This window comes from Mercenaria mercenaria, chromosome 4 (assembly GCF_021730395.1).
Source record: "Mercenaria mercenaria strain notata chromosome 4, MADL_Memer_1, whole genome shotgun sequence".
Lineage (NCBI taxonomy): Eukaryota > Metazoa > Mollusca > Bivalvia > Venerida > Veneridae > Mercenaria > Mercenaria mercenaria.
The window spans coordinates 27,912,932-28,180,011 of NC_069364.1; the positions used below are offsets into that span (position 1 = coordinate 27,912,932).

The 267,080-nt window shown below is 36.6% G+C and overlaps 7 protein-coding genes across 10 annotated transcripts in view; 3 read left to right on the top strand and 4 right to left on the bottom strand.

Annotated features, from left to right (window-relative positions):
• Positions 1–3,032: 3,032 nt before the first annotated feature.
• Positions 3,033–47,066, bottom strand: LOC123551311 (intraflagellar transport protein 88 homolog). Of its 3 annotated transcripts, none has more exons than XM_045340154.2 (24): positions 46,930–47,066; positions 43,821–43,967; positions 41,037–41,105; positions 39,714–39,909; positions 34,257–34,329; positions 29,297–29,387; positions 28,569–28,673; positions 27,962–28,064; positions 27,296–27,410; positions 25,641–25,872; positions 21,062–21,132; positions 20,416–20,502; positions 20,069–20,168; positions 19,224–19,310; positions 18,570–18,584; positions 12,966–13,035; positions 11,875–11,991; positions 11,122–11,230; positions 10,561–10,599; positions 8,421–8,532; positions 7,292–7,407; positions 6,467–6,585; positions 5,138–5,305; positions 3,033–4,703 (listed from the first exon to the last, which is right to left on the bottom strand). In XM_045340154.2, the coding sequence occupies exons 2-24, from the start codon at positions 43,929–43,931 to the stop codon at positions 4,471–4,473; spliced, it is 2,538 nt and encodes an 845-aa protein (XP_045196089.1). In that variant the 5' UTR covers positions 43,932–43,967; positions 46,930–47,066; the 3' UTR covers positions 3,033–4,470. The 3 variants fall into 3 exon arrangements, with proteins under 3 accessions (XP_045196089.1, XP_053396811.1, XP_045196090.1); XM_053540836.1 differs by having other exon boundaries at positions 46,939–47,000; XM_045340155.2 differs by lacking the exon at positions 18,570–18,584 and having other exon boundaries at positions 46,930–47,065.
• Positions 44,861–51,912, top strand: LOC123551312 (F-box/LRR-repeat protein 21-like). 2 transcript variants are annotated; one of them, XM_053540837.1, is made up of 2 exons: positions 44,861–45,104; positions 49,231–51,912. In XM_053540837.1, exon 2 carries the CDS (start codon positions 49,254–49,256, stop codon positions 50,655–50,657), a length of 1,404 nt encoding a protein of 467 aa, XP_053396812.1. In that variant the 5' UTR covers positions 44,861–45,104; positions 49,231–49,253; the 3' UTR covers positions 50,658–51,912. The 2 variants fall into 2 exon arrangements, with proteins under 2 accessions (XP_053396812.1, XP_045196091.2); XM_045340156.2 differs by lacking the exon at positions 44,861–45,104 and adding an exon at positions 47,156–47,299.
• Positions 51,913–64,545: 12,633 nt separating this feature from the next.
• On the bottom strand, positions 64,546–68,724 carry LOC123551313 (uncharacterized). Its single transcript, XM_045340157.2, has 2 exons — positions 68,320–68,724; positions 64,546–66,824 (listed from the first exon to the last, which is right to left on the bottom strand). The coding sequence occupies exon 2, from the start codon at positions 66,815–66,817 to the stop codon at positions 65,072–65,074; it is 1,746 nt and encodes a 581-aa protein (XP_045196092.2). The 5' UTR covers positions 66,818–66,824; positions 68,320–68,724; the 3' UTR covers positions 64,546–65,071.
• Positions 68,725–81,291: 12,567 nt separating this feature from the next.
• Positions 81,292–126,200, bottom strand: LOC128546050 (receptor-type tyrosine-protein phosphatase beta-like). Its single transcript, XM_053542102.1, has 11 exons — positions 126,174–126,200; positions 113,654–113,756; positions 111,498–111,577; positions 101,749–101,883; positions 100,126–100,251; positions 99,046–99,197; positions 96,880–97,030; positions 96,158–96,266; positions 95,547–95,570; positions 95,266–95,286; positions 81,292–82,286 (listed from the first exon to the last, which is right to left on the bottom strand). Exons 1-11 carry the CDS (start codon positions 126,198–126,200, stop codon positions 82,183–82,185), a joined length of 1,032 nt encoding a protein of 343 aa, XP_053398077.1. The 3' UTR covers positions 81,292–82,182.
• Positions 126,201–126,709: 509 nt separating this feature from the next.
• LOC123551314 (phosphatidylinositol phosphatase PTPRQ-like) lies at positions 126,710–216,368 on the bottom strand. The gene is made up of 17 exons (XM_053542103.1): positions 216,222–216,368; positions 215,905–215,990; positions 205,455–205,746; positions 203,852–204,133; positions 187,471–187,749; positions 186,693–186,905; positions 185,013–185,150; positions 178,489–178,664; positions 173,728–173,905; positions 170,477–170,638; positions 151,145–151,276; positions 150,170–150,426; positions 146,839–146,908; positions 145,667–145,834; positions 142,413–142,502; positions 135,542–135,629; positions 126,710–126,949 (listed from the first exon to the last, which is right to left on the bottom strand). The coding sequence occupies exons 1-17, from the start codon at positions 216,232–216,234 to the stop codon at positions 126,736–126,738; spliced, it is 2,838 nt and encodes a 945-aa protein (XP_053398078.1). The 5' UTR covers positions 216,235–216,368; the 3' UTR covers positions 126,710–126,735.
• A 24,181-nt stretch (positions 216,369–240,549) lies between these two features.
• Positions 240,550–244,462, top strand: LOC123551315 (uncharacterized). Its single transcript, XM_045340168.2, has 5 exons — positions 240,550–240,711; positions 241,586–241,723; positions 242,147–242,233; positions 243,748–243,875; positions 244,073–244,462. Exons 1-5 carry the CDS (start codon positions 240,615–240,617, stop codon positions 244,241–244,243), a joined length of 621 nt encoding a protein of 206 aa, XP_045196103.1. The 5' UTR covers positions 240,550–240,614; the 3' UTR covers positions 244,244–244,462.
• Positions 244,463–266,412: 21,950 nt separating this feature from the next.
• LOC123553309 (uncharacterized) overlaps positions 266,413–267,080 on the top strand; it is a 14,071-nt gene continuing 13,403 nt past the window's right edge. The window contains exon 1 of the mRNA XM_045343050.2: positions 266,413–266,804. Within this exon, the coding sequence (XP_045198985.2) occupies positions 266,798–266,804 (7 nt within the window). The 5' untranslated portion in view covers positions 266,413–266,797. The remainder of the gene's footprint in view (positions 266,805–267,080) is intronic.

The following is a 267,080-nucleotide window of genomic DNA, read 5'->3' on the forward strand; positions in this document are numbered from 1 at the left end:
CATCATGGAGCACTTATCCATTGATTAATTTCATAATTTCTTTGAGCAACTAAAAGCCTCTTTACATTTAACAGGTGAGTGTGGCTGACTGAATCAAATGCCTTAGTAAAATCTACACTGTCGCAGTGCCTTCGAGGCCAGAATCTTAGTTCAAAACCCTTTTACACAAGGACCTTTTATTTTGCTTTAACTTCCTTTAAGCAATGGTAAAGTGGTAAGACACTGGACTATAAAGCCAAAGGTTGGCAAGTTCTTGAACAAATTACAGAGGTACCTTTCATCTGAACATAAAAGAACTAAAGCAAGCTTCTGGAACTGGAGAATTTGTCATTCATTCTTCTAACCGAACTGGTTTACAATCGGAACTTGAAATAGATAAACTTGCAAGATCTAAGTTCTAACATGGCCTCTGTTTTGATGCAAAACACTGGTGGATGTGGAACGTTGAATTGTCCATTGTCCATCCGTTTGTACATCTGACATTTTAGTTGCAAATACCTCGTGTATTTGACCTAATCATCAAAGGACTATTAATCCCCTGCCACGAGTGGTGTGGGGCTTGTAGGAATGGTCTCCGTCCGTCCTTCTGTGTGTCCGTAACATTTTCTGTCCGCTTTGTATCTCCTAAACCACTTAAAGGGTTTTCATGAAACTTGGTCAAATGATCACCTTGTCAAGACGATGTACAGAAGTCATGAGTCTGCCATGTTGGCTCAAGGTCAAGGTCATAACTCAAGGTCAAAGGTTTGAGCCTTCTATTTTGTGTCAGCTCTGTATCTCTTAAACCCCTTGAAGAATTTTTTTGAAACTTTGGTCAAATGATCATCTCATCAAGAGGATGTGCATAACTCGTGAGTCAGCCATGTCTGCTCAAGGTCACAACTTTCGGTCAAATATTTGAGCATTCCATTTTGTGTCTGCACTGTATCTCCTAAACCCCTTTAACGATTTTCATGAAACTTTGGTCAAATGATCACCTTATCAAGACGATGTGCAGAACTCATGAGTCAGCCATGTTGGCTCAAGGTCAAGATCACAATTCAACAAAGGTTTGAGCCTTCCATTTTGTGTCCGCTCTGTATCTCTTAAACCTCTCAAAGGATTTTCACAATACTTGGGTCAAATGATCACCTCATCAAGACGATGTGCCGAACTCACGAGTCAGCCATGTTGGCTCAGGTCAAGGTCACAACTCAAGGTCAAAGTTTTGAACTCTGTATCACCTTAACCTTGAAGGATTTTCATGATACTCTGGTCAAATGATCATCGCATCAAGACGATGTGCAGAACTCACGAGTTAGCCATGTTGGCTCAAGGTCACAACTCGAGGTCAAAGGTTTGAGCCTTCTATTTTGTGTCTGCTCTGTACCTCCTAAAGTCACTGAAGAATTTTCAGATTCATTGATGTTGACATACATGGACTATAAAATACAATTAACAACATCAATGCTTCCACCCAATACCATCAACCCTTTCACTATCCATAACAGCGGCGGGGGATATAGCTGTCTTTCAGACTTCCTTGTTATTATTAAGCATGAGAAGTTGTGCATTCTGTAAGACTCGAGTTACAGCCTGGGCAAGGTAATTTTTACTTTCAGTTTCTTGCACCCCTCCCCCCCCAACTTTTCAACAAGGGGGTCAAGATGATCCTATATCGCTCACTTGTTAAACTTTGCCTTGGAATCATCAAGATAAACATTCTAACAAAGTTTTATGAAGATAGGGTCATAAATATGGCCTCTAGTGTTAACAAGCTTTTCCTAGATTTGAGCAGGTCACCTAGTTTTTGACCCCACATGACCCAGTTTCAAACTTGACCTAGAGATCATCAAGATCAACATTCTTACCAAGTTTCATGAAGATTGAGTCATAAATGTGGCCTCAAAAGTGTTTACAAGCTTTTCCTTTGATTTGAGCGGGTGACCTAGTTTTTGACCGTAATGACCCAGTTTTGAACTTGGCACAGGTATCAAGATAAACATTCTGATAAAGTTTCATGAAGATAGGGTCATAAATGTGGCCTCTATGGGTGTTAACAAGCTTTTCCTTTGATTTGACCTGGTGACCTAGTTTTTGACCCTACATGACCTAGTTTCAAACTTGGCCTAGAGATTGCAAGTTTGTATCAAATCAAAGCAAAAAAGAAACTTCTACATGGCTAAAAGGGCCAGAATAGAAAATGTTTGCCCCTTTAAGGGGCAGTAAATCATAATCTAACCAGTTTTCAGAAAGAACCAAGATCTTATTGTGACTTAAGTTGTGTGCAAGTGTGGTTAAAATGGAATGTAAAATGTCACTTCTATAGTGTTCACAAAGCAAATTTTGGCTCTTTCACGGGCCGTAACTCTATATTGCTGTTAAAGATATTTTGCAAGTCTGTATCAAATCAAAACCATAAATGAAGTTTACAGATGGCTGCAAAAGCCAAAATAGCAAATTTTGGCCCTTTAAGGGGCCATAACTCTGGAATGTGGAATAACTCTGGCCAGTTTTCGAAAATAACTGAGATATTATGTCAATACAAGTTGTGTACAAGTTTGATTAAAATCTATTGCAAAATGTGGTCACAAGCCAAAATAGCATATTTTGTTCCTTTAAAGGGCCATAACTCTGGAACTCGTGATGGGGATCTTGCCAGTTTCCGAAAGGAATATGCCAATACAAGTTGTATGCGAGTCTGATTAAAATCGGTTGCAAAATGTGATCTCCATGTTCACAAGAAATTGTGGACGGACGGCGAGCGAAGGGTTCACCTTGTCATTATGTGACAGGTGAGCTAAAAACATGCAACTATGGTCTTATTGGAATATAACCCAAGTGGATAAAACCAAATATTGTGTTTCATTTACAATATGAAGGTTCACTTAGGTCTTGCAATGACAACAACAATTGACCTATTTTGTAACAGGAGCACATGTCTTCTATGACTGGGTAAAATCAGACATCTAAAAGGCTGCTGCTATCAAAGTTTCTCACATATGAAAGAATTTCACTTGCAGGAAAATCCTTAAACAAAGGTAAAAAACAAATGCTAGTCGATTCAATTTTAATTCAATAAATAATAGTCTTTATCACAATATGGAATAATAAAACAGCATAGATCATTCCTAACAGCTGTGATGCAGTTCTAAATGATATCACAATTTTTTTACTACAGCACACAAAATAAATGTCCTTGGAACTGCTTACAATATCTTGGAAATGCAATCTTCATCTGCTTTACAAAATCTTACAAGAAAATCTAAATTTTACATTTTTCAGTTCATATCAATACTTTTTATAACATAAAACCTATGAATTATACCAATAACAATTTGCTGGTACTTCTTACACATTTAGAATTGTGATGTCCTTTAAACTTCAATTATAATTTATTTAAATTTAAAACTATACTTCGAAACTGACAGCCACATATTCTGGAAAAATGATCAAAGTAAGTGGTGCTAAACATTCTAAGTTACAAACAAGTCAGCTGACTGTCAGTATATTATGTAAACGAGAATAAAGTTTCATTTTACTATATCATTCATAATTATATTGTAAAACTGTTTAATTTCGTAAGCAAAAATTTTCGTGGTTTAGGCCAAAATTGCTGTATGGCAGAGATATGAATTTGTGAATTTACAATTCTAAATATAAAATGAATAGAAATTTTACTTGTTTGTAACGATTTAATTTTGTGGATATACTCAACATGCAACCCATAAAAAATAATCTACTAATATTATAATTTCAAAGGACCCATTTTCTTTTTGGACTAATTAAAGGCAGAAAAATGTTGGTCCAAAATGAAATTCTATTCAGTTAATGCAAATCTGGGTCCCCATGAAAATTTTAACAGAACACCATCATAACTACAGAACAAAATGACTCAGTAAAATACAATTGGACGGAATAACTTACTTCAAAATAATAAATAAATCTTGGTATGTACATAACAAGTAGAAAAATATTTTCAGGTGCAAAGATGCACTTCTGGCTTACTAAGGGCAAATTGAATGTAAATTTAGTACCACTATGCTGGTCTACAAATGCAGAAAAAAAAAAATTTGAAGATCCAAATTAAAAGAAACTGGGAAACTTCTTTTTGTCGACCAAACTTAGATATACTCTTATTAAAGCATTTATCCCACTTCTTTATCATGCTCCATATAAGAAAACGGACTTTAGCTTATTAAAATTTGGCTGTCCATATTAGAAAACTATTAAGTTTTAACTGTAGAATCTTAAACACAGGACCTTGGAACTTCAGTCGTATGAACCTTTAACAAAGAAAATGTAGACTAAATCAATTTCAGATAAAAAATATCACAAGATGTTCAGAACACATTTGTTTCTTATCAACTAGATTGATTAAAGTCAACTTAATGAAAAGTAACTGTGGAAACGAAAGAACACTATTAGTAGCCCTTCATAATGTGTCATACTGAAATTTATGTAGTGATCTTTAACAACATAAGTGTCTCCTTATTCCGGTAACAGATCTTCACCGAGCTCCTCATCATCAAATTGGTCATCAAAATCGCGTCTTTTTGCTGCCGTTTTTGGTCTTTCCATCTGTGGTCCAAGTGGGTCAACATAGTTTGAATCTACTTCCTGTTTACGTGGCTGGTAAGCTTCTTCATCTGCATCATCAAGATTTGGCCGTCTTCTTGCCCCACGCTTGCCGCCTGACCTCATACTAGCGCTTGTCTCACGATCTGAAAAATCGGAATGCTTGTCAACATATTTTGATGTTTCTTTATTATTTTACATTTCAATTTGATCTTCAAAGTAGCTGCTTAATATGCCATTATCTCCGTTGTCTCCAAATAAAAAAGAAATCGAAAGTTGCAAAAAACTATGATATAGGCAATAAATACATTCTCAATTTGACCAAACTTGCATTTGGTTCATATCTCGTTCAACAACAATTTTAACTAAAAATGGTGCTGTCTACATATACAGCAACCCAAAAGCATTAATTAGTTCATAATCCTGGACAATGTAATGGTATGCTAACATAGTTTTACTATAGAAAAGTGTTTTAATGAAAACACTCAGTATTAAATATATTCTATAAATTGTTGTTTTTTTTTTCACTATAAAAGAAGCCTAACACAAAGAATGCTACTGACTAAATAAGATTGGTTACCTGCTTCAGCACTGCCCTCCCTTCGCCTTCCCGATCCACGCCGGGTACCGCTACTTGCACGCTGGTCTTTCAACTCTTTAGCCTTTTCTGCTTTCTTCAGTTTAGTGGCATATTCTTGTGCTTCTTTCAATCCCAGGTCAGAACATATACGTACAAGGAATTTCAAACCTGTCAAACATCAAATTTTTATTACATATTGAACATACATGTTCTACACTATGACAAACTTGTCGGCAGAAGCGAAATTTGTCTTCAAATTGCAGAAGCAGCATAAATACTGTAGAAACATGCAGTCCTAGTCAAATGTTTGCCTATACTTTTCATTGGATAAGGAAATACATAGAGCCTTGTAATACTATTCCACTTTTAGAATGACTCGACTACAAAGCAGTTTAAATTATCCTCTATAGGTCTGTCTGTAACCAGATATATATCCAGTCATTCAGACTTTACCAGATAACAATAGCTGCTAAGATTTATTTATGAATTCATTTTCAAGGGAACAATAAAGTTTACAAAATGAGTCTCACCATAAGGAAACCAACATAGTGCATTTACGACCAGCATGGATCCAGACCAGTCTGCGCATCCGTGCAGTCTGGTCAGGATCCATGCTGTCCGGTTTCTCTAACTGCACTAGGCTTTGAAAGCAAACAGCATGGATCCTAACCAGACTGCGCAGATGCACAGGCTGGTCTGGATCCATACTGGTCGCAAATGCACTATGCTGGTTTTCTCATTGTGCAGCTCAAATGTAAATGTAACAAATGATTCATTTCCTGTGACTATGTACAGGATTCAAACAGAGCATCCAAGACAAATTCACGGACTTTTTCAGGTTTTTTTTTAAGGATTTTAGTTGATTTCTAGATTTCAAGGACTGGCTCAAACTCAAGGACTTTTCAAGGTTTTACACCATAAAATTAAACAATTTCAATACTGCATATATCTAATTTTCTAATCGCTATGCCAGTTCTGTTATTTCTATACATTGTACATGTATTACCATGCCATATTCCACTTCTTGTAATTTTCTGCATATACTCTTAAGACAATGGAGTGAAATAGAATAGTTTCTGTAATGTTTTGAACATGTGTAGACTGTTCTAAATAAACCCTTATGCAGACGAAACAGTCCTGTGATAAATAGTTGCAACAATGGGAAGGCAGGTCTTGGTTCCCATCAACTGCAGATTACCTCAGGACCGGGTACCAAAGCAGAACATTCCTTTAAGGAAAATAGTAGAAGACTACTCTAAAATTTGAAAACACCATTCAGAGCAGTCAAAAAGGAATACAGCCCTAGTTTATATGTAATATTATACTCACATTCTACATTATCAGGGAATTTTCTATGTATATATTTATAGGTTTCCAAGGCTTGGTTATAGTTGCCACTTCTTCTATGACAACTTGCAATCATTAAATGCCACTTCACCTGGGTTGGCCTGTAAACAAAAAGTACTATTTGAAAACATGTTTTTTAAGCAGGTATAACTGTACTTGAAATAAGCTTCAAGCTTTCATCAAAACAGACCTTAATCTAAAAAAAAAACAAAAAAAAAAGATAATGCGAGAGGCTATTTTAAATTTATGTTTGGTTTATACATAATTCATTTTAGGTCGATTGTGAAGGAAATTCTACAATTTATATTAATCACTCTCAACACCACATTCCTCATGAAATCCATCGCCACGAGGGTATGAGAGAAGAGGCCAGTTTCCCTTTTGATGCTAAGCGACAAGCAGGGGAGCTACTGGTACCATTTTTCACATCTTTGGTATGACGCAGCCGGGGATCAAACCCACGACCTCCAACACTTGAAGTGGACGCTCTACCACTAGGCTATAGAGGCAGTAATTTATAAATGAGCCGCGCCATGGGAAAACCAACATAGTGGCTTTGCGACCAGCATGGATCCAGACCAGCCTGCGCATCCGTGCAGTCTGGTCAGGATCCATGCTGTTCGCTTTAAAAGCCTATTGCAATTAGAGAAACTGTTAGCGAACAGCATGGATCCTGACCAGACTGCGCGGATGTGCAGGATGGTCTGGATCCATGCTGGTTGCAAACCCACTATGTTGGTTTTCTCATGGCGCGGCTCAAATGTTTATTCTATACAAGGATGAGAACTGGGAATACTAATCACTTACTGTACTATACTTGCTCTCTCGAAATAATGGATAGCTTTTTCACAGAATTTAGAATCTATGTAATACGCTCCAAGCCATTCTATCACAGGAATGTTTGATGGGAAATATCTGTATGACTGTAAATATAAAATAAATATACATGACATCATGAATTCTTGTCAAAAACATTTAGGGCAATTTCTCACAACATATTTTTTAATTGGTTTGTTCTTATGTTCATAGAAAAATAAGCATACTCTCATGCAGACCATTTGTTTGATATAACTCCAAAGCACTACTTCAGCTTCTTGTATGACCCTGAAGATTTCACTTTTACCACAGCTGTCCATATAGTCAAACCTGTATGTAGCAACTAGCCAAGGAAGTAACACAACCAGGCTGCTTCAAGCAGGTGATTGCTTAAAATAAGTTTAAATTAGAACATAAAGTCTATTTGTAAAGTTAGCTGGCTGTCTGCTTAAGGCGTGACCAAGACAAGTTCAACTGTAAAATGTACAAATCTTAATTTTTTTGTTTTTACTTATTTAAGCTTAATTAAAACATTTGTTCTTATCCCTTAACCTGCTAAATTTCTAAAATGAACTTGTTCCTCTTTCAATTTGGACAGCACCATTAACTGTTCACTGGGTCACTGGGATGCTTACCAAAAAAATACTGAACTAGAGCTGCTTTCGAGAAAAGCGCATGTCTCCCATAAATGCCTACTCATCTGAATAGTTACATATCTGAGTCAACCATGCACCAATACATGTATCACTGGCATCTGTGTACAGAGTGATATTCGGTAATTCAAGGGCCATAATTCTGAAGTGCCTGGGGTGATTTGGCTTGTTATCGAACTTGGCCGAGGACTTATTGGCCAAGTTTGGTGAAGATTGGATGAGAACTGTTCAACTTAGAGCGTGGACAAGATTTGTGACACACACACACACAGAGCAGTAAATCGATATATCTCCCACACCACTATTTAGTGGGAGACATGATGAATAGCGAACAGTGCAGACCATGATCAGCCTGCATGAATGTGCAGGCTGATCTTGGTCTGCACTGGTTGCAAAGGCAGAATCACTTGCCACCAGCAAGTTTAGCATTAGTGTCAAAACGACAATGTCAGGGTGAAGATACTTACATCATAGTAGTACTGGAACGCTTGAGATTTATCTCCATCGTTGTCATATATTTCACCCATTCTTGCCAGAACGGAGCAATCTGTTGGTACCACACCTATCAACTGCATGAACCTGAAATTATTAATTATTCTAGCTATAGCCGGGGATCAAACCAACATCTATATAGTCAAATCATCCAGTAGCAACGACTTCCATCAGTCTTACAACATTATTAACCTTACTCTTCACTCTTAACAAAACATTGAGTAACTACATCTTAAAGTAAGAATTACCAAATAAGGTCATGAAACAGAATTAGATTAAACACATATGTTCTGCAAGTTTTACAAAATGTACCATTTACAATAAGAATCCATACTGGATTATTGGCTAGTGCATTATATCATCTCAGGGCTAGCGCTGAGTTGAAAAAAGTTTGAGCCAAATTTTTACATCGCATATCGAAGAGGCTCGCATGCTCATTAGCGTGTCCACGACAGGGCTTTAGTGGGGTTTTTGGGCTTTAGGATATTTCACATGCTTAGATTGCAGCAGAAAACACCATTAACTGAATGGTCTGTCCTTGTGTAATAATAAGCAAAACAGTGCATCAAGGATAAATTTATTTTTAACCATAATTTATATTTCTCAATATATTAACAGTATAGTCTCGCACGCCCATTCGCGTGCCATGACAGGGCTTTGGTGGGGTTCACAGGGGGCTTTGCCCCCTGAAGCTTTTGGGCTTTAAGGTATTTCTAATGCTTAGATTGCGGCAGAAAACACCATTATTCACAAATGTTAAATCTTACTAAATGCTTCATTACTGAATGGTCTGTCCTTGTGTAATAATAAGCAAAACAGTGCATCAAGGATAAAAATACAACGGATTTGTATACAAACACGATCTCTCTTATTTTCCATTTTTAGCTGGATTTAGAGTCCTAGTTTCACTTTTCACAGATATTGCTTTCTTTGCAGAAGGTAAACTAATGGATTCAGAACTACGTTTCTCAGCCTTAATGACAAGCAAGAAGTTAATTTAAAAACATTTTAATATATACTTATTGGCATCAATAATGAATTACTCATTTGAAATAATTTTATTTAATTAAACTTTTTTGAACAAAAGAGATCAAACACACCCACCTTTCAACATTCTTTAATCTTATTGTCTTTTGACAAGATAATAAAAGATGGCCCATTATTCAATCAAGGAACTTCAGTCATGGCATGTGCCACAAACAAACACCTTTGATCCATGTATATTCATTAATCTATCCATTTAGCTAAACAAAATGAGAGATGCTTTTAATTACCCCAAGGGCACAGGTTTATTGTCACTTGGTGGTGTTAATGGACCATAGACTGTGCCTCTTGTTTATTGCATGTTTTGTCACAGTCTGACTTGGCACTCTTTTGGTCCAAAATAACATTATATAAAAATTGACTGGTTTTAATTCTTAAAGTAGGGTTTTTTTAGAGTTTGAGCCATTTCTGAATTTTCTTGAGCCAAAATTAGCATTTAAAGCATTTTGCTCAAAATGCCCATTCCAGCGCTAGCCCTGCATCTAAGAAGTACCTGTGAACCACTGATCTAGGATTAATATGAAACATTTTTGATACGCTGTTGACTCAATATTCGATTGTATAAGTATAGTATCAAAAGAATACATCTGTTTGTTTGTAATGGGCTTTGTGCCATTTTTCAACAGGAATTTTCAATTAACCAATCCAGTAGTTCTGGATTCTGTATCAGTATTAACCTTTACCCTGCTAAATTTCTAAAATGGACTGGTCCATCTTTCAATTTGGTTAGTACCATTTATTACTGGAAGGGGTGTTCAATAAAAAATTTACTGACTGAAAAGCGAACAGTGCAGACCATGATCAGCCTGCACGTCTGTGCAGGCTGATCTCAGTCTACACTGATCACAAAGGTAGAATCACTTGCTGCTAACGGGTTAAAATTTAACCTGTTCTACGAAAGTAATTGTCAACCTCTCTGTATGAGTAAGAATTGGATGACACATGATTTCAGACACAATCATCATGGAGAACATAAGTTTCACCCAGGGATCAATCTCAATACCTTACAGTCTGTACATCTTAACTCTCCCTTTTGACCTACGCATATAGACTAAATAAATTTAAACTTACCATTCTGTTGCTTGTGCCGAATCCTCAAGCTGATCATGGCTACAGACTGGTTAAGGAAATTAGGTGTAAATTCAACTGCCCGCTCATAATGTTAATCTTGCCTTTTATATTTGAATTTAACTTAGAAAGGCTGAACATTTCAAATGTGGAATCAACCCAACCTTTTATCAGAACTGTCTTATACAATGTCATAGTATATGCATTAAGAGGTTGTGCTTCAGACATATAGCGATTGTGAGATTTGTGTGCCATTATAGAGTTCAAAGGCATGCCCATGCCATTTAGTTACCTTTCTATTATTGTATCTTTGTGCTTAATTTTCATCTTTTAACAAACTGATACATATCATTTACTTTGCTTTTTCATTTTTCATGCCATCAAAGTACGGTACAAAAATCTGCCAGAATCTTTTTTGCTGGAAAAACTGACACTACTGTAAGATGTTGACCTCAGGCCACACTGATATTCCAGTTTTCCAGGGCCATTTTGATTATTATACATGATAAAAGAAAGTTGATTTTATACAATAAGAAGTAAACAAACAATAGCAAGGAAGGATACATGTCTGCTATTTGGTATATAACTTGTGGAGAATTCCGTAAAATAGCATGTAGTTTATAGAATGCATCCAAAGCATCTTCTAGACGACCTATTCTCTTGTTTGTTAAACCTGAAATTAGAAGCATTTGCCAACCTTTACATCTAAAATTATAGATATAATTAGCTACTATCAAATCATTATTTTTCACAACAGACTCATTTCCAAGTATTTTTTACTTTTGATCATATCTATCTATCCATCAAGTCTTGTCCTAATGAACAGATGTTTTGGGGAAAAAATAATTATGATGTTGAGAATTGAGATACAATTATTTCACATTAAATCAATAATTTAACTGAGAATGATTTATTACTGGTAAAAAAACAGATATAAAATAAATGTGTACTTTGTAAGACAAAATACTGAAATGCGACAAATATCAACACAGGGACTGGATGTGAGAAAGCCCCAAGAAAAGACCAAGATCTTTTTGATAAAGGCATGTCTGGCTAATACAGCCTAGCTCTTTTTGAAAAGACCGTCTGGATCTTTAACTGGCCCGATGTATAGCACCAGTACACAAGAAGTCCTCTTTCCTGGGAAGAACAAGTACTGGCCTCTTAGCAAGGTGAGGGATACAATGGACCAATACTAGCCTCTTAGCTGGGTGAGGGATACAATGGACCAATATTGGCCTCTTAGCTAGGTAAGGAATGCAATGTACTCATGAACATCTAAGGAATTTTCAGTGCCTAGAAAAAAGAATGACTTACCTAAGTTATACAGGGCTTCTACACATGAAGAATCATTCTGTAAAGCTTCTCTATAAAACTCTCGTGCTTTCTCAAAATCACCCTTTGAATACAACACATTGCCCTTGTTAACCAATGCTATTAAAAGAAAACAATCAGTATTACAAAACAAGTATCACAAGACCTGTCTATTCAGAAGACATAAACAACAGCTTGGAAAACAAATATTTTTATTTCCTACAGACATTGTAAAACAATATATATACCAGCATAATCACTGCCATACTGGGAAATCCATAAAAAGAAAATGCTATTCAAGAAAACCATTTAAATAACGTTTTATATCATTTCCCGTCATGGTTAAATCCCGTCAGACAGTTGGACCTGTCTGACAAAAAAATTACTAGGTGCAATGTGGAAGGTTGAGGCGTAGAACCATATGTCTGATAAGGTATGAAGCGGGTCATTTTTTACTACTGCTAAAATGTTTTTTACAACACAGTTTTTATAATGCACCTGTTCATTTTTCATCTATCTAACTTTCTTTGTTTTCTCTTTACTACAAGTTTTTGGTCAGATGAGTTTTCGTTTAGTCAGATGGGTTATATATCTTGGGTCATCTGACCGAATGTCAGGTAAATCTTGTAACTTTCGCCATGACTGCATTTCATTAATTGTTTTAAAAGGAGAAACTGGGATCCCATATCCTTCAGAAGACTTTTAATGGTATTAGTTCCAGATACAAAGACACTTCAATGTCATGAACAGTTGATATTGCATATCACAGAAAGGATTAGCAAGGTACATGTATACTGAACTGCATGCTTAAACTAAAGAAGAAACAAATAAGAGCTGTCACTAATGGTGACAATTGCCCCCGCAGCGCCTTGACATTTGACCTGGTGACCCCAAAGTCAGTAGGGGTCGCGTACTCAATAAGTACTATCAGCATGTGAAGTTTGAAGGTCCTGGGTGCAGTGGTTCGCGAGTAAAGTGCCTTCATGCAAAAAGTTAACGTTGTGACGAACGAACGAACTAGTGACGGACGGACAGTTGAAAACTAATATGCCTCCCTTCTGGGGCATAAAAATCTTACAAAATGCAACACTTACCATAAGGATTATATCTGTCTGCTGTCATGGCAACCTCAGCGTACTTGTCTGCCTGGCCAAGGTCATTCTCCTATTTTAAAATGAAATATTTAAGAATTGTAAATCACATTTATATTGCCAAGGCAACCGTTCAGTGCAGGAATACAGTTCTGATTATATCTTTGAAAGATATAACATATATAACTGAAACCTGGAGTTTTGAATTACAAGAGGACATGAGAGATACTTAGAGATAACCTTACACTTGGAGATAACTGAGAATAATGCTTGGTGCAAATGTTTTTCACTATATGGTTTGCTAAGTCTAATATGCATTTACATGTAAACAAGTCATGTACATTTTGATAGTAATAAGCAGTCTGAAACATTTTTTATTCATTTAATTTATTTCATATTGCATGATTATGCCTTTATGTACCAATATAGGCAATCAAGTCTTTCTTCAATACATCAAGACACTGGAATCTGATGACAGGACTTCAGATTCACAGTACAGTATATCAAATGTGACTTAATGGAGTGAAAAAAATATATACTAGTACATGTAATATTTTAATATTGGCAGGACTCGAAAATACCTTCGAGAAAGCGGATATTTAGAAATTTAAGAGAGTTTCAGATACTGTGTTTCAACTACACTTCTTTGTACCATAACAAATTTGACAGATGACTGTAACAGATGCTACAGACTAAGTTTGGTGATGATCCATCAGTGGTTCATGAGAAAAAGTCATTTAAAGGCTTTTCAAATTTCAGCTCTGGCAGCTCCTAAAATCAGCCAAGCAGAATGACTTGAACAAATTTGGTAAAAGACCTTACATGGATGCCTACTGTTTGGTGACAATCCATACAGCAGTTTAGGAGAAGAAGTTGTTTAAAAAGAAAAGCTAACACCAGACAACAGACGATGAGCTTTGAAAGTTCAGGTGAGCTAGAAAACAGGACTAAAATTAAAATCCCAAGACAGCTATTATTTTCTCAGAACTACATGTAGCTATGAACAGTAATTTTAATAAAATGTATAAAATTACTACAAGCAGCGAATCTGAATATTCTGTCAGTGTAGAAATCAAACGTTCATAAACAAAACAATAGTTAACATTTCTATTCTTAAAATGAAACAAGTAACACGAAACTTAAGGCTCAGAAAAAAGGTAAAGAGGGTCACCAAGGCACTAAGTCACTCACCTAGGTATTATTTTACAGTTGTAAATTATTTGATTTGATTATATGTGATGCACCATGACATTTTGGGTCCAAATTCGGCGTTACGTCATTTAAGAAAACCTCGATTAAAGTTACGTCACAAAAAATGTTGGACTTTACCACGTGTTTGCGGCAATTAAGGCATTTTGTTTTCAGTAATACTCTACATTGCCACAAGAAATAAATGAAGTGACAAGCAGTATTTATCAAACTTTTATGTATTTTAACATTTCCGTGTTTTGCAATTCGTTTCTTTAATTAAATGATTGATAATTTATCGCCCTTTGAATCGACACGCCATTTGTACTGTAAACATCATTGAAGGTCGTGGAGAAAATGAAACTACCAAAACATAGATATTTGATGATTTATTTCAATGGTATAAAGAATGACAGTAAGCGAGTTTTCAGGTAAGTATTTAAGCGATATACAAGGTTAAAAAATATCATTTCAGTTCATATCGACTGTTTTGTCTGATATCTTTTGCAAAATAGCCCGGATATTGAACGTTTCCTTTTTGACGTAGTGCAATTCATATTTGTGTCATTAGACTATATTATTAACTAAATCTGTCATGAAGTATTAGTAGAATCAGTATGCAAGACAAGTAGATTCTGTGCAATGGTGCCAGCCAAAAACACAACAGTCGGTCATAATTTAAAGCCCTAGTCATTTTATATAGCCATGTCATGAAATTGATTGATCAGGAACAGTTGAAAAAACACATCTATTGTCAGCTTCAATCACTTATTTCTTACTTACAATTTGTCAATTCAATCCATACATTAAACTTCTACAAGGCATAAATATTGTTTTTACTTGGTGTGAGACAGTTTTTCCAAAGATTTTCATGTTACATTTGCCATGATTCTGAATTCCTCACCTTTTCGTACTGTTCTTGGCAAGTTACTGACAACCACTGAAAAAACTTTAGATTCATTTTGTTTTGAAAGTCTTGCCAGGGATTCAAACCTAGTATTACTCTGTTGATAGAAGTATTTGTGCTCTATGTACTGAGATTACTGCCCAGGCAGACCATTTTTATCTTACATTTCAGCCTTTTTCAGTGTTTTTTTTTTCATTTTACAGATCAACCACTGAGGAATATTTGGCCTGATGCAATGACATTCAACAGTTATGGGATTTTCCAGGAAGGTCTATACACCACAAGCTGGATTTTTTTGGGGGTTTGTAATTTTCTTTATACGTTTTTACAGTATTGCTATTCTTAGAAAGATGAAGACAATATTAAAATAACATAAACATAAATGATCTAATTCTTTCATACCATTTTAAGAGAAATGATTTCAATTACAGACCCTTTCAAGAAATATCTTACTTAAAAAGATCCTTTACAATCTTATATTTTGTAAACTTACCTTAAGGTAGTTCTGCACGTTAGGATCGAAATTTTTTCTACAATGTAGAATTTGATTAAACTCTAAACTAAATTTTTCAAAACATCGGAATATACTAAGAAAATTCAGCAAATAAAAAAGATAGGGTCGTGTGCTTGATTTTTTGCTAGACTGATTTGAAAAATTTCGACCTCACGCAAGTTTTCATAATGGGAGTCTATGGGAAAAACGCAATTTTCAAAACATTTTCGCGAATAGAAATCTTTCTACAATGTAGATTTTAATGAAACTTCTCACAGTCATAAATAAACATATGGCCTATAATATGGTGAAATAAGATGTATAGGTCCGTGTGCTTATTTTTGAGATATTTGGCTATGATTAAAGTGAACCGCCTATTTAAGCTAATTTTAAGACATTATTTTGAATTATTTAACGTTTAAGATGTTTTAATATCATATTTTAACTTTAGAAAGATAGTAACAGTGCCATTTTAATACATTTATTCACAGGTTGCCCTTAATTCATAAACTGATTTTCGTTTCCGTACGCCGAATCCAGGCATTATTCTACGTTTTCCGGATAAGTGACGTTACGCCATCACTTCCGGTTTTTCAAACGTGCAGAACTACCTTAAATTGAAGTTCTAAGTTGTTGAATTTTTGTTTTGCAGTGATGACAGCAATTCAAGAAAAGTTCTCTATGAATATGTGAATGGGAATTAATAATTATTGTTCTACTGGTCATCCAGCTGAAATCATGCCAATGGAATAGAGTGCATGTCACAAATACTGATATGAGCAAATAACTCCATATTGCACAAATGAGGTCATGTTTTCTGCCCTTATGACTTGATAAAGTTAGGCAGATCTGATTCAAATTACAAATATGTTTCAACAAATTAAAAACTTAGTCAGCTGTGAGAAATATTTGGTAAAAGTATGTTTTGTTGCCATGACAGCTGTGAAGTGGTTCCAGAAGCACAATTTTAATTGTTCTAACTATACAGAATTCAACTTTATACACTTTCCAAAACTGCTACATGAAATACTAAGACATGTCTGTTGAATGAACACATAACCTTTGGAGGAAACATCTTTTACAATCAAAACTGCCTTGCCAGTGTAGGAAGGATTTTTCCAGAAATGGCCATGACAGAAAACTACCAATATTGCAGAAAATATTTGTTACTGGCTAAATGTAATGTATTTTATTTCAAGAATTTATCATGTAAATTCATGTTTATAATTGTGTAAAAAGATTCTTTTACATGAACTTAGCAGAAATATCTAATTTTGTTGCAAAATATTGTGAGTTGCCTTGGTAATACAAATTTACCTTAAATTTAGATATGTTTGATTATGTAGATAGCATGTTCCTTGTTTATATTCTGCTAACCAGACTATTCTCTGTAAGAAAACATCTTTTATGTGTAATAACTGCATTAACAAAACATGTTACAACACAAATTTGCCTTAAAATGGCAGAGCTGTAATGCAGGAAGGCATATCAAGAAAATGTGTAGTTCTCAAAGTCAAATTATATTGCATGAAATGATGTTTGTTTTTTATACATGACCATAATTGACCATTTCTGGTGTAAAACAAATAAATAATGAACAGATGCTAAATGGATGTTCTGATTCTTTCTGGAAATTTTACAAAAATACTACTATTTTAAGAAAATAGTGCATTGTTGCCATGGTAACATTAATTTGACTTTTAATCTATCTTGGTTATGTAAACAAAATCTTTATTGTTTATATGTTGTATATTTTAAGCTGTATTATGTTAGTATATATATTTTCATATATAATAACTGCATCAGCAAACCACTTTGTTACCACACAAATCTGCCTTAAAATGGCAGAGTATTAACTGAGAGAGGTGTACATTTTTTTGTATTCGAAACTCATGTATTTCCTGAACAGTATCACATTAATTTGCATGGAATGATGTCTCTTACTTTTAAAAAAGAAAGCACACAGCTTTTGATGTAAATATATCGAAAAAAAAAACACATCAAATATTAAAATATTTACACAGAAATTTACAAAAATCTTACTTTTTGTAAAAAAAATAGCACACTGTTGCCACGGTAATGATTCACTGATCAGTATAACTAAGTCTTCTGAAATTTTAGCAAACTCACAGTTGATAGTAACAGTCTAAATATTATATTTTCTTGTCTGATTTTCTTTCTTACTGTTTAATAGTTAATGTGTCTTTTACAATAACATTGATGCCCGACTTTAGTTTTTGGGATGTAGTCTAACTTGCTGTCAAATAAAGTCTGTATTTTGTTCAAAAGAATGTCATAAAACTTCGGACAAATAAACAAGTTGTCTGTGAACAATGTTTGCACACTAGAAAAAGTAAATTGTGTATTTATTTCACATTCTAGATGTAATTTATTGCTATTTCATCAAGAGACTATTTAAAAAGAGGTTAAAAAAGTGTTGCTATGGAAACGATTTTTAGAACAAAAATGTTTTGATACTACATGAAAAAAATGACAGAAAGAAATATATTTTATTACTTGTATGTTGCCTTTGTTATCTGATTATGTATTTTATCTAGATATTATTTGAAGATGGAGTAATTGTTAAGATATACTGCCTCAATTTTGATACAGTAAGACAAAACCATGGTGTCCGAAAAGTGGTAATTTCTCCATGACAATGACTGATTTTTGTTGTCAAATTGCAGATTTATACTCAGAACATGTCAGTCTGTCAGATTAGCCCAAAACCCCATTTTTGACCAAAATCGCATTTGGACCCAAAATCTCATGCTCTGTCACATATGACCATTTTTAGATTTGATAAACTGCAATGGATATATATTTCCTATGAACACTAAGAAACAGTCCAGTTTAAGCAAGGGACAGACCAAAGTTTATGCAATTTCATCAAGTAGTTTTCAGGCTGTTCAAAGGAAATTTGTGAGGACAGACTCCATGCAAAAGGTAACCCCAAAACATACAAACAGCTGTCCATTTAGTAACGCTAAGTTGAGCTTATAACTAAACAAATGTTTACCTCTTGGTCATTTCTCTGTGATGTCAAATTAAAATTAAAGAACTGGTATCAAAAATTTAAAAGAATATGAAATATCATTTCAAGAATAAACTTTTTATTTGTTGTTGTCATGTTTCAAGTCACTGCAATACAAATTAGGTCTCAAGGTTACTTTCTACTTATGACGGTGGAAGAAGACTGTTGGTGACCTTTCAGGGATTATCATAGGCATGGTCATTGACAAGCAATTGGCTAAAACTAAATGATCTTCATGAAGTCAGCTGGATGGCTTTCTCACAAGATAACCCCAGCTGGACTTGAACTCTAAAGTTTAAAGATACTAACTTTAAAGTCCAACACTATATTCTCAGTACGATAATTACTTATGAAAATTCACACAATAGTAAACACCAATTAATCCCTGGGCCTAGATCTGCATGTACTAGTTTACTCTCTGCAAATAACAGACAACATAAACACTTATACCAGAACTGGTAAAAATGACTTCAAACACAGCCATTTTGAGGCCAAAATGGCACAGAGAATATGGCATTGCATGTGAGTGTGAAATGAAATCCTTCTGGCCTCCAAACTTAGCTATAACAAATAAGTTTGGTCTTTTTAGGGCTGAAACATTACCACATACAAAATTAATAGTGCTAAAGAATAACTTACCAGGTAGTAGAGAAAGCTAAGGTTTGTTGCCGCTGTACATGCCACCTTTGAATCTTTCTTCTCAAATGACTTCAAGGTCTCTATGGCCTAAAAGAAAATAATTCTCATGAAAATAGCAATTAAACTGAGCTGTTTACTGGTCTTGAATAGCAATGACTTTTACTCTAAAGTCTATAAGAATCACTTCCTTTTTAATAGTTTGTTCGAAGTTAATGTAATTGTTTGCAATTATATAATATATACTGTAACCCGGAATAATTTATATGTTTATTAGTTACTAGCAAGGCAGTTGTGTTGTGTGACCCTAACTATAAATTTAGTAATCCTGATAAATACATAGCCAAAATATCAACTTACCAGTAGACTTTTGAGCAAGAGCACTAGTACAGATTAACTATTTTTTTAAAGCATTACGGACACCATGACTGCTTTCGCAGACAAGCTCTTTAAGTAAAAAACTGCAGAGTAAAAGTTGTTTAAAGTAATTTAATATTAATCCTTAGCATGACACGACTGATTCTACCTTTGAAACATTGAAGATCTTCTCTGTTTGCTATACAGTCAGTATCTTTTTGGTAAGCATCCCTTTTAACAGTCAGTAGTACTGTCCGAATTGAAAGATGGACAAGTTCATTTTAGAAATTTAGCAGGGTAAGGGTTAACAGTGTTACACAGTATGACTGAAAACTGTTTCCCTAAAATTACATGTCAGCTATTTCCACATTTTCGACATGTGTCAAACTATCCTGAGATTCTTGAAAATAGCATGAAATGATACACAAAGTACTAGTATAATGAAATATTTCTGTTCCGAGCAATCAAACATTAAAGAGTATCATACAAACCTGGTTGAAATCTTTCTGTTTCAGGAACATGATAGCTTTGTCTATCTCAAGGTCATGTGCCAGATCTATGTACTGAGAATTCTTAACCTGTTCTACACACCTGTAACATATCAAAAATCTTTCAATAACACATTTTTTTCATCTCTCTTCTTTTGTTGGGTCAAATTTCGTGAATTTTAGATTTTGAGTATATTCTTGAGGTTAAATATTCTTGACATTGTAAAACTTGTATCCTACTTGAATTTGAAATATGTTCAGGAATATAGCAAAATTAAACCCTTGCAAAAAATTCTGCTTTTACAGTAATTCAATCAACAAAATGCTGTAAACCATGAAAGAACACGTACCAGTCGTATCCAGCATCAAAGCTTACTTCTATTGCAGGGGAGATAATCTTGGCTGCAGTCTTGATGCAATTCTCTGCCTCATATTTTCTGTACAAAAAATGACATGTAGATTTTATGTATATTGTTCATGTTCATATTTAATCTAATCAACTGACACTAACAGTCTTAGAATAAACCTCTACAAAAAGCAAACATCAAATTAAAAAAAATTTGCAACCTTCATTCATACTTTAGACACAAACATGTATTTCATATAAATATGGAACTTACTCAATGATTTACATCATATATTTGCAAATTATTTCTTCTTCACTCATCTTGTTTTGAATGATAATTGTTTGGTAAAATGCAACTTTCTCCTTATACAATGCAACCTATGTAAACAAACACGGCAAATTGAAATTTGTGACCTTATGAATCTTCTGACTTGGAAGGAAAAGCATATAGACTGTAAATATATCATAATGCGTAACATTCCCTTGATTCAGGCGTCAAACTTACTCTTGATAGCGGTCTTTGGTATCTTGTCAAGCTTACCTGAAAAGCATTCGCTAATAAAAATATTAGGCTCAAAATAGGGGTGTGCATTATACAAGGGTATTTACGGTTTATCCTGTTTTTCTTCCAGCCTTTGCTCAACACTTACCTTTCTCGTTCAATTTGTCGAAGGGAATCGTTCTTAATCATCTCCAACACCAAGTTGTATTGTTTGTCTTCCTACAATTATAGATCAGATACCAGATTTTATAATCAACTAGAAATGTGTCCATGGGACACAGATGCCCTCACTACATGACATTAAAATGACAATTTTTTCCCAGGTCAGGGGCCAGAACTCCTACAATACTGAATGAATCCGGATGCGAAACCCCAGGTGCACAACTGCACATGCTGACCAACATTCCTGTAAACTTTGGTGACTCTAGGTCAAATACTTTTGGAGCTACGCACGACACAACATTAAAATGACCCATTTTTAACTAAGTCAGTGGCTATAACTCCTACACGACTGAATGAATCCGGACGCGAAACCCCAGGTGCACAACTGCATATGCTGACCAACATTCCTGTAAACTTTGGTGATTCTAGGTCAAATACATTTGGAGCTATGCGCAACACAACATTAAAATCACCAATTTTTTACTAAGTCAGGGGCCATAACTCCTACATGACTGGATGAATCCGGACGCGAAACCCCAGGTGCACAACGACACATGCTGACCAACATTCCTGTAAAGTTTTGTGACTCTACGTCAAATACTTTCAGAGCTACGCACGACACAACATTAAAATGACCGATTTTTTACTAAGTCAGGGGCCATAACTCCTACATGTTTGGATGAATCTGGACGCGAAACCCCAGGTGCACAACTACACATGCTGACCAACATTCCTGTAAAGTTTTGTGACTCTAGGTCATATACTTTTGGAGCTAGGCGCGACACAACATTAAAATGACCAATTTTTACAAAGTCAGGGGCCACAACTTCTACAAGACTGAATGAATCCGGACGTGAAACCCCAGGTGCACAACTACACATGCTGACCAACATTCCTGTAAAGTTTTGTGACTCTACGTCAAATGCTTTCAGAGCTTCGCACGACACAACATTTTCGGAAGGACGGACGGACAGACAAGAGCAAATCTATATGCCCCCCCCAAAGTGGTGGGGGCATAATAAAACAGAAACAGAATGATGGAATTTGACTGGATAATTCGGTTACCAGTGAAACAGCTCTCGGCTAATTCAACTGTCAAAGTTAGCATAATGGTCTATGGATATTTTGTCTTTCATTATCAGTAAAATTTGTGAGATAATCATATCAATAAATCTTTTAAACAACTTACAATAAAATTATAACAGAAGTTATAAACTCTTTCAGATTCCTTTGCAAAATTTTCAGCAGAAACACTAGCAATATCATACATTCTAAACCTTGTACCATGTTGTACTAATATTGGAATACAATTTACTATGTTTATTATTCATAAATAGTAATTAATATTAGTTTAGAGTAGTTTTTCTGTTAGTATTTAATATATTATATACTTTCCATATTTTTCTTAGCTTGAATTTATACAGACAAACTGAAACACCACTTTTAATATATAATATACAACTGCATGTCCCTCAGCTAAGCTTTATGTTCCTTTATATGTCAGCAAATATGCCTTTACTTAAAGAAGATCGAAGATCCTGCGACAATTCCTATCATTGAGTTTGCATATCTTATAGACAAACTAATCAAGATGACCTTAAGACTGTGACAAGCTGATCTAATGCTGTGTAAAAGATTTTCCATGAAAATTTTGCTATAAGGTTAACAGTTCAGTCTCAAGTTGCATTAGTGATTTCTGTGAAAACTACATAACACAGTAGATAGTTTGGACTCATGAGAAATTTCTGCAATCATCGTGTAGACAGTTTGGTCTCAGTTCTATGATAATTGTGCTAAAAATCTGATAGTTTGGTCTCATGAGATTTCCATGATTACTGTGGTACAAAGTAGATAGTTTGGTCTCATCTTGGAGATTTTTATGATAACTGTGGTACAAAGTAGATTGTTTGGTCTCATGTTGTCTTAAGAGATTTTTATGATAACTTTGCTACAAAAAAAAATCATTCAGTCTCTATGGTATCTGTACTACAAGTGTCACCTAATGTTAGATATTTCCATGATAAATGTACTAAATAAACCAGAGTATGGTCTCATGCTGTGTTAGAAACATCTATGACAACTGTGTTATAAATATCTATGACAGGTATTTCTACTGTCTTTGCTATAAACTGCATTAAAGAATATTCGTTTTAAGTTACTAGAAATACATATTAAAATGATTTTTTTTTCTTCAAAATAAATATTAAGCATTTTGAAATACACAAGTTACTTATTTCTGTTCCTGTAACCTTTAGTCTGCTGGCGGCTAGTGGTTTTGCCTTTGCGACCAGTGTAGACCAAGATCAGCCTGCATATCCATGCTGTCTGATCATGGTCTGCACTGTTTGCTATTCAATCAGTAAATTTTCAGTGAACAACCCTTTGAATAATAAATGGTACTGCTAAAATTTAATGATGGACCAGTCAATTTTAGAAATTTAGCAGGGTAAGGGTTAAAGGTGCCAGAAACTCTAATTTTTGCTATATACAAGACTTGGAATGAAGAAAATTAATTGATTTTCTGTATTTCCAGTAACTAAAACTAAAAGACAGTGAAAGAAATGATATATCAAATAAGAAAGAAAGAAATGTATGATAGAATATTCTAATATCTAACTGTTAAATTTAAACAGTATGAAAACTGAGTAAAACTTTGGATTTTTCCTCTTTGTTGAGGTAAATTTCATTTTCCAACAGTATTGCAGTAACTGTGAAACCATTCTTTTTCATGGGAGGACTAATTTTCATGGATTTTGTATTTGCAGCAATCTGCAAAATCAAACCCTAATAATCAAACAAAATTTCTATTCATTTTTTTCATTAGATGTTGCAATTAACAAAATCATCCCAAAGAAATACCTGTTTTAGCACAAACCAAAAACTTTCATGTCGACATAATCAAATGATTACACAGTACAAACTGGGGCAAGACATCCGCCATGAGTTCATACATTTCATAACATCTGGAAATGTATTTATTGGGTTTGGTCTTTTTTAACGAAATCATGGTTATTATTCACCATAACCATGGTTTGAACCTGTGACCTCACAATTAGACATCTCAGGCCCCACCCACTAAACTAAGTATACAGACTAATTTTATGTTGAAGCTCTTTTGCTAAACTTCATGCCTTCAAATTCATGTACAATAATTTAACTTTTCATAAAATGTATTCAGAAAATCTCTACTCACTGGTATAGAAACTTATTCATGTTACAAACTCAAGAAATGTAAAAAAGACCTCCGAAAAATTCTTGCTTCTTAAAAATGTGCAATATACTAATACAATACCTGGCTTAATTTATCCTCATCCTAAACCATAAAAACACAAATCTGTTTAATATATTCTTAACATGTTTCTTTTTTATAATATTACATCAAGCATAGCCTTTAAGAAATTAAGCATAAACTTATGTTGTTTTCCACTCTCAAAAGCAGTTAATATTTAACCACTCTATACTAAGAAAATATTCTGTATTCACAAAAGGACAAATAATTTGTAAAATCAAGAAAATGTGATTAACTGTTTTCATATTGTAAATTCACCACAGTACCTGTAGTAATTAAACATTTAACATACATTAAGAGAATCCTTCAACATTTCATTTTTTTTAAGAAAACTGGTTAATTCTTCAACTCTAAATTAACCAATGACAGTTTATGTCAGAAAAACATAATGAATAAGCAAATAAATAATATCATAATTAAATATACACATGCAAATAAAAAATAGGAAATATGTCTACTAAGTAACAGCTAACTATGCAAACTTAAAATATAAAAAAAACAAAAAGACAGACGGTTATAAAAAAAGCAGGTTAGAAGACTATAGCGTCTTACCTTTGTATCCTATAATAGTAACAATAGAAGTGAACGTAAATTACATAACAGTTTTTGAATAAGTAAATACAGTAATGTATATACATTAATATCAAAACTGCAAACTGTAACAATAACCATGGGCCTTTTTTCATGAGGCTTACTCAGGATCAAGTTTTAACTTGAGCAAAAGGTGCTTCATGAAAGTCCAATTACTTACATCCATCTTCATAGAGAAACTCTCACTAAAAGGGTTTATTTTCTATGTTACTCCCAGTTTTCTTACAAAAAAGTTTCTGTATTATAAACAGTATTAACTTTACAAGTACCGCCTACTTTCCTTTCTTTATACTGGAAAGTCAATCGTTTCTTAAGCTGTATCTTTAGTCTAATCAACACTGGAAGTTACTGTTCCATCACACAACTGAAACAGCCTACAGTTCTGCTCTCCCCCCAATGCTAGCCAGGTGGGAGATTTTTGTTTAATTTAAATCATCACTCAGAAGTGCTTATCAGAAACATGACAAAATCACCCTGTGTAACTGATGACATTATATGTGAAAATACTGATCAAGACACCTCAAACATGGAACGGTTTTGTGCATTTACAAAAACATAAACAATTCACCCTGTTAGACCGTACTTACTCCAAGTGAAGACACATCTAGGTAGACACCACAAACAGAAGCCAATTTTGTGCATTTACGAAAAACAAAAATTAATCACCCTGTATAACAGTACTCACCCCATGTGGGAGATATTTGTCCTCATCATCTAACTTCAGATCTACAGTAAGAAGTTTCTGGAATGCCCTCTTCATCTTTTCCCGATCACCAAGAGCAAAGTAACACAGGATCAGGTTGAAACCGGTCTTGAAACTTGGCGCCTCAGACATGATGTGCTCGAAGGAGGTGATAGCATCGCTGTACTGCCCCATCTTCACAAACACTATACCGATGTTCTGCATTATTTTGGTTCTGATGAAATAAGAACAATTTATAAGTTATAAAAAGATATATCTAGCCAAAGTGATCAGGTTATTTAACCAAACTTATCAGATGGAATTACAATTACTTACTACAAAATGGCTATAAATTACATTTCCTAAACAGACCCCCAACACTTTTCTTACATGATGTCACTGAAAACTAACAGAACCAAGTGATCATGCTTTTTTCCTCTTGAACATGTGATCTGAAATAGCCTGCAAAGTCTGTAACATATAAATGAAGAGATAACAAGAGCTGTCCGTAAGACAGCCAAGCTCGACTATTCGAAATATTGTCCCAGAAGCAGGAAAATATTACCCAAAAAGGTTAAATATCAAAAGAGTTTTAAGTTCAAAAGGGGACATAATTTTACCAAAATGCATATCAGTTATGGGACTTGCTGCTATCAACTAGTTTTATATTTATAACATGTGAAGTTTCAATTCAATATCTGCATTAGCTTTGGAGATAGAAACTTGCATGTAAAACTTAAACCAGAATTTTCTAAGTCCAAAAGGGGGCATAATTTGCCCAAAATACATGCCAGAGTTATGGGACTTGACCCAGTGAGGTTGGTAATTGATCTAGAAAAAAGTTTCAAATCTATATGCCTTTTAGAAATAGCTGTATGTACTTGCACGCAAAACTTTAACCAGAATTTTCTAAGTCCAAAAGGGGGCATAATTTGGCCAAAATGAAGGTCAGAGTTATGGGACTTGGTGCTATCAACTAGTTTTATAACCCCAAAGACACATGTAAAGTTTCAATTCAATATCTGCATTAGTTTTGGAGATAGTAACTTGCATGTAAAACTTTAACCAAAATTTTCTGAGTCCAAAAGGGGGCATAATTTGCTCAAAATACATGTCAGAGTTATGGGACTTGACCCAGAGAGGTTGGTAATTGACCTGGAAAAAGAAAAAATAAGTTTCAAAGCTATATGCCTTTAATTGATGGTTGTATGTACTTGCATACAAAAACTTAACCAAGGTGTGACGCCAACGTCAGGGTGAGTAGAATAGCTAGACTATTCTTCCAATAGTCGAGCTAACAAATGCATCACGTCAAGCCACAGTTAAGAACATTAAGAACCTGACAAAACTTCCAAGTAATTTTAATTTATTTTGTTGGGTTTAACATCGCACCAACACAACTATAGGGCATATGGAGACTTTCCAACTTTGATGGTGGAGGAAGACCCCAGGTGCACCACCGTGCATTATTTCGACAAAAGCGGGCACCCGAGTAGAACCATCGACCTTCCGTAAGCCAGCTGGTTGGTGCTCTAACATGAAGAATACAATGCCCCGAGCGAGTTCAAACCCACATACAATCAGTGACCTTAACCACTCGGTCATGGAGGCCCTTCCAAGTAAAGCACAATTAATTTATGAACATGATGAAAAATAACCTCATCTCCTTGTGTGAGTTCGGGACCTGATCTAGTGACATTCTGTACATCTTGATGGCCTTCGGATAGTTCTTCTGCTTGAAGTAAATATTTCCCATGTTTACTTTCAACCGACCTAAAACAAACAATTAATGCTGGATTTATTGTGAAAAATTTTAGCTGGCATAAAAATTTCAGTTTCAGTGATCAACTATCACTCCATTTACAAATGACCAATTTCAACCAGACTAGAATAAAATACTACACCAAATCATTAAATATTATACAATCATGGAGTTGGAAGTTATCTTTTCTCAAAAACTGTTATTTCAAATATAGCTTGAACTTCTTGCACAAGGAGTGCATGTGTGTTCGGGTTTAGCATGTTTTTCAACATTTTTTCAGTCATGCTGCCTCACTGGAATATCACGCCGTAGACACGTGACATGATACCCCACCCAGTCACATTATAATGACACTGGGCTGACTAGTCTTGGTACTATCTTTTTAATGCTGAGCACCAAGCAAGGAAGCTTCCAGTACCATTATTCACGTCTTTGGTATGACACAGCCAGGAATCGAACCCATGACCTCCCACACTTGAAGCAAGCCCTCTATCACTAGGCTACCAAAGTGGTCTTGCACAAAGAACTTTTATTACATTTAAAATGTAACAGTATAACACACCTGCATTACTAAACATTTTATTCTTCACTATGACCTGGTATGTGTTGAGGGCCTCATTGTACATCTCGTTGGCAGCATACTGGTTCGCCAAGTTAAATAACACCTACAAAAAATATGAAAAACACTTCATGTCGATTTCCAATGACACAAGATCTACCCTGAAAATCGAGATACATCCAAATATGTCATCTGTCAATAAAATTCCAGTAATCATTATTTCTGCCACTGACTTTTGCCACTATTATAAATTTCAAAATTCATTTACCTGGGTAAATTACAAACGTGTGAGAAGAATCTCATAAACCAAATGAATAGGCTGCCACAACATAAATATGTGTATAAATTTATTTTGTTAGATTCACAGCATTTATCAGCTGTAATAAATAACAGAAATAAATTTTACAATATGGCATCAAACAAGACAAACCGCTGAGGCAAAACATCCCCAAAGAGAAAATTTATCCTGTCTACAAATGTTCACCCTCTTGTTGGTGCAGCTTTTCCTTTTTCCAGACAAAAAAAAAACACATTTTTTTGTTTGAGTAAGTGCAAATGTAATTTGCCTGATTAGAATTAGGAATCATTTCCCGATAAGTACAAATCTTACAGAGTATGTAAGATCCAAGTTGATCTGATCTCCCATCGACATCTGTTCTCGTTGTCGGACCAACACACGCTCTTTACGCCCAGCTTCCTTTGCCTTCTCCAGTGCCTAGGACAAACAGAATAAATGGTTTTATTTTCAAACATTCTGACTTAAAAACAATAAGAATGTATGCCTGATTTAAACCTGAATTAAAATATAGGTTTAAACCGCCTATGTTACTCCTTTTCAAAATTAGTGTCAAAGTTGACACTGACTCAGTTAATCAGTACATTTTAATTTTTTGGGTGGGGTGAGGGGGTGGGAAGTGGTAGCCAACACAATTTAGGTTATATTGCAACATTTCCAGCTTTTCATGGTCAAGGATGACCCCAGATGCCACTCCAAGCATTACTTTGTTAGGAGTGGGCATGTCGGTAGAACCATCAGTGAGAAGCAAGGGAAGTCAGCAACCTTAACCATTTAGACAAAGAGCCCTTTAACAACTATAATATACATGTGTAAGTACATAGGTGTATAAACAATGAGAATATGTCTATTCATTAACAAACAAACCAGTTTTATAATATTCAGGGAAATGATTTTTTCTCTCATGTCATTCCATTTACAGAATTTAAAATTTTATGAATTGCTTATCAACTTTCATGTATAAAAAAACCCACTTCATTTAACAGAAACAAGCCAAGGAAACAGCAGCTATACATGTATGACACATAATACAATCTACCTACCAAATTGAGCTCTCCACGACTGTTTGCAAAGCAGCTCTCTTCAATCAGTTCATTCACTTTTTTCTCTAATTGTCGGATTTTTTCTTCAGGGCTAAAATGAAAAATAACCACATACATGTACTTAAACTAGAAGTCCATTTTGATCTATTTGATCTATATGCTACTGTAACATTCTACTGCTCGCACAGGCCTTTTGTACAGTATTTCTACATTCCAATAGTCATATTTTCTCAACATTTCTACGACAAAAAAAACAACAACACACACACACACACTTTTTTGCAACAATATAAACATTCCTGAGGAAACAAACTTTCTATAGTTTTATAATAATAGCCTCTTTCTCAATCAATTCTAAAATGAAATAAAATACAACTTCAAGGGCAACAAGAAATGCGGCAATGCCACGAAACCAGGTTTTCAACACTTTTCATAAGAATAAACAAGAGCGCCGCCAAGTGGGGCAATATACGCCCGAAGGCTTACATCATAGGATGGGAGCAAAATTTTAAGAACTTGACTGTTGAAGCCCCAAAGGACTGGAACAACAAAAGGAAAACTTCAAAAAACAAATCTAAGTCCACAAAAAAAGAGTTCAAAGTCTACAAAAAATCCTTATCAGGTACAGGTATGTAAAAATACACCTTAAAATTGGAGGTACCATCCATGTTGTACCACAGAAAAGTGGTCTCGGTTTTTCCCTAAGGCCAATAATAAAAAAGTTTCAAAATAAGCTATTTATAGTAACATAAAAGGGAAGTAATTCAAAAAAAAATTATTGTAAGTACAAAAAAAAGAGATCTGCCAAATAAAAACAAGAGCACTGCAACGCAGAGCAATATACACAAAGCAAAGTCATATATGACCTTTGACCCTTAAGTGTGACCTTGATCTTGAAGCGAGTCATCCGGAACATGCGCTCTGCACATCATTGCAATGTGGTGAACATTTCTGCCAAGTTTCTTTGAAATCCTTCCAGCAGTTCAAGAGTTACAGAGCGGACTCGAAACAAACTGATATGACCTTTGACTCCTAAGTGTAACCTTGACCTTGAAACGAGACATCCGGAACATGCGCTCTGCACGTCGTCTGGGTGTGGTGAACATTTGTGTCAAGTTTCCTTGAAATCCTTCAAGGGGTTCAAGAGTTACTGAGCGGACACGAAATTGCTAACGGACAGACAGACGGACACCAGCGTCATAACATAATACGTCCCTTCGGGTGTATAAAAAGTATACTGAATCACAGTGCACCACTTTAAAGCAAAACCCTAACCCTAACCCTATTTTTAGTAACAATGACCTTGACCTTGATCCCAGAAACCCCAAAATCAATCCCAAGCTACAACTTTATATAAGTTTTCTATACACCAAGTTTCATCATGATAGCTCATTCCTAAGTTAAGTTATTGACCGGAAACCCTTTTTCTATTTTAAGTAACAGTGACCTTGACCTTGACCCCAGAAACCCCAAAATCAATCCCAGCCTTTGTCTTGATATAAGCTACATACATACCAAGCTTTATTCAAATATCTTTACCGAAACAGAAGTTATTGACCGGAAACACCAGTTTGACGCCGCCGCCCGCCCGCCCGCCCGACCAATGACATACCCCAGTCTAATAACTCAGGTTTTCAAAAATAGTCACAGCTTACAAACAAGAGCGCCGCCAAGCGGGGCAATATACGCCCGAAGGCTTACATCACAGGATGGGAGCAAAATTTTAAGAACTTGACTGTTGAAGCCCCAAAGGACTGGAACAACAAAAGGAAAACTTCAAAAAACAAATCTAAGTCCACAAAAAAAAAATTCAAAGTCTACAAAAAAATCCTTATCAGGTACAGGTATGTAAAAATACACCTTAAAATTGGAGGTACCATCCATGTTGTACCACAGAAAAGTGGTCTCGGTTTTTCCCTAAGGCCAATAATAAAAAAGTTTCAAAATAAGCTATTTATAGTAACATAAAAGGGAAGTACCGTATTTTGGTGTGTATAGGTCGCGGTAATGTATAGTCCGCATCTAATTTTTGCTCTGGAAATGGTCGGAAAATTTAAGTTCTAGCATATTAGTCGCAGTTAAATTTCGGATTTTTCCCCAGCAATATTTAATATTTACCGGCAAAAAAGTTATGGCGGTGGCCATATTGATGCCGCGGACTGAATTATTATCAGAACCTGATTGGTGGAAATCGGACAGTGTTATTTTCGATCCCAACCGTTTCGTACCAACAGTAGTATCGGTAACAAACTACATCAAAGAAAAGTGGCTTTTTGACACTAATTGGCAGCAGACGGTTTGTGTTTACATTCTGTAATTATGCAAGTTTAAGTGTGAATTGTTTGCACAGCAATTATAACACCTTTCCGTGACATGTAATTAACCGCATTCTTTTGATTCTGAGTAAAAAGATTAACAAAATATCTCTTTTTGGATTTTTCCTTTTATTTAAAAATTAAAAGTAAAAAATTATCTTTCAAGTTTTTTAATACGCTAAAAAATAGTATAAACAATGTTTGGAATGGAGGACGGATCTGTCCGGATTTTATCCAACCCGGAGTGCAAGTCAATGGCGTCCGGTAAAACGAAAGTAGAAACAAACGTAATTCAAACTGCAAAAACATCTTTGAATTAAAGTCATTCATAATTTTAATAGTCAGTATGGGTTATTTACGATACATTTTATTGAAAGTAACCGCTACTAGTTGAAAAGCCGCCGATATTGATATTTTTTTATCCATTTTGTTCGTTCGTAACAGATGCACGTAATTTTGCGAGAGCTACGGTCAGAAAATTGGTCCGAAAAAAAAAAACTGTGGCAATGTTCTGTCGTATAGGTCGCAGGAACTTTTTCAGGCAGCAAAATGGGTAGAAAAAGTGCGACCTATACGCACCAAAATACGGTAATTCAAAAAAAAATTATTGTAAGTACAAACAAGAGCACCGCCTTGCGGGTGCTGACGCTCATCTGATTTTTTTTGTGTAATAGAAATATTGTCCTACCCATGATTTTCTAAGTCTAAAAAGGGCCATCATTCTTGCAAAAAGCAGGATAGAGTTATGTTTCTTGATGTACAGTGTCCACTTATGATGGTGAAAAACTGTTGCAAGTTTTAAAGCAATAGCTTTGATAGTTTATGAGAAAAGTTGACTTAAACATAATACTCAACCAAGAAAATGATTTTCTAAGTCCAAAACGGGCAATAATTATTGCAAAAAGCAGGATGGAGTTATGTTGCTTGCTGTACAGGGTCAGCTTATGATGGTGAACAAGTGTTGCAAGTTTCAAAGCAATAGCTTTGATAGTTTAAGAGAAAAAGTTGACCTAAACATAAAACTTAACCAAGAAATCTGATATTTTCTAAGTCCAAAAGGGGCCATAAATCTTGCAAAAAGCAGGACGGAGTTATGTTTCTTGCTATACAGGGTCAACTTATGATGGTGAACAAGTGTTGCAAGTTTTAAAGCAATAGCTTTGATAGTTTAGGATAAAAGCTGACCTAAACATAAAACTTAACCAAGAAAACAGATTTTCTAAGTCCAAAAGGGGCAATAAATCTTGCAAAAAGCAATATGGAGTTATGTTTCTTGATGTACAGGGTCTGCTTATGATGGTGAACAAGTATTCCAAGTTTCAAAGCAATAGCTTTGATAGTTTAGGAGAAAAGTTGACCTAAACATAAAACTTAACCAAGAAATCTGATATTTTCTAAGTACAAAAGGGGCCATAAATCTTGCAAAAAGCAAGATGGAGTTATGTTTCTTGCTATACAGGGTCAGCTTATGATGGTGAACAAGTATTCCAAGTTTCAAAGCAATAGCTTTGATAGTTTAGGAGAAAAGCTGACCTAAACATAAAACTTAACCAGGCAACGCCGACGCCGACAACCGCTCAAGTGATGACAATAACTCATCATTTTTTTTCAAAAAATCAGATGAGCTAAAAAAGAGATCTGCCAAATAAAAACGAGAGCACTGCAATGCAGAGCAATATACACAAAGCAAAGTCATATATGACCTTTGAGCCTTAAGTGTGACCTTGACCTTGAAGCGAGTCATCCGGAACATGCGCTCTGCATATCGTTGCAATGTGGTGAACATTTCTGCCAAGTTTCTTTGAAATCCTTCCAGCAGTTCAAGAGTTACAGAGCGGACATGAAACAAACTGATATGACTTTTGACCCTTAAGTGTGACCTTGACCTTGAAGCAAGTCATCCGGAACATGCGCTCTGCATGTCGTCTTGGTGTGGTGAACATTTGTGTCAAGTTTCTTTGAAATCCTTCAAGGGGTTCAAGAGTTACAGAGCGGACACGCAACAAACTGATATGACCTTTGACTCCTAAGTGTGACCTTGACCTTGAAGCGAGACATCCGGAACATGCGCTCTGCACGTCGTCTGGGTGTGGTGAACATTTGTGTCAAGTTTCCTTGAAATCCTTCAAGGGGTTCAAGAGTTACAGAGCGGACACGAAATTGCTAACGGACAGACGGACACCAGCATCATAACATAATACGTCCCTTCGGGCGTATAAAAATAACAGTTCAAGATATTTTGTGGCACTTTTTTTATCCTAGGTCATATCCCATATAATATTTGTGCAGACGGACATATCTGTTTAAAAAAAATATGCTCTTTGTACTCTATATACTCAGGCATACCAATGAAATGTGTTAAACTATGCATCATTTTACATATGAGCCGCGCCATGAGAAAACCAACATAGTGGCTTTGCGACCAGCATGGATCCAGACCAACCTGCGCATCTGTGCAGTCTGGTCAAGATCCATGCTGTTGGCTTTCAAAGCCTATTGCAATTAGAGAAACTGTTAGCGAACAGCATGGATCCTGACTAGACTGTGCGGATGCACAGGCTGGTCTGGATCCATGCTGGTCGCAAACCCTCATATATTTTTTCTACTGTTGACAAAAGCAGTAAGTAAATATCTTGTCTACATACCTGTCTTCAGGTTTTGGCTCCAGGGGTGGCGCTGGCCCAGCTGCCTGATTCAGAGGATCAAACCCGGCTACTCCTGTAAAAATGATATTATACAATTATTGATTTTCAGCTGTGCAATATGTGAGGATATCACTAGAAAACAAGAGAACTGCCTTGTGGGTGCCTGATTTTTTTGTCTCTGTATGTATAGGATATAAGACGAAAAGATCCAATATGTAAAATACTGGACTGTCCGAAGCGCGTCAGCGCTGAGGACCGTCCAGTATTTTACATATTGGATCGTTTGAGGCTTATATCTTACTTAAAACATTGTTTTTATGACTTAACCAATAAGGAATTATGTTCAAACCATTGACGTAAAATATTCTTAAATTAAATTCGTTTTCTTATTCACTTAACCGCATTTGATAACAATTGCTATATGATTATGAAATACCCTGTAGATCCTCATGACAAATTTTAGCACGTTTTTCTCATAAAATGCACGATTGCGTTTTTCTCGTGTTTCTCTTGTTTCTCGCTTTCGTAATACAGGACTTTAGTTAGCTCGGGATTCTCTTGATGCTTTTAATTGTGTTAACATGCACGGACTAAACAGTAGTATGCTCACGAATGGCGGCGGTGGTGAAAAGAAATTTTGTGACATTTTGGAAACAAAAACTGGATTTATTTTAATTTATGGCAAGAGTAAAGTGCTTCTGTTCTTTTTATGTAAGCCTGTACAAGGAAACTTTCTAGGTGTTAAAATTTACAAGGGTATGGCGGATGAGGATAATATTTCACTGAAAGCGTAGCTGGAGAACATGTGCACTGTATGAGAAATTGGGTGATTTGTTTACATGCCTGGCAATATACTGTTGTTGTGATTTATTAGTTCAGTGACAGTTTTTGTTGGGTTGTACATAAATTTGCCCCAAAATCTTCAAATGTAGTGCAAGAAGACTTACAGAACACACACTTTTGATATATTATCGGATACATCTAATGGTAAGTCAAAACCCTTTTAAACTTGTGATATTATTTTCGTTCCTGTTAATTGGTTAATATACGGCGCAAAGCGGTAAGACGGAAGCTGAAAATTAAGTAAAACTTGCTTTCGATATGAATTTTATTTGTGCACCCAAAACTACTCCTATTTAACAGTGTTTAAGTTATTATCACAATAGATGACGGTGCCCGAGGCACCCAAAGTGAAAATATATTTAATTAAGTCCCAACTGGAGTACTGAACAAAATATTTGAGCCGCGCCATGAGAAAAAAACAAAATAGTGTGTTTGCGACCAGCATGGATCCAGACCAGCCTGCGCATCCGCGCTGTCTGGTCAGGATCCATGCTGGTCGCTTTCAAAGCCTATTGGAATTAGATAAATTGTTAGAGAACAGCATGCGAATGCGCATGCGCAGATACGCAGGCTGGTCTGGATCTATCCTGATCGCAAAGCCACTATGTTGGTTTTCACATGGCACGGCTCATTTGATATCATTCACCTTGAATTTATTAGATATTTTATCACTTAAATCTCAGTATTTCATCCGAAAATATAAAACGAAATTGTATATACAAGAAAAAAAAATAACGAGTCAAAACTAAGGTTCATGTAAGTACACATATGTCCCTTATTTGCATTTTTTTCTAATAGGCAGTCTCAGACTGAACAAATGTGAGCAAATGCTTCACACTGGCTCCGAACACAAAAAAATAAGGCAATCTATTATTTTATACGTGTTGCGCTGTAAACGTTTATATTTTGAAAGGAACACTCTTTTTGTAGTCTTTTTTTTTCAAAACGGATAACGCCAAGGTTTTCAACGGAAAATTTAGGGTATTGGAAAAAAATGTGTTTTCAGGATCTAGAATAGTCACTAAACTTAATAAGCATTATGCTCAAATAAACATCAACTGTAAATTCCTATGGTTAATGCTAAAAATTACTGTCAATACGCATTTGCTGGCGTTTAAATGAACATTTAGAAACGTGTAAGCATTCAGTTAGTTTTTTTCTATGCACAGATACACGGATAAATTCGGAAAATGTGGATTGTGACGTAACAAAAGATGGGCTATGTATGATGATGCAATTATTAACTTAACTTTCGTAAATTGTAAATTATTAGTATTGTTTTTATGCTCCTCGAAGGGCGAGCATAGTTGTCACTTAGTCCGCTCGTCGGTCCGTCCGTCTATCTGGAATATAACTTGAAAATTATTAACGGCATTTTATTGAAATTTCACATAATTGTAGAGGTCATTAAGATAAAGAGCAAAATTGTCAAAGAACCATAACTCTACCTTACATAGCTTTTGAATTATCTCCCTTTACTACACAAAATAAGGCTTATTAATGCCATTTCATTGAGACTTCACGAAATGATGGAGATCATTGACGGAAATATCAGTGTCAAAGAACCATAACTCTACCTAGGTTTTAAATCATCTTCATTTTTATACAAACAAGGCTTGTTCGGAGCTTTACTTTCATAAAGTATTAACTGCATTTCATTGACACTTGACAAAAATGATAGAGGCTATTGATGGGAACTGCAGTTTCAAAGAACCTTAACTCTACAGTACCTTACCTGGTTTTTGGATTATCTTCCTCAAGCACATGCATTGGGGAGCATCATTCGGTTTTACCGATTCCTTGCTGCGACGGAAATACTATTAAAAAGGTAGTTAAACTTAAAAAGGCACTACCGAATTATTATGGTTGTTTTGTACTGTATTTAGTCTTTAAAGTTTCTAAGTTAATGCAATCGTTTTGTTACATGTAGGGCACTTGAGTTTGTATGACTAGAAGGCCCTCCCTCGTCTCGAAATCTAGGAATTTACCGCAGTACAGCCTCAAAGAACTATCATGCTTGGTCTTAAAAAACAGCTTTTTAGCAGGAAGGAATAAATTCTTGTACAATTCTTAAAACTGGAAACGTAAACAATATTGACGAAATTGTCGCTCCAGCAAGTTGTCGGTTACGAAGTAAAACTACGTCGACGCATGCAAAAAAAAACGTATAAAGTTATTTTTAAAATTTTGCGATTTTTTCCATATTTATTAGGCATATATACATACAACTTAGTTTTTATATTAATTTTCATTTTATTATCAGTTCTTTGTTAAAATATTAGACTGCTTTCATTTGGTTTCACTATCTTTATACGGATTTGATAATTGCTAACGAGTACATTGATTGTGTATATTAATCATTTTTCTCGTGCAGTCCAATATTAAACTGAACAGTGGGAAATATTGTACTGCGTTCCATTGAAAGCAGTCCAATATTAAAAATACAGTACTGCGAGTACAAAGGATTGACGTCATGACAATGTTTTAAAATAGAAATATTGTCCTACCCATGATTTTCTAAGTCCAAAGGGGCCACAATTCTTGCAAAAAGCAATGTAGGGTTACAGTATTTGCTGTGCAGAGTCAGCTTTTAATGGCGAATAATTGCTTTAAGTTTTAAAGCAATAGCTTTGACCTTAAGGAGGAAAGTTGACATAAACGCAAAACTTAACCAAGTCTGTACTATCGTTTAATGTATAAATATATGAATTACAAACTAATACTTTCAGTATTAAATTGTGCAATATCATTTTATGCACCATCATTATGACTATTTATGAGCTCAATGTCATATATGAATCTGACAGGCTATTTATAGTAACTGTTCAACACCATAAATTTATGTGAAGTAAAATCAACAATCAGAATTCATTTATTTATAGTCTGAATAATAGAATTTTTTACTTTTTTCCAGTGAACTATTGGTATGTGAGAGAGAAATATGTAAAATATTTTTTCCACTTTTACAAAACTACACATTGCGTAAAACCTAGTTAAAATCATTCCAAGACATGAACAATTTTTCCTATCATGATTAGAGTTATACAAAATTTATATTTCTACCATTATTAATATGCACATGGTACAAATAGCACTTTATTGGACTTATGGTAGTACCGTACCATACATGACATACTACTAAATAACGACACAATAAAGCAAACAAGAGCTGTCCGTAAGACAGCCAAGCTCGACTATTCGAAATATTGTCACAGAAGCAGGAAATTATTACCCAAAATGTTAAATATCAAAAGAGTTTTAAGTTCGAAAGGGGACAAAATTTGACCAAAATACATATCAGAGTTATGGGACTTGATGTTATCAACTAGTTTTATAACCCCGAAGAAACATGTTAAGTTTCAATTCAATATCTGCATTAGTTTTGGGGATAGTAACTTGCATGTAAAACTTTAACCAGAATTTTCTAAGTCCAAAAGGGGGCATAATTTGCTCAAAATACATGTTAAGAGTTATGGAACTTGACCCAGTGAGGTTGGTAATTGACCTAGAAAAAGAATAAATAAGTTTCAAAGCTATATGCCTTTTGGTAATAGCTGTATGTACTTGCACGCAAAACTTTAACCAGGATTTTCTAAGTCCAAAAGGGGGCATAATTTGCCCAAAATACATGTCAGAGTTATGGGACTTGGTGCTATCAACTAGTTTTATAACCCCGAAGACACATGTGAAGTTTCAATTTAATATCTGTAGTAGTTTTGGAGGTAGTTACTTGCATGTAAAACTTTAACCAGGATTTTCTAAGTCCAAAAGGGGGCATAATTTGTCCAAAAGACATGTCAGAGTTATGGGACTTGACCCAGTGAGGTAAGTAATTGATCTAGAAAAAGAAAAAATAAGTTTCAAATCTATATGCCTTTTAGTAATAGCTGTATGTACTTGCATGCAAAACTTTAACCAGAATTTTCTAAGTCCAAAAGGGGGCATAATTTGGCCAAAATACATGTCAGAGTTATGGGACTTGACCCAGTGAGGTAAGTAATTGATCTAGAAAAAGAAAAAATAAGTTTTAAATCTATATGCCTTTTAGTAATAGCTGTATGTACTTGCACGCAAAACTTTAACCAGAATTTTCCAAGTCCGAAAGGGGGCATAATTTGGCCAAAATGAAGGTCAGAGTTATGGGACTTGGTGCTATCAACTAGTTTTATAACTCCGAAGACACTTGTGAAGTTTCAATTCAATATCTGCATTAGTTTTGGAGATAGTAACTTGCATGTAAAACTTTAACAAGAATTTTCTAAGTCCAAAAGGGGGCATAATTTGCTCAAAATACATGTTAGAGTTATGGAACTTGACCCAGTGAGGTTGGTAATTGACCTAGAAAAAGAATAAATAAGTTTCAAAGCTATATGCCTTTAAATGATAGCTGTATGTACTTGCATGCAAAAACTTAACCAAGGTGTGACGCCGACGCCGACGCCAGGGTGAGTAGAATAGCTAGACTATTCTTCGAATAGTCGAGCTAAAAACTCTCTAACTTGCCTTTTTAAAGCTTTGTAGACAAAACATAAAATATAAATATATAGCTATCTGAAAGCATGCTGAAGGCTAAAATCAGCTCACATCTTGTAAATTCAGTGCTTTTTTTCATACCTCTTTTCCCAGCTGCAGTATAGCCAGCTGCTCTTACAGCTGTCATTGGTCTTGCCTGTGCATCCTGGCCAGCTGCTGCTCCTGTGATTGGACGTCCCATTGAGGAGGGGCCGGCACGACCACCACGCATGGCTGTTCCCATTCTGGCTCCACCAAGAACCGGAGCACCTCCACCAGCTGCACCTTTGAAACCAGTCTGTGTTTTGTGAAGAAAACAATTTACTATGCAAAATCTTCAAGATTTATTCTGAGGTCAAAACTCTAACACCGCTCCAATAACCAATATTAATCTATTTTCGACACAGACATTTTCTATTTTGTTTTTAATTTAAAAGATGGAATCAAACACTGCCCACTCTTTCTGTCAGTTAGTGCTCAATTTTCATAAGAACATGACACTGTGTATTCACAAATTAATTCTTCTTTTTCAAAAGTTCAAGTACACATCTGGAAATTTAGAACCTAGACCTCTACATTATCATAATGTCTTTGTTTATATGGCCGCCTCATTTTTTGTTAGAAACAAAACTATATGAATGTCTTGTTAATTTTCGTTTATAATTTTCTTGTATATTTGTTAAAGGTTTGAATATAAACTAATACAATAGAAAATACGATCAATTTTGTTGTTTTCGATTACCTCACATTATGGATCTATGAAAACTGTAATACTGAAAGTTAGAGCTGTTTTAAATCATGTACTTATGCATAACATTTGTTCGGACAGCTGCTTTATCAGCTTTTATTTATTTATTTATTTTGTTGGATTTAACGTCGCACCGACACATGATAGGTCATATGGCGACTTTCCAGCTTTAATGGTGGAGGAAGACCCCAGGTGCCCCTCCGTGCATTATTTCATCACGAGCGGGTACCTGGGTAGAACCACCCACCTTCCGTAAGCCAGCCGGATGGCTTATCAGCTTTTATTTTTTAAATATGAAATTAGACGCCTTATTGAACTTAAAATTAAGATGTATGTTTCTACACCTTTACTTTGCAACATATTTAAAACTATATACTTGACAAAACTAGCCTTGTATAACTAAATTGAGCCACACCATGAGAAAACCAACATAGTGCATTTGTGACCAGCATGGATCCAGACATAGTGCATCCGCGCAGTCTGGTCAGGACTGATGCTGTTCACTAACAGTTTCCCTAATTGCAATAATCTTTGAAAGCTAACTGCATGGATCCTGACCAGACTGCGCAGATGCACTATGTTGGTTTTCTCATGGTGCGGCTCAAATAATATTTTACAACAACTTACCACAGGTGACAGAAGTCACAGATGATAATAAAGTAAGTTATTTGACTTACAGGAGGTGGGCGACGACCATGACTTGTTCTTAATACTGCTTTCTGAAAACTTGGATCACTTGCTAAATCCTGCAATAAAAAAAACATGAGGACCATGATGGTCCGGAATCGCTCACCTCTTCCCACATGACCCAGTTTTGAGTATGACGTCGTTTTTTCTATTATTTGACATAGTGACCTAGTTTTTGAACTCATATGACCCAGTTTTGAACTTGACCTAGATATTATCAAGATAAAAATTCTGACCAATTTTCATGAAGATCCATTGAAAAATATGGTCTCTAGAGAGGTCACATAGTTTTTCTATTATTTGACCTATTGACCTAGTTTTCGAAGGTACGTGACCCTGTTTTGAACTTTACCTAGATATCATCAAGGTGAACATTCTCACTAATTTTCATGAAGATCTCATGAAAAATATGGCCTCTAGGGAGGTCACAAGGTTTTTCTATTTTTATACCTACTGGCCTAGTTTTTGACCGCACGTGACCCAGTTTCGTAACTGACCTAGATATCATCAAGGTGAACATTCAGATCAATTTTCATGAAGATCCATTGAAAAATATGGCCTCTAGAGAGGTCAAAAGATTTTTCTAATTTTAGACCTACTGGCCTAGTTTTTGACCGCAGTTGACCCAGTTTCAAATCTGAACTAGATATCATCAAGATGAACATTCAGACCAACTTTCATACAGATCCCATGAAAAGTATGGCCTCTACAGATGTCACAAGTTTATTTATTATTTGACCTACTGACCTAGTTTTTTAAGGCACATGACCCAGTTTCAAACTTGATCTAGATATCATCAAGGTGAACATTCTGACCAATTTTCATGAAGATCCATTCAAGGGTATGGCCTCTAGAGAGGTCACAAGGTTTTTCTATTTCAAGACCTACTGACCTAGTTTTTGATCGCAGTTGACCCAGTTTCAAACTTGACCTTTATATCATCAAGATAAACATTCAGACTAATTTTCATACAGATCTCATGAAAAATATGGCCTCTAGAGAGGTCACAACATTTTTTCATTATTTGACCTACTGACCTACTTTTAAGCGGCACGTGACCCACTTTCGAACTTGACCAAGATATCATCAAGATGAACATTCTGACCAATTTTTATGGAGATCCATTCACAAGTATGGCCTCTAGAGAGGTCACAAGGTTTTTCTATTTTTAGACCTACTGACCTAGTTTTTGACCGCACATGACCCTGTTTCGAACTTGATCTAGATATCATCAAGATGAACATTCAGACCAACTTTCATACAGATCCCATGAAAAATATGGTCTTTAGAGAGGTCACAAGGTTTTTCTATTATTTGACCTACTGACCTAGCTTTTGATGGCAAGTGACCCACTTTCGAACTTGACCTAGATATCATCAAGATGAACATTCAGACCAACTTTCATACAGATCCCATGAAAAATATGGTCTCTAGAGAGGTCACAAGGTTTTTCCATTATTTGACCTACTGACCTAGTTTTTGAGGGCACGTGACCCACTTTCGAACTTGACCTAGATATCATCAAGGTGAACATTCTGACCAATTTTCATGAAGATCTCATGAAGTATATGGCCTCTAGAGAGGTCACAAGGTTTTTCTATTTTTAGACCTACTGACCTAGTTTTTGACCGCACGTGACCCACTTTCGAACTTGACCTAGATATCATCAAGATGAACATTCAGACCAACTTTCATACAGATCCCATGAAAAATATGGCCTTTTGAGAGGTCACAAGGTTTTTCTATTATTTGACCTACTGACCTAGTTTTTGAAGGCACGTGACCCAGTTTCAAACTTGATCTAGATATCATCAAGGTGAATGTTCTGACCAATTTTCATGAAGATCTTGTGAAATATATGGCCTCTAGAGAGGTCACAAGGTTTTTCTATTTTTAGACCTACTGACCTAGTTTTTGATGGCACGTGACCCAGTTTCGAACCTGACCTAGATATCATCAAGGTGAACATTCTGACCAATTTTCATGAAGATTTTTTGAAATATATGGCCTCTAGAGAGGTCACAAGGTTTTTCTATTTTTAGACCTACTGACCTAGTTTTTGATGGCACGTGACCCAGTTTCGAATCTAACCTAGATATCACCAAGATGAACATTCTGACCAACTTTCATAAAGATCCCACAAAAAATGTGACCTCTAGAGTGGTCACAAGCAAAAGTTTACGGACGGACGGACGCTGCGTGATCACAAAAGCTCACCTTGTTACTATGTGACAGGTGAGCTAAAAACATGCTGAAAACACTTTGATTATAAGGCAAATATAAACAACATAATATCACTTTATCAAGAAAATTATATTAAAATGATCTCACTAAAAGACTCACATTAAAGCAAAATAATTCACAGCATGCTTCATTATTTAAGAAATTACATATCTCATTTAGTGATTTGTCATTGAATAAAATCATTCTTTGGAGTTCAGACGCAAAAGAATTGTATCAAGAGGATGCTGAATATGCATCTGAACAACAAACAAAGATTTTATGCAAGAGCAAATCACTATATATTATAGTATATGAGCTATATTATTTCAATTCCAACATGTTTTCAAGGATCATTTTGTACATCCTTTACGTCATCCACCAAATATTTGCCCATTTTCTGTCGGTTTCTTTTCCAGCGTGCTGATATGCTGTTTGACGCTATGACTTAATATCACACAAATTTGTTGTCAACAGTAGTATATACTGTACTGTACATACAGTTAATCCAAAATTCTCCCTGCTTATACTATAGAATTAAAAAGGGTACATACATCTGTATCTAAGGTTGCATTGTAGTCATTAAATCCTCCATAAATGTCATCCTCATCTTCTCCTGCTAGGTGTACTTGCTCCATCATGCTCATACGATTAACACCTGCCATACACTAAACCTTGATATACTGTTGGTACTTTTATATCTGTGGACAAAAAAAAATGAAGAATAAAGTAGTGCTTTACTACAAATAACTGATGAATGCCATCTTCTTTCTTCTATGAGAATCAGACCAATGACAATAAGAATATTGTCACAACACCTATTTTCACCCCAAAATACATTTGTAACTCAAAATGCAAAATGCGTATGTGACCCCATTTAAATGCAACAAAGGTAAAAACTGCTGGTTAGGGCCAACTCGTAACACCTAAAGGAACTGTGTGCAGTAAAATCTAGAGCTATATTTGCTAAAACTTTAATAGGAAAACTATCATGTGTAGCAATATCCTACTCAACATACACAGACATCCCAACTCTCCCGATCCGATCGGGTTTCTCCCGATTCTGGTTGTAAAACCCGATCACCCCGATCAGAAGTCTCAATCTCCCGATTAAAAAAAACAACAAAACAACATAAACACACAAAAATTATGAAATAATCCGCTTCTTTGCGCCTATCTGATACTGTATCACTACTGACGAGTCTGTAAACAACAGCTTTCGGATATTTTCGCACCTTATTCTACCCGTGCTGATTAGGCGTAAAAAAAAAAATTGTTTGTTTCCGGTATCCCGACCTACCCTAAATTTTTGGCCCGACCCTAAATGTTTTTATGGCCTTGGAGAATATTTTTTTCAACTTTTTAACAAAATGATGCAAAACTGCACTTTTTATGCGTTAAACATGACCAGTGATGTTAGAAATCAACTTACTGATGCTCTAAAGGCATATCCCCCTTATTTGTAATCTTTTTTTGACAAAAAAATAATTTCCGAAAAGTCTCCCTTAATAAAAAAAATTTCCAAAAAAAAAAAATGTTCCGACCTACCTACCCTAATTTTTTTGAGCATGTTACCGGAAACAAAGAATTTTTTTTTTAGGCCTTATTGTTTATTACACGATTTAACAAAGCCAGGTGTTGATTAATGTGTCACAGTTGAAATTAAAATCCAGACATTAGATATCTAATTAAATTCAATCAAACTTAGATTAGAAATTATACTGGCTTTACCTTTTTCTGTAACTTTTTGAAATCGAAAGTAGATGGTCGCTGAGTCAACCTGCTAGGTTTTAAAAAACATTTCTCTTAAAATCATTTTGATAAGAGGAAATGTCATGGTAAATTTTAATATCACTTACTATCAAATGCTGTTAAACTGTCTTTGCATCATAACAATTTGTCAAACACATCCTTTTAACTGGAGATTTAGGCAAATCTACGAAAGTGTAACAATACCCGGACATTCAATTTTGGATAACAGGATTTTGATCAATAAAAGTATTTGAGTCAGGGGTTTTAAATACTGGTTGACAAGGATGAGAATCAAACAGTAAATTTTCTATTGCTTGAACTTTTATTCTTTTAGCTATATACATTTTGTTTTCACAGTTTTAACAGCTGTACTGTTTGTCATGTAAAATTCATCTAGGGAGTCTTCTTTCCAACAAAAGAAATAAAAGTGCAGGTTTAATTCTCAGTGGTGTTTTGAATTTAGACATAGTGCTTAAAGTGCCATAACTATTTAATTTTGCACAGAAGGCTTCATGTATTATTGTTCCAAAACATTAGAAATGCAAGTGAATTTTTTTAAGACTAGTGATTTTATAAGGGCAAATAAGTTTATATTATCATTAGATTTGTTAAAAGCTTCGTTATCATGAACATTATTACCGCGGTATAAAATCTCCCACTTGAACACCTCAATCTCCCACTTTGGAAAGCAAAAACTCCCACTTGGCATTCAGAAAAAGTTGGGATGTCTGCATACAGCAACTTACAGAAAATGTGTATTTTGATCACAAAAATGAAGCCAACATTGTATAAAACATACCCCAACAGAAATGATAGCATAATGTACTTGAACTCCTTCTTTCCCCGCACAATCAGATACTGGAACGCCTTACCTTATAACATCAAGGACAGTGTGAACCTTCAGTGCTTCACATCTGACCTAGACTCATATATGTACTAATGTCATCATCCTGTTTTTATTTTTAACAAGCTGTATATATTACTGCTCTTACTCTTTTAACAACATGAATATCATGTATCATAGCAACATGCTTTTAACAACTGCCCCGACCTCCCAGTTATGATCAGAAATTGATTGTTGGGAGTATCTCCGTAGATAATATTGTATTTAACGTCAAGCAAAATAGTAATCAGACATGAATGACCTGGAAATAGAAGTTCTGTAGCAGAATTGACAGGTTTATTCTAATTTCAAAAGATCACAAATTTAACAGTCTTGCATCACCTTCCAAAACTTTACGAAGTATTTATTTACACTGTTTTATTTTGGTCCTAAGTTTTGACAGTTATATTGCCCGTCACAAATATAAAACAATTTAACCATTGAATTATTTTGACTAGGTACCTAAATTACTATGCTTACAACTAAACTGAACTATAAAAAATATTAAACTGGATCATCATTTCCTATTATAAAAGTCCAATTTTGGTACTGCATGGATTTTGATATGCACAGTATAAAGCAGGGATCAATTAGCAGGAGAGTGCTCAATAAAAGTAAAATCTCTATCTTCCGTTAATGTCAAACCCCTCACAGGGACGTAGACATTTAATAGATTGATTAATTCATAGATTTATGATAGTTATCAGTTTCTCGTTGGAACCCGAAATTACGTCAGTTGCAACGACCAGTGCAATTTGACAGAATGCAGTCAACTGATACCATGTATTCATAGGGGCGGAGGAGGGTGTGTGTGTGTGGGGGGGGGGGGGGGGGGGGGGGGGGGGGATAGGTCCTGACCCAAAGTGTCTGTGGAAATCACAAAAAAATTTTTGTTTTCATGTTTCCTCCAAACTTTCAGGTCTACCAAAGTAAAAATTCTGAAGGGAAATTATGTCAACTTTCGTGATGCATTCGTAAAAATAAAAAGTATCCTCCATATCTGAAGACACGGCGGTGATTATACTCACAATATTCACCTGCTTGCTCTTTTTGTTGTTTTGTGTATTTGTAACTTCGGTATGTGTCTACTGCGCACCTGTTCTGCGCGTTTACGGAAGCAGTCCATTGGTAGCGGAAGTAATGTTTCGTGCACATACGTCGTCGCTCCCTACATGATATTTTTTATGGAAAGACACAACCCATTTCAGACATTCCAATTCTTGTGTCATAACATTCAAAACAATTTCAAAAGCAACATTTTAACATGTCATTCGTATTTGGTGCTTATTTTAACGATCCTTTAAACAAATTGCTTCAATTTTCAAGCGTCCAAAGATACAGAATTTCGACTCACTCCCGTATGACAATTCATTTCATAATTTTGAGCATTATTAAAAGGTAATGTGTTAATTGGATATTTATTTTGTGTGATTTCATTATATTTTTATACACTGAGTCTTTATTATGTCAGTAACGACGCCATTATTTCATGTACTTGCATTTATTAAAGTGGGATAAAATTCGGATATTACACTGTATAGCTGACCGAACACTACAAAATCTTGTTCTTTATTTCATATAAAATCCACGTAATCACGATTTTCAGCATTTCTAGTGCATTAGATTTTCAGAGCTTTATATTCCTGCTACTACAGAAAGAGTAAAAAATGGGTGTTAACTTTTATAACGGTTAAACAGAAAGCTATAGTTAAATAGAAGGAGGTAGCTAGGGATCCGGTAATCGGACCTCCAGGCCCGGAGTCTAGAGGTCTGGTTATTAGACAACCTGCATAGGGCAGGCTAGAGGTGCGGTAATCAATATGAATACTGAGAACAGTATTTACAAGGAGCTAGGAGGCTATATTTTATCTGCAAATACGGGAGATGATTTCATAAATCTGTTTTCGTATTTTTCTCGTTGTTTTAGATACATGTTAAGTCACAGGAAACAGAAGTATTCACAATTTTTAAATCCTGGGAAAAGTACGATCGCAATTCGACAAATAATTAATAGCAATTTGTACGTCATGATTGGAAGCTTTTATTGTTTTTCTTGGGACTAATAAATTAAAATAATAAACTTATTTTTTCTTTAGAGTTTTAGACATGTATTGTGCTCATGATTTGTTGAATTTGTTTTACTGCTCGAGTTCATTATTTTTATTCATCAGTCCCGAGAATCGCATGCGATAGTATTTTTCCCGGGATTAAAGAATTATAAATACTTCTGTTTCCTGTGACTTACCATATATCTAAAACTCAAAACAATGAGAAAAATATATGAGAACAAACTTCTTAAAATCATCTCCCGTTTTTATAGTTAAAATATAGTCTGCTCTTCGTAATTCTCAGTATTTATACTGATTACCGGACCTCTAGCCTGCCTTGTACAGGTTGTCTAGAGGTCTGGTAATCAGACCCCTAGCCACTTCCTAAATAAAATCCTCGGAATTTGCTCCTTTTCACATTTTCACATTTTTCAGTGTCTCTTTCTGAGACTCAGAATTCTAGTGCTGCCATTTTTATCTTGCTTGCTATTTCAATAGAAATACTTCACAGCATACATACTGAATGCAGTAGAGTAAAAGAAAACATTATTCTATTGAGAACTGGCACAAGGAAAGGAAGAAAGATTTGGACTATTTATTCTTGAGTACTTGTGACTAGATCAGTGTAGGCTGACATTTTATTTGGTAGGAATAGCCACAAAAAGAGCTCATAGAAACAAGATTTTACTATGAATAAATCTGTGGATGTCTCTAACTTATGTTCTGGTACTTATAAATGTGTAAATGTTGAGTTCTGCTCAACGCAGGACTGCAAGGCGTGGATGGTAGCTAGCATTTCCACTACTGTCCATGAACAGGCTCAATAATCTGAGCCCGCAACATTTTCCTTTATGTTGTGTTGGGCCACCTGTTGTTTTCCACTTTCCATGTTTTACTAGTATTTGTAAAAATTCTGTTTCCAGAGAAACGATTACATTTATACATGTAGTCACTCAGAAACCTAGATAATTTGTGAGGAACTTTATTTACATTATATAAGTTTAAATTTTATATTATCATACCAGTAAGATCAAATAACATACTATAATACTGGCCAAAGAATCAGCAAATATGTAGAATAGAAATTAAGTTGATCTCTCCATAAGCAAGTGAGAACTGACACAGATTACTTCTGGTCAGGAGTAATGAGACACTTAATCATGAGCTCAGTAGACAGTATGTTAGTATGAATTAATACTTAATTTTTTATTGCAAGCTTATTTTTATTTAGTATGTATTCATCCTTCGTATTTTTATCATATTTCCTCTTATTTCTTTCAGAAATTATTGGTCTCTGTGAAAGCATGTCAGATAGGTTTGCTGGAGAAATTTCTGTCATTGATTGGACTAATCTACCAGAAGTGATCCTAGGTAACATTTTTCGTCATCTGCCAACAGTTGACAGATTAAGTATAGGAACTGTTTGCGTAGCCTGGGAGAATGCGGCTAACAGACCAGAAGTGTGGGAATGTTTTGACTTTTCAGAGAAAGATGTTGATGAATTTGGAAATGACCTTGATCTTTTAAGAAGTGAACTTTTCTTCAGCGACTTTGATGGTAGTATTCAAGAGGCCATTATTGATACATACATTAGTGTGATCAAACAGTTTGGAAGAAGTTTCCGACAAGTGAATGTGTTATTCAAAGGCAGAAATTCGAACAGGATTTTGTATACATTGTCTGATTGTTGTTGTAACATTACTCACCTTAGTCTTCAACGTTTACCGCAGAATGTTCAGGTTGTACGAAATCATGATTCTTCATACAGACAGGCAGTTTACAATATCATACAACGCAATACGAAGTTGGATGAACTGATTGTTAGGGACATCGACAACTATGCAGATTCCCAGCAAAAATGCCCTCTTCCTCTTGGGGCATCTCATTCCTGTGCAATAAAAGCATTAACAATAATACAGTCGTTCCAGTCCTGTAACCTTGGCAACTTCATGTATTTAGTTAATCTCCACGAGCTTGCACTTGAACCTCATTTCCTGAGTTACAGCTTACTTCATCATTTAGCGGGTAAATCGTTGAGGGTCCTACATATTCTTGCTGTCTCAAAACACATGGAATTCTACAATGAAGCTCTTCAGGATTGGCAGTGGAGGGAGATAAAGAAGCAAGGTCCAAAGCTATGCGTTCATTGTCTGTTCAGAGTGAGTCATGAATGGACAGAAAAGGACATTATCTTAAAGAAAGAAATTCCAATGAAATGCTTAAAATACGCGAAGTACCATTTGTTGAACTATCCTGTTTTAACAGGCCTTGTATGTAATTATTCTGCCACTCTGGTGGATTTTATAGACTTTAGCCCGTATCAGAAGAGTTATGAGCTAGCTCAAGGAAAACGCTCGGATCAGCCTCAGATTAATAGTTGCATTTTACAGATTGTAGTCAGTTGTCCATTGCTAAGAACACTAGCAGTGAAAGAAGTTTTATACAGCCAAAATGTACTGTTTATGCTTAGTGTTAATAAAAATTTGGATATCTTATTACGGGAAGACCAGATTGAATACAGTGAATTTAACTCGCACCTTATTCATCCAATGTCTTACGAGGAATATGACCTTGTTTGCAGGTCTTGGATTAATATGGAAAATTTTGAATTTGCTATATTGCAGCTAACAAATAGGCTGTGGTATTTTTTCAAGGAAGGCAGTGAAATTTATGAAAGCTTCGTAAAGAAGCATTTGAAGTATTTATAATTGTCAAAACGTTCCATTTATCATTATGCTCCCACCCCGCTTCAAAGCAGAGGGGGTGTATTGCTTCGTGTGTGTTGGCCCATAGGTCCTTCATTAGTATCTGATCAGTAACTGAAGAAGGCTTACCTTTTTGGCAGCTGTCAAACTTTATAGGATGTGGATGTGAGCTGTAGATATTCCCTACTATTTATTTTCAGGTCAAGGATACATTTAGTATGATTCTGGAAACACTCCAGTCAGACTTTCTAGGATGATTGCCTGTAAGTCAAACATCAAGGTCAGAGAACCTTGAGACTTAAATTAAAATGGTTAAAAATTCAGTCAGTAACTAGAAACTGCTTTCTTGTTTGGACCAGTGGTAGTGAAACTTCACCATGCTGGCCAGCCCTTTTTTTTTTTTTGGCAGGATGGTCGAGAGCAGTAGACCAAATGTCAAGGTCACAAGCAGTGAGATTGAAATCTATAAATTAGTAATGCAAGAACGTTTTGGCCCACATAGGTTATTTGTCTATGGTCAGAAATCATTTTAAGGTCACTACATCCAATTGGAAGATTTACACCACAAGTTAATGCAAGCATTGGGCAGTAGTTTACATACCTAGTTACTTGAGACAGGCTATCATTGGGTTTTATGAATGAACAAAGAGCTCTTGTTTTTCTGTCCTTACGTTTGCCTAGGTGCTTAGCTCACTAGGTAGAGCACAAGACTGTGAATTGAGAAGTTAACAGGTTTGATTCCCAGTCTTTGTTCTCCCATAAAGATGATAAAGATTTGACAGAAGATGGTGAAAGAAACAGGTTACTTTGGTACAGAAACCAGGAGCACTGGTTGTGATAAATGATAGCCATTGCATAAGTGAAATACTGTTCAGAAAGCGGGTTGTACCCATTAACGGACCTAAAAAAAAGACCAGCCAGCCAGCTTAGCTCAATAGGGACAGTGCAGATGTACGAATGGCGGGATAGTGAGTTTGTTCTCTGTAACGCTTTGATAACAAACATTTTGTCTGAAATTATTCACCATCCACCTCTGCTTCATGTGGGGAGTTGACAGTTACTTGCTCGGAACAAATACTGGTACAGAATCCAGGAACACTGGTTAACTGCCCACTGTTACATAACTTAAATATAGATGAAATATAGATAAAACACAATTATTTGATTTTATCCCAGTATGTTTTATTCATTATATTTATGATAGCATGGTAATATTTTTGTTGGAATTGTATACAAATATAAAGATAAGATAACTTTACTGGTATGACCTTTTTATTATGCCCCCCTTTGAAAAAGGAGGAGTATATTGTTTTGCAGATGTCGGTCGGTCGGTCGGTCGGAATGTAGACCAATCCGTTTCCGGATGATAACTCAAGAACGCTTGGGCCTAGGATCATGAAAGTTGATAGGGAGGTTGGTCATCACCAGCAGATGACCCCTATTGATTTTGAGGTCTGTATGTCAAAGGTCAAGGTCATAGTGACCCTGAATAGTAAAACGGTTTCCGGATGATAACTGAAGAACACTTGGGCCTAGGATCATGAAAGTTGATAGGGAGGTTGATAATGACCAGCAGATGACCCCTATTGATTTTGAGGTCAGTATGTTAAAGGTCAAGGTCACAGTGACCCTGACCAGTAAAACGGTTTCCGGATGATAACTCAAGAACACTTAGGCCTAGGATCATGAAAGTTGATAGGGAGGTTGGTAATGACCAGCAGATGACCCCTATTGATTTTAAGGTCAGTATGTTAAAGGTCAAGGTCACAGTGACCCTGAACAGTAAAACGGTTTCCGGATGATAACTCAAGAATGCTTAGGCCTAGGGTCACGAAAGTTGATAGGGAGGTTGGTAATGACCAGCAGATGACCCCTATTGATTTTGAGGTCAGTATGTCAAAGGTCAAGGTCACAGTGACCAGGAACAGTAAAATGGTTTCCAGGCAATAACTCAAGAACGCTTGGGCCTAGTGTCAGGAAAATTGATAGGTTGGCCATGACCAGCAGATGACCCCTATTGATTTTGAGGTCATTAGGTCAAAGGTCAAGGTTACATTGGCCAGGAACAGTTAAATGGTTTCTGATCTTCTTGTCCAAAACCATAGGGCCTAGGGCTTTGGTATTTGGTATGTAGCAAAATCTAGTGGTCCTCTACCAAGATTGTTCAGACTATTTCCCTGGGGTCAAATATGGCCCCACCCCTAGGGTCACATGATTTATATAGACTTATATAGGAAAAAACTTTGAAAAACCTCTTGTCCAAAACCACAGGGCCTAGGGCTTTGATATTTTGTATATGACATCATTTAGTGGTCCTCTACTAAGATTATTCAAATTATTCCCCTAGGGTGAGATATGGCTCCGCCGTGGGGGTCACATGGTTTACATATACTTATATAGGGAAAAACTTTGAAAATCTTCTTGTCCAAACCACAAAGACTATGGCTTTGGTAATTTGTAATGTAGCATCATTTAGTGGTTCTCTACCAAGTTTGTTCAAGTTATCCCTCTTGGGTCAAATATGGCCCCGCCCCAGAGGTCATATGGTTCATATAGACTTATACAGGGAAAATCTTAGAATCTTCATGTCCATAACTTACATCATTCAAATTGGGACCACATGTATAGTTTTGAGTGGCAAGATGAACCTTGACATGAGTTGACCTTGATCTTGACCTAGTGACCTACTTTCACATTTCTGTACCTACAGCCTTCAAATTTGGATCACATGCATAGGTTTGTGTACTGAAAAAAAGTTTGACCTTGTTATTGACGTAGTGACCTACTTCACATTTTTGAAGGTACAGGCTTCAAATTTGGACCACATGCATAGTTTTTTGTTCCAAAATAAAATTTGACCTTGATTTTGACCTAGTGACCTGCTTTCACATTTCTCAAGCTACAGCCTTCAAATTTGAATCACAAGCATAGTTTTGTGTACTGAAATGAACTTTGATCTTGAGATTGACCTAGTGACCTACTTTCACATTTCTGAAGGTACAGGCTTCAAATTTGGACCACTTGCATAGTTTTGTGTTCCGAAATGGAATTTGTCTTTACAGTGAGCATATAATTTCTGTTCCTTGTGCAATTACTGAATGCATCAAGGGGGGCATTTCGTGTTTGACGAGCTCTTGTTATTATTACTTTAACTACAACTTATGATACTGGCAGATATCGTCAACAAAATCAAATTATCAAGTTTTCACTATTCTGTGGAAAACTAATTATAACAACTAGTTAACACATTTTGTGGGAGATATTTACGAAATCTGGTCACAATGTCTGTTGTTTTTATGCCCCTGCCATAAAATGGGGAGGGGGGGGGGGTAGGGCATATAGTGTTAACCCTGTCCGTGTGTCGGGTTGTCTGTGTGTGTGTGTGTGTGTGTGTGTTCAGGGAATGGCGGTATTCGTGTCCGGGCACTAACTTTGACATGCATGGTCCGATTTCAGAATAATTTGACACAAATGATAAGCATGTATAGATGATGTGTCATGCACAACAACCATTTCACTAGCTCAAAAGGCAAGGTCACAGTTCTTGGTTGAACTTAGCCAATTTTCACTACAAATACAGATTACTAAATTTTCTGGTTTTCCTACAATATTTTTTTCGTAAATAAATAGGGCCATTGAGGATCCTTCTTTTAGTTTATGAGCAGTACCATGCCTGTGACCTTTCTCATGTTGCGAGGGCATCAGTGTCTGTGACACATTTCTAGTTGTTTTTAGCTCGACTATTCATAGAATAGTAGAGCTATTGGACTCGCCCATGCGTCGGCGTCCGCGTCTGCGTCCGCGTCCCGATTTGGTTAAGTTTTTGTATGTAAGCTGGTATCTCAGCAACCACTTGTGGGAATGGATTGAAACTTCACACACTTATTCACTGTGATAAACTGACTTACATTGCACAGGTTCCATAACTCTATTTTGCTTTTTTACAAAATTATGCCCCTTTTTTGACTTAGAAATTTTTGTTTAAGGTTTTGTATGTAATCTGGTATCTCAGCAACTACTTGTGGGAATGGATTGAAACTTCACACACTTATTCACTGTGATAAACTGACTTACATTGCACAGGTTCCATAACTCTATTTTGCTTTTTTACAAAATTATGCCCCTTTTTCGACTTAGAATTTTTTGGTTAAGGTTTTGTATGTAAGCTGGTATCTCAGTACTCACTAATTGGAATGGATTGAAACTTCACACACTTGTTCACTGTCATGATCTGACATACACAAAGCAGGTTCCATAACTCTGTTTTGCTTTTTTACAAAATTATGCCCCTTTTTCGACTTAGAATTTTTTGGTTAAGGTTTTGTATGTAAGCTGGTATCTCAGTATCCACTAATGGGAAAGGATTGAAACTTCACACACTTGTTCACTGTCATGATATGACATGCAGTGCAAAGGGTCAATAACTCAACTTTGCATTTTACAAAATTATGCCCCTTTTTAAACTTAGGAGTTTTGGGTTAAATTCTTATATGTAAGCTGGTATCTCAGTACCCACTAATGGGAATGGATTGAAACTTCACACACTTATCCACTGTCATGAGCTGATAAGCACTATGCAGGTTCCATAACCCTATTTTGCTTTTTTTAAATTATGCCCCTTTTTCGACTTTCGTATTCATTCAGTTGACAAGGCTGTTGAATAGTCGAGCGTTGCTGTCCTCCGACAGCTCTTGTTTTTTAAGATCTGGGTCACTTTGGTTTAAAAATTAGGTCAGTAGGTCAGATCATAGGAAGACATAATTAGCACTCAAGAAATCACATTTTGACTGGATCTTCATGAAACATTTTTTTCCACATGTGCTCCTGGTTAAAGGTATTAGGCCCATAATAGAGTACCTCCTTTTTGAAGAGTATTTAATTCCTACCATAAACCTACTTTTTTTCCCCTTGTTTTCCTTTTTTCTAGTAAGCTTTTACTTCTTTCAAAACTTGTTATTGATTTATTGTATGCGATTTCTTGCTGTTAAAAGTGAAATTACCTCTAAAACAGAAGGGGTAGAGTTAGACATCTTTAAAAATACTGAGTTACATGCGGTAAAAGTTGTCTATTTTGCCTTCATTCTTTAGGTTACTTATTATGTAAGTAATGTAGGTAGGTTTTACTTCTACCCAAAGGTTATATTTGAATGAAGTGAGCAAAATTCAAAACAGACCCGCAGGATTCGACTATAATGTTTCAATATTGGAGTTGGAATTTTGTCTGATTAAATTCCTTTACTTGAGGCACCCTAGAAAAAATGATATTTACAGTCTTTCTTTTAAGTTTTATGATTGTTTACCAATAGTTTGACGTTTCTTTCATAAAAAATAATGGAATAATAAATTCTCTGAAAATGTTTAGGATAAAGGCCACCACTTTGAAATTTGTCTCTACTTGAGCTTTAGGAAATACCATAATAAATAACAAAAATTTTTTAAAAAACGGCACGGTAAAAGTTTTTAAAAATTTGCATACAAGTGCGAAGCACAGTCAACTGTAAGAATATACCAGGCAAATGCCATTTTTTAAACATTGCTATTACTATTAGGGGCCTAATACCTTAAATTAGGTCCATCATGGCCCATTTGTTTTGCAAGATATATAGTTACTGTAACAAGGGACAACACATACATCTAGGCTTACACATGTAAATGAGTCATGTTAAATTTCTGTAGAGTGGTTCATTTATGATACTTACATGCTTAAATCACCTATAATATTTATGCCCCCTTTGAAGAGTTTTGCAGATGTCGGTCGGTCTGTCCACAGACCAGTCGATTTCCAGGTGATAACTCAAGAACGCTTGGGCCTAGGATTATGGAAGGTGGTAAGGAGGTTGGTTACGACCAGCAGATGACCGCTATTGATTTTGAGATCAGTAGGTCAAAGGTCAAGGCCACAGTGACCTGGAACAGTTAAACGGTATCTAGATGATAACTCAAGAATGCTTGGACCAAGGATCATGAAAGTTGATAGGGTGGTTTGTCATGACTAACAGATGATCCCTATTGATTCTGAGGCCAGTCAGTCAAAGGTCAAGGTCACTGTGACCCGGAACAGTTAAACGGTTTCCGGATGATAACCTTAAGAACGCTTGGGCCTAGGATCATGAAAGTTGATAGGGAGGTTGGTCATGACCAGCAAATGACCCCTTTTCATTTTGAGGTCAAAGGACTTAGGTCAAGGTCAAAGTTACCGGGAACAGTTAAAAGATTTCCGAGTCACAAAACTTAATAGGGAGGTTGATCATGACCAGCAGATGACCCCTATTGATTTTGAGATCAGTAGGTCAAAGGTCAAGGTCACAGTGACCCGGAACAGTTGAACCGTTTCTGGACGATAACTTAAGAACGCTTGGGCCTAAGATCACGAAACTTAATAGGAAGATTGATCATGACCAAGCAGATGGCCCAAATTGATTTTGAGGTCAGTAGGTCAAAAGTCAAGGTCACATTGACCCACAACTGTAGAACTTTTTTTGCCAAATAACTAGAGAATGCTTTGGTTTAAGATCACATTTGATATGGAGGTCACTGGTAAATGACCCATAGTGATTTGAGGTCAGTACGTCAAACGTCCAGTGCACAGTAACCAAATAATTTCTGTTCCTTGTCCAGTTACTGAATGCATCAAGGGGGGCATTTCGTGTTCTACGAGCTCTTGTTGAATTAGATTTGTAGTTTTGTTTTGTAGTAAACCCAGATGTACATATAAATCTGGCATACATGTACTCGGATACAAAAATCACGTGTAAATATCACAAAGTGTACATTTTAGTAGTTGTTACAATGTGTAGATATTATGGTGGCGCATAACAAAATTTCCTATGCTGCGCTTGAATGAAAATACGATATTACAAAATGGCTGGTCCCTTGGCTTTTTTCGTAGGACCGCGCTTGTACTGTACATGTTTTTCAAGAACTTTTAGTTCTTAGTTCTACCAAAATTTCGGATGAAAAACATACTTGTTTACATGACTGACCAATCAGAACGCACAGACATTACCTTATTCCCAGGTATACACTTACCTCATTCCCAGTAAGTTCCCTGTACTTTTTAGCTCGACTATTCGACGTCACATCTTGGTTAAGTTTTTCGTACCAGTCCACATTTTGACAAAGTCTTTTGAGATAAAGCTTTGAAACTTCCAACACTTGTTTACCATCACCATGACCAGTTATAGGCAAGAGCACATAACTCCATCAAGGATTTTGGCTGAACTATGGCCCCTTTTGACTTAGAAATCATGGTTAAAGTTTTCGTACCAGTTCATATTTTGACAAAGTCTTTTGAGATAAAGCTTTGAAACTTTCAACACTTGTTTACCATCACCATGTCCAGTTATAGGCAAGAGTACATAACTCCATCAAGGATTTTGGCTGAATTATGGCCCCTTTTGACTTAAAAATCTAGGTTAAGTTTTTTGTACCAGTTTATATTTTGACAGTCTTTTGAGATAAAGCTTTGAAACTTTCAACACTTGTTTACCATCACCATGTCCAGTTATAGGCAAGCGCACATAACTCCATCAAGGATTTTGGCTGAATTATGGCCCTTTTTGACTTAGAAATCTTGGTTAAGTTTTTCGTTCCAGTTCATATTTTGACAAAGTCTTTTGAGATAAAGCTTTGAAACTTTTAACACCTGTTTACCATCACCATGTCCAGTTACAGGCAAGAGTACATAAATCTTGGTTAAGTTTTTCGTACCAGTTAATATTTTGTGTAAAGTGTTTGACATATGGCTTTGAAACTTTTATCACTTGTTCAGTATAATAGTCTCTATCTGTAGGAAAGAGTACATAACTCTGTCATCTATACTGGCTGAATTATGGCCTTTTTTGGACTTGGAAATTTGTTCTGTTTTCATACAAGTCCATGTTTTGTCAAAACTATTTGACATATTGTTTTAAACAATCTGTAGGCAAGAGTACATAACTTTGACAACTATTTTGGCTGAATTATGGCCCTTTTTGGACTTTGAAATTAATTCACACATTGCCATTTAGTGCAAGACTTGTCGAAATCCACAAATACAGGACCATTGTTTGTCTAATCTTTTTTTTTCTTTTGTCTAAATATCTGTGGTAATATTTTGACCCCATTCTTCAATCAATTCTTCGAATAGTCGAGCACACTGTCATCTGACAGCTCTTGTTTGAATTGTGGTCTCTGACCTTAGAGTTTCGGCCCTTGAATTGGTCAAAAATGCCAAAATTGACAGTGTCTGCTCGATAACTAGAGTATTTTGTATCAGAACTGAACCAAACTTATACAAAATGTTTATCTTTATAAAATTTAGGCAAAGTTTGATAACCAGCCAGTCTGGACCAGTATCTCTAGAGTTAAAGCGCTTGAATTGGTCAAAATTGCCCAAATTGAGTTTCTGCTAGGTAACTACACTATTTTGTATCAGAACTAAACATAAGTTATACAGAATGTGTATCTCTATAAAATCTAGGCAAAGTTTGATAATCGGTCAGTTTGGACCAGTATATCAAGAGTCATGGCCCTTGGATTTTGGTCAAAATTGTAAAAATTGACATTTTCTGCCCCATACTTAATTGTTGTTACTATAAATAACTCATATTGTAACTTTTTTTTAATTGGCCATAGGGGAAAACCAAGACAACTTTTCAGTGGTACAACATAGATCTAACTTCCAATTTTTAGGTGTATTTTAAGGTATCTGTACCTTGTAAGGAGTTTTTTGTGGACTAAGAAAAACAAAATATATATATGTTCATCACTATAGGGAAATGTGGCCTGTCAAGTTTCAGTCAGATTGCCCAAGTAACACTAGAGTTATGGCCCTTAGTAGTTTTTAGTGTTAAGTATAAAGGGTACTATAAATATGGCAATTTCTGCTTCATAACTTGTGACATATTTGACCTAGAACTGTTAAACTTAAACTGAATTTAGATGACCTTTATGTGGTAGTGCACACTCAATTTCCTCAGGATTTCTTTAGTAACTTCAGAGTTATTTTCCCTTTAATTGTTTAAACTTCCAAATATATTTGTACATAACAAACTAACCAATTGGTAGAATTTTATTAATTTTCTTTCATTTTTAGCTCATCTGATTTTTTTGGGGGAAAAAAATGATGAGTAATTGCCATCACTTGATTGGTGTCGGTGTTGGCGGCGTTGACATTGCCTGGTTAAGTTTTTAGCTCACCTGAGCCAAAGGCTCATGGTGAGTTTTTGTGACCGCTCAATGTCCGTCGTGCGGCGTGCGTCGTGCATCCATCATATTTCTAAAAAAATCTTTTTCGTGAAAACCACTGGGCAGAATTACACCAAACTTCACAGGAATGATCCTTGGATGGCTCCCTTTCAAAATTGTTCAAAGAATTGAATTCCATGCAGAACTCTGGCTGCCATGGCAACCTAAAGGAAAAACTTAAACAAATTTCTTGTCCAAAACCGCAAGGCTTGATATTTGGCATGTGACATCATCTAATGGCCCTCTATGAAGATTGTTCAAATTGTGTCCCTGGGATGAAAAGAGGCACCACCCCTGGGGTCACAAATTTTACATAGACTTATATAGGAAAGAACTTTAAAAATCTTCTTGTCTAAAACCACAAGACCTAGGCCTTTGATATTTTTTATGTAGCATTGCCTTGTGGTCCCCTACCAAAATTTTTCAAATTATGCCCCTGGGGTGAATAGAGGCCCTGCCCTGGCGGTCCCAAATTTAACATAGACTTATATAGGGGAAAAAAATAAGAATCTTCTTGGCTGAAAGTTCAAGGCCTAGGCCTTTGATATTAGGTATGTAGCATTGCCTAGTGGATCTCTAACAAGATTGTTTAAATTATGCCCCTGGGGTGAAAAGAGGCCCTACCCTGGGGGTCACTTGTTATATGAGTTATATTATATAGGAATATATACTTCATAAATTATCAGATCATAAATCCTAGACTGTTTGATTGTAATTACCTGATGACCCCAAGCTATTAGGAGTCACTTGACTGTGACCTTGACCTACTGACCTACTTTCCTGTTTTTTAAGATACAGCCTTGAAATTTGGATGACATGTACAGTTTTGCACACTGATCTTAAAACCGACTTTCAGTGACCATGAATGTGACCTACTGACCTACTTTCTAATATTTTAGCATCAGTGTGCCATTTAAAACATGTGGCTCATATTACTCAGGTGAGCGATTCAGGGTCATCATGACCCTCTTGTTATGTTTAGGTCAGCTTTTCTCCTATTCTTTTAAAGCTACTGCTTTAAAACTTGCAACACTTGTTTACCATCAAAAGCTGACTCTGAACAGCAAGAAACATAACTCCATCCAGCTTCTTGCAAGAATTATGGCCCCTTTTGGACTTAGAAAATTTCAGATTTCTAGGTTAAGTTTTGCATTTAGAGGCATGGTCACTTTTCCCTATATGTATATAGTGGAAATTAATAAAAAATATTCTTGTGTGAAAGTACTAGCTTGCTTTTAAAATAATTTTACACAAATAGTCCTGGTGTGACCCTCTACCAAGATTGTTAAAATTATTTTGATTCGTCAAAAATTTTGGCCGCCAGAGGGCGTGGTCACTTTTCCCTCTATGTATATGGTGGAAACTTAAAAAATCTTCGTGTGTGAAACTGCTTGCCGGAGTTTAAAATAATTTTACACAAATGGTTCTTGTGTGACCTTCTACAAATTTTGTTCAAATTTTCTGATTTGTCAAAAAACATGGCCGCCAGAGGGTGTGGTCACTTTTCATCAACAATTTCTTCAGGCAATATCTCCTCCAAAACCACAGAATGATTTTGATGAAACTTTACACAAATGATTTCTTGGTAGACCTCTTTCAACGTTTTTCAAATGGTTTCGGTTCATTGAACATATGAGTCTTTTTGGTTTATAAGTAGGTTTTTAGCTAGCAGACTTTAAAAATCCTTTTCTCTAGAGCTTCGATATTTGACATTTGATATAAGGGTTTCACTCTCTACCATACCTGTCCAAATCATTACCTTAATGTAAAAAAAGTGGCCAGGCCCCTGTGTCTGACATGTACTTACTATAGGCTTTTATATTAGAAACTTTGATAATCTTGTTCTCTGAATCAATAATGACTAGGGCCTTGATATTTGGCATGTGATATCAATTTGTAATTTCTACTGTAATTATTCAAATTATTGCCCTTAGGGTTCAAAAATGTGTCTGAAATGTATATAATATAATCTAAAATAGAAGAAACCTAACTCTCTACTAATACAAACACACTTGAAGCCTTGTACACAGGTGAGCGCTTTAGGGTCAATGACCTTGTCTGAGAAGAATGATGAGTTATTGTCATTGCTTGATCGGCATTGGCATCGGTGTTGCCTGGTTAAGTTTTGTATTTAGGTCAGCTTTTCTCCTAAACTATCAAAGCTATTGCTTTAAACTTGCAACACTTGTTCACCATCAAAAACTGACTCTATACAGCAAGAAACATAACTCCATCCTGCTTTTTGCAAGAATTATACGGCCCCTTTTGCACTTAGAAAATTAGATTTCTTGGTTAAGTTTTGTATTTAGGTCAGCTTTTCTCCTAAACTATCAAAGCTACTGCTTTAAAACTTGCAAAACTTGTTCAACATCAATAGCTGATGCTGTACAGTAAGACACATAACTCCATCCTGCTTTTTGTGAGAATTATGGCCCCTTTTGGACTTAGAAAATATCAGGTAGGACAATATTTCTTTTATACGTAGACAAAAAAATGAGATGAGCGTCTGCACCCGCAAGGCGGTGCTCTTGTTTATATTCCATCAATATTTATTATCAACATGTGAAGTTTTGATCCCTCACCCAGTCACTACCACCACCCCCACAAAAATCTTTCTTACTTGATTGTGCTCTCTTAAGCACTTGTGTTCTTTTAAGTTCAAATGTAATGAAATTATTTGCTTGTTAGTAACATCCTTAACTTTTTGCCTGATATATTTCTTTGCCATTCCTGGACACAAACCCATTCGGCGGGGGATAACAATTAATCGAATTTACATGTTGCTACTATAAATAGCTTATTCTTGAACTTTCTAACCTGGTTGTTAGAACTGGTTATGTCTTTGTTTGGGTTTACTGTCTACCAGACTTATACAATATATGTTCTACGGCAAGTTCAATAAGTATAGTTACTTTGGGCCAGACTCTTTACAGTTATGGCTCTTGAATTATTGAAAATTACCAAAGTTTTAATCGTATTTTATTTCAAAAAGGAAGGTTGATCATGACAAGCAGATGACCCCTACTAATATTGAGGTCAGTAGATCAAAGCTCAAGGTCACAGTGACCTAGACCCGTAGAACTTTTTTGCAGGGTTGGCAGATTTAAATAATTTTTGTTACACGGGTGTAATATCATCAAATATAGGACAAGTTCGACTTTGACATTGGCTTACTTCTGTGACAAGGCCATGTTATGAGGGTATAATTCGTCACTCCTGTGACAGCTCTAGCTTTGATAGTAGGCATATGTACAGACATTTAACCAGCTGAAGATATTACACATATAAACAGTTCTCGAGTATGAATACTGGGAGACTTTCTTACAGAATACAATTACAGAGATAACTAGCAATAGTACATTTGGTATTTGCAATTATGTTAAATCATTTAAATTATTGTACCCCCCGACAACAAAGTTGTAAGTGGGGGTATACTGGTTTCAGGTTGTCTGTCTGTCTGTCTGTCCGTCTGTCCGTAGATGCAATCTTGTGCGCACCATCTCTCCTTATCCCCTTGACAGAATTTAATGAAACTTCACACCAGTGATCAGTACCAACAGTAGTTGTGCATGGGGCATGTTAGGTTCTTTTAGAAAAAAAATTTGCAGAGTTATGGGACTTTGTTTTTTTGTCACTATACTATGTACATAGACACAATCTTGTGTGCACCATCTCTCCTCATCCCCTTTACACAATTTAATAAAACTTCACACAAGTGATCAGTACCAACAGTAGTTGTGCATGGGGCATGTTAGGATCTTTTAGAAAAAAAATTTGCAGAGTTATGGGACTTCGTTTTTTTGTTACTATACTATATACATAGACACAATCTTGTGCGCACCATCTCTCCTCATCCCCTTGACACAATTTAATGAAACTTCACACAAGTGATCAGTAACAACAGTAGTTGTGCATGGGGCATGTTAGGTTCTTTCAGAAAAAAAATTTGCAGAGTTATGGGACTTTGTTTTTTTGTCACTATACTATGTACATAGACACAATCTTGTGCGCACCATCTCTCCTCATCCCCTTTACACAATTTAATAAAACTTCACACAAGTGATCAGTACCAACAGTAGTTGTGCATGGGGCATGTTAGGATCTTTTAGAAAAAAAAATTGCAGAGTTATGGGACTTCGTTTTTTCGTTACTATACTATATACATAGACACAATCTTGTGCGCACCATCTCTCCTCATCCCCTTGACACAATTTAATGAAACTTCACACAAGTGATCAGTAACAACAGTAGTTGTGCATGGGGCATGTTAGGTTCTTTCAGCGGTAAAAATTGCAGAGTTATGGAACTTTGTTTCTTGTTAACATACTGTGTACATACAGTCTGCATATGCAATCTTGTGCGTGCCTAATCTACCAAACCCTTGCACACAATTTAATGAAACTTCACACAAGTGATCAGTACCAACCCTAGTTGTGCATGGTGCATGTTACATTCTTTTAGATAAATATTCTGCATAGTTATGGGACTTTGTTTTTTGTTACTATACTGTATACATACAGTCTATATACATATTACTGTCTACATAATTATGCAATCTTGTGTGCGTCAAATTGCAATGTACTGTGTCAGTGCATGCGGGGGGTACATTCATCACCTTTAGTGATAGCTCTAGTTAGGATAGAATATCATGACAGCAACGGTAACAAGATGGCTATTTTATTATACTTAAAATTCATTGATTCAATGTTTAAAGATACATGCCTCTGGAATTATGTCAACTTTTCTTGAAATTTTAAAAATTTAGAAAACATCTTTTGGTACGTAATTGCAGCGGAATTTTGTTTAATATTTATAAGCTTTATCTACAATAACACTCCAGATAAACAGAAGCACTTGTAGAAAACTCTGGAAGGTGTCAAGTCAAAGTATTCACATTTGATTAAATTTAAAAGGAATCTAGCTGTACTTTGTGTCATATACATTAAAATATCTATTTAAACATTACTTGTTTATTGTTTTCAATAGTGAATACCAACTGCAGTCTATTTTAAAAAAATCCTTTAAATTTGTTTATCTGGAGGCATGCACCATTAAAGATAAAATAAACAGGAATAATCTTTGTTTGTCATGAACTGACACAATTGGGATGTAAATGAAACTTAGTTCTCCATGATTATGAATTATTTTACAGTACACATTGGTTATACTGTTGATGAGTATTGTTCTAGTTATGATAGCTTGAAGACCTGAAGAAAGTTGTCATGTTTGTCTTGGCCAGTAATACAGCTGAAGTATAGTTTACATGTTTCAGCACACCAGCAGGCAGCTCTGGGACCATTGAGGTCCTTCAACACAACCTTTCCTGTAGAACAGTCACCTGCTATCTCTTCTATAACATGTCTATGTTTGTCACACACAAGAACTGTACCATCATCTGACAGTGTTATACCACGAGGCCTAGTCGTACCACCGTAACTACCAGTCACCTCACCCTGCCAGTTTAACCTTGTAATTGTTTTCATCATCCAGTCAGATACATAGATAGAATTAGTGTTAGTGGTAACATATAGTGGCTGACTGAAAATATTTTCGCTCTTGTCTGTTGTCAGTACAGTACCATTGATATCAAGAATTTGGAGTTTTGCAGGATTCTGAAATGACACAACAAGTTTCCCCTGACAGTAACTTATACCATAACATACTCCATCAACCTTCAGATTTTGTTTCTTCCTGAGTTTGTTTGAGGAGATTGATATAAACTGAATCTTTTGTTTGTCAGGAAGTGTGACAGCAAACTTTGTACTGGTAACTGAGGTGACATCCCATGGCCCAGTACCTAGTTGTAATTGATCAGTAACAGATTGACTGCATGTATCCACCATTTTTACAGCAGAGTTACCATTGTCAGTGATGATAAGTAGATCAGGAGGAAAGAGAATTATTCCTTCTATATGGCATCTGTCTTTATCTTTTGATGTCTTGACACAGATTTCACCCTGATGTGAAGTTTGTCTGGATTTTATATCAACACCTAGAGGAGACCTTGGTTGTTTTAATGACTTCTCTGCGAATGTACCCAGTGACCTTTCCTTGTCAAGGAGGGTTGATATTACTTTATTTTCTTTAAAGTTGTACTCCTTGACATCATATGCTGCTAGGTGGTGGACACGCTTCTCATAATCTTTGACCATTTGCTGAGCTAATTTTAGCTCCATGAAAAGTTTGTCTGCTTGTTTGGATGTGTTGAGATGTTTAATGGTGTCAGATGATGTCTTCAGAGATTTTGTTACATCATCACAAGTTCTTTCTACTGTTTTCTGGTTCTTGTTATTTTCTTGTAGAATGGTCTTTGATGCATTTTCAGCTTGTCTTTCTAGTTCATCTAGTCTTTGGTTTATTTCTTTCCGAAACTTCGTTATATCAGCCAATGCATCTGTCAAAGAATTGTTTGACTTTGCAGTATTTTTTTTCAAATCTTCTGATTTCTTGCGACATTGCTCAGTAATGGTAGCCATAGTTTTCAGAATGTCTTGAAGTTCTTTGCTGTTTATGACCTGACCAGAAATATCGGGGATGTAGTTTACTTTGCAAGATGCACCAGTGTGTTCAAGTGTAACACATACACTGCATAGTAGTGCTTTGTGGTTCTGACAGTAGAACTTGATGATTTCTTTTGTATGTTTAGGGCAAGATTTGGTGAAGTTGTCAGGCTGTGTTGGATGAACAGAGACTGAAGAAATGCTTTGTGGCATGCTGTTTTTATCTAGAAGGGTATGATGCCTTGAAAGAGTATGTCTCTTGTGAACTATAAAGCAGGTCTCGCACAGATGCTCCTTGCAGTCAGCACAATAGCCATGGGCAGGAAGTCTAGGACCGTCACGGTCGCAAGGCTGGCAGTAAACTTTAGAGTCTTCATCAAACCCCATAGTTGACAAAGAAAAATGTTTCGGCAACTTTTTTCCTGGGACAGCCATTTCTAAACTGAAATGTAAAATAAACATATTTCATGTAAATTTTCATTTTGGAATTGATTCTTGGTATTATTCATCATTTTAGCTAGACTATATAAAGAAATGTCTAGCTATTCTACTCACCATGGTGTTGACGTCGACGTCGGCGTCACACCTTGGTTAAAGTTTTGCATACAAGTACATATGGCTGTCATTTAAAGGCATATACACTGTAGATATTTTAACATTTAGGGTAATATTCCTGCTTCTGGGACAACAATTCAAATAGTCGAGCACTGGCTGTCTTACGGACAGCTCTTGTCCATTCTCAATACAGTGATACGATTTATCAATGTTGACTCTAAGGCCTAAAAAAATTCTTTGTTTCCGGTAACATGCTAAAAACAATTAGGATAGATAGGTCTGAAAAAATGTTTTTTTTAAATTTTTTTCTTATTAAGGGAGCCTTTTCGGAAATTATTTTTGTGTCAAAAAAAATACAAATCAGGGAATTATGCCTTTAGAGCATCACTAAGTTGATTTCTAACATCACTGACCATGTTCAAAGCATAAAAAGTGCAGTTTTGCAATTTTTTGTTAAAAAGTTGAAAAAAAATATTATCCAATATTCTCTTCTAAGATATTCTAAAAACATTTAGGGTCGGGCCAAAATTTAGGGTAGGTCGGGATACTGGAAACAAACAATTTTTTTTATGCCTAACAGTAATAGAGCATTGCTGTAGGACACACAAAGGTTAACCATGCTTAATTACAGCTAGTGAGGCTGAGATACAATAATTAAAAACAGATCATTGATAAGGATTTCATATTTGTAATCATTGTCCTAAAGTTTTGAACTTATAAAATTGTTTGAATAACATGCTTTAAAAATAATTAAAAGTATAACAGGATCAGTAGATTGTTTAAAAAATGGCTCTGAGCCACAGGTATGAAATGAAAAATTGCATATAAAAGAATCTTAAATATTGTGTATGGAACGCCATAGCTGTCTTATGATGTTGATTTAGCACTTTATGATGTGCATACATCTGTATATGACGTGCTTCTACTTGTATGTGCAGTGCTTATACATGTATATGATGTGGTTTTCACTGTATATGGTATGCTTTATATGAAATCACAGACAGGTTCGATACTGGATCATCAAGACAAATAATTGAAAAACCTTATTACCATTTTTTTTCTTACTGAACTTCACACTTTAACTCGAGTATAAAACTAGGTCACTAGATTAAATCAGGGATAACTTGATTTATGCTAAAAATGCCACATTTCCTACCTGATTTACATAAAACATGGTCAGAATATTTGTCTTAATGAAGTTTTGGTCAAACGGGATACTGGGTTATTTCGGGTTAGAACTAGTTCATGTTTGATACAGTACAATGTACATTATTGTCCTCTCATTTATAACATTATCCGCACATAATATCATGAAACTTTGCACGTCTTAAAGCCTTATTAAATCATATATTAAAATATAAATAAAAATTTAAATTACATACCACTAGAGAACTTCCTATTCTTGTTTAAAGTATATAATCCTCTGTAGTAATCTTTATCTGATGTTTATTGTTTTGCAGTTTCTATTGGTGATAACCATATCAAATTACTTCCTGGTCGTGACACTGATATACAAGTTTAAGAAGTTATATTACGAAACAATATCTTAATATTAAGTTTTGAAATTGATATGTATCAATCTATGAGTTTATTAATTTTTTTCAAGTAACAAGCTTTCATATTTACTGTGCTTGATTGTTTAGCTCGACTTTTCGAAGATAAAAGTAGAGCTATGCACTCGCCTCGGTGTCGGCGTCAGTGTTAGCGTCGCTGTTGGTTAAACTTGTTGATACAGTCAAATATCTCTGTTACTATCAAAGCTATTGACTTGAACCTTAAGATACTTAAGTACTATCAAAGTCTACACCAGAAGAAACAATCTCCATAACTCTGTTTGAATTTTGACAGAATTATGCCCCCTTTAACTTAGAATGTTTGGTTAAAGTTTTTTATAAAGTCAAATATCTCCGTTACTTTCTGAGCTACTGACTTGAAACTTAAAACACTTATTTACTATCAAAGTCTATTCCAGGAACAATCCCAATAACTCTGATTTTAATTTCGACAGAATTAAGCCCCTTTTTAACTTAGATTTTTTTTGTTAACATTTTTGATGAAGTCAAATATCACTGTTACTATCAAAGCTATTGACTTGAAACTTAGAATACTTATTTACCATCATAGTCTAGTCACCAGGAGACACAAACCCCATAACCCTGATTTGAATTTTGACAGAATTATGCCCCTTTTCAACTTAGAATTTTTTGTTAAAATATTTGATAAAGTCAAATATCACTATTAAAGCTTTTGACTTGAACCTTAAAATAGTTATTTACTATCAAAGTCTACACTAGAAGAAACAATCCCCATTACTCTTATCTGAATTTTGACAGAGTTATGTCTGTTTTTAACTTGGATTTTTTTTTTACTGGCAAAGCTCTAATTCAGAGTCAAGCACTGAGAAAAGTCGAGCGCACTGTCTTAGCAGCCCCTATTACATTCACAAAGCTTTTAACAGGTGATCTAGTTTTTGACCCCAGATGATCCAGATTCAAATTTGGGCTAAAGATCACCAAGATCATTATTTTGACCAAGTTTCATGAAGATAGGGTCATAAACATTGTCTCTGGAGTTATCAATCTTTCCCTTTTATTTTGACTGGATGACCCAACATGACCCATATTTCAACTTGACCTAGAGGTCATCAAGATAAATATAATGACCAATTCTCATGAATTTGAAACTTAAATTGTGGTCTTTAGAATGTTAGCAAGATTTGCCTTTGATCTGGCCTACTGACCTAGATGTCAACCCCACATGACCCAGTTTCTGATAAGATGATTATTTTCTAAATAGTTTTCTTTCGGTTGCCATGGCAACCAACATTCTGCATGGATTTCAATTTTTTGGGGCAATTCTGAAAGGGGGCCACCCAAGGATCATTCCTGTGAAGTTTGGTTTGAATCTGGCTGGTGGTTTTGAAGAAGATTTTTTTTTACAAATTGTTGATACACGACACAACGGACGATGGACATTGAGCGGTCAAAAAAGCTCACCTTGAATATATCAAAATTGAAAAAAAAATTAGTATTTTCTAACAATAAAAAGAGTCAAGTGACATGAAAAATCAAAGGCAGGAACGATAATCAAGTAATTAATTTATCAGGGCCTAAATAAATATTTGGCAAATAAGGAGGGAAAACTGGGTTAAAATGTTCAAATTTATATCTTGATTGATGCTGAATATAGCTAAGATTAATTTAAATATCCACTGTAGGTTGGCCTTTTTATTTTTTTGGTCAAACTACATTGCAACCTCTGTAGAGCAACAACCTTTCGGAGATACAAATATTGACTGTTATGTAGAGGTTTTTGTTCTAGAGAGGTAAATCTGATAATATATTTCAGCTTAGGGAAAGTTTGATGATGTTGTTATAGAGAGGTTTTTGTTAAAGAGATTGCTGTTTAAGAGAGGGCTGCTCTGGAGAGGTTGTACTGTAATTCCAACAGACCACGAAATTTCATGCCCACAAAATTAAATTATTTTACAGTAAATAGTATGAAAGGAAATGAAACAAAGAAGAAAAACCATTAAAAAAATCATGGCACCTTTATGCCCCTCTTCCCCAAACCCCTTCAAAGAATCAGGAGTACCGGTATATAGTTTTGCAGATGTCGGTCAGGCTGTTGGTCAGCATGCAGACCAATCGGTTTCCGGATGATAACTCAAAAACACTTGGGCCTAGGATCATGAAAGTTAATTGGAAGGTTGACCATTACTCACAGATGATTTTGAGGTCAGTAGATAAAAGGTCAAGCTCAAACTGACCCAGAACAGGTATTGGGTTTACAGATGTTAACTCAAGAATGCTTGGGTCTAGGATCATGAATGTTAAAAGGGAAGTTGGTCATGACCATCAGATGACCCCTATTGATTTTGAGGTCATTAGATCAAAGGTCATTGTCACAGTGACCCGAAACGGATGATAATTTGAGCATGCTTAGGCCTAGGATCACAAAACTTCATAGGGAGGTTGATCATGACCAGCAGGTGACCCCTATTGATTTTGAGGTCAGTAGGTCAAAGGTCAATGTCACAGTGACCTGCAAAAGTAGAATTTTTTTTGCCAAAAATCTAGGGAATGCTTTGGTTTAAGATCACATTTGATACAGAGGCCACTTATGACTGGAAATAACCCATAATTATTGATTTTAGGTCAGTACGTCAAATGTCTAATGCACAATTACAAAACAACTTCTGTTCCAAGTGTAGTTACTGAATGCTTCAAGAAGGGAATTTCGTGTTCTACAAGCTCTTGTTTACATTTTGATTAGGAATAGCTGCATTATTCACTACAGGAAAGGCTGGCATCATGCTGGTTAAATTTTTTTATAAAGTCCAATATCTTCCTCATTACTGAAGCTTAATGTACTTGCTTATGATAACAATGTTCATTAGTGTGACAAGTTGTGTAACTCTACCTGTAATATTTTCAGAATTATGTTCCCTTTTTTGGCTTTGGTTACAATTTTAATAAAGTCCAGTATCCTCTACATTACTCAAAATATTAAATTAAAACATGCTGTACTTGCTCATAGTGACAATGTACATTATATCTACAGTATTTGCAAAGTTATGCCATTTCAATTTAGAAATCTTCAGAGTACAATACCGTGTTTTTAACCATTGCAGATAATACATTAGCAGATGCTAGATTAAAGCTTCATTCTCATCTTTCGCAGCATCAACCCCTATAACTCTTACATGAATTTCAACAAAATTATTCTCTTTCTTCGACATAAGAAATACAGGTTGAAGTTTTTCATGCAAATTTCTCTCTCTGAAGTCAATGCAAATATTTAATCAAAACTTAACAAGTTATCAAGGTGTATAACACATAGTAAAAGGTGCATGTCAGGCGTGTAGCTGCTATTACGCAGATACGCAGCTGCGTAGTGAAAATCTAGCAAGCATTCAAAATCGAATTGGCTAATTTCTTTTGGTGCAATATATGAAGTCTCTATCATAAAACGGAGATTGCTACATATGTAATCATTGCTTACTTCATATTCTTTTAATTTAATTTTAAAGTAGAGTGTACCCTGGTTATAAAAAACTCATCTAGACATGCAAAATGTGTTTGTTAAACATATAGTTAACAAGTTCCTTGAAGGCGTTTTTTGTATAGCAAACTGAATTACACAGTAAGTATAGCAAATCTTGGCTTACAAGCCTAAAATAAATTTGGAATAGGCTATTTTCTATAATACTGCAGACTTATTGTATACACATAATAATCATTAGTTGTTTTCAGACGACATAGAATATCTGATATATACTTAAATGTATATACAATCATCAATCATTCCATGGTCACACTGTTGTAGAAAATAAAATCCTATAGAAATCAAATAATTGCACCAAATTAAAATCCAATGCTATTACCCGGTTATGGCACCGGGACAAGTCGTACGACATTAAAGTTCATAATGAGATGAATATCTTCTTTATCATTGATGATAATATAATTTTCAATGGCCTTACAGGTAACTAAATTGTATGCAATTATATTTGAGAAAACCTTATACAACAGTCTTAAAAATATCAGATCAAGACTTAGTGTAATAATTGGTTTTAAATGTCATTGAGATATATCAACAATCACGCTATGTTTTAATTATTTGTTTAACGAATCAATATGTTAGTAAAATGTCTACCCAATGCTATTGTTAAAGCCTTTATGAAACTCCTAAAAATTACTTTTTTGGGTTGCTATAGCGTGATATATGTTATATCAATGTATATTTTAACCTTGGGACATGGAAATATTTTCCTTATTACCAATACTTTCTCATAACCATGCTTGTTGTAACCGTTTTGTTTTACATAAATCAAAGAAGGGCTGAAATAGGGGCATTTTAAATTGTCCTTATAAAAGAAAATTTACCGTAAATTCATCATAACTGTGTTTGTTATATCTGAAGTTAACTGTATACACTAATTTCGCTAGCATGAAATTACAATGGCGAAGCCGAGATCACAGTGACCAAGCATGATTTTTTTGTAATTTTGCGCTTTGCCATTGTAATCTCGCACTTCATTATCATAATTTTGTAATTTGTGCTTCTCCATCATGCGCAAGTGATAAGCCAAGTGGTGGACCATGATGGCTAAACACAATATCACATAATTTTCTTAATACTTCGTCATCTTGATCTCACGGTTCACCACCGTTATTTTGCTCTTCGCGCTCCGCTAACATGCGTAGGTGATACACGAAAGCGAAGCACAAAATTGCTGACATTTTGCAATCTCGTATTTCACCGTCGTTGCTTCACATATCCCTATAGGAAGCAGTGCATGAAGCTCAAAGCGCAAAATCATGCTGGCTTAGCAAGAGATCACGATGGCTACACGTGAAATCGTGGAAATTTCAGAATTTCGCACTGCACCATCGTGATCTCGCCCTTCGCCATCGTCATTTTGCGTTTCACGCTTCTCCATCATGGGCAGGCGATACGTGAAGCGCAGGATCACGATAGCAAAGCTTGAGTTTATAATGGCCAAATTCCTTTAACAACTGTGGTAAATATACTTATAGACATATCCCTTAAATAATATATTTAATCATAATGATAGTTTGAAACTGTATTACCACGAACCATCTGTTTTAAATAAAAAGTTGCACACATGCACATGAACCACAGATTACACATGCAATATTACACGAAGTCCTAGTAAAACAATGCATTTTATATAACATAAATGAGAAAGAATAAGTTATTTGTGCAATATTTTGGCTTCAAATACATGCTTAATTATGTACCATTTGCCATTCATACATTAAAAAGTAATCAAAGGGTGGATACCACGATCCCCATATTACCTCTGCATACTATGAAAAATGCCCCAGCTACGCGCCTGCATGTCCTTTAACTCTGAATTGTATTTTGGCAAAGTTGAGGTCCTTTGCATTTGGAAAGTTTAGGTTTTAAGTTTTGCATTGAAATTTCTACCTGCAATACTGATACAGATACTTGGTGAAACCTCACATAGATGTTGGGTGTAATCAGTCCCATAACTTACATGAAATTTGACAAAATACCTTGACCTAGATAGAAAATCTATTGAAAAGCTTTAAAACAGTCAAGCATGCTGTTATGAGATTTAATATGATAATCAAGTAGAAAATGTGGCCGCTAGATGGTTAACAATGTTTTTGACGAGTCTGCTCTCTTAACTCCTGTTGTTCTCGTCTAATGTTCATCAAGCTTGATCATAATATTTACAGGCATAGTATCTCAGTCAAGGTCGATAACTAGCTAGATTGTCCTAGATGCTGTGGAGTTATGGCCCTTGAATTACTAAAAATTGAGAAACCTGTCAGAGTGACTGTGCTCTCTTAATTTAGTAGTTCTAATCTTATGTTCACCAAACTTGGTCATACTGTTTATGGGCATATCTCTGCCAAGTTTGATAACCAGCTGTCTAAGTCTCCATGTACTCAGTAATGCCCCTTGAATTAGTCAATATTGAGAAAACTGACTAGTTGGCTAAATAATCAGAGTATCTTCATGCTTTATGTTTGTCAATATTAGTGAAAATATAACAACCACAAAAATAACAAGAGATCACAGAGTGATCTTGGCGCCCACCAATGTGCCATTTTTGAGTGTTCCAAATTTCAAGACTTACTGACTAGCTCAAGGTCAAATTTCATTTCCGTACACAACAGTGTGCATGTGGTCCAAATTCGAAAGCTGTGGCTTGAGAAATGTGAAAGTAGGTCACTAGATCAATTTCAAGGACGAAATGTGGAAGTAGGTCACTAGGTCAAAATCAAGGTCAAATTACACTTCAGAACACAAATTTATGCATGTGGTCCAAATTTAAAGCCTGTACCTTTAAAAATGTGAAAGTAGGTCACTAGGTCAATGTCAAGGTCAAAGTTTGTTTCGGTACACAATCATATGCATGTGGTCTAAATTTGAAGCCTGTAGCTACAGAAATGTGAAAGTAGGCCACTAGGTCAATCTTAAGGTCAAAGTTCATTTCGGTACACAAAACTATGCAAGTGGTCCAAATTTGAAGGCTGTAGCTTGAGAAATGTGAAAGTAGGTCACTAGGTCAAAATCAAGGTCAAATTTTATTTCGGAACACAGAACTATGCATGTGTTCCAAATTTGAAGCCTGTACCTTCAAAAATGTGAAAGTAGGTCACTAGGTCAATGTAAAGGTCAAAGTTTGTTTTGGTACACAAAACTATGCATGTGGTCCAAATTTGAAGGCTGTAGCTTGAGGAATGTGAAAGTAGGTCAGTAGGTCAAAATCAAGGTCAAATTCCATTTCAGAACACAAAACTATGCATGTGGTCCAAATTTGAAGCCTGTACCTTCAAAAATGTGAAAGTAGGTCACTAGGTCAATGTCAAGGTCAAAGTTTGTTTCAGTGCACAAAACTATGCATGTGGTCCAAATTTGAAGGCAGTAGCTACAGAAATGTGAAAGTAGGTCACTAGGTCAAAATCAAGGTCAACTCATGTCAAGGTTCATCTTGCCACTCAAAACCATACATGTGGTCCAAATTTGAATGTTGTAGGTTACTGACAAGATTTTAAAATCTTTTCCCTATATAAGTCTATATGAACCATGTGACCCCCCAGGGCGGGGCCATATTTGATCCTAGGGGGATAATTTGAACAGACTTGGTAGAGAACCACTAGATGATGCTACATTACAAATGCCAAAGCCCTAGGCTTTGTGGTTTGGACTAGAAGATTTTCAAAGTTTTTCCCTATGTAAGTCTATGTAAACCATGTGACCCCTGGGGCGGGGCCATATTTGACCCTAGGGGGATAATTTGAACAATTTTAGTAGAAGACCACTAGATGATGTCATGTACAAAATATCAAAGCCCTAGGCCCTGTGGTTTTGAACAAGAGGTTCTTCAAAGTTTTTCCCTATATAAGTCTATATAAACCATGTGACCCCAGGGGCGGGGCCATATTAGACCCCAAGGAAATAATTTGAATCATCTTGGTAGAGGACCACAAGATGATGCTTCATACCAAATATCAAAGCCCTAGGCTCTGTGGTTTTGGACAAGAAGATTTTCAAAGTTTTTCCCTATATAAATCTATGTAAATTATAGAAATAAACAAAGGGCCATAACTCACTAAAAAATTGTTGAACCAGTCTGATTTTCAGGGGGACACAACTAGGGTACCAATACATCATTCTGACAAAGTTTGGTTAAAATCCCCCCGGTAGTTTCTGAGGAGATGCGATAACGAGAAATTGTTAACGGACAGAAGGACGGACGGACTGACGGACGGACGGACGGACGGAAGGACGATGGACCACGGACGCAGAGTGATTTGAATAGCCCACCATCTGATGATGGTGGGCTAAAAATATAACCAGAAGGATTCCACTTTGGCACGGGTGGTAAATGCGCAATCCAGTTCCCGCTGGGAATACGCTTAAAATGGGTTGCGCGACGTCCGGTGCTGGTGTTGCGCGTAAAAAAGACGAAATTAAGGTATGTGAAGTTATGATTTTGCTTAGTATGAGACAAGAATAATTTTTCTCGAAAAAAGGAAAATGCTATTCGACACAAATATGATGATACATCATATATGTAAAATATCTGGTTTGTAATTTATGATTCGGCTCTATTGTCACAAAAATTCTGGCAACACGAAGCGTGAAAAAAGTATGAAACCAACAAAAATAGCAGTTTCTGACTTCATATGCCTAATCTAAGTACATCTGATGCTTTTTATGATAACTCAACTGTTATGAAGTAACGGATATCAAAATCATTTGCTTCAAATCCTGCTTACGGGGACATAATTGACAAAAAATCATTGGGGATGGGGTTGCGCACCGGGAATGGAGCTGCTCCTATACATCATAATGTATACGCGCAACTCCATTCCCGGGGCATAACACCATTCCCAATTGGTTTTTTTGCCAATCTTTCCCCAAAAGCAACATTTAATTCAAGTATATGTAATATTCGTGACTGTTTTACACGTGTTTGATCATTAGAAGCGTCACATTTCTGGTAAAAAGGCACAAGAGTTAGAAAATTAGCTTTTTACGCGATTCCATACTTTTTGACAGTTACAGTCAGCAGAGTTTTCGTGATATCAGGGCAGATTCTTAAATTAATAATTTGGTATTTCAAACATATGATCTTTGTTCATTTTTGTGTCGAATAGCATTTTGCTTTTTTCGAAAACACTCGTAAATGTGTCATTATTTACAAAAACAAAAACCCACCTACCTCAATTTTGTATATATTGATGCGCAACACCAGCACCGGAAGCCGCACAACCCATTTTAAGCGTATTCCCAGTGGGAATTGGATTGCGCGTTTGGTAATACCTGGATCTAAGTTACAACAATAACTTTCAGATAAACTTTTATTTAATTGAATACAAAAACTATAGATAAACTAGATAAACAAAATAAACTTAATGACAAAAGAAAGTATACATGTATTAATATAAATTAGAATGGCTCATTAATAAAGAGAGATTCTGGTTTAAAGCTTGACATTTTAAACTCTTTATTTTGTGTACTTATACTGTATTTAATATCAATAATCTATATAGTTTTGTTTTACAAACAACTTCTGTGATATGTAATATTAAATAGATAAAAACTGAAATGTTGTCATACATTAACCTTTAGCCTGCTGGTGGCAGGTGATTCTGCCTTTGTGACCAGTGCAGACCATGATCAGCCTGCACATCCATGCAGGCTGATCATGGTCTGCACTGTTCGCTTTTCAGTCAGCAAATTTTCAGTGAACCCCTCTTCGAATAATAAATGGAATTGCTCAAATTGAATGATGGACCAGTCCATTTTAGAAATTTTGCAGGCTAAGAGTTCAACGCTTTGAATAATGTGGATGCTAAAGGCATGTAGCTGCTTCAATCTGGCTGAAATCAGAACAAAGAATAAAGTTGCAAAGTAATCTTGACTGGCTGCTTCAGGCAAGTCGCTGCTTACTACAGGCATCCACTAAGGCTGGGTCAACTGTTAAATAAATTTCAAATTTTGTTTTCCATTTGACAGAACATGTTACAGCGAACACTATTTTCCAATCAATATTTTTGAAAGATGCCCAAGTTACTTTTTTTAAAAAAGCAAAACCCAATATTTTCTCAGTTTGACTTTTTATCTTAACCCAAGATATTCAATCAACCTCTGGCTGTATTATTCAAATTTATAACTGAATTTATAATTGCTACGCATACCAAAGAATAACTTAAAACAGGATAGCTACAACAGTGCCAGATTATTCTCCAGAGTTTCACAGCTAAAACAAGTATATTAACATTTTTGAAAACTAGCCACGCCTACTAGTTGCCATTTTTATTTACAAATCAAATAATGTGAATAATAACTGATGAATAAAATGAAGCCTCTGTAAAATACATGTACAAAAATAACAGGCGTTAAGGGCCGCTCAAAGAGTAATGCCCACAGAAACAGTAGAAAATGGATTTTCTTGATGGAACGGCAGAAACTAAATTTTTCAAGGAGCATATGAACACTGCTATGGAAGAAACAATATTATGGCTTTCAGCGCAGCAAGGTGCCATTTCAGTATACATCCATACTTGTCTATTTGTTTATTCCCACATCCATACTGTTTGTTCATTTCGACATCCATACTGGTCGTTTCTCAGTTTCAGCACATGTATGCAACTAATAAGGGAACAGGAGGGATCCAGATCAGACTGCACAGACATACAGTCTGATCCAGATCCATACTTGGTTGCAAAGCCCTAATAAAGTAACATCTAGAGAAAACTCTTAACACAAATGAAACAAGCAAATTCAGAGAATTTATATCCCTTGTCCCTTGCCGGATAAGTTAAAATTGTTTTGTGAATGAGGGAACTATATTTTGAAAGATATTGAAAATCCACATATTATACACAACTTATGTACAAAAGGAATGTGAAACAGTTTGTTGCTTCCTATATTTTACAAAATCAAGAAGAAAAGCTCTGCCCTTTAAGGATCTATATTTGTATAAAGTTTCATGAAGTTCCATCAATGGGTTACTTTTTTTGTGGGAATTTATAAATTTTAAAACAATGGGCAGTAACAAAGTTACAGAAGAGATCCTGATGAAATATAGTGATCTACATTTGTGTTAAATGTTATGAAGATCCATTAATGCAATTTTTGTTATGTGGATTTTTTTTTTTATTGTAAAATAATAAAGGGTCAATAACTCTGGTTAATGAAGTGATCCTGACAAAATTAAATGGGCATTACCACCCTACAGTGATCTACATTTGTGTAAAGTTTCATGAAGATCCATCAATAAGTTACTAACACAGTCAAAAATCTCTACTTTTTACCAAATCAAGGGGGAAAACTCTTCTTTGAGAGTCAAGGGAGATAATACAGTATATGAGCAAAGGTCAGGACTGGTGCTAATTGATAATTATATGAGGTTTGATGATTCTAGCTGTAATACTGTTCGATTTATAAAGCATTTTCATTTTTATAACCAAACAAGGGTAAAAACCGTGATTTGACTGGATCAAGGGGGATAATACAATATGTGATGATAATTAATAATTATTTGAAGTTTGGTGATTCTAGCTTAAACGTTTTGAATTTTAAGCATTTTCAATTTTTTTTACCAAATCGAAGGGAATAACTGCTTTTACCTGGTCAAAAGGGATAAAACAAGAACTGAGCAAATGCCATCTGCTAATTAATGATTGTCTGAGGTTTGGTGATTCTACCTGAAACACTTTCCGAATTATAAGCATTTTCAACTTTGGACAAACACAAGGATGGATAGACCAAAGGACGGACAAACAGCCAGATGGACAATACTAAACAACATCCGTCTGCCTTTGGTGGGGCATAAAAAGCATGTTGTGTGCATGAAATATACTACATAACTTTGGAAGCACACTGGATAAAACCAATTACAAATGAATTAACAACAGATCATGTGTATTTAGTAGTACACTTTCTACATATATGCAAATGAGCTTGTTGTGTACACATTCCTGCATACACGTGTTTTTCTGGGTTACAGTGTACCCAGTATATTCTGCATAGCTTTTACTGATATGTTAACAACAAGGATAACAGGTATCTTATTTTCAAAAACAAATACAATTCAAAAGTAAGGTAACAAAATACAAAGATGATTACTAAGTTAAATTTTCTAAATTATTACAATTATTAATTTTACCTGTAACAGATAATAACATGATATTTTATCTAATGAAATATCTTCTCAAAAATAAATTTGTTAACTTAAATTTTCTAAGTTGGTGGACCTGTAATGAGAGCAGTCGAATTACGTTGTCTTTGTATGCAGTTTCTGCATTCTTTAGTTACTCTGGGAATTTATGTGCTTGTTCAGCTATATTTATGTCAAAACAATGCCAAACAGCCCGACATGAATACATAACCACATTGAAATTGCTAAGTGTCATTACTGATTCACCACCTTAACTGAAATGTACTATAAACTTACATAATATAACTTTCCAATCAAGGAATAGTACCTTTGAATTAAAACAGTATGTAAATCCCTGGCAAAATTCAGCATTACAATTAAAGAGTTTAACAATAACTAAAAACTGTTAACAAATAAAAGATCAAATGAGGAGGTATTTAGACAATTTTTCAGTGGAAGTCCGGATGATGGGTGGGGTGTGTGGCAGAACACTCGCAAGAAAAAAACTGTGAAAAAAATGCAGGGAATATTATGTGGTCTGTTGCACTCTGCTTTATCATCCCACCACCATCTACCTATATATTTTAAGTTTCAAATCAATACCTTGAAAAGTTTTTTTTAAGTTGCACTCCGGACACTAAATAAGTTGGACAGAATTGATATTTGACTTTAATTTGTGACCTAAACTTTGACCTACCTGCCTGTATATGCACTCAGCACATGTTGTATCATCATCACCTGCCCATATGCCAAGTTGAGAGTCTAGACCTTCAGAATAGTTTTAAGTTTGCTCAGGACATGAAAGGTTACGGTTAGACTGGCAGAAGTGGTACAATTAACATAATACCTCCATTTTTTCTACAATGGGCATTTTTTTTTCATTAGTGAATTTCAAACAAATTGTGTATTAATTAAAGTAGATAAAACTAAACTTTTTTTTAATAGTTCTACAAATTCAATATGTTCTTTAAATGAAACATTAGCAAGCTTATACATCTCTCTAACTCTTCACAGCAAACAAAATGTACTGGATTTGAAAATTTCCCTTGAATGGTGATTGGTAAGTTTCAGGTAACTACACAGTTGTTGTGTACTGTACAGATTTTTTTATACATCTGTAGTGTATATTAAATAATAATGCAGAATAGAAACCTTTATACAAAATTTCCTGCTGTTTTAAAATGTAAAACATTCATGAAATCATTTCATACGAATTTACTGAACCAAAAGCTGCTTTTTGCAAAACTGAAACAAGACTGCATAGCTGGAAACAATCAAACTTATAAATTTGTCTGTTGTTGCCAAGTTAAAACACCATGTAAATGTTTTTGTTTTTTTATTACCATATATCCCTGCATGAATCCCCTCCCCCATTTTCTAAGAGATTAATATATATCTTAAGTGGATGCTTGTAGTGTTTTTATAGTCAAAATTGTTCTTTTTACAAGGGCGTAGGGGCTTTCAGAGACAGGCGTACAAAAATTAGTAAGTTCAGCTCAAGAAGTTGCCAGATTGCACCATTTACTCCAGCTTTATGAAATTTTTCCTGGGGCCGCCCTGGACCCCGTTGAGAGGGGGATACCCCCTCCTAAACCTACTCCCTCCGCTGCCCCAATGCTCAAATCGTCCCTACGCCCCTGTTTTATAGTATACAATGACTCAAAATCTAAAATTAAACAGATCCCAAAATAAATGCACCCACTTCCCAAACCTTTTAAAAATACTATGTCCCCCAGGACATTTATTCAAGCACCGTGTATAACATTTGTTCCTTAGCACTTTGAGCCTATCTGGTCATGAATCTTATTGTCTTAACAAAAAAAAAAAAGTTGTAAAAGGATTGTGCTTCATGCAGGAAAAGAATATGGAAGATGTCTGGGACTATTGTCTGTAATGGTTTTCATTGTGTTTGTGAAACACACAAGTTGCAGCTACTACAGAATAAAGACCATCTTGTTCTCAACATACAGGCGAGATATCAGCTGCTATATGTTGCCTAGCAACCATACACAGTTTATATTTGTTGATAAAAAGTTTTCCCTTATATAAGTTGTTGCTTGTTTGCCAGCAATCATAGTTCTGTTTGTTGTTGTTGTTTTTCTTCTTCTTGTTCTTGTAGCTGCACTTGTTGTGGTGATGTAGTAACATTTTCATACAGCACCTCTGGAAATGGATCTATAATGAAAAAAAATTCTCTAGGTCAACCAGACTACCTTCTACATTTGCTACAAAATGAACAACTTCATTCTTAACAAAAATTTAAATGTTTCCAGCAATTTAGGTACAAATGAAATAATTGTTCAAGAGGATTTTTAACAAGTTTAAAGGGAATACTTTCAAGTAATATAAAGTTCTGTAAAAGCACATATTTTCGCTGGGTCAAAATTTTGTGAAGTATGTTCGAGAGGTTTAATATTTGCGTAATTGTAAAAATGATATTCTACATTATTAGAATTATACTAATGGTAAATAATTACGCGAGGACTAATTTTTGCGAGATGTAGGGCCTCGCAAAAATAAAATCCTCGTGAAAATTTCTGCTTTTACAGTACTATTAGTAACATAAGTTTCATACTTTTACTTTGAGGATTGTTTGGGCAAATTTAAATGAATGTCCAGTAATAAATAAAACAAGTTACAGACTGAACATGATCTAGATGTGTGTCCAGAGGACACTGGTGCCTTCACTCCTGTCATTGTATGCATATTTTTGACAAAGTCAATGGCCATTACTCTAGTCTCCCAATTAAAATCCTAGGTGCATAACTTCACAGTCGTGTTGAATAACAATCCTGTGAGGTTTAATGACTCTAGGCCAAATACTTTTTGAGGTATGCATGACACAGTCTCAGACGGCCGTAATGACAGATAGATCCAAGGACAATGGCAAATATCATGGGGGGCACAAAAGCTGATGTATATCTTTGACCTCTAAGTGACCTTGACCTTTGCAAACAGGGCTATAGTCTAAAATGATGCTGCCTTGTTACAGTCAGTATTCTTGCCATGTTGCTTATCAACCAAAAGAAATTCAAGACCTACCACAAAAATGTCTGAATATATTAAACCTTTGTGTGACCATGACCTTTGAGCTATGGCTCAGTCTTGCATATGATGCCCTGTTTAACAAGAGCACCACCTTGCGGGTGCTGACGCTCATCTGATTTTTTTTGTACAATAGAAAAATTGTCCTACCCATGATTTTCTAAGTCCAAAAAGGGCCATAATTCTTGCAAAAAGCAGGATGGAGTTACGTTTCTTGAAGTACAGAGTCAACTTATGATGGTGAACAATTGTTGCAAGTTTCAAAGCAATAGCTTGAATAGTTTAGAAGAAAAGCTGACCTAAACATAAAACTTAACCAATAAACCTGGTATTTTCTAAGTCCAAAATGGGCCATAATTCTTGCAAAAAGCAGGAAAGAGTTATGTTTCTTGCTGTACATGGGCAAGTTTCAAAGCAATACTTTTGATAGTTTAGGAGAAAATCTGACCTAAACATAAAACTTAACCAGGCAACGCCGACGCCGATCAAGTGCTGACAATAACTTATCATTTTTTTTCAAAAAATCAGATGAGCTAAAAATTGTGAAAATCTGTACCAATATTAAAGTCACAGACTATAGAAAAAAAAAAAACACTTAAAAAATCTTTGATTTCTCAGTGTGACTTTAACCTTTAGGATCTGACTCTTGCATACTGTCTTCTTACGGTGAATATTTGTACCAAGTAATCTGGCTTATAAAGTGATCTTCCGGTAAAGAGAAAGTATCCAAATTCCTTGACAAGTGAAACTTGTGTGATAGTCTCGCTATATGAAAGTACATGTATTCATGCATGGTTAAGTTATTAACCAGAAGAAAATGGAATGCTTGAACTGACAGACAAGGCACCCACCTATGGTTCTTAAACAGGTTTCCAACAAGTCCTAGGAGACTGATAATGATTCAATTTAGAAAAACAAAAATTAAAAATACCAGTTCACACTGATACTTCTGAAGCATTTGGAAACTGACCCTGACAGACAGATGAAAAGAAAGTTAAAGTCCTTATATATATACACCCACTCCAACTAACAAGAGGACCATGATGGTCCTGAATCGCTCACCTGTTCCCACATGACCCAGTTTTGAGTATGGCGTCGTTTTTTCTGTTATTTCACATAGTGACCTAGTTTTTGAGCTCATGTGACCCAGTTTTGAACTTGACCTAGATATTATCAAGATAAAAATTCTGAACAATTTTCATGAAGATCTATTGAAAAATATGGTCTCTAGAGAGGTCACAAGGTTTTTCTATTACTTGACCTATTGACCTAGTTTATACTTACTGGCCTAGTTTTTGACCCCACGTGACCCAGTTTCGAAACTGACCTACATATCATCAAGGTGAACATTCAGATCAATTTTCATGAAGATCCATTGAAAAATATGGCCTCTAGAGAGGTCAAAAGATTTTTCTAATTTTAGACCTACTGACCTAGTTTTTGACCGCAGCTGACCCAGTTTCAAATCTGACCTAGATATCATCAAGATGAACATTCAGACCAATTTTCATACAGATCCCATGAAAAGTATGGCCTCTAGAGAGGTCACAAGGTTTTTCTATTTTTAGACCTACTGACCTAGTTTTTGATGGCACGTGACCCAGTTTCAAACTTGACCTAGATATCATCAAGGTGAACATTCTGACCAATTTTCATGAAGATCCATTCAAGGGTATGGCCTCTAAAGAGGTCACAAGGTTTTTCTATTTTAAGACCTACTGACCTAGTTTTTGATTGCAGTTGACACAGTTTCAAACTTGACCTATATATCATCAAGATAAACATTCAGACCAACTTTCATACAGATCCCATGAAAAATATGGCCTCTAGAGAGGTCACAAGGTTTTTTCATTATTTGACCTACTGACCTACTTTTTGATGGCACGTGACCCACTTTCGAACTTGATCTAGATATCATCAAGATGAACATTCTGACCAATTTTTATGGAGATCCATTCACAAGTATGGCCTCTAGAGAGGTCACAAGGTTTTTCTATTTTTAGACCTACTGACCTAGTTTTTGACCGCACATGACCCTGTTTCGAACTTGACCTAGATATCATCAAGATGAACATTCAGACCAACTTTCATACAGATCCCATGAAAAATATGGCCTCTAGAGAGGTCACAAGGTTTTTCTATTATTTGACCTACTGACCTAGTTTATGAGGGCACGTGACCCACTTTCGAACTTGACCTAGATATCATCAAGATGAACATTCTGACCAATTTTCATGAAGATCTCATGAAATATATGGCCTCTAGAGAGGTCACAAGGTTTTTCTATTTTTAGACCTACTGACCTAGTTTTTGACCGCACGTGACCCAGTTTCGAACTTGACCTAGATATCATCAAGGTGAACATTCTGACCAACTTTTATGAAGATCCATTCATAAGTATGGCCTCTAGAGAGGTCACAACGTTTTTCTATTTTTAGACCTACCGACCTAGTTTTTGACCCCACGTGACCCAGTTTCGAACCTGACCTAGATATCATCAAGATGAACATTCAGACCAACTTTCATACAGATCCCATGAAAAATATGGCCTCTAGAGAGGTCACAAGGTTTTTCTATTATTTGACCTACTGACCTAGTTTTTGATGCCACGTGACCCAGTTTCGAACTTGACCTAGATATCATCAAGGTGAACATTCTGACCAATTTTCATTAAGATCTTGTGAAATATATGGCCTCTAGAGAGGTCACAAGGTTTTTCTATTTTTAGACCTACTGACCTAGTTTTTGACCGCATGTGACCCAGTTTCGAACTTGACCTAGATATCATCAAGGGGAACATTCTGACCAATTTTCATAAAGATCCCATGAAAAACGTGACCTCTAGAGTGGTCACAAGCAAAAGTTTACGCACGCACGGACGGACTGACGGACGGACGGACGACGGACGACGGACGCTGTGCGATCACAAAAGCTCACCTTGTCACTTTGTGACAGGTGAGCTAAAAAAGGAGCAAATACCAAAAATTGAGCGACAGTTCAGTAACAGAAAGACAATCCTTTGTTAAAACAATTATGTGCATTTGAATAAATGTTTTCCTACAAAGTTGCAGAAAAATGTAGAAAATGACAAAAACTACATATGAGCTGCACCATGAGAAAACCAACAGTGCGATTGCGACCAGCATGGATCCAGACCAGCCTATCAAAGCCTATTGCAATTAGAGAAGCCGTTAGCGAACAGCATGGATCCTGATCAGACTGCGCAGATGCGCAGGCTGGTCTGGATCCATGCTGGTTGCAAAGCCACTACGTTGGTTTTCTCATGGCATGGCTCATATCAACAGAGAGATACTTCAGTCAAAGGTAACAACAGCTTAAAACTTAAACATACATAAGATTTCCCTGTTCTCTTCAAATGAGTGTACATAAAATTGTAAGAACAAAGATATATCTGGAGAAAAGGTAGCATAATTAGAAGAGAAAATAACAATAGTCCTGAAGTCATTGCAACTTCATTAAAGCATCCTCACAAAATGCAGCATATCCTTTTCATACATATGCTTTAATGATAACATTTGACCTAATTACTATAGATACAATGAGCAATGACCAAGGGCAATCGCCCTAAGAAGTTTAATGGGCATAAGCCTGAACTTGCTAATTTGTTAGATACCATTTATAGTGAAGGTGACTGTGACACTTGACTACTGACCTTTCCCCCACCCCCTCCCGTTCCCACATCAAAATACAGGGGTCACATATCAACATTCGGCAATCATATAATTCTCACATACTGTAAGGAACAATTTAGCCCAACTATCAAGGTATATGATTTTATCCAGCTTTACATGAAACATTAAAAAATATTACACAAATCTACCTGTCTAATACATTTTGGAATATATTATGCTAGATGATGATAATATAATAATAATAATAATAATAACTAGAAAATGCTTTTGTAAAAAAGCGCATGTCTCCCCCAATGCAAAGTCCTATAGGCAAGAAGTCAATAGGGGTCAGGAGCGAAAGTCAAAGAGACACTGATGGATGGCTGCAATAGGGATCATCTACTTGGCATGTCCAGTCATCCCGCTAAATTTCAACACTCTTGGCCTAGTGGTTCTGAAGTCACTGTTCAGGCTCCTGTGACCTTGACCTTTGATGAAGTGACCTCAAAATAAATAGGGGTCATCTACTCTGCATGTCCAATCATCCTATTAAGTTTCAACATTGTAGGTCAAGTGGTTCTCAAGTTATTTCATAAAAATGATTTTACATGAACAGGCCACTGTGACCTTGACCTTTAATAGACTGACCTCAAAATCAATAGGGGTCATCTACTCTGCATGTTCAATCATCCTATGAAGTTTCAACATTCTGGGTCAAGTGGTTCTCAAGTTATTGATCGGAACTGGTTATCAATGTTCAGGCCCCTGTGACCTTGACCTTTAATGGAGTGACCCCAAAAACAATAGGGGTCATTTACTCTGCATGAACAATCATCCTACGAAGTTTCAACATTCTGGGTCGAGAGGTTCTCAAGTTATTGATTGGAAATGGTTTTCCATGTTCAGGCCCCTGTGGCCTTGACCTTTAACAGAGTGACCCTTAAATCGTTAGGGGTCATCTACATTGCATGACCAATCATCCTATGAAGTTTCATCATTCTGGGTCAAGTGGTTCTCAAGTTACTGACCGGAAATGGTTTTCAATGTTGAGGCCCCTGTGACCTTGACCTTTCACAGAGTGACCCCAAAATCGTTAGGGGTCATCTACTCTGCATGACCAATCATCCCATTAAGTTTCAACATTCTGGGTCAAGTGGTTCTCAAGTTACTGACCAGAAATGGTTTTCAATGTTCAGGCCCCTGTGACCTTGACCTTTGACAGAGTGACCCCAAAATCAATAGGGGTCATCTACTCTTTATGACCAATCATCCTATGAAGTTTCAACATTCTGGGTCAAGTGGTTCTCCAGTTATTGATCGGAAATGGTTTTCCATGTTCAGGCCCCTGTGACCTTGACCTTTGACGGAGTGACCCCAAAATCAATAGGGGTCATCTACTTTGCATGTACAATCATCCTATGAAGTTTCAACATTCTGGGTCAAGTGGTTCTCTAGTTATTGATCGGAAATGGTTTTCCATGTTCAGGCCCCTGTGACCTTGACCTTTGATGGAGTGACCCCAAAATCAATAGGGGTCAATTACTCTTTATGACCAATCATCCGATGAAGTTTCAACATTCGGGGTCAAGTGGTTCTCTAGTTATTGATCGGAAATGGTTTTCAATGTTCAGGCCCCTGTGACCTTGACCTTTGACGGAGTGACCCCAAAATCAATAGGGGTCATCTACTCTTCATGAACAATCATCCTATGAAGTTTCAACATTCTGGGTCAAGTGGTTCTCTAGTTATTGATCGGAAATGGTTTTCAATGTTCAGGCCCCTGTGACCTTGACCTTTGACAGAGTGACCCCAAAATCAATAGGGGTCATCTACTCTTCATGACCAATCATCCTATGAAGTTTCAATATTCTGGGTCAAGTGGTTCTCTAGTTATTGATCGAAATGGTTTTCAATATTCAGGCCCCTGTGACCTTGACCTTTGACGGAGTAACCCCAAAATCAATAGGGGTCATCTACCCTTCTTGACCAATCATCCTATGAAGTTTCAACATTTTGGGTCAAGTGGTTCTCTAGTTATTGATCGGAAATGGTTTTCAATGTTCAGGCCACTGTGACCTTGACCTTTCACAGAGTGACCCCAAAATCGTTAGGGGTCATCTACTCTGCATGACCAATCATCCCATTAAGTTTCAACATTCTGGGTCAAGTGGTTCTCAAGTTACTGACCGTAAATGGTTTTCAATGTTCAGGCCCCTGTGACCTTGACCTTTAATGGAGTGACCCCAAAATCAATAGGGGTCATCTACTTTGCATGTCCAATCATCCTATTAAGTTTCAACATTGTAGGTCAAGTGGTTCTCAAGTTATTTCATAAAAATGATTTTACATGAACAGGCCACTGTGACCTTGACCTTTAATAGACTGACCTCAAAATCAATAGGGGTCATCTACTCTGCATGTTCAATCATCCTATGAAGTTTCAACATTCTGGGTCAAGTGGTTCTCAAGTTATTGATCGGAACTGGTTATCAATGTTCAGGCCCCTGTGACCTTGACCTTTAATGGAGTGACCCCAAAAACAATAGGGGTCATTTACTCTGCATGAACAATCATCCTACGAAGTTTCAACATTCTGGGTCGAGAGGTTCTCAAGTTATTGATTGGAAATGGTTTTCCATGTTCAGGCCCCTGTGGCCTTGACCTTTAACAGAGTGACCCTTAAATCGTTAGGGGTCATCTACATTGCATGACCAATCATCCTATGAAGTTTCATCATTCTGGGTCAAGTGGTTCTCAAGTTACTGACCGGAAATGGTTTTCAATGTTGAGGCCCCTGTGACCTTGACCTTTCACAGAGTGACCCCAAAATCGTTAGGGGTCATCTACTCTGCATGACCAATCATCCCATTAAGTTTCAACATTCTGGGTCAAGTGGTTCTCAAGTTACTGACCAGAAATGGTTTTCAATGTTCAGGCCCCTGTGACCTTGACCTTTGACAGAGTGACCCCAAAATCAATAGGGGTCATCTACTCTTTATGACCAATCATCCTATGAAGTTTCAACATTCTGGGTCAAGTGGTTCTCCAGTTATTGATCGGAAATGGTTTTCCATGTTCAGGCCCCTGTGACCTTGACCTTTGACGGAGTGACCCCAAAATCAATAGGGGTCATCTACTTTGCATGTACAATCATCCTATGAAGTTTCAACATTCTGGGTCAAGTGGTTCTCTAGTTATTGATCGGAAATGGTTTTCCATGTTCAGGCCCCTGTGACCTTGACCTTTGATGGAGTGACCCCAAAATCAATAGGGTCAATTACTCTTTATGACCAATCATCCGATGAAGTTTCAACATTCGGGGTCAAGTGGTTCTCTAGTTATTGATCGGAAAATGGTTTTCAATGTTCAGGCCCCTGTGACCTTGACCTTTGACGGAGTGACCCCAAAATCAATAGGGGTCATCTACTCTTCATGAACAATCATCCTATGAAGTTTCAACATTCTGGGTCAAGTGGTTCTCTAGTTATTGATCGGAAATGGTTTTCAATGTTCAGGCCCCTGTGACCTTGACCTTTGACAGAGTGACCCCAAAATCAATAGGGGTCATCTACTCTTCATGACCAATCATCCTATGAAGTTTCAACATTCTGGGTCAAGTGGTTCTCTAGTTATTGATCGGAAATGGTTTTCAATGTTCAGGCCCCTGTGACCTTGACCTTTGACGGAGTAACCCCAAAATCAATAGGGGTCATCTACTCTTCATGACCAATCATCCTATGAAGTTTCAACATTCTGGGTCAAGTGGTTCTCTAGTTATTGATCGGAAATGGTTTTCAATGTTCAGGCCACTGTGACCTTGACCTTTCACAGAGTGACCCCAAAATCGTTAGGGGTCATCTACTCTGCATGACCAATCATCCCATTAAGTTTCAACATTCTGGGTCAAGTGGTTCTCAAGTTACTGACCGTAAATGGTTTTCAATGTTCAGGCCCCTGTGACCTTGACCTTTAATGGAGTGACCCCAAAATCAATAGGGGTCATCTACTTTGCATGTACAATCATCCCATGAAGTTTCAACATTCTGGGTCAAGTGGTTCTCTAGTTATTGATCAGAAATGATTTTCAATGTTCAGGCCCCTGTGACCTTGACCTTTGACAGAGTGACCCCAAAATCAATAGGGGTCATCTACTCTTCATGATCAATCATCCTATGAAGTTTCAACATTCTGGGTCAAGTGGTTCTCTAGTTATTGATCGGAAATGGTTTTCAATGTTCAGGCCCCTGTGACCTTGACCTTTGACGGAGTGACCCCAAAAACAATAGGGGTCGTCTACTCCAGCAGGCCTACAACCCTATGAAGTTTGAAGGTTCTAGGTCAAATGGTTCTCCAGTTATTGCTCGGAAATGAAGTGTGACGTACGGACAGACGGACGGACGGAAGGACGGACGGACGGACGGACAGGGCAAAAACAATATGTCTCCTGGGGGAGACATAATAATAAAGACTTTATTTATGATAGATGCTGTATTAGGCTAATATCAGCAAAATTTTCATAACACAATAAAACAATGAACGCTCAAGGTCGCAAGAGGATTAGAAATAATAATCAAGCATTGGAATGATCCAGATGTAGAAAATATAAAGAAAGCTTCCAGGAATCATGAGTTGCTCAAGTCAGCCTTGTTGCTTGAGCCACTGATGCTCAAAGTGAGCGGCGTTTTACTGTACAAGACCTTAACATGCTTTTAATCACATTGATGGTTATCAACCACATTCATATTACAGTTAGCAAACATTTATAGCTTTAATGAGTGCCACTTTGGAAAAGAAAACATGTTAGGGCTTTGCAACCAGTAAGGATCCAGATCAGCCTGCACCTCTGTGCATTCTGACGTTTGCTTATCAATTGCATACACGTGAAGAAATCCATGAATGAACAGATTGGATGTGGAAGTGGAGATAAAAGAACAGTATGAATGTGCTTTGATCTGGATCCTTCTGGTCACTAAGTCTTAACATGGGTTTTTGCACCACTGCACTCAAATATTTTACAACATGTCATTTAGTTAACTAGAGCTGCAGCCAAACTTTGAAAACCACCACATTTTGTGACCACAGAATTCGTTTATGATATTTTAAACACCATGCATAACTGAAAAGTTAAAAGAGGTAAATTCTAAAGCTAATATGAACCAATGTTCATTCTGAAGTTGGAAGAGGTATCTTATAGAGGATATTACACGAGTGTCTTTTCATACTGAATTTATTAAACAAGTTGAATAAAATGCGAGGCTCTGCCGAGGCACAGACCAAACACAGTACTGTCATTTCAGACAGTTGGCATGAATTATCATTTTTATGCCCCCGAAGGGAGGCATATAGTTTTTGAACTGTCTGTCTGTCTGTCGGTCTGTCAGTCTGTCGGTCTGTCCGCAATTTTCGTGTCCAGTCCATATCTTTGTCATCGATGGATGGATTTTCAAATAACTTGGCATGAATGTGTACCACAGTAAGACGACGTGCAGTGCGCAAGACCCAGGTCCGTAGCTCAAAGGTCAAGGTCACACTTAGACGTTAAAGGATAGTGCATTGATGGGCGTGTCCGGTCCATATCTATGACATCGATGGATGGATTTTCAAATAACTTGGCATGAATGTGTACCACAGTAAGACGACGTGCAGTGCGCAAGACCCAGGTCCGTAGCTCAAAGGTCAAGGTCACACTTAGACGTTAAAGGATAGTGCATTGATGGGCGTGTCCGGTCCATATCTTTGTCATCGATGGATGGATTTTCAAATAACTTGGCATAAATGTGTACCACAGTAAGACAACGTGTCATGCGCAAGACCCAGGTTCGTAGCTCAAAGGTCAAGGTCACACTTAGACGTTAAAGGATAGTGCATTGATGGGCGTGTCCGGTCCATATCTTTGTTATCGATGGATGGATTTTCAAATAACTTGGCATGAATGTGTACCACAGTAAGACGAAGTGTCACACGCAAGACCCAGGTCCGTAGCTCAAAGGTCAATGTCACACTTAGACGTTAAAGATCATTTTTCATGACAGTGCATTGATGGGCATGTCCGGTCCATATCTTTGTCATTCATGCATGGATTTTAAAATAACTATGCATGAATGTGTGACACAGTAAGACGATGTGTCGCGCGCAAGACCCAGCTCCGTAGGTCAAAGGTCCTAAACTCTAACATCGGCCATAACTATTCATTCAAAGTGCCATCGGGGGCATGTGTCATCCTACGGAGACAGCTCTTGTTTAAATATATTTCATAAATTATTCAACAGCTACTAAGTTTTATTTAAGTCATTTAAATGATCTAATTCACTCCGACACTTCATTTAATATGAAATATACTTTTTTCTTATCTTAAATATAAGAGCTCTTTGTAAAACAAATATGCCCTCCGAAATAACCTATTTGAGGCACATGGACATGTTATTTTGTATGCTGTGACCTTGAACTTTGACTGACATAAAGAATGGGAAACATCTACTGACTACAGGCAACCATCCTATGAAGACTGACAACCAAAGCTTTCTTTAATTATTGAGCAAAAATCATTTTCAGTCTAAAGGTCACTATGTCTTTGACCTACTAACCCTAAACAACAAGAGCGCCGCCAAGCAGGGCAATATACGCCCGAAGGCTTACATTATAGGATGGGAGCAAAATTTTAAGAACTTGACTGTTGTAGCCCCAAAGGACTGGAACAACAAAAGGAAAACTTCAAAAAACAAATCTAAGTCCACAAAAAAAATATTCAAAGTCTACAAAAAAATCCTTATCAGGTACAGGTATGTAAAAATACACCTTAAAATTGGAGGTACCATCCCTGTTGTACCACAGAAAAGTGGTCTCGGTTTTTCCCTACGGCCAATAATAAAAAAGGTTCAAAATAAGCTATTTATAGTAACATAAAAGGGAAGTAATTCAAAAAAAAAATTATTGTAAGTACAAAAAAGAGATATGCCAAATAAAAACAAGAGCACTGCAATGCAGAGCAATATACACAAAGCAAAGTCATATATGACCTTTGACCCTTAAGTGTGACCTTGACCTTGAAGTGAGTCATCCGGAACATGCGCTCTGCACATCGTTACAATGTGGTGAACATTTCTGCCAAGTTTCTTTGAAATCCTTCCAGCAGTTCAAGAGTTACAGAGCGGACACGAAACAAACTGACATGACTTTTGACCCCTAAGTGTGACCTTGACCTTCAAGCAAGTCATCCGGAACATGCGCTCTGCACGTCGTCTTGGTGTGGTGAACATTTGTGTCAAGTTTCTTTGAAATCCTTCAAGGGGTTCAAGAGTTATAGAGCGGACACAAAACAAAGTGATATGACCTTTGACTCCTAAGTGTGACCTTGACCTTGAAGCGAGACATCCAAAACATGCGCTCTGCACGTCGTCTCGGTGTGGTGAACATTTGTGTAAAGTTTCCTTGAAATCCTTCAAGGGGTTCAAGTGTTACAGAGCGGACACGAAATTGCTAACGGACAGACGGACGGACACCAGCGTCATAACATAATACGTCCCTTCGGGCATATAAAAATGGGGTCATCCATCTGCTGATCACAGGCAATCACCCTTTGGAATCTGATGGCTAGAGACCAAAGCTTTCATTACTTATTGAGCAGAAACTATTTTCAATCTCAAATTTACTGTGATGTTTGACCTATTGACCCAAGAAAAAACAATAATGGTCACCTACTTATCAATGGTAATCATCCTATTAAGTTTAATGACTATAGGCCAAAGTGTCACTATAGTTACTGAGCTGAAACTGAGTTCAGTCCCAAGGTCACTGTGACCTTGACCTTTGACCTACAGACTCCCAAAATCATAGTGGCCAATTACTATTTATTGGCAATCATACGGTAAGTCAAGCATTCATTTGTTGTAGTCTTGTCAGTGAAAATCATTTTTAGTCTAGAGGTCTCTGTGACCTTTGACCACCCACAGAAATAGGAATCATCTACTGAACAAAAATGTTCTTTAGATACTGAGATAAAATGGTTTTTGACCCAAAACAGAGGTAATCTACTGACCAAGGGAAATCATCCTGTGATATTTGGCCAGTGTAAGGCCAAGTATTCTCTGGCATTATGATAGGCATTTAAAACAACCAATCACGTATGCTGTTACATATTAAACAGATCTAAATAAAAACAGACAGTGAGTGTCCAAGGTTTTAACATTGAGCTATGGGACCAGTCTAAACAGACAGTGAGTGTCCAAGGTTTTAACATTGAGTTATGGGACCAGTCTAAAAACTGACAGCATCTGATTGGATGATTCTCAGCCAGTTTTGAAATTGACCAATGAAAAGACAGCATTATGTAGACTGGTCTCTAAACTAGATTTTAAAACCTTGGGCTCTACAGTAGGTACAGATGAACATTTATGAGATGCTAAGATGAAAGTATATGATGTTCATACATCAAATGTTATGGTTTTCATATATCTAAGTTTGGCTGACAAGACATTTACGTGATCCAGGTCTTGATTCATCTGTAAAAATAAGTGTGTTTATGAAATAACCACTGTTTGGTCTACCTTTTCCACGACAAAATTTTATTTCTCTTTACTGAATGCTCTTCAGTGAAATACTTAATTTTATCAGTGAAATAAAATTTATATTTTCATTGTTTCAAAGTAGTGAAAATGTCTTTTTTTTCACTGGACTGTGAAAGAATATAAATAATAAATAAATTCTTTGCAAAATGTACTTCAATAAAGATATAGATGTATATAAATACATTTGTACCTACATGAACATAAAAGTTGATGATCCACTGTAATAAAATGAAAAAAAAATCTTCATTAAATTCTGACCCTAGGGTCTTGGATATGAAATCATTACATAACATTTCATAAAAATATGAAAGCCCCGATACTTTCTATTTTGCGAAACATTTTCAAATATATTGTGTTGAATCAAATGCAAGAAACAGCCCAAACCTATTGCCCTCAAAAGTGGATATCAACCTGTTATGATTCAAATAATAGTCACCAATCACTTCTATCCATTGCTGTGTAAGGAACTGTACTAAAACACATCTAGGTACATGTACATTATGTATCTAAAAGTGCCCTTATACATTCATCATAATTTCATACCTATCTCAATTAGCATTTACAGCAAAAAATATTCCAAGTTACAAACAAGTTCACAGCACTAGAATCTAATGATTTGCTAAAAATGAATTATGGTAAATGGAAGCACTGTGAAATCTTTTTGTGCATTTCTGCCAAATTTGCTATTTCATGGTGGCATGAATCAGTTGATGTCAAATTTTGAAATACCAGTAAATGGAAACTTTATATGTATTAACTTTATACGTTACAAAAGGCTTTCTAGAATGTATTTTTTTTTACGTACCAAATCCCTGGTTTTCATATAGATCTTCCGTGGAGTCTGTCGCCTGCAGCGCCTTCCTCTTTTCCTCCAACATTTTGTCGAAACAATCATGTATCATGATATACTGAGACTGTAAATAACAACAACAACTTACTGGAATTCGTAACGACAGCAATCAGTTATACATACTGTAATGTCAGATACAGGGATTTTTTTTCCAGAGCTAAAAGTTCATTTTATTTTAAAATAAGAATCGTTATTCCAAATGAATGTTCAGGATAAATGGCCAATTTGTAGACCTTACAGAACTATTTCTAACAAGCAAGCACTTTCAAGTACACACTCATGCCGACTGATTCAGCAAATATATCTACAAACCTCAGTATGAACCATGTCCACTTTGTCCAACCTCTTGCTAATTGAGCAAATTGATCTATTAAATCTGCACCATTGCAAATCTTTTCTTCCTCATGCTGACCACAAATATATCTACTCACCTCTGTCCGTACCACGACCATTCTGTTCTCATTTTTAGGCAGACCACAATAACAAATATATCGGCTGACCACAATAACAAATATATCGGCTGACCACAATATCAAAATTAATATATCTACTCACCTCTGTCTGTACCACGACCATTCTGTTCTCCTTCTGGCTGACCACAATAACAAATATATCGGCTGACCACAATATCAAATATATCGGCTGACCACAGTATCAAAATTTATATATCTACTAACCTCTGTCTGTACCATAGCTATTCTGTTCTCCCTCATGCCGACCACCATACCAAATATATCTACATCATCATTCTCACTAAACTCTGGACTATCTAAGTAGAGACTCAATCTGTCTGTAGCTATAAAAGTTCCTGTTCTTCCAACACCCGCACTGAAAAATGAAACTTTCAATTATCAAAATATCAAGAGATGTAGTGTTTTATTGATATGCATTGTTGTAGGGCTTCTCTGTTTATTTCAATATTAAAAGCAAAATATTATACAATTATTGACTCTTGAGCCGTTGAATATGATGTGATATTCACGGAAGACGGCAATATTGACCGAGGTGATAGCCGAGGTCAATATTGCTTTCTTCCGGTGAACATCACATCATATCCAATGGCTCAAGAGTCAGTAACTGTTTTATTTTATGGTTCAGGTTTATGAATAATTAAGTACCAAATATTTGTTGCAACATATTTAATGTTTGAAAGTAATAATAACTGTGTGAAAACCTATTAAAGTTTAAAAGAAGACACTTAAAATTCCTTGAATCATTGTGTATACAGTTTCTTATCGCTGAAATACATTGTAGTTGATTGTAACCGGAGCATTTTGACCAGTTATCACAGGCAGGAGTAACACCATTCTTCCATTCTATTTATAGAAAATTATGTTTAATGGGGAAAACCCACTAACCGTTAATTTATGAAATATATTTTGAAAGATGATGAGCGATTTCTGCCAATGAAATTCAGGTTATTTTTAGAACATATAATAATACAATTTTCAAACTTATATTGTAAATTTCAGAACTGTGCTTCTTAAACTGAAATTTTATACATGCAGATTAACCTTTAGTTTGATAAATTTCTACAATGGACTGGTCCATCATTCAACTTGGGTAATACTATTTATTATTTGAAGGGGTGCTTAATGAAAATTTACTGACTGAACAGCGAACAGTGCAGACCATGACCTTCAGGTCTGCACTGGTCACAAAAGCAGGGTAACTTGCCACCAGCAGGCTGAAGGTTAATATGTGGCAAACAACTATTAAATTTTCTGAACAATTGTTTGCAGATGGTTATTTTCATGAAAAGATGTTTATTATAAGTAGGGTTCCATATTTAGTATGAAATGACTATATATCATTGCAAAATATGAAGCTGTCCGATGTTCAAGTGAATATTTGTGACCTCCCTTAAAAATGTTCTCTATTCATCTTTTACAAGCCCCTCAGTTTTTTTTACATGAGGAAACCAGCTGGACCTGGTTACCTGGGTGTCAGTTCATACGCAAAATATTGCCTTGAGGGGCTGCTCGAATATATAGGGCAAAACTCCTGCAGCTGATTTTAAGTACTGTTTAGTGGACAAACTCCTTTTATGAATTTTCCTTATTTTCTTTTTTATTTTAAGATAGTTTCTATTGTTTGCTTTTTTTAGCACTATTTTTCAATAGTATTTCAGATATACAAAGGCAGGCAGATAATCGAACCAGTTTAACTGGATTCTGTAGTTTTCTAACCTGTTCTCCGCAAGTAATTACCAACTTCCCCACATGAATCAGAGGTGGAGGATGAATGATTTTAGACACAATGTCTTTTATCAATCATCACAGATAACATACGCCTCACTCAGGGATCAAAGTCACAACCGTCCCTATCTATAGATCTGTCCTTGCCCTATTAAGCTAAGAGGGCGGGCTGATATTTTTTCAAGGAAAATAACTAAACTTAATGTAAGAAAATAGTTTCTGATGCTGAAATATAAAAATATTTTCATTAATTCTTTGCTAATTTGTAATATTTCTGTTAAATGAGCAGAAAGTGCCATCTACTCTTGGTTTTGTCAAGAAAGGGTTTTGTCTGGCTCATGGGCAGTTTAAGCCTTGCTCCACCATTTAAAGTGGGAATGTTACATTTGAGCTGCACCATGAGAAAACCAACATAGTGGCTTTGAGACCAGCATGGATATGTGCAGTCTGGTCAGGATCTATTCTGTTCGCTAACGGTTTCTCTAATTGCAATAGGCTTTGAAAGCGACCAGCATGGATCCTGACTAGACTGCATGGATGCGCAGGCTGGTCTGGATCCATGCTGGCCACAAAGCCAGCATGGCGGTTTTCTCATGGCGTGGCTAATGACATTTGTGATTTGATTATAACCACAAACAAACCTACCTGCAGTGAACAATAATTGGTCCTGTATTATCATGTGGTACATGGCTCCGGACATTCCTTACAAAAGTAATGAAGTGGTCAAATTCCACATTGGCACTGAAATCTGGGAAATCCAAGTAGTGAAAATGGATAACTTGGCGTGACTGTCCGTCCTGAAAATTGGAAAACCACAGCATGATTTATATATTTTGGAAAAGAAAGTCCTTTAGAACTTCTGATCAGTTTTTCAAAATTATTAAACCATTGTAACAAGAGTGAAGTTTGGGAGACAGCTATATGCCATACTGCTACTTTTATGATGAAAGGGGGAGATCAATCAATTATCAAAGAAGCTAAAGTTACAGAAGAAGAAAAAGAAAGATAATTCATTTTGATAATAATTGCAGTCTGAACTAACTGTATTTCTCACTGCCATTTATCATCTGTCTGTTTACTTTGATTTCCTTTCAACAATTGCTAAGATGCTAAGTAACTGTGCCAGGAAAAAGTTTGAAAAAGTACAATGTATATACAAACTAGACAAGCGTCGATAAGACACTAATACCTCCTCTTCCTTTCACTGTTTGGTAATGTTACTTGCAGATAAAGCATGACTGAATAAATTTTATATCGAGTTGAGGGTGTGATATAGAGGATATTGATACCACAAAACATCAAGAAAGGAACAGAACATTTTCCCAATTGTTTTGGGAGGTATGAAGAGTGGGTATGGGTGCTAGAAGGGGGAAGTGGTACACATCCTAAATAAAACACTCAACTTCACATGCCGAACAACATCCTAAAACATTTCATGACTTCAGGTCAGATATATGCAACACAAACTTTTAGGCCTTTAATGCATATGTTTGACTAATTCAAGGGCAATAACTCTGTCCTTACAGAGTGAAATCCCAAACTAAATCAGAATATTCTCAAAACGTTACATTTCCTTTGGGTCCAAGGTTATGGAGACCGGTCTTAGTATGCAGCTTTATGATTGGCTGATTTCAAATCTGTGCTCAGAAACAACCAATCAAGTGTTAGAATTTTGTGACTGGTCTTCTTTTTCTGATAAATATATACAAACACAACTGAACTTACCACAGACACATCAAATATGGAGATATTGTACTTGTCAAGAGTTGATATGGATATAGGGTTTACAACAACCTCACCATACTGTTTTGGTTCTCTCAACTCATCCGGCCAGTATTTCTCACATTTCACCTGTTAACAATAACAAAAATTTATCAACTGAGGTGTGACAATTATCAAACTACTACAAACCTTAGAAATTTCATACCAACAAAAAAATATTAATTTTGTTCATGAAATTTCTTACTGGTAGTTTTGACCAAAACAGCTTTATTTCTGTGGATTTTGATGACAAAAGGAATGAAAATATGGGAGTTTTTATATGTTCATTGAAATAAAATTTTGTGGAGTGATGCAACCAAAACATCCATGAAAATTAGTCCCCAACTAATTATAATGATTTCACAGTAAATCACAGTATTATAAGATTCTTTCACTAGTTGTAGGTGCAGATCCTATATGCACCTACAGCCAGTGATCGAATCTTTTTCTTGCATACCATATTCAAGAAATACTTGTAAAAATAAAATCAATCGAAAGTGTTCCTTTTTAGAACTATTTCTTATATAGTAGCGTATTTAAACAAAGCGTGGGAAACCAATGTCCTTAAACAGGAAAGATGTCATAACGTTTCAAAGACAAATGGCAAAGCTTAGTTCCGGTTTTGTTTTATCAGTTACAGAGTAACATTACAATTTTTTGATAAAATAACATTTTTTGAATCAAGAAATATACTATCAGGAACAAAGAGGAGCTGTCAAGGTATTTGATTTATATTCCGTTTTATGAAATTATATATAAATTACTACATAAATCTTCAATGTAGTTCGTAATATGTCATTTACAGCACGAGAGTCATCTTACACCCCGGGGTGTAAGATGGATTTTTTAAGGTAGCAGGGTACACTTAGATTCGAAAAATTTGGGCATGACCAGGCTTACATGTAGCGAGTCACAATACTGCACTTCCCTAATATGCAGATTCAGGGTGGCCATTTTATAAATTGCGAGCATGTTTTGCGCTTTTAATCAATGGCAAGATCAGGACTCTCATACAAGAATACAGAATTTTATAAAGATAACAATCATTATCTCTCACCTTAATTTACAGACATCCAAAATCACGAAGTTTCTAATTATTACAAATAATGACGGGGGCCGAAATTCGAAGTGTACCCTGCTACCTTAAAGCACCAGTAAAAATACCGGAAATCCCTGTCCGGTATGCAAGAATGAAAAGTGTTGTCAGAAAAAATTAAAGACATAAACAAGTACCAAAGGGGTAATAATTCATATATAAAACTCATCAAACTTTTTGACTATGATGCTAAATGAAATACAAGCTTACTATACTTTTTTTTTTTACATAATTTATAGTCCAGAAAGGGGCATAACTCTATCAAAAAGCAAAACAGAGATATGGAGACTTTACACATTACACTGAAAAAGCGTGTAAAGTTTAATTTATTCCAACTGGTGGTTACCAAAATATCAGCTTACATAAAACTCTTCCCAATCTGGACACTGATACCAAAGGGAGAGTGCATTAAATCTACCCATTCTCCAAATATAAGAGCTAAAAATGTTCCAAAAACTTCCTAAGGATTACAATAAAATGATGAGACTGACCCGGTTGCCTTCTTTACACTGTGTCAGCATCACTATCACCATTACACCATTCTCCCATACCATTCTCCAAAAATCATCTATCGTCCCCGGCAACGGACCCTGGGTAGCGATGTACTCACGCTGGTTGTTAAATCCCTGCAATATTGAACAGTTTATAAGCTCATGAATTACAATCTATACAGCTTTAAATGCTCCATGAAAAAAAAGCAAGAAAATTAAACTTTGTCATAAAAGTCTGATTTAATGCTACATAGATTATGCTACAGCATGTTAATATATATTAATATGAATGTATAATTGTCTGCATATATAAGTATAATAATCAATATGTTAAAATATCAGTATAATATTATACTGTTAAGATATAGCCAACAAAAATGTTCTTTTACAACATTTCCCATCCTAGACTTTCAAAAGGACAACTGAGTCATTTCTATGTTAGTAACTTTAAAACATAGCAAAACAAAATAAATGTTAGCTTAGCCTAGTTTGAAATAAATAAGTAAAGAAGAGAGTATTAGAGAAATTTATTACAGACCAGTAGATAAAAGTTGACTATTAACATGCAATTACCAGTGTATTTTTTAAGGTGACTACTAGGGCTTATTTTGACTACTACAATTACTGTTTATATGGCTGGAACGGGTACTGATGCATATAGAACCTATTACTGGTTGAAAGTGCAGATAGAAATATATGGAATAAAGGTAACTGTTAAGGTGGTAACGAGGCTCTGCAGAGTTACATCAAAAGGAACCACGTTACTTCAAAAAATTACTCGAAAACCAGACACTTCAACTAATACCTACAACCACGAATAGATTTTTTTTCTTGCATACTGTATTCTTTAAATAATGAAAGAAATAAAATAAAATAAAAGCTATCCTTTTAAGCACTGATTCACTATAGTTGTGTATATATCTACACATTCATGCATAAATTACAACATGTAAGCCATCTTACACCCTGAGGTGTAAGAGCACTTTTCTATGCATCGCCAAAAACACATGAAAATCCTGTCTCGCATGCAAAAATACTACTGTGATACTACTGCAAAAGTTGACGAAATCTTTAAATATTATGTATTATAATATACAAGTCTTTTCCATTATTTCTTAAATTTTTCTGCACACTTTACACATGACTGAAAGAATGGGGTCCGAATTGCTGGACAGGTTTGTATGTAATGTGTCTGTTTCAAAACACACTCAGTATGTCAAACAATTTGGATAATTGTTAATAAAATGATTTTATTTAGACTGAAACTTGTTAGCGCAGATATCAAAAATATTGGTAGATAATTTAGTTTAGTTTTTACTAATTTATTTCGCTCGATTGTGATGAAAGCTTCAAGTTTATTGGAACCACTCTCGAGTCAGCTTCCTGGAAAAACCAGTACTGGTGTAATATGAGAAGTCATGGTCATGACCCCAGTGAGGCTTGAACCCATGACCCCTACCTGGTAGATGATTTAACTATGGACAGTAGACACTAGGTTCATACAATCTAGTCATGAACAATTGCAATAATCTATCATTATACCTTGACTGGAATGACTGTTTCATGGAAAGCTTCCACAGGGGTGCAATAAATTTACCCAAAATGGAATCTAGATTCCAAATCATGATTTAGTGAATCTCTACCTTGTTCTTGTCATTTTTTTTGATTTTCAAAATAATGGCAGCTGCTTTTCCTTTCCGTTCAATATATACTATTAAATCCTTGCTTAGAGATGCAGTAAGCTTGTTAAATATACTGTGGAAGAGTTTCGTCAATATTCTAGGCATGCCAGTACTCACGCGATTCATTCTGAATCATAATTAATAGTTTGATTTGGTATCATATTTTCATTCCATTAAAATAAACTGATGAATCAAAAACATGACTTGGAATCCAGTTTCAGTTATATTATAATGGGCAATTTTATTATTTTGTTATAAAACATGTTTTTAATTGTGCAGTCAAAAGCAAAAACTGTCAATGTCATAGACATAAGATGCCCCCAAAGCAGGCTTTGACACAAAAGCATGATCAAATTAGGGCAGTAAGATTGACACAAAATATGTAAAAACTGTCTTTATTGCTGACAACATTGTACCCTTACACCTAAACATGGAGATATATTACTAACTGTATTGTATAACTGCACAGGTCACTCCATCACAGTCTGACCTTCTGACCTTAAAAACTGACAAAACCAGAAAACTATCAACCAGAAACTGATTTGCAGCTCAAGGTTACCATGACCATGACCTTTGACCTACAAACCTTCTGATCAACCTATCAAGCAAGATTCAGGTTCCTGCTCGAAGTGTTCTTCATTTACTGATCAGAAACTAAGGGGACATACTAGCAGACAGACAGACAGACAGACAATCCAGTTATTGTATGTCGCCATTTGGGGGGGGGGGGGGGGCACCTAAAAAGGTCCTCATATTTCTTTTTTTTTCACATATATATTTACATGTTTTCGGTTGTGTAAGTAATGTGTTAATCAAACAGGCTATTATCTGAATTGCAGAAATAGGTAAGCCACTGACAATGATTAAAATGAAGCATTATGTAGGCCAGTGACAATGATCATTACTAAACTGTACAAAAATGTGGGTCAGTGACAATGGTTCCTTTTAAACTACACCAGTATGTGGGCCACTGATAATAATTAAACGGCAGCAATATGTGGGCCACTGACAATGATTAAACTGCAATAACATGACTGTGGGCCACTGACAATGATTAAACAGCAGCAATATGTTGGCCACTGACAATGAATAAACTGCAGCAATATGTGGGCCACTGACAATGATAACATTGCAGTTACATCTGGATCACTGACAATGATTAAACTACAGTGGTATGTGGGTCACTGACTAAGATAAAATTGCAGTGACATATGAGCCACTGACAATGATAAAACAGCAGCAATATGTGGGCCACTGACAACGATCAAACTACAGCAATATGTGGGCCACTGACATTTATTAAACTCCAGCAATATGTGAGTCCCTGACAATGAATAAACTGCAGCAATATGTGGGTCACTGACAATGATTAAACTGCAGCAATATATTGGCCATTGACAATGAATGAATATGTGGGTCACTGCCAATGATTAACTGCAGCAATATGTGAGTCACTGACAATGATTATACTGTAGCTGGGTCACTGGCAATGATTAAACTGCAGGTACATGTGGGTCACTGACATGACTTAAATTACAGGGATATGTTGACCACTGACAATGATTAACTGCAGCTACATGTCAGTCACTAATGATTAATAAATTGCAAGGAAAATAAGAGAGGATTGACAATTATTACTGCAGCACACGGCATGACTAGCAACCCTACTTTTACCAATCATATGAAGAAGCTGTATAAAGATATCATAAGCACTACACACCATCTTCTAAGCTTGAGCTATCACCAAGCAAGCATTGCTGCAAGCAATACCACTTAATGTCTTTGTCACTCTTTGAGATAACCAGAATTTTGAAATAAGCAAGTTCAAGATATTGCAGTTCAACAGTATTTGAGCCGCGCCATGGGAAAACCAATATAGTGGCTTTGCGACCAGCATGGATCCAGCATCTGCATCTGCACAGTCTGGTCGGGATCCATGCTGTTCCTTTTCAAAGCCTAAAGCAATTAGAGAAACCGTTAGCGAACAGCATGGATCCTGACCAGACATCGCAGATGCGCTGGCTGGTCTGGATCCATGCTGGCCGCAAAGCTACTATGTTGGTTTTCCCACGGCGCTGCTCATTTATCAAGTTTATGTATGTAGTATGATATGGAAGTTATAGCCCTTTCAGTTATAAAACAATTATTGCTGAATTAAGAGCAAATTACTGCTCTATAACTAATCTGACCTTACCAAGAGTTAAACTTGATACAGATCACATGCATATTGCAACAGCTGTCAGAGGAGACCGTGCACTTGACTATTTTGATGCTTAATAGTAAAACAGGGCACGAAACGAACTACAATGAGTTAGCTCTTTAAAATCATGAGCACATAACTCTAAACAACCGGTTCTGGATCCAGCTCATTATCAAACTTTTAACCATATATGCTGTGCACTGTGACCAAGTTCAAGAAAGAGTGCTTAAAACATATAGATGCTAGGGTGTATTCAAACCAGCTGTGTACGTAGAAGGAATGAAAGACAGACAGACTCTAGTGATCCTCAAAGCTCATCATGTGCATTTTGTACTCAGATGAGCTGAAAAGGCACATTACTTTGTAAACAAGAGGGCCATGATGGCCCTATATCGCTCACCTGTTATCATTGCACTTGAGGACAAGAAGGTCCTCAGAAAAAATATCTAAGTCCAAAGGACAGGAACAACAAAGCAAAGAAATTTAACCAAAAAGAAAAAAAATTCTTACAAGGTATAGATATGTCAAAATACACCTAAAAATTGGAGGTACCATCCATGTTGTACCACAGAAAAGTGGTCTCGGTTTTTCCCTACGGCCAATAATAAAAAAGTTACTAACAATAAGCTATTTATAGTAACGTAAAAGGGAAGTAATTAAAAAAAATAAATATTGTAAGTGAACAAAAGAAGGATCTGCCAAATAAATCTGTTGACATAAATGAAATTTCAGATCAGTATCTTCATTAGTTATGGAGGTATACCCATTTTAATTTGAAATAAAGGGAGGTAATTTGACATAAAATCTGATCATAGTTATCTACCCTGATTGTCTCAGTCAAACTAATAACAATGATGAAATTTCAAATAAGTCCTATAAGTTCTTACTGATACATACATGCCATATTTTCAGACGGTCAATAAGGGACATTTGCCTCAACAGGGCTTTTTTAAGGGAGATTTGGGTAAAAATAAGGGAGACTTTTATTCGCTCATTTTTATGCGCTAAATGGCCGTTTTCATGAAAAAATCATCAAGTTTTCTATATTGAATTGATGAGTGGAGCCAACAGTTGTGTAAAGAATGCATTATTATTACTTACAACACTTTAATCAATCCAAGGAATTCAGAATTCCATGAAAGATTGAACAAGGAACTTTGTGTTGATGCTTCTGCATCTGGAGAGTGATCTTTTTGACATGTTTAAGCATACAATACTCAAAAGATTGTAGACATATCATGTCTAAACAGTCCTTTAAGGGCAGTCATTTCTTTTCAGGAATTGTTGAAATAAAAATGAAAGTCGTTTGATCTATTGCTTGATTGTCCATATTTAGATTAAAACTACATGTATTTAAACTGGGAATTCTTTTCCCGTTAATTATTGCAACATGACAATATCACAAAGGAGTGGTAGTCAATTCTTTGGGCAGTATTAATTGCACTTTATTTCATAAAATTCACTTATCCGAATTCATGTTTGTCCGAAATTCTGTGTGGTCTGACATTAACTCGCCAATTTTTGTTAAATCATGGTTGATATTTTGCATGCTGTGCAAGTATTTAAATTGAGAAGCATGAACTTGGTGTTAGCACTAACCTGTCTCATCTTCTGATGGCTCGATAAATATTGAGGTCAGCGAAAACGAAAGTACACTTTGGCAGGTGGCGGTAAAATGACGTTATTTTAAGACTGGTTTACATATTGTTTTAAAAACTACAGATCAGCGACTTTGATGTAATTGAATCAGTCTAAAATCTCGAATGCACATGTTTATGCCTACGGGTAAGATTAAATGGTTAATTGTTTGCAGATGGTGACAGTATAGGTGGAAAGATAATTAATGCCTCAGGCGTGTATCTCTCGATAAACAAGCTAGGGATTACAGACAACTGTCAAAATTATGTCTGAAGAGTATTTCCGGGTAACTCGATATTGAATTTCAAGTATTTTCTAAAGGTCTACATTGGGTCCGAGATACGATTTTTCGACAGAGAACTTTTTTTCTGAATTTATTTTTTTACGGGAGGTTTTCATGTCTCGGCGGGAGACCGGGAGATATACTGAAAATATGGGAGAAAAAGGCTCCCGGCGGGAGATATGGCATGTATGCTGATATAAATCCATTTTGATTACAATCAGGGCAGGTAATCAGATATAAAATAACTCTGGAACCTACGATTGGATCTGATTTGTCATGGAATCCAAGATTTATTGTTGTTGAAGATATTTTGGATGTTTGTATCAAATAAAACCATAAATGAAGTCTCTATATGGCTGCAAAAGCCAAAATAGCCAATTTTGGACTTTTAAGGGGTCATAACGCTGGAACCCATGAAGGAATCTGGCCAGCTGAAGAAAGGAAGCAAGATCTTGTGGTGATACAAGTTGTATGCAACTTTGGTTAAAATCAAATCATAAATGAATCTGCTATTGTGCAGACAAGGGCAAAATAGCTAATTTTGGCCCTTTCAGGGGCCATAACTCTGGAACCCATTATGGGATCTAGCCGATTCAAGAAAGGAACCGAGATCTTATGGTGACACAAGTTTTGTGCAAGTTTGATTAAATTCAAATCATAAATGAAGCTGCTATTGTGCAGACAAGGTCAAAATAGCTAATTTTGGCCCTTTCAGGGGCCATAACTCTGGAACCCATAATGGAATCTCGCCAGTTCAAGACAGGAATCGAGATCTTATGCAAGTTGTGTGCAAGTTTGGTTAAAATAAAATTATAAATGAAGCTGCTATTGTGCAGACAAGGTCAAAATAGCTAATTTTGGCATTTTCAGGGGCCATAACTCTGGAACCCATGATGGAATCTGGCCAGTTCAAGACAGGAACCAAGATCTTATGGTGATACAAGTTGTGTGCCAGTTTGGTAAAAATCAAATCATAAATAAAGCTGCTATTGTGCAGACAATGTCAAAATAGCTAATTTTGGCCCTTTCAGGGGCCATAACTCTGGAACCCATAAAGGGATCTGGCCAGTTCAAGAAAGGAACCGTGATCTTATGGTGATACAAGTTGTGTGCAAGTTTGGTTAAAATAAAATCATAAATGAAACCACTATCGTGCACACAAGAAATTGTTGACGGACGCACGCACGGACGGACTGACGACGGACGAAGGGTGATCACAAAAGCTCACCTTGTCACTATGTGACAGGTGAGCTAAAAATGCAGACAGAATTACAGAACCTATTCAGTGAGGTGATTTCATGATGCTAATAACTTGTGTGGAGTTAGAAAGCATTCAGTACTGCAGTTGCAGAAAAATCTGCCAACAAGAAGTAGTTGCCAAAATCAACTCCTATGAAAGAATGACCATGATAGCACTAATATCTGATTTTTGTCCACAAATCATACAATATAGAATGTTTACACTGTTAATTAACTCTATTAGTTAGTAAATGCTAAACATCAGTAAAAGAATAATGGCTACAGTGTATGTGATAAGAACTTTAGTTCAAATCTTATATTAGTGGGTTACTAATCTTCAACAAACCCAAAACTACATAGGTGAAAAGTTATAAGACAGATGACCAGTCTAAAAACCTCCAGCATTTGATTGGTTAACTTTGAGCTCAATCTTGAAACTGACCAATCAAACGGATGTAGTCATAGTCTGGTTTCCAATTTTAGTTTTATAACCTCTGGACCAGGGAAGCAATAGGAAATAACACAGTTTCATCTATGAGCCCCTCAAAAAAACTGAAATCATTGTGTAAAAAAATATATGACATTTTTCATGTTGGCATCAAAGAGCTTCCAAAGCAACATAAAAAACAAGAGGACCATGATGGTCCTGAATCGCTCACCTCTTCCCACATGACCCAGTTTTGAGTATGACGTCGTTTTTTCTATTATTTGACATAGTGACCTAGTTTTTGAGCTCATGTGACCCAGTTTTGAACTTGACCTAGATATTATCAAGATAAAAATTCTGACCAATTTTCATGAAGATCCATTGAAAAATATGGTCTCTAGAGAGGTCACAAGGTTTTTCTATTATTTGACCTATTGACCTAGTTTTTGAAGGTATGTGACCCTGTTTTGAACTTTATCTAGATATCATCAAGGTGAACATTCTCACTAATTTTCATGAAAATCTCATGAGAAATATGGCCTCTAGAGAGGTCACAAGCTTTTTCTATTTTTATACCTACTGGCCTAGTTTTTGACCGCACGTGACCCAGTTTCGAAACTGACCTAGATATCATCAAGGTGAACATTCAGATCAATTTTCATGAAGATCCATTGAAAAATATGGCCTCTAGAGAGGTCAAAAGATTTTAATAATTTTAGACCTACTGACCTAGTTTTTGACCGCAGTTGACCCAGTTTCAAACTTGACCTAGATATCATCAAGATGAACATTCAGACCAACTTTCATACAGATCCCATGAAAAATATGGCCTCTAGAGAGGTCACAAGGTTTTTTTATTATTTGCCCTACTGACCTAGTTTTTTAAGGCACGTGACCCAGTTTCAATCTTGACCTAGATATCATCAAGGTGAACATTCTGACCAATCTTTATGGAGATCCATTCACAAGTATGGCCTCTAGAGAGGTCACAAGGTTTTTCTATTTTAGACCTACTGACCTAGTTTTTGACCCCACATGACCCTGTTTCCAACTTGACCTAGATATCATCAAGATGAACATTCAGACCAACTTTCATACAGATCCCATGAAAAATATGGCCTTTAGAGAGGTCACAAGGTTTTTCTATTATTTGACCTACTGACCTAGTTTTTGAAGGCAGGTGACCCACTTTCAAACTTCACCTAGACATCATCGAGATGAACATTCAGACCAACTTTCATACAGATCTCATGAAAAATATGGCCTCTAGAGAGGTCACAAGGTTTTTCTATTATTTGACCTACTGACCTAGTTTTTGAAGGCATGTGACCCACTTTCGAACTTGACCTAGATATCATCAAGATGAACATTCTGACCAGTTTTCATGAAGATCTCATGAAATATTTGGCCTCTAGAGAGGTCACAAGGTTTTTCTATTTTTAGACCTACTGACCTAGTTTTTGACCGCACGTGACCCAGTTTCGAACTTGACCTAGATATCATCAAGATGAACATTCAGACGAACTTTCATACAGATCCCATGTAAAATATGGCCTTTAGAGAGGTCACAAGGTTTTTCTATTATTTGACCTACTGACCTAGATTTTGATGGCACGTGACCCACTTTCAAACTTGACCTAGATATCATCAAGGTGAACGTTCTGACCAATTTTCATGAAGATCTTATGAAATATATGGCCTCTAGAGAGGTCACAAGGTTTTTCTATTTTTAGACCTACTGACCTAGTTTTTGATGGCATGTGACCCAGTTTTGAACTTGACCTAGATGTCATCAAGGTGAACATTCTGACCAATTTTCATGAAGAAATTGTGAAATATATGGCCTCTAGAGAGGTCACAAGGTTTTTCTATTTTTAGACCTACTGACCTAGTTTTTGAAGGCACGTGACCCAGTTTCGAACTTGACCTAGATATCATCAAGATGAACATTCTGACCAACTTTCATAAAGATCCCATGAAAAATGTGACCTCTAGAGTGGTCACAAGCAAAAGTTTACGGACGGACGGACGACGGACACCGCGCAATCACAAAAGCTCACCTTGTCACTTTGTGACAGGTGAGCTAATAAGATTCAAACCCTATATTCACTGTTAACAAAAAACTTAGTGATATCATATCAAATGCATTCGATCCCCTGTAGCCAAAATCCTATCACTGTCATATATTATACTAATCCATATACAGGGCATACATATAAATATATAGCAAAATCCAATGCCAGAAGCAAGCATAACTAAAATCATTTGCTATAAACTTACAGGCATATAATTAGCATTTATATAGTCTGATGTTGGGTCATCATCATCTATCTGTTGCAGCTTTACCCGACTATGGTCAACTTTAGTTAGTAAATCAAGTTAGGATAAAATGAAAATATAACTTTGTGAACACATCTGCTTTGTCTTTGCAAGGAAAATATTTCCAACAGGAGTTAACATTCTAAAATTCCTTCTTGAAGTACTTTTTCCATAAAAGAAAATACATTTTCCAAACATCTGAATAATCAAGCATAGTCTAAGGAAATCTAAAAATTCTAGTGTTGAACGTTTGTATGGGCATTGCTGTAAACACAGAAATTATTTTGCACTTTTGAAATTAGCAAATATTTGTGAGTACCGAATATTTGGAAACTTAAATAGTTGCAAAATTGTTATGCTGATAATATAAAAATATCACCATTGAGTTACAAATAGCCCTCAAAAGCATCCTGTACTTTCAGTATTTCAGTATCTGGTAGCATCCTACATATATAGTGAACAGTCCCAATCTTGAAGCATTAATTTTTTTTTTCAAACAGAAAGCAAATTTATGGATGCAGTACAAAACTGACATATTGACCTTGCAAGTCTGAAACTCCTGTGCTCACATAACAAAACAAAACAAAACAAAACAACATCACAAATAATGTGCATAAACCATCAAACAAAAGAAAACAATGCAAATAAAATGACGAAAATTCTTCAAACTTACATAATTTAAAATCATTCTAAAATTCAATGAACGACTGATTTTCCACAAAACTGAGCCTGAACATATAAGCGAATTTCCCCATCAGTTTTTCTTTAACCCTTATCATGCTGGACACGACTGATTCTGCCTTTGCAACCAGTGTAGATCATAATCAACCTGCACATCTGTGCAGTCTGATCATGATCTGCACTGTTCGCCATTCAGCCAGCATCTTTTTGGTAAGTATCCCCTTTTAACAGTTAATGGTACTGTCCAAACTGAAAGATGGACAAGTTTAGTATGGTAAGGGTTAATATTTGAAATCCACAAATCATAGCCCCTTTAAAATAATCATGTTTCCTGTAACCACAAAAAATTATATTCACTGTGATATACTACACTACTTCAATACAAATGATCATTGAATGTTTTCAAACTTTAACCATTTTCCAAAATTTACAAATATCAGTACATGTCGTATTGGCCTAGTATTCACATTTTACTCTTTTTTAACTGTAAGAAGAATTTTCATTTATAAACTGAAGACATTCAAACCAAAAATAGTGCAAAACATGATAAAAACTGTAACAATATCAATTTTCCAAATAAACAAGATTCACCATGCAATGTACTTTGATATAAGTTAAAATTTATTAATTTATCTTTAACGTTTAACTAAAATTCTAGCATAAAACTGCAGCTCTTGCCACTTTTCACGGGTGTGTTTTAACAGGAGAGAAAACATGTATTAACAGAGAGATTCTCACACTCATGTGCAGTTAAAAAACCTTTGTATATATGTTTGTTCCTTAGCAAAGCATAAAATGTATTACGTCCCCCGAAATGAATAATTCAGAAGGAATGATGTCACCATGATTCCCAGTGCATTTCAATTTTATTTATTTATTTTGTTGGGTTTAACGTCGCACCAACACAATTATAGGTCATATGGTGACTTTCCAGCTTTTATGGTGGAGGAAGACCCCAGGTGCCCCTCCGTGCATTATTTCATCACGAGCGGGCACCTGGGTAGAACCACCGATCTTCGTAAGCCACTGTGCATTTCAAGGAAATTGAATGACACTGAGGGACAATATATTCATTTGTTAGGATCTACGTGTTTTATGCTAGAATAGCGTTAGTGCATATTCATTTTGTGTCATAACATTTTCAGAATCCCACATGGTTACCTTGGCACCCTCAACCTACTGGGTTCAGGCACAAACAAATCCTTTGGGATTCTGCAGATGTTATAACACGAAAAAACATGCGTTATCCCTACAATCAAATCCCCATAAAACAACCGTTTGGAACCAAACCACAAAATTTCATGCCCACGAAATTAAATAAGTTCACAGTCTGTGCACTTCATAACCTGACTGAATCAGTTAGGTATTCAAATATCGGACACTGAGAAGAGGGTGACATACTGTAACTTCGAGAACTGATCAAGATGGTTACTTACAAGGTAGAATATTGACCCATCTGTTTTTAGGTGTGTTAGATTCCAGTCTGGAAGCTTCAGTGCTGGATGTATCTGAAATCCTTTGCCCTATCTTGTTGATGTCCTAAAAATATACATCATACTATGTAAATGATAGGTGGAAATAAGCACTGTTAAGTTTTGTTTTGTTGTTGTTGAGTATATCAAGCCTGGTAAACAACAGATCGAGCTACCTCTTTCTGAGGTATATGGTAAATTGCTCTGTCTCAACTTCCGAGCTAGTACATGTCGCAATAAAAGAACATCAACAAAGGTGAGTGTCATCATATCTAGGAATGGTAAGCGATGTAGACTTGATTAAACTTTACAGAGAACTTAAAGTTTGCTAATTTATTCTTGATTTGTGGTCATGGCAAAGTTTACCAGCAAGCTGAATTAGCGGTGAACTATGGAACCCCCCCCCCCCAGGCCATTGTGACCAGAGGATTTACCATATACCTCTTAACGAGGTAGCTCTGATGTTTACAGGCGTGTATTTAGTCATATGGACACAATTCAAGTCATAAGGTTAACCTTTAGACTGCTAAATTTCTGGTCCATCATTTAACACGGGCAATACCATTTAGTATTTGAAGGGGTGACCAACGAAAATTTACCGACTGAATACTGGTAGGAGACAAGTGCAGACCATGATCAGCCTGTACGAATTACTTGCCAAGAGCAGGCTAAAGGTTAACTTTTCCAGCTTTTGGCGGCAGTTGAAGATCTCACATGCTCCTCCGTACATTCTTTCAGGCATGGGTTACCTAAGGCAGCTACAAAGAACAGCAGATCTTCCGTAGGCCATCTAGATGGCTCCTCCACATGAACAGTTCTACACTAAGCAACATTTAAAACCCAAAGAGACCTGAAGTCAGTGACCTTTACCAGTCACCAATAGAGGCCCATAAGCAGGAATCTTCAGGTGACACAAAGCAATTAACCGATGATGTCATCTTTCACATTACAAAACCCTTCATCAATACTTCCTCCACTTCATGAAGACCGTTATGTAAAGCACCTTTGAAAGTGTTTATTATGAAAAAGACACTATATTAATCTGGTTTTGTTTGTTTGTTTTTGGTTTAACGCCGTTTTTCAACAGTATTTCAGTCATGTAACGGCGGGCAGTTTACTACCTAACTCTAGTGTTCCTTGATTCTGTGCAAATACAACTGTTCTCCGCAAGTGCTGCCACTGCCCCACATGAACCAGAGGTGGAGGACTAATGATTTCCGGACACAATGTTGTTTATCAAATAGTCACGGAGAACATTACGACCCGCCCGAGGAATCAGCTCCTGACCCGCGATCCGTAGAACAACGCTCTTACCTACTGAGCTAAACGGGGCGGGCTTTTATTAATCTGGTATACCGGTAATAATATAATAATAATAATAATAATATATAATATTAAAGAATTACAATTTCTATCATCATTGTAATAGGTTATATTTATGGGGGCTAAAAAATGGCACCATGTGCATTTGACAACATATCTATTTAAAAACAGCTTAATTAAAATTATAAATGGGCCCCAAATTACAACAAGCGGGCAAGGTGGCCAAGCTGGACCCTCGGCCGCTCACATGAGAAAAACCACTGGTGACCATAAACAGTGTAAACATGTTTGACCTCGTGATTTATAGAAACAAATAGTCTGGCCAATTTTCAATACGATTGAACCAAAAATGTGGTCTCTTAAGTTATAAACACTTATTTTCTTTGATATGACATACTGACCTAGATTTTGACCTAGATGACCCATATTCAAACTCCACTAGAATTTCATAAGGCAGTCATTTGACCAATTTCATGAATATCATGTTGAAAAATACAGCCTCTATGGATACACAAAGTTATTCTTTGATTGACCTAGTGACCTAGTTTTTTGACCAAAGATGGACCCATTATTCGAACTCCACCTACATTTCATCAAGGACTCCCATTCAGACCCAAATTTCATAAAGTTCAACTGAAAAATATACACCTCCATTGAATAACACATTGTTTTTTCTATGATTTGACTAGTGGAACCTAGTTTTTGATACCCCGGATGATTCTACATTCAAACTCAACTAGATTTATCAAGGCAATTGTTCTGACCATAAAATCACGTTGAAAAAATACGCCTCTATGCATTACATAAGGCTTTTCTTTGATTTGACTAGTGACCTAGTTTTTCACCCAGATAATTCCATATTCAAACTTGACCTATATTTATCATGGCACTCAATCTGATCTCAATTCATGAAGATCAATTGAAAAATACAGCCTCTATCGCATTACACAAGGTTTTTCACCGATGTGGACCTAGTGACTAGTTTTTGATCCAGATGAACCCATTTCAAAACTGACCTAGATATTTTCATGAAGGTTATCATTCTGACAACATTCACGAAAATCAATTGAAAAATACAGCTCTATCACAAAACAAGGTTTTTCCTTTTATTTGACTAGTGGCCTAGTTTTTGACTAAAATGACCCATTATTCGAACTCTGTCTAGATTTAATCCAGGTAATCATTCTGACAATTTTCATGAATATCAATTGAAAAATACAGCCTCTATGCTACAAGGCTTTTCATTGATTTGACTAGTGCCTTAGTTTATGACGACCCCAGATGACCCATTATCGACCTCTGCTAGATTTCATCAGGTAATACATTTGACAAAATTCATGACGATCAATTGAAAAATACAGCCTCTATCACATTACACAAGGTTTTTTCCTTGATTCAACCTAGTGGACCTAGTTTCTGACCAAGATGACCCATTTTCGAATTCAGTCTAGATTTCATGAAGGGTAATCTTTTGACAATATCATGAATCTCACTTGGAACTAGAATGTGTCTGTAGGACACGGGATTGCCCCCACTGTTACATTTGTCACAAATAAGAGACAAATAATTCACCTGTTTTGCAGTCTTAATGGGTATCGCTCCAACCACACAATTTTTAAGAAAAGGAATCATTATTCTAAGGCCACATACTTTTGAATGTATGAGCATCACAAACAAAAAAATCCACCTAATTTTGGCTATTTCAAGAGCCATAATTTGTATAAATGCTAAGAATTCTCAGGGAAGAATGCCAAGATGTGCAGGACACATCATGAATAAAGATCCAAGGCAAAGGTTCATAAATTTAATCACAACACTTTTTGAGCTAGAACCTACTTAGGTGAAAATGTGCATTTTTTTTTTACTACTTCAGGGGCAGCAACTATTAAAATAGGGGAGGGGCCAGCCCAAAAAATAAGAGGTGTGCCAAAGTTTATATCATGATAAAGACTTATGCAAGTTTCAATCATTTATATTAAATACTTTTTTGAACTAGGTGCATCACTAGGTGAATAATGTGCATTTTTGGGACTATTTCAGGGCCATAAACTCTGAAACTAGGTACGGACCAAAATGAAACTAGGAGGTAGCACAAGTTCATATCATGATTAAAGTTCATGCACGGCTTCATGATCTATCTCAAACACTTTTTGAGCTAGCTAATGTAACAAGGTGAAAATGTGCATTTTTGACAATTTCAGCGGGCCATAACTCTGAAATTAGGGGGCGGCGCCAGACCAAAAATAGGAGGTGAGCAAGTTTATATATGATAAAAGACTTTGCAAGTTTTCAATCATTTATAATTAAATACTTTATGAACTAGGTGCATCACAAGGTGAAAAATGTGAGATTTTGCTATTTCAGGGGCCCCATAACTCTGAAATAGGGTACGGGGACCAAATGAAAAATAGAGAGGTGCACAAGTTCATATCATTGATAAAGACTCATGCAAGGCTTCCTGAATCTATATCAAACACTTTTATGAGCTAGGCCTTGTCCAAGGGTGAAAATGTGCATTTTTGACTATTTCAGGGGCCATAACTTGAAGTAGGGGGGCGGAGCCAAGACCAAGAATAGAAGGATGTGTGAAGTTCATATCATGATTAAAGACTCATTGCCTGGTTTCATCAACTTTATTTAAATAACTTTTTGAGCTAGGCGCGTCACAAGTGATAAATGAGCATTTTTGACTATTTCAGGGTCATAACTCAGAAAATCGGGGGAGGAGCCAGACAACATAGGTGGTGCACATTGCATATCATGATAAGAACTAATGCAAGGTTTTCCTCAATGTATATAAATTACTTTAGAGCTAGGCGCGGTCACATGTGAAAAATGAGCATTTTTGCGTATTCAGGGGACATAATCAGAAAACAGGGGGCGAGCAGATGAAAAATAGGAGATGCGCATAGTTCATTCATGATAAAGACTCCGCAAGGTGTCATCATTTATATCGATTACATTTTGAGCTAGGCACGTCACAAGTGGGAAAATGTGCCTTTTTGATTATTTCGGGGCATAACTCGAAAATAGGGGGAGGGCCAGAAAAAAATAGGAGGTGCGCAACGTTATATCAAGATAAAGACTCATGCAAGGTTTCATCAATTTATATCAAATATTTTCAAGCTAGGCGCGTCACGAACTTCGGACGGAAATGGACGGACAGACAAAGACCAAAATCTATATGCCCCCACCATCATGGGTGAGGGGGGGGGGATCACAAAAAACAATACAGCCTCTATCGCATACCAAGGTTTTCCTTGATTTGGACCCTAGTGACCTAGTTTTTGACTCAGATGACCATTTTGCGAAACTCTGTAGATTTCATCAAGGTAAATCATTCTGACCAAAATTCATGAGGATCAATTGAAAAATACAGCCTCTATTGCATACACAAGGTTTTTTCTTGTTTTGACCTAGTGACCAAATTTTTGACCTCAGATGACCCATTTTCAAAGTCAGCCTAGATTTCATCAAAGTTATCAGTCTGACCAAATTTCATGAAGATCAGTTGAAAATACAGCCTCTATCGCCATACACAGCAAAGCCAGGACGACAGATTTTTTTGCCGACGACATCGAGCGTCAGAAAAACTCCCTGAGCATAGCGTAAAAAAAATAGATACAAATAAAAATTATCTCTTTCGTTATTTAGCCAGCTTTTGGGCTCTGTGATATCTGTAGTTCCTTCTGATAGGAAATTCTGACAAATGCTGCATGGTCCTCTTTAAGAAAAATGTTTTTCTATAGTCTTATTTCACAGTACTATTCTATTCTAATACAATATGCGGATCAAACATAAGTCTCAGTCATATTACACTGTATAGTGTTCACGGACGTCCAACGTATAACAAAATCTTCAACATGTTCGTGTCCATTCGCAGGCCTTTCTTTTCTGTTTATCATGCGGCGCCTGCGCTCCTTGTCTAGCGATGTTCGTTCCATCTAGTGGAAGGTTTTGAGCATGTTCAAAATTTAGAATGTACATCACTAGACAAACTTGTCTGTTAGATGTACGGTAGCTGATATGTTTGTTCGATTTTGTTCGTTACTTATGCCTTCTCTATTCTGTACTTGTCTGGTTCATATCTGGTCTTGTCCTGTTCGCATCCGTTCTTGTCCGGTGGTCCTGATTCACGGCCAGACTACTATTGGACATGCAACAGATGTAACGTACGTTCAACGGTCGATAAACTGGAGAAGGAATGTTTTGTCAGTTCTCATGCGTTGTGCTTTCGTTTTACGTGGTACAATTCCGTTCTAGTTACAGTGAATCCGTTAATTGAAGTTGTTTGTCCGATATATGTGTGTTTCTCTTGCGGTCACTGTGCGTTTTATGTGCCCCAATACACCAATAGTGAGAGCACCGAGCAGCAGCGGCAGATGCATTTCGTTACCGGATAACTTTCTGTCGCAACTTTTCTATTTGTTCGGCGTCCATTAATGCTATATGGTGTAGTGTGACTGACACAATAAAAGTATAGTTTAATACTTAACCCATTTGTTAAGATAACATTTCTACTCAAAAAGACTGCAGGCTGGAATAACTGTGTAAATGTTGAACAGGAGGAAAATAAAGTTTCTCTGGCTAAAATTACTTACTGTTATGGTCAGACAATATGCGGTTGGTAATCTGTGCATTTATTCCAATACAGAGGAGTCTCAATTTGCTAGGCTAGAAAAAACTATAATTATCCACATGAGAACTTTAATATTTCTAACAAATGTATTTTCATAAATTATGTATATACCTTTGCATTCAACACTGACTTCTTTTCAACAATTTAAATATATTTCTTTAAAAAAAGAAAATGAATTCCCATATAATTATGGACTGGGTCTAAAGCTTTTAAACTGAGTTTGGGAACCAGTTTCAGAATGCAGTCCTGACATTGGTAAATTTCAAAATGGTGCTAGTAAACAACCAATCAAATGACAGAATTTTCAGACTGGACCTCAAACTTACTTTGATTACCTTGGGCCTTGTATTATATATGACCATTAGAATACTCTCAAGTGCTCTGTTTAGACAAAAGCACTAACCATCAACTTTTGTAAGTGCACTAATCACCTTGGAAAGCAAGTAATTAATTCTCTTTTGTTATGGTAAACCTTCTTGCAAATTCTGATCAAAAATTACCGTAAAGTACTGTAAGATACATTTAGATGTTTTTTTATCCCCTAAAATAGCCATTTTGGACGGTGATGGTGATATAAAAATCAGCATTTCAATTCATGTAGATTAAAATTATATGTGTTGAGATTTAATTTTGAGGAATGACACAAGCATAAAATTCAAGAAAATTTATCCTCCTCAAATATTAATGATTTCACAGTATTCCGATTAAAGACCCTGTACGAAATTTTACTGTTTCATTGATATGCAGCCTAACAATTACAAAAATTATTTTATTTTGGAAATACTTTAGATATAGATGTAATACTGAAATATATTAATGGCTATCCATTTTTTTCATATGGATAAATAAATTTTGAACTAGAATGTGTCTGTAGGAACAGGGTGTGTCTCAGTGGTACATTTGTCACAATAAGGTGCAATAATTCAAATATTTGCAGTGTATGCTAAGGGGGTTTGGCTCAAAAAACATTTCATAAAAAGGAATCATTATTCTGGGCCATATATTTTTTTGAGCTTTGGCGTCACAAACAAAAATCCATTTTTGGGCATTTAAAGGGGCCAAACTCAGTAATTCTTAATATTCCCAAAAAAGAGAAAAGGTGTAATCACATTGATAAAGTTAAAGATTTTCATGAATTATAAAAATACTTTTTGAGTTAGGCAAAAATATTAGGGAAAATTTGCATTTAGACTTTCGGGGCCATAATTTTAAAAAGGGGGGAAGTAACCAAAAATTTATAAAGGTTTTATCGATAAAGCAGGCAGTATTCACCCATTTAATATCTTTTTTTGAGCAAAGGGTTTTAAAATTAAAAATGTGTTTTTATACTTTTTTAAAGGAGGCTGTCAAAAAATATAGGTGCACAATTTCATTCTTCAAACTATGAAAGGTTTAATCAATTTTATGAAAAATTTTTTGAGTAAGGGTTTCACAAGTGCATTTTTGACTATTTCGGGGGCCATAACCGGGGAAAAGGGGGAAAACCAGTGAAAAATAGAAGGTCCCTAATTCTCCCATAAAAAAAGATTCATGCAAGGGTAATAAATTCTTTTTAAAATTCTTTTGAGCTGGGTGCATCACAATGTGAAAAATTGGTATTTCCGAATTTGGGGACATAACTCTGGAAATAGGGGTGGACCAAAAAAAAATAGAGGTTCAAAAGTTTTATCAGATTAGACTCCTGGAAGGTTTATGAAATCAATCAAAAAAATTTTTTTCCTGGCATGTCACAAGGGGGGAGTTTGTTATTTTTGACTATTTGGGGGCCTAATTTGGAAATGGGGGGGTGGACCAGATGAAAAAAATGAATGATAGTTCATTTCATAAAAAAAGGGGACTCTTTAAAGGGTTTCATAAAATTTATATCAAAACTTTTTGAGCGGGTTGGTCGTGAATTTTCGGGGGGATGGAACATGGAAAGACCAAATTTGGGAGGGGGCCAAAAAGCGAACTTGTTTTTCGTTTTCTTAAAGGCGTAAAAACACTCCAAAACCCACTAATTTTTCACCACCATTTTGTTTTTAGGGCCCCAGAGGCTTAAAATAAAAAAAAAACCCTTGTCAAAAAAATGAAAATGAAAAATACAAGATTAATCCCAAAACAAGAGTGTCATATCCTTAATCCCACTGTTTAAAATTGGCCCTTGGAATATCAAAATAAACATTTTTTCCAATTTCTGAAAAAGGGTCATAAATGTGGCCTCTAGGGTGTTAACAAGCTTTTCCATTGATTTGACCTTGTGACCTAATTTTTTACCCCATATGACCCAGTTACGAACTTTTCTTAGAGATCATCAAGACAAACATACTGTGCAAGTTTGTATCAAATCAAAACATAAATGAAACCTCTATATGGCTTAAAGGGCCAGAACTGAAAATTTTGCCTATTTCAGGGGCAGTAACTCTAGAATCCATTTTGGAATCTAGCCGGTTTTCAAAAGAAACCAAGATCTATTGTGACTTAAGTTGTGTGTAAGTGTGGTTAAAATCAAATTTAAAATGTCACTCCTATCGTGTTCACAAGGTAAAAATTAGCAAATTTTGGCTCTTTCAGGGGTCAATCAGGGGTCGTAACTCTGGAACTTATGATTGGATTTGAAATATTCATCATGCAATCCATGATCTATTTTGTTTCAAATCAAATCAAACCATAAAATTAATGAAGTCTCTATATGGCTGCCAAAGCCAAAATAGCCAATTTTGGCCATTTAAGGGGTGATAATTCTGGAACCCATGATGGGATTTGGCCAGTTTTCAAAAAAAAAAAACCCAACATATAATGCCTGTACAAGTTGTGTGGAAGTTTAATTAAAATCGATTGCAAAATATGGTCTCTATCATGTTCACAAGCCAAAATAGCAAATTTTTGGCCATAACTCTAGAACCCATAATGGGATATGGCCAGTTTTCGACAGGAACTGAGATATTATGCCAATATAAGTTGTATGCAAGTTTGATTAAAATCGATTGCAAACTGTGGTCTCTATCGCGTTCTCAAGAACTTGTGGACGATGAATGAAGGGCAATCATAAAAGCTCACCTTTTCACTATGTGACAGGTGAGCTAATAAAAAGCACAGCACTTCAGCTTCAATGTAAGAAAGAGTTAAGAATTTTTCCCTCTAATGAGACAACAGCTTACACAGAGTAGCTAACCCAAAAATTCCTATGACTAAAAAGACACATCACTATGAGGTATAATTTTCTAAACAAGAGGGTCGTGATGACCCTGAATCCCTCACCTGAGTAATATGAGCCACGTTTCAAATGGCAAACTGACGATAAAATATTAAAAAGTAGGTCAGTAGGTCAAATTCATGGTCACTGAAAGTCGGTTTTAAGATTGGTGTGCAAAACTATACATGTCATCCAAATTTCAAGGCTGTATCTTAAAACAAGAGGACCATGATGGTCCTGAATCGCTCACCTCTTCCCACATGATCCAGTTTTGAGTATGACGTCGTTTTTTCTATTATTTGAAATAGTGACCTAGTTTTTGAGCTCATGTGACCCAGTTTTGAACTTGACCTAGATATTATAAAGATAAAAATTCTGACCAATTTTCATGAAGATCCATTGAAAAATATGGTCTCTAGAGAGGTCACAAGGTTTTTCTATTATTTGACCTATTGACCTAGTTTTTTAAGGCACGTGACCCAGTTTCAAACTTGACCTAGATATCATCAAGGTGAACATTCTGACCAATTTCATGAAGATCCATTCAAGGGTATGGCCTCTGGAGAGGTCACAAGGTTTTTCTATTTCAAGACCTACTGACCTAGTTTTTGATCGCAGTTGACCCAGTTTCAAACTTGACCTAGATATCATCAAGATAAACATTCAGACCAACTTTCATACAGATCCCATGAAAAATATGGCCTCTAGAGAGGTCACAACGTTTTTTCATTATTTGACCTTCTGTCCTACTTTTTGATGGCACGTGACCCACTTTCGAAATTGACTTAGATATCATCAAGGTGAACATTCTGACCAATTTTTATGGAGATCCATTCACAAGTATGGCCTCTAGAGAGGTCACAAGGTTTTTCTATTTTTAGACCTACTGACCTAGTTTTTGACCGCACATGACCCTGTTTCGAATTTGACCTAGATATCATCAAGATGAACATTCAGACCAACTTTCATGAAGATCCATTGAAAAATATGGCCTTTAGAGAGGTTACAAGGTTTTTCTATTATTTGACCTACTGACTTAGTTTTTGATGGCACGTGACCCACTTTTGAACTTGACCTAGATATCATCAAGGTGAACATTCTGACAAATTTTCATGAAGATTTCATGAAATATATGGCCTCTAGAGAGGTCACAAGGTTTTTCTATTTTTAGACCTACTGACCTAGTTTTTGACCGCACGTGACCCAGTTTCGAACTTGACCTAGATATCATCAAGATGAACATTCAGACCAACTTTCACACAGATCCCATGAAAAATATGGCCTTTAGAGAGGTCACAAGGTTTTTCTATTATTTGACCTACTGACCTAGTTTTTGAAGGTACGTGACCCAGTTTCGAACTTGACCTAGATATCATCAAGGTGAACGTTCTGACCAATTTTCATGAAGATCTTGTGAAATATATGGCCTCTAGAAAGGTCACAAGGTTTTTCTATTTTTAGATCTACTGACCTAGTTTTTGACGGCACGTGACCCAGTTTCGAACTTGACCTAGATATCATCAAGATGAACATTCAGACCAACTTTCATACAGATCCCATGAAAAATATGGCCTCTAGAGAGGTCACAACGTTTTTTCATTATTTGACCAATTTTCATGAAGATCTTGTAAAATATATGGCCTCTAGAGAGGTCACAAGGTTTTTCTATTTTTAGACCTACTGACCTAGTTTTTGATCGCATGTGACCCAGTTTCGAACTTGATCTAGATATCATCAAGATGAACATTCTGACCAATTTTCATGAAGATCCATTGAAAATTATGGCCTCTAGCGACGTCACAAGGTTTTTCTATTTTTAGACCTACTGACCTAGTTTTTGAAGGCACGTGACCCAGTTTCGAACTTGACCAACTTTCATAAAGATCCCATGAAAAATGTGACCTCTAGCGTGGTCACAAGCAAAAGTTTACGGACGGACGGACGGACGAACGGACGGACTACGGACGACGGACACCGCGCGATCACAAAAGCTCACCTTGTCACTTTGTGACAGGTGAGCTAAAAACAAACAAGAGCTGTCTGAGGGGTGAATGCGAAAGAGTTCTAAGAGCTTCTTTATTTATATGCACTTAGAACTCTCCCATTCACCCCTCGTGTCACTAATGGTGACAAATGCCATCGCAGCACTTTGACCTTTGGCCTGGTGACCCCAAAGTCAGTAGGGGTTAAGTACTCAATAAGTACTATCAGCATGTGAAGTTGAAGTTCTGGGTGCAGTGATTCCCCAGTAAAGTGCCTTCATGCAAAAAGTTAACGTTATGACAAACAAACTAACGAACGAACGGACGGACACTTGAAAACTAATATGCCTCCCTTCGGGGGCATAAAGAGTTAGACAGTAGGTCAAGGTCACAGTCAAGTTACTCCTAATCACTTGGGGTCATCAGGTAATTATAATTTAACAGTCTAGGAAAAATGATCTGATAATTTTTGAAGTATTTATTTCTATTTAACTCATATAACAAGTGACAGGATGGAGTCTCTTCACCCTAGGGGCATAATTTGAACAATCTTGTTAGAGATCCACTTGGCAATGCTACAAACCAAATATCAAAAGCCTAGGCCTTAAACTTTTTTTATTTTCCAATATAAGTCTATATCAAATTTGGGACCCCCTGGGCAGAGCCTCTTTTCACCCCAGGGGCGTAATTTGAAAAATTTTGGTACAGGATCACAAGGCAATGAAACATACTAAATATCAAAAGCCTAGGCCTTGCAGTTTCAGGCCAGAAGATTTTCAAAGGTTGTTCCTATATAAGTCTATGTAAAACTTAAGACCCCCCAAGGCAGGGCCTCTTTTCACCGCAGGGGCTTATTTTGAAAATCTTGGTAGAGGACCACAAGGCAATGCTTCATACCAAACATCAAAGGCCTAGGTCTTGCGATTTCAGATAAGAAGATTTTCAAAGTTTTTTGCTATACAATTCTATGTTAACTTGGGACCCCCAGGACGGGGCCTCTTTTCACCCCAGGGGCTTTTTAAAGGATTTTTGAAGTTCTTAGTTCTGCATGGAATTCAATTCTTTCAACAATTTTGACCTTTAAGTATGACCTTGACCTTGGATCTGGTGGCCTGCATTCAATTTGTCTGCTTTGTACATTGTGTTGATGCAGTAAATAACAGATGCCAGCTTTAGGAAAACCTTCCAAGCAGCTTATCAGATAACGAGAGCTATTTGACCTTTGACCTCCGAGTGTAGCCTGGAATTTGGACATAGTGACCTGCTTTTTGTGATCTCCACATCATCCTAATGAGATAAATGATGCCAGTTTTATAAAGCTTCTTGGGGGCATAAAATTACTTTCTTTACTTAAATGTAATATACATTGACAATTGCCACAGCAATATCCATTATATCTTCAAATAAACCTGAATGTTTTCTTTTTATAGATCACATACAAGTTTTGTGTATTTATCAACCATTTTACCATAGTTTCATGCACTCCCAAGCCCCGGGAATGCATGAATGTAAAAATACTCATACAGTTTATGCCTCCTTAAATAATAAAAATAATAATAATAATAACAAGTAGCTGCGTTCAATAAACGCTTGATGTCCCCGGTGGCATCCATGTCGATACAAAGCAACCTAAGTCCAAAACGCGGTCAAGTTCAAGGTCAAGGTCAAACTGAGGCAAGGTGATGTCTGAAGTTGAAGAATGGTCACAGGTTACATCTGCATTAGTATCAAGTCATTCTAGTTAGGGGTATTGATGCTAGACGAAACGGTCCCATTTGGTTAACCTCATACGGACAGACGAACGAACGCACGAACAGACAGGACAATCACTATATGCCTCCTGTATCAGTAGATGCCAGGGGCAAAATAAAAATAATAATAATTACTTTATTTACGAAAAAGGATTACAATAAAAAGTAGTGCTTGCTTACGGATCAATGACTTCCTTATACCAAAGGAAGATAAAACATGCAACACATATAGACAGGAACAGGATAATAGACAGTATAATAATCGTTGTAGTCTGGGATGATCCTCTTGGTGGTGGTGGTGGTGTAGCTTGTGTGGCAAAAGGTCCTAAAGGACTGGAGATAGTACACAGCAGAGTCCCTGTCCGCTTTGTGCAAGCATATGCCGCTACTCTGAAATCATATGGAAAAATAACAAGACTTGACATAAAACCTTCTCTAAAAAAAATTTTACATCTGAACCTATTTTTTCTTTTTAACATGCTATACCTACATGCTATGTATGGTCAACACTACATGTACATCTACGAAAGGACTTAATAATGCGACGGGAAAGAATATCTTAAATAGTTTCATACTCCAAGTGCAAATTTCTGAAAGAAGTTTAAACCAATAATTATTTTTCTTAAAATGAAAGAAAGTACAGTTTGACATACAGTAATTTAAAACTATGTGTGTAGCAAATATTAATGCTGGTTCATAAAAATAATAGTTCAGACACCTTCAAAAGTTATTTGAGCCATTCCATGAGAAAACCAACATAGTGCATTCTGGTCAGGATCCATACTGTTCACTTTCAAAGCCTATTGCAATTAGAGAAACCGTTAGAGAACAGCATGGATGCACAGGCTGGTCTGAATCCATGCTGGTCGCAAATGCACTATGTTGGTTTTCTCATGGTGGGGCTCATTTCATTCCTTTACATACAACCAGGGATTTCATAGTACTTTTTATCTGGAAAAATGATTATAAAAACAAGTCTAAGCATTTTCACAAATAAAAAGAGGGCCAAGATGGTCTTAGATCACCCACCTAAGTTTGAGAGCTTAAATAAGCTAAAAAGTGTGCAAATTTGAAAGAGGAGCATAATATGCTCCAAAGCCTTGCTGTTGGGTTAACCGTTTAGCAACGTGGTTGAGTGTCTGCTTTAGGATCAGGAGGTCCGAGGTTTGAACCCAGTTGGAGGCTTGGGTTTTTTCTCCTCTAAGTTTACCCGTTTGAACAAATTTGGGAGAAGACCTTATAAACATTCTACAGACCAAGTTTGATGAAGATCCATCCAGCGGTTCATGAGAAGTCATTTAAAGGTTTTTCTCTATTTTTAACTCTAGTGGCCCCTAAAAGCGGAAAAACTGAAGCATTTGAAAAACTTTGATAGAGGATTATGCCAGGATTCTACTGACCAAGTTTTGAGCAATTCTGGAAAGCTGTTTCAGAGGAGATGTCATCTAAAGAAAAGTGTGGACAGACATACAGACAAACAGAGGGGTGGTGAGTGATCATAATAGCTCACCCCAAGCACTTCTTGCTCAGGTGAGCTAAAAATCAAAGTACTGAAGATGGATGGAGCAGAAAAGATGTAGTTTATGGGTGATGATAAAGCAGTATCAGTAAAGAAAACAAAACCACATTTCATAGCAAGCGTCAGCTGACACATACAGCTGATTTAGACACTGGTAAACCTAGCATACCCCTTTTAAACCTGTCAGGCAGCTTATGTAATCTTAGATATATATACCAGGGGTGTGGAATTCCTATGTCGACTTGTCCGACTCAGGACTTTTTGACAGCGGACAAGCGAGTTTTCGCATTCCATTTGTCTATGGACAAGTACAAATTTTCTAGTTTGAAATGAAAAAAAAGAAAAGAAAAATTAAGAAACGCTGAACAGTACTTCAAGTTTATGAAAGAATTTGACGTACGAAACGGATGTTTCACCCGCCGAGGGCCTCTCGTTTTCTCCAGTTTTGGAAAAACCATACTGCGTCTAAATTTAGCAGCTGTTTCTCTGCACTGTGATTGGTTCCCTGTCACGATCTTGGGTTATTTTTGCACACGGTAACTCGGCGAATAGAAACCGGAAACGTAAACAATTATTAAAAAGTTTTGAACAAATTCGTTGTTACAACTTCGTCTGCAAACAAAAATGGAAGTCAACAGTCAAAGCACAAAGAGCTAGCTAGCACAAGTCAGAAAGTTTCATGTGTTTTTTTTTTTAACAGTCAGAAAGTGCCATGCTTTCTCACATGGGTTCACATGGCATGATGAGCAGTCTTTTAGGTATTTCTGTTGAATGTTCAATGGCCTCATGGCCAAACACAAGCTAAAGTGTCAAAAGTTTATTTTTAAAATAGCTACAGTATTACACTTTTAATTATTATATTTGCTTTTGTTACTACTTGTAAATTATTGTTAAAAGAAAGAATTATTTGCATGCTAAAATTTTGAAAATCCGGGCAAGTAAGTTTTGACTGCGAACAAGTAAATTTTTAAGTCTCGTTTGTCCGTGGACAAGTGAAAACAAGAAGCTGCGTTCAATAAACGCTTGATGCCCCCCGGTGGCATCCTTGTCTATACAAAGCAACCTAACTCCAAAACGAGGTCAAGGTCAAACTGAGGTCAGGTGATGTCTGAAGATGAGGAATGGTCACAGGTCACATTTGTATTAATATTAAGTCATTCTAGTAAGGGGTATTAATGCTAGAGGAAATGGTTCCATTTGGTTAACAAAGAAATGGCCTATACAAAGCAACCTAAGTCTAAAAATGAGGTTAAGGTCAAAGTCAAACTGAGGTCAGGTGATGTCTGAAGATGAGGAATGGTCACAGGTTACATCTGCATTAGTATCAAGTTATTCTAGTAAGAAATATTAATACTAGATGAAACAGTCCCATTTGGTTAACTAAGAAACTAAGAAATGACACATAGAAATGACACATACAAAGTATCCTAAGTACAAAACAAGGTCAATGTCAAAGTTAAACTGAGGTCAGGTGATGTTTGAAGAGGAGGAATGGTCACAGGTTACATTTGCATTAGTATCAAATCATTATAGTAAGGGGTATTAATGCTAGATTTGTTTGTTTGTTTGTTTTGGGTTTAACGCCGTTTTTCAACAGTATTTCAGTCATGTAATGGCAGGCAGTTAACCTAACCAGTGTTCCTGGATTCTGTACCAGTACAAACCTGTTCTCCGCAAGTAACTGCCAACTTCCCCACATGAATCAGAGGTGGAGGACTAATGATATCAGACACAATGTCGTTCATCAAATAGTCACGGAGAATAACTTAAAGGAGAACTGTTCTGGCACCATCACAAAAGTTATCTATGGTCTTGTTAACTTACTTAAAGCAGAACTGTTCTGGCAGTGGACCATTACAAAAGTTATTTAGGGTTTGTTAACTTACTTAAAGTAGAACTGTTCTGGCACCATCACAAAGTTATTTATGGTCTTGTTAACTTCCCTTAAAGCAGAACTGTTCCGGGGGACCATCAAAAAAGTTATTTATGGTCTTGAAAAAACTTACTTAAAGGAGAACTGTTCCGCACCATCCACAAGTTATTTATGGTCTGTTAAGTTACTTAAAAGGAGAACTGTTCGGCAGTGGACCATTAAAAGTTATTTATGGTCTTGTTAACTTACTTAAGGAGAACTGTTTGCGGGGCACCATTACAAGTTATTTATAGTCTTGTTAACTTACTTAAGGAGAACTGTTCTGGCAGTGGACCAACACAAAAGTTATTTATGGTATTGTTAACTCACTTAAAGGAGAACTGTTCTGGCAGTGGACCAACACAAAAGTTATTTATGGTATTGTTAACTCACTTAAAGGAGAACTGTTCTGGCAGTGGACTATTACAAAAGTTATTTATGGTCTTGTTAACTTACTTAAAGTAGAACTGTTCCGGCACCATCACAAGTTATTTATAGTCTTGTTAAGTTACTTAAAGGAGAACTGTTCCGGCAGTGGACCATCATAAAAGTTATTTATGGTCTTGTTAACTTACTTAAAGGAGAACTGTTCCAGCACCATCACAAGTTATTTATAGTCTTGTTAAGTTACTTAAAGCAGAACTGTTCCGGCAGTGGACCATCATAAAAGTTATTTATGGTCTTGTTAACTTACTTAAAGGAGAACTGTTCCAGCACCATCACAAGTTATTTATAGTCTTGTTAAGTTACTTGAAGGAGAACTGTTCTGGCAGTGGACCAACACAGAAGTTATTTATAGTCTTGTTAAGTTACTTGAAGGAGAACTGTTCTGGCAGTGGACCAACACAGAAGTTATTTATGGTATTGTTAACTCACTTAAAGGAGAACTGTTCTGGCAGTGGACCATCACCAAAGTTATTTATGGTATTGTTAACTCACTTAAAGGAGAACTGTTCCGGCAGTGGACCATCACAAAAGTTATTTATGGTCTTGTTAACTCACTTGAAGGAGAACTGTTCCGGCAGTGGACCAACACAAAAGTTATTTATGGTCTTGTTAACTCACTTGAAGGAGAACTGTTCCGGCAGTGGACCAACACAGAAGTTATTTATGGTCTTGTTAACTCACTTCAAGGAGAACTGTTCCGGCAGTGGACCAACACAGAAGTTATTTATGGTCTTGTTAACTTACTTAAAGGAGAACTGTTCCAGCAGTGGACCAACACAAAAGTTATTTATGGTCTTGTTAACTTACTTAAAGGAGAACTGTTCCGGCAGTGGACCAACACAAAAGTTATTTATGGTCTTGTTAACTTACTTAAAGGAGAACTGTTCCGGCAGTGGACCATCACAAAGTTATTTATGGTCTTGTTAACTTACTTGAAGGAGAACTGTTCTGGCACCATCACAAGTTATTTATAGTCTTGTTAAGTTACTTGAAGGAGAACTGTTCTGGCACCATCACAAGTTATTTATAGTCTTGTTAACTTACTTGAAGGAGAACTGTTCTGGCACCATCACAAGTTATTTATAGTCTTGTTAACTTACTTGAAGGAGAACTGTTCTGGCAGTGGACCATCACAAAAGTTATCTATGGTCTTGTTAACTTACTTCAAGGAGAACTGTTCTGGCAGTGGACCAACACAGAAGTTATTTATGGTCTTGTTAACTTACTTCAAAGAGAACTGTTCCGGCAGTGGACCATTACAGAAGTTATTTATGGTCTTGTTAACTTACTTAAAGAGAACTGTTCCGGCACCATCACAAGTTATTTATAGTCTTGTTAAATTACTTAAAGGAGAACTGTTCCGGCAGTGGACCATCACCAAAGTTATTTATGGTCTTGTTAACTTACTTAAAGGAGAACTGTTCTGGCAGTGGACCATCACAAAGTTATTTATGGTCTTGTTAACTTACTTCAAAGAGAACTGTTCCGGCAGTGGACCATCACAAAGTTATTTATGGTCTTGTTAACTTACTTGAAGGAGAACTGTTCCGGCAGTGGACCATCACCAAAGTTATTTATGGTCTTGTTAACTTACTTGAAGGAGAACTGTTCCGGCAGTGGACCATTACAAAAGTTATTTATGGTCTTGTTAACTTACTTCAAAGAGAACTGTTCCGGCAGTGGACCATCACAAAGTTATTTATGGTCTTGTTAACTTACTTGAAGGAGAACTGTTCCGGCAGTGGACCATTACAAAAGTTATTTATGGTATTGTTAACTTACTTCAAAGAGAACTGTTCTGGCAGTGGACCAACACAAAAGTTATTTATGGTATTGTTAACTCACTTAAAGGAGAACTGTTCCGGCAGTGGACCAACACCAAAGTTATTTATGGTCTTGTTAACTTACTTCAAAGAGAACTGTTCCGGCAGTGGACCATCACCAAAGTTATTTATGGTCTTGTTAACTTACTTCAAAGAGAACTGTTCCGGCAGTGGACCATCACCAAAGTTATTTATGGTCTTGTTAACTTACTTAAAGGAGAACTGTTCCAGCAGTGGACCATCACCAAAGTTATTTATGGTCTTGTTAACTTACTTAAAGGAGAACTGTTCTGGCAGTGGACCAACACAGAAGTTATTTATGGTCTTGTTAACTTACTTCAAAGAGAACTGTTCTGGCAGTGGACCATTACAAAAGTTATTTATGGTATTGTTAACTCACTTCAAGGAGAACTGTTCCGGCAGTGGACCATCACCAAAGTTATTTATGGTCTTGTTAACTTACTTCAAAGAGAACTGTTCTGGCAGTGGACAATTACAAAAGTTATTTATGGTCTGGTTAACTTACTTCAAAGAGAACTGTTCTGGCAGTGGACCATTACAGAAGTTATTTATGGTCTGGTTAACTCACTTCAAGGAGAACTGTTCCGGCAGTGGACCATCACAGAAGTTATTTATGGTCTTGTTAACTTACCTCAAAGAGAACTGTTCTGGCAGTGGACCATTACAAAAGTTATTTATGGTCTGGTTAACTTACTTCAAAGAGAACTGTTCTGGCAGTGGACAATTACAAAAGTTATTTATGGTCTGGTTAACTCACTTCAAGGAGAACTGTTCCGGCAGTGGACCATCACAGAAGTTATTTATGGTCTTGTTAACTTACTTCAAAGAGAACTGTTCTGGCAGTGGACCATTACAAAAGTTATTTATGGTCTGGTTAACTTACTTCAAAGAGAACTGTTCCGGCAGTGGACCATCACCAAAGTTATTTATGGTATTGTTAACTCACTTAAAGTAGAACTGTTCTGGCAGTGGACCATTACAAAAGTTATTTATGGTCTTGTTAACTTACTTCAAAGAGAACTGTTCCGGCAGTGGACCATCACCAAAGTTATTTATGGTATTGTTAACTCACTTAAAGGAGAACTGTTCCGGCAGTGGACCATCACCAAAGTTATTTATGGTCTTGTTAAGTTACTTCAAAGAGAACTGTTCCGGCAGTGGACCATCACCAAAGTTATTTATGGTATTGTTAACTCACTTAAAGGAGAACTGTTCCGGCAGTGGACCATCACCAAAGTTATTTATGGTATTGTTAACTCACTTAAAGGAGAACTGTTCCGGCAGTGGACCATCACCAAAGTTATTTATGGTCTTGTTAACTCACTTGAAGGAGAACTGTTCCGGCAGTGGACCAACACAGAAGTTATTTATGGTCTTGTTAACTTACTTAAAGGAGAACTGTTCTGGCACCATCACAAAGTTATTTATGGTCTTGTTAACTTACTTAAAGGAGAACTGTTCCGGCAGTGGACCATCACCAAAGTTATTTATGGTCTTGTTAACTCACTTGAAGGAGAACTGTTCCGGCAGTGGACCATCACCAAAGTTATTTATGGTCTTGTTAACTTACTTGAAGGAGAACTGTTCCGGCAGTGGACCATTACAAAAGTTATTTATGGTCTTGTTAACTTACTTCAAAGAGAACTGTTCCGGCAGTGGACCATCACAAAGTTATTTATGGTCTTGTTAACTTACTTGAAGGAGAACTGTTCCGGCAGTGGACCATTACAAAAGTTATTTATGGTATTGTTAACTTACTTCAAAGAGAACTGTTCTGGCAGTGGACCAACACAAAAGTTATTTATGGTATTGTTAACTCACTTAAAGGAGAACTGTTCCGGCAGTGGACCAACACCAAAGTTATTTATGGTCTTGTTAACTTACTTCAAAGAGAACTGTTCCGGCAGTGGACCATCACCAAAGTTATTTATGGTCTTGTTAACTTACTTCAAAGAGAACTGTTCCGGCAGTGGACCATTACAAAAGTTATTTATGGTCTTGTTAACTTACTTCAAAGAGAACTGTTCCGGCAGTGGACCATCACCAAAGTTATTTATGGTATTGTTAACTCACTTAAAGGAGAACTGTTCCGGCAGTGGACCATCACCAAAGTTATTTATGGTCTTGTTAAGTTACTTCAAAGAGAACTGTTCCGGCAGTGGACCATCACCAAAGTTATTTATGGTATTGTTAACTCACTTAAAGGAGAACTGTTCCGGCAGTGGACCATCACCAAAGTTATTTATGGTCTTGTTAACTCACTTGAAGGAGAACTGTTCCGGCAGTGGACCAACACAGAAGTTATTTATGGTCTTGTTAACTTACTTAAAGGAGAACTGTTCTGGCACCATCACAAAGTTATTTATGGTCTTGTTAACTTACTTAAAGGAGAACTGTTCCGGCAGTGGACCAACACAAAAGTAATTAATGGTCTTGTTAACTTACTTGAAGGAGAACTGTTCCGGCAGTGGACCATTACAAAAGTTATTTATGGTATTGTTAACTCACTTAAAGGAGAACTGTTCCGGCAGTGGACCATCACCAAAGTTATTTATTGTATTGTTAACTCACTTAAAGGAGAACTGTTCCGGCAGTGGACCATCACCAAAGTTATTTATGGTCTTGTTAACTTACTTAAAGGAGAACTGTTCCGGCAGTGGACCATCACCAAAGTTATTTATGGTATTGTTAACTCACTTAAAGGAGAACTGTTCGGCAGTGGACCATCACCAAAGTTTTTATTGTATTGTTAACTCACTTAAAGGAGAACTGTTCCGGCAGTGGACCATCACCAAAGTTATTTATGGTCTTGTTAACTTACTTAAAGGAGAACTGTTCCGGCAGTGGGACCATCACCAAAGTATTTATGGTATTGTTAACTCACTTAAAGGAGAACTGTTCTGGCAGTGGACCATTACAGAAGTTATTTATGGTATTGTTAACTTACTTCAAAGAGAACTGTTCTGGCAGTGGACCAACACAAAAGTTATTTATGGTCTTGTTAACTTACTTAAAGGAGAACTGTTCCGGCAGTGGACCATCACCAAAGTTATTTATGGTCTTGTTAACTCACTTCAAGGAGAACTGTTCCGGCAGTGGACCATCACCAAAGTTATTTATGGTCTTGTTAACTCACTTGAAGGAGAACTGTTCCGGCAGTGGACCATCACAAGTTATTTATGGTCTTGTTAACTCACTTCAAGGAGAACTGTTCTGGCAGTGGACCAACACAAAAGTAATTAATGGTCTTGTTAACTTACTTGAAGGAGAACTGTTCCGGCAGTGGACCATTACAAAAGCCACTGCATACTGTTTCTTTACCAATTGTAAACTCCTCCTCAACAGCCCCTGTTAGAATATATGCCATATTTTTGAATAAATCTATGTTGTTTTTTGGAAATATGACTATTAATTCAAAGTAATACAATCATTAATTTTAATTGAAGGCAATGTTAATTACTCAACAGCAGTATTTCTCACTGGAGTATCAGTCAGGCAGGCAGCTTCTGACAAAAATTATTTCAAAGGTTCCACTTTACTGCATAAAGATTAGGAAATGTAACCACACACTTAGGAGAAAGTATGTTTTTATCTGAACAATAAACTTTTGACTTCAATATCATGACTGCTATTTTCTTCATGTCATCTAATTACAGAAAGTATTTGTGTCAAGTCATTACAAATCATTCCAAGAAGTTAAACAACATGCAGAGGATATTATATTTCTACTATAAATCATGACCTTTCATGTCACTGTGCTACTTTGGATGGAAAAAAAGAACACATTAAAAGTTAAATTTTCAACACCATCTAATTGTAGGAAACCAACATGGCTGAAAAGTTTTGTTCTGCACATCATTCTACCACTGAGCACCTTCGTGCCAAGTTATTACAGAGTTACAAAAATTGTACCTCAAAACAAAACAATGCCTATTGACCATTGCCCTCATTGTACAACCTTCACCTTGAATTGATGCTATTAAAAATTGCAGTGCATGCATCATTAGACATGAATATGTAAAGTATCAAGTATAGTATTAGAGTTACGCTCAAGACAATGTTTTCAAAAAAAAAATGGAGATTCAAAAATAAGTCCACCTAGAGTTATGGTTTCTTGTCACTGTACTCCCTCTCACTGACCTCTATCAATTAGTAAAGTATCAAGTCAATACCTTACATACAGTATTCGAGTTACGCCCCAGACAAGGTTTTTAAACAAGAGCAACGCCCTGCAGACTTTCATCTGATTTTTTTCTTCGCTGTATAATAGCAATATAGTCCTACCCTTGTTTTTTTATCATATCTTCCAAGATCAAAAGGGGCCATAATTCATGCAAAAAGCAGGATAGAGTTATGTTTCTTGCTGTCCAGAGTCAGCTTTTGATGGTGAACAAGAGTTGCAAGTTTTAAAGCAATAGCTTTGATAGTTTAGGAGAAAAGCTGACCTAAACACAAAACTTAACTAAGAAATCTGATTTTCTATGTCCAAAAGGGACCATATAACTGCTCCAAGATCTAAAGCAATAGCTTTGACCATCAATGAGAAAAGTTGACCTAAATGCAAAACGTAACCAAGAAATCTGATATTTTTTAAGTCCAAAAGGGGCCATAATTCTTGCAAAAAGCAGAATGGAGTTATGTTTCTTGCTGTACAGAGTCAGCTATTGATGGTGAACAAGTTTTAAAGATATAGCTTTGATAGTTTAGGAGAAAAACTGACCTAAACATAAAACTTTACCACTCAACGCCGACGCCAATCAAGTGATGTCAATAAGTCATCACTTTTTTTAAAAAAATCAGATGAGCTAAAAATGAAATAAGAGGACCATGATGGTCCTGAATCGCTCACCTGTCCCCACGTGACCCAGTTTTGAACTGAGTATGACATTGTTTTTTCTATTATTTGACACAGTGAACTAGTTTTTGAGCTCATGTGATCCAATTTTAAACTTGACCTAGATATCATCAAGATAAAAATTCTGACCAATTTTCATGAAGAGCCATTGAAAAATATGGCCTCTGGAGAGGTCACAAGGTTTTTCTATTATTTGACCTAATGACCTAGTTTTTGACTGCATGTGACCCAGTTTCGAACATGACCTAGATATCATCAAGGTGAACATTCAGACAAATTTTCATGAAGATCCATTGAAAAATATGGCCTCTAGAGAGGTCATAAGATTTTTCTATTTTTAGATCTACTGACCTTGTTTTTGACCATAGTTGACCCAGTTTCGAATATGACCTAAATATCATCAAGATAAACATTCAGACCAATTTTCATACAGATCCCATAAAAAATATGGCCTCTAGAGAGGTCACAAGGTTTATATATTATTTGACCTACTGACCTAGTTTTTGATGGCACGTGACCAAGTTTCAAATTTGACCTAGATATCATCAAGTTGAACATTCTGACCAATTTTCATGAAGAGCCATTCAAAAGTATGGCCTCTAGAGAGGTCACAAGGTTTTTCTATTTTTAGACCTACTGACCTAGCTTTTCACCGCAGTCGACCCAGTTTCAAACTTGACCTAGATATCATCAAGATGAATTATCAGACCAACTTTCATACAGATCCCATGAAAAATATGGCTTCTAGAGAGGTCACAAGGTTTATATATTAACTGACCTAATGATCTAGTTTTTGAAGTCACGTGACCCAGTTTCGAACCTGACCTAGATATCATCAAGATGAACATTCTGACAAACTTTCATGAAGATCCATTGAAAACTGTGGCCTCTAGAGAGGTCACAAAGATTTTCTATTTTCAGACCTACTGACATAGTTTTGGACCACACGTAATCCAATTTCAAATATTTTCATGAAGATCCATTGAAAAATATGGCCTCTAGGGAGGTCACAAGGATTTTCTATTTTTAGACCTACTGACCTTGTTTTGGACTGCACATGACCCAGTTTCGAACTTGACCTAGATATCATCAAAATGAACATTCTGACTAACTTTCATAAAGATCCCATGAAAAATGTGACCTCTAGAGTGGTCACAAGCAAAAGTTTAGGCACGCACGATGGATGACGGACAAAATGGGACCACCTAGAGTTATGGTTGTCGCTGCACTTCCTCTCAATGAACTCTATCATTGTATAAAGTTACAACTTTGTACTTTCATCATCTGGACAGGAAGTGTGCAGATGGACAGATGGATGGACGAGACAGACAATGTGGCATACATCAAATCTTGACAAACAAGAGGACCATGATGGTCCTGAATCGCTCACCTGGCCCCACATGACCCAGTTTTAAACCGAGTATGATGTCGTTTTTTTCTATTATTTGACATTGTGACCTAGTTTTTGAGCTCATGTGACCCAGTGTTGAATCTGACCTAGATATCATTAAGATAAAAATTCTAACCAATTTTCATGAAGATCCATTGAAAAATATGGCCTCCAGAGAGGTCACAAGATTTTTTATTATTTGACCTACTGACCTAGTTATTGATGGCACGTGACCCAGTTTCGAACTTGACCTAGGTATCATCAAGGTGAACATTCTGACCAATTTTCATGAAGATCCATTCAAAAGTATGGCCTCTAGAGAGGTCACAAGGTTTTTCTATTTTAGACCTACTGACCTAGTTTTTGACTGCAGTTGACCCAGTTTCCAACTTGACCTAGATATCATCAAGATGAACATTCTGATCAATTTTCATACAGAACCCATGAAAAATACGGCCTCTAGAGAGGTCACAAGGTTTTTTTATTATTTGACCTACTGACCTAGTTATTGATAACACGTGACCAAGTTTCGAAACTGACCTAGATATCATCAAGGTGAACATTCTGACTTAATTTCATGAAGATCAATTGAAAAGTATGGCCTCTAGAGAGGTCACAAGGTTTTTCTATTTTTAGACCTACTGACCTAGTTTTTGACCGCAGTTGATCCAGTTTCGAACTTGACCTAGATATCATCAAGGTAAAAGTTCTAACCAATTTTCATACAGATCCCATTCACAAATATGGCCTCTAGGGAGGTCACAAGGGTTTTCTATTTTTAGACCTACTGACCCAGTTTTTGACCGCAGTTGACCCAGTTTCGAACTTAACCTAGATATCATCAAGAAGAACATTCTGACCAACTTCCATACAGATCCTATGAAAAATATGGCCTCTAGAGAGGTCACAAGTTTTTTTTTTATTATTTGACCTACTGACCTAGTTCTTGAAGGCACGTGATCCGGTTTCGAACTTGACCTAGATATCATCAAGTTGAACATTCTGAATAATTTTCATGAAGAGGCATTGAAAAGTATGGCCTCTAGAGAGGTTACAAGGTTTTTCTATTTTAAGACCTACTGACCTAGTTTTTGACCGCAGTTGACCCAGTTTCGAACTTGACCTAGATATCATCAAGATAAACATTCTGACCAACTTTCATAAAGATCCCATGAAAAATCTGACCTCTAGAGTGGTCACAAGCAAAACTTTACGCACGCACGGACGACGGACGCTGTGCGATCACAAAAGCTCACATTGTCACTTTGTGACATGTGAGCTAAAAATACGAAATATCAGCTTTCTCTTGGTAAAAAAAGGGGAAATAACAGGTTTCTCTTGATAAAAAATGCCAAGCCAAATATCAGCTTTCTCTTGATAAAACAAGAGGACCATGATGGTCCTGAATCGCTCACCTGTTCCAACATGACCCAGTTTTTTCAATTATTTGACATAGTGACCTAGTTTCTGAGCTCATGTGACCCAGTTTTGAACTTGACCTAGACATTATCAAGATAAAAATTCTGACCAATTTTCGTGAAGATCTATTGAATAATATGGTCTCTAGAGAGGTCACAAGGTTTTTCTATTATTTGACCTATTGACCTAGTTTTCGAAGGTACGTGACCCTGTTTTGAACTTTACCTAGATATCATCAAGGTGAACATTCTCACTAATTTTCATGAAGATCTCACGAAAAATATGGCCTCTAGAGAGGTCACAAGGTTTTTCTATTTTTATACCTACTGGCCTAGTTTTTGACCGCACGTGACCCAGTTTCGAAACTGACCTAGATATCATCAAGGTGAACATTCAGATCAATTTTCATGAAGATCCATTGAAAAATATGGCCTCTAAAGAGGTCAAAAGATTTTTCTAATTTTAGACCTAATGACCTAGTTTTTGACCGCAGTTGACCCAGTTTCAAACCTGATCTAGATATCATCAAGATGAATACTCAGACCAACTTTCATACAGATCCCATGAAAAGTATGGCCTCTAGAGAGGTCACAAAGTTTTTTTATTATTTGACCTACTGACCTAGTTTTCGATGGCACGTGACCCAGTTTCAAATTTGACCTAGATAACATCAAGGTGAACATTCTGACCAATTTTCATGAAGATCCATTCAAAGGTATGGCCTCTAGAGAGGTCACAAGGTTTTTCTATTTTAAGACCAACTGACCTAGTTTTTGACCCAGTTTCGAAACTGACCTAGATATCATCAAGGTGAACATTCAGATCAATTTTCATGAAGATCCATTGAAAAATATGGCCTCTAGAGAGGTCAAAAGATTTTTCTAATTTTAGACCTAATGACCTAGTTTTTGACCGCAGTTGACCCAGTTTCAAACTTGACCTATATATCATCAAGATAAACATTCAGCCCAACTTTCATACAGATCCCATGAAAAATATGGCCTCTAGAGAGGTCACAACGTTTTTCATTATTTGACCTACTGACCTACATTTTGAGGGCACATGACCCACTTTCGAGCCTGACCTAGATATCATCAAGATGAACATTCTGACAAATTTTTATGGAGATCCATTCACAAGTATGGCCTCTAGAGAGGTCACAAGGTTTTTCTATTTTTAGACCTACTGACCTATTTTTTGATCCCACATGACCCTGTTTCGAACCTGACCTAGATATCATCAAGATGAACATTCAGACCAACTTTCATACAGATCCCATGAAAAATATGGCCTCTAGAGAGGTTACAAGGTTTTTCTATTCTTTGACCTACTGACCTAGTTTTTGAAGGCACGTGACCCACTTTCGAACTTGACCTAGACATCATCAAGTTGAACGTTCTGACCAATTTTCATGAAGATCTTGTGAAATATATGGCCTCTAGAGAGGTCACAAGGTTTTTCTATTTTTAGACCTACTGACCTAGTTTTTGACGGCACGTGACCCAGTTTAGAACTTGACCTAGATATCATCAAGATGAACATTCAGACTAACTTTCATACAGATCCCATGAAAAATATGGCCTTTAGAGAGGTCACAAGGTTTTTCTATTATTTGACCTACTGACCTAGTTTTTGAAGGCATGTGACCCAGTTTAGAAATTGACCTAGATATCATCAAGGTGAACGTTCTGACCAATTTTCATGAAGATCTTGTGAAATATATGGCCTCTAGAGAGGTCACAAGGTTTTTCTATTTTTAGACCTACTGACCTAGTTTTTGATGGCACATGACCCAGTTTCGAACTTGACCTAGATATCATCAAGGTGAACATTCTGACCAATTTTCATGAAGATCCATTCAAAAGTATGGCCTCTAGAGAGGTCACAAGGTTTTTCTATTTTAGACCTACTGACCTAGTTTTTGACTGCAGTTGACCCAGTTTCCAACTTGACCTAGATATCATCAAGATGAACATTCTGATCAATTTTCATACAGAACCCATGAAAAATACGGCCTCTAGAGAGGTCACAAGGTTTTTCTATTTTTAGACCTACTGACCTAGTTTTTGATGGCACGTGACCCAGTTTCAAACTTGACCTAGACATCATCAAGATGAACTTTCTGACCAATTTTCATGAAGATCTTGTGAAATATATGGCCTCTAGAGAGGTCACAAGTTTTTTCTATTTTTAGACCTACTGACCTAGTTTTTGATGGCACGTGACCCAGTTTCGAACTTGACCTAGATATCCTCAAGATGAACATTCTGACCAACTTTCATACAGATCCCATGAAAAATGTGACCTCTATGGTGGTCACAAGCAAAAGTTTACAGACGCACGGACGGACGATGGACACCGCGCGATCACAAAAGCTCACCTTGTCACTTTGTGACAGGTGAGCTAAAAATGCAAAGCCAAATATCAGCTTTCTCTTGATAAATGCAAAAAGTCAAATAATCATTACTTGCGATGTTGATTTTGTAGTCCTCCTTGAACTTGGAAGCCTTGGCATTTTTCCAACCGCTAATTTTTTCATATTTTATGGCCTGTGTGTCTGAAGAGTAAAAATCAAAAGTTGTTTCAAGGGTAATTGCAATTTTCTATAGAAATATATGGTCTACTTTTAATCTAAAAGTCAGATATAGCAACATAACAACTCTAATGAAAATACTGCATATACTAAACTGCTCTTGTAAACAAGAGGACCATGATGGTCCTGAATCGCTCACCTCTTCCCACATGACCCAGCTGATAAACATTCAGACCAACTTTCATACAGATCCCATGAAAAATATGGCCTCTAGAGAGGTCACAACGTTTTTTCATTATTTGACCTACTGACCTACTTTTTGAAGGCATGTGACCCACTTTCGAACTTGACCTAGATATCATCAAGATGAACATTCTGACCAATTTTCATGAAGATCCATTCACAAATATGGCCTCTAGAGATGTCACAAGGTTTTTCTATTTTTAGACCTACTGACCTAGTTTTTGACCGCACATGACCCTGTTTCGAACTTGACCTATATATCATCAAGATGAACATTCAGACCAACTTTCATACAGATCCCATAAAAAATATGGCCTTTAGAGAGGTCACAAGGTTTTTCTATTATTTGACCTACTGACCTAGTTTTTGATGGCACGTGACCCACTTTCGAACTTGACCTAGATATCATCAAGATGAACATTCAGACCAACTTTCATACAGATCCCATGAAAAATATAGCCTCTAGAGAGGTCCTAAGGTTTTTCTGTTATTTGACCTACTGACCTAGTTTTTGAAGGCACGTGACCCACTTTCGAACTTGACCTAGATATCATCAAGGTGAACATTCTGACCAATTTTCATGAAGATCTCATGAAATATATGGCCTCTAGAGAGGTCACAAGGTTTTTCTATTTCTAGACCTACTGACCTAGTTTTTGACGGCACGTGATCCAGTTTAGAACTTGACCTAGATATCATCAAGATGAACATTCAGACTAACTTTCATACAGATCCCATGAAAAATATGGCCTTTAGAGAGGTCACAAGGTTTTTCTATTATTTGACCTACTGACCTAGTTTTTGAAGGCATGTGACCCAGTTTAGAACTTGACCTAGATATCATCAAGGTGAACGTTCTGACCAATTTTCATGAAGATCTTGTGAAATATATGGCCTCTAGGGAGGTCACAAGGTTTTTCTATTTTTAGACCTACTGACCTAGTTTTTGATGGCACATGACCCAGTTTCGAACTTGACCTAGATATCATCAAGATGAACATTCTGACCAACTTTCATAAAGATCCCACAAAAAATGTGACCTCTAGAGATGTCACAAGGAAAAGTTTACGCACTGACGCACGCATGGACGACGGACGCTGCATGATCACAAAAGCTCACCTTGTCACTATGTCACAGGTGAGCTAAAAATGAAATGCGAAAGTATTTTGATATAAATTTTATGACAAGCAGCAACTTTCAACTTTTGCTGCACGTCCGTGCAAGTCTGATCATGATACGCACTGTTGGCCATTCAGTCAGTATCTTTAGGTATGCACCCCTTTTAACAATTAATGTTACTGTCCAAACTGAAAGATGGATAAGTTCATAATAGAAATTTAGCAGGGTAAGGGTTAAAAAAGAAGATAATATCTGTCTTTGTGATTGGATGTTTTCTATCCAATGGTGTTATCAACAGAGGTTATATATACAGTCACACTTTGTTCCCTCTAAAGAGCGGACACAGTGGTAACACCGTCAGACTATGAAACCAAGGTCCATGTGTTCGAGCCCCGCTCCTCCAACTAAAAATTACTAACACTGGAATAAGAGTCCTGCATATGAGTGCTTTACATCTGGCATGCTAAAGAACCAGGGAAACTTCTGGAATTGAACCATCTTCTGTATCTTACACTATCCTCCCACTAACATTACTAACAGTCTTCTGGAGGAGTCGCCCATATGGGTTACCAGGGGTGACTAAAAGTAAGCCAAGTGATATATTATGACGGAAACACTGTTCGCTAACAGTTTCTCTAATTGCAATAGGCTCTGACAGCGAACAGCATGGATCCTGACCAGACTGTGTGGATGCACAGGCTGGTCTGGATCCATCCTGGTCGCAAAGCCACTATGTTGGTTTTCTCATGGCGCGGCTCATTTATTCATTTTATATTTTATGTAGTAGATGAAATGGGCTTATTAATAAGTGGAACACACAACTTACCTTTTTATTCATTAATTTTGGTGCCTTTTTTGTTAGGGGTATGGGGCGGGGATGGGTGAGATGGTGTAATTGTAGGATGTGTAGTGAATGTCGGGGGTTGTGCCTTGTTGGGGGAGGGGGGTGGGGTGGAGGATGTATAATAGTTACTTAGAAGCAATTATAAGAATAATAATACAACTTAGCCTTAGGAACGTATATAAACTTAAAACCAATTCTTATGTGAAGTCTGACGATAATAAGGACAGTAGTGAGAAAGAAACAGTAAAATTGAGATGCTATCCACAAAACTTTAACAGATATTATTACAATATTTAACCCAAGGTATCTTGACCTTTCGGGTACCAGACCCTTCACCACAAGATGTCTGCCCCTAACAAACAACCAATATTTATAGGGGCAGTATTTAATAAGATATCATGAAATTTAGAAGCCTGCCATTAAACTTTAATCTGAATGCATCAGCACTTTGGATGGCAGGGTGGGTACAACAGGCCCCAATTTCACGAAAAAACTTAAGTAATTGCTTAGCTAAGTCTATTATTTCAAATGCTTGTTTTTGCACTTTATGCGTCTTCAATGTTGACTTTTTCATCTATATCAGAACCGTATATGACTATTTCATAGATCAAAACACAACAATTCTGAATTTTATAGAAAACGAAGTATAGAAATAAGAAATATACTTAAGCAAATACTTAAGTTCGTTATATCGTGCTTAAATAGAAATATCATATTTGCGTAACTGAAATAAGTACTGCAGACAAATACTACTAAAGATAGTTTAATTTAGCTATAAATACATTAGTATAGAAAAAAATCAACATTAAATAACAACAGCATAAGCAGTAGCATGATTTTAAAATAACAGACTTAACTAATTACTTAAGTTTTTTCATGAAATTGGGGCCAGCCCTCCTTGTTCCTAGAGAAGTCCAGCACAATTGTTTAAGCAAAATAACTACAACTAACAACAACTATGTAGAAATATGATTATTTGTACTTTCAAAGTGTTGACTTTCCCTAGGTAAGACGATAAGACCCTTCTCCTGTATTTCTCCTTGCTGAGTTTTCTTAAAGAATGAACTTGGTAACACGATGGTTAGAGTGGTTGTTGTAGAGCGTTTTTCTTTCACTGACTCTAAGTTAGAGTCAGTCCAGTCTGGTGGTGCTGGAATATAATAATATGAAATTATATCTATGGCTGTTTTTGTAAATAATGTGAAGGGTATTGGTATTAGAACACTAAAATTACTTTTTATCAGTTATTTATTTTGTGATTTCTTTCAAAATACTTGCTTTAGCTGAAACACATTTTTGAGCTCCACAAACCAGTTTTGTTAAAATAATTATTACATACTTGAACATGTATAACCTTAAAGCAATAGTAAAAATATACTTGAGTGTTGCAGAAAATACATCTGATTCATGATTTATTTTTACCATTTTATTTTGTCAACTGAAGGAAACAGACAGACGCAATTTTATCAAATTTAAAGGCATACGCTAGTCTCTGTAGATCTATATGAGATGGGCGAAAGTTTTCCCAGTAATAGAATTTCTTCAAACTTTGGGTATTGAAGGACAATCATCTAAGAAACAGTTATCTGACCTTGAAAATGGCATTTTCTGGGGCAAATGGCCATTTTCAAGGGCAGATAACTCTTTTTCAATACTGCTGACCAATGACTTTGTTTCTTAGATTGTCCTTCAATATCCACAGTTTGAAGAAATTCTATCATTGGGCAAAATTTCGCCCATCTCATATAAATGCAGGAACTCCAGCATACGCCTTTAATGTTGCTCGCATAATCACAATATGACAATATATGAAGTCAAGAAAGCGTGTGACAAAATCGACAAATCAAGCATCACATTCACTATTCTGTCATTGGTAAAAATACTTTGGTCTGGTTAGTAAAATCTTCAAAAGTGCCTACACACCAGATCAAAGTTAGAAACAATCTTTTTTAACTACGAATGTGAGAAATACTGTTACAATATTAATCAGAAGAATTTTAATTTTTCATCTGCTATTTCGCTACAATAACCATCTAAAAATGGTGCAATTATTGGATAACTGATCTGAACGTTCCCTCTATATTCAACTAACTTATCTACATATTTAAGAAAATAATTGATCTTGGGTATAATTTTAGCAATGTATATACATACCACATACACCAGTAGTGAAAGAGAGTGAAGAACTCTGTCCTGTTTTCTCACCACTGGTTCGTGCTGATATCTGAGTACATGAGAAATAGTATAGCTTAGGTATTAGAGAGGTGGCACTTGGCTTGAGTGTATATAATATTTCATTCTCCACTGTAACAAAGGACCAAGTTATCTCAGTTAAGTCTATTCAAAGTTATTATAGTTAAGAATATTCTTACGACCTTTGGGCGTAACAGAAATTGAAGAGGATAGAATTTTATGATGAAACTCCCAAGTGCCTGAGGTGGGATTCGAACCCAGGTCTCACGGGCGGAGGGCCAATGCTCTAACCACTGAGCCAAAGAGTCGACTCCCCGAAGCAGTTGTCAGAGATAGGTTTTACACATGAGGCTATACGTAAGTAACTGTAACAATATTCAGAGTAAATATAACTTTGATCATTCAAAATTACCATTCAGACCATTCTAAGTTATAATTATTTGTTTATTCTGTGTTATCAAAACTAAGGCCATTAATTTTGTTTTCATCATAATTTAGAAAATTCTGTGTTTTTACAATTAAGGCTATCTGCATCTATAATCATTCAGAATTATCACAATCAGACTATTCTGAGCTATGATAATTCAGATAATTCTGCGTTATTACAATTCAGATCATTCAAAGTTATCATAATTCAGACCATTTGGAGTTATCATGAGTCAGACCATCCACAGCTATTATTATACATTCCATTCACAGTTATCAGAATTAAGATAATTCTGTGTTATCATAATTCAGACCACTTGCAGTTATCATTATTTGGTCACAATTCAGACCATTCTAAGTTATCATAATTTAGACTATAATGGACAGGGCTCCGGAAATTTTGATAACTCAATCGGTCCGAAACGAAAATCCTGACATCGGCGCTACCCCACCCACCGCATTCCCAATACATGTATTACATATTTTGTAAAACGTGATAGGGTAAAGAAATAAGCATGTCATGCATTAAAACTGAGTTACCAGTCACCGCGCGTTACCATACAATGAAGACAGTTATTCAGTGTTACGTTTTGTTTAAATTTCGATGTTTTTCCGAGATAATACGAGGCATTGACACCGTGTGCGTAACTAGTCTAAAAGCCAACGCACGTGACTTCGATACCGTATACACGGCAGATACTTTGTGATGTTTCCTCATTCTTTGACGGAATTCTATAAAATACAATGCGTCAAAGTGAGTTACACGACACATATTCTCTGCTAAACAGCCTCAGTATTTAAGGAATACTCTGCCGCGGACCGAATGTGTACGTTATTTGAACGCTGAGATCGAATTTCCCGCATGTATAGTACCAAAATGTCACGCGGGTTGGCCACGGATATTTCATTTCACTTACGTTGTACTTCAATAAGCAACTACATTTTATAAAGTTATATGTTCTCTTCTGATGTAAACAAAATTTCATTTTGAAACGTTTTTTAAAAGACCGATTTGATAAACAGTGCCACTCCGGTTTTCTTTATCATTCGTGGTTGCCCGTCCATTTTTTTCTTTTTTGTACAGTCGGGTTGCAAAGACGATTTTCTGCATTTGTTTCAACTGGAGCCCCAACAAATGAATCATGTAATTTTTTCAAATCAAGTAATTATAAAAATTATTTTTATCGGTTTTCCGTGTGATGTCTCATTAAATCAAAGACGCTATAATGTACAATTATAGCTCTTTGATTAAATGCAGCGACCATTTGTTTGTTACCGTGATCAAACATAGCCTTTTGAAATAAACCATCCGTCGGATTCTAAATAAAAGAAGTGGATCCCCGTCGAAATGATTTGGATCCAGTCAGAAACGTTAGGAAACCAGTCAAAAATGTTTAATACACCGCAGTCGGCTGTCTGCAAACATTAAAGGATGTGCCGCGCGAGCACTGATTGCGTCACGCGCTAATTACTGACCGATTATCAAAGTGACAATCAGACCGATTGACACGTTTATTGATTATCTGAAGGTGCGACCAACAATTTCCTACTTGGCAGGTGATCGTGTATTGAGATACTACGCTTTGCAATTGAGTTTGCCCTTTCCGAATAATTCAAATCGATATTATACTGGGACTTGACAGGTGTATGTTGACAAAAATAGCCGAAGCCATCTTCCACAATGAATTCGATTGGTCCATTGAACGATCATGTTAATCTTGGCGCTAGTCAAAAAAATTCGATGTTCAGCTTGTTTTATATTTGTGACGGGCAATCTAAACGTCAAAACTTTGAAGTACCAAAATAATGCAAGATAAATCACAGTACACAGTCATGTAAAGTTATTGGTTTTATCGCTTGCGCATATTGGCGAGTACACACGGTAAATTTTAACCGTGCATGTACAGTACATACATAATGATAGGTTTAAATCCCCAGAAAAAAATCGTAATTAGAGATATTATTTGATAATTTTTACATAAATCAATGAGGAATTGGATGCCCTTTCGATACAAGTTTTATTTGTGGGCAATTCTTGAATATATTTATACCTATAGCATGTAAGCGTCGGCAGCGATGAAAATTTCATGGGAAATTGCTTCAACTATTTTGGTCTTTCGAGTTTTTGAAGTGAGTGGGGATATTGCCCATATGAAAATATCTCAATATTTCCTAGGATCGCGTCAAAATTACTTTGACTAAAACGTATCCATTATCTTTAATCTTATTCACAATTATTTGACTAACATCATTGCTGTAATTTTTACCTCGCGGCATAATTACATAAATGGCTCTATAACGTATTTCGGTGCGTTTCGTCACTAAATCTTGGCTGTTTACTGAAGGGCGGAGTCAGAATTTCAATCGAGATAAATATAAATGTGACAGGCGAGTACAGTAACTGACTATTGGCTTTTCGATGAGACATTATATCTGTAAAGGGCAAACTCAATTGCAAAGCGTAGTATCAGACCGAAATTTATACTTTTCTCCATTTTTACGGGACCGATTTTTTTCGTTTTTTCACTTCACGAATCGGTCTGAAAAGTCAAAAATCGGTCCAAAACCGACAAACCGGCAAATTTCCGAAGCCCTGATAATGGAGTGACCATACTTGCAACCATTGTTACATCATTGTAAGTTATTATTTAAATCAAATGTAAAAACTTATAATTAAAGGTGTAGAAAACTGTCCAGTAAGATACTATCAGCTTCTGAACATACTCGGAACTTGACGAAACTGTCAGATAAACACTCTGCCCTCTTCAATGTTCCTTTCAGCTGATCAAACAAAAAAATTTCTGGTAATTGCAAAAATAACTTCTATCTTTCACCTTTACATTCAGACAACTAAAATAAAACCTACCTCCCATGTATAATCGAACTGCGGTTTTAAATCCATAATGTCTTCCTCAAATAGTCTATTATCTTCACTGTATCGATCCGGCTTAGATACCACATGTTCTTTTTGTGGAGACTGTACAGACCATAACACATAACTAATGATGAGTGAGTTTCTGTCATAAAGTCCTGGCTCCCTCCAACTAACGTTAGCCTTGGTGGCATCACATCCAGTTTTCGTATTATATAACACATAGCTAACATTCAAGACAGGACCTGGTTCTGAAATGAAGACACAGGAAACTTCTGTAAGTGGCTTCTTTTTTTAACAATAACCCTTATCATGTTGGACATCAATGATTCTGCCTTTGTGACCAGTGTAGATCATGATCAGCCTGAACATCCATGCAGTCTGATTATGATCTGCACTGTTCACCATTCAGTCAGTATCTTTTTTTGGTAAGCACGCCTTTTAACAGTTAATGGTACTGTCCAAATTGGAAGATTGACAAGTTCATTACAGAAATTTACTGCATGGATGTGCAGGCTGATCATGATCTACACTGTTCGCAAAGGCAGAATCATTGATGTCCAACATGATAAGGGTTATTGTTAAAAAAAGAAGCCACTTACAGAAGTTTGCAAAGGCAGAATTAATTATGTCCAGCATGATTAGGGTTAAACCTGAAGACACACTTGATTTTTAAATTTAATTTCATAAAGTCACACATATTTTGAGATATCCTTAAAAGATTTATTGATATCATTAAGTGTACTTCCAGATATTAAGAGTAAATTTAGTTACCAATAATAATGTTTGAGCAACATCAAGGTGTTGGATGACTCACCAGCCTAAACAATTATCTGATACCATATGACAACTGGTTCCCATAACTGTTGAAGCACTAACACTAAACAACTTACCTGCCTTCACAATTATCTGATACAATGTGACAACTGGTTCCCACATCTGTCCAAGCAACAACATAAGACAACTTACCTGCCTCATCAGTAGTGACATTGTTTGATACAGCAGGACTACTGGTTCCTGCTTCTGTTGAGGCAACAACATTAAAGTTGTACATCCAGTATTCCTCTAGGCCAGACACTTCACAACTTGACATTAAGTAATCTGGAAATAAGAAATAGTTTTGCTCAAAGGCTGACTCAACAATGGGACATGAATCTTGAGTTTCTATTTAAACAAGGAGCTACGTTCAATAAACGCTTGATGCCCCCGGTGGCATCCTTGTCGATATATAGCAACCTAAGTCCAAAACGAGGTCAAGTCAAACTGAGATCAGGTGATGTTTGAAGATGAGGAATGGTCACAGGTTACATCTGTATTAGTATCAATTCATTCTTGTAAGCGGTATTAATGCTAAACGAAACAGTCCCATTTGGTTAACCAAGAGATGGCCCATATAAACCAACCTAAGTCCAAAATGAGGTCAAAGTCAAGGTCAAACTGAGGTCAGGTGATGTTTGAAGATGAGGAATGGTCACAGGTTACATCTGTATTAGTATCAATTCATTCTTGTAAGCGGTATTGATGCTAGACGAAACGGTCCCATTTGGTTAACCAAGAGATGGCCCATATAAAGCAACCTAAGTCCAAAATAAGATCAAGGTTAAGGTCAAACTGAGGTCAGGTGATGTCTGATGATGAGGAATGGTCACAGGTTACATCTGCATTAGTATCAAGTCATTCTAGTAAGGGGTATTGATGCTAGACGAAACGGTCCCATTTGGTTAACCTCGTACGGACGGACTGACGAACGAACGGACGGACAGACAGGACGATCACTATATGCCTCCCGCATCAGTAGATGCTGGGGGCATAAAAAGCACTTTCTGCTTCAAATACTGTAGCATAAATACTAATGTAATTATAGTCCTCCAAAAATTCCTTTTTATATTTAAATCTATATATAACTGTTTCTTGAGGAGAAGTTCTTTTAACTGTATTCTAGATAATCAGAATGACTAATAATGGTAAAACAATGTCAAACATTTACTAACATTTAATTCAATATATGATATCATTTTAGATGAACAGCTTTTATCACTTACCATATAGCGGGTTAATTCTGTGGGCAAAAAATTCTGCGGTTTTGATCTAAAATGGGCTAAGTTATTTCTGCATTTTTTATTTCTGCGAACTTTGAGAAAAGCAGGAATGATTTTTTTGCGGTTTGCATAAACCTGAAGTAAACTCTGCGCATGGGAAATAGCTACCACATTTACTACATGATAATTAACGACTCAAATGCATATCGTTCTCGTCAGTTATGTCTTGGTGACATTATTAAGGTCAGAATCTAGAACAGTGAAGTTGGCACAGCTGATTTACAGTGAAACACCGCTCGCTCGAGGTCGGAAGGGGATGAGCAAAATGCTCGAGTTATCCATGGTTTCGAGCGACCCAAACATTGACCAACATACGAAGAAAGTTGAAGTTTGTTTTACCAATTGTCATCGAGACCATTTGCAGAGGAAACGGTGATGCGTAATAATAACACACTCGTGACATTTTCAAAAAAACGTATTACAAACGTTATTTATGATAGATCGTAAATGGCACATGTGAAGAAGCAGCTAAGACATTTTTTTATTTGAAATACTGTAATCGAATTCGCAATTTTCTTCTCCAAATTAAGATCTCATTTTATCGTCTCAATTTTATGAAAAGGCTATCTTATTTCCTTTATTTGCATGCAAACAACTGTTGATTAAAATATTAAGATCTCATAATTATCTTCTCAATCCCGCAGAAAAAAAGTAATAATTAATAACAATTTTGATCAATAAAATTTTTCTTCCACCTTTCATCATTAATTAATCTCATTATCAGATCAAATATACCGACAAACAAACATTTAAGATAGTCGGGGAATAGACCATGCAATTCTCACGACGTGCGAAAATTTTAAATTAACCGATACATTCTGACCGCTAAAGGTGTGAAAAATTTTGCCACCTCTGCTCGAGGTTTGCCATAAGCAACAAAGAGTAAATTAATACTCAGGGACCAGATGTCATGCTCGAGCGATCGAGTTATCGATGCCCGACCCAGCTATGGTAATTTCACAAAGAAAATAGAAGGAAATCGGCCGGGACCACATGAATTGCTCGAGCGAGCCCAGGTGCTCGAGTCATCGATGCTCGAGCGAGCGGTGTTTCACTGTATGTTTAGATCTGATTTTTTTTTCATTACCGTGCATGATCAGAAATCAGAGCTAAACAAATACTCAGAGCAACAGATAAGCTGCGTATTTGCGTAAATACCCAATTAAAATTTGCAAAATACCCAACAGATTTATTTTTAATGCGTATCAAAACTCAAACAAAAAACCAAAATACCCAATTCTCAACCCAATGCGTGCGTATCTTTGAAATACTAAATAATTTGTCCGCGTATGTCTACTGTTCGAATAATGTTACATTTGTCAGTTGTATCAGTCTCGGGCACAGCGGTACAGTCCGAACCAATCCTACTTTTCATCTGTATCAATAATGTGCTCACAATAAGCGTCTGTTAGCAAAATGGCATAAATCGGGGTAGAAAGAAAAATCCAGATGAATTAAAGCAGTCTAAGTGTAATATAACCATTTTTTCTGTTGGTCTCGGGGAGAAGGTTTTTTTTACGTATATTAAATGATACTATTTCTAGTTGCGTAAGTTATTCACCCGTAAACGAAGTAGTGAGTAATCTACTGGACCAACTACTGGACAATTTGATATGCGCAGTAAACAAAAAATCTTATACAAAATTTACACATTTCAGCGTTTGTGTCAATAAAAAATGTTGAGTGAATGAAAAATCAAGTATCCATGGCTGCTGATTAAAGGCGAGTCAGATGGAATGAGAATGCATGGAAACCCAATAAAAGTAAACATCATGGGGTAATATGTGTTAGAATACCCTACTGATTTTAGGCAATACCCAATTAAAACCAAAATGATGGGGTAATACCCAATTAATTCTGAAAGCTTATCTGTTGCTCTGAATGCTGTAGGTCTAGTACAGGTAATTCATTTTAAAAGACATTTTCATAAAATGTAACACTGCTGGTAGAAAAGCTCTGATAGTGCTCCATCCCCATCAGGAACAGAGCCCTTCTTTTTAAAATATCGCAAAATGTTCATTTTTATTTTTCCAAAATTTATATAACGTTTGTCAAACTTTTCATAAACCTAGCGTGTTTTGTGATATACACAAAAATTACATGCTCGAAACAATAAGCACTCATTCGTGGACAATAGACTGATACAATAACAAAAGCAATCAACCACAATTGATACGATGTGAATAACTTGACAGCAGATGAAAAACTCGTGAGATAAAGATGACGGATCATTATATTAAGCGAAATATCAAAGTTTATTTCTGTGTCAGAAAATTCTGCTGATAGTTTAAATGTGCGGAATTTATTTCTGCGTGACAGCCTCGACCCGCAGAATAAGCAGAAATAAAAACCCGCAGAATTAACCCGCTATATATGGTATTTAACACGAGGATTCATTCCCAAGTTGCATCCTTCAATAAGGAAGAAATTAATATAGTAGTGTAAGGTCACCCAGTGCAACTGGAAGAGAAAACTAGGTGCGGAATGAAGATTGTTTATAGTGAGGGGTGAATGCAGAAAAAAGTCTAAGTTCATACAGATGAAGAAGCATTTAGACTTCTTTCTTTCATTCATCCCAACATTTATACAGAGAACCTGCAATGCAATAAGACACTTCAATAGCTTATACATCTCTAAGGTATTCTGCTATAAACAGAGAACATAAAACATTAAAGACAATTTCTTAATAGCTATAAATACAAGAGAATATTTTTAAATTTTCTTTAATAAAGATTTCAGGCAAAATGACCAAGCCCGCTGGCAAACCCAGTTTATTTGACAAATCTTAGTCATTTTAACAATCTCACAAGGAACATTTTTCTGAAATAACTTCAAAATCAGAACAACTAAACAATCTGAACAATATCTGAGGAGGAACATTAAACAACTTCTTTCAGAGGCAATGTTCCAACAACTTCCTCCAAAATGTTTCAGAGGTAAAGTTTCAATAACTTCCACAAAATGTTTCAGAGGCAAAGTTTCAACAACTTCCACCCAAATGTTTCAGAGGCAAAGTTCCAACAACTTCCACCAAAATGTTTCAGAGGCAAAGTTTCAACAACTTCCACCAAAATGTTTCAGAGGTAAAGTTTCAACAACTTCCATCAAAATGTTTCAGAGGTAAAGTTTCAACAACTTCCATCAAATTGTTTCAGAGGTAATGTTTCAACAACTTCCATCAAAATGTTTCAGAGGTAAAGTTTCAACAACTTCCATCAAAATGTTTCAGAGGCAACAACTTCCATCAAAATGTTTCAGAGGCAAAGTTTCAGGAACTTCCATCAAAATTTAGAGAAAAGTCAATTCACCATACGTTAAAGGCAATTCAATTCTCAAATGTTAGAGCAATGTTTCAACATTTCCCAATTTCAGAGTAGTTCCAACAACTTCTTTAAATGTTTCAGAGGCAAAGTATCAACAACTTCATCCAATTCAGAGCACAACTTCCATCAAAATGTTTCAGAGGAAAAGTTTCAGAACTTCATCAAATGTTCAGAAAAAGTTCACAACTTCACAAATTTCAGAGCAAGTTTCAAATCTCAGAATGTTTCAGAGATGTTCCAACAATTTTCACCAAATGTTTAGCAAGATCAACATATTAATGTTTCAGAGAATGTTTCACAACTCAGATGCAAGTTCAACAACTTCCACCAAAATGTTTCAGAGGCAAAGTCACAACTTCCACAAAATTTAGAGGTAATTTCAAACTTCGACCAAAAGTTTCAGATCAGTCACAACAACATTCCATTCAAAATGTGTGTATTCACCAGGAAGTCCAATTTTACATTCCACAGAGTTTCAGAGATAAAGTTTAAACAACTTCACCAAATGTTTTCAGAGGCAAAGTTCAACAACTTCCACCAGAATGTTTCAGAGGTAAAGTTTAAACAGCTTCCACCAAATGTTTTCAGAGGCAAAGTTTAAACAACTTCCACCAAATGTTTCAGAGGTAAAGATTTCAAAACTTCATCAAATGTTCAGAGAAAGTTTCACAACTTCCCACAAATGTTTCAAGCAAAGTTCAACAACTTCCCACCAAATTCGAGCAGTTTCAACAACTTCACAAAATGTTTCAGAGGCAAAATTCCAAAGTTTCAACAACTTCCACCAAATATGAGTTTCAGATAGGTACATAATTCAATCAACTTCCACCAAATGGTAGCTGAGGCAGTCCAAGCATTTCAACACAACATTGCCCCATGTTCAGAGAATTGCTGGTCACTACAGAGGCAAAGTTCCAAAACATACTTCCACCAGAACATGTGTTGAGGAAAGTTCCATCAAGCAATGGTTGTCCACCACAATGTAGAGCAAGTGGACAACCGGCTGACCAGACTGGCCCAGAGCAATGAGACAACTGGACCACCAGAATGGGACAGCTGACAAGGGAACGAGACACACCACAGGGCATGAGGACAGCTGCAGACAATGCTACCACCAGAAGTTCAAGGAAGACACTGACCACAGAGCAATGAGACAACTTGGACCACCGAGACATGGATCAGAGCAAGAGGTCATGGACCACAGCAAAGTAAGCGGACACAGAGAAGAGGACACCTGCCACCAAGCAATGAGGACACCGGACCACCAAGCATGAGGACACCTGACAACAAGTCTAGGACAACACACCAGAGCAATGAGACACCGGACCACAAGCAATTGAGGACACTGGACACAAGCAATGAGGACAGCTGGACCACAGGCATGAGGACAGCTGGACCATCGAGCAATGAGGACACCTGGACCACAAGGGCATGAGGTAAGCTGACCACCGACAATGAGGACACCTGGACCACCAGAGCAATGAGGACACCTGGACCACAGGGCAATGAGGACACCTGGACCACCAAGCATGAGGACAGCTGGCCATCAGGCATGAGGACACTGGACCATCAGAGCAATGAGGACACCTGGACCACATGGCAATGAGGTAAGCTGGACCACCAGAGCAATGAGGACACCTGGACCACCAGAGCAATGAGGACACCTGGACCACCGGAGCAATGAGGACACCTGGACCACCTGAGCAATGAGGACACCTGGACCACCGGAGCAAGGAGGACACCTGGACCACCTGAGCAATGAGGACACCTGGACCACCGGAGCAATGAGGACACCTGGACCACCTGAGCAATGAGGACACCTGGACCACCTGAGCAATGAGGACACCTGGACCACCTGAGCAATGAGGACACCTGGACCACCTGAGCAATGAGGACACCTGGACCACCAGAGCAATGAGGACAGCTGGACCACCAGAGCAATGAGGACACCTGGACCACCAGAGCAATGAGGACACCTGGACCACCAGGGCAATGAGGACACCTGGACCACCAGAGCAATGAGGACACCTGGACCACAAGGGCAATGAGGACACCTGGACCACCAGAGCAATGAGGACACCTGGACCACAAGGGCAATGAGGACAGCTGGACCACCAGAGCAATGAGGACACCTGGACCACCAGAGCAATGAGGACAGCTGGACCACCTGAGCAATGAGGACACCTGGACCACCGGAGCAATGAGGACAGCTGGACCACCATAGCGTTGAGGAAAGCTGGTCCATCAGAGCAATGAGGTCAGCTGGATCACCAGAGCAATGTAGACAGCTGGACCACCAGAGCAATGAGGACACCTGGACCACCAGAGCAATGAGGACACCTGGACCACCAGAGCAATGAGGACACCTGGACCACCAGGGCAATGAGGACACCTGGACCACCAGAGCAATGAGGACACCTGGACCACCAGGGCAATGAGGTAAGCTGGACCACCAGGGCAATGAGGACACCTGGACCACAAGGGCAATGAGGTAAGCTGGACCACCAGAGCAATGAGGACACCTGGACCACCAGGGCAATGAGGACACCTGGACCACCAGAGCAATGAGGACACCTGGACCACCAGAGCAATGAGGACAGCTGGACCACCAGGGCAGTGAGGACAGCTGGACCACCAGGGCAATGAGGACACCTGGACCACCAGGGCAATGAGGACACCTGGACCACCAGGGCAATGAGGACACCTGGACCACCAGACAATGAGGACACCTTGGACCACCATGGCATTGAGAACACAGTTGGACCAGGGTCAATGAGGACCTGTGGTCCTGATCGTCACATGAGCCCACCTGACCCAGGTGCAATGAGAGACCATGGACATAGTTGCAATGAGTGACCACTGGAACACCAGGGCAATGAGAACTGGCCTCAGGGATGAGGACACGACCACAGGCATGAGACACTCTGGACCACCAGAGCAATGAGGACACCTGGACCACAAGGGCAATGAGGTAAGCTGGACCACCAGAGCAATGAGGACACCTGGACCACCAGGGCAATGAGGACACCTGGACCACCAGGGCAATGAGGACAGCTGGACCACCAGGGCAATGAGGACACCTGGACCACCAGAGCAATGAGGACACCTGGACCACCAGAGCAATGAGGACAGCTGGACCACCAGGGCAGTGAGGACAGCTGGACCATCAGAGCAATGAGGACACCTGGACCACAAGGGCAATGAGGTAAGCTGGACCACCAGAGCAATGAGGACACCTGGACCACCAGGGCAATGAGGACACCTGGACCACCAGAGCAATGAGGACAGCTGGACCACCAGGACAATGAGGACAGCTGGACCACCAGAGCAATGTGGACAGCTGGACCACCAGGGCAGTGAGGACAGCTGGACCATCAGAGCAATGAGGACACCTGGACCACAAGGGCAATGAGGTAAGCTGGACCACCAGGGCAATGAGGACAGCTGGACCACCATATCATCGAGGACAGCTTGACCACCATAGCATTGAGAACAGCAAGGATTTGTGACAGGTGAGATAAACAAGAGGACCATGATGGTCCTGAATCGCTCACCTATCCCCACATGACCCAGTGTTGAACTGAGTATGACGTCATTATTTCTATTATTTGACATAGTGACCTATCTGAAGATCCATTGAAAAATATGGCCTCTAGAGAGGTCACAAGGTTTTTCTATTATTTGACCTAATGGCCTAGTTTTTGAAGGCACGTGACCCACTTTTAAACTTGACCTAGATATCATCAAGGTGAACATTCTCACCAATTTTCATGAAGATCTCGTGAAAAATATGGCCTCTAGAGAGGTCACAAGGTTTTTCTATTTTTCGACCTACTGACCTAGTTTTTGACCGCACATGACCTAGTTACAAACCTGACCTAGATATCATCAAGCTGAACATTCTCACCAATTTTCATGAAGATCCGTTGAGAAATATGGCCTCTAGAGAGGTCACAAGGTTTTTTCTATTTTTAGACCTACTGACCTAGTTTTTAACCCCATGTGACCCAGTTTCGAACTTGACTTAGATATCATCAAGGTGAACATTCTGACCAATAATCATGAAGATCTCATGAAAAATGTGGCCTCTAGAGAGGTCACAAGGTTTTTCTATTTTTAGATCTACTGACCTAGTTTTTAACCCCACGTGACCCAGTTTCGATCTTGACCTAGATATCTTCAAGGTAAACACTCTGACCAATTTTCATGAAGATCCATTGAAAAATATCGCCTCTAGAGAGGTCACAAGGTTTTCCTATTTTTAGAACTACTGACCTAGTTTTTGACCGCACGTGACCCAGTTTCGAACTTGACCTAGATATCATCAAGGTGAACATTCTGACCAATTTTCATGAAGATCCATTGAGAAATATGGCCTCTAGAGAGGTCACAAGGTTTTTCTATTTTTAGATCTACTGACCTAGTTTTTGAAGGCACATGACCCAGTTTCGAACTTGACCTAGATATCATCAAGGTGAACATTCTGACCAATATTCATGAAGATCTCATGAAAAATATGGCCTCTAGAGAGGTCACAAGGTTTTTCTATTTTTAGATCTACTGACCTAGTTTTTAACCCCATGTGACCAAGTTTCGAACTTGACCTAGATATCATCAAGGTGAACATTCTGACCAATTTTCATGAAGATCCATTGAGAAATATGGCCTCTAGAGAGGTCACAAGGTTTTTCTATTTTTAGACCTAATGACCTTGTTTTTGACCCTACGTGATCCAGTTTCGAACTTGACCTAGATATCATCAAGGTAAACATTCTGACCAATATTCATGAAGATCTCATGAAAAATGTGGCCTCTAGAGAGGTCACAAGGTTTTTCTATTTTTAGATCTACTGACCTAGTTTTTGAACCAACGTGACCCAGTTTCGAACTTGACCTAGATATCATCAAGGTGACCATTCTGACCAATTTTCATGAAGATCTTATGAAATATATGGCCTCTAGAGAGGTCACAAGGTTTTTCTATTTTTAGACCTACTGACCTAGTTTTTGATGGCACGTGACCCAGTTTCGAACTTGACCTAGAAATCATCAAGATGAACATTCTGACCAACTTTCATAAAGATCCCATGAAAAATGTGACCTCTAGAGTGGTCACAAGCAAAAGTTTACGGACGCACGGACGGACGATGGACGACGGACACCGCGCGATCACAAAAGCTCACCTTGTCACTTTGTGAAATGCAACAGAGCCTGTTAGATGCTTCTAGCTTTCCCATGTTATTAAGAACAACAGAGCAAGTCATAAAGATGAAGAGCATAAGTGCTAAAATACAGAATGTTGTAGACAAAGACTTCATGCATCAATATAGATTTTCTGTCAGTCTGAGTGGTGTTAGTTTCATACAGACAGGCTAAGTTTGTCAGCTGTAAGCCACTGTGAATTTAATCTCCTGAAATACTAGAGCTATCTACTGGTCTTCCACAACTATTCTTTGAAGTATGACAGCCATAGATATAAATGTTTACCAGTAATTGATCGAAAATCAATACGAATGGTCTACAAATAATGGTCTGCAGACAGACCTGTCCAAATAATAATCAACAGCGAAACGGATTTAAGTCTACAGGTAAGTTCAAGACTTTACGTTTAAGAAAGATTTTCTAATCAAGCTGAAATTTTAAAGTCAAAGTCAAAGTTTCTATGATGTCAACAAGCCAGAAACAAGACATTTCAAATAAATGACAGAAAACTGAAAAGTAATATATTATTAAGGCATTTCTTATAATTTTTTAGTGTCATGCAAGCACTTACTGCCTTTCTCTGCAAAAGAATAAACTCTTTTCCATTAATGTAGTACTAAAGGTTAACATTTTCTCTCAGTATCTATCTAAATTCTATAAGTTTCAATGAAATCTCTTCAGTATTTTTGGAATTGTGCTCTAGGCAAGGAAAATTTAACCTTTAGCCTGATGTCAGCAAGGGATTCCCGCCTGTGCGATCATGCAGACAAAAATCAGACTGCACATCTAGTTTGAAAAAAGCTAGCTCAAAAAATAAAACTGGCAAAAAAATATGAACAAGAGGACCAAGATGACCCTAGGTCACTTACCTGAGTAACTCACCATAACAGTGTAAACATGTTTGACCTAGTGATTTCATGGAGACAAATAGTCTGACCAATTTTCGTTAAGACTGGACCAAAAATGTGGCCTCTTGAATGTAAACAAGCATTTTCTTTGACCTGACCTAGTGACCTAGCTTTTTACCCCACATGACCCAAATTCATACTTGTCCAAGATTTCATAAAAACAAACATTCTGACAAAGTTTTGGGGCAACTGGAGCAAAAAAGTGGCCTCTAAGTGTATACAAGCTTTTCCTTTGATTTGACTGTAGTGACTTATTTTTGACCTCACGTGACCCCAACTGAAATCATTTAAGACTTTATGATAATAAACATTCTGACCAAGTTTTATGAAGATAGAATAAACAAGAGCACCGCCTTGCGGGTGCTGATGCTCATCTGATTTTTTTTTTGCATAATAAAAAAATTGTCCAAATAGGGCAATAATTCTTGCAAAAAGCAGGATGGAGTTATGTTTCTTGGTGTAATAGTCAGCTTATGATGGTGAACAACTGTTGCAAGTTTCAAAGCAATAGCTTGAATAGTTTAGGAGAAAAGCTGACCTAAACATAAAACTTAACCAATAAATCTGATATTTTCTAAGTCCAAAAGGGGCTACAAGTCTTGCAAAAAGCAGGACAGAGTTATGTTGTTTCTTGCTGTACATGGTCAGCTATTGCTAGTGAACAAGTGTTGCAACTTTTAAAGCAATAGCTTTGATAGTTTAGGAGAAAAACTGACTTAAACATATTACTCAACCAAGAAATCTGATATTTTCTAAGTACAGAAGGGGCCATAAATCTTGCAAAAAGCAGGATGGAGTTATGTTTCTTGCTGAACAGGGTCAGCTTATGATGGTGAACAAGTATTCCAAGTTTCAAAGCAATAGCTTTGATAGTTTAGGAGAACTGTGGCCTCGAGAGTGTTCACAAGCTTTTCCTTTGTTTAACCAGGTGACCTAGGTTTCGACCCCACATGACCCAGATTCAACCTTGACCTAGTGGTCATCAAGACAAATATTCTGACCAATTCTCATGAGTTTCAAACTTAAATCGTGGTCTCTAGAGTGTTAACAAGATTTTCCTTTGATCTGGCCTAGTGACCTAGTTTTTGACTCCACATAAACCAGTTTCAATTTGACCTAGAGATCATCAAGACAAACATTCTCACAAAGATCATAAAGATTGAGTCACAACTGTGGCCTCTAGAGTGTTCACAAGCTTTTCCTTTGATCTGGCCTACTGACCTAGGTTTTGCCCCACATGACCCAGTTTCGACTTGACCTAGAGATCATCAAGATAAATATTCTGACCAAGTTTCATAAAGACTATTCACAACTGTGGCCTCTAGAGTGTTCACAAGCCAAATGTTGACAGATGACACACGCCTGACAATATCCGGTCACAATAGCTTACCTTAAGCACTTTGTGCTCAGGTGAGCTAAAAAATGGATTAAAACAAGAGGACCCTGATGGTCCTGAATCGCTCACCTGACCTATTGACCAAAAGATCATCAAGATTTTGATCAGTTTTGAACTGAGTATGACGTCGTTTTTTCTATTATTTGACATAGTGACCTAGTTTTTGAGCATATGCGACCCAGTTTTGAACTTGACCTAGACATCATCAAGATAAAAATTCTGACCAATTTTCATGAAGATCCATTGAAAAATATGACCTCTAGAGAGGTCACATGGTTTTTCTATTATTTGACCTAATGACCTAGTTTTTGAAGGCATGTGACCCACTTTTGAACCTGACCGAGATATCATCAAGGTGAACAATCTCACCAATTTTCATGAACATCTCATGAAAAATATGGCCTCTAGATAGGTCACAAGGTTTTTCTATTTTTAGATCTACTGACCTAAATTTTGACCGCACGTGACCCAGTTTCGAACTTGGCCTAGATGTCATCAAGGTGAACATTCTCACCAATTTTCATGAAGATCCATTAAAAAATATGGCCTCTAGGGAGGTCACAACGTTTTTCTATTTTTAGACCTACTGACCTAGTTTTTGACCACACGAGACCCAGTTTCAAATTTGACCTAGATATCACCAAGGTGAACATTCTGACCAATTTTCATAAAGATCCCATGAAAAGTATGGCCTCTATAGAGGTCACAAGGTTTTTCTATTTTTAGACCTACTGACCTAGTTTTTGATGGCACGTGACCCAGTTGCGAACTTGACCTTGATATCAAGGTGAACATTCTGACCAATTTTCATGAAGATCCATTGAGAAATATGGCCTCTAGAGAGGTCACAAGGTTTTTCTATTTTTAGACCTACTGACCTTGTTTTGGACCGCATGGGACCCAGTTTCAAACCTGACCTAGATATCATCAAGATGAACATTCTCACCAACTTTCATAAAGATCCCACGAAAAATGTGACCTCTAGATTGGTCACAAGCAAAAGTTTACGCACGGACGGATGCACGGACGGACGACGGACGCTGCGCGTTCACAAAAGCTCACAGGTGAGCTGTGACCCAGTTTCGAACTTGACCTAGATATCATCAAGATGAGCATTCTGACCAATTTTCATGAAGATCCATTGAGAAATATGGCCTCTAGAGAGGTCACAAGGTTTTTTCTATTTTTAGACCTACTGACCTAGTTTTGGACCGCATGTGACCCAGTTTCGAACTTGACCTAGATATCATCAAGATGAACATTCTCACAAACTTTCATAAAGATCCAACAAAAAATGTGACCTCTAGAGTGGTAACAAGCAAAAGTTTACGCACGGACGGACGACGGACGCTGCGCGATCACAAAAGCTCACCTTGTCACTATGTGACAGGTGAGCTAAACAAGAGGACCATGATGGTCCTGAATCGCAAACCTGTTCCCACATGACCCAGTTTTGAGTATGACGCCGTTTTTTCTATTATTTGACATAGTGACCTAGTCTTTGAGCTCATGTGACGGACGGACGACGGACGCTGCACATTCACAAAAGATCACAGGTGAGCTGTGACCCAGTTTCGAACTTGACCTAGATATCATCAAGATAAAAATTCTGACCAATTTTCATGAAGATCCATTGAAAAATATGGCCTCTAGAGAGGTCACAAGGTTTTTCTATTATTTGACCTATTGACCAAGTTTTCGAAGGTACATGACCCTGTTTTGAACTTGACCAAGGTGAACATTCTCACTAATTTTCATGAAGATCTCATGAAAAATATGGCCATTTGAACATTCAGACCAAAATTTCATACAGATCCCATGAAAAGTATGGCCTCAAGAGAGGTCAAAAGCTTTTTTTATTATTTGACCTACTGACCTAGTTTTTGATGGCACGTGACCCAGTTTCAATCTTGACCTAGATAACACCAAGGTGAACATTCTCACCAATTTTCATGAAGATCCATTCAAGGGTATGGCCTCTAGAGAGGTCACAAGGTTTTTCTATTTTAAAACCTACTGACCTAGTTTTTGATCACAGTTGACCAATAAATCATCAAGATAAACATTCAGACCAACTTTCATATAGATCCCATGAAAAATATGGCCTCTAGAGAGGTCACAAGGTTTTTCTATTATTTGACCTACTGACCAAATTTTTGATGGCACGTGACCCACTTTCTAACTTGACCTAGATATCATCAAGATGAACATTCAGACAAATTTTTATGAAGATCCATTCACAAGTATGGCCTCTAGAGAGGTCACAAGGTTTTTCTATTTTTAGACCTACTGACATAGTTTTTGACCGCACATGACCCAATTTCAAACTTGACCTAGATATCATCAAGATGAACATTCAGACCAACTTTCATACAGATCCCATTAAAAATATGGCCTTTAGAGAGGTCACAAGGTTTTTCTATTATTTGACCTACTGACCTAGTTTTTTACCACACGTGACCCAGTTTCGAACTTGACCTAGATATCATCAAGGTGAACATTCTGACCAATATTCATGAAGATCTTGTGAAATATATGGCCTCTAGAGATGTCACAAGGTTTTTCTATTTTTAAACCTACTGACCTAGTTTTTGACCGCACGTGACCCAGTTTCAAACTTGACCTCGATATCATCAAGGCGAACATTCTGATCAATTTTCATAAAGACTCCATGACAAATGTGACCTCTAGAGTGGTCACAAGCAAAAGTTTACGCACGGGCAGACACGGACTGACGACGGACGCTGCGCGATCACAAAAGCTCACCTTGTCACTTTGTGACAGGAGAGTTAAAAAACAACAAGAGGACCATGATGGTCCTGAATCGCTCACCTGTCCCCACATGAACTGAGTATGACGTCGTTATTTTCTATTATTTGACATAGTGACCTAGTTTTAGAGCTCATGTGACCTAGTTCTGAAACTGACCTAGATATCATCAAGATAAAAATTCTGACCAATTTTCATGAAGATCCATTGAAAAATATGGCCTCTAGAGAAGTCACAAGGTTTTTCTATTATTTGACATAATGAACTAGTTTTTAAAGGCATGTGACCCAGTTTTGTACTTGACCTAGATATCACCAAGGTGAACAGTCTCACTAATTTTCATGAAGATCCATTGAAAAATATGGCCTCTATAGAGGTCACAAGGTTTTTCTATGTTTAGACCTAATGATTTCTGACGAAGACATAAAGGTCGAAACTAGTCAAGAATGTGTTGTCTTGGTAATTTTAAATCCTTTTGATCTAGACCTAATGACCTAGTTTTTGACCGCAGTTGACCCAGTTTCAAATCTGACCTAGATATCATCAAGATGAACATTCAGACCAACTTTCATAAAGATCCCATGAAATATATGGCCTCTAGAGTGGTCACAAGTTTTTTCTATTATTTGACCTACTGACCTAGTTTTTGACTGCACGTAACCCAGTTTCGAACTTGATTTAGATATCATCAAGATGAACATTCCGACCAATTTGCATGCAGATCCCATGAAAAATATGACCTCTAGAGAGGTCACAAGGTTTTTCTATTATTTGACCTACTGACCTAGTTTTTGACCGCAGTTGACCCAGTTTCAATCTTGAACTAGATATCATCAAGGTGAACATTCTCACCAATTTTCATGAAGATCCATTGAAAAATATGGCCTCTAGGGAAGTCACAAGGATTTTCTATTTTTAGACCTACTGACCTAGTTTTGGACCGCAGTTGACCCAGTTTCGAATTTACTTAGATATCATTATGAAGATGAACATTCTGACCAATTTTCATGCAGATCCCATGAAAAATATGGCCTCTACAGAGGTCACAAGGTTTTTCTATTATCAGGCCTACTGACCTAGTTTTGGACCGGACGTGATCCAGTTTCGAGCTTGACCTAGATATCATCAAGATGAACATTCTGACCAATTTTCATGCAGATCCCATCAAAAAAATGACCTCTAGAGAGGTCACAATGATTTTCTATTATTTGACCTACTGAATTAGTTTTTGACCGCAGTTGACCCAGTTTTAATCTTGACCTAGATATCATCAGGGTGAATTTTCTCACCAATTTTCATGAAGATCCATTGAAAAATATGGCCTCTATGGAGGTCACAAGGATTTTCTATTTTTAGACCTACTGACCTAGTTTTGGACCGCAGTTGACCTAGTTTCGAGCTTGACCTAGATATCATCAAGATGAACATTCTGACCAATTTTCATGCAGATCCCATGAAAAATATGGCCTCTACAGAGGTCACAATGTTTTTCTATTATTTGACCTACTGACCTAGTTTTGGACCGGACGTGATCCAGTTTCGAACCTGACCTAGATATCATCAAGATGAACATTCTGACCAATTTTCATGCAGATCCCAGGAAAATATGACCTCTAGAGAGGTCACAAGGATTTTCTATTATTTGACCTATTGACCTAGTTTTTGATTGCAATTGACCCAGTTTCAAACCTGACCTAGACATCATGAAGATGAACATTCTGACCAATTTTCATGCAGATCCCATGAAAAATACGGCCTCTACAGAGGTCACAAGGTTTTTCTATTATTTGACCTACTGACCTAGTTTTGGATCGGACGTAACCCAGTTTCGAACCTGACCTAGAAATAATCCAGATGAACATTCTGACCAATTTTCATGCAGATCCCATGAAAAATATGACCTCTAGAAAGGTCACAAGGATTTTCTATTATTTGACCTACTGACCTAGTTTTTGACCGCAATTGACCCAGTTTCAAACTTGACCTAGATATCATGAAGATGAACATTCTGACCAATTTTCATGCAGATCCCATGAAAAATACGGCCTCTACAGAGGTCACAAGGTTTTTCTATTATTTGACCTACTGACCTAGTTTTGGACTGGACGTGACCCAGTTTCGAACCTGACCTAGAAATAATCAAGATGAACATTCTGACCAATTTTCATGCAGATCCCATGAAAAATATGACCTCTAGAAAGGTCACAAGGATTTTCTATTATTTGACCTTCTGACCTAGTTTTTGACCGCAGTTGAACCAGTTTCGAACTTCAACTAGATATTATCAAGATGAACATTCTGACCAATTTTCATGAAGATCCATTGAAAAATATGGCCTCTAGAGAGGTCACAAGGTTTTTCTATTTTTAGACCTACTGACCTAGTTTTTGACCGCACTTGACCCATTTTCGAACTTGACCTAGATATCATCAAGGTGAACATTCTGACCAACTTTCATAAAGATCCCATGAAAAATGTGACCTCTAGAGTGGTCACAAGCAAAAGTTTACGCACGGATGGACGGACGACGGATGCTGCGCGATCACAAAAGCTCACCTTGTCACTTTGTGACAGGTGAGCTAAAAAGGATAAAGCTAAAGTAATGAAATGGCAGCCATTTTAAGCACAATGATGCTTTTGCTCTTTACTGGATTTGTGGAATGTTACAATTGACACAATGCTGCAAGAATCATTGGATACTATCAGTTTGGATTATAGTATATGATACTCTGACAAAATTAAAAATTGCCACAACACTGTCATAATCATGGGATACTTTCACTTTTGACTTTAGTGTAAGACAGTCAATGGCAACATTACAAATTTGCCACACCACTGTAATAGTAATGGAGTAGATTCACTTGGAACAAAATCTGGTAAAAAATTAATGGTAGTCTATAGCAACATCAAAATGGACACAACGTAATCATTGGATACTTCCACTTGGAACTGCAGTGTATTGTAGCCCTTGGCAATACTTCAATGGACACAACACTGTAATTAATAACTACAGGGTACTTCTATAGTGTACAGCAGTCTATGGCAACAATACAACAGGCATGACACCAGGCACGTGTCCAGGTGGGGGGCCAGGGGGCCCGGGCCCCCCCAGCTGGCTGGCTAGTTACGATTTTTACTGTATCAATTAACAAATTTATACACCTGTGACCAGCGCAACTGGCTTGATTTGACAGCAATACACAGGCTAAAGAGCCATAAAACCGTGTCCGGTAGTGGAAATTAGCCCCAGGCATGTCACAGGTAAAAGTTTATCTGTGCATGCTCCATTGATCGCTTGATCGGTACTTGATTGGGTAGTGGAGAAACTATTATGTTTTTTACTCTTTGGAAGTGTTATAAAATGATCAGAACATTGTTGGTTTTGTTAAGTAAATCTTAAAATGAATCTGAAAATTGACACATGATGGTTGTATTTTGTTTTTACATTAAGGCACATTCACCAAATTTATTAAATTGATAGATATTTATCCTATCTTATTATTTTACAACAATTATGAATTTGAAACTACTGTATCAATTTTACTAAAAGTAGTTTCTCAGTAAATCTTACAAAACGCATCTAAAACTCGTTACTTATGAGGGGTTTTATACATAAAAATATTATTTAATATGTGCTGTGATGTTACAGTTTGTACAGTCAAAGAAATATAAAATACACATCTATTTATTTTTTATAGATCTTTGGTACAGTTAAGAGTTCATTGTCATTTGATATATAATACTTCGTTTGTTTTGTTGGAAATCTAAAAACATTTGGCCATTTTGCAAATAGGATACCCTTAATAATTAGACTAGCCACTAGACTGATAATTACGATATTTCTGTGATTTTTTTTCTTTTTCATGTTCATAGAGACAAAAGCCAGTCTATTCTAGAGATTTTCTAAGAGGACTGATGTTAAAATTGTAATATTGGACATAGTATATAGACTGGCTCAGTTCACTACATGAAATCATAAAAATGTGAAAAAAATATCATAGTCTAGGAGCTAGTCTACTTAATAATCATCTTAAAACTTCAACATTTTTTTTCAACTGGGTATCATACAGAAAAATAAGTCTATACACTGTGACTGTACAATCATACATACATTGAAAAGGCTTGATGAAATTATTAAAAAGTAGACTTTTCCTTAAATATATAATACATTCATGCATCCTTAAAGGTGTTTCAGGTAGCAGGAAAATGCATCTATTCATGTGCCATATTAAAAAAAAATCGCAGTAAGGAGGGGATACCCCTACCGAACCCACCCCAGGTTGGGCCACCCCAGCAAACAAATCCTGCACACGGGCCTGTAACAATCATCGGATGTTTTTACTTGTGACTACTGTGTACATTAGACTGCGGCTATCAAATTTCAAATAAACACCACTAGTTTGAACTACAGTGAAAAGGACACTGAGGCAATGAATGAATGATGATAACTAATACCTGATATTCAACAGAAAGCAGAAATGAAGGGACAACTGTGCAAACGTATTAGTGGATATCTCGCCTATGAGACCACTTACCCTGCCCGTACTATGGTCGCATGGCACTAGAGTCCCATGTGAAACAGCCCATGCAGTAAATGTACAAACCTTCAACTGAGCAAGATTGACTAGAGGCTGTGTTGTCCACCGCGTTGTTTGTGGTTACTGTATAGTTTACCGGACCAGGATTTACAGAAGGTATAACCCAAGTTACATTGACAGCCGTAGCATTCAGTGTCTCAGCAACAACATTTGTCACAGGCTCCGGGACTGTAAAATAAGAGTATGTTTATATTGTTTAACACAGTCATACAACTCATACCCTGTCACATGGCATGACTAAGAAATGCATGTAGGACAAAATCTGATTGAACAAAAATTAACTATTGGAGATAAAATACCCTCTATATCATATTCAATAATATCATAATTATTATAAAAAGTTACATTTGTTTCAAAATATTACAATCTCTACTGAAAATATAACTACTAAATAAATTGATTATTATCCTATTTTAAACTTACATGGAAAAATTAACCTTTACCCTGCTAAATATCTAAAATGGGCTGGTCCAACATTCACTTATTATTCAAAGGGGTGTCCACTAAAATTTTACTGATCGAATAGCGAACAGTTGCAGACCATGATCAGCCTGCAGGCTAAAGGTTAAAGAGGGGATTTTGTCTACCTTGAACAAACTAAGGAACATTACTGTACATCCTGACCATATGACTTATATTGATACATTTTCTGTAAGTTTGGATTCCTTAAAAACAGTAAGATGTACTAAGAGGGAAAGCATTTCATTAGTAAATGGGTTGTACAATACAATTTCCAAAGGGTCATAACAACTAAAATGGGCACAGCACATCTATGTCCTGGAAATGTGTCCAAGTTCACCTCATAGTGATACATTTCTGCAAATTTCAGCCAAATCCTTTAGTTTATACTAATATAGGGATAATGTATGTTTTTTCGTGTTATAACATCTGCAGAATCCCGAGGGCGAGGGTACCAACGTATCCCAAGGGATTCTGAAGATGTTACAACACGAAATGAACATGCGCTAACGCTATTCTAGCATTAAACGTGTGAAAACTAACAAATGAATACACTGGCACTCAATGTCATTAAATTTCCATGAAATACGAGGGAATGTCTGAGTTTTTTTTTTACATTGACTTCATTTCCTTTTGAATTATATGTTTTGGGGCTGAATGACGTTTGCGCTTTGCCACGGAACATGCATATATAAAAAGGTGTTTTAACAGCATATGAGTGCAAGAATCTCTCTCTTAACACATGTTTTCTCTCCTGATAAAACACCGCCGAAAAGTGACAAGAACAGCAGTTTTATGCTAGAATTTATTTTTAGCTCAATTGCGATGAAAGCTTCTGGCTTATTTGTACCACTCTCAAGTTTTCTTCCTGGAAAAACCAGTACTGGTGTCATATGAGGTGCAGTCATGACCTCAATGGGGCTAAAAAAAAACAACCCCCAAGCTGAGTGGTCAACACCTTAACCACTAGACCACCGCTTCCCTTGATCTTTTAAAAACTGCAGTAGATGGTATCAGGACCATGATTTTGAATGGACCCAAGAACATAAAGATGGTAAGATAACACTGCAACTACAGTCCCCCTCCCCCTCTGATATTTTTCAGGCAACATAAAAAACAAGAGGGTCATAATGACCCTAAATCGCTCACCTGAGTAATATGAGCCACATGTTTCAAATGGCAAACTGAAGCTAAAATATTAGAAAGTAGGTCAGTAGGTCACATTCATGGTAACTGAAAGTCAGTTTTAAGATCGGTATGAAAAACTACATGTCATCCAAATTTCAAGGCTGTATCTCAAAAAAACAAGAAAGTAGGTCAGTAGGTCAAGGTCACAGTAAGGTGACATGTAATCACTTGGGTACATCAGGTAAATATAATTAAACAGTCTCGGAAATATGATCTGATAATTTTTGAAGTATTTTTTCCTATATAACTCATAAATATAACAAGTGACCCCCAGGGTGGGGCCTCTTTTCACCCCAGGGGCATAATTTGAACAAACTTGTTAGAGATCCACCAGGCAATGCTACATACAAAATATCAAAGGCCTAGGCCTTGAACTTTCAGACAAGAAGATTTTTATTTTTTTCCCTATATAAGTCTATGTTAAACTTGGGACCCCCAGGGCAGGGCCTCTTTTCACTGAAGGGTTATAATTTGAACGATTTTAGTAGAGGACCACAAGGCAATGCAACACACCAAATATCAAAAGCCTAGGCCTTGCAGTTTCAGACAAGAAGATTTTTAAAGTTTTCTCCTATATAAGTCTATGTAAAACTTGGGACCCCCGATGCGGGCCCTCTTTTCACCCCTGGGGCACAATCTGAACAATCTTCATAGAGGACCACAAGGCAATGCTACATACAAAATATCAAAGGCCTAGGTCTTGTAGTTGACCCCCCGGGGCGGGGCCTCTTTTCACCCCAGGGTAATAATTTGAACAATTTTGGTAGAGGACCACAAGGCAATGCTACATACCAAATATCAAAGGTCTAGGTCTTGTGGTTTTAGACCAGAAGATTTTTAAAGCTTTTTCCTATATAAGTCTATGTCAAACTTGTGACCCCCGGGGCAGGGCCTCTTTTCACCCCAGGGGCACAATTTGAACAATCTTGATAGAGGACCATAAGATGATGTCACATGCCAAATATCAAGGCTCTATGTCTTGCGGTTTTGGACAAGAAGATTTTTAAAGTTTTTCCTTTCGGTTGCCATGGCAACCAGAGTTCTGCATGGAATTAAATTCTTTGAATAATTTTGAAAGTGGACCACCCAAGGATCATTCCTGTGAAGTTTGGTGTAATTCTGCCCAGTGGTTTTCAAGAAGAAGATTTCTTTAGAAAATGTTGACAGACACACGACGGACATCGAGCGGTCACAAAAGCTCACCATGAGCCTTTGGCTCAGGTGAGCTAAAAAGAAAACTAAACACTCTTAAAACATCAAATAATGCACAGTTACAGGTTTCAGAAACAGATCTTTTCATTTACTAGTCTATGGCAACACATACAATGAGCACAACATTCAAAACCCTCAAAATTTAATATTTATATGAAATATGCAATTACATCATAACGATGGACATTATTTACGAATACATGTACAAGTACTAGAAAAGAATATTTTGGAAGGGTAAGGGATACAGGTGTTGTATAGAATGCAGGTACAAGCCATGACGACAACCAGCTGGTACCAAGAAAGAGATTACAAACTTACCAAAACTTTTAGTTCAATGAAGCAAAGTTAGCTAGTATAAAGTAAGTAAGTAATGAGTGACACACGTCAAAACAGATTACCTGCTATGCTTGTTCGTTGATTTATACTTGTTATGGCACCCGCACCAACAGCTGTATATGCCTGGACTCTTATAACATACTCTGTATGTGGTTCCAGGTTAATTATTGTATAGTTTAGATTCTTCTGATTGACTGTGATATTCGAAGGTTCTGTTATGTTGTGATCACATGAATTGTTCTGAAATAATAACAAGGACTTCATTACAGAGTGTGTTATACCCCTAAATATTTTCGTAAGGAGAGCCGTTTGTAAAAATAAATCCTATAATAATCTCCTGGAGATAAATGCATATTGAATTTTCCGTCTCCAGTAAGTTGTGACCTTGACATTTTACCAATTAACCTCAAAGGTTTGTTTGTACATCTGATAACATTTAAGGTTACTTGGTATGCAAATTTCAGTCTTAAACAAGCTGCGGCCTTCACCTATGAGCTTATAACAGAATGGATAATCTTCTAACCACATATCAAGTTAAACTGTTACAGACCTTAGCTTTCTCCAGTTATTGACTGACAACCATTTTCAGTTTCAAGATCATAGCTTTGACAAAATGACACAACAAGAGCTGTCTGTAAAACAGCAAATGCTCAACTATTCAAAATTGTTGTCCCAAAAAGCAGGAATATTACCCTAAATGTTAGAATATCTATAGAGTTTCAATCCAGTATCTGCATTAGTTTTGGAGATAGTAACTTGCATGCAAAACTTTAACCAGAAGTTTTAAGTTCACTGGGGACATAATTTGGCCAAAACGCATGTCAGAGTTACGGGACTTGATCCTATAACCTAGTTTTATAACCCTAAAGACACATGTAAAGTTTAAATTCAATATCGGCACTTGATTTGGAGATAGTAACCTGCATGAAAAAGTTTAACCAGGATTTTCTAAGTCAAAAAGGAGGCATAATTTGCCCAAAATACATGTCAGAGTTATGGGACTTGACCCAGTGAGGTTGGTAATTGACCTAGAAAAGAAAAAATAAGTTACAGAGCTATATGCCTTTAAGTAATAGCTATATGTACATGCATGCAAAACTTTAACCAGGATTTTCTAAGTCCAAAAGGGAGCATATTTGGCCAAAATACATGTCAGAGTTATGGGACTTTACCCAGTGAGGTTGGTAATTGACCTAGAAAAGAAAACAATAAGTTTCAAAGCTATATGCCTTTAAAAAATAGCCATATGTACTATGGCTCTCGATGCTATCACCTAGTTTTATGACCCCAAAGACACATGTGATGTTTCAATTCAATATCTGCATTAGTTTTGGCGATAGTAACTTGCATGTAAAACTTTTACCAGAATTTTCTAATTCCAAAAGGGGGCACAATTTGTCCAAAACACACGTCAGAGTTATGGCTTTTGAAGGTATCACCTAGTTTTATGACCCCAAAGACACATGAAGTTTCAATTAAATATCTGCATTAGTTTTGGAGATAGTAACTTGCAAGTAAAACTTTAACCAGGATTTTCTAAGTCCAGAAGGGGGCATAATTTGGCCAAAATACATGTCAAAGTTATGGGGCTTGACCCAGTGAGGTTGTTAACTGACCTAGAAAAAGAAAAATAAGTTTCAAAGCTATATGCCTTTAAATGATAGCCATATGTACTTGCATGCAAAACTTTAACCAAGGTGTAACGCCGACGCCGACACCAACCACCAGGGTGAGTAGAATATCTAGATTATTCTTCGAATAGTCAAGCTAAAAAATAAGGGGTCATCTACTGACTACAGGCAAACATCCTATGAAGTTTGGTATCAACCAATATTCCAAGGCAATCTCCAGTTATTGATCAGAAACTGTTTCAGTCACAAGATCCTTGATATTTGAGCATCTCTACCCCAAAACAAAAGAAAACAACTTGTTTTCTCATCATATGCAATAACACTATGAAGTCTGACAGCTAAAAATACATGTTTTCTTCAGTTATTCACCATGAACTGTTTCCTTTTTTCAAGACACTGTGACCTTGACCTTCTGAATGAAAAATAACATCAGGTTTTGTCTACTCATCATTCCATTAAATACAACAGTTAGACTCATTGACAAGTATACCAAATTATTGTCAGATCAGAAACTGTTTTCAGTCTTGAGATCATTGTGACCTTGACCTTTGATTCAGACAAGAAATTATCTACCTAAAAACATATAAGAGTAAAATAATGTTTGCGTTCAGGTTTAGTGCCATTTTTAACAATTTTTCAGGTGCTCTACCACTAGACTACTGAGGCTGTCGAGTAAAAAAATATATCACCTCTTCAATAGAATGCATAAAAATCACCGTTTACTTTTATACCCTTATTAAGAATGCCTTGCTGGTTAACAGTCAAAACTACTGCCTGAAATCAGAAGGTTTGTCTACTGACAAGCAAGGCATTCAATAAGTGTTTTATTACATGACATCAGAAAAAGTTTTTTCATATTTCAAGTTTTGACTTAAGCCCAGCAAAATTGAACTAGAAATTACTTTTGTAAAAAAGCACATGTCTCCCCCAATGCAAAGTCCTATAGGCAAGAAGTCAATAGGGGTCAGGATCTACTCTGCATGTTCAATCATCCTATGAAGTTTCAACATTCTGGGTCAAGTGGTTCTCAAGTTATTGATCGGAAATTGTTTTCCATGTTCAGGCTCCTGTGACCTTGACCTTCAACAGAGTGACCCCAAAATCGATAGGGGTCATCTACTCTGCATGTTCAATCATCCTATGAAGTTTCAACATTCTGAATCAAGAGGTTCTGAAGTTATTGATCGGAAATGGATATCAATGTTCAGGCCCCTGTGACCTTGACCTTTAATGGAGTGACCCCAAAAACAATAGGGGTCATTTATTCTGCATGAACAATCATCCTATGAAGTTTCAACATTCTGGGTCGAGTGGTTCTCAAGTTACTGACCGGAAATGGTTTTCAATGTTCAGGCCACTGTGACCTTGACCTTAAACGGAGTGACTCCAAACTCAATAGGGGTCATCTACTTTGCATGTACAATCATCCTATGAAGTTTCAACATTCTGGGTCAAGTGGTTCTAAAGTTATTGATCGGAAATGGTTTTCAATGTTCAGGCCCCTGTGACCTTGACCTTTAACAGAGTGACCCCAAAAACAATAGGGGTCATGTACTCTACATGACCAATCATCCTATGAAGTTTCAACATTCTCGGTCAAGTGGTTCTCTAGTTATTGATCGGAAATGGTTTTCAATGTTCAGGCCCCTGTGACCTTGACCTTTGACGGAGTAACCCAAAAATCATAAGGGGTCATCTACTCTTCATGACCAATCATCAAGTAGTTCTCAAGTTACTGACCAGAAATATTTTTCCATGTTCAGGCCCCTGTGACCTTGACCTTCAACAGAGTGATCCCAAAATCAATAGAGGTCATCTACTCTGCATGAACAATCATCCTATGAAGTTTCAACATTCTGGGTCAAGTGGTTCTCTAGTTATTGATCGGAAATGGTTTTCAATGTTCAGGCCCCTGTGACCTTGACCTTTGACGGAGTGACCCCAAAATCAATAGGGGTCATCTACTCTTCATGATCAATCATCCTATTAAGTTTCAACATTCTGGGTCAAGTGGTTCTCTAGTTATTGATTGGAAATGGTTTTCAATGTTCAGGACCCTGTGACCTTGACCTTTCAAAGAGTGACCCCAAAAAACAATAGGGGTCGTCTACTCCAGCAGCCCTACAACCCTATGAAGTTTGAAGGTTCTAGGTCAAATGGTTCTCCAGTTATTGCTTGGAAATGAAGTGTGACGTACGGACGGACAGACTGGGCAAAAACAATATGTCCCCAGAGGGGGGGAGACATAACTATGGGCCAGTGATTTATGTGAGAGTCACGTAATAAACCCATTATAGCATTAAATAATTTGTCTTGTCTTAATTTGAACATATTGCATTATCAGCTCCTGTGAATATGAATACTCGAATCAACAAGAGCTGTCTGAGGACAGCAACGCTCGACTATTCAACAGCCTTGTCGCTTACGGAAGTCGAAAAAGGGGCATAATTTAGTAAAAAAGTAAAATATGGTTATGGAACCTGAATAGTGCTTATCAGCTCATGACAGTGTATGAAGTTTCAATCCATTCCCATTAGTGGGTACTGAGATACCAGCTTACATATAAGAATTTAACCCAAAAATCCTAAGTTGAAAAAGGGGCATAATTTTGTAAAATGCGAAGTTGAGTTATTGACCCTTTGCACTGCATGTCATATCATGACAGTGAACTAGTGTGTGAAGTTTCAATCCTTTCCCATTAGTGGATACTGAGATACCAGCTTACATACAAAAACTTAACCAAAAATTTCTATGTTGAAAAAGGGGCATAACTTTGTAAAAAAGCAAAATAAAGTTATGGGACCTGCTTTGTGCATGTCAGATCATGACTGTGAACAAGTAAGTGAAGTTTCAATCCATTCCCATTAGTGAGTACTGAGATACCAGCTTACATACAAAACCTTAACCAAAAAATTGTAAGTCGAAAAAGGGGCATAATTTTGTAAAAAAGCAAAACAGAGTTATGGAACTTGTGCAATGTAAATCAGTTTATCACAGTAAATAAGTGTGTGAAGTTTCAATCCATTCCCACAAGTGGTTGCTGAGATACCAGCTTACATACAAAAACTTAACCAAATCGGGACGCGGACGCCGACGCATGGGAGAGTCCAATAGCTCTACTATTCTATGAATAGTCGAGCTAAAAAAGTAGAGTTAACTGTAAATATTATGCTTATATGTCAAGTATTTTACCATTTCACTGCTTTTAGGACTTGTCAAGTACACAGTACAATTTCCCTGGCCTGCTATATCCATCCAATAAACTCTGTATGTTGTGATGTTACCATTGGGTTGTGACGGTCTGTTCCAGGTAACCATTACTGATGAATCATAACTTTTGGCATCCAAGTCACTAACCTTTGCAGGAACTTAAAAAATACATAATTAATGTAGAAATAAAATTTTGTTATTCAAAAATTGAAATCAAGCTAATACATTTGTTGTAGTAATATGAACAACGTAAACTGAGCTTAACAAACACCAACATCCGTTATCTTATACAAAAGGTCTAAGATTTTAATGATATTTCAACAGGTTAAATACTCATTCTTTGTTCCATTAAATTATGATAGAACCTAAATTGTCAATATTTTTTTCCATACTGACAAGCATATTTCATATCAGGAGTGTTATGTTGTTTGTGGTATTATTCAAGCATGTGCTGTTATGTCATAGAGTTCATTACAGATGAAAATTTTCAAATTTACTCAGCCTGGAAAAGAAATCTGCATAATTCAAAACTGTGAATCTGTATGCAATAAAAAAAGAGTATAAGCTTTGCATTAAGAAATACACATGTTTTTTTTCATGAAGTAACAAATCCAATAACTACACACAAATCCAATAACCTACTATAAGCTTACCCAATTGATAGAAACTAGCATTGCCGTTTCAGGACAGACCCATCATTTATACTCCTTTCTCATGGTACCGGGTTTTCCATGATACCAGTGTAAACAGTTTTCTCACGAGACTTTTATGTTAGCCCTGCCTACCGGATGTTGACATAATTAGTAAACTGGAAGCCGCTCTTCCGTATCGCACAATTTTTTGCGAAAATGTCAGGATTATTGGTGATTTATTTACCTTTTTATACAAAACCATTTAAAACATGATTTTCTACCTTTCGTTCCCACTCTATGTGTCAAAAAACCCTATATATTTCCTGCAAACAGTGTTTATCATCTGGAAGTTTTAGTGAAAATATCGTCTGACAGATTGCTGATGACATCACCAAACCGGAAGCCATGTTATTTCTATATTTAGGACTTTTCTTAGAAATGGAAGTATGGCAAGCCGTTAAGGCAAAATTAATGGAATACAGCAATATGCAAAATATAATGATACCTAATTAAGCTCTAGTACAACCTGTGCATTTGATATTTGGGTCTGTCATTTAAAAAAGATTTTAATGTATATTCTCACAAGATAAATTTGCTATTCTTTAATATGGTAGCTGGTGAAATTATTGCCAAAATTTTAGACCTAGATAGATCTAGGTCTTAAAGAATAGATCTAGATATCACTTGTAAAAAGTATATCTTTGGTAATATGCAGTTTAAATATAAGATTGTTCAGTGTTCTTTTTGTGTTGAAAAAAAAAAGTTTGAAATTTGTCTGAAATCATAGACTGTTAACTTACCTGAAATATTGGGAAATATTAATATAATTGTGTATCAGGCTTTCCATAGTTGACACTCCTTTTATGATTACACCGGTATCATGGGAAACAACTTTGATTTGTTAGATTTCAACATGGAATCATACTCAGCCGGAATTAATAAACAACAAGTGAATGAAGTATTGTCATGCAATACAAAGTCCCTTACTGGAAGGCACCTAATTTTCTCTACTGCAGTATAACATAATGAACTGATATCTGTCAATGATGTATAAACAATATTGTACTATATATACAATATGATATAACAACACATTTGGATTAAAATGTGCATATATGAAAACCCAGTTGTTTTCATACTGAATTGTTTTGGCTGATTATAAAAATGTTATCAAATAAGTTATTTATAGTAACAACAAAGGGAAATTAATCTTAAAAAAAAAAAAAAAAAAAAAAAAAAAAAAAAAATGTATATAATATAAGTCCATAAGAAACTCTTTACCAGGTAGAGATAGATCAAAATACACCTAAAAATTTGATGTAACATGCATGTTGTACCACAGAAAAGTGGTCTCGATTTTTCTCTACTGCCAGTAATAACAAGAGCTGTCACAGGAGACAGCGTGCTCGACTATTTCGATGCTGGATAGTGAAACTGGGCACATCTGAGGAAACTCATATAGTGTGGGTGATGATGTTGAACAACTATTTTAAGTTTGAATCAAATCCATTCAGTAATAACAGAGACAGAGTGAAAGTGCATCAAAACTTTAACCTAAAATTCTAAGTAAAAAGGGGGAATAATTAATGAAAAATTGGTGCCAGAGTTAGGCACCTTGTGTCATATGGTGCGGGTGATGATGTTGAACAACTATTTTAAGTCTGAATCAAATCCATTCAGTAATAACAGAGATAGAGTGAAAGTGCATCAAAACTTTAACCTAAAATTCTAAGTAAAAAGTGGAAATAATTCATGAAAAATTGGTCCTAGAGTTATGCACCATGTGTCATATGATAAGGGTAATGATGTTGAACAATTGTTTAAGTTTGAATCAGATCCATTCAGTAATAACAGAGATAGTGTGAAAGTGCATAAAACTTTAACCTGAAATTCTAAGTAAAAAGGGGAATAATTCATGAAAAATTGTGCCAGAGTTATGCATCTTGTGTCATATGATGTGGGTGAAGATGTTGAACAACTGTTTTAAGTTTGAATCAAATCCATTCAGTAATAACAGAGGTAGAGTGAAAGTGCACCAAAACTTTAACCTGAAATTCTAAGAAAAAAGGGGGAATAATTCATGAAAAAATGGTGCCAGAGTTATGCACCTTGTGTCATATGATGTGGGTGATGATGTTGAACAACTATTTTAAGTTTGAATCAAATCCATTCAGTAATAACAGAGATAGAGTGAAAGTGCATCAAAACTTTAACCTGAAAATCTAAGTGAAAAGGGGGGATAATTCATGAAATACTGGTCCCAGAGTTATGGCCCTTATGTCAGATGATGTGGATGATGATAAGGAATAAGTATTTCAAGTTTGAATCAAATCCATCAAGTAATTACAGAGATAAGTTGAACAAGAGCGCCGCCAAGCGGGGCAATATACGCTCGAAGGCTTACATCATAGGATGGGAGCAAAATTTTAAGAACTTGACTGTTGTAGTCCCAAAGGACTGGAACAACAAAAGGAAAACTTCAAAAAACAAATCTAAGTCCACAAAAAAAATATTCAAAGTCTACAAAAAAATCCTTATCAGGTACAGGTACAAATGTATGTAAAAATACACCTAAAAAATGGAGGTACCATCCATGTTGTACCCCAGAAAGTGGTCTCGGTTTTTTCCCTACGGCCAATAATAAAAAAGTTTCAAAAAAAGCTATTTATAGTAATATAAAAGGGAAGTAATTCAAAAAAAATTTTTTTGTAAGTACAAAAAAAAGAGATCTGCCAAATAAAAACAAGGGCACTGCAATGCAGAGCAATATACACAAAGCAAAGTCATATATGACCTTTGATCCTTAAGTGTGACCTTGACCTTGAAACGAGTCATACGGAACATGCTCTCTGCACATCGTTACAATGTGGTGAACATTTCTGCCAAGTTTCTTTGAAATCCTTCTAGCAGTTCAAGAGTTACATCGCCTCGGTGTGGTGAACATTTGTGTAAAGTTTCCTTGAAATCCTTCAAGGGGTTCAAGAGTTACAGAGCGGACACGAAATTGCTAATGGACAGACGGACAGACACCAGCGTCATAACATAATACGTCCCTTCGGGTGTATAAAAAAGAGAAAGTGCACCAAAACTTTAACCAAGGTGGGGACGCGGAAAGACGCCGACGCCGGGGCGAGTAGGATAGCTCTCCTTATACTTCGTATAGTCGAGCTAAAAAGGTTACAATAAAATCTATTTATAGTAAAACAAAGGGACGTAACTCTAAAATCAAGGGTGCCTCATGGTGGTGAACATTTGGTCCAAGTTACATCAAAATCCCTCCATGCATGAAGAAGAAATGCTCTGTACAAAGTCATTCTTGAATTTGACCTCTAAATATGACCTTGACCTTAGACCTAGGGACCTGCTTCTTGCGCATCACAATCTGTCTTATATTGGTGAACATTTGTGCCAAGTTACATCACAATCCCTCCATGCATGAAGAAGAAATGCTCCAAACAGTCACTCTTGTGTCTGACCTTTGGTCTCTAGGTGTGACCTTGACATTAGAGTTTTGCGCATGACACATTGTCTCATCAAGGGGAATATTTGTGCCAACTGATATCTAAATCCTGTTTTGCATGACAAAGTTATAGACCAGACAGGAAAAAAATCCTCTTGACCTTTGATCTCAAAGTGTGACCTTGACCTTTAAGCTATGGTACTGCGTGTTGCGCATGACACGTCGTCTCATCATAGGGAACATTTATGCCAGGTAATATTGTAATCCCTTGATGGATGACAGAGTTCTGGATCGGACAAGAAAAAAACTTTATTGACCTTTGACCTGCAATTGTGACCTTGACCTTTGAGCTAAGGGTCTGGGCTTTGCGCATGACATGTTGTCTCATCATGGGGAACATTTGTGCCAAGTAATATTAAAATCCCTTCAAGGATGGCAGAGTTATGGACGGGACAGGAAAAAAACTCTGTTGACCTTTGACCCCAAATTGTGACCTTGACCTTTGAGCAAGGGGTCCGGGATTTGTGCATGACACGTTGTCTCATCATGGGGAACATTTGTGCCAAGTGATATTAAATCCCTTAATGAATGTCAGAGTTATGAACCGGACACGAAACAGACCCTGTTCATGCTATGTTAACATTTGACTGCTAAGTGTGACCTTGACCTTTGAGCTAGGGATCTGAAAGTTGTGCATGACACATCGTCTTATTATGAGGTACATTTGTGCCAAGTAATATTAAAATCCCTTCATGGATGGAAGAGTTATTGCCCGGACAGGAAAAAAGCCTTGTTGACCTTTGACCTCCAATTGTGACCTTGACCTTTAAGCTAGGGGTCCAGGTTTTGCGCATGACATGTCGTCTCATCATGGGGAACATTTTTGCCAAGTAATATTTAAATCCCTTCATGGATGGGAGCGTTATGGACCGGACAGGAAAAAAGCCCAGTTGACCTTTGACCTCCAACTGTGACCTTGACCTTTGAGCTAGGGGTCCGGGATTTGCGCTTGACAAGTCATCTTATCATGGGGAACATTTGTGCCAAGTAATACTAAAATCCCTTCAAGGATGGGAGAGTTATGGACCGGACAAGAAAAAAGCCCTGTTGACATTTGACCTCCAATTGTGACCTTGACCTTTGAGCTAGGGGTCCGAGTTTTGCGCAAGACATGTTGTCTCATCATGGGGAACATTTGTACCAAGTAATATTAAAATCCCTTCATGGATGACAGAGTAATGGACCGGACACTAAATTGCGGACGGACGAATGTCCGGACAGATGGACGGAATGACGGTGCGCATTCCTATAGTTCCCGAAGTAGGGGACTAATAACCAGATAATTAAAGTTTTCAATTCATTATAATAATGAGGATGTATAGGAAGCAGCAAAGAAATAAAAAATTGAGGTGAAGTCTGCTGACAGTCACTAACATTGCCCCTGAATGATGCATCATTTAATTGTTACTTAACTGATTCATTAGTTCATTCCTACTGACAGACATATCATTTACTGTGTATCTTACCTGATTCATTGGATAGTCAAATCTTTTATTGTGTATCTTACCTGATTCATTGGATAATCAAATCTTTTATTGTGTATTTTACCTGATTCGTTGGTTTGCTGATTTATAGAAACTAGCATTGCTGCTGACAGACACTTCATTTGTTGTGCATCCTACCTGATTCATCCGTTTGTTGATAGACACTTGCATTGCTGCTGACAGACACTTCATTTGTTGTGTATCCTACCTGATTCATCCATCTGTTGATAGACACTTGCATTGCTGCTGACAGACACTTCATTTGTTGTGTATCCTACCTGATTCATCCGTTTGTTGATAGACACTTGCATTGCTGCTGACAGACACTTCATTTGTTGTGTATCCTACCTGATTCATCCATTTGTTGATAGACACTTGCATTGCTGCTGACAGAAACTTCATTTGTTGTGTATCCTACCTGATTCATCCGTTTGTTGATAGACACTTGCATTGCTGCTGACAGACACTTCATTTGTTGTGTATCCTACCTGATTCATCCGTTTGTTGATAGACACTTGCATTGCTGCTGACAGAAACTTCATTTGTTGTGTATCCTACCTGATTCATCCGTTTGTTGATAGACACTTGCATTGCTGCTGACAGAAACTTCATTTGTTGTGTATCCTACCTGATTCATCCGTTTGTTGTTAGACACCTGCATTGCTGCTGACAGAAACTTCATTTGTTGTGTATCCTACCTGATTCATCAGTTTGTTGATAGACACTTGCATTGCTGCTGACAGAAACTTCATTTGTTGTGTATCCTACCTGATTCATCCGTTTGTTGTTAGAAACTTGCACTGCTGCTGACAGAAACTTCATTTAATATGTACCTTACTAACGCATCATTTGCTTTACTACGTGTCTTACCTGATTCATTTGTTCGTTGATTGACACTAGCATTGCTGCTGATAGACACATCATTTACCGTGGACACGTCAAACCAGTAAAATGTTCCTATAAAATCAGAAAAAATCCTCATATTATTAAGGGTGATTCCTTTTCTTTCTAAAAGAACACATTAACTGAATTTTAATCAAAACAATCAATTTTCTATAATCACTTTTATTATCATCCAGTTATAATCTTATGTTTTTATGTTGTTTCTGTTTTGTTTTTTTTATTTGGAGTTATCACACTGACAAGATTAAAGGTCACAACTTTCCAGTTTTTGATGGTGGAGGATGACACCAGGTGGACCTTAGAATTGGCATGCTCGCATGCCAGAGGTTTACCATGGTGGTTCCCTAGATGAACCTTTGGCATATTTTGCCAATATTTTTAGTTTGGTAGCATTACAGGTAAAACGATTCAACCAATCAGAAGCGTTTCGCAACAAATTGTTGCAAACCAATCAAAATCAGCCATGAAAAGCATGACCATGTCCTATTCAATATGGACATCAAATTAAGATGAATACCCTTATTTCTTGAGATACATTTTTTTTTCAGGATACTGTGAAATCATTTAAATTCGCTGGCATAAAATTTCACGCTAACATGAAAAAGGGCTGTTTCGCGCGGGCTTTAATTCGCGCATTTTCAATTTATAAATGAAAAAATAGAATTAAAAAATAATAATAGCGCGGTCTTAAATTCGCGCATCGGTCCTAGCGCGAAATACGCGAAAATTCGTCCTACGCAAATAAAAATGATTTCACAGTATTGTTTAAATTTTCAAATTGGCCTGCCAAATAATGGTGGACATTAATTGGCTGAATCCTTTTTCAGTAGTAATCACGAATGCACATGCTCACCAGATTAATGGAAGAAATAAATCAGAGGTTCGTCTCGAGATTTTGACGAACCTCTGGTGGATGAGAATGAGAATAAGCAGTCACAGCCAGCTGGATGGCTTCCTAACATGACAGAATTCTACACCCAAAGTGAAGCTTTGAACCCACAGCAGTGAAGACCAACTGAATCGGAGTCAGTAACCTTAACTACTCCATCTAGGACTGAACTTAATGAGCTAGCTGGGCAGCCACTAATATCCTTTTGTAATAAACAAAGAGGTCTGAAAAGTGTGACATTATCCTGTAATAAAACCATTGTTTGCAAGTGAAAGCAAATTTGGCTCTTCATGACCCTATATTGTTTTAGCAACTGAATATCAGAATGATGCAAAAAGGCAAGATTTTTGGTGGATGTCATGTAAGAACAAATAACAATGTATCCCAATCATTTTTTTCTTTTCACATCATTTTCAATCTAAGGCATATAAACAAACCACTCAGGCTACACTCTCATCATAGAACTTAAATGCATCCGAATGCCAACAATGACTTTATTCAACTAACAAAATCATTATTTAGAATTTATTACATTTACAATGTAGATTTTCACTTTTACAACTTGGACAACTTTCAGATGCTGAGTTTGAAAATTGCTATACAGTAATGCCAGTAGATCTTTTTCATTCTATTACTTCTACTTTAGCTGCAATACAAGCAGTCTTCTGGAGGAGACGCCAAAATGGGTTACTTGTGGCAACTATAAACAAAACTTACAAATAAACATTACGTTTTAAGTCCGTAGAGATTTAACCTACCTGCCGTTAGAGAGCTAATCTTGTATTCTGAAGCATTGGCACTGGTATCTTCACAAGTATAATTATTATATGAATCATCAATGTAAAATCTGTATTTTACACAAACTCGATGTGCCCGTATAACCCCGTTAGGTTTGTCTGTTTCTCTCCAGGAAATTTTGATGGAATTATTAGTAACTTCTTCCACAGTCACATTTGTAGGCGGACCTGGTACTGAAATCAATAAATGCCGACACACTGGTTATCTTTAAAGTACAGAGGAGTATGATACTTATGCATATAAGTGTATTAATTTTGTAAGTTCAGTAAGGGTCCAAGGAGAAAGAAATTCAGAACCTTAAAATTTCCAATAAATTCATCCGTATGTATTAAATATGTTCAGCAGTTTTAAAATGTAGATATACAAATAGTGAACAATTCAATTACATTTTGCAGACAATTTTAGCCGAATCTAAACCCATATTATGCTGGACACGACTGATTCTGCCTTTGCGACCAGTGCAGATCGTGATCAGCCTTCACATTTGTGCAGTCTGATCAAGATCTGCACTGTTCGCCATTCAGTCAGTACATTTTTGGTAAGCACCCCTTCTAACAGTTAATGGTACTGTCCAAATTGAAAGACAGACAAGTTCATTATATAAATTTAGCATGGTAAGGGTTAATATGAGTTTACTGCAAGTGTGGGGATACTACTTTTATTATTATACCATATTTATATAGTACTCCTTTGTGCACATACTAGTTCAAAGTGATACAACTTTTGTTCAATACATACCATCAGAGACAGTTGTAAATGTAGCTATTCTTTCTAGACTTGCTTTGCTGTGACTGGAAGCTATGATAGTGACATCATATACTTTCCCAGCCTCCAATGACCTTATAACAATCATTGTTCTGTTATCTGGTGTGTTTTCATTCTGCACTGAGCCATCTGACTGTGTCACCTTCACCAAGTAATTGTCTACCTTTCCTGATGAACCAGTCCATACCAAAGTGACATCAGGGGCAGTGAAATTTGACAAAGTGTCATTTAATGCTCCTGGCATATCAGGATCTGTAATGATGATATTGATTTAAAAGAAGTTCCTTTCTGTGGTAAAAGGCAATTCCAAATCATGTCTCAAAATCAACTTGAAATATGCAAATCCCTTTTATCATGGTCAAATATCTTAAAGTACAAACACTTGGACCTATAAATTTTATTTAACCACTGCGATTATAGCCCGTATGTTTAAGAAATAATATATCTCATCCAGTGATTTGTCGCTGAATAAATCAATGTTTGGAGTTCAGATGCGAAGGAATTATATCACGAGGGCGCAGCCCGAGTGATATAATAATATGCATCTGAACGACAAACAATGATTTATTCAAGAGCAAATCACTAAATGAGATATATTATTTTGAATCTAACACGTTACCAAGGATTTTTAAGTACATCCTTGACGGCACTCACTAAAAATTTGCCAGTTTTCAATCGGTTTCTTTTCCAGCGCGCCGCTATGCCGTTTGACGCCATGACGTAATAATTGTGACGTCAGAATGGATTTGTTGTATAATAATTCACTGTTTTCTGCCTTCTTTGTTTAATAGGAAAATGAATCGGATCCTGTTAGAATATATGTTTATTCACACAAAATGTCATCAAAATTGTGAATTTCCCATAAACTCCCCATTATGAAAACCTGTGTAGAATCCAATTTTTTCAAATCAACCTAGCAAAAAATCAAGCCTGCAACCCTATCTATTTTATTTGCCTACTATTTTCACAGTGTATAGACTCTCTGTACACCCAAATGGAAGTCGCCAATAACTAGGTGTTCATTTTTTGGAAGCTGTAGGTAGTAAGTATTTTTATGTTTCTTTGTGGCTATTTGAAATAAATATTCTTGTTGTATATATTTTTCAATGTATGATAAATGTCTTTGCAACACACTGTCATTAAATAGACATTAACACATGAGATTAAAACATATTTTCACCAAAAACACAGCTGGTCAAAGCAAGGGACGATGCATTCAGGCTAAAAATGCCCATTATTTATGAACTGCGAAGGAAATACATGTCAGAACCGTTTCTGAATGTTACATTATCAATCCATGCACAGTTTATACCTACAAATATGAATTTACAATCCTGGCAAGTTGAAATAATGTTTAATTCAACATGTATCTGAATTACACACTGGCCGCCTAGTCGCAAAACTTTATATAAAACTGTTCCACTATTCGCCAATACACTATATGCCTATTCAATAAAGAAATGACGATGTGTTTGGGCTTGTAGGGTCCATACACTGTACTCACTGAATTCATAAATATAAGTTTTGTATTGTATTTTACTTGCAACAGTGAAACAGTATTTATTGTCTTTGACAAGAAACATATATGCTAACATACCAGAAAAATATATATTCATTCCGCTCAGTTTGACAGGACACTTTGTTTTTTTTCTTTGTATTTTTAGCTTGACTATTTGGGGAATAGGGGTGCTATTCTACTCGCCCCGGCTTTGGCGCTGGCTTTCTTGGTTAAAGTCTTTTGGCAATTTTATTTTCTGTCACCTCTTTTTTACTTTTGCTTATACCTTACTGTAACTTCACATAAACATTGTGCAGCATACAAACAAAGCCTTTTTATGCAGGGACTGTGTCCATTATACCCAATGCAAGGTCACTCAAGGTGTTGTACTTAGTGTTTGAAATTATTTTTTTAACTTAAGCTCAGCCTACAGACACACACGCTGTCTACCTGATTACTCTGTACAGTCGAAGTGTCAAATTCAAACAAATCCCGCTCATCTATCTCCCACCGTGGTAGCTTTATTAAAATTAGTTTTACATCTAGATCAACTGATGTAATCACTAGGAGCCCAGTCATTTTTCAGTTTGTACTATAGCGAGTACTGCGATAATTATAATTGAACAAGAGCTCGTCGAACATGAAATGCCCCCCTTGATGCATTCAGTAATTGCACAAGGAACAGAAATTATATGCCCACTGTAAACAAAAGTTCTACCATTCTGGTTTAATCTGACCTTGACCTTTAACCTATCAACCTAACAAGAGATTACAGAGTAATCTTGGCGACATCCACTGAGCCATTTTTGAATGTTCCAAATTTCAAGACAAGCTCAAGGTCAAAATCAAGGTCAAATTTCATTTCGGTACAAAACAATGTGTATGTGGTCCAAATTTGAAAACTGTGGCTTGAGAAATGTGAAAGCAGGTCACTAGATCAATTTCAAGGTCAAAGTTCATTTCGGAAGACAGAACTATGCATGTGCTTTAAATTTAGAGGCTGTAGCTTGAGAAATGTGAAAGTAGGTAATAGGTAAAAATCAATGTCAAATTTCAACTCAGAACACAAAAATATGCATGCAGTCCAAATTTGAAGCCTGTAGCTTCAGAAATGTGAAAGAAGGTCACTAGGTCAACTGCAAGATCAAAGTTCATTTCGGTACACAAAACTATGCATGTGGTTCAAATTTGAAGGCTGTAGCTTGAGAAATGTGAAAGTAGGTCACTAGGTCAAAATCAAGGTCAAATTTTATTTTGGAACACAAAACTATACAAGTGGTCCAAATTTGAAGCCTGTACCTTCAGAAATGTGAAAGTAGGTCAATAGGTCAATCTCAAGATCAAAGTTCATTTCAGTACACAAAACTATGCTTGCGGATCAAAATTTGTAGGCTGTAGCTTGAGAAATGTGAAAGTAGGTCACTAGGTCAAAATCAAGGTCAAATTTTATTTTGGAACAATAAATTATGCATGTGGTCCAAATTTGAAGCCTGTAGCTACAGAAATGTGAAAGTAGGTCACTAGGTCAAGATCAAGGTCAACTCATGTCAAGCTTCATTTTGCCACTCAAAACTATACATGTGGTCCAAATTTGAATGATGTAAGTTATGGACATGAAGATTCTAAGTTTTTCCCTATATAAGTCTATATGAACCATATGACCCCTGGGGCGGGGCCACATTTGACCCTAGAGGGATAATTTGAACAAACTTGGTAGAGAACCACTAAATGATGCTACATTACAAAATATCAAAGCCATAGTCTTTGTGGTTTGGACAAGAATATTTTCCCTATATAAGTCTATGTAAACTATGTGACCCCCAGGGCGGAGCCATATTTGACCCTATGGGAATAATCTGAACAATCTTAGTAGAGGACCACTAGATGATGTCATATACAAAATATCAAAGCCCTAGGCCCTGTGGTTTTGGACAAGAGGTTTTTCAAAGTTTTTTCCTATGTAAGCCTATATAAACCATGTGACCCCGGGGATGGGGCCATATTTGACCCCAGGAAAATAATCTGAACAATCTTGGTAGAGGACCACTAGATTTTGCTACATACCAAATATCAAAGCCCTAGGCCCTATGGTTTTGGACAAGAAGATCAGAAACCGTTTAACTGTTCCTGACCAATGTGACCTTGACCTTTGACCTAATGACCTCAAAATCAATAGGGTTCATCTGCTGGTCATTGCCAACCTAGCTTTCAATTTTCCTGACACTAGGCCCAAGCGTTCATGAGTTATTGCCTGGAAACCGTTTTACTGTTCCTGGTCACTGTGACCTTGACCTTTGACATACTGACCTCAAAATCAATAGGGGTCATCTGCTGGTCATGACCAAGCTCCCTATCAACTTTCGTGACCATAGACCTAAGCATTCTTGAATTATCATCCGGAAACCGCTTTACTGTTCAGGGTCACTGTGACCTTGATCTTTATTTAATATACTGACCTCAAAATCAATAGGGGTCATCTGCTGGTCATTATCGACCTCCCTTCCAACTTTCATGATCCTAGGCCCAAGTGTTCTCGAGTTATCATCTGGAAACCGTTTTACTATTCAGGGTGATTCACTGTGACCTTGACCTTTGACATAAAGACCTCAAAATCAAAAGGGGTCATCTGCTGGTGATGACCATCTTCCCTATCAACATTCATGATCCTAGGCCCAAGCGTTCTTGAATTATCATCCGGAAACGGATTGGTCTACACTGCGTCCGACCGACAGACCGACCTACCGACCGACATCTGCAAAACAATATACCCCTCCTTCTTCGAAGGGGGGCATAATAAAAAGAAAAGGAAGTGGATGTTAACTTCGATCTGCTTGATTTTGAATGACATCCGCGGTGCTTTGGAGCCGATTATTAAAATAAACAGAAATTATCAGTTACCGCGCCAACGGCAACTGTTTCTTCTGTGAATGATGATAAAGTTCCAGTCATAAAATCCGAACAAGTCTTTGAGATGCAGGAAATGGATCAAACACTGAGTTGTGCCACGTAACAATTACATGAATGATGTGTTAGTGATTTATGTGTAAGAATCTAGTCATTATTACAAACTAGAAATGTGTCCATGGGACACAGATGCCCCCACTACATGACATTAGTCAGGGGCCAGAACTCCTACAATACTGAATGAATCCGGATGCGAAACCCCAGGTGCACAACTACACATGCTGACCAACATTCCTGTAAACTTTGGTGATTCTAGGTCAAATACTTTTGGGGCTATGTGCGACACAACATTAAAATAACCAATTTTTTACTAAGTCAGGGGTCATAACTCCTACATGTCTGGATGAATCCGGACGCGAAACCCCAGGTGCACAACTACACATGCTGACCAACATGCCTGTAAAGTTTTGTGACTCTAGGTCATATACTTTTGGAGCAAGGCACGACACAACATTAAAATGACCAATTTTTACAAAGTCAGGGGCCATAACTTCTACATGACTGCATAAATCCGGATGTGAAACCCCAGGTGCACAACTACACATGCTGACCAACATTCCTGTAAACTTTGGTGATTCTAGGTCAAATACTTTTGGAGCTATGCGCGACACAACATTAAAATAACCAATTTTTTACTAAGTCAGGGGCCATAACTCCTACATGTCTGGATGAATCCGGATGCGAAACCCCAGGTGCACAACTACACATGCTGACCAACATGCCTGTAAAGTTTTGTGACTCTAGGTCATATACTTTTGGAGCTAGGCACGACACAACATTAAAATGACCAATTTTTACAAAGTCAGGGGCCATAACTTCTACATGACTGAATGAATCCGGACGCGAAACCCCAGGTGTACAACTACACATGCTGACCAACATTCCTGTAAAGTTTTGTGACTCTACGTCAAATACTTTTAGAGCTACGCGCGACACAACATTTTCGGAAGGACGGACAGACGGACGGACGGAAGGACGGACGGACAAGAGCAAATCTATATGCCCCCCCAAAAGTGGGGGCATAAAAATAGTTTCAAACACTATGCAGGTTAGAGTTTATAAATAAGCATTTACCAAACTGAATTAGTCGTGCAGACAGCCATGCTAGACCAATTTAATTTGATAAATGCTTACTAATAAACATTAACCTATAGGAAAAGTGGAATCGAAACTGCAGTAATAACATATAAACTGGTCCATGACTGTTATGAAAATGAAAGAAATTATAACTAGAAAATGCTTTTGTAAAAAAGCGCATGTCTCCCCAAATGCAAAGTCCTATAGGCAAGAAGTCAATAGGGGTCAGGAGCAAAAGTCAAAGAGACACTGATGGTTGGCTGCAATAGGGATCATCTACTTGGCATGTCCAGTCATCCCCCTAAATTTCAATACTCTTGGCCTAGTGGTTCTCAAGTCACTGTTCAGGTTCCTGTGACCTTGACCTTTGATCAAGTGACCTCAAAATAAATAGGGGTCATCTACTCTGCATGTCCAATCATCCTATTAAGTTTCAACATTGTAGGTCAAGTGGTTCTCAAATTATTTCCAAAAAATGATTTTACATGAACAGGCCACTGTGACCTTGACCTTTAATTGACTGACTCCAAAATCAATAGGGGTCATCTACTCTGCATGTTCAATCATCCTATGAAGTTTCAACATTCTGGGTCAAGTGGTTCTCTAGTTATTGATCGGAACTGGTTATCAATGTTCAGGCCCCTGTGACCTTGACCTTTAACGGAGTGACCCCAAAAACAATAGGGGTCATTTACTCTGTATGAACAATCATCCTATGAAGTTTCAACATTCTGGGTCGAGAGGTTCTCAAGTTATTGATTGGAAATGGTTTTCCATGTTCAGGCCCCTGTGGCCTTGACCTTTAACAGAGTGACCCCAAAATCGTTAGGGGTCATCTACTCTGCATGACCAATCATCCTATGAAGTTTCAACATTCTGGGTCAAGTGGTTCTCAAGTTACTGACCGGAAATGGTTTTCAATGTTCAGGCCCCTGTGGCCTTGACCTTTCACAGAGTGACCCCAAAATCGTTAGGGGTCATCTACTCTGCATGACCAATCATCCTATGAAGTTTCAACATTCTGGGTCAAGTGGTTCTCAAGTTACTGACCGGAAATGGTTTTCAATGTTCAGGCCCCTGTGACCTTGACCTTTAATGGAGTGACCCAAAAATCGATAGGGGTCATCTACTTTGCATGACCAATCATCCTATGAAGTTTCAACATTCTGGGTGAACTGGTTCTCCAGTTTTTGATCGGAAATGGTTTTCAATGTTCAGGCCCCTGTGACCTTGACCTTTGATGGAGTGACCCCAAAATCAATAGGGGTCATCTATTCTTCATGATCAATCATCCTATGAAGTTTCAACATTCTGGGTCAAGTGGTTCTCTAGTTATTGATTGGAAATGGTTTTCAATGTTCAGGCCCCTGTGACCTTGACCTTTGACGGAGTGACCCCAAAATCAATAGGGGTCATCTACTCTTCATGACAAATCATCCTATGAAGTTTCAACATTCTGGGTCAAGTGGTTCTCTAGTTATTGATCGGAAATGGTTTTCAATGTTCAGGCCCCTGTGACCTTGACCTTTGATGGAGTGACCCCAAAGTCAATAGGGGTCATCTACTCTTCATGACCAATCATCCTATGAAGTTTCAACATTCTGGGTCAAGTGGTTCTCTAGTTATTGATCGGAAATGGTTTTCAATGTTCAGGCCCCTGTGACCTTGACCTTTGACAGAGTGACCCCAAAAACAATAGGGGTCGTCTACTCCAGCAGCCCTACAACCCTATAAAGTTTGAAGGTTCTAGGTCAAATGGTTCTCCAGTTATTGCTCGGAAATGAAGTGTGACGTACGGACGGACGGGCCCCTGTGACCTTGACCTTTGATGGAGTGACCCCAAAGTCAATAGGGGTCATCTACTCTTCATGACCAATCATCCTATGAAGTTTCAACATTCTGGGTCAAGTGGTTCTCTAGTTATTGATCGGAAATGGTTTTCAATGTTCAGGCCCCTGTGACCTTGCCCTTTGACAGGGTGACCCCAAAAACAATAGGGGTCGTCTACTCCAGCAGCCCTACAACCCTATAAAGTTTGAAGGTTCTAGGTCAAATGGTTCTCCAGTTATTGCTCGGAAATGAAGTGTGACGTACGTACGGACGGACGGACGGACAGGGCAAAAACAATATGTCTCCTGGGGGAGACATAACTATTATTTCTAAACTGTTGGTTATCATAAAACAAATTTTATTAAGTCAAAACATTGAAATATAAGAATGAAGAGAAGTTTTGAATAGGCGTACAGTTTGTCGACTAAGCATTCAGTCCGGATTTAAAAAACTGCGATAAGTGGGCCAGTAATGTATCGAATAATGGGACAGTGTAATCAGCATACATGTCTCAGAAAAACACATTTTTCTGAAAACGTATTCGTTACCATAAAGTCACGCAAGTATATATAGATGCATAAGATATTTATCTACGAAGTAAAAAAGGTTTCAATTCTTTGCAAAAGTTCAAGATACATGTATTTCAAAGAATTGGTAAGTTCATTACAAAATCGAACAAATACCCACTCATGATTTGACTTGAAATTAAGTATATTATGAGTTTTAACTGGCGTGTTTGGTATCTACGTAAACAGTAGCTCTTAAACAATAAGTAAATTAAAAATACACTTACTTTATACGCTATTAACGAAATAAACAATGAAAATCCAAGCCATCAGCGACAGCAAAAATTTGTGTTTTGATTTCTGAATGCCTAGTTTCTGGCGACTTCCAGTACGTTATACGGAGAGTCTATACACTGTGATTTCTATGTACAGTAGAAACTCCAAAAACTGGACCCTCCAAAAACCGGAATCCTCTGAAAATCGGACGATTTTCAAAGTCCCAAGTTTTTCCCTATGAGTACAGTTAAACAAGAGGTAGGGCTGTCATTGATTGGGTCTTAGGTGTATCGACGATACCGATATATCAGAAGACAAATATCGACGATACATCGATATATTGATTATTAAGTTAGATTAACGACCTATTTGTTCATATGCATACAATATATCTTCCTGTAAATGCTATTTTAAGTTTTATTGCCTACTTTCCATATTTCTGTTTGATTGTGTTGTATTTGTATTTATGAAATAAAAGAAATACATAAAAATTAATAACATCTTTCATTTTTATTTTGCCTTCACTCCTTTTTTGCATTTATCCAAATTTACAACTTTTTGAACTTTAGTTGTTTTTTAGGGTCTGAGTGTTTATTTGGGTAGTTTTTTTCTATCTGTAAAATATCGATTTTTGAAAATGGGAATCGATAATCGATCGACAAAAAAATATCGTTGATACATCGATATCGTTTCTATCGATGACAGCCCTAACAAGAGGGCCATGATGGCCCTATATCACTCGCATGAGCACCATTGCTAATCAAGTTTTGGCATTGATCACATAGGCATACACACTAAATATAATCAGGACAAAAATATTCTATTGTAACAATTAACATTTAAAACCAATCTCATTTGATGCTGCTGAAGTATATTTATTTACATAAAATAAAGGGAGGCAATTTGTCATAAATTCAGTCAAAAGTTATCTACCCTGATTGTACTAGTCAATCTGATAGCATAAATGACATTTCAAATCAGTATCTTCATTGGTTACTGAGATACACCTATTTTAATTTGAAACAAAAGGAGGTAATTTGACATAAAATCAGTCCATAGTTATCTATCTTGATTGTCTCAGTCCAACAAATGACCATAATGAAATTTCAAATGAGTCCTCTAAATATTTACTGAGATAAATCCATTTTTATTAAAACCAGGGGAGGTAATCATGCATTTGTATATGCATATAGATGATACAGAGTCAAGCCTTTACAACAATATATTAGAAATGCATTCATATCGATAAACGTTCAATCAAGAGTTATCTAACATGAGATAACTCGACTATTTTTTACCATGGAAGACATAAATAACGTTTCAAACTGATCTCATTAGAAGCTGAAGGTACATTCATTTGTAAACATAAAAAATAAAGGGAGGTAATTTGTTAAATATTCAGTCATCATGTATCTTTACTGATTGCCCAAGTCACTCTGATGGCATAAATGAAATTTCAGATCAGTACCTTCATTAGTTACGGAGATATACCAATTTTAATTTGAAATAAAGGGAGTTAATTTGACAAAATCAGTCCATAGTTATCTACCCTGATTGACTGAGTCCAACTAATGACAATAATGAAATTTCAAATGAGTCCTTTAAGTACTTACAGTTACTGATATAAATCCATTTTGATTAAAATCAGGGGAGGTTATCATTATATAATCTAGGGATGCTTTTGAGAAAAGCACATGTCTCCCACAACAATTTACTGCCACTATGAAAAATGCCTAGTTTCTCTAAATGGTTTAGACGAGAGGATCAAATTAGATGTCTGGACGAGTGGACCCAATCAGTAATTCAAGGGCCATAAATCGAAAGTGCCTGGGTGGATTTGGCTTCAAACCTGGCTAAGGTTATATACCCAAACACATTTTGTTCCAGTTTGGTGAAGATCGGATGAGAAATGTCCGACTTAGAGAGTGGACAAGAGTAAAAAGGCAGATTTTTTGGTAATTCAAGGGCCGTAACTCCAAAATGCCTGGATCGATTTGGCTAGTTATCAAACTTGGCCGAGGTCTCACAGTCAAACACATTTTGTTAAAGTTTGATGAAGACCGGATGAGAAATGTTCGACTTAAAGAGTGTGGCCAAGAGTAACAAGGCAGTCTGAAAGACAACTAAATCCCCCGCCACTGCTATGAATAGTGAAAGGGTAAACCTTTGATTTTAGCTGTGACCTTGACCTTGAACTGACATGGATGACTCATGAATTCTGCACAACATCTTGATGAGGTGATCATTTGACCCAAGTTTCATGAAAATCCTTCAAGGGGTTTAGGAGATACAGAGCTGAAACCTTTGACCTTCAGTTGTGACCTTGACCTTGAGTTGACATGGCTGACTCATGAGTTCTTGATGAGGTGATCATTTGACCCAAGTTTGATGAAAATCCTTCAAGGGGTTTAGGAGATACAGAGTGGACACAAAATGGAAGGCTCAAACCTTCGACCATTAGTTGTGACCTTGATCTTGAGCTGGCATGGTTGACTCATAATTTCTGCACATCGTTTTGATGAGGTAATCATTTTACCCAAGTTTTATAAAATTCCTTCAAGGGGTTTAGGAGAAATAGAGCGGACACGAAATGGAAGGCTCAAATCTTTGACCCTAAGTTGTGACCTTGACCTTGAGCCGGCATGGCTGACTCATGGGTTCTGCACATCGTCTTGATGAGGTGATCATTTGACCCAAGTTTTATAAAATTCCTTCAAGGGGTTTAGGAGATATAGAGCGGACACAAAATGGAAGGTTCAAACCTTTGACCTCGAGTTGTGACCTTGACCTTGAGCCGACAAGGCTGACCCATGGGTTCTGCACATCGTCTTGATGAGGTGATCATTTGACCCAAGTTTCATGAAAATCCTTCAAGGAGTTTAGAAGACATAGAGCGGACACAAATGGAAGGCTCAAAACCTTTGACCCTAAGTTGTGACCTTGACCTTGAGCCGGCATGGCTGACTCATGGGTTCTGCACACCGTCTTGATGAGGTGATCATTTGACCCAAGTTTTATAAAATTCCTTCAAGGGGTTTAGGAGATATAGAGCGGACACAAAATGGCAGGCTCAAACCTTTGACCTTGAGTTGTGACCTTGACCTTGAACCGACAAGGCTGACTCATGGGTTCTGCACATCGTCTTGATGAGGTGATCATTTGACCCAAGTTTCATGAAAATCCTTCAAGGGGTTTAGGAGATATGGACCGGACACGATTTTGTTACGGACGGAAGGACGGAAGGACGGACGGACGCAGACCATTCCTATAATCCCTCCGCCACGGCGGGGGATTAAAAAGGCCGATTTTTGGTAATTCAAGGGCTATAACTCCACTACGCCTTTACCGTTTTGACTAATTATCGAACTTGGCCGTGGTCTTATGATCAAACACATATTGTTTAAGTTTGGTGAAAACCGGATGAGAAATGTTCGACTTAGAGTGCGGACAAGCTTTGTGACAGACAGACACACAGACGGCCTGCCTGCTTAGCTCAGTAGGGAGAGCGTTGGTCTACAGATCGTGGAATTACGAGTTCAATCCCTGGGCCGGGCATATGTTCTCCAAAACAACGAAACAAACAAACAGACACAGAGACTGGAGTAAATCAATATGTCTCCCACACCACAGATTCATCTTGGAATCCAAGATTTATACTTGTTGAAGATATTTTGCAAGTTTGTATCATATCAAACCATAAATGAAGTCTTTATATGGCTGCAAAAGCCAAACTAGCAAATTTTAGACCGTTACGGGGGCATAACTCTGGGATCCATGACGGGATCTGGCCAGTTTACAAAAGGAACCGCGATAATATGCCAATACAAGTTGTTTGCAAGTTTGATTAAAGTTGATTGCAAAATGTTGTCTCTATCATAAAAATCATAAGAAAAAATTGCAAATGTTGGCCCTTATATAACTCTGGAACCCAAGATGGGATCTGTCCAGTTTTTGAAAGGAACCATCATATACATGACAGGTGAGCTAAAAAGAAAGGTTCCTGAAAAACTGTAACCTTAAAAATAACACAAGCATATATTAACTAGAGATGCTTTTGAGAAAAGCGCATGTCTCCCACAAATGCCCCATTGAAAAATGTTTCTCTCGATGGCTTTGATGAGTGGACACCATTGAAAAATGTCTAGTTTCTCTCGATGGCTTGATGAGTGGACACAATCAGTAATTCAAGGGCTATAATTTACAAGTGCTTGGGTGGATTTGGCTAGTTATCGAACCTGGTCGAGGTCTTATATTGCAGGTAACACACTGTTTGAGAATTGATCTCTGAGTATGACTGTGTTAAAAGTGCAAAAAACTCGATAAAACGAAAATATCCCAGAAAGCATTAAATGTTAATCCAACTAGTTTTTGAAAACGGAAACACACAATTACTTCCGAAAAGGCCGGGTAATAATATTATTCTTACCCAATCTGATTTCAAAACTACCCAATTTAAACAACAAGAGGACCATGATGGTCCTGAATCGCTCACCTGTCCCCACATGACCCAGTTCTGAACTGAGTATGATGTCGTTTTTTCTCATATTTGACACAGTGACCTAGTTATGAGCTCATATGACCCAGTTTTGAACTTGACCTATATCTCATCAAGATAAAATTTCTGACCTATGTTCATGAAGATCCATTGAAAAAAAATATGGCCTCTAGAGAGGTCACAAGGTTTTTCTATTATGTGACCTAATGACCTAGTTTTTGAAGGCACGTAACCCAGTTTTGAACCTGACCTAGATATCATCAAGGTGAACATTCTCACCAGTTTTCATGAAGATCTCATGAAAAATATGGCCTCTAGAGATGTCACAAGGTTTTTCTATTTTTATACCTACTGACCTAGTTTTTAAACAACAAGAGGACCATGATGGTCCTGAATTGCTCCTGAAGTTCCATTGAAAAATTTGGCCTCTAGAGAGGTCAAAAGGTTGTTCTATCTTTAGACCTACTGACCTTGTTTTTGACCCCAGTTGACCCAGTTTCGAAATTGACCTAGATATCATCAAGATGAACATGCAGACTATATTTCATACAGATCCCATGAAAAATATGGCCTCTAGAGAGGTCACAAGGTTTTTTTTATTATTTGATCTACTGACCTAGAACATTCTAGCTAATTTTCATGAAGATCCATTGAAAAGTATGGCCTCTAGACAGGTCACAAGGTTTTTCTATTTTTAGACCTACTGACCTAGTTTTTGAACGCAATTGACCCAGTTTCAAACTTGACCTAGATATCATCAAGATGAACATTCAGACCAACTTTCATACAGATCCCATGAAAAATATGGCCTCTAGAGAAGACACAAGGTTTTTTATTATTTGACCTACTGACCTAGTTTTTGACAGCATGTGACTTAGTTTGGAACATGACCTTGATATCATCAAGGTGAACATTCTGACTGACTTTCATGAAGATCCATTGAAAAGTATGGTCTCTAGAGAGGTCACAAGGTTTTTCAATTTTTAGACCTACTGACCTAGTTTTGGACTGCATGTGACCCAGTTTCGAACTTGACCTAGATATCATCAAGATGAACATTCTGGCCAACTTTCATAAAGATCCCATGAAAAATGTGACCTCTAGAGTGGTCACAAGCAAAAGTTTACGGATGCACAAACGGACGCACTCACGGTATGATACTTAAGTGACTTTACAATGTTAAATTTTAGCCATATAAACCCAAAAATTAGTCACAGAAACCCACTTTAGGACACTTTTTAAAGTGACAGTCATATAAACAAAGAGTCCAAACCCTAACCTGCTAGACACTCAAGTACCAATTCATTAGCCCGGACGGACAGACGACGATCACAAAAGCTCACCTTGTCACTTTGTGACATGTGAGCTAACAAGAGGGTCATGATGACCCTGGATCACTTACCTGAGTAATATGAGCTACATGTTTCAAATGTCAAACAGATGATAAAATATTAAGAAAGTCAGTAGGTCACATTCATGGTCAATGAAAGTCAGTTTTACGCTTTGTGTGCAAAACTGTGTATGTCATCAAAATTTCAAGGCTGTATCTAAACAAGAGGGTCATGATGACCCTGGATTGCTCACCAGAGTAATATGAGCTACATGTTTCAAATGTCAAACTGATGATTTTTAGAAATTTTTTGGAAGATTTTCCAATGTACAATCAAGTAACCCCTGGGGCAGGGCCAATTTTACCCCGAGGGTCATGATTTGAACAAAGTTTGTAGAAGTCTACTAGGCAATGTTACATATCAAATATCTAAGATCTAGGCCTTCTGGTTCATTTTTAGCAAATTTATGAAGATTTCCCTATGTACAATCAAGTAACCCCCTTGGGCTGTGTCAATTTGACCCTCGGGGGTCAAGATTTGAACAACTTTTGTAGAGGTCCACTAGGCAATGCTACAGGTCAAATATCTAAGCTCTAGGCCTTCTGGGCTTTTTTTTAAAGAAAATTTTGAAGATGTTTCTATGTACAATCAAGTAACCCCATAAGGGCGGGTCAATTTGACCCTGGGGGTCATGATTTGAACAAACTTGGTAGAGGTCCACTAGGCAATGCTTCACACCAAATATCTAAGCTCTAGGGCTTCTGGTTTTTGAGAAGATTTTTAAAGTTTTTCCTTTCGGTTGCCATGGCAACCAGAGTTCAGTATGGAATTCAATTCTTTGAATAAATTTTAAAGAGGACCATCCATGAAACATCCCTGTGAAGTTTCATCAAAATTGGTCTGGTGGTTTAGGTGGAGATGTTGTTTAAAGGAAAGTGTGGACGGACGGACGGATGCCGGACGGTGAGCGATCACAATAGCTCACCCCGAGCACTTTGTGCTCAGGTGAGCTAAAAACAAGAAAGTAGCTCAGTAGGTCAAGATCACAGTCAAGTCACATCATATTACTTGGGGTCATCAGGTAACTATAATTTTACAGTCTTGGAAATAGGATCAGATGATTTTTTAAGTATTTTTCCTATATAATTCACATAATAACTAAGTGACCCCAAGGCGGGGCCTCTTGTAACCTCAGGGGCATAATTTGAACAATTTTGACTACTAGACAATGCATCATACCAATATCAAAAGCCTAGGTTGTATGGTTTCAGACAAGAACATTTTTAAAGCTTTTTCCTACATAAGTCTATATAAAACTTGGGATCCCAAGAGCAGGGTCTCTTTTCACCCGAGGGGTACAATTTGAACAACTTTGGTTGAGGACCATAAGACAATGCTACATACCAAATATCAAAGGTCTAAGTGTTGAGGTTTCAGACAAGAAGATTTTTAAACTTTTTTTCCTATATATGCCTTTGTAAAATTTGAGACCCCCAGGGCGGGGCCATATTTGACCTGAGGGGGATAATTTGAACAATCTTGGTAGGGGACCACTAGATGATGCTACATACCAAATATCAAAGCCCTAGGCCATGTGGTTTTGTACAAGAAGATTCTCAAAGTTTTCCCTATATAAGACTATATAAACCATGTGACCTCTGTGCAGGGCCATATTTGACCCTAGGGGGATAACTTGAACAATCTTGGTAGAGGAGCACTAGATGATACTACATACCAAATATCAAAGCCCTAGGACATGTGGTTTTGTAAAAGAAGATTTTCAAAGTTTGCCCAATGTAAGTCTATATAAACCATATGACCACCAGTGGGGGGGGGGGGGGGCATATTTGACCCTAGGGGGATAATTTGAACAATTTTGGTAGAGGACCACTAGATGATGCTACAGCCAGATATCAAAGCCCTAGTGGTTTTGGACAAGAAGATTTTTAAAGTTTTTCCTTTCGGTTGCCATGGCAACCAGAGTTCTGCATGGAATTCAATTCTTTGAACAATTTTGAAAGGGGGTCACCCATGGATCATTCCTGTGAAGTTTGGTGTAATTCTGCCCAGTGGTTTTCAAGAAGATTTTTTTTAAAAATTGGTGACGCACGACGGACATCAAGCAGTCACAACAGCTCACCTTGTCACTTTGTGACAGGTGAGCTAAAAAGTTATGGGTAAATACCATATTGCACCAAAAGCTTATCTGGAGCTCTGTTTCTTATAAATCTGAACCAAATCCCTTGAAAACTGTATGAGGATCTATCTGGATATGAATTCCAAGGCAGATAAGGTGGCTATCATAATGCCGCCAAACCTTTTTTAGGAACATGTCAATGTTTATGGCAAACAAACATATCTTTAGCTAAACCCTTACATGTACTTTCTTCCAATTCAGCAATTCCAGACACTGTTGAGTTGTATGTTGCTGTAATGGTAACTTTATAGTTATTGCCTGGTAGAAGTTCTGAACAAGAAGCTGTAGTACTGCTTGTTACATTACACATAACTTCATTTTCAACACCAGATTCTGTTGATTTGGCAATAACACTATGGGTTAGGTCCAGATCTTTAACGCTGTCATTGTGTAACCATGATACATTGAAACTTGTTACTGTGACATCAGAGATGTTCATATCTACTGGCACTAACTCCAACACTAAAATTAAACAATAAGCATCATAAATAAAAACATTCAATAGCAGCTAGTAGTTGATTTCAGGTAAAGTCCAGACACTAAATAGGGAGAGCATAGATCTAAGGATCGCAGGGTCACAAGTTTGATCCCTGGGCAAGGTGCTAGGCATAAATTCTCTGTGACAATTGACAGAAGACATTTTGTCTGAAATCATGGACATTTTTGGTACAATATCAAGGTCTCAATTCATGTTCTACCTCAAACAATAGTCTTGCCAAAAATGTGAATCCAAGATGTAAGTATCAGTGCAGATTAATGGCATGTTCAGCTTGTTTATAATAAAAAGTGTTAGAAATCTTCAGTTCTGCTGTTGATATCACAGTAAAAGATCAAGAATCTTAAAAACATGAATACATGTACTGTAAATCACCAGACTGAAGCACTACATAGTAATTTCTAATTTGTTAATGCTGAAGTTTGTAGTCTTACAGGTCTTGGCTGCATTGAGCTATTGTCTGCAATCTAGCAACATTGCAACTGTGCAACAAAAAACATTTAAAAATTATATTTTTTTTAACCAAAAGCAGCATTTTAATTATAAACAGTTGAAAAGCTAAAACACCTAGGACATAGGAAATGCTGTATTGTTTTTATTTGTCTAAGCTAAGTGTTTATACTTACAAGAATGGGCTACTTCAAACTATTGTTTACAGTCAATAGGAAATTAAAATTCAAACACATTTTTGATACAGCAATAAAGAAAGGAGGAAATGAGTATTCTCCAAATTGCTCTCTATCTATGTAGGCCTACCAAGTTTCCTGAAAATATACCTAGTGTTTTCAAAGTCTACTGTGAAATCTGTTAACTTTTTGGGCAAGAAATTTTGTGGTTTTGATAAAAACGGTTATTTCATGACGATATAAATTTGTGGATTCAGCTTTAGGACATAGTTTAACCTTTAGCCTGCTGGTAGCAAGTGATTCTGTCTTTGCAACATGCAGGCTGATCATGTCAGCACTTTTTGCTATTCAGTTCAGAAAATTTTCAGTGAACACCCCTTTGAATAAGAAGAGGTACTGCCCAAATTTAATGATGGACCAGTCAATTTTAGAAATTTGGCTGGGTAAAGGTTAAATGGATGACAATTTTGTTTGTTGGGACTATTTCACAGATTAACCAAAGCACAAAATCCATGAAAAATATGTCCCCCACAAATATAAATGATTTTTCAATCATCAACTTGCACACTGACTATGATTTCTGGACTGTCTGATGACTCAACTGAACTGAATATCTCCATAGACCTGTCAGGGACTTATAAGTATAAAATGTGATATTTACCTGATGTACAAGTGGTAGCATTTGACTGAAAATAACCTGACTGGCATTGACAAGTGTCATCTTTACACTCCACAGCTCCAGATATCGCAGTGCTACACCAGCTTTCATTCTTATTAGCACAGTCAACACCAAGTGCAGGAGCCTCCGTAGTTGCAGAACCTGAAGAAGAAGTTGTTGACAAGGTGGGGGAGCTAGTTGTCGTTGATGATTTGGGCTCCTCTTTCTCTGTCGATGATGAGGCTGGCGCTGCTGTTGTTGTTGTGGTTGTTGAACTCCCCTTCGCAGTGTGTATCTGAAATTAATATCATCTAGTCTTTTAAAAACAAGAGTATTTTGTAAAACAAATCGAGGGCTGAACACAATACTGTAGTAACTCCTATTAAATAAAGAAGGACTTACGACAGTATTGCTTTCAACCCTCGAAATATGCCCTCTCTGACTACCCATCAGAGGAACTGCATGCATATTAAGCATGCTGTGACCTAGTCCCAACTAGTTCTCTAGTTTAGTATTAACAAGAATACATTTCAGCCTAAAGGCTAGTGTGACCTTGACATATGAACTAATGACCCCAACAACAACAGAACTATCATCTAATGATCATAGGCAAACATCCTAAGGAGGCTGTAGGCCTAAGCCTTCTAACGTTTTGATCAAGTGGAATTATGGCAATGAGAATATCTTTCCCTTTTAAGTCTTTCTTAACCTTTACCCTGCTAACTAGCGAACAGTGCAGACCATGAGCAGCCTGCACATTATCAGTCTGCACTGGTGGCAAAAGGCAGAATTACTTGCCAGCAGCAGGCTAAATGTTAAAATTTTGATTTTTTCAATTTTGTGTTATACCACGATAATTCAGTTGACTATGGTGGCTGATTTCTGCCATCTCGTTCTGGCGTGTTGGCGCGTTTGCAGGGCGCCAGGACGACAATTATACGCGCCAAGACCACAAACAAGGCATTTGTTGTTCTGGCGGGGGTGCCAACACGCTAAATTGGGAAGTTGTCGTCCTGGCGTTCTGGCGTCCAACAGGCTAAATTGGGAAGTTGTCGTCCTGGCGTTCTGGCGTCTTAGCGCTTTTGCAGGGCACCAAGACACCAGGACGACAATTATACGAGCCAAGACGACAGAATCCATATTTGTCATTTTGGTGCGTTCACTTGTCGTCTTGGCGCCCCCGCCAACGCGACAAGACGACAAGTGAACGCGCCAAAACGACAAATACGGATTCTGTCGTCTTGGCGCGTATAATTGTCGTCCTGGCGTGTTGGCGCCCTGCAAACGCGCTAAGACGCCAGAACACCAACTTCCCAATTTAGCGTGTTGGCGCCCCCGCCAGAACGACAAATGCCTTGTTTGTCGTCTTGGCGCGTATAATTGTCATCCTGGCGCCCTGCAAACGCGCCAACATGCCATAACGAGATGGCAGAAATCAGCCACCATAGTTGACTGATTTTCCGAAAATTTTAAATGCACTGCTATGTAAATATTCATCTGAATTTCCTTGATTTTGAGGTTAGCTGGTATTTATTTGTTATAGCTAGCTTGTAAAGAAAACTTCAAACTTATTTGATCTTATTGAGGAAGCTTTAAAATCAAGAAATATGAAAGGATTAGGATCTTTATTTGTTTTAGAAACTCAGGCAGACTGTCATAGATGGTCTATTTCATATAATCATATGAAGAAAATTTTTATGCAATGGGTCTTTTAAATAATGCAAGTCAAAGCAAGTTACTAAATATTATATATGGTATAATATATTAGGTAACTACATTTCCCTGGGGAGGGGGTGAGTATTTTGGATTCTTGCACAATAAACATCATCTTATAATCAACTTTATATACACCAAGTTTCAAGTCAATACTTTGAATGATTTTGAAGTTGTGCTATGCACACAAAATATGAAGGACATCTGAAACCAAATTGAGACCTTGACCTTTAACGTACTGACCTGGTTCATATACTTTATACATTGTTTAATTGCCACCTACCTTTATGCCAAGTCTGAAGTCAATACCTTGAATGATTATTAAGTTTATAATGCTCCAGACACAATTTATGATGGACAGTTTCAACTACTTTTAAGCTCCATTTTTGACCTTGACCTTGTCTACTGATCAAGTAAATGGGATCTGCACATCCTCTCATCACCATCTACCATTACACAAAGTCTGAAGTCATTATCTTGAATGGATACAAAATACGGTAAAAACAAATCTGACCTTTTAACTTCATTTGTGACCTTGACCTCTGACCTACCAACCTGGTTCATGTGCCCTAAAAACTCTCTCACTACCACCTACCTATATGTCAAGTTTAAAGTCTATGTCTTGAATGGTTTTTAAGTTATACTCTGAACATGAAATATTATGGGTGGACAGACAGGCAAACAAACACGCCATCACAAATACATCTGCTTTTTTTTTCCAAAACAGGTGTAAAAAAGTGATATATTTGAATAAACGTTTACACTTAATAAAAATAGTTCTGTCATGCCTTGAGTTTCAAATGTTAAAAAGTGTTCACAGGTATTGTGTTGGTTGAAAAAAAAATAACTGTAGGAATTTTAGATTTTAGAATTTAAAGACTGGGAAAAAACATACTATCTGCCATTTAGATTGGGGCTGAACTGACGTTCCAAATATGCCACCAAACTCAAAAAGAAATATTGACCTGATTCTATAAGTATACAAGTGAGTATGATTTACAGCAACTGTTAATTAAATGTTACTTAAATGTTAATTGTAAAATATTTTATGTCTAAGCATTTTAAGTAAGTTATATATTTTTAGGCTTTTCATATGCAATCCTACTACCAAGGAGTCTGGCTTGAACAACATCTCTACAACGACAACCAACAAAATTACAGGTCATATAGTGACTTTCTGTTTGCTCCTCTGAGCGTATTATAACAGGCACAAGCCAGCATTTGGTCAGAGCCACTGGCCCTGCCACCAGCCGGCTGGACAACTTACTCACAAGAAATAATTCTACTCCTCAACCAAGATCTTGAACCCTAAATAAGGAGGGGCAAGTGATTGTAAGTCAGCAACCATAACCACTCAGCAAAGGAGGCCCCCACAATACTGATAGTGGGCCTCTATTCATGCCTCATGTAAAATATCTTGTATCTAGTAGTACCTAATCTTTGCAGTTTGGGGGAGAATGACTTTTTAATCTACTCGATTCGAACTTGTAACCTTATGACACTAACTACTATTAGTTTCAAATCCAGTCAAAAGTATCTAAACATGTTTTATCATGGCAGTCAATCTTGTTTTTGGTGATTTTTTAAAAGGTTTACCATGTTTACATAAGATATGCAATAACATGCTTGGCCAGAACACTAAAGTTTTACAACTGAATGTTGATTTTACCGCTGATAACCACCTATATATAGTATGGTAAGTACATCCTGTTTTAAAATATAGTCAGACCAATACAGACAAATGAATCTGACAAATCATTATCCTACTACATGAAAGGAAATGTAGTTGTATGACTTATCAATTAACGATGGTGTGACATTAAGATTTAGGAGTGTATCATCATTGTTAAGGTTTAGGTGTATACCATCAAATCACAGAAATATATATTAAATATGCAACATCTTTACCAACAATCTACCTGTCCATTACATGTTCTACCATACAGTCCAAGGTGACTAGATACTTAGAATACTCTTAAATATTGTCTCCCTTTAAAAATGAATGCCATTTGTAAAGAAATATAATTTGCTATAAAATATGTTCCATCTAGGTACCAGTATAAGAAATTTCAGCATTGGGACAACACTGCATATGCATCAAAACAAAGATTCAATGTAACAGTTCTTTGAAATTGGGGATTTTAACCGTCTGAATTGAGGCCCCTTTATGCAGTACTTTTCCAGAAGTCAATGTATATATCAGTTAGCTGGCAACTGTTTTGTAGAGTAATATTCATGTTTTCATATAGTGTTCAATTTTCATATAAAACAACCCTTTCTTTCTTTGATTCAGTGTTGTTTGGTATTTTTTTTTAAAATATGGGGCTAACTGTTAACCCCAACAGCACAAACAATATCCATGAAATGACATCACAGAACTTGTTACGATTGGTTGATGTTTTTTTCTTTTAAGAATAGAGCCCCCTAGTCCAAGGAATATTAGTTTTGTACATGACTGTTATGTATACGCCATACATTTTCCTGGTAATATAATGTTCCCTTTATCCATGATTAGTTACTGAACACTTACTAAACATCCTGAATTGAACATCTTGTACTGATTGACAAACAAAATAAGTTGAACAATTTCAATGGAGGATCCCCACTGGAACATCAGTGCAAAAACTACTTTCAATAATATTTGAATTAATTTTTCACATGTATATATGGATATGTAGTGAAAAGTCACTGCACTTCTATGAAAATTCTAAACATTCAAACATGTTACCATGTTGTCGTTTTACCTCCTTTTATTAAGAAAATTGTATATGATAATAGTTTTGAAGTCTAGCTTTACATGTAATATTTCCAGCTTTACATGACGTAATGTCTCTAGCTTTACATGACGTAATTTCTCTAGCTTTACATGACATAATGTCTCTAGCTTTACATGACTTAATGTTTCTAGCTTTACATGACAAAATGTTTCTAGCTATACCTGATGTAATGTTTCTAGCTTTACATGACGTAATGTTTCTAGCTTTACATGCAATATTTCTAGCTTTACGTGACGTAATGTTTCTAGCTTTACACGACAAAATCTTTCTAGCTATACCTGATGTAATGTTTCTAGCTTTACCTGATGTAATATTTCTAGCTTTACATGATTTAATGTTTCTTGCTTTACATGACTTGTATTGTTGTGTCACAAATTGAAACAAGAGGGCCAAGATGGCCCTAGGTCGCTCACCTGAGAAACACACCATAATAGCGTAAGCTTGTTTGACCTAGTGATTTCACGAAAACAAATATTCTGGCCAATTTCCATTAAGATTGGACCAAAAATGCGGTCTCTTGATTAGTATTTTCTTAAATATATCCTGGTGATCTACTTTTTTGACCCCAGATGACCCATATTCAAACTCGACCTAGATTTCATCAAGGCAATCATTCTGACAACATTTCATGAAAATCAATTGAAAAATACAGTCTCTGGCTTCAGACAATTCCGCTCCACTGAGGACCAGACCGCTTACCTATCGCAAGAGATAGAGGACGCCTTCCAAGAGCAGAAAGTCATGCTTACAGCATGGATTGATCTGCAGAGGGCGTTTGACAAAGTCTGGACTGATGGCCTCCTCGTCAAGCTGATGAGGACTGGAGTAGGAGGTCACATGCTGAGGTGGATTAAGTCATACCTCCACAACAGGAGAGCAAGAGTCAGTTTAGAACATGCCAGCAGTAGGAAGTTCCTGTTGCGTCATGGTGTCCCACATAAGGCGGAGTCTTATCCCCTACACTCTTCTTGCTTTTCATCAATGATCTGGTGTCTGAACTACCGAAAGGAGTTAAGGCTGCTCTCTACGCTGACGATCTGGTGTTATGGTGTAAGGAAGAACATGCCACTACAGCCACATACAGGATGCAAGAAGCCATCAACAAGCTTTCAGCTTGGGCTGAAGATTGGTGTGTATCGATCAATACAGAGAAATCGTCCACCACACTATTCTCCCTGTCGTCAAAGCAGAGGGCGGGAAAAATCAAGATGGGAAATACTTTGCTGATTGAAGCAGACGAGGCAAAATACCTCGGAGTGACCTTTGACAAACGGCTAACCTGGAAGAACCACATCAGTCAAGCAGAAGGGAAGGCCTGTAGGAAGCTTGCTATGATGCGCAAACTTGCTGGAACAACGTTGGGAGCAAATGAGCAAATACTCAAGACAATATATCAGGGAACAGTGAGACCCCATTAAGAGTATAGCTCAACTGCCTGGTCCACTACTGCCAAAACTAACCAACAGGCTTTAGACAAGGTCCAGAACCAAGCATTGCGGATCATGACAGGTGCTACAAAGTCTACACCAATCTCCTTCATGGAGAAGCTAACAGCCACACAGCCGTAACAAGACAGAAGGCATGCAAAGGTTCTGCTTCAAGCAGAGAAGTTCAGGTCTTTTCAAGACCATCCCATGAAAGCCAAGCTAGATGGCTACGCAAAGAATCGGCTCAAACATAGCAGCTTCGTACATGAGGCAAAGAAACTCAACTGAGAGTTCAAAACTGAGCTGAACATACCAACGACTCCCCTAGGTAGTGAAGACATTATAAACCCACTAGCGAATGATCTGTCCTCAGTGACTGTGAGACTTGCTGTTCCTCGTCTTGACCGCGGGAAGCAAGAGGATGAAGGCATTCGGAAGAGCCTCACACTTGCTATGATCAATGAAGACTATCCTCCGGAATCATGGACTCATGTCTATACAGATGGATCAGCCACATGCGCCGTCAAAGATGGAGGAGCAGGTGTTTTCATTCAATACCCATCTGGCAAGAGAGAAACACTACATGCAGCCACAGGAAAACACTGCAGCAATTACAAGGAAGAGACTGAAGCACTCATGAAGGCCATCTCAATGGTTGAAGACTCGGCAGACGAAAGCTCCTCAGTCGTCTTTCTCACAGATGCACTGTCTGTCATGGAAGCTCTGATCAACAATAAAGCTCCGCAGCTAGCCAGGAGAATGCAGAGCCTGAGTATAACATGCAAAGTAGCACTTCAGTGGATTCCATCCCATTGTGGACTTGCAGGCAATGAAGAGGCAGACAAACTGGCTAAGCTAGGAGCTCAGTCAGAACAACCAACAGAACCTGTGAGTTACAAGGAGAAAGTCACCATCATCAAGGCACTAACGAGACCAAGGATGGAGGAAGATGCTTTTCATCTCCTTGATCGGTCTGAACAAGTGATATTGGTCAGGCTCCGCTCAGGGCACAACAAGCTCAATGCTCACATGTACGAGAAATACAGACTGACACCATCACCAACTTGTCCATGTGGTGAAGAAGATCAGACTGCGGAGCATATACTTCAGAGATGTAAAAGGCATGACCAGGAGCGAGCTGCGACTTGGCCAATAGATACCTCAATCCACCAGAAATTGTATGGAGGCATTGAGCTACTGCGGTAAACCACAAGTTTCATCGAGGCTACTGGTCTGACAGTGTAGTCGCGAACGATAAGAAGAAGAAGAATACAGTCTCTATCAAATACACAAGATTTTTCTATAATTGACCTAGTGACCTAATTTTTGAACTCAGATGACCCATATTCAAACTCGACCTAGATTTCATCAAGGCAATCATTCTGACCAAATTTCATAAAAATCAATTGAAAAATACAGTCTCTATCGCATACACAAGATTTTTCTATAATTTGATCTAGTGACCTACTTTTTGACCTTAGATGATCCATATTCAAATTTGACCTAGATTTTATCAAGACACTCATTCTGACTACATTTCATGAAAATCAATTGAAAAATACAGTCTCTATCGAATACACAAGATTTTTCTATAATTGACCTAGTGACCTAATTTTTGACCTCAGATGACCCATATTCAAACTCGACCTAGATTTCTTCAAGGCAATCATTCTGACTAAATTTCATGAAAATCAATTGAAAAATACAGTCTCTATCACAAATGCAAGATTTTTCTATAATTTGACCAAGTGACCTACTTTTTGACCTTAGATGATCCATATTCAAAACAGACCTAGATTTCATCAAGACACTCATTCTGACCAAATTTCATGACAATCGTTTGAAAAATACAGTCTCTGTCGCATACAGGTTTTTCTATACTTTGACCTAGTGATCTAGTTTTTTACCTCCAATAACCCATATTCAAACTTGACCTAGATTTCATCAAGGCAATCATTCTGACAAAATTTCATGGAGATCAGTTGAAAAATACAGCCTCGATCGCATAAACAAGGTTTTCCTAGAATTTAACCTAGTGACCTAGTTTTAACCCCAGGCAGCCATTTTCAAACTTGGCCTAGATTTTATCAAGGCAATCATTCTGACCAAAACTCATGAAGATCAATTGAAAAAATACAGCCTCTATTGCATACACAAAGTTTTTCTTTGATTTGACCTAGTGACCTAGTTTTTGACCCAAAATTACCCATTTTCGAACTTGGCCTAGATTTCATCAAGGTTATCATTCTGACTAAAATTCATGAAGATCAATTAAAAAATACTGCCTCTACTGTATACACAAGCTAAATGTTGACAGACAAACAGACACCGGACATCGAGCGATCACAAAAACTCACCTGTGAGCTAAAAATTCACAACAGAGGTAAAATTTGTACCTATGCAGTATCTGCATAAACGTAAAGATTTTAATCAAAAACCATAAAGGGTTCACAGTGAAAGTACATTTACTGACTTATGGATATCAACTGTGATGGACTGCTTAAATATTTTGTTAGTTTATACATACGGGAAATCATTACACTCATATCTGTGTTGTCAGCATACACTGTGAGACTTACCCTTGGCAATGGCGGTGGTGGTTGGTGATTTGGGAGGGCTAGGGGGGTGGGGGGGGGGGGGGGGGCGCGAAGGGGGGAAGAAACAAACTTCTCAAAAAAGATGCTCGATCTTTGACAGAAAGGTGATAGCAACTGACTACTATCAATTACCTAACTTCATCGAAAAACCTACACCAGTGACCCAGGGATATACAATATGCTGTAACTGATGTAACATTTTATCTTACTAAAACATCAAAGTTTCAAAAGACCATTCATCAACAGTCCATTTAAGCATTCTTTGTTACACTGTAGTGTACATACCAGTATTTTACTCGGAAAAAGAAACAAGGTCTGATTTAAGTTTAAATACCTGAAATATATCTAAAATTCTGCATAGGTGCAAATCACAGTCCACAAGATACAATAATCAGACCCTATGCAGATCTTGCAGAAAGTGTATTCTGGTTATATAACAAACAAACACTGCTTTTGTGAAAGTGCAAATTTTGCGTGGGGTGCAAGTCTTGTGCATGTGGACTGTCAGTGAGCGTGGAGTGCAAGTCTTGTGCATGTAGACTGACAGTGAGCGTGGAGTGCAAGTCTTGTGCATGTGGACTGACAGTGAGTGTGGAGTGCAAGCCTTGTGCATGTGGACTGAGCGTGGAGTGCAAGTCTTGTGCGTGTGGACTGTCAGTGAGCCCTCAAACATTCCATCATATGAATGCAACATAAGATGGGTGTATCAATGAACACTTGAGTCGCCCACCTTGTGTGGTCTAAAAGGAAGATTATCTGTCTAATGAGTTATATTGTACTAATAAAAGTTTATAGGGAAATAATGAAAAGAACAAGGAAGGAGCACTAATACATCTCCATTCTTTAAAACGCTTTACTTTTCAGGTTAGTGGTACTTTTTTCTTCCGTCTCAAATAATAAGTTCATTGTTATTTGTAAAATATCTCAATTGGCACATTAAACATATCATAATTGGAGACTTGTAGATGATGTATGAATTAAAATTTGATCTTTAAAGGTGGTTAATCAGATTTTGAAAAAGTAATGTATTTGTTCGAAAGTTTAACAAATTACCGTTTTCACATATTCGGTTATTTATATAATTGAATATGCTGTCTTAATCTAATAGCAACCACTTACAACATCAGCTGGTACGCGTGTAAACAAAAACAAAATTGGTAAATATTCTGTATAAATAAATGACTTACATTAATTTTATCTCTTTAAAAAATATTTATCCAAAATTACTAGGAAGAGGATGTTTTTTGGGCATGCTCACTGTCAACACATGAAGGCCTGGCTTTGGGTCAATTTTCATTACTTGATCCGGAATGACTGTTCCAGCATTTTTGGGAAAGTTTCAATATAATACTATGGAGAAAATTTTGAAAATGACAAAGTGGTCAAATTTATCATCAGTCAACATTCGTACAGTCCCATTTTACATACCCCGTTCAGGGCCTCACTTCATGACTGTTTGCTTACTAAATATAAATTTGTATTATGTCAATTTTTCAGCAAATGTTAAGCTTTATTTTGATACCAACCACTGATAACAATTTGCAGAAATAAAAAAAGTTACAGGTAAAAAACCTCATTTTCTGTCTGAGTTTATCATCAGTACCAGTAGGGGTCCGGCACGTGCTGAGATTGAGAAAAATGCTTTGTCAACATCAATATCCAAAATCTAGAAAAAATCCACTCATAAGTAAACATAAAATATTTCATGTTTACATTTGGGTTGATATTTTTGGATTTTGAATTTTGATGTTGACAAAGTATTTTTCTCAATCTCAGCATGTCGGACCCGTCTCGCCTAACTAACGGCGGAACAAGTGTGGTCTGATATCATTTTTAGGAGCTGACTTGTAACACTCCTGTCTATATGAGAATCTTATCACATGTTTCTATTCTTGAATTGACAAAGTCAATTTCAAAGTAAATAAAAAGGAATAGTTACCATAAGATGGAGAAGCACTACAAAACACAGCCATGATGCAGCTGAAGTAGACACATAGATCCCCATCAGTCCTGTACTACAGCAACCTAAAATAAATACACCAGAAAAATATATGAAACTTAACACTAGAAATAGTACTGTACTTCCTAGCTTTGCCTTATACTGACTGTACTTTCAGAAAGTATATATCATTGCACATAATTTGCAGTACAATAGGTATGGCAACAAACCAAACATGTAAAACCGGTTTAACGGGTGAAAACCCAACATCCGCACCTATTGTGGCATAGAACGCGTATGAAAAATTTTAAGCGTACTTCCAAAACTCATCAGCTTGAGTTCATTTCATGCACCACTTCATACATGCACATGCCATGCGACTTCCTTTTCAAACGGTTTAGTTGACGTTAAATTCTGAATCACTCAAATTTCATTTCAAGGAAGATGATTAGTGCTGAAACAGACATCCCTGCATTTTATCTAATCAATAAATCAATACCATGAAAAGGATCAATATAATTATCAATACCATGAAATGGAAATGAACCTATCTTGTCAACACAAATAGAATATATCCTATTATGACTGTATATATACAACTGCGATTGCACTTTAATACATAAACTGTTCCTGTTTATAGCCTGGTTTATGCAATAAACATGAATCATAAACAGTTAGAATCATATACTGTAGAAGCAGAAATGTTTGTGAAGGTTTAAATTTCGCTATATTCGCGAGGCCCTACATCTCACGAAAATTAATCCTCGCATAACTTTTTACCATTAGTATAATTCAAATTAAAGTAGAATACCATTTTAACAATTTCACGAATATCAAATCTCGCGAACATACTCAAATTTTCAAATTGACGAAATTTTGACCCAGTGAAAATATTATTTGTGCTTTTTACAGTTTTTATAATTGTTAAAAAAATTAATGTAAACTCTACTTGAAGAGTTTAGTAACTGTGACATTCAGTACAAGTAAAAACGATAAATCATACACATGATACATGTATGTCAGTCCATTGTTTGAACTCATCTCAGATTTTAACAGCAGCTCCTTAAAGCACAACAATATATACCAGAAATTTCTAGATCAGAGAAAGTATAATTTAAAGAATTTTTTTCATTTGGTGTGTTAAAATGTGGGGGTAGGTGGGAGGGGGGTGTAATGTGGCAATGACCTTTGACTAATTGGTTGGTGTACTCTGCACATCGTCTCATCGACATCTACCAATATGCCAAGTTTAAATGGTTACAGAGTTTTGCTCTGGGCAAGAAATTTGACAGATGGACAGACGGTTGGTCAGATGCAAACTCCATCACATTATACATCCATTTTATCTAAATGGTCTTATAAAATCTTTTTGAATGTTATTTTTTCTGTGCCCATTATCTCTTGAAAAGTATATCTTTTGTAGAAAGTTATTAAATAATCTCCAAGATATTCAACATAAACTTGTCTTCAATAAGTTAGTACAATCATGGTGACTCATAAGAAAGAACAAAAACTATAAATTATGCATTTTTTGAAGAGCTGATTTAGATTGCTTTCATCTCGCCTCTTATCACAAACAGAAGATTGAGAAGTAGATTAAACTTCTCTCAAATTAAATAGTTTGAAAACAGAAATGCAAGCCTTAAATTATATCAAATTTTAGCTAAAAAAATTCAGCTCAGAGATGTTTATATGCTCATAATGCTGTTATGGACATGACCATCAGAAAATAAAAACAGCGTCAGTTAAGGTTTATGAGCATATCACCAAAACACAGAAATTTTTGATAAACGAACAACACTGTTACCAATATTTTACCCGACCATATCATGTTCTGCGGTACTGTCCCATGCGACGGATACTTAAAATATTTTGAAAAAGTTGTCCCCCTTTGAAAATGAATGCCATTAATGTAAAGAAAAAAAAAAAAACAATTGCTGAAAAACTGTGTTCCACCTAGTTATGAAATATGACCGTCCGTTTAACCCTTACCCTGCTAATTTCTATACTAATTCTATAATAACTTGTCCATCTTTCAATTTGGATATTACCATTAACTGTTTAAAGGGGTGAACACCGAAAAGATACTTACTGACAGAATGGCGAACTGTGCAGATCATGCTCAGACTGCATGGATGTGCAGGCTGATCATGTTCTGCACTGGTCGTAACAGTTTTACCTACGCTTTTAGTCTTTGATCCCAGATGACCCAGTTTTTAACTTGACCTATTCTTAATAAAGACAAGCATTCTAACCAAGGGTAATAATTATAGACTAGGTAGGAATTTTAAAATACATATATTTTAATAAGAGGAAAGTCAACTGAAAATAATATAATTTACAAAAACTTATATTCTGTTCATAATTTGACCAGTTAAACTTCAATATGAAAGAAAGATTATTTTAACCAAATTTGGAGGTCAGTGCTTTTAACCAGGATTTTCTAAGTCCAAAAGGGTAAAGGGTAGGCCTATGCAACTGACCTATCTAGAAAAAGAAAAAATAAGTTTCAAAGCTTTATGCCTTTAAATGATAGCCATTATGTCCTTGCATGCAAAACTTTAACCAAGGTGTGATGTCAACGCCAGGGTGAGTAGAATAGCTGCTATTCTTCATATATTTGAGCTAAAAATGACATTGTCTCTGACTGTGTCAAATAAAGGGCAGATAACACATTTGAAGTATACTTGCCAAAAAATTATCTGAGGATGCATGATTCCCCTTAGTCCAACTATTATTGTACGTGAGTCACGATATTGTGATTATTTCCTCCAAAGAGAGGGATTCTGCCCTATCACGAAAATATCACGAAAATATCTCAGAATCAATTCTGACGTTAAATTATTTGGACTAGATTCCCCTAGAAATTCTGTACACCACTATTGATTCCTTAGTCCAAATAACAGGATCTTTCGGGAAAGTGTGATAACTTTCTGATCATAAATCTAAGTCATCCCGATAAGCCAAATGACTCCACTATGGTTCTCCACCCCCCCCCCCCAAAAAGAGATCCACCCCTGCTTGGTGTCTCTTCTTTATTTCTTCGAGTTTAATATGGAACCTTTCTGGTAAGAAGGTCTGTTTATTTCATTTATTTATGACTGAAAACAAACAGCCATAAACTGACACGGACGCCGGACGGACGGACGGAGTCAGTGCTAGTTTACAATATTTTATTCTGTCACCAGACTGGGATTATGCCGCTAAAATGTCTACATACCTATATAAAAGGATTTATTCAAATATTTCCTGACACAATAAATTACATCTAGGTAAGCTTTATGGATTTTTAATTTAAATAACTTCAACGACTTTCTCCAGCTCACTTCCTTATTCCGCTGTGAACCCTTCCGCTGTACATGTACAGTCAGCGTATTCCGGTAACGGCACAAACAAGCACGGACTAAAACCCGAGATCGGAACGTCCGGGATAATAAAAAGCTGCGTCGTGCATTCTCGCATACCCGGTTTACCATGGGGTCCATAGTTTTTATTTCCGGGATTTTGACGAACCTCTGATGGATGAGAATGTAATTTATAATGAACAAGTTCATAATGTTACACAGCAGATGATTTATGACTAATTATAAGCAAAACTGGTGGATTTTTTGTTCAAATTTATCTGAAGTTAGCTTCTCAGCTTTTATTTTGAAATGTTTATAGATTCTACTTCTAATAAAGTTTTCTTTATAATGTAGATTCTATCTAGACTTCCTTTAACTTGGTAGTCCCAGCTTTTTTTTAAAATAATTTCTTTTATCTTGTATCTACTGTGGGGAACAGTATTTGATCGAGTTGGTGTCCAGTTTGTCAGCCTTTTCTTGATATGACCAGTTTGGAAAAAAAAAATATTAACCCTTACCATGCTGGACACGATTTATTCTGCCCTTGCGACCAGTGTAGATCATGATCACCCTGCACATCCATGCAGTCTGATCACGATCTGCACTGTTCGCTATTCAGTCAGTATCTTTTTGGTAAGCACCCCATTTTAATAGTTAATGATAGGCTACTGTCCAAGTTGAAAGATGGACAAGTTCATTACAGAAATCTCGCAGGGTAAGGGTTAACTCTTTGAAAGGCCTAGCTGTGGCAGAACATGGACAAATTCGATTTTAATAACTTGATGCGTTCTTTGGGAGAACATTTTAACAAAATTATTAGGGGAGACTGGGGCTAGTTGATACACGGGGCAGGTTGTTACAGCGCTTGTTTTGAAAAGATGACTAGTTTATAAAGTCATCGATTTCTAGAATCTACAGGATTTCAATACCGCCATTTTTTTCCGGAAGCCTGAAGACCAAGAGAAAGGTATTTTTGAAAAAATTACACAAAAGTCAAATTTTAGCCTCAAAAGCAATTTTCCTAATTTTTCCGAAAAAAAATCTCATTTATTCAATAATTGAGATATATTGCTCCGAATCAGAATGAAACCTTTGCACCATATAATGAGTACAATTTCTTGAGTTCAAAACAGTAAAATATAACATCTGAATTGTCCAGCTTGGTTTATGTCACACGAGGTAGGGATGGGGCAAGTTGGTACACACACCACGGGGCACGTTTTTACAGTGTACCAACAATATTTTGTTTCAATTTGTGAGTTACTTTTGTGCAAAACTGGTTATAATTTTGCATGTAGACAACCACTATTTGGTTTAAGCGTCATTTTACATCTAGTGAATTTCAGAATAGGCTAGATCTCGTAGGTTTAATGGGTAGGAAAGCTGAAATACTCTATATTAATATCAAGTATGAAAAAAATGACCTCAACATATATATAGATCTATATCCATCGTTATAGAATACACGTTTATAAATCTAGATAGATCTATATCATAACATCATCTTATATAATCATCTAGATCTACCTTGTTTTTCAGATATGAGAGATTATATACGAAACACAAACGGGTCCTCAACACCACACGATCTCTTTTATTGTATACTAGATCAGGCCTCTTTACAATTATTAATCAAAATATTTTTTATTTTACTAACAATGAAAAACTAATGTATGTGAATTTGCAAGATCAGAAATATTCAGTTTCTAAACAAAATTATTTAGATCTAGATTTATAAGCTATTTGTTTCAATTACTCTTTCAGCGTTATCATAACAATGCAGATAAGTCTATGAAAAAATAAGGATGATTTCATAAACATTTAACGCTTTTTTATTCAGGTTACAGGAATTCACCCTTTATATGAAGACACTTTTGAGGAGACATAGTTTGGCGCTTCCTATGTAACAGATCGCCCTCAGCCTTGTCCAGATGCGACCGTGAACGGCGACTTAGCTTGTGGGGGTACAGTACGGAAGCACTTGAAAGCCAAGTCAGCACAGCAAGTCGAGTCGGACTTGCAAACCATTTATGCGATTATGTTGTCATGTTATGTGTTCTTATTTGAAGTTACATTGTTATGATTTTACAATTAGAAAATTTCAAGGATACTATAGACTTTTGAATAAGTGAGTGTCTTTGAAACTTGAATGTAAGTTTAAATAGACAGAACATTTTAAGGATACTATTAATATTTAAAAAAAAATGCTGTAATTGAAACTAGTATTTAGGTTTACTGAAGTATGCAAAATGATGTTCTTTGTTGCTGCGTTGAAAGTTTTTGAAGTTTATAAAGTTAAAAGCAAAATAAATTAGCAATTTTGTTATTTTTATGACGAAGTACAGTTTGTGACAACTTGCTCCAATCTATGTAACAACTTGCCCCGATGGCGGGGTAAGTTGTTGCATTCGACCTGGCTGATTCAACCGAACCTTTCAAGCTGTTACTTCCCTTTGGGGAACCACAGCATTTATTTGATGGTCGGTAGAATGAGCTTTCTGAAAATAATATCGAATCCGAAACTGGTGTATTAGTTTAGAACGTACACCAAAAAATCTAAAAAGTGTACCAACTAGCCCCGGTCTCCCCTACTTCTAATGCAGCCTTCGATTTAATTTGTAAACATAAAATATGGGATGAAAGCAATGATGGTGATTCTCTTAGTAATTTGACATACTTTTTGCATATATTTCACTTGTCGTATATTCTGTCAAGGAGGTAAATTGACGTAGATATTCGCGTCCTTGGCAGAAGACATAGGGAGCAGCATGCTCATATCCTCGTAGATATCTATGTCCTTGGTTCTGTTATAAACAAAAAAGGCCCGTAACCTGTTTTAACCTAAGCGTAAAAAGGGATGATAACTGCAAAGTCTAGTTCCCGTCGCACTGTGCATTTTAGTATCAAACGTAAATGATTAAGGGGCAGGTAATCCCGACTAGATAACTGCATTGATATAAAGAAACCGTTAGCCACCGTTTTTCGCTGAGGTGACGTACGGTATAGAAATGGATGCAAAAATTATAAATAAGCATTGTAGTTAGATCCCTATGAGAAACATATGCTTTCAATATTGACTTTAATAAAATTAAGTAGATGGACCTCCGTTGACTGTTTGATAAGGTTGCCGACTTTGAATCGCTTACTTATGCGAAAACCAAAATGGTGCTTTTGCGACCAGCATGCATCAAGACCAGCCGATGCGCAGGCTGGTCTGTCTCCATGCTGGTCGCAATTTTCATGGTACGGCTCAAATACCCTTATTTCTATATAGAAGGTAATAAGTGCCTTCTTCATTTTATATGTTTTAAGGACATTCTGGCTTCTACCCTTTGATTACTTAATTTATCATGTTGAATATAGTATGATCAAAAGAGCCGTTGTTTCTCTTGCCATATTACGAGTTCTGCACAGCCTCAGTGACGAGTGCGTGCGTTCGTGCGTGTAGTGCTTATTTACCTTCATCACAAGATTAAAACTATATGAGCAAGAGTAACTAAACGTACTGAACTGTCATTAAATATTAGCAATGTGTGGTGTGTACCATAATTCACAACCTAACGTTAGTCAAAAAGACACACAGTTAGCTATGAATAAGATTAGAAAACTTTCCCTACCATTGTTTTATAAGAAAGAAAAACAGACTTTAAAATCCATATACCTGTGTACCACGTGTAGTGGGTCTATGAAATTTGTTTCCCCCGGTTATTGTTTGCAAGATTATTAAAAGAATCCCGGCATAAAATTCCCACATACATATTTGAGCGAATTCGATTTGACAAAGGCATTCAAGGCGAATGTCTTTATGTAGCACCGAATTTCCTTAATCTAGCTACGAAGTCAATATGGAAATACACATGTATGTAGCCCTATACATTTACTTGAAGAAGACAAAAATGTGCATAATTACTGCATGAACATAACAAGAGCGCCGTCTGCGGATGCTATCGCTCGTCTGCAGGTGCTGGACAATATGTAAGAAAAGAATAATGTTTCTTGGACTTCTACGGTACACGGACAGGACGTAAGTATTTCCCAAAGTTAAAAATCGCGTGTTTTTTTTCTGACATGGACAGGGTGTAAGTATTCCCCAATGTTAAAAATTGCGTTTTTTGTTGTTGTTGTTTTTTTTGTGGTACACGATCAGGGCGTAAGTATTTCCCAACGTCAAAAATCGCGTGTATTTTGTTTGCTGTTTTTTTGTTGTTGTTGTTGTTGTTTTCGTTTTTTTTTTGTTTTGTTTAAAAAAATTCATAGAAAATACATCAAAACGTCGTAAGCTTTGCACTATAAATACGTTGACGCGCATGATGTCATGTGAAACAACAGCCTAGTATTTCGAACATTTTAACCATTGATCGAGCTAACAGTCGATAAACATTAAGGGTTATATTCGAACATTTCACAAGACCTATTTAAACAAATATGTAAGTTAATAATTTTGAGTACTAAACTGTCGTAACATTTCAAATCATCATTGTAGAGTTTCTTACCAAGACTAATATTTTGAATCAAATTTTATACACATCGGTTAAATATTCGAACGTGTGGACCAGCAATGTTTTTGCTTTAAAGATATTAGAAAAATAACAGTTTTTTTCTAAAAAAAAAAAAAAAAAAAAAAAAAAAAAGAAAGAAAGAAAGGAAGAAATTAAAGAGATAAAAGACTGGATTTTTTCTTCAAAGTAAAATCAAATTACGAAAATATATTTATACGCAATTTCTAGTTCCGTAATTCTACTTTCAGAATAGGAAGGTTACATTCGTTGTCTCAAAAGTAACAAAGTAATAGCTGAATACATTTGTAATTCTTTCTAGTGAAAGAAGCCAAAGAAGATGTATATTGGAAATGTTTTTAATTTTTCATTGTAGAAATAAGTTTAGACAAAAACCCTTTTTGAATATATTTGAAATACGAAAAAGGTGGTTTAAAAAAAGATTTAATGTTATTGTAAAATCGATGTGTTTTTGAAATAGGAATCCGAGACAAGGCACGTTTAGACAATATACTGAGAAGGTATCCTTTTCGAGCTGTTCGGTAGCCCTTAAAATGGATTTTGTTTCTCGTGCCAAGTTACGAGTTACGGACAGCTTGGTCTTTTGTTTCTCAATAGGCTTTTTAACACCTTTACTCAATTAGTAGCTAGAAACATTGTAACATTTTAAAGCTAGATAAAATTATTGCACTGTAATCTTCTCTGAGCTCCCTGGTGCATGCTCGTCGCAGAGAGGGCACATATGGCGCTAAATGGGTCATATATATTGTCGGCCTAGCTAGCACCACATTACTAAAACCAGGAGGTGCAGCCGTGAAAAGGGGACATCAATCAACCGGAATGCATCCTGCCGCTGTATACGACGTAGCTCTCGTCGATCGTCTACGTGCTGAGCCGCGCCACGGCCTGAGGACTTCATAAGTTGGCATCCTGCTGGGACTTATGCATTTGGATATCGACGTCGACAGCATGCTTTTATCTTCTTGCCGGTTCGTCTGGTACACTCTTACGGCAGAGGAACCTGCAGCAGACCGATGGCAGCGGACTTTACAGGAACTCGGGAGGGGCACTTAAGGGACGTGCAGCTTCAGTCGACTTAGCAGAAATTGTCGCATATTATCAGTATTATGGTCTGCTTTGGTGACAACAACGATGTGAAGGCTTGCTGAAGACGGCAGGTGATCTTGACGACCGAGGGGACTACCACAGATCATGACGGCAGGATGCAGACCGGATGACCAGACGTTAAATATAGCGATAAAAGAAGGATCCTTAATCGTTGAAAACTCCAGATAAGATGACACCATAACAACGTAGACACAACGTAACAACGCAGACGCACCATAACTGATGATACAACCTAACAACTCAGATACACTATAACGGGAGTAGATGATAAAAGAAGTAGACGAGGAGGAGGAAGATAAATGTAGTTCTAGTCGCCCAATGGTTTTAACCAATTGCGACTATAAACAAACTCAACACACACACACACACACACACACACACACACACACACACACACACACACACACACTTGCATTGTAATAAAACATTAAAATAGTAGTTTTCAGTTACTATTAAAAAAACACAATAATCATGCATTTCATATTACCTAATTTATTTAACTTAGAAATTTAGACAAAATCAATAGAATAACAGATAAAACATTACAAAAAGCTAATTTACAACACTTCCACCGATACCCAGACATGTCCTAAAATAACATCTCGGCCTCTGGCCAGATGGACTTTTTACCAAAATCTGTGTGATGAACTCTGTAAAGACATCAGAGTGGATGGTAGAGACATCAGCCGGGTTGTCAAAGACTGCAACGCCAGTATACTTAAGGCTGCTTACAGCGCCATTCCAAGGAGAGCAAGAAAGGACTAGGTATAAGCCCTACTGGAGTAATGAGTTGGAGAATCTACAGGCAAAGTTATCAGAAGCCAGGGAGGAAGCAGAAAACAATCCCTCACAAGAGAGTAACCTCTCTCTACAGCGAGACAAGGCCACATTCCTAAGGCACAAACGTGAAGCACAGAGGAAGAGCTAGAGAGACAAAACGGCCTCGCTCAACCTAGGGTGAGATGGCCAAAAGCTGTGGAGATTGACGAGACAACTGAACGATGAAGACACAGGAAGAGGCTCAGTAATTGTGGAAGAGAATGGTGAACTGTTCACAGGTAAACAAGCGGCAAACACTTTTGCCTCTAACTACAAAGATGTTTCCAACATCCCCATCAACAGAGAGCGGCAAAGGGAAGCCCGAAGAGAAAAAAGGGAAAGGCAGACAAGCTAAGTGAAACCAGAGTGCATGAAGCAGAGTCTTAAACTGTATGAGCTACAGACAGCTCTTAGGCAGTTGAAGACAAAGAAGTCTCCTGGACCAGATGGAGTCACAAATGAAATGCTGACCCATCTAGGCACTGCAGCAATTTGCAAACTCCTGGAAATTTACAACTACACCTAGACACAAGGACTGCTTCCACAGATATGGAAAGAAGCAGTCATGATCCCCATCCACAAGAAAGGGAAGGATCCAAAGAAGGCTGCAAGATATCGCCCAATCAGCGAAACCCGCTGTGTTGGAAAGACCATGAAGAGCATTGTGAATGCACGCCTGAAGTGGTACATGGAGACTAACAACCTATTCGCAACGCAACAAGCTTGCTTCAGACAATTCCGCTCCACTGAGGACCAGACCGCTTACCTATCGCAAGAGATAGAGGACGCCTTCCAAGAGCAGAAAGTCGTGCTTACAGCATGGATTGATCTGCAGAGAGCGTTTGACAAAGTCTGGACTGATGGACTCCTCGTCAAAATTATGAGGACTGGAGTAGGAGGTCACATACTGAGGTGGATTTAGTCATACCTCCACAACAGGAGAGCAAGAGTCAGTTTAGAACATGCCAGCAGTATGAAGTTCCTGTTGCGTCATGGTGTCCCACAAGACGGAGTCTTATCCCCTACACTCTTCTTGATTTTCATCAATGATCTGGTGTCTGAACTACCGAAAGAAGTTAAGGCTGCTCTCTACGCTCTAGTGTTATGGTGTAAGGAAGGATGCAAGAATCCATCAACAAGCTTTCAGCTTGGGCTGAAGATTGGTGTGTATCGATCAATACAGAGAAATCGTCCATCACACTATTCTCCCTGTCGTCAAAGCAGAGGACGGGTAAAATCAAGATGGGAAATACTTCGCTGATTGAAGCAGACAAGGCAAAATACGTAGGAGTGACCTTTGACAAACGGCTAACCTGAAAGACCCACAATTGTCAAGTAGAAGGGAAGGCCCGCCATGATGCACAAACTTGCTGGAACAACGTGGGGAGCAAATGAGCAAATACTCAAGACAGTATATCAGGGAAAAGTGGGACCCCACTTAGAGTATAGCTCAACTGCCTGGTCCACTACTGCCAAAACTAACCAACAGGCCTTAGACAAGGTTCAGAACTAAGCATTGTAGATCATGGCAGGTGTTACAAAGTCTACACCAATTTCCTTCATAGAGAAGCTAACAGGCACACAGCCGTTACAAGACAGGATACATGCAAGGGTCCTGCTTCAAGCAGAGAAGTTCAGGTCTTTTCAAGACCATCCCATGAAAGCCAAGCTAGAGGGCTACACCAAAAATCGGCTCAAACGTAGCAGCTTCGTTCATGAGGCAAAGAAACTCAACCGAGAGTTCAAAACTGAGCTGAGTATACCAATGACTCCCCTAGGTAGTGAAGACATTATGTACCCACTAGCGAATGATCTGTCCTGGGTGACTGTGACAGTGAATTGCTGTTCCTCGTCTTGACCGCGGGAAGCAAGAGGATGAAGGCATTCGGAAGAGCCTCACACTTGCTATGATCAATGAAGACTATCCTCCGGAATCATGGACTCATGTCTATATGGACGGATCAGCCACATGGAGGAGCAGATGTCTTTCTCACAGATGCACTGTCTGTCATGGAAGCTCTGATCAACAATAAAGCTCCGCAGCCAGCCAGGAGAATGCAGAGCCTGAGTATAACCTGCAAAGTAGCTCTTCACTGGATTCCATCCCATTGTGGACTTGCAGGCAATGAAGAGGAAGACAAACTGTCTAGGAGGCCAGTCAGAACAACCAACAAAACCTGTGTGTTACAAGGAGAAAGTCACCATCATCAAGGCACTAACGAGACCAAGGATTGAGGAAGATGCTTTTCATCTCCTTGATCGGTCTGAACAAGTGATGATGGTCAGGTTCCGCTCAGGGCACAACAAGCTCAATGCTCACATGTACAAGAACTACAGACTGCCATCATCACCAGCTTGTCCATGTCGTGAAGAAGATTCTTCAAAGATATAAAAGGCTTGACCAGGAGCGAGCTGCGACTTGGCCGATAGGTACCTCAATCAACCAGAAACTGTATGGAGGCATTGAGGACCTGCGGCAAACCACAAGTTTCACCGAGGCTGGTCTGACAGTGTAGCCGCGAACGAAAAGAAGAAGAAGAACATTTGGGCCCTGAATTAAGGTTCCCTTTTATACATATTACAATTTATTACATTTTGGAACATATCCAGGCATCGACCTGTATTCGTTATCAGGTCCCAAAATTGAAATTTCGCTGGGCCTTAGACTGATTAGTTTAGCATAAAAAAGAAAACAACCAAATACAAAGTTATTTCTACACGTACACTGATAGAACAAAATTGTTGTGTGTGTGTGGGGGGGGGGGGGGGGATTAACAAATGTCCATTCCAAAAATAAGCAGTGGGTCAAATGTCAAACGGGGTGAGGGGTAAATTATCCAGCGGTCCCTTTTTTCACTGGGATGAGGAAAGAGATAATGTCCTTAGGGCAAATGTGTTACATCTATTGGAAGCAAAACTATTCGTTTGAAATATGGCACGCCTTGAATTACGTAATTTTCCATTTGAACAAGAACAAATTAAACCTTAAGTCAGTGTGATACAGGCTGTGAGGATAACAACTGATTTATACAGGACCATCAGCTCACTCAAGAGAAGAAATGAATTTGTATATAAATAAAGTAGTTAATACATGTACAGACAATATACATATTTTAGATAAAAAAATTTCTTTAGATTAATGCATAATGTCAGTGCTTATCACTCATATTCAATGCAAAGTAATTTCGATGCTTAGTAATAAGTGTTTCGTTTTGTCTATGTTTAGCATTGGTATCATGAATACCTTTTTTTTTTCGAAGAAAAAATGGAGCTATCCCATTTGCCGCGGCGTTGGCATCGCCGTCGAGGTTGGTTGATTTTCTTTCTCTCTGTTTTTTTTTTTGCTTTCAATGCTTAAAATAGTTACTTACTACCATAGTCTACCATAGTCTAAACCAGGGGAAACAATCCCCATGGTTTTGGTTTGAGATTTGACAAAGTTATGCCCCTTTTAACTTAGATATTTTTTGGTTAGTTAAATACAATACTACAATACCTAGGGGTATTGTATAACATGTACAGAGGCATTTTCTTTCTGGTCTAGTGGTTTAATATCTCTGTTATTATCGAAGTTTTTGACTTGAAGCTTAAAGCAGCACGCCTTCAGATTTGGCTAAAAAATAATCTTTCTTTCAAATTGAAGTTTGGCCATATTATGAACATTAGAATATGAATTTTTGTTTCTAACATATTTTAAAAGTTCCAAATCAAGAAAAAAAGATGACCACGTCGGGAATCGAACCCCGGACCGCCGCGCAATAAAGACATTTGCCCGTCGTCGTAACCAATAGCGCTATAGCTAAAGTAGTGAATAATGACTTCAAAATTTAGATATTTATAATGGAGAGAGTTTACCTGGAGTAAAAGCGTAACAAACGCTTTTCAAGTTTCATCGCAAAAAGTAGTAAAAACAGCAAATTCTCATGTCTTTCCGTAACATAAAGTTTGTCAGTAATTAAGTTTTAAAGCCTTTTTAAGAAATATAGCATTTATTTCAAGATATCTAAAAAGAAATTCTTTTGTTGTCGAACGATCTGGAGGCATGCTGCTTTAAAATAATCATATACTATCAAGGTCTATGCCAAGAGAAATAATCCGTGTAAGTCAATATTGACAGGGTTATGCCCCTTTTTAACTCAGAATTGTTTGGTTTAAGTTTCATAAATAAAGTTAAATATCTCATTTAAATCAGTCTACACCAGTGGGTGTGGGGACGATCCCCATAAATCTGATTTTTGACAGGACTGTGCCCCTTTTGAACTTAGAAAGGTTTATAAAGTTGTTTTTTTTTTCTTTTTGGGAACAAAGCTCTTATTCAGAGTAAAGCATTGAGAAAGGTCGAGCGTGCTGTCTTACGAACAGCTCTTGTTAAAATACATTTAACAAAACATACATTTTAAAGAAGTTTTTAAACAGAAAAAATAAATGTAAAATGAAACTACAAATAGCCTTATAATAGCTGTATCAGTGTTCTTCTTATGTGTACCAATGCAGATATTTAGGACAGTCTGTAAACAATTGTTCCATCTCTTGTTCACGGTAAATAGACTGTTTTAAACTTTTAAATGACACTTCTTAAATGCTTTTATGTCTAATTCCTAAATTTTAGATAATAACGATAGAAGTTTTAATTAATGTAATAGTAAATACGAGACTGTTTTAAAATTATGTCTGGCTTTTTATAGTAGAAGTCAATTTTATCTGTTGCAGTCTCTTATAATTCATATATGAATAATAGTGTACATTGTATTAATGTTTTTATGATCTATGTTGCATATTGATGTTCAGTGAAGAGACACTGATAAAGAATAAAGAAAGAACAAAAAGTGGCCGTCTATCAAGTAAGTAAATAATTATCCATCGACACCCTTTGAAACATATCTCATAATTCTACTCACCATACACCCTCAAGCAATGATTACACACAAAGCCTTCCAATATAAACAAAAAATATACATTGACAGTGAATCAAATTTACGTTTTGAAACGTTTTGCTGAAATTTGAATTACTAAAGGAGGCCCCTTATTAACCTTTAAAATGAGTTTTAGATTACCCTAGACCAGAGTTTTTAGCTCACCTGAGCCAAAGGCTCATGGTGAGCTTTTGTGACCGGTCCATGTCCGTCAACATTTTCTAAAAACATCTTCTTCTTGAAAACCACTGGGCAGAATTACACCAAACTTCACGGGAATGATCCTTGGGTGCTCACCATACACCCTCAAGCAATGATTACACACAAAGCCTTCCAATATAAACAAAAAATATACATTGACAGTGAATCAAATTTACGTTTTGAAAACGTTTTGCTGAATTTTGAATTACTAAAGGAGGCCCCTTATTAACCTTTAAAATGAGTTTTGGATTACCCTAGGCCAGAGTTTTTAGCTCACCTGAGCCAAAGGCTCATGGTGAGCTTTTGTGACCGCTCAATGTCCGTCATCCGTCGTGCGTCCGTCAACATCTTCTAAAAAAATCTTCTTCTTGAAAACCACTGGGCAGAATTACACCAAACTTCACGGGAATGATCCTCAGGTCCTCCCCTTTAAAATTATTCAAAGAATTTAATTCCATGCAGAACTCTGGTTGCCATGGCAACCGAAATGAGAAACTTTAAAAATCTTCTTATCCAAAACCGCAAGACATAGAATCTTGATATTTGGCATGTGACATCATCTTATAGTCCTCTATCAAGATTGTTTAAATTGTGCCCCTGGGAAGAAAAGAGGCCCCGTCCCGGAGATCACAAGTTTTACATAGACTTATATAGGAAAAAAAATTAAAAATATTCTTGCCTAAAACCGCAAGACCTAGATCTTTGATATTTAGTATGTAGCATTGCCCTGTGGTCCTCTACCAAAATTATTCAAATTATTACCCTGGGGTGAAAAAAGGCCCCGCCACGGGGGTCAAAAGTTTTACATAGACTTATATAGGAAAAAACTTCTAAAAATCTTCTTGTCTAAAACTACACTAGACCTTTGATATTAGGTGTGTAGCATTGCCTTGTGGTCCTCTACCAAAATTGATCAAATTATTACCCTGGATGAAAAGAGGCCCTGCCCCGGGGGAGGGGCCTCAAGTTTGATATAGACTTATATAGGAAAAAAAAAACTTCAAAAATCTTCTTGTCTGAAACTGCAAGGCCTAGGCTTTTGATATTTGGTGTGTTGCATTGCCTGGTGGTTCTCTGCCAAATTTGTTCAAATTATTACCCTGGGGTGAAAAAAGGCCCTTCCCCGGGGGTCCCAAGTTTAACATAGACTTATATATGGAAAAAACAAAAAGCTTCTTGTCTGAAAGTTCAAGGCCTAGGCCTTTGATATTTTGTATGTATCATTGCTTAGTGGACCTCTAACAGGAATGTTCAAATTATGCGCCTAGGGTGAAAAGAGGCCCCACCCTGGGGGTCACTTGTTATATGAGTTATATAGGAAAAAAACATCAAAAATTATCAGATCATATTTCCTAGACTGTTTAAGTATATTTACCTGATGTACCAAAGTGACTACGTGTCACCTTACTTTAACCTTGACCTGCTCACCTACTTTCTTGCTTTTTGAGATACAGCCTTGAAAGGATGACATTGTACAGTTTTGTATAACGATCTTAAAACTTACTTTCAGCGACCATGAATGTGACCTACTGACCTACTTTCCAATATTTTAGCATCAGTTTGCCATTTGAAACATGGGCCCATATTACTCAGGTGAGCGATATAGGGCCATCATTGCTCTCTTGTTTAACTTTTTGTTACTCAAAGTGTGGGCAGAAAAATGTTGACAAGAGGAGGGAGAATAAAAAAGGGCAGTAAAACAACAGACGATAAGTGATCAAAAGCTTTATCGGATGACTCCTTTGTTCAGCAGCACTTTGTTGCTCATTGGGTCATCTCAGTATACTTCTTCCCATGTCATATTTTATTTCCCAAATGCATGTCGAATTCACATTTGGTTACATCTAGTATATATTTGAGACACCAACAAGTTTTTCATACTTTCATCTTCTTGGCCTTTACAGAACTTGTGTTTCATTGTTTGTCGATATACCGGAATTCGCTTTTTCATCGCATATTGTAAATGGTTCAAAGATATTTGAGACACCAACAAGTTTTTCATACTTTCATCTTCTTGGCCTTTACAGAACTTGTGTTTCATTGTTTGTCTATATACCGCGCTTTTCCATCGCATATATTGTAAATGGTTCAAAGATAAATGAAATTATTATCGTATCGGATATAGTAATGTTAGTGTGTGTTAATTACCTTAAGTGTTTTATAACCTTCGCGGGTAAACACGTGAATTTCGTGCATATTTCAGGCATTTATATAGATGTTTCGCGGGGTTTCTTCACTCGAGACTAATATTTGGCAGTAAACGCATCATTGTTTTGTTATCATATACACAATGAATGAAGACGATACTTCTTCTCAACGGAGGAACGAACAAATTCAACGATCATAGATTGTAGAAGAACTGAAAGATTTTTTCAACAGTAAATTCAACGATTTGAAGAAGACTGTTCAGACTGATTCAGAGTGGATTGCGGAGGCTACTAGAAAAAAAGGTCAGAAAAGATTCTTCTATTTCGTTAAAAGGTATATCAAATAAGAAATAATATCAATTCAATTGTGATATTGACGATCTACTTGACAGCATAGATAAAGCTGTTACACTGAGAAATGCTACTAGAGCTCACGATTATATTAAAGAAGCTAAAGATTTGATAAAACAGAGAAAAAACTTATAAGAATTGCAGACAATTCTCCTTCCGGTTGGTCCACTATTCATGAGTATGAGAAATTGGACGTTGCTAGCGATTCGGAAGATGACAAACGTATTCGTAAAGCAGAATACAGAGCCAAAGCTCGTATTGATAAAGCTAAGAGTTCTTCTTCCACTAGTTTTAATACAAACACTGGTTTTTAGTCTACTTTTCGTAGCTTCCGTAGAGGAACAGGCTCAAGATTTGCCGTGGCAGGAGGAACGTCCTATCAACAGCAGTTGTGCTTCTGTCGTCTGCTTCCGGTGCGGGCAGTTGGGACACATTGCCTTAGGATGTGGTCAGGCCAACATCGGTTTCCGACCTGGAGCCATGGGATCCGCAACCGCCGCCAGAGCGCCCGAATGTAAAGAACCGGATGCTACCAAGGGTTCCAGCCAGTGATATTGAAGGCTATACTGAATATGATAAGTATTGGATTTTTGATAATACAGTTTCTGTGTATATATTTTGTGAATATAAAGAAAGTTCCATATTAGTTTCAGACTTTTCTGTGAAAGGCAGATTAAAACAGGCGTTACCTTTTTGGGAAACTGTTCTTGAACCTAATGACGACATTCTGTCTTGTATAAGAAATGGTTATGTTATTCCTTTTCCGTCTCAGCCGCCTTCGTTTAATTTGAAAAATAACAAATCTGCGTTAGACAATAAAGATTTTGTAGAGAGTGCTATCAAAGATCTGTTACAAAAACAGTGTGTTTACGAGGTGCCTTTTTTGCCTCATAATGTAAATCCGTTGTCTGTAGCTACAAATAATGCATCGGGAAACAAACGACTGATCCTCGATTTAAGAGTTATGTCAAAAAAGATCATGTTAAATTCGAAGACTACAAGGTGGCAAAAGAATTATTAAGTCCTCAAGGTTACATGTACAAATTTGACCTGTCAAATGGCTACCATTATATCTCAATTAAGCCTCTTCATCATTTTTACTTAGGATTTTCTTGGATTATTGACAGTAGAAGGTGCTATTACGTTTTTTTTTCTGTCCTCCCATTTGGTTTGTCGTCTGCACCTTTTATTTCTACAAAATTACTGGGACCTTTGATTAAATACTGGAGAAAAGAAGGTTTGAACATTGTATTGTTTTTTTAGATGATTGCTGGGGGAATGGAGGTGTGTGTGTGTGGGGGGGGGGGGGGGGGGGTTAACTAGAATGGCTGGGTTACATTTGGGATCTTGAACATGGAGTCCTTAAAATTCGCGAACGAGGAAAACAGAATACTTTGTCCTGTATTAACACCATTAAAAAATTTGTCCATGGGTAAGCGCTAGGGATTTGGCAAAACTTTCTGAGAAAATCATTTCTGTGATGCCGGTCTTGGGAAATGTTTGTTTGTTACAAACAAAATGTTTTTACAGATTCATTGAAAGTAGGATTTCCTGGGATTTATTTTTGGAAAAAACAGATGTCTTTGCCATTTTGTAAAATGTTGTTTCAGGACTTTTTACCTTCAATGTTAGTATCTTCGGATGCCTCCAACATTGCAGGGGCTGCCTGTATGATTGAATGTGATAAATACGTAGCACATAGGGCGTGGAATGAATTTGAAGAAAAGCAAAGTTCTACATATACGGGAGTTATTGGCAATACATTATTCTTTAAATAGTTTCTTTTGTAAACCGAAGGAAAAACAGGTCATTTGGTATACAGACAGCAAAGATTGTGTAAATATTATCGAAAAAGGTAGTAAAATACCTGAACTGCAACAGTTCGCACTAGACATTTTACAGTTTGTGCACAAAATAGTATTTCTTTAAACATTGAGTGGATAAGGAGAATTCAAAATACAGAGGCAGACATGTATAGTAGCATGATAGATTATGATGATTAGGGTGTATCTCAGGAAATTTTCAAATTCATAGATTGCATGTTTGGTCCACAGACAGTGGGGAGGTTCGCAAATGATTACAACACTAAACTGCCTCGGTTCAATTCGGTGTATTTTACTCCTTCCTTCTTCGGAGACAATAGACGCTTTTTCAGTAAACTGGAATTTGGAAAACAATTGGATCGTACCGCCTGTTTATTTGATACATAGAGTTCTTAATCACTTATTTTCCTCTAAAGGTAATGGTACACTAGTAGCCTCGTATTGGTACTAAAGTCCCTTTTTTCCAATGATTTTTGGGGAGTGCTCGAGGCTTAAACCTTTTATTACAGACATACTTCTATTCAATGATCATACTGGTATCTATGTTCAGGGCAGAAATAAAGAATCCATTTTTGGATCTGAAAAATTTATAAGTAAGGTTATTGTTGTAAGAATAGAATGTAAATAAGCAATGCAACTGTTAAAACTGAATTGTTGTACTTTTTATAATAATAATAATAATAATAATGATAATTTCTTTATTTTACGAAGGTAAACTCATTATGCAATCACATAAGCAGATACAAATGAAATCACATATTTACAAAGAGACCTAGGCCTTCAACAAGGTATAAATTAATTTTAAAAAAATGCATATTAAAACAATACAATATAAAAAACAACAACAAAAGGTAAAAACGCATTTGATCTGAGCACCTGTAGCATTATGATTATGCAGTGCAGACTTCATCAAATAAAAGTTTTTTGTAACTGTATTTGAAAGAATTCACATTCGCTGCATTTCTGATAATAACTGGTATAGACTTCCACACTTTCATTGATAAAAATTTGAAAGATTGTTTCATATAATCTGAATTGAGTCTGAAATGAGTAATTAAACCTTGGGAATTCGATCTTAGGTTGTATGACTTGTTGTCGGAAACAGTAAATCAACTGAGTAATATATTCCGGGGTGGAACCATGTAGAGCTTTAAACATCATTACAGCTATATGTAATTTATGTCTTTTTTCGACAGAAAGCCATTTCAGTTCTTTAAATATAGCAACAGAAGTTAACAAAGGTTTTGCTAATATCCATCTAGCAATACTTTTCTGAAACACCGAGACTTTTGAAAAGAAAGTTTTGGGAGCATTACACTAAATTATCGCACCGTAGTCAATATAATCGCAATGATGTAGGCATTATAAAACATTTGTTTCATTTCTAGTTTAAGAAATTTTGAGATCTTTCATAGAAGTGTAAATTTGTTAGATAATTTTTCACAGACATTTTCTATGTGAACATCCCACTTTAAATGCTTATCGATATGTACACCTAGAACGTTTTGGTTTGTGACAAAATTTATACAACAGTTATTCACTGTTAGATTCAGAGAGGCAGAATGTCTTATTTCATACTGGGAACCTATCCGCATCGAAGTAGTTTTTACAGGATTAAGTACCATAGTGTTTGCAACGCACCATTTATCTATGATATGTAAGTCAGACTGTAAATTGGTCTCAATAAGACAGACTGACCGATCAGTCACATATAAAGTTGAATCACCAGCATACATGTCAAGGTTATAATTTTTCAAATGTAAAGGCAAATCGTTAATGTATTTATAAGAGAAACAATAAAGGACCTAAAATTGGACCTTGAGGCACTTCTGTTTTTATGAAAGATTCATTAGAAACAATAGTGTTTAATTTAACAGACTGCGTTCTGTTTGAAAGATAAGATCGAAACCAGCCAACAGAGGAGGGAGAAAAATGGTACAATATCAATTTTTGAAGCAAAATTTCGTGATCGACCAAATCAAATGCTTTACGGAAGTCAAAGAAAATACTGCTGACTACATTACCCGAATCTTTTCTGGAAAAAACACTCTGGTCAATACATTTATTTATTAAACTGGTTATACAATTCATTAAGTAGTCAGAAGACATTTTTATAATACGATGTCCTATACCATCAACACCAGCTGCTTTAGTTGTGTTTAAAGTGTTAATAAGATTTTTAACTTCATGGACTGTTATGTGTTCAATGTTAAAAGTCACATTATTCAATTTCACATCGCAAAATGATTTAAGATCAGAGAAATTATCTTCATTAAAAGGAACTCTACCGATAATATTCGCTATATTTACAAAGTAAACATTCATCGCATTTGCAATATTCATGTCGCCTTCTATGACTTCATTATTGATTTTGAGAACTGAAGGGAGTTTCACTGAAGCTGAAGACTGACCAGACAGAGTTTTAAGATTAGACCATAGATGCTTTGAATCCATCTTAGACTTAATGGCATTATTAAAGAACTGCTTTTTGAGTCGGCTAAAGGCTGAAAGCCTTTTGACGAGTCCTTGCTGTTCAGCGATTCTCTAAATGGACCGAATAACACGTGAAGGGATGTAGTTCCATTAGATTTCTCAAACTTCAAACAGTTCACTGCATGAATGAAGTTAAGTTGTGTCAATTCCCTTTGCTATGACCAATATACGATGTAATCTGTCATATTTATGACTTGTAATTGTGCAATACTCGAATGTAACTCATTAAGCATAAATGTGCATTTTAAGAATTGCGCAGGCTTACAAAGCTTGGGTAACATCCAGCGAAAGACAAAAAATAGTTCCACAGGGCTCCAGATAAGATGCGTATTAGCGTAAATTACGTATAGAAATAATGCAAATACGCATGTCTAATAATTTCTAAGCGTATAAAAACGTATATAAAATTACAGAAACGCACACAATGCTTTTTTAAAAACAAAATCTGAATCGTCCGGATGCGTTAGGTAACATAGCCGATCAGCCTTAATTCTCCCACATTGAACGTAAACACGCATCGTATGATTTCTATAAACTTTGCGTGTGTTGAATTTTGCAGTCAGTAAACGGATAAATTATCGGAAGAAGAAGCTCTTACTGGTTTGTTTAGTTACTACTGATATTAAAAATGATTTTAATTCTTATTTTTCGAGAAATAAACAAATCGGCGAAACATTAAATTGTATTTTCTTGTAGTTTTTGAAATCGAAAGTAGATCGTCTATGTTTGGCTGCTTTCACGAAACGAAACAACTTTTTATGAAAAGATTTAAATAAGAGGTAATTTAACCGTAAACTTCAATGTCAGATACTGCCAATTGCTGCTAAATGTCTTCGTATCATCACAATTTGTAAAATATATTGTTGAAACTGGAGAAAAGTGTAATCGTATCCGGATATAATATTTTGGGTAAATATCGAGCTGTGTTATGAAATTTTAAGAAAAAAAACTAAAAACAAACTGAAACTGGTAGACTATACTGTTAGTACATCAATCATTAGCCGACTCAGGCCCTTCAGGCCTTTGATTACTTTTTGTAATTAAACATTTAGCTTTATTACGCCATTTTTTGCTTCAAGCCTCATAATACATTTTAATATTTAAAACTAGTTCTCATTCTCATATGTTATAATATATGTTGACCTTTTATGTTGAAATATCACAAATCACTTCCTTCAAGGGGAGTAATGAGTTAAATACTTAGTTTTATCAAAAGGGAGATAATCATACTAACGATTCATCCCATTGTACAATATTTGAACAGTCAAGCAGATACAATCATATCCACCTTACAATCAAGATGAGAGATACGTATTTTAAACTGATTTTGACATTTTAAGCTGTTATTTGCAATTCTTTTTCAAATTAATTTGTTTATATTATTGATACCATAAATAATTTGTGTTTGCTTAAAAATAATTTATGTTAATTTTTACAGGAATGTTTAAGAGTCATCGTTGGCTACTGGTTGAAGAAATGTGTGATATATTGCCTAGTAACTAGGATCTTTTCTCAGAAGTGAGAGACGCTGTGATGTCTAGTAAAGAACAGTTAACCATACGTAATTATAAATATTCGTTGTAACTCCAACACAGTGTTACTTTCCCTTATCTGCAGACACTGTTATCAAGATTATCAAGCAAGTAACAAAATAACGTTTGCTGTCAAGAGTTACATTCCGACAAACAAGGTATAAGTAAAACAAGGATAGAGCAGCTGTAAAAACAAAAAACATAGAAATTAATTAAATAAATACCTTATAAATTGCTTATATTTTTCATTTTTTTAAATTTTGCTGTACAAAGTTTGTATCTCAATAGTTATATGTTTTTCGTTTAAAACGAGCAAGAAACTAAAAATATAATGCAGTAATACTAAAATTACATTTTTGGTGTTGAGACTCGCACCTCAGTGTAAACAATGAAATTATTTGACAGTATTTTAAGTACAGTCAGAGAATTTGACGAATCATAGATTCATGGAATAGTTTCATGATGTTCTTAAAGGTTGTGACATATATCTAAATTTGCAAGCATTTGATTTTCCAGGTGTTGCTAAGCGTGACGCCATTTTACATGGGGATGATTGTTTGACAATATTCCTCAAACTCCAACACAGTGTTACTTCCCCTTATTGTGCAGTTTGACAATATTCCTGCGCAGTGGTTGAATATTCCTGCGCGTAGGTTGATCATTTACATCCGGTGTGGCATGTGGGCGTGACTTATAACTTCCTATTGTAATTGTATACACTGTTAACAGACCACGATTTCATAACAATAAATTAAAAAAAAAAATCTGCTTTTGTAATTTGATCTTTCAGATGAGTAACAATGGCATGTTTCAAGTGACCAAGTAAGAGGCGACTAATAGGGTCTTAACACTTGGTTTTGCAGTAACTCTGTGATTCCAGCAGGTATGCAAATTTTGATTCCATACCTCATGTTTTTATTTCGATGTGAATGAGATGTGGAACCAAAATTTGTAGTCCTGTTTGGCGCCATATAACCTATACTGTGTTGGTGCGCCGTAAAACCCAAATAAATAAACATAGACAGCTACCAACACGTATGCGTTAATTTAAAAATAGTTCAATTCATTTCACCCACGTGAGCAGCAAGAACAATTCTCGAATTTTCCGGCATACACTGGCTACTGTTACTGCAAATAAGAAATTACAACTCTGCAATTTGTTATGATTTTCTATCGTGGCCTGTTCCAAATAAGTTTGCGAACATTTTCTTGTCATAAATTTCCAGATGTTTATCCGAATTTATACAAGAAATTTATATGATAAGCAACTTGGCCTATATCGCAAGACCGGCTCTCATTGGCGGTCATTTTAAACCGGGAAGCCAAACTTCCAACACTGCAAATGTGAAAGAAACTGGCCCACTGACGAGGAAATTAAATAGGCCTAATGTTTGGTATAAATAAAGATTAATCGATGCACGCTGGCACTTAGAGTGAAATAATCGTTTACAAATTTTGTGAGGATGAAAATAGCGTTACTCTTCGGTTGTTTGGCTCTGGTAGCGGGGCGTACTATCACTCTACAGAAAACTTCATTGACTTTGACAGAAGATTCTGAAGGTATGGTACAATTTATTGGATTTCATTTAAAAAGAAGAATGATGTTTAAACGCAAAGGCATTGAAATGCATCGATATAAAGATATTTGTGATTTTGATACGCGGAGATATTAATTTAAAAATTTAGTTTCGTTTAAGGGAAATATTAGCAAGTTTTTCATTTGAATTAGCTATTCAAATATTGTATGCCAGAATAGTGTTAACACATACAGTACCTGTAGACTACGCAACACATTGAAATTTCAAAATATCTTTTAATTAGATGAGACTGAAACAAGTAATAGACTTAAAGAAGCAAGAATTCGGCTTAATTATTTTGATTTTTTTTTTAAGTAGAGTAATTTCCAGTTTTCTTTAAAAAATAACAAAAAAAGACCGAAGCCTTGCAGTCCTACGGATGCCTTTTTTTTGCCTTGCTTTCTGTGCAATTCCAAATGCACTGGCAGGCTGAGAACCAGGGTCCAGGCACTTTAAAAGAGGATTAAGCTAATGGTTGATTAACTTTTAGGTTAAGTTTCCGACATTTTAGAAGACTTAGAAAAAAACAAATGTATGAGTTAAGAATTATGAAATTTGAAAAATTCTTCACGATAAAATCAAAACATCACACTAGTGTTTCCCATTAAGACTAGTGTTTTGAATAAAAATTTAACCAGCGGCTGGTTTAACAGCCGGTTAAAGTTTCGAACAACTGGCCCCTACTGTTGCCCAAAGATATTCTTTCAAATGAAAGTTACTTTCTTTTTGCGTAATTGGTTGAAAATGTTTGAACTCCAAGTCGTAAACACATTTATTTCAATTTCAGTTATGTTGAACATTAGCATAATAACGAGCCGTTGTCTGGCTAATCTTGTTTACAATTACTGTACGTTCAGATGCAGACGAACTAAATGACATTCTGCGGACCGTTCTTAGCTACTCTGACGTCACTTCCGGTGAACAATATGGCGGCATTGTTCAAGACTGTAGTAAAGGGAAATGCGAGTATTGCAAGAAAATGTATCGACATGAAGGTAACATGCGACGTTTTTCTATGTAACATAATATGATTTAAGGTGCTTGCCAACCTGCAACTCGTGAATATATAATATCAAGTCATTATGTGTTAGCACCGTTATGTAGAATGAAAAACGACTTTTATAATCGTCACCGACATTCAAATGATTTAGACCTACTTTAGTTTATATTAAATGTCGGGTATTAATTACGATAAATATTTTGTTCTTAAATAGTTTTAAATATTACATTCTACAATTCTGCAGAAAGTAGATCTACCTTGCGAAAAATCTAACCAGATGGGCCATTTCTTCATGAACTAAAGTAAGCTTTAACAGTTCAGTTTTGTCTAAAACGTTGACCATAAACTGTGTTAACCGAATTGTTGAATTGTCTCTTGATCTCTTCTATTATACAGAATTTATTATCATATTTTTCAGGCTGCTACATAGCAACCTTAGAGAAGGACACTATCGTGGTAACAATTACAGTAGACAAGAACCCGATACTGAAAACAGTCATCAAAGGTAATTATGTTTTGTTTTATTATGTATGTATGTATGTATGTATGTATGTATGTATGCATTTTCTGTCAGTATGTCTGTCTGTCTGTCTGTCTGTGTACATCGCTAGTATAGTACCTACTCTGCTTTAAATTAAAGATACGTGTTACCTCCAAATTTAAAATCGAGAGGTCGTCAGACCCGATCTCCCTCCGTTCAGACAGTTTTGAATGATAATTTGACATTAGACTTATAATGTGGTTGAAGTCATTCCTTTCACATCTGTGATTTATGTAAGCTGCGGAGAAACACTGGTTTTGTTAAATATACATAACTTTGTTGAAAAAGTATGTTAATTAAAATCAAATCAAATTAACAAAACAAATTATTTTCAAAGTGACCTGTTTAAGACGGAAAATAAACAGTCATAATAAATAATGTCCGTGTTTGCGAAAAGAATTAATCTCGTCTTTAGTCAGTACCCATCTCATGTATTAAGGGGTATGATCTCCAGATCGTATGACTAAAAAGAGGAAGAAGGAAATTTTAAGATATCAGGAAATTATTGTTTTATTTCTTATGAAGGCTTTCAAACTTAGTTACTGACAGATTATATGTTATTGAAACAAAATAAGAATTACAGTTAAACCTGTCTATAAAGACCACCCTTGGGAGAGCCAAAATGTGGTCTTTACTGGAAAGTGGTCTTAATTCACAGGTTAAAATACACTGTAAATGTGAAAATTGGAAAAAAAAACATGTGGTCTTTAGATTCAGATGGTCTTTTCAGAGGTGGTCTTTAACACAGATTTGACTGTAGTTCTTTTTTTTTCATTCAAGATTAAAACATGTTTTTCTCGGCGAAGGTAAACTGCCTTAATTACAAAGCCTTAACGGTCATATCTGGGATCTCCTCAAGACGGCAGGAAGTAAATGAACCGCGCCATGAGAAAACCAACATAGTGGCATCCATGCAGTCTGGTCAGGATCCATGCTGTTCGCTTTCAAACCCTATTGCAATTAGAGAAATCGTTAGCGAATAGCATGGATTCTGACCAGACTGCGCGGATGTGCAGGCTGGTCTGGAGGCATGCTGGTCGCAAAACAACTATGTTGGTTTTCTCATGGCGCGGCTCAAATTCATTATTGTCGAAGCAACCCTGGTTCAATTCCCATCTCAAACATGTTTTTTTATTTCGCATTAATAGTTTATAAACAAAAACTCATGTTCTAATGTTCTTAATATGACAAAACTACAATTTAAGAAAGATTTTTGTGTTGTCAAAATTTTGGGTCAGATGAATATAGAAAGAACCTTTACAGTTATCATAACTTCCTTGTGAATTATTTTCCTGTCCAAAATGTAGTATGACTGTAACTGGTGCATATTTATTCAGGTCATTAAATTGTAGATTCTTCAAGGTTATTACATTGTAGATTATGAAAGGCCAGTGCGCCTTACAAATGATTAGTCTTCAATGCTGATGTAGATATGAATTTTTGCCTATATTTGTCATAATGCGATTTGTGTTTTTCAGGTCCAAATCCACCGGCAGAGTGTAAGCCATCCATACCAGGTTTTCCTCCGTCTGTTAAAGATGTCTGCTTACAGGTCAATGACGTTAATCTCCAGCAAGCATCCGGTTGCGTTTATGTCTCTTTCAAGGTAAATGTCACGTGACATTGCGGAAGCTGGCCAAGTTCGGGTTGTGACAGAGCCTACCCTAATACCGTAAAGTTTTTAAACTAGCGTTACAATAGTATTTATGTTTTAAATAAGATTATATACGAAAGTCCAAAGCCAGTCGTGTAGACATATACTCTCTGATTGATAATATTTAAAATTTAATTGAATATTTTTAGGTCAGTGGCAGAAAAATGACACAGAAATTTGGTTGTTTCAAGATACCAAAAAGCGATGGTATGACCCAGATAACAGAAACTGGGCAGTTGCAGGATGAAGAACATGGCACCAGAGCTGCAAACCACGAAGAGACCGTTCTCATGTTTGAGAGAGTGAATACGGAAGCTTAGATGCGAAAATCGATTCTTTCAAGCACTTATATACCAGAAAAATATTAAAATATATTATTGACACTTGCATGTAAAAATGCACATTCCTTACACCATTTATATTAGTCTATACCTGCTTTTTGTCTCGTTTAGTTAGCATATGTGACAGTACTATATATTCTCATATTAGATACGACATAAGACAATACGTACCACAACCATATCGCACGGTAGCGATCCCATGATCTGCGAATTGTTACATATTGAAATTTTACTTTACCGTTAGATAGCCTTATTTAAACATTTGCAAAAGCATCAGAGCTGAGCTGACATAGATTCTTTGGTAAATGTTAACTGTAATGTAATGTTATTCTGTCATGATTTCTAACTTAATTTCTAGCATTTTCTCCCAAATAAACTTGTTTGGAAAATAAGAGTGTCTACTGCCATCTTGCAGTTAACGTAGATGACTGTATTACTTCTGCTTTGTATGTGTGATAAAAGAAGCAATAAAATTTGAGTAAAAAGCATTGTTGGTGTGATGAATATCTTTTTATACTAATATATATGTATAGTATAGAACACTATATCGGTGAATCCTGTTCAAAGGAGCATATGTCCATTTTAGAAGTTAATCCTGTTTAAAGATTTACAATTATGTTCATTAGATTTGAAAATCCTGCCTAAAGGTGTACATGTCAGTTGTTGAAGTAATTCCTCCATAAAGGAATGTCTGTCAATGATAATAGTAAATTTTCTCTACAGGAGTACATTTCAATGATAATACAAAATCCTGCCTAAGGAAGTACGTGTCAATGATAATACTAAATACAAAATCCTGTCTATAGAAGAACGTGTCAATGATAATACAAAATCTTACAGGAGTAGATGTCAATGTTAAAACAAAATCCTATCTACAGGAGTAGATGTCAATGATAAAACAAAATCCTGTCTACAGAAGTAGATGTCAATGATAAGAAACAAAATCCTATCTAGGAGTAGATGTAAATGATAAAACAAAATCCTGTGTACAGTAGTAGATGTCAATGATACGACAAAATCCTATTTACAGGAATAGATGTAAAAAAATGATAAAACAAAATCATGTCTACAGGTGTAGATGTCGATGATAAAACAAAAACCTATCTACATTAGTAGATGTCAATGATAATACAAAATCCTGTCTACAGGAGTACATGTCAATGATAAAACAAAATCCTGTCTACATTAGTAGATGTCAATGATAATACCAAATCCTGTCTATAGAAGTACGTGTCAATGATAATACTAAATCCTGTCAACAGGAGTAGATGTCAATAATAAAACAAAATCCTATTGACAGGAGTAGATCTAGATGTCAATGATAAAACAAAATCCTGTCTACAGGAGTAGATGTCAATGATAAAACAAAAACCTGTCTATAGAAGTACGTGTCAATGATAATACAAAATCCTTTCAGTACTCCTAACTCAAGGAGTTAATGTCCTTTCTAAAACAGAAAACTGTAAGGGAGCGTAGAGCGGGTGTGGGTATTTCCGAACAGTTAAGCAATAATGTTGAATTTTTCGAAAATACCTACTTATATTGCCATTTAAAACAGCTTGTTTATAGAGTATTCCAAGTGATTTAGTGTGTATAATTCCGAATATATAAGTATACAGATATGTCAGTATAGTGTATTGAAGATATTACCTATTGGAGCGATGTATTTCCGAACAGAAGGGGGTTAATTCCGAACAACAGTGGGGCTAATTCACAAACAGTTCCAACTTCTTAAAAACAGAAGTTTGTTTTTTACAATGATAAACACAGACATTCTTCACGTATTACTTGCATTTTTAAAAAGAAACTTTATAAACAAAACTATACTGAATTTTACAGAGCATCTGTATCTAAACCTAAATTTGCAGAAGCACAGCACAACATCTGTGACAATTTTTACATGATTAATGTCCGAAAACTGAATATGTATTAAACCCTTATACATGATGCAGTGTGCAGTGTTAAAATGCTTAGAATCTGTGTGTTAAATTAACAGTATTTGCATTCAAACGGAAGTTCGTCTGTATAGCCCATAATTTCTCCAAAACAATTAGGGTGAAATCTGCATCCACAATTGGTGCATGTAGGGTTTTTCACATGCATAGCAGTAACGTGGACTTGTCGTGAGGGCTGTCTTGGCATCCAAAATTGCTTTGCAACTCTTGTCAAGCTATGCTATTGCTACACCAGTCGCCGCCTCCATCTACCACAGACAGACATATTTCACATGTTTAAAACGAGCTAATTGAATGAAAGAAAGTTGAACTCATTTTACTAAGTAGTAATTTATTTATTTGTTACTGTATCTTTTTTATATATAGTATTTATTTATCTACTATTTATTAATTTATAGTCCTGCTCTAGTTATTTGCTTCAAATATAGTATATTATTAAGTCTTTATATATACTTATTTAGGATATAACTGTTCTCATTACATGATTGTTTGGAATGCCACACATTAATTGACAAGTGTGTCTAATCCGAACGGCTTCTTTGATCTTTCAAACGTTTTCCTTAATGAGAAATGCAGTTAAACTCCTTCCCACGGACACTTGTGATGTAAGAATTCATCAAAACATGTCAGCGGTAAAAAACCAATACTTTTAGATCCTTACATACCACTAACATCAAATAACGAAAACAGGTAAGAATCGACATGCATGCAAGCTGTCTTAAAATTCTAGTCTGTATTTGAAAAGGTGCGCGACAAAATCTTGCATTCATTGCAATATGATATGGAATTGTTTGTTATCCTGTATGTGACCGTAGATTAATGGAGCCTTAAGAATACAAAAAATTGTCATGATAAAAATGTGTTTCGGAATTACCCCCTGTTCGGGATTACCCACACCCGCTCTAATACTGTCTATGTATATCAAGCGTATGTGGAGTGAATGTTGATATAACAAATGAACAGACTCAATCAAACCAAGTTTGCTATTATTCTTCTTAGCTGCATTCTTTTGTGGGTGACGGTATCAATTTGTAGTAAATATGTTACTACACGTTGCATATGCAATAATATATTGTACTGGATGATTTCTTTCAGCTTTCATAAAACTCATCATGCCGTATAGCCACACCGTTACGGTCCCGAGCAAAACAGTTCTGGCGGACAAACAGTTCACCGATATTTTTGCCGGTATCTGGCATTGGGGAAGTATTCTCCATCCAAGAATCGGCTGGTTGCAAAATAATGTTAAAGATTTTTATTTCTGTAAAAAGTAGCATAAACGAGAAGAATGCCATGTGCTTCCCGTTTAAAACTACTATATTTATAAGTTATGACGAATTAAAAGTGTGATTTTGTTGAAAAAATGTGAAAACGAAAGTTTATTGCGATTCTTAATTCACTTTTCAACTTGGGTCTATTGTATTTACGTCAACCTTTATAATATGTTTGCCCTGAATATTGTCCAATTTTTAAGCGGACAAAACGCAATATCATCGAGTTATAGACATTCAAACATGCCGTTGTCGAAAAAGTGTTGGCGGATTGCACAGCTCAAAATTATTTGTGGGCGAGCAAGAGCAGTCCTGAGTATTTTTTTTATTTAACTTTAATAATGGTCTAAATATGTATCAGCTGTACTCTTGTAATTGACAAAAAAAACAAGTGCTACTAGCACAGCAATTTCAAAATACAGCGGATGACATGAGCAATTCGTATGCATATAGTGATGTAAAATACGCGTATAAGATTATACACATACCAGTCCATATTTGGACTATTAAACCATGACATGTATTTTGTAAAATTAGACAATTTTTTGGATTTTAATCGGGCTTTTCTGTCAGTCAGTGTTGGATCAGGCTCGAACCACCAACAATATATTCTCCACATTGTTTTGCCTTTACCCCTTGCAATTTTCTTTCCGTCTATGCCGGTTTGATAGGTTTTCCCTACATTGTTGCAAACATCTCATAGTGTCTAAAAAACACTAGTTAGTATGGTTCCATGCGTCTGAACTATGATTAGTTTAGAAGGCACTGCAAAGTTTTTACTTGAGTTTTGTTAGAACAATCACGAAGAACTTGCTGTCAACTTACCAACTGACCTGTTTTCGGGACCCCATTGAAACGCAAAATTTCCCATCGAAACAGTTTGTAACCAACTTTCATTTTTTTTAAAAATTCGTGCTATATCTCATCCGGATGAAGAGGATTTCGAAGACCATTCTACAAAATCGAGGAACAACAAATATCATATGTTTTCCATTGGGTAACTGTTTATAGCGACTAGTGATAGCCATTTTTTTTATGTAATTCTAACTGACCTTATCATGTATGTTTCTATTACCTCAGGTATATTGTCATAAATATCAGTTAATTTACTTCAGGTGGGTCTGTTTCTTCTGAAACAACAGGGAGAGATTCTAATTTAAATGTGAAGTGTTTCTAATTCCTTGTTTTCGTTAACGTTTAGTGAAGATTGTTCTTCTGCTACTTCAGATAAAAAAGAATTTTTCAGTTGTTGTTTTCTTCAAGAAGAGATATGTGTAACTGATTGTTTTTCAATCAAGGAGTAATAAATTTTATTGGACACAGGTTTAATACATTCAAATATTTTTGTTCGTATTATTAGTTTTTCCTGTACGACAGTCAAGCTCAAGTTGTTGTACTTGAACGTGTCAAACCTATGGCTATACAGAGGTGCTGAATTAAGTGCCTATAAACGTCAGCTGTTGTATTGAAGATTTGAGCACAGGTACATATGCCATTGGGATCCTGAAAGAAGTATCAAAAATGATATAATAAAGTAAGTGGAACGTTCCTAAATGGAAGGCATCACATCACCTACCGTTACCACTGTAAACATAATTTAACAAATGTATGAAGAAGCGATGATGATAATTACATTGTTAGACGTTGTAATGACTTTTATATGCTTTGATTTACATCTGTTTGTTAATTAAAATTAGTGTAATTGCTGTTGTCTGATTACAGACGTTTTTTTCAAGACTTACGAGCTGATATCACTATTTAGACCATTTATTAAAGTAAACTAAAAAGATACAGGACTGCTCTTGCTCGCCACACAAATAACCTTAAGCTGTGCAATGCCGCCACACTTTTTTTCGACAACGGCATGTTTGAATGTCTATAACTCGTTGAATATTGCGTTTTATCGCTTAAAAATTGGACACTATTCTGGGCAAACATTATTATAAAGGTTGACGTCAATACCATAGACCGAAGTTGAAAAGTGAATTAAATATACCGTGATAAACTTTCGCTTTCACATTTTTTCAACAAAATCACACTTTTAACTCGTCATAACTTACTAAATATAGGTTAGTTTTAAACGGGAAGCACATGACATGTTCTTCGTTTATGCTACTTTTTACAGAAATAAAAATCTTTAACATATTTTGCACCAACAGATTCTTGGATAGAGAATACTTACCCCTATGCAGATACGGGCAAAAATATCGGTGAACTGTTTTGTCCGCCACGAACTGTTTTGCTCGGAACCGGTTAACGGGTGTGTATAGGGCTCAACGCAAATGAGGACCTCATACGAACGATATTACAAGCCTTAGTAACTCGGGCTATTATGACCTCAGTTTTTTTGTCCTTATCTGGCATTGCAAACATATATCTGTGTATTAAGCTTTTGATCTAGCATTTGGGGGGATTTACTGCAGAATCAGTTCAGTGTTAAGAGGAGGATGACGGTTTCTTGCCTACCTATCGGGGGAAAGTATACATTTATCCGAGCACGCGCCGAGGATAGATATTCCTGTCTTTCCCTAGGGAAAAACCTTGTCTAATATAGCGTGCACCACGGTGACGTCACATAGTACTGGTACCATTGTGACGTCATAAACTTTATAAATAATGTCAGGAAATACCCAAACTTATTTGTCTTCAGATCTATTTTGAACATGATAGGCAAGAAAAATGATCTAACATGCCTGCCTGTGTAAGACAGCTGTTTTCCCTACCCTCGGGACAGCATGGATAAAAAACCTCGCTAACGCTCGGTTTTCCATTCCACACTGTCCCTCGGGTAGGGAAAACCCCGTCTTACACAGGCAGGCATGTAAGATCTTTATATTCTTGCCTACCTAGCGGGCAAAGTATACATTTATCCGAGCACGCGCCTGGGATAGATATTCCTGTCTTTCCCTAGGGAAAAACCTTGTCTAAAATAGCGTGCACTACGGTGACGTCACATAGTACTGGTACCATTGTGACGTCATAAACTTTATAAATAATGTCAGGAAATACCCAAACCTATTTTTCTCACTTATCGGACAGAAAAATCTCTATTTTTAGAAGTGCTGGAAAATCTTATTTCACATGGGTTATCCCACACTCCTGTGACGGACTCCTTCATGCGCTGAATATACATATTATTTATGTAAAATAATTAAAAATCAGGTACCTTTTTCTTTTCTCTCCGTTCCTTATAGTGTATTTCTCGATTCAAAATTCATTACTTTATGATAAGAACTTACCGTTACGTTACAAACGATAAAACTAAAGCGGAACTTTGTTATTGTGCGTCACTGAAATATCACGACGTCACTTCTGCTTACGGACGCCAATTTCCCGCGTTTTAAGTAGTTTCATATTTTTATGCTTGTTTTTATTGTTTCTGTTGTGGTAAGTGAGAAATAGAATCCATCATTGGTGCTCGGCTCAGCCTCGTTTAAGACTTGAGCGGTGCGCCCTCGGGTTGGGATTTTCTGATCTTAACCGAAGACCAATGATGGATTCTCTATGTTTCCACGATCTATTTTGAACATGATAGGCAAGAAAAATTATCTAACATGTCTGCCTGTGTAAGACAGCTGTTTTCCCTACCCTCGGGACAGCATGGATAAAAAACCTCGCTAACGCTCGGTTTTCCATTCCACACTGTCCCTCGGGTAGGGAAAACCCTGTCTTACACCGGCAGGCATGTAAGATCCTTATAATCAATTTGGAGTAACAAATTAATATTTACAGAGCTAATGTCATGTAGGTTGAATATAAAAAACAAAATTTCACTTGTTAATTAATTATTTCAGTTTTTGCAAAACGCATCTGAATACGACTCAACCAGGTAGGAACTGCACACTAGCCTTTGAAATATTGGGCTTCTGCTACTAATATGTTTGCCCCTCTCTGTCATTGAAGATATATATTTGAAATTAAGACTTTAATATAAAATTTGAGGGCTATCACTGCCGATTCGGTTCATTGGTCATAAGGGCAGGGTGACGGTATCAATTTGTTGTAAAATTTAATAAATATAGAAAAATGTTACTAAACATTGAGAACATATCTGTGTGTATTAAGCATTTGGTCTACCATTTGAGGGGCTTTACTGCCGAATCTGTTCAGTGTTTAGGGGAGGATGACGGATGACGGAATCAATTTGGAGTAATAAATCAATATTTACAGAGCAAATGTTACTGTAAGTTGAATAAAAAGATATATTTCATCAGTTAATTATTTCAGCTTTTTTAATCTTGTAAGATTCAGAAATCTCAGATGCCCGTTTATTTGAAATTAAATGTAGTTCCTTATTTTCATCAATGTTCTGAATGATGTATTTCAAAATACCTTATTGTGTAACAATGTTATGATCCGGACACAGAGTATGGATACAAGGCTTGAACTCTAAGTGTACCTTGATGCCAAAAGCAAGGGAGCAGGGTCTTGCATGTGCCACATCGTTTTGCCGTGGTAAACATTTGTGTAAAATATTTCAACATCACACAAGGAAATAAAAAACATGCATATAAAGCTATAGAATATTGTGAATTCTTGCATACCAGACGGGGATTTACGGTATCTTTACCGGTGCTGGAAAAATCCATCTTACACCCCGGGGTGTAAGATGACTCTCGTGCTGTAAATGACGTATAACGAACTACATATATGTAGAAGATTTATGTAGTAATTTATATTTTATTTAAAAAAACGGAATAAAAATTCAGTACCTTGACAGTTCCTATTGGTTCCTGATAGTATATTTCTCGATTCAAATCACGTTATTTTATCAAAAATTCATAACGTTACTCTGCAACTGATAAAACAAAACCGGAACTAAACATTGTTGTTTGTTTTGAAACGTCATGACGTCTTTCCTGTCTATGGACGTTGGTTTCCCGCGCTTTGTTTAAATACACTGCCAGAAGAAATAGTTCTAAAAAGAAAGCCGTTCGATTGACTTTATTTTTATTATTATTTCTTGAAATCGGTATGCAAGAAAAAGATTCTGTCACTGGTTATAGGTGCAGATGGGAATATCTGGCTCTCGGGTAACTGTTTAGGCGGTAACTCGGTAGGAACCTCGGTACCGCCTAAACAGTTACCCTCGAGGCCGGAAATTGCCATCTGCACCTATAACCAGTGAAAGAACCTTATAGTAATTTGAAAATAAGTCCATGTGTGTAGAAGTACCGGTCCAGACACATACTGATATATAACTTTGTGATACGGGTTTAGAGTCATAAGTGTAACATCGGCAGTGAAGGTAACCAAATGTATTTAATAGGTCATGTGTATTAACTTTTGCAATGTCAAATTTTAATTTCTGACTAAATTGAGAACATCATCCAAATTCCAAAGCGATACATCTCTTATTGTAATTCACAGGCTTAAAACACACGAAGTAGAGCGACAAACACAAAGTATGCAGATCGCCGTTTCAACCGCGAATAAAGTTTGTCTTGCGTTTCTCTGCATGGTAAATTTATTCACCGTCAGTTTCCTTTTTCTGAAAGGGATATATAGATCTTGCGCAATAAAGTTCTACGAATGAGTGAAATTCTGGAAAGTAAACCAAAAAAAAAACCCCTGTGTTAAAATGCTACGCTTATTAATAAAAAGCAGCATATCTTAGTGGTATATCACCCGTATAAAGAAAGTCATAATATCGTTAGATGCAAGATTTAGTAATTTGTTCATTACCAATAATGTTGACTAACAGTATGAGCGCACGTGGAATGTTCTGTTCTATAGTAAATATCAATGTATGCAATGTACGTCGAAAAAGTCTGTTAACTGGGCTCCTTAACAGTGTCATGACAACAAGCCCCTACGACTTCTACAAACAAACCAGTTTTATGATCAGGGTGTCATTGTAAAGCTAAAGTGACGACCTTTTCACCAGTATATTACATTTGGCATTTGAATACAGATAAGTGATAGTAAAACGGTAACAAAATTTGATAAAAACGAATCAAATGTCAGTTGGACAGATGTGCAAAATTTCTGTTTTATTGAAAGTTGTTTGAATATCTAGCAAGAAACTTGCAAATCATGTCTACGTGAACATTGTGACTCAACATCAGCCCCCATTTCCTTTTTTCAATGTTTTAATTCACATTTCATAAAATACCCTTTTCCCTACCCGAAAACGTACGAAAGTATTATCCTCTGGTCCCCCTTTCACGTTTCCATGAATAAACATTTATCACACGAAATTCTTTTTGGGAAAATTTTGAAATGCCTAGGTTGCAGCTTAAAAATACGAAAATATTCACCCCGAGGCATAAATGACATCTTTAGACAACGTCAAATTGGACTTATAAAGTTTGACGAAGTTCGAAAAATCTCCATACACTGTATTCCCGTAATGGCCCCCAGTGGGAATTGTGTTTTTTTTCATTTTTTTCCCCGAGTCCCCATTAAAAATTTTTATACATTGCAATATAGCAACAAAACTAAAATTACTAAGGTTGTAATCCGTAACCAGTTCTCTCTTGGACGGCCGTATAAGGATGATTTTTGTGACGCAAAAAAAAAAATTCAGTCAGCCCCAAAATGTATTTAATAGGTCATGTGTAAAATTTTTGCAATGTCAAATTTTAAATTTTCTACAAATTTGAAACATCATCCAGCCCTTTATCACTGCACGATTCCAAAGCGTACATCTTTATTGTAATTACAGGCTTTTAAAAAACACGAAGTAGAGCGAACACAAAGTATGCGATCGCCGTTTCAACGCGAATAAAATTTGTCTTCGTTTTTCCGCATGGTAAATTTATTCACCCTGTTTTCCCTTTTTTGAAGGGTAATGTCTGCACTAAAATTCTACGAATGAGTGAAATTCTGGAAAGTAAACCAAAAAACCTGTGTTAAAATGCTACGCTTTTAATAAAAAAACAGATATCTTGTGGTATATAACCGTTTAAAGAAAGTCATTATGTTAGATGCAAGATTTGTAATTTGTTCTTTCCAAAAAAATTTGTTGATAAAAAAGTATGGCCACGTGGGAAAGTTTGTTCTAAATAAATACAAAGTATGCAATGTACGTCGAAAAGTTGAAATGGGCTACTTAAAGTGAAAGACAACAAGCCCCTACGATTAACAAAAAAAACCAGTTTTATGATCAGGGTGTCATTTTAAAACTAAAGGACGACCTTTCCACCAGTATGTTACATTTGGCATTTGCATACAGATAAGTGATAGTAAAACGGCAACAAAATTTGATAAAAAAACGAATCAAATGTCAGTTGGACAGATGTGCAAGAATCTTCTGTCATATTGAAAGATGCTTGAATATCTAAGCAAGTAACTTGCAAAGTACATGTCTACGCTGAACATTGTGACTCAACATAAGCTCCGCCATTTCCATTTACACAATGTTTTACATTCACATTTTCATAACATATCCTTTCCATAGCTGTAACGTACTGAAACGTATTATCCTCTGGTCGCCCTTTCACGCTTCCATAGAATCAACATTTATCACACGAAATTCATTTTGAAAATATTTCTGAAATGCCTAGGTCTGTAGCTCTCAAATACGAAAATATCTCACATCCGAGGCATAAACTGACATCTTTTATGATCAAGGTGTCATTGTAAAACTAAAGTGACGACCTTTCCACCAGTATATTACATGTAGGTATGATGCATCACACATCCTTATCCTGGGATTATTTCTGGCTATGAAAATATATGACGTTAAAACAAGCTTATGGTTTTAGGCTGTTATGACGAGATGCGCGGAAAACAGCCCACCTGCGCATCCCGCAGTCTGTCGGGATCCATGCTGTTCGAACAGTTTCTCCAATCCAAAGGCTTTAAACGAACAGCGGGGCCCCTAACCAACTGCGCGATGCCAGCTGGTCTGGACCATGCTGGTCGAAAAGCCACAAGGGGTTTTCTCATGACACGGCTCATATACTGTTAAAACAATGCTTATGGTTTTCTAAGACTGTTTATGAACAGAGATATGCGCGGAAAACAATTTTGGTTTTTAATTCGATTTTTTTTTTCAGACTAAAGAAGTCGTACGGGAATATCTAATAAAATAAGAATCGTTTTCAGACCAGAGGTTATAAATGTAAACTTTGTCTGTGCCATAACAAAACTGACAAGATTGTTTGTAAGGATTTTCTTTGTATCATAGAAATAGATGAGAAAAACATATACCAATTTTAATTGGAGTTATTTTTTCCAGCGGGGTTATTTGCGCATCGCGCATCGGGATAGCCGCTTATTCAGTATCTTACGGTTATGTACCAATATGTACAAATACAAGATAATGTACTATGTTTCATATAGCTTTCAGTCTAATATGAAATTAGTGTACCTTATACACAGTCTAGCAACAGATCTATTTTCCGCAAGATTTGCTGCACTTTTTTTGAAACATGAGTATCGTATATACTGCAGTATTATACAGTTATCTTTAATGGAGTCGGTAATGGTTAATGTAAATAAGGAAGAGACAGGGGGCTATTGCTAAACCCCGAGGAACTGCAGCGAAAACAGGAACAGTGCATGAGGGTCAGCCTTCAACAACGACACTTTGGGATCTGTCTTTGGGTAATGACTTTGTGCTCTGTGATGCTAACATATGGACTCCCAGTGAAGTTATGTATCATTTTATGGTGGTCAACCTTTTCGAAAGCGTTAGCAAAGGGCATTAACGTAATTGACAGTGTGCCGGCCATTCTCTAGATTCTCGAAGACATCTTGTGTAAAATTTATAAGTTTTGTTTCACAGATAAGGTCTATTGCTTATGACTGAAGAGACAATTTCTGTCAAAGTAGAACGTGATGCTAGAAACTGAAATATGTTCCAGCATTTCACAGGCAATGCATGTTAAGGATAGAAAGCCTCGGATCATTGGCCTTCTTTGTATACTGGATCGAAGAGATTGCATTCTTCAATCTTCTGGGACTTGACCAGTTTTAGGCGATAGTTTTAATATTATCGTAATTTAAGTAAATTTTTGTTCTTTTGGACCATCACAGTGTCGATTGCATGGAAAAATTCTGTGTCCCGAATTCGGATGACAACCGTTATTTTCTAGGCACATAAGTATAGAATTATGTAAAAGAAATGTCCGTTTCAGCACTATATGTAGCGTACTGCTGCTCTCAAAATCAGCATTTCACAGGCAATGCATGTTAAGGATATCAAGCCTCGGATTATTGACCTTCCTTGTATACTGGATCGAAGCGATTGCATTCTTCCATCTTCTTGGACTTGACCAGTTTTAGGGGATAGTTTTAATGTTATCGTAATGTAAGTAAGTCGTTGGTCTTCTAGGACCATCACAGTTTTTTTAGTGTGTGATGGCCTATAAGATGACACTGGTAAAAATTGAAATCTGGCCAGATGATGGTGGAAATGGGCTATTTTGAGTAGACTTTGATAGAAAATGACATATCGACGCCCCAGAATTAGAAGGGCGTAAGTGGAAAATCATACTTTTCGGCAAAACGAAAAAAAACTGTCTATGACAGATACGCCCTTCTAATTCTAAGGGCTTAAGTGGTCTTTTCTGGTACAACAATTAAGTGCAGATACGCCCTTCTGTTACTAGGATTCTGAAAAACTTTTCACTTACGCCCTTTTATTATTGGTGAATTTGGTCAACACAGCAGTTTGTGACGAAAAATTTTTTTTTACAGAATTATGTCCCTTGGTGTGTAGTTTCAAAAAATGTATGATTCTTAAAAGGGCGTAACTAACACTTACGCCCTTCTAATTCTGTGACGTCGATATTTATTGCAATTTTGTTGAAAATGAGGATAAAACTCAAAAATATCACATTTGCACTGTTTTAAGTATTTGATTTCAATCCCCCCACCCCACACAAAAAAAAACAACAACAAAAAAACGGCATATCTATATACATAATTTATTTTAGGTCGATTGTGAAGCAAGTTCTGCAACTTATATTACTCACTCTCGACACCATATTCCTGATGGAATCCACCGCCACGAGGGTATGAAAGAAGAGGCCAGTTTTCCATTTTAATGCTGAGCGCCAAGCAAGGGAGCTGTTGGTACCATTTTTCACGTCTTTGGTATGACGCGGCCGGGGATTGAACCCACGACCTCCCGCACCCGAAGCGGACGCTCTACCACTAGGTTATCGAGGCGGTAAAATATATGTCCCCTTAAATTAAATGTAAGCAGATCAAAACATGAAACAAAACACAATAGCGTAAAAAATTAATTGATCTGTCAACGTTACCAGCGAGAATAGAATAGAACAAATTGAACAGTATGATGTCTGTGAAATGCATCACAGCATGCAAACCGTCCCGGATGATTGGGTCAAACCCCATCTAAACGTCCCGGAGAACATCCATGATACATCCCACAGACAAAGATACAACACTTTTCATTTTACATTTTTTTTTGTATTCCGTCACCCTAGAGTTCTTGATTGGCCGACCAAAGTACCTACATTATTCTACCAGGTAATTAGTGAGATTAATTCCCAAAGAGTTGTATGAAATAATGCGTCTTTAACGCTTTTTTGAAACTTGCAGATCTATTCAAAACGTTATCAAAAACTATATGAATCGTTCAAACAGCCGGTTACAAGACTTTGAAAAAAGATTCAAAAACAGAAAACAATCGTGTTTGAAGTCATTCGTCTTTCACCTATCTCTCATCTGGAGGAGTTGCCTTTTGCATGTGGAGAACACGTCGACACCGGTGCAGAATCTTTGAGCATGTGTTTAAAAATAGCGTTGCATATAACCGTTACAGTTGAAAATATTTGAGCCTCACCATGAGAAAACCAACATAGTGCATATGCGACAAGCATGGATCCAGACCGGCCTGCGCATCCACGCAGTCTGGTCAGAGTCCATACTGTTCGCTTTCGAAACCTATTGCAATTAGAGAAACCGTTGGCGAACAGCATGGATCCTGACCAGACTGTGCGGATGCGCAGGCTTGTCTGGATCCATGCTGGTCGCAAACGTACTATGTGGGTTTTCCCGTGGCTTATTTATTAAACATAATACTAATCAGCTGTGCAGTCATCTTTCCTAAAATGTAAATGTGAGATCGAAATATTCAGATTAGAGAATTAATGAAAAACAAGAGGGTTAAGATGGCCCTAGATCGCCCACCTGAGTTACGCTGCTGGTATGAACAGTTTAAGTTGATGGTTATGCAGTGAAATTATTTTGAAATAGTCCCAGTGTTTTCAGACAAGAATACATGTATTTTAAAAGTTTCTACTTAAAAAAGACAGACAGGTAATGTGCCTGCGTGTGCTGTGAGGTGATGGGAGGTTGGGTTAGACGTTTCAAAGAAATATTTGTGAAAAGTTATTTTAAAATTGGCCTGCTGTATCTGACTATACGTATGGGGAAAAGTGACCACGCCCCCTGGCAGCCATTTTTTGACGAATCGGAATAATTTAGACAATTTGTGTGAAATTGTTTTAAAATGGAGCCAGCATTTTTATACAAGATTCCACTACAAAGAAAATGTATATACGTATTTGGAATAATGACCATGCCTATGTTTTTGTCTTAGTAGAGGGTCACAAAAGGACCATTGTGTGAAACTACTTCAAAATCGGACAAACAGTTTTATACAGGAAGAAATTTGATAGTTTCCACTATAATATACATATGAGGAAAAGTGAACAATATTGGTAGAGTGTCACAACAAGGACCATTTGTTAAAGTTATTTCAAAATCGGACCAGGAGATTTTTAAAGTTTCCTCTATATGTAGGGAAAAGTGACCATGCCCTCTGGTGACCATATTTCCATGTTTTGTTTTTTCTCTTTCTCTTTGAAGTTTCACCTACTTTTGGAGCTGGTGAGGAGCGATTTGAAGAATAATTTAAAAAAAAAAAGCTTGTCACAAGAACCAACAAAAACACTGCAAAAACTTGAAAGTACATAAAAGAACCAAATATCCTTTAACATTAAAGGTTTAATGACAGAACAGGACAGAACAGAACATACATTTTATTAGAATTAAGCAGTAGCAGCTCATTTTCTTTTATAATACAATATCTTTGCATGCGTACAAAATAATAACTGACCAAGTATTGAGTGAGAGTGAATAAAACCATTGGACTACAATTTGGAGAATATTTTTTCCAACACAGTACATATATTTGTATATATATTTACACTACAGTACATATATATTTTTACACTCTAATGATATTTTCTAAAATTTTAAGGATACGCTCTCTGTGTATAAAAGGTTAATTGTATCATGTGTATGCGCTTGTAAAATTGTGAACTTACGGTGATTCGCACGAAATAAACTTTCCGAGGAAACAAATATAAGAACAACTCGATAAACCCGTGCATCCATGAGTGGCCGATATTTAGCATAGTATTGTACGGTTTACGAACAACTTTTCAAAACGAGTGAGAAACTGTGACCATATAACATTACAATATCGCGTCAAAATAAAATAAAACATACATTTATACAAGTACATTTTCAATAGTCCTTCGTAATAGTACAATGGAGAGCGTAACCACAGAAAATATACACAGCAGACTTTCACACAGAACCAGGCTACCTTCAGACTATTTCCGGGACTTAGTGGACAGCTTCAGGACAGCCGGCAGACGTCGAGCCTTGAAAACGCATAGACCTCTGGTCTGCAATAAAACTAAAATGCATAATACATTATTGTGCAAACCAATCATGTTGACTTATTATAACGCATTTAATGCATTGTTTCTTATTTTAAACGCCTTGTTTCAATATAAGGCTAGTTTTATCACAACTGATTTCCTCGTGAAATTTAGGAGTCCGATAAACTTGTACATACTAGGGTGTCTTACGTAGTAATTAGAAATAACATTTCTTATTTCATTAATACGGGACAGTTTATTACGAAATGATATTCATCTTCGATATCGTTACAGTTACAAAGTGTACATTTTCAAAATGACAAACTACCCCAAAAATACATGGCAGCTACTCAAGACCTGACACCAATATATCTTTATCTTTATCAATTCAATTCAATTTCAATTTATTTTATTTCTCTCAGATCACAATACATGACAACATGAGGTATACATAATATTACTTAAACATGTGAGGCAGCAAAAAGGCATAGAAACAAATAATCGTTATCATATACAATAGTAGATAATAAAAAACATGATTAATGATATATAGTTAATATATGATTATCGGGAGAGAACAACGTTTTTTTCTTAGCCTAACTTATAAGTAGCCTATAAAATAAATAGATATGGCATTAATATTCACAGTGTGACATCTATCTAAATTTAGTAATATCGGGACGCGCTATAGTGTGTGTGTGTGTGTGTGTGTGTTCGGGTTTAACGTCTTTTTCAACATTTTTTCAGTCATATAAACGACGGTGTCTACTTGTAGCAGTGAGCACAATGCCCAACTTTATAGTGCTGCCTCACTGGAATATCACGCCGTAGACACGTGGCATGATACCCCACCCAGTCACATTATACTGACACCGGGCTGGCCAGTCCTAGCACTATCCTCTTAATGCTGAGCGCCAAGCGAGGAAGCTACTAGTACCATTTTTTTACGATTTTGTAATATGTACTATTTAGGAGTGACCTGTCGCTTTTATTAATAGATTTGAAAGGTTACTGGAATAAACCACTTTAGTAAAGGGGTACCCTACCTTTTTATAACTTATTTTTATAATGAAATATTTAAATGACTGTCTCTTCGACAATTACACGCGACGGCTCTAGAAGCTAACTTCTGTGAGTTCGAATTCCAACGGAGATCAATATTTTTTTTTCATTTTATATTTTGGTAACATACATTTAAAATGATAATAATGTTAAAGATGTATTTGAATTGCATTACTTTTATCATTTTTGCTATTTTCGCATATAACATAGGTTTTTCAAATATCTTTTTGATTGTGAATTATTCAAGATGGTTGACATAGCTCTTGACAATTTGGTCATTCAATTAGCTAATGACACTGATTCGAAGAAAACCGACGCCGCCAGCGAGTGTGAGGATGCTCCATTAGGCGCGTGTGTTTGAAATGTATTGAAATTGGGATTCGAACCCACAGCCTCCTAATCGCAAATTTAAAGTTAAATCACTAGCAAGATTCTTCAATTCTACCAACAGAGCTATCAATGCAATTTCAATCTGCTCAGTATTTGAAATATACTTATAGTTTTAAATAAGTCAAATATCTTTCAAACCCTTATTTAATAAATGGAACAGTCTGGAAAATCCAAATCTAAAAAAAGAAACGACAGGTCACTCCTAATTGCTATTTGTTTTATTACAAACGAGAGATGTAAACAATCTGAAAGGACTGTAAGTGGATACAAGAAAATCTGGCAATTTAACCATATTTCTAGTGTATAGAACTAATGTGCAGTAGGGGAAACTTCCTGATCGGGAAATATTATGGTTTCCTACTCCGAACAGGAAACTTGTACTTATTATAAAGGGTTCCCATTCGGAATTAACCACTATATTTTACGTAGTTCATTAAAAATGCCCGTCATAGACTATACATGAGATCAAAAATTGATATGCCATATGAAATTAAAAGACATATCTAGATTTCTACCGTTCAGAATTTTCGTAAATGTCTTAGTATTTTTATTTCCATTGAACTGCCTTTTCGAATGAACTGCAAAAACAGAGTTTCCCATTTGGAAACCTAACTTCCCAATCAGGAAATCTCTTATTGCGTGGCACTCTTTACCAACTAAATGAATATCAAGCCAGCGAAGTCATAAAACCAGAAAAACATTTCAAAGAAAATCTGAAAAAAACTTGGTAAACTACATAAATATGAAATCACAATCTAGTGCTATGCAAGTTGTCTCCTACATTGAAAACTTTAAAACTATTATACAGAATCAAAGAAAGTAGATCAAGCAACACAGACGATTCTATTAAACATATTTGTATAGTACAATTTTTCCTTAATTGATGCCAATCTTTTTCAGTAATAAATCACAGTATCTAGTGATACAAAGTATATTGGAAATACCAAAGCAACAATTTTTTGATGCTAGATGTTTTCAATGTAAAATTCTGATTTTGTTCATGAGGATACATATCTTTTCCAGATTTACTTTGTATTCTCACATGAATAATTTACAAAAAACAATTGCAAGGTATACCAAAGTATTTCAAATGAAAATTTTTGAACAAACTTAAGAAATTCGAAACATAGCTTAGTAGTATACGTCCATATGCTAGAAAACAGAAATATATAATAAATTCTGTTTTAGTAACTTATTATACATGATACATACTATTACAAACAACGATAAAATAAAGGGTTTACAATATGAATAGAGATTGTTTCAGAGTATATATTGTTTTGGAATCAGTTATGCTTTGTGACCAGAGATATATGACTTTTAAAAAACTTTTTCTTTTAAATCAGCTAAAGATAGAACATATGTCAGACAATAACCTGTGCTGCTGTATAGTGTAACCAAAAGGAAATGTGCATATGAAAACATCATAAAATCGAGATGCCTACCTAGAACTGTAAATCCTGTTAAATGCAGCACATCTACTACAGTATTTAACTGTTTTATCGATCAATGTTATACCTTCAAAAAATGTACTATTTTGTTTATTCACTTTTATATTTATTAATTCAAGTTATCAAGGATTCCTATTCTCCTCTAATAATGAACAGATTAAATCTCTTAATATGTCTTGTTTACCCCAAGATCAAAGGGACAAATGCTCTTCAACTGATTTAAAATAAAAAAAGTCAAAAATTTACTTCATCTAAAACATGCTATTTACTATGCAAACTAACAATCCACGTAACTCATTTGACTTATATATATTATGCTCCTTGTTTAACTTAATTTGTTAAAGTATTGATAAATCAACTATTCTGCAACTAGCAAGTACTAAAATTTCAATAGTATTACTGTCAAATCATAAAAAAAAGTCCTCTAACTGATATACCAGGTTATCCCTTTCAACTTGAGTTTATAGGAGAATTTTGTAGAGTGAATCTCTTTACTCAAATTAATAGTTTTTACTATTTAAGTCTACACCAGCCTTCCATACACTGATTAAATTTGACAGGTATGCCCATTTTAACTAGACTTTTGGAAATTTTGATGAAGTCAAATATCTCGTTACTTCAAATCATTTTGCTGAAAATAAAACGTTATTTCTACAAGTCTTCACAGGAGTAAACAATCCATACATTTGAATTTACTGTTAAAATTGTACTTGCAAACTCTAATTCAATAACACTGACAAAAGTGGCATTATGTAGTAACACATACAGAGATCTTAAAAAGATTGGGATTTCAAGCTACAAAAAGGCTATTCTGACAAAATGCTGATTAGAGTTGTTCTTGAACTATTAGTCCCAATTCGATGATAACAATTTGCAAAGTTTCAAACTTATCTTACATTTTTGACCTAAACAAAAAATTTAACCAGAAACTAAAATTTTCAAGTACATAACGGCAATTATTTATCAAAATGCATATCAGATTGTGTTCTAGCATACATAAACCTAAGTGCAAAGTTGTTAAGCTGTTACCCTTACAAGTTGAGAAAAGGCACCTAAACAAATATTTAAACGCAACACATACGCCACGATCAAGTGACGACATACCTCTAGAGTTTGTGTTTTAAAAATCAGACGACCTAAAAGGAGAAAGAAATACATTTACGTCAGAACTATGCTGAGTCACACAAGAAAATCTTGGATGGTCTAAAATAAATTCAAATAACTGACCCACTGCCTTTGACCCAAACCATACGAGTCTGTTAAAATCTGGCACGACACATCAATTACAGATCACAACTCCCTGAAAACTTGGAAATTTGAACAAAATAAAAGAAAATTCTGATGCTTTCATTGCCTGATTGTGAAGTAACTAAAAGGCTAGTTTTCCGATCGGGAAGTTATGTTTCCAGTTCGGAAACTCTGATTTAGCAATTTCTGAAGAAAATGTCACTTCACTGTCAAATAAAATCATAATACATTTAAAACATTGAACTAGAATAGATATATCATTCAAGTTTAATGTGGCATATCAATTTGCAGATCTTGGTATTCTTATCACCGGCTATTTTGAATGAAATGGTCTAAAATGCTCGATATTGCTCCGAACGGGAAGCAGTTTCTAAAAATAACAAGTTTCCGTTCAGGAAGTAGGAAAACCATAATGATTTCCCAACGGAAGTCCCCACTGATGTGTTGCTAGATTTTTCCTAGGCAAACCAGTGCCCTACAAAAAAGGTTCTCCTTGATCTACTCAATACAAAAATAAAAGCTGTACTCTCATTATATATAACAAAAATCATTATATAGAAAACACTCAAACACCTCACCAGTACATTAGTAACCAAATCTATTTATAGTGTCTGTCAAACTTTCAATCATTTTCCCAATCCAGAAATCCATCTCAACTGACGCATAAATTTATCAATGATAATTTTGCATTTTCTAGTTGCTCTTTGTTAACATTTAACTTGGCAGAGAAGAAAATACACTTTGATGCTGCAAATAACAATAAATGATTTGAAAATATAAAAAAGTAAGTCTTTAATGCAGTCTAAATGGAGTTATAGCCTTTAGAACTTTTGCCTATAATTCCATTTGCGCACCCTTCTCGCGGAAAATGTGTCATTTTACATAGCTGATAGAAGCAATATACATTATTCAATAAATTGGTCAATAATGCTTATTTCTTACAAGTTATAGGGTAACAATAGGACAAACATAAAATGTTTAAGCTCGCTTAAGTATTTGGAATAGGGAACATGCGGAGGCGGATGTCAAAGGCTGATCCAATAAACCAAAGCATGTTTTACAAATGTCGATTCAAAATTGGCATAATTTTGACAAAGCATGTCGTCCGACATGTATATCAGTGCTAAATACATGTAAATTTCACAGATTTTCTACCGGTTGCCAATCGTGATACAATATTTCAACATGAGTTGCAGACTGACAAATGAAAGGGGTGAGGTGGGTGGGTCGGCAAATATTGCGCCTTTGTCCGTAGGCTTTTGCCGTGTGGAGAAAAGAGAGAGAGAGAAGGAGCATCGGACAGTGTTTGTTATCTGTCCATACAGTTGAGGAAATATAGAAAAAACAGATTAAAGAGAGGAAAATGCTTTTTTACTGCCAAACAAACATAAAACATAATACATATATTAATGGAAATAAAACAAACCTTAGACGTGAATTCTTCAATATAATGCATGCGTATTTGGCAATAAAATATATATTAATGAAATAGAAGCAAGCATCAATCAGGATCACTCCCGCAGTAAGCATGTATGATCAAATATGATTTTCCATTTTTTTTTATTGATATGTCCGTATTATTCTGAACTGAGAACTTTGTATTTACCTAGATACTATTATACTTGGCCAAATTTGAATAAGTTTAGGAATATAATGAAATCTTCCAAGAAAAGTCTTCTGGTTAAATTAGCCAGATTTATCTATCTTGCAATGGCTAAGAGAGATTCCGCAAATTGAGATCTTTGATAGTTATATTTTGTAAACTTGTAATTCTTGTTTTATCAGTGTATGTTTGTTCTCATACCATACATATGTCATACTTTTCTATATGTGTGTTTGTATTTATGTTAGTATTAAACCGCCAAATATGTGACTTGGCGATGGACATGTATATGTTTAAGCCAATAAACTTTTTGACTTTGACATATATTTGCATTGTATACCCATGGAATTAAAACATTATATCAAACATATTCTAAAGTATTAAATTTTAAGGAAACGGGTAATTGAAAATATATAGGCTGTGAATGCGTTCATATATTTTCTTGTTCATTTATTTAAGGAGAAAAAAAAAGAAATTAAAAATATCGGGACTGCAAATTTATTTTTATTTTTTGTTTATCTTTTTAATCCTTTTTTTTTTAAGAAAAAAATAGTAACCTAATTATTCTTCATAAAACTGTAAATTCTCTCGCCTAATTACGTCTTCATAAAACTGTAAATTGTCACACATTTTAATTGGAATGGAAAATTAAGACTCCTGCACGTGCACGAAAACACGCAGTTGTAAAAGACGTGACACAAACATTGTCTATTTCAAAATGCCGACGCGGTGCGCATCAAACATTTTAAGGAGTCCATTATGTTCGTTTATAATTCGGTGATCTTTTGAAGCGTGTCATTAACTGCACGTGCGAATTTAGCGAGTAAATCTTTTGTATTTTATGCATTTCGAAGTAAATAAAATCCGAAATTTTGTCTCGTCGGACATTTCTTTTTATAACATCACGTGTGCAACGTTGTGATAATATATTCATAATTTCATAGGAATACGCAGGCATATATGATAGGTAAGTAATATTTTTTCTGGATTATTATTACTCTCTCTCTCTCTTCCGATGCAACAGGTGTATACAAGGATCTATTTGTTATGTTAAATGGAAAGGAATGCATATGTTGGTCTTGTCCAGTCATATTTATCTACCTTTTCTCCAAAGAATCGACACAGAACACAAATTTTATTTTTACTTGACTGGCTTTCTTAATAATTGTTTCAAAATAGAAAAAGGAAATTTAGAAAAACTTTAGCCTTTACACATTCAATGAAACAGTAAGAAGATTCTTCT

Coding starts and splice junctions, on each gene's coding strand:
- LOC123551314 (XM_053542103.1), bottom strand. Junction 205,747..215,904: donor TAGTGCTTCTCCATCTTATG/GTAACTATTCCT, acceptor TATTAATTTCAG/ATACACACTGCGAAGGGGAG. Junction 186,906..187,470: donor ATTTACAACTGTCTCTGATG/GTATGTATTGAA, acceptor TATTGATTTCAG/TACCAGGTCCGCCTACAAAT.
- LOC128546050 (XM_053542102.1), bottom strand. CDS start 126,200: ATGGATATTGCTGTGGCAATTGTCAAT. Junction 100,252..101,748: donor AGTGTAAAGAAGGCAACCGG/GTCAGTCTCATC, acceptor TATTGTTAACAG/GTGAAATGTGAGAAATACTG. Junction 97,031..99,045: donor CCAATTATTGTTCACTGCAG/GTAGGTTTGTTT, acceptor TTCATTTTTCAG/TGCGGGTGTTGGAAGAACAG.
- LOC123551315 (XM_045340168.2), top strand. CDS start 240,615: ATGAAAATAGCGTTACTCTTCGGTTGTTTGGCTCTGGTAGCGGGGCGT. Junction 241,724..242,146: donor GAAAATGTATCGACATGAAG/GTAACATGCGAC, acceptor CATATTTTTCAG/GCTGCTACATAGCAACCTTA. Junction 242,234..243,747: donor ACTGAAAACAGTCATCAAAG/GTAATTATGTTT, acceptor TGTGTTTTTCAG/GTCCAAATCCACCGGCAGAG.
- LOC123551312 (XM_053540837.1), top strand. CDS start 49,254: ATGTCAGATAGGTTTGCTGGAGAAATTTCTGTCATTGATTGGACTAAT.
- LOC123551311 (XM_045340154.2), bottom strand. CDS start 43,931: ATGGCAGGTGTTAATCGTATGAGCATGATGGAGCAAGTACACCTAGCA. Junction 8,533..10,560: donor TCGGCACAAGCAACAGAATG/GTAAGTTTAAAT, acceptor TAATAATTTCAG/GTTCATGCAGTTGATAGGTG. Junction 6,586..7,291: donor GAGAGAGCAAGTATAGTACA/GTAAGTGATTAG, acceptor TTTTGTTTACAG/GCCAACCCAGGTGAAGTGGC.
- LOC123551313 (XM_045340157.2), bottom strand. CDS start 66,817: ATGGCTGTCCCAGGAAAAAAGTTGCCGAAACATTTTTCTTTGTCAACT.